The sequence below is a fragment of the Schistocerca americana genome, chromosome 9 (assembly GCF_021461395.2).
Source record: "Schistocerca americana isolate TAMUIC-IGC-003095 chromosome 9, iqSchAmer2.1, whole genome shotgun sequence".
In the NCBI taxonomy this organism is placed as follows: Eukaryota; Metazoa; Arthropoda; class Insecta; order Orthoptera; family Acrididae; genus Schistocerca; species Schistocerca americana.
In genome coordinates this window covers 11,738,414-12,026,771 of record NC_060127.1, presented here as the reverse complement: position 1 = coordinate 12,026,771, position 288,358 = coordinate 11,738,414, and positions in this window count along the sequence as shown.

The following is a 288,358-nucleotide window of genomic DNA, read 5'->3' as shown; positions in this document are numbered from 1 at the left end:
TGCCCGAGGCAGGATTCGAACCTGCGACCGTAGCGGTCGCGCGGTTCCAGACTGTAGCGCCTAGAACCGCTCGGCCACTTCGGCCGGCTAAGGCATCTGAGATATGCTTAATAATGATCACGTCCGGGGAGTTTGGTGCCCAGCGGAAGTGTTTAAACCCAGAACAGTGTTCCTGGAGCATCTCTGTAGCAAATTCTGGACGTGTAGGGTGTCGCATTGTCCTAATGAAGTTTCCAAACTCTGTCGTAATGCACAATTGACATGAATGGATGCAGGTGATCAGACAGGGTGCTTACGTACGTGTCACCTGTCAGAGTCGTATCTTGACGTATCGGGGGTCACATATCACTCCAACTGCACACGCCCCACATCGTTATAGAGAATCTACCAGCTTCAACAGTCCCCTGCTGACATGCAGGGTCCATAGGTCCATGAGGTTGTTTCCATAACTGTACACGTCAATCCGCTCGATACAATTTCAAACGAGACTCGTCTGACTAGGCAAATTGTTTCCAGTCATCAACAGTCCAGTGTCGGTGATGACAGGCTCAGTCTAGGAGCAAAGCTTTGGTCAAATGTTCATCTGTGTCAGAATTCCTAAGGAACCAAACTGTTGAGGTCATGGGTCCCTAGACTTACACACTACTTAAACCAACATAACACCAAAGACGACACTCACACCCATGCCCGAGGAAGGACTCGAACCTCCAGCGGGAGGGGCCGCACGAGGTAAAACTTTTTGTCGTGCAGTCATCAAGGGTATACGAGTGGGCATTCGGCTCCGAAAGTCCATACCAATGATGTATCATCGAATGGTTCGCACGCTGACACTTGGTGATGGCCCAGTATTAAAATGTGCAGCAGTCTGTGGAAGGGCCGCGCGGGATTAGCCGAGCGGTCTAGGGCGCTGCAGTTTGGACTGTGCGGCCGGTCCCGGCGGAGGTTAGAGTCCTTCCATAAGATTTCACACACATTTGAACATTTTTTTCTGCGGAAGGGTTGCATTTCTGTCGCGTTGAACAATTCTCTTCAGTCATCGTTGGTGCTGTTCTTGCAGGATCTTTTTCCGCCCACGGCGATGTCGAAGATCTGATGTTTTACCGGATTCCTGATATTCACGGTACACTCGTGAAACGTTTATACGGGAAAATCGGCACTTCATCGCCACCTCGAGGATGCTGTGTACCAGCGCTCGTGCACCGACTATATCGCCACGTTCAAACTCACTTAAATATTGATAACCTGCCATTGTAGCAGCAGAAACCGATCTAACAACTCCGCCAGACACTTGTTGTCTTATGCAGGCGTTGCCCACCGGAGCACCGCATTCTGCCTGTTTACGTATCTCTCTATTTGAATACGCACGTCTATACCAGTTTCTTTGGCGGTTCAGTGTTGATTGTGGAGTATACTAGACACCGCGCAAGCGTAGAAACAAGGAAGTGTGGCGGTGGCTTCTAACATGAGAAGTTAAACTATTCTGGCTGTCCTTGTTCCTACTGCCTTCATAATTTTTTTGTGTTTTTTGCTTTGTTTTCCTGGCACACTGAAACGGTTGCACAAGGTCCCGGTAATTTTCCTACTAGTGTTCTCTCCTACAGCGGACACGAAATAAGATAAGCAAAAAAATATACGACCATTTACCTTTGACACAGAAAAAGCGTACACTACACATGGATGAGAACGTAAATAGATAAATGTCTTTCAATGAAAATTATTTGACGAGAAAAATAATTTTCGATGTTATTTGACACTTAAAAAGAAAACAAGATACAACTAAACTAAGAAGGCATTATATACTGCGATCCAGATATTCTCTGACGTGTTTGCAACTTGAATAGAAGTCATCATGTAAGTAGGCTGTTTAGGTTTTTATGTTGGTAACGCCATGTAGCGCTCCATATGAAAATCACTGACTGTGCTGTGTGCAGCCTGTTGCTGGTTTGCATTATTGCAATTTGCTATAGTAGTGTTGGGCAGTTGGCTGTTAACAGCGCGTAGCGTTGCGCAGTTGGTTCAAATGGTTCAAATGGCTCTCATCACTATGGGACTCAACATCTGAGGTCATAAGTCCCCTAGAACTTAAAACTGCTTAAACCTAACTAACCTAAGGACATCACACACATCCATGCCCCAGGCAGGATTCGAACCTGCGACCGTAGCGGTCACGCGGTTCCAGACTGAAGCGCCTAGAACCGCACGGCCACACCGGCCGGCTTGCGCAGTTGGAGGTGAGCCGCCAGCAGTGGTGGATGTGGGGAGAGAGATGGCAGAGTTCTGAGAACGGACGATCTGGACGTGTGTGTGCCACAAAGAGTAAATTTGTAATACTGGATATCATGAACTGATATAAGGTAAATACATTGTTTGTTCTTTATCAACATCTTTCATTTGCTAACTATGCCTATCAGTAGTTAGTGACTTCAGTAGTTAAGATCTTTTATTTAGCTGGCAGTATTAGCGCTTGCTGTATTGCAGTAGTTTGAGTAACGAAGATTTTTGTGAGGTAAGTGATTCATGAAAGATATAGGTTATTGATTAGATTAGATTAGATTAGATTAGATTAATACTAGTTCCATGGATCATGAATACGATATTTCGTAATGATGTGGAACGAGTCGAATTTTCCAATACATGACATAATTAGGTTAATTTAACAACATACTTAAGTTAATAAAACACATTTTTTTGTGTTTTTTGTTTTTCTTTATTTTTTATTTTTTTCTTTTTTTTCTTAATTTATATTTAAAAATTCCTCTATGGAGTAGAAGGAGTTGTCATTCAGAAATTCTTTTAATTTCTTCTTAAATACTTGTTGGTTATCTGTCAGACTTTTGATACTATTTGGTAAGTGACCAAAGACTTTAGTGCCAGTATAATTCACCCCTTTCTGTGCAAAAGTTAGATTTAATCTTGAATAGTGAAGATCGTCCTTTCTCCTAGTATTGTAGTTATGCACACTGATATTACTTTTGAATTGGGTTTGGTTGTTAATAACAAATTTCATAAGAGAGTATGTATACTGAGAAGCTACTGTGAATATCCCTAGATCCTTAAATAAATGTCTGCAGGATGATCTTGGGTGGACTCCAGCTATTATTCTGATTACACGCTTTTGTGCAATAAATACTTTATTCCTCAGTGATGAATTACCCCAAAATATGATGCCATATGAAAGCAATGAGTGAAAATAGGCGTAGTAAGCTAATTTACTAAGATGTTTATCGCCAAAATTTGCAATTACCCTTATTGCATAAGTAGCTGAACTCAAACGTTTCAGCAGATCATCAATGTGTTTCTTCCAATTTAATCTCTCATCAATGGACATACCTAAAAATTTGGAATATTCTACCTTAGCTATATGCTTCTGATTAAGGTCTATATTTATTAATGGCGTCATACCATTCACTGTACGGAACTGTATGTACTGTGTCTTATCAAAATTCAGTGAGAGTCCGTTTACAAGGAACCACTTAGTAATTTTCTGAAAGACAGTATTGACAATTTCATCAGTTAATTCTTGTTTCTCAGGTGTGATTACTATACTTGTATCATCAGCGAAGAGAACTAACTTTGCCTCTTCATGAATATAGAATGGCAAGTCATTAATATATAATAAGAACAACAAAGGACCTAAGACTGACCCTTGTGGAACCCCATTCTTGATAGTTCCCCAGTTTGAGGAATGTGCTGATCTTTGCATGTTACGAGAACTACTTATTTCAACTTTCTGCACTCTTCCAGTTAGGTACGAATTAAACCATTTGTGCACTGTCCCACTCATGCCGCAATACTTGAGCTTGTTAGCAGAATTTCATGATTTACACAATCAAAAGCCTTTGAGAGATCACAAAAAATCCCAATGGGTGGTGTTCGGTTATTCAGATCATTCAAAATTTGACTGGTGAAAGCATATATGGCATTTTCTGTTGAAAAACCTTTCTGGAAACCAAACTGACATTTTGTTAGTACTTCATTTTTACAGATATGTGAAGCTACTCTTGAATACATTACTTTCTCAAAAATTTTGGATAAAGCTGTTAGAAGGGAGATTGGACGGTAATTGTTGACATCAGATCTATCCCCCTTTTTATGCAAAGGTATAACAATAGCATATTTCAGTCTATCAGGGAAAATGCCCTGTTCCAGAGAGCTATTACACAGGTGGCTGAGAATCTTACTTATCTGTTGAGAACAAGCTTTTAGTATTTTGCTGGAAATGCCATCAATTCCATGTGAGTTTTTGCTTTTAAGCAAGTTTATTATTTTCCTAATTTCAGAGGGAGAAGTGGGTGAGATTTCAATTGTATCAAATTGCATAGGTATGCCCTCTTCCATTAACAGCCTAGCATCTTCTAATGAACACCTGGATCCTAATATATCCACAACATTTAGAAAATGATTATTAAAAATATTTTCAACTTTTGACTTTTTGTTCGTAAAGTTTTCATTCAATTTGATGGTAATACTGTCTTCCTCTGGTCTTGGTTGACCTGTTTCTCTTTTAATAATATTCCAAATTGTTTTAATTTTATTATCAGAGTTGCTGATTTCAGACATGATACACATACTCCTGGATTTTTTAATAACTTTTCTTAATATAACACAGTAGTTTTTATAATTTTTGATAGTTTCTGGGTCACTACTCTTTCTTGCTGTCAGATACATTTCCCTTTTCTGGTTACAAGATATTTTTATACCCTTAGTAAGCCATGATTTGTTACAAGGTTTCTTACGAGTATATTTAACTATTTTCTTGGGGAAGCAGTTTTCAAATGCATTTACAAAAATGTCATGAAATAAATTATATTTTAAATTGGCATCAGGTTCACGGTACACCTCATCCCAGTCTAACTGCTGTAGGCTTTCCCTGAAATTTGCAATTGTTAAATCGTTGACTGAACGTACTACTTTGGAGGACTGTTTAGTATTGCTGAATGGAGCTATGTCATATATTGTAACCAGCTGTGCACCATGATCAGAAAGACCATTCTCAACAGGCTGAGCATTTATCTGGTTAAACTTATCTTGGTCTATAAAGAAGTTATCTATCAGTGAGCTGCTATCCTTTACTACCCGAGTAGGAAAATCAATAACGGGTGTCAAATTGAAAGAACCGAGTAATACTTCAAGGTCATTTTTCCTATTACCCTCTTTCAGAGAATCTACATTGAAGTCCCCACAAATAATAATTTGCTTCCCTCTGTCTGACAGATAGCACAACAAGGAGTCCAAATTTTTCAGAAATAGATGAAAATTTCCTGATGGGGACCTATATACAGTTACAATTATAAATGTGCCTTTATTTAATTTAAGCTCACAGGCACATGCTTCTATATGTTTCTCTACACAAAACTTTTTTGTTTCTATACTTTTTGCACAATGATAACTTTTGACATATATGCAACTCCTCCTTTCTCCATATTTTCTCTCATTACATGTGCAGAGAGCTTATAACCACTTACATTTACCTTATTCATATCAGTAACAATGTGATGCTCAGACAGGCATAGTATATCTATTTCATTCTCAGCTTCTAAATCTTCTAAACAAACCAGAAGCTCATCTACTTTATTCTTTAAACTCCCAATATTTTGATGAAATATACTTACATTATTTTTAACTATACTTTTATGAGAACCTTTCCTTATTCTAACATTTGCAGTACTCTCCTGTCTGAGTTTCTCATTGTGCTTAGGCCTAGTTCCTATACCAGTGGTCACATGGTGTTCAGAGAGGCAGATTATGTCAACTGGGTTGGGTGACTTCAATTCATCAATGCAATTACCTAGGACTGAGATACAACTTGGTGGAGATAAAATTTATGGTGATTGGTGAAAATTTATAATTGATAGCTGTGATTGGTGATCCAATGTGCTAGAATTGTGCTGTTTAATTTCTTTCCTAAACTGAAGATTTGTTTCAATCCTGACCTCTCGTAGAACTTGACATCTTTCTGTCTTACCTATCCTAAAAAAGGTGCTGCTCCAACACCTGTAACCACTGGTATTTTACCATTCATGGCAGTGCCTCCCCCCCTTAAATTTCCTGCTATTACCCCAGCCAGTTTCCCCTTCCCTTTCCTGTTGAGATGTAGGCCGTGCCTGGTATAGTCCCACCTACTGAGATAATCAACAGGAACCACACCAATATGAGCCCCCGCACCCGACCCAAGCAGTCGTTCCAACTCCAAATTAACTCTCCCAACAGAAGAGTTCAAATGAGGCCGGTCATGGCGTCTCAGGACAGATACAAATTCAACATTGGCGTGTCTCGATGCCGACGCAATCTTTACCAGGTCACACTCTATACTGTACCCAGGATCTCTGTCGATGCTGTTCCCTGGCCCTCCCACAATAACCACGGTGTCTTCCCTGGTAAATCCTTTACAGAGTGAACCTAAATCCTCTGTCACCTGATCCAGACTAGCACTTGGTTTGAAAAAATTTGTGACCTGGTATTCTGGTCCTAATTCCTCCTGCAGAAGTTGGCCTACACCTCTGGCATGAGAACTGCCTAACAACAAAACTTTCTTCCTTTTCGATGACTTTCCTACATTCTTTTTCAATTTCCTATTGAAAGTTTGTTGTGTCCTGTCTACACCTACCTCTGCTTGAGGCTCATCAGTTTCTAACTGAAGCAACAGGTCAAACTTATTTTTGACATTCACCACAAAACTGTCAGACTTAGTTCTAGGCCTGTTCCTTCTGCTACCTGTTGCCACTTCCCACCTCTCTTTGCCCTTCTCCCTTCTTAACCTGTCCAGATCTTCCCTAGCCTGATCTAGCTCAGCCTGAAGGGCAGCAATTTTCCCCTCCTGTTCCACTATCTTCCTATCTCTGCTGCAAATCCTACATAACCACTGATGAGCCTGATCCACTTTCCCAACACCCACGCCACTGCAGTCCCCCCAGTGAAAAAAACTACTGCATCCATCACACCAAACCCCGGAACTAACAATTCTACGGCAAGTCAGGCACTTCTCACTCATGGCAAAAATAATACTTTAGCTAGAATAAATCAATTAAATTACCGAAAATCAAAAAAGACGTTACAAGAATTAAGCCTATTCACAAATGTATATAAGCAAGTTTCTGATTTAAAATTCCGCTGTTTTTCTGAGATCTGTATTAAAACAACGAAGGTATACGCTATTTATTATATATTTCACTCGATGGAATGAAAAAAGGACAATTAAACGAGATACTTTAACTTTGATTATCCGAAAACGTTACGAGAATAGGCCTATAAACAAATGTATATAGGCAAGTTTCTGATATAAAGTTACGCTGTTTTTCTGAAGTCTGTATTAAAACAATGAAGTTATACGCTATTTACGGTAGTTTACTTATTTGTTACCGAGAAACTAGTTAAATTACCTTGAAACAAGAAACAAACACGTTTACAAAATTTAAGCCTAAGCGCGACTTCGCGAAGTTACGATCTTTTCGTGTTTTCTGAAAAAATACGCAAAAAAAGTCAAACCTTTAACGGCAAGACTAAACGATACACTAATGCACGTATTTAATTTGTTGTCAGCGTTAAACTAAATTATATTCCTGTCTAAATCACTTAACTTTCTGGAAATGGTTTCTGGCGTCACTTACTCGGCGGCCATATAAAGTTGTTGGTCCCATTGTTAGTCAGGGCCATTCATTTATAGGGATTATTGAAAGTCAGACTGCGTTCCGCTAAAAATATTGCATGTCAGTTTAGTGTTGACCAGAATTAGTAAAGAGAGAAATGTCTGAGTACGTTCAGTTTTGCTCAGCTGTCTGAAAATCAAATAACGTAAGGGGTTTACCAGCACAGTAATTCACTAATTTTTCTAAGGGAACGTTTCAGTCTTTCAAATTTACAAACGCGCCTAACAACTTTCTGTTATCTCGCATAAGTCCTTCTTGGTGTTGAGATTATTGTTCCGTCAGTGTAGTATTCAGGATATCAATAACCAGTTAAAACAGTTGTGGGACAGTTGTGGGTCTTAGGAGAGAATGCAATACCCCTATGACGTCTTCCCCAACCGGACCACTGCCTGCATTCAGGCGCAACAGGATGCAACTTCATAGTGATAAGTGGGCACACACCGTTAATTTCTTTTTAAATGTCACTCGATTTAGTAGTGACTGAAAGAGCATCACATAACGCCTCACGCCGTGAAGTTTCATTTGGCTTCCTCCTTACCTTCTGTGCGTCTCACTTTTACTTCCAGGCAGAAATAATTTTCCGATAACCTCGTTTCGTTCCGCTGAACCGTTCACGAAATAATAATTGTGCAAGTTTAATGGTTCAAATGGCTCTGAGCACTATGGGACTTAACATCTGAGGTCCTCAGTCCCCTAGAACATAGAAATACTTAAACCTGACTAACCTAAGGTCATCACACACACATCTATGCCCGAGGCAATATTCAAACCTGCGACCGTAGCGGTAGCACGGTTACAGACTGAAGTGCCTAGAACCGCTCGGCCACTGCGCCCGGCTTGCAAGTTTAATGTGCGTCTCCCTGTGCAGCTTATCTAAACTCCGGATTATATATTTCAGTATTGATCATTGTTCTATAGCTCCATATTTCGAGCCATTGCGAGGTCATTTTACTACCTCGCTTCACCTATGGCGTTCGTGACGGCGCATTAATCTTGTCTGAGTTCTTCCTAGTTGCTACGAAACAGTCTTTTCGATGCTGAAGACACACGCACACGCGAAACTTGTGTCACGATTGCTGTCAGAAACGACGGAACATCCTTGAACCAAAGCCCGACGAAATTTTCGTTCCTCGTTGCGCAACACACGCCACGTAACGGGTAGTTAAAGCGTTGGCGCACGTTCGCCCGAGAACGCAGACCGCCGAAAGGTCTCCTATAAATCTTTCACGGCCCCACACTTTCGTTACCGGTAATCGGTGCGCTCGGACTGCGCTCTCGCAACGCCGGTAACTTGTCTGTACTTCTCCGCTGAAAGGGGGGCGCCACCACTGTAGCATCTTTAATCATCTTCGTAACAAAGAGTTGTTATCGTCCAGTGGAGAACGCCACGAAGAGCGCCGATAGGAAGACACGGCAAACCACCTAATGAAGCAAACTCGCGCAGGGAAATAATGCTCGTGAGCTGTGCATACAAAGTACTGGAACGGATGTTCAAACACACACTTCAGTGGTGGTACGAGCGGAACAATGTATTCCCAAAAACGATTTTTGGTTTTTGGAGCAGACGTATGACGAATAAAACACTAATGAAATTAGTAACCGACATCCAGATACGTCTCAACTGCAACGGATATGTCATTAGTGTTTCTACTGGTATAAACGCTCGTACGGTAATATCACCTGCTGCCAAAATGCCCTGTAGCTTCATGAGCAAAATTACGCACTTACGTCTGATAGTAAGAAGTGGAAATGGCTATGAGGGGCCGAGGGTGGCAAACGAAGGGCTACGTCAGGGATCGATTATCTCTCCCCTACTTTTCAATTTTTTTTTCCTTTACTGAATTTCGATTCCCCCCGAAGGGAGACAGCTGGCAGCAGCTTAGTACGCTGCTCTTCAGCCTACAGAATTTTTAAAACATAAGAAGATAAGAAACAATAAAAGCAGGCGATAAAACGGTGACGTAAATTGTAAAATGGTGGAAAATTGTGGAGAGTTAAAACATAAAACAAAGGGTTGGCGATGCTAATAAAATACACAGCAAGCAGACAGGTAAAATAGTAGACAGACAATTATAAAACACGGTGACAGTCTGGTTTCTATTCGCAAGAGATATAAAATCACACCCAGCGACAGTATGATGTCCGTTCGCAACACTTCGGGAAAGATGCACAACACTTAACAATCACTGGAAACACTGCACTAAAAAGTCAGCACGAAGATGGCACACCACAGCCAAGAGCAGATTGGGGGAGGGGGGGGGACCTGGAGAGATCAGAGGGATAAAAGGGGCGAGGAGAGGAAAAACGAAAAGGGGGGGACCAACGGAGGGAGAGGACTCATAAGGGGGGGGGGGGGGTGGGCAGGGCAGACGCGAGAGGGAATGGGGAAAGACAGAGGAGGGAAATGGAAAAGGACTCAGTGGGAGAGAAGGGGGGCAGGGAGAGGGTAGGCAGGGAAAAAACAGGATGGAATGGGGGGCAGAGGGAGCTCAGGAAAAGGACAGAGGAAGGGAGGGGGAGGTGAGGATCAGAGTTGATAGGAGGGATAAATGGAGGGAGAGAGGGCATCATCCGGGAGGGGGAGCTGATGGAAGCCACCTTGGGAAAGGAGATGAAGGGTGTAGAGATGGAGGGTAGGGGGGACACAACAGTGAAGGTGTGGCAGGGGGCAGGGATGGGAGAGGGGAGGAGCAACCAGGGGGTGAGGGGGATCAAGGCGGCGGGAGGTGTAGAGGATGCAGATATGTTCGATGAATAGGAGCAGATGGGGGAAAGGAATCAGGTCGTAGAGGATCTGCTTGGGGGACAGGAGGCGTATACGGAAGGCGGGGTGGAGTTCATGGCGCTTTATCTGGATGGACTCGTAGAATTTGGAGGAGGGGGGGGCCGATATCCTGGCAGGACCGACATAACAGGGGATGGGAAGGATTAAGGATTTCTAGGTGTGGATGATGGTAGAGGGGTTCAACCCCCATGTCCGGCCAGAGAGTAGTTTGACTACTTTTCAATACACATTGACGCAAAAAAAAAGTCACAACGCCTAGCAGGAACCGTACGATATAAAGAGAAGTTGGTAGGCGTGTTTCTACATCTGAGGTACGATGTCTAATGAAATTTCGCATCTGTCGCATAGAACTGGCGCCAGTAGCGCCACTATGAGGATGCAAACTAGGTTTGCTTTAAATACACGCTGTTGCGGTCGCTACCTTTGAGACTGGACATGTCAAGGTGATATTAGGGGTTGCAGATAGGTGGAGTTCGATGGGAGTGTCGGTCGGCCGTGACGCGTGCTGGGTCAGTGGCGATAACGCTGTGTCCGGGTGGCGCAATGGTTACAGTACGTACCTGCTAAGGAGGAGATCACGGGTTCGAATCCCAGTTTGGCACACATTTTCACTCGTCGCCGCTGATTCCGCGTGATGTACCGGGGCAGCTGACAGCAGCGATCCCCCTATAATTTACATATAACTCTCCTCTCTTTCCCCCCCCCACTCTCTCTCTCCCTCTCCTCCTCCCCCTCCCCCTCTCCCCTACCCTTCCCCTCCCTCTCCCTCTCCCTCCTTCCTTTCTTCTCGCTTGTCCGCCTTCCTTTTCAGCTCGTAGTGTGAAGAACGATTAATTTCCTCCATTATTTGTTCAATGTACTCCAGTCCGAGTCTTCGTCTGTAACTTGTACCCTCTACTGCTTCCTCACCTATTCCGACCATCACGTCGGAGCATATGGCCTGTCAGCTCTCCTCCGTTTTAGGTGCTTCATGAAACATGTTGCTCTTCTCGCTCTAATGAAAACTTCCTCGTTCGTGCTCTCATATCTCTCCAGCTGATTTTCATCATTCTTCTGCAGCACCATGCTTCCGACTCAATGAGTCTTCTCTCCTCTCTCACTACTCTCGTCCAAACTTCACAACATTATGTTGCAGTGCTCGACACGTAGGTCTTCCGACATTTGTTTCCTCACTTCCAGGCTTACATTGTTTGTAGTGAATAATTTATTTTATGCCTTCTTATTAAAAGCGTTCTTGGCCTGTGTAATCCTGCATACTATCTCCTTGCAGCTTCTTCCATCTGTAGTCGTTTTACTTTCCAGATACTTCACTTTCACCTCCTCAGTTGTTTCATCTCTCAACTCTACCGCTGCCTTCCTTCATTTGTTTCTTCTACAGACTCTTGTTTTATGTGTGTTTATTGTCATATGGAATTCCTCCTCCACTAATCTGTCCACTGTGTTCAGGATTTTTTGCAGATCTCTTTCACTTTCTGCAATTACTGCTGTAACATCGGCTTATCTGAGCATGTCTACCTTATCTCCATGGATCTTCCGTTTACTTCTTCTTTCACCCTGTCGTTTGTGTGCTGTATGTACAGATCAAATAAGTGCTTGGATAGAGAGAAACCTTGGCATAGACGCTTTTGAATGCTAGCTGATTCTTCTTTATGATTACAGCGAACTACTCTGAGTTCACGCGTGTAGCTGTCACATATATGTCTTCCCCCTGTAAATCTGCATACTGATTGGAGAAGGATACTGAATAATACATATCAGTTGACAATGTCAAATGTCTTCTCCAGATTCCGTAACAGCACCAATATAAGACAAGTGTCTGGCGCAGTCATTAGACCGGTTACTGCTGCTACAATGGCAGGTTATCAAGATTGAAGTGAGTTTGAACGTCGTGTTATAGTCGGCGCACGAGCAATAGGACACAGCATCTCCGAGGTAGCTGTGAAGTGGGGATTTTCCCGTACGACCCTTCCTCGAGTGTACCGTTAATATCAGGAATGCAAGTCTCCGACATCCCTGTGGCTGGAAAAAGATCCTGCAAGAACGGGTCCAACGTCGGTTGAAGAGAAGCGTTCAATGTGACGGAAGTGTACCTTCCGCAAATTCCTGCAGGTTTCAATGCTGGGCCATCAACAAGTGTCAGTGTACGAACCTTTCAACGAAACATCATCGCTGGCCGGTGTGGCCGAGCGGTTCTATGCGTTTCAGACCAGAACCGCGCTGCTGATACGGTCGCAGGTTCGAATCCTGCCTCGGACATGGATGTGTGTGATGTCCTTACGTTAAGTTCCGTTTAAGTAGTTCTAAGTCTAGGGGACTGATGACCTCAGATGTTAAGTCCCATAGTGCTTAGAGCCATCTAAACCATTTTTTTAAACATCATCCATACGGGCTTTCGGAGCTGAAGCCACACTCGCGTACCCTTGATGACTGCACGACAGAAAGCCTTACGCCTCGCCTGGGGCCGTGAATGCCAATACTGGACTGTTGGTGCCTGTGGACATGTTGCCTGGTCGAACGAGTCTGGTTCTCAAATTGTGTCGCGCCTGTGGGCGTGTACCGTCTAGCAATAGCCCCATGAATCCATGGATACTGCATGTGAATTGCTCAGGCTGGTGGAGCCTGTGTAATTGCCTGGGGCGAGTGCAGCTGGAGTGTTATGGGACACCTTATTCGTCTATATATGACTCTGACAGGTGACACGTACGTAAGCAAGCATCCTCCCCGATCATCTGCATCCATTCATGTCCATTACTCATTCCGACTGACTTGGGCAATTCCAGCAGAACAATGCGAAACCTCACACGTCCAGAATTGCTATAGAGTGGCTGCAGGAACACCCTTCCGAGTATAACACTTCCACTGGACACCAAACTCCCCGGACATGGTCATTATTGAGCATATATGGGATGCCTTGCAACGTGCTGTTCAGAAGAGTTCTCCACCCGCTCGTTCTCTTACGGATTTATGGACAGACCTGCTTCAGACATTAGTCGACTCCCTGCCACGTCGTGGTGCGGCACTTCTGTGTGGTCACGGAGGCCCTACACGATATTAGGCAGTCGTACCAGTTTCTTCGCCTCTTCACTATATATATATACATATATATATATATATATACTAAGGGCCATTAAAATTGTTACGCCAGGAAGAAGATGCTGTGATATGCAAATGATTACCTTTCAGAACATTTACACAAGGTTGGAGCCGGTGGCAACACCTGCAACGTGCTCACATGAGGAAAGTTTCCCACCGATTTCTCATACACAAACAGCAGTTGACCGGCATTGCCTGGTGAAACGTTGTTGTGATGCCTCGTGTGAGTAGGAGTAATGCGTACCATCACGTTTCCGGCTTTGATAAAGGTCGGATTGTAACCTATCACGATTGCGGTTTATCGTATCGCGACATTGGTGCTCGCGTTGGTCGAGATCCAATGACTGTTAGCAGAACATGCAATCAGTGGGTTCAGGAGAGTAATACGTAACGCCGTGCTGGATCCCAACGGCCTCGTACCACTAGCATTCGAGATGACAGGCATCTTATCCGCATGGCTGTAACGGATCGTGCAGCCACGTCTCTATCCCTGAGTCAACAGATGGGGACGTTTGCAAGACAACAACCATCTGCGCGAACAGTTCGACGACGTTTGCAGCAGCACGGACTATCAGCTCGGAGACCGTGGCTGCGGTTACCCTTGACGCTGCATCGCAGACAGGAGCGCCTGCGATGGTGTACTCAACGACGAACCTGGGTGCACGAATGGCAAAACGTCATTTTTTTCGGATGAATCCAGGTTCTGTTTACAGCATCATGATGGTCGCATCCGTGTTTCGCAACATCGCCGTAACCGCACATTGGAAGCGTGTATTCGTCATCGCCATACTGGCGTATCACCCGGCGTGATGGTATGGGGTACCATTGGTTACACGTCTCGGTCACCTCTTGTTCGCATTGACGGCACTTTGAACAGTGGACGTTACATTTCAGATGTGTTACGACCCGTGGCTCTATCCTTCATTCGATCCCTGCGAAACCCTTCATTTCAGCAGGATAATGGACGACCGCATGTTGCAGGTCCTGTACGGGCCTTTATGGATACATAAAATGTTCGACTGCTGCCCTGGCCAGCACATTCTCCAGATCTCTCACCAACTGAAAACGTGTGGTCAATGGTGGCCGAGCAACTGGGTCGTCGCAATACGCCAGTCACTACTCTTGATGAACTGTGGTAAGGTGTCGAAGCTGCATGGGCAGCTGCACCTGTACACGCCATCCAAAGTCTGTTTGACTCAATGCCCAGGCGTATCGAGGCCGATATTACGGCTAGAGGTGCTTGTTCTGGGTACTGATTTCTCAGGATCTATGCACCCAAATTGCGTGAAAGTGTAATCACATGTCGGTTCTAGTGTAATATATTTGTCGAATGAATACCCGTTTATCGTCTGCATTTCTTCTTGGTGTAGCAGTTTTAATGGTCAGCAGTGTATGTATAACACGTCTTCGCCTTGGTGTAGGAATAGACCAGCGGTGCAGTGTGCCTGACCGTCACATGGTGTTTCGTCTTTGGCCAACATGGAGTGTGGGTCGCGGTGCGCGACGACCAGCAGGTAGCGGTGTGGCGGCGGTCCGCTCCTAGAGCCGTGCGGAGCGCCGGCCGCGGCAGGTGGACGGCTGGCAGTGGCCCACTTGGGATCCGGGTCGGGTCGGCTTGCGTCAGCCGCGGCGAGTCTCCGGGTCAAGCGCGGGTCCCGCCTCGGGTGCCACAGTGGCGGAGAGCGCGCCGGGCCAGCAGCCAGCCAGCCAGCCAGCCGGCCCGCGGGCAAGGCTACTACCGGGAGGCAGCCCCTCCCCCCCTCTCCCCCTCCCACCCAACCTCCCTCCCCCCTCTGTCACTCTCTTCCTGCCAAGTCGCACGTAGGTGGCAGCCGCCGGTGTCGGCGTCGTAGGGTGACACTCACTTCACAGCGCCTGAGGCGAACGTGACGTCGTTGTGACGTCACGCGCTGCATCGAAGACGCCAAGTGCTGACCATCGGCTTTCGTGGTCGTTCTGTGCCCTCAGAACACTGGCTTAGCAACCTGAGAGAAGCCACATTGCATTTAGGCATTTTTAGTTGAAGCTCATATTTGCACGCTTTTATATACGAGTTGTAGCCTCCCTCTTACCCTCTTACTAATCAGCCTATCCTGCTTGCGGTATAACACAGGGTGATTCAAAAAGAATACCACAACTTTAAAAATATGTATTTAATGAAAGAAACATAATATAACCTTCTGTTATACATCATTACAAAGAGTATTTAAAAATGTTTTTTTTTTTCACTCAAAAACAAGTTCAGAGATGTTCAATATGGCCCCCTCCAGACACTCGAGCAATATCAACCCGATACTCCAACTAGTTCCACACTCTCTGTAGCATATCAGGCGTGACAGTTTGGATAGCTGCTGTTATTTCTCGTTTCAAATCATCAATGGTGGCTGGGAGAGGTGGCCGAAACACCATATCCTTAACATACCCCCATAAGAAAAAATCGCAGGGGGTAAGATCAGGGCTTCTTGGAGGCCAGTGATGAAGTGCTCTGTCACGGGCTGCCTCGGGTAGTTGACGTTCAGGTAGTTACGGACAGATAAGTGCCAATGTGGTGGCGCTCCATCCTGCTGAAATATGAATTGTTGTGCTTCTTGTTCGAGCTGAGGGAACAGCCAATTCTCTAACATCTCCAGATACTGTAGTCCAGTTACAGTAGCACCTTCGAAGAGAAAGGGACCAAAAACTTTATTGGCTGAAATGGCACAGAAAACGTTCACCTTAGGCGAGTCACGTTCATACTGAGTTGTTTCCCGCGGATTCTCAGTGCCCCATATACAGACATTGTGACGGTTGACTTTCCTGTTAGTGTGGAAAGTTGCTTCATCACTAAACACAATCTTTGAAACGAAAGATTCATCTGTTTCCATTTGAGCAAGGATAAAATCACAGAAATCGATTCTTTTAATCTTATCAGCTGCAGACAGTGCTTGAACCAATTTCAGACGATAATGTTTCATAACTAACCTTTTTCGTAGGACTCTCCATACAGATGATTGTGGAATTTGCAGCTCTCTGCTAGCTCTGCGAGTCGATTTTCCTGGGCTGCGAACAAATGCTTGCTGGATGCGTGCTACATTTTCATCACTCGTTCTCGGCCGCCCAGAACTTTTCCCTTTGCACAAACACCCATTCTCTGTAAACTGTTTATACCAACGTTTAATACACCACCTATCAGGTGGTTTAACACCATACTTCGTTCGAAATGCACGCTGAACAACTGTCGTCGATTCACTTCTGCCGTACTCAATAACACAAAAAGCTTTCTGTTGAGCGGTCGCCATCTTAGCATCAACTGACGCTGACGCCTAGTCAACAGCGCCTCAAGCGAACAAATGTACAACTAAATGAAACTTTATAGCTCCCTTAATTCGCCGACAGTTAGTGCTTAGCTCTGCCTTTTGTCGTTGCAGAGTTTTAAATTCCTAAAGTTGTGGTATTCTGTTTGAATCACCCTGTATATGACCATGCATCGCGTGTGTACCTAATGGATTTTTTTCTAATATAAGGCTATCTTTCCCTAAGAAGTGATACCGATAAGTAGGAGGAAAGTGTACAACTGACCCTTCTGATGGAAAGTCTACTAAAAATAAAAGTAATTAAATCGAACAGTGCTATAACTTGGAAAATGAAAATTATTTTGTGCATTCACTCACAAACAACACTCGACAGAAAAGGGGTAGCACTGATCATTAATCCAAAAGTTACACTAATGAACGAAAAGGAAGTAATTAACGGTCGCCAGCCCACTAGGGCAATTTACATCCAAAATCCTGTACAAGACGATGGGAAAGAAAAACATGTATTATTAAACACTAATTTTAAGTCAGAATGTAATAATAAAGAAAACTGAGAAGTCACTCTTACGTTATGTTTGGCATTAAATTTTTAAAAAGGCAATGGAGTAATGATTTGAAAATATGCAATTAAACTGTATGTTAGTACTGAACTTCGTTACGTGAACAATGACTTCCAGTGACCTCAGCATAATGTCATCAAAGAAATGTAGAAAAAAGGCAAGCACTTTTTACTTTTCAGTTACCTGTTTTGCAAATTGGATTTCATATTATTGTCTGAACAACTGAGCCTTTTTTTACTGACTTGAACAGAATTAAATACTAGAATACGTACCAAACCAAACTGAGATGTACCCCAAGCTATATTCAAAATAAAAAAAACTTCCGCACTCTTACTTGGTGCATTTCATTAGATTTGGATTTTTTCCAGTGATTGATTCTCAAACTTGAAAATTGAAATTGCTTTACTTTAGTCAAATACTGAAGCCTCTGTTGTACAACAGTTAATTGAAAGTAGATAGAGGTTAAAATTCTTAAAAGAGCAATTATTCATTAATAAACTGGCTGCAACTATTCAGTTTGTTTCTTATGGCCGGCCGCAGTGGCCGTGCGGTTCTAGGCGCCACAGTCTGGAACTGAGCAACCGCTACGGTCGCAGGTTCGAATCCTGCCTCGGGCATGGATGTGTGTGATGTCCTTAGGTTAGTTAGGTTTAATTAGTTCTAAGTTCTAGGCGACTGATGACCTAAGAAGTTAAGTCGCATAGTGCTCAGAGCCATTTGAACCATTTTTCTGTTTCTTATGACACTGAGTTAGCATATTAGGGGAAAAAAAGGAACAAGGATCCTGCTTGATAACAATGTCTGGGGAGCGATGAGGACACAATCGCCCTGAGTTTAACTGATTATTATTTAAATAAATCTTACCAATAAAATCACATTCAGTTGTGCTGCTCGGTTAGCCGTTAATACTTTCTACCAATGAACAGTCTTACGTCAGTGCTGTGCGTGCGACGAAACTCGGAGCCAATGACGAAACTGTGTAGCTGGAACTGCTGCTGTTGTTGAAGACGGTAGCATCTTGTGGGGCCACGGCTAAATATAGTAACGGGCAATCGTAATTAATACAGCCTCTTCCGCCCGTCCACTGTCCTTCCTCCTGCTACTAGACATCTGGCCGGCGCGCGTATATCATGCCGCCGAAAATGGTACTCTCTACTGCGAGAGCGTTAGCACCACACTACAAGCGCTGGAACCCGTCTCTCGCTCTCTCCCCGCACTCTTCGCAACGACCCCCTACCCAAAGATTTTACAACCCACAAGCACTGCTATTATCGTTGCTAGTCTATGCAAATAACAATTCTTTTGGCTTTTTCTCAGAGCTTACAAGTTTCACAGTAAAACACAGATAATACAATGAAACGTCAAAAGACTTCTACCTAAATGTACACATGCAGTGAAGCAATGACCTTACTTATTAAAAGAAAGCATTTAAATTACAAATATTTACATACAATTTTAAAAAAGTTATATATATATATATATATATATATATATATATATATATATATATATATATATATATATATATATATATCGGTAGCAGGTGCCATGCATCCTGCATTTTCGATGTTACACTGTCTCGAAGACTTGAATACCAAAGAAATTTTCGCTTGATGTGTCACTACCGACCAACATACCTCGATGAAATTAGGACCATACATACAGAGAACTGGTACAGTACAGTACGGTACAGTACAAAAGGGAACTGGAAGAATAACGCAATGAGAGCAACAGAAATTGCACTTTTTTAAGGTTGAACAAAAAGTACAGTGTTTTTGTTCTACTGATTCCTATTTAATTTCGATCTAGTTTTCGGCTTATAAGGCCATCTTAGCAGACTGCGCATCGGACACAGCCCTTTAACACAAGGCTTCCTCCTCCAGCCAGAGGATCCACCACTCTGTGAAGTCTGTGGTGTGTCTCTTTCAGTTCAGCATATTTTGGCAACGTGTGTCCTGTGTACTGATATATGGGCAGCCCTCCGTCTCGATGGAGATATGACCGCCGTCCTCGCAGATGCTGATTCCAGTGTTACGAGAATGGTGAAATTTTGTGAACTGTCAGGCCTCATCCCTAAATTGGTGGAGAAGGGAGACAGACTTTAACGCATTATAAACTCCAGAATGAGATTTTGACTCTGCAGTGGAGTGTGCGCTGATGTGAAACTTCCTGGCACATTAAAACTGTGTGCCGGACCGAGATTCGAACTCGGGACCTTTTCCTTTTGCGGGCAAGTGCTCTGGTAGAGCAAAAGCAAAGGTCCCGAGTTTGAGTCTCGATCCGGCACACAGTTTTAATCTGCCTGGAAGTTTCACATTATCAACTACTCCGCAGGTGCCTTTGTCTCCACCCATGAGATTGGCATGCTGAATTTTCGTCAGGGCGCTGATGACCATCATGTGGAGCGCCACTCACCTCAAATCATCATCATTATAAGGTCACGTTCGGGAAACAAGCGACTAGCACATGGAAGGGACACTTGTGCTTAGGTAACGAAACATGATATTCGAAGAAACAATCACTTGCATAGAGTGTTGTGCGTCAAACTTGTTCATTAATGTAGAAATTACACTTTACATAGTGGACCATGTGAAGCCCAATAAATAATTAAACTACACAATATTACAGGCTAAATGGACTTTTTCCGTTTTTGTTGTCCAACAAAGAAGATTTTTTGGTGTAGATTAATTATTTATAGTGCTTAACATTGTCCATTGCGTAAAGTGTAATTTCAACGTTAAGAGACAAGCTTGATGCACGATAGTCTATGCTTATTGCTTGTCTTTATTTGGCTTCATTAAGAGTCTATTTTATCTGTTATTTAAATATCTTCAACATTCCACGGCCCTGTAAGCAACTGTATAAATATTAATTTAAATAGTCAACATGCACCGTTTACCTAGAATTTACCTAGGTTTCAGTCGGGATAACCCAACCTTCTTCAGAATAACAGTATCTCCCGTTTGTCCATAGTGGACATCGTCAAGCTAAAACTACAGATCCATAAATTATCGTCAGACTGTAAAAACTTATCTGAAACTACCTGTGCCCCACTTCGCGACCGCGATGCGGCAGCCAAGAGTGCTGTACTGGATTTGTAGTTTTAGCTTGACTATGGACAAACGATAGTTACTGTTACTCTGAAGAAGGTTGGGTTATCCCGACTGAAACCTAGGTAAATTCTAGGTGACTGGTGCAACTGAGGCTGTTGATTGTTAAAATTAAAATTATTTTCTGTTATTACTGCGAGGTGCCGGGGCTAGCAGTGTATTTAACACTAAATTATTCTTGAATCTACATATGTAAATGATGCTCTAAGCCCCCCCTATTCTAACTCCGACTTTTGCTGTTGCACAAGGATTAAAAAAAATACGCGAACTGACTCTAATCAACCCTGCCAGTGGAGTAGAAGAGAGTTGGGCACCTGCAATAATTTAATTTGATAAATAAGTTAAATAAACGAAGGTTTCATTAACATAGTGAGGAATGATAGGGTTGCTCTACCGATTAACAGAATGAAAGTTCTGTACAGAATAACAATATGATTTATTAATACTAAACACAAAATAATAAACAAAAACACATGAAACATTTACAATACATCAAATTGGCTCAAATTGGATAAACAAACGCTGTGAATGTGAAGTTGTCCGTAAACTAGATTGTGAGGATTATGACGAAGTGGTATGTGGAGCCAATTCCTTGCAACTCAAATCTTAAGAGAAAACACATAGCCAACCCAACATTAATTGCTGCTACCCAAGACAGAACGAAGTTAGAAAAAGACGAACAGGCGCGCTCTGCTGAGCTCTGATTATCACCTAGGAAAATCCCTGTCTGCCGGTGCTGCGGACATACATTACCAATCTGTCTTCTTAACTGCAAGAACACAATCTGGCGTACCGGAGGCGATGGCTGGTTGCTTCGACGTCCTCGACCGAAAGGCGAGAGCCGACTACCTAGAGCACCCGTACAGGCCGAACACACAACATTCCCGCCCCCACGACAGTGGCCGTGGTTAAACGTTCCAATCAGCAACTCGAAAACCGGCGGAAAATTCCACTCTATTGCTGGAGCACTACCATTCCACCAATGGAGATTCTTGGCGCCAATTTCTGCGCTGATTTTGCTACGTCACGGAGCTATGCCCTGAGCAAGCCAATCACAGTTACTATTTTGCAGAAAGCGCGGGAATTTTCCCGCCACAACTGCCTGGGTACACAAGTCATTCCCACGCCTCGCTGGTAGCCCGCCAGAAAGTGTTTTCGCTAAGTTTCTGCGAAGTAACGGAACCTCTAGCCCAGCCGCTACTTCAGACCCCTCCGGGCGTGTCTTTTGACAATGTTGGCGTCTGCGAAGCATTCACTCGATTTCCTCACACCCGTCAGCTTAACCCTCTCCAGATCAGCAGAGCCCGCCTGTAACCGGACCACTCGGGTGACGAGAGACGCTGTGTGGGAAGTCCGCGTGTGAAGGAATAGCGACTTTTCACTGCATGCAATTAGAGAGGAAAATCGTAAGATAGAAATATGAGAGGGGGCTCATGCCACCTCTCATTGCTTTTATGTCACAATTTCAAGAACTGACACGTTCCATGACGTTGAAGACTTGGTCCAACGGAACTAGACGTGTAAAATTAAATAAAATAAAATAAAGGTAATTGTATCAATGGCTAAGATATTTGGTTCCATAAGAACCAGTTTCCCTTCCAAACGCTAGTCAGTTGTGTCCTGAAGATGGCGTAATAAGCCGGAAACTAGTTCGAAATTAAAAAAAGGAAATCAGTGGAACGAAAACACTGTACTTGTTATTCAACCTTGAATATGGAATTGTTCTGCCAAGAAGTAACGCAAGAATCCATAAATATGAAATGAGACATTCATTTAAAGGCAATAAACAGCCACGCTGGAGTCAGCGCGATTCACTGTCGTCCGCTGGACATTACGCAAGCCGGAACATGGTTCTTAATATGCTGTGTGCCGGCCGCTGTGGCCGAGCGGTTCTAGGCGCTTCAGCCCGGAACCGCGCGACTGCTACGGTCGCAAGTTCGAATCCTGTCTCGGCCATGGATGTGTGTGATGTCTTTAGGTTTGTTAAGTTTAAGTAGTCCTAAGTTCTAGGGGACTGATAACCTCAGATGTGAAGTCCCATAGTGCTGAGAGCCATTTGAACCAATATGCTGTGTAATGACCATGCGTGGCAAAGTACGCTTTGCAACGTGCTCCCATGCTGATCACAAATTCCCAATTCATCCTACACGTTCTCGATTCGATTTAAGTAGCGCGGGGGCCAATCCATTTAAACAAAACTGGGTATATGCATTTGTACTTTATAAAGGGTGAAGCAGCTAAGTCATAACACCCGTTGTATCTCCCCAACCGTAATAGATACAAAGATGCCGTTTGGACAGTGAATTTCAGGGACAGGAGCTACTTGGATACATCATGTTTCATGTTTGTGCTATTTTTTATTACACAGATATGAGGCCATCTTTGATTTTTTTTAAATCGAACCCTATGTTACATTTTAGCGTAACATGGTGGGCTTAAAAAGACGGTTTCAAATATGTGTATATCATAATATTTAGGTGAACAGTTTTTGAGACACAGACATGTATTGTGTTCGTCCTTCGAAGCGGCGTTATCTAATGCGACCTTTCCTGCTGACCACTGAGGAACTTAACAGGGAAGGCGCTGTTTTCCTGTTTCTCGATAACGCCGCAAGGTGACGCACGAGGTAGCTGGAGAGAAGGGTATAAATGTGCTGCTGGGGTAATGAGACATCGCATTTCCGTCACAGTTTCTTGCAGCAGACGTGTGCACCAACGAAGAAAAGTTAGATGTGCTTGTAGTGTATGGTGAAAGCAGAAGAAATGCTGTTAGAGCAATAAAGCGATATGGAGAGCTGTATTCTGATCTTGAGCCAGCCTCTTGCACGTATTTGCAAGAAACTACTTGAATCGGGATCATGGAACTCCATACTAAGGACAAAGCAGAAAACTGCAACTGTCGAGGTATGTGAAGAGGGCGTTCTAGCGTTGGCGCATAACGACCCTACTGTTTCGTCGCGACGTATCGCCTCGGAATGTGGTATAAGTCAGAGAAGTGTTCTATGCATATTGCACCGGCATAGTTTCCATCGTTTCACCTCTCATTACATCAAGCACTCTCCGGTGTGGACTTCGAACGGCACCAGGAATTTTGCCGGTTTGCTCTACAGATGATCCAACGGGTTCTTTTTACTGATGAAGCGACTTTCACCAACTACGGTAATGTGAATTTGCATAATACGAGGTGCGGCTAGAAAAAAAACCGGACTGATGCTGGAAAAAACATTTATTTACAATTATTTACAATTTCATGTTATCTCCTTCAATGTACTCTCCTCCTCGGTCCCTACACCGCTCCATACGAATTTTCCACTGTTCATAGCAATGCTGCAGATCATTTTCGGTAAGTCCATACATTACTTCCGTCGCTTTTTCTTTTACTGCTTCAACAGTCTCAAATCTAGTTCCTTTCAAAGCTGACTTGACTTTAGGGAAAAGAAAAAAGTCACAGGGGGCCAAATCAGGTGAGTAGGGTGGATGAGCTAAGATGGGAATGTTGTGTTTTGCCAAAAACGTCTTCACTGGCAACGCACTGTGAGCTGGGGCATTGTCTTGGTGAAGGATCCATGACTTTTTTCTCCACAAATCGTTCCGTTTTCTCCGTACTCTCTCACGTAGGGTAGCCAGGACGCTAATGTAGTAATGCTGATTCACTGTTTGTCCCTGTGGTACCCAATCAATGTGCACAATCCCTTTGATGTCAAAAAAAACAATCACAATGTGCACAATCCCTTTGATGTCAAAAAAAACAATCATCATTGCCTTGAATTTCGATTTTGACATTCGTGCTTTTTTTTGTCGTGGAGAACCAGGAGTTTTCCAATGCATCGATTGGCGTTTAGTTTCGGGATCGTAAGTAAAAAACCACGATTCATCGCAAGTAATAACATTTTGTAAGAAGGTGGGATCACTTTCAATGTTTTCCAGGATGTCAGAACAAATCATTCTTCGGCGTTCCTTCTGTTCAATTGTGAGACACTTTGGAACCATTTTTGAACACACTTTGTTCATGTTGAAACTTTCATGAAGAATCTGCCTAACACTTTCCTTGTCAACTCCTGTTAACTCAGACACTGCTCTGATTGTTAAACGGCGATCTTGTCGAACAAGTTTACCGATTTTTTCAATGTTTGCATCAGTTTTTGCTGACAATGGTCTGCCAGTGCGAGTGTCATCACTGGTGTCTTCGCGGCCATCTTTAAATCGTTTAAACCACTCAAACACTTGTGCTCGCGATAAACAATCATCGCCGTACACTTGTTGTAACATTACAAACGTTTCACTTGCAGATTTTCCTAGTTTGAAACAAAATTTGATGTTAACACGCTGTTCTTTCGGTACACTCAACATTTTCCGACGCACAGACAAAACGTCAACTACTTAAAACAGACGCCACGGGCAGACTGAGTGCAGGAGGCAGATGAAACTCGGGCAGTAGGCGGAGCGAGAGTCACGTGACAGGCCACGGACTTTCAGCCTTATTGCATTCGTTTTATTGTTTCACCAGTACTAGTCCGGTTTTTTACTAGCCACACCTCGTATGCATTACGCTGGTCAATAGAGAACCCTCATTGGCTTCGACAGGTTCAGCATCAGCAACAGTGGAATGTTAGCGTGTGGTGCGGCATCGTCGGAAATGTCATTGTGGAGCCGTACGTCATTCCGGGTATACTAAATGGCAATAACTACGCACAGTTCCTGCGAAACGTTCTGCCCATTTTGCTGGAAGAGGTACCACTAACTACGCGTCAGTGCATGGGGTTCCAACATGACGCCTGTCCTGCTCATTCTTCACGTGTGGCTACACAGCTGACAATGGAAAGTTCCCGGATTGTTGGATAGGACGACGTGCTGAAGTGAAGTGGCCAGCCCGGTCTACTGATTTGACCCCTCTTGATTTTTTTTCTGTGGGGAGCAATCAAACACAAAGTGTATGCTCAAATACCAACTACGCCAGACGATGTGAAGCAACGTATCATCGAAGCGTGCGCTGATATCTCACGTGACACCCTCGCAGCCGTTCACAAATCATTCGAACGGCGACTGCAAATGTGCATTGCAGCAGAGGGGAAGCATTTTGAGCACATGCTCCAGTACAGTTTTGTATCATGTGTAGTATGTACTTTGCATGTTTGTATGTATTTGCTTCGTATTGTGATCAAAAGTAAAAATTTTCAAATGAAAAACAAATACGTACGAAATAATTTTGACCAATACGGGCCTCCTCATTTACATTTGTATTTCTGTTACTTAAAATGTATTAACATCTTCTAGTATTTTAATACTGTATGTTGTCTACTATTTTGGTATCACAGTTGTCAAATAAATGAATAATATTTGCGCGACATTAACAGTTAATTTTTGCGCAAAATATCGCAGTTTGTATTGCTATGGTCGGGTAAATGGGCGTGTTTGTGTAAGGACGGACTCGAAACGTTTACCATGTACTATGCACAACAGGAAAGCTCGCATTGGACAACGCCGCTTCGAAGGACGAACACGATACGAGAACATATCTGTGTCTCAAAAACTATTCGCTTAAATATTATGATGTACACATATTTGAAATCGTCTTTTTAAGCCCATCATGTTACGCTAAAAGGTTCCATTTAAAAAACACCAAAGATGACCTCATATCTCTGTAATAAAAAATAGCACAAACATGAAACGTGATGTATTCAAGTAGCCCGTGTCCCTGCAATTCACTGTCCAAACGGCATCTTTGTATCTATTACGGTTGGGGAGGTATAATGGGTGTTATGACTTTGCTGCCTCACCCTGTATATAAGATTTGTTATTTTTTTACACTTTTGTAAAATTTCCAACAGAAGACTGTACTAGTAACGAAACTAAAAAATGAAAGTTCAGCGGGTCAGCATGAATTACGGTGACATCACTGTAAGTATTGTCTCTGACTAAAAACGTAACTTTCGTTCGTCTCATTGCCTGTTTCCTTCACTTACCTTCCGCGCTGTACTGTAGCAGTTCTTTCTATATATGGTCCAAAAATCATCGAACTATGTTACTAGGCAGAGACGCATAATGCGGAAGTTACCTACGCCGTTAATTGGTAACCACCGTTGTACTACGATTTATGGCATATGAACAGATGCTGTTTCAAAACACCAGCACATTGAGGATATGTCGAAAACATGTCAGTATTGGTGCACTTCGCTGTATTAAAACGACGAGAAACAACACACAAGTCGTTCAAGATTTTTCGTATTAAAACTAGCATGTCATAAATCAAATAATACGAATCTGGGTGGCTTATTTCTCGATATGCATCTTAACGAAAATTCCGCGGAGAAAGCCGACAAATCGGGTATACATTAACACATTGTTTCCTGCAGTTAATAAAATTAACGCAGATAAAGCTTGAAAATGATTACTACGTACCCTAAAGAAAGTACTAACAATGCGAAAACGCGTAAAATAAGAAATTGAACGTGATTAAAAAGCCATGTTTTCACAAACACAGAGCAGTTCTCCTGTCAATTTTAAGTTCTGGAAGACAATCGAAGTCTTAAGAATAAATTGAAATCTTTTCGACTAGTCAACTCCTATTCCATAGATGTACTTCTGAGTAGATGGTTTGGGTTTCATCTATCATATTTTAACATAGATTAAGACTAAAAATAAAAATTCCAGTTACGTAGAGGGACAGCTAGCCATTGTTTCAGAGGCAGAATCCTGTTTCTAAACGTACAAACGCACTGACTCGTCCAGCATTAAGGTGAGTTGTCGCGAATATCATCCACGAAATACGCAGAAACAACTGCGTACGACAGTAAAAACTCCAATCCAAAAATCAATTTTCGTCTTCAAGTTTTATATAAAACTGGCTGTACTCGGCCACGCCTGGCAGGGCTCAGTCTGCTTAAATGGAAAAGGAAGAAAACAGAAAGCGCACGTTTCTAATATGTACGGGAATTGGATATACGTCATAATCTCCTTCTCTCCCCTGTCTGTGTATTCCCCTTCCCCTCGCTGTATCCATCTCCTTCTCATTCTCCTCTCTGTCATGACCTCATCCCCCTTTCACTGTCCATCTTCTCCTTCCCTCCCCCCATCTCTCTCTCTCCCCTCCCTCCCTCCCTCCCTCCCCCCCCTCTCTCTTCCCCCTACTCTCTCTTCCCCCCTACTCTCTCTTCCCCCCTACTCTCTCTTCCCCCCTACTCTCTCTTCCCCCCTACTCTCTCTTCCCCCCTACTCTCTCTTCCCCCCCTACTCTCTCTTCCCCCCTACTCTCTCTTCCCCCCCTACTCTCTCTTCCCCCCCTACTCTCTCTTCCCCCCCTACTCTCTCTTCCCCCCCTACCCTCTCTTCCCCCCCTACCCTCTCTTCCCCCCCTACCCTCTCTTCCCCCCCCTACCCTCTCTTCCCCCCCCTACCCTCTCTTCCCCCCCTACCCTCTCTTCCCCCCCCTACCCTCTCTTCCCCCCCCTACCCTCTCTTCCCCCCCCTACCCTCTCTTCCCCCCTACCCTCTCTTCCCCCCCTACCCTCTCTTCCCCCCCTACCCTCTCTTCCCCCCCTACCCTCTCTTCCCCCCCTACCCTCTCTTCCCCCCCTACCCTCTCTTCCCCCCCTACCCTCTCTTCCCCCCCTACCCTCTCTTCCCCCCCTACCCTCTCTTCCCCCCCTACCCACTCTTCCCCCCCTACCCTCTCTTCCCCCCCTACCCTCTCTTCCCCCCTACACTCACTCACACCTACTCTCTCCATCTTCTCCTTCCCCTTTCTCTATGACCTTGAGGCTTGTTCATTGTTGTTGGAAATTCAGATTCTGTAATAGTATTCTAATCACAAACCAATAAGCCATAAACACAACTTTCTTCTTTGCTAACAACATTTCACTATTGTATACTACAGGGTGATTCAAAAAGAATACCACAACTTTAAAAATGTGTATTTAATGAAAGAAACATAATATAACCTTCTGTTATACATCATTATAAAGAGTATTTAAAAATGTTTTTTTCACTCAAAAAGAAGTTCAGAGATGTTCAATATGGCCCCCTCCAGACACTCGAGCAATATCAACCCGATACTCCAACTCGTTCCATACTCTCTGTAGCATATCAGGCGTAACAGTTTGGATAGCTGCTGTTATTTCTCGTTTCAAATCATCAATGGTGGCTGGGAGAGGTGGCCGAAACACCATATCCCTAACATACCCCCATAAGAAAAAATCGCGGGGGGTAAGATCAGGGCTTCTTGGAGGTCAGTGATGAAGTGCTCTGTCACGGGCTGCCTGGCGGCCGATCCATCGCCTCGGGTAGTTGACGTTCAGGTTTCATAACTAACCTTTTTCGTAGGACTCTCCATACAGTTGATTGTGGAATTTGCAGCTCTCTGCTAGCTCTGCGAGTCGATTTTCCTGGGCTGCGAACAAATGCTTGCTGGATGCGTGCTACATTTTCATCACTCGTTCTCGCCCGTCCAGAACTTTTCCCTTTGCACAAACACCCATTCTCTGTAAACTGTTTATACCAACGTTTAATACACCACCTATCAGGAGGTTTAACACCATACTTCGTTCGAAATGCACGCTGAACAACTGTCGTCGATTCACTTCTGCCGTACTCAATAACACAAAAAGCTTCCTGTTGAGCGGTCGCCATCTTAGCATCAACTGACGCTGACGCCTAGTCAACAGCGCCTCAAGCGAACAAATGTACAACTAAATGAAACTTTATAGCTCCCTTAATTCGCCGACAGATAGTGCTTAGCTCTGCCTTTTGTCGTTGCAGAGTTTTAAATTCCTAAAGTTGTGGTATTCTTTTTGAATCACCCTGTATATTTTCCAGTATTAAATTTATATAAATTTATGGATTAAATGTATGTATAAAAACACGCTCGTATACGAATGGAACATCACGTCAAAATTTCAAAGCAGTAGGTGAAGACCGTTATGAACAAAAGAACATTCACATAATCACTTTTCTAGAATAGATCATTTTATTGCCTATGATTAGTACGAAGGATGTCAAAGAAAGCTACACATTGCTACGGAAGGCCAAGTACCTTTTATTAAATGCCTATCCGGTCAGCGTCACCCATGTTTATGCTGCCCGGGTAAAATTGTTGGTTACATTTCGCTACGACTGGACGCCAAATCGCATTAGGTCCAAGCATCGCCAGAATTTCGTCGTGGATCTGTGCGCAGTTCAGACGCTGTTCTGGCAAGAATCGTTCTCGCCGCGTCATCCAGCTTTGGATTATGTTTCCAGTTGCTGCAGCATTATTCTCTCCCATCTGTGGGACTCAACTGCTGTGGTCATCAGTCGCCTAGAACTTTGAACTACTTAAACCTAACTAACCTAAGGACATCAACACACCCATTCCCGAGGCAGGATTCGAACCTGCGACCGTAGCAGCAGCGCGGCTCCGGACTGGAGCGCCTAGAACCGCACAACCACCGCGGCCGGCGGCGAAGCTGTCATTTGTCATCTGGTGATTATGACAGAATACACAGAGTACGCGAAAGAACTTGCCCCCCCCCCCCCCTTCTAACAGCCGTGTACCGCAAGTCTCTAGAGCAACGGAAGGGGTTCCAAATGATTGGAAAATAGCACAGGTAGTCCCAGTTTTCAAGAAGTCCGTCGAGCAGATGCGCAAAACTATAGACCTATATCTCTGACATCGATCTGTTGTAGAATTTTAGAACATGTTTTTTGCTCGCGTATCATGTCATTTCGGGAAACCCAGAATCTACTCTGTACGAATCAACATGGATTCCGGAAACAGCTTTCGTGTCAGACCCACCTCGCTTTATTTGTTCATGAGACCCAGAAAATATTAGATACAGGCTCCCAGGAAGATGCTATTTTCCTAGACTTCCGGAAGGCGTTCGATACAGTTCCGCACTGTCGCCTGACAAACAAAGTAAGAGCCTACGGAATATCAGACCAGCTGTGTGGCTGGATTGAAGAGTTTTTAGGAAACAGAACACAGCATGTTGTTCTCAATGGATAGACGTCTACAGACGTTAAAGTAACCTCTGGCGTGCCACAGGGGAGTGTAATGGGACCATTGCTTTTCGCAATATATGTAAATGACCTAGTAGATAGTGTCGGAAGTTCCGTGCGACTTTTCGCGGATGATGCTGTAGTAGACATAGAAGTTGCAGCATTAGAAAATTGTAGCGAAATGCAGGAAGGTCTGCAGCGGATAGGCACTTGGTGCAGGGAGTGGCAACTGACCCTTAACATAGACAAATGTAATGTATTGCGAATACGTAAAAAGAAGGATCCTTTACTGTATGATTATATGATAGCGGAACAAACACTGGTAGCAGTTACTTCTGTAAAATATCTGGGAGTATGCGTGCGGAACGATTTGAAGTGGAATGATCATATAAAATTGTTGGTAAGGCGGGTGCCAGGTTGAGATTCATTGGTAGAGTCCTTAGAAAATGTAGTCCATCAACAAAGGAGGTGGCTTACAAAACACTCGTTCGACCTATACTTGAGTATTGCTCATCAGTGTGGGATCCGTACCAGATCGGGTTGACAGAGGAGATAGAGAAGATCCAAAGAAGAGCGGCGCGCTTCGTCACAGGGTTATTTGGTAAGCGTGATAGCGTTACGGAGATGTTTAGCAAACTCAAGTGGCCGACTCTGCAAGAGAGGCGCTCTGCATCGCGGTGTAGCTTGCTGTCCAGGTTTCGAGTGGGTGCGTTTCTGGATGAGGTATCGAATATATTGCTTCCCCCTACTTATACCTCCCGAGGAGATCACGAATGTAAAATTAGAGAGATCAGAGCGCGCACGGAGGCTTTCAGACAGTCGTTCTTCCCGCGAACCATACGCGACTGGAACAGGAAAGGGAGTTAATGACAGTTGCACGTAAAGTGCCCTCCGCCACACACCGTTGGGTGGCTTGCGGAGTATAAATGTAGATGTAGATGGCCGCGCGACAGGAACAAGAAGACTCTGAACGCGGACTGTTACTTTGAGCTAGACGCATTCAATATTCCATTTCGGAAATGGTTAGGAAATTCAGTATTACGACATCCACATTGTCAACAGTGTGCCGAGAAACGGCAGAAATCAATCATCACCTCTCACCACGGGCAGTGGAGTGCGCGACGGCCTTCACTTAACGACCGACAGCAGCAGCGGCGTTTGCGTTGAGTTGTCGGTGCTAACAGACAAGCAATCCTGCGTGCAATGAACGCAGAAATCTGTGTGGGATGTACAACTAACGTATCCTTTAGGACAATGTGGCGAAAGAACACGACATCGCCTCTCTCGGGCTCGTGACCAAATCTGTTAGACCCTGCACGACTGGAGATCCGTCGCCTGTTCGGGTTTGTTCAGATTTCGATTGGTAAGAGTTGGTGGTAGGGTTCGAGTGTGTCGCAGACCCTGTGAAGCCACGGACCCAAGATGTCAAAAACTACTGTGCACGCTGGTGGTGGCTCCATAATGACGTGGGCCGTGTTTACATGGAACTGACTAGGTTGGAACTGACTAGGTTCTCTGGTCCAATGAACCGACGATTAATTGGAAATGGTTAGGTTCGGCTAGTTCTAGACCATTTGTAGCCGTTCATGGACTTCATCTTCCAAACAATTTCGTTATTTTTATTGATCACTGTCCGCTATGTCGCCTGCACACAATGCCTCGCGATTGCTTTGGAGAACATTCTAGACAATTCGGGCGAATGATCTGACCACCCAGACGACCCGACGTGAATCGCATGGAACATTTATGAGACGCAACCGAGAGGTCAGTTGGTGCACAGAATCCAACAGCGGCAACACTGCCGCAATTATGGGTGGCTATAGGGGCAGCATGGCACAGTATTTCTGCAGGGGCTTCCAACGACTCTTTGAGTCCATGGGAAGTACAGCTGCTACACTACACCGGAAGGAAGGATGTCCGACGCGATATTAGGAGGTAGCCATAACTTTTGTCACCTCAGTATAATAGATTACTTTATTAAAAGTCTTCAGACTGCAATACTTAACGCTAGAAACAGTCCTTGTGCACATAGATGACATATGCACTACTGGCCATTAAAATTACTACACCACAAAGATGACGTGCTACAGACGCGAAATTTAACCGACAGGAAGAAGATGCTAAGATATGCAAATGATTAGCTTTTCACAGCATTCACACAAGGTTGGCGCCGGTGGCGACACCTAAACGTGCTTACATCAGGAAAGTTTCCAACCGATTTCTCATACACAAACAGCAGTTGACCGGCGTTGCCTGGTGAAACGTTGTTGTGATGCCTCGTCTAAGGAGCAGAAATGCGTACCATCACGTTCTCGACTTTGATAAAGGTCGGATTGTAGCCTATCGCGATTGCGGTTTATCGTATCGCGACATTGCTGCTCGCGTTGGTCGATATCCACTGACTGTTAGCAGAATATGGAATCGGTCGGTTCAGGACGGTAATACGGAACGCCGTACTGGATCCGAACGGCCTCGTATCTTATCCGCATGGCTGTAATGGATCGTGCAGCCACGTCTCGATCCCTGAGTCGACAAATGGGGACGTTTGCAAGACAACCACCATCTGCACGAACAGTTCGACGACGTTTGCAGCAGCATGGTCTATCAGCTTGGAGACCATAACTGCGGTTATCCTTGACGCCGCATCACAGACAGGAGCGCCTGCGATGGTGTACTCGACAGCGAACCTGGGTGCAAGAATGGCAAAACGTCATTATTTCGGATGAATCCAGGTTCTATTTATAGCATCATGATGGTCGCATCCGTGTTTGGCGACACCGCGGTGAAAGCACATTGGAAGCGTGTATTCGTCATCGCCATAGCGGCGTATCACCCGGCGTGATGGAATGGGGTGCCATTGGTTACACGTCTCGGTCACCTCTTGTTCGCACTGACGACACTTTGAACAAAATTGTTCAAATGGCTCTGAGCACTATGGGACTTAACATCTATGGTCATCAGTCCCCTAGAACTTACAACTACTTAAACCTAACTAACCTAAGGACATCACACACAACACCCAGTCATCACGAGGCAGAGAAAATCCCTGACCCCGCCGGGAATCGAACCCGGGAACCCGGGCGCGGGAAGCGAGAACGCTACCGCACGACCACGAGCTGCGGACACACACTGTGAAGAGTGGACGTTACATTTCAGATGTGTTACGACTTGTGGCTCTACACTTCATTTGATCCCTGCAAACCGTACATTTTAGCAGGATAATGCACGAGCGCAGATCCTGTACGGGCCTTTTTGGATACAGAAAATGTTCAACTGCCGCGCTGGCCATCTTATTCTCCAGATCTCTGACCAATTGAAAACTTCTGGTCAATGGTGGCCAAGCAACTGGCTCGTCACAATACGCCAGTGACTACTCTTGATGAACTGTGGTATCGTGTTGAAGCTGCATGGGCAGCTGTACCTGTACACGCCATCCGAGCTCTGTTTGACTCAATGCCCAGGCGTATCAAGGCCGTTATTACGACCAGAGGTGGTTGTTCTGGGTACTGATTTCTCAGGATCTATGCACCCAAATTGTGTGAAAATGTAATCACATGTCAGTTCTAGTATGATATATCTGTCCAATGAATACTTGTTTATCATCTGCATTTTTTCTTGGTGTAGCAATTTTAATGGCCAGTGCTGTATTTGTTAAGGTCGCTGTCACTTAACAGTTAGCACTTTACTCTGCACATAATGATGCTGTTGCATTAGCATGCAATCGACTATAACGTTGGTACCCTGTTCTGACTTCTACCACAACTCACGCAGCCGAGTCTGACGTCAGACTATGCTGTAGTCGTAGGCGGTCGTCAGAGACTGGTCAAGGCGGTGGACGGAACCCCTTGATGCCGTGTCTACGCCGATGTCTCTCATTCCCTACCTGTGGGTCTGTCGTGAAGTACCAACTTAGCCACGCGACATCGTTCTTCTAATGAAACCGTAGTATCGATCAGCTGCTGTAGTGTACATTTTGACACAACAGTAGTACAGATTTGTAAATGCGCGTTTCAGAGACAGTCATCTTCAAATACTGTACATATATGCAGCAAGGAATTCGAATTTAAATTGACGCTTTTGTAATGCAACGCAATGATTATGAGAAAAACGACATACAAAACATTTACTAAACGTTTGTGATAGTCTCTCATATTACATAATGCATTTAAATATAAGTACAATTAATGTGATTGATCACTTAATCGTTCACTCACGCAGACAACACGACAACACTTCGTCCGGTAATTACCGTGCCGCTAGTTTGGGGTCGCTCTGAAGTTGGTCGCAGTATGAAGCAGAGAACAATCGAAGTGTTCCAAATGCTGCCGACTTTCAACGATCTGTACCCGGGTACAAGCTGCCAACTTACCGCCCGTATTGTGTCTAGTCTATAGGAAGCTCATAACACACTAACTTACTTTGGTTAACAATCAATAATAAGCTCCTTGCTTCACTTTCCGTGTCCAAGTTAGAACATCTAAACTCTCTTCCTCCAAAACTCTGCAGGTTTAATCGTCTTGTCATTGCACAGAAATAGGTCTTCCGTTGTGCGAACAAACTCAGTCCGCGCGCACGTGAGCAAAAGTTCGGTCTTTCTTGATGATTGGGCCTCCTGTGAAATATATGTATTGAGAGGAAATTATAAGTAAGGTTCCAGCATTACTGCTCAAAACATTTCTTCATTATTACGACAGCTGTTTCGGAAGATTTCCACTTTCAAGTAGGTCTGCGTTGTCCTGACGTATATATAAGATCTGACATAACTGAATCTGATGAGTGTTCTCGTTATAGTTCACGTGAAATTCTAAAATGTCGATTTTGTGCCATTTTACACAGCGTAGCGTAATATTTTTGTATAATACTGTAAATATTTCCTCTAATTTTTTGACAGTTCAGACCATAGATGTTTTATGTTTACGTAGTAACATGGATGTATAAAATATCACAAAATCGACTTGAAATCAGTATTTTAGAATATTACGTGAAATATAACGAGAAAAGTCACCGAAACAGCTGTAGTAATAACCAGTAAACCTCTTAAGCTGTGATACTGCAACTTCTGTCATAAATGTTCAGTCGTCTCTGCGTGTCACGCTGGTCCTTTGAGAGTAACCTCACTGAACCATCTTCAGCTTTTGTAGTCCTGTCTTCCTCAATTACGTGTAATATTACGGCATATAGATAATTTTTACTTTTGGACCGTGTAACTACAACTGAATAAAACACAATTTTCGTGTCATACACGTTTCATCTTTATTCTCTGCAAGGCATTTCCACTGGCCTGGAATATGTACATAATTCTCCTATTTAGTTTACATTTTAGGGCAATGTACACGAAAACTGTTTCATTCAGTTGTATTTGGACGTTCCAAAAGTAAAAACTATCAATATACTACTGAACCATGTTTACTTTGTATTTTGCGACTCCCGTTTTTAATCTATTCGCAGCCCTCCACGTACAATACCGTTATCATTTGTTTTGTGGGATTCCCTCTTTGGGGTGGAGGTTTGTATCTTGCAGAGTGTCCAACCATAAAGAGAGGGGGGTCGGGTCTCATGTTGGCCTTCCAGCTGTAGTCTATTGGACGAAGCTCTTCCTTGACTTAAGACGAGCTGGAAGTATTTGGCGGTTATACAATAAGGGGGGTCTTGGAGCAGGAGAGACACCACAGGACATTCTAATTTCCACTGTCTATACTTCAACGAATAAGTTCATAAAAGTTTGTCAGAATGACCAGGAAGGATTCTGGTTTCGCAATCATAGCAGTGGAAGTTCAAAAACATAACAAAATAATTTTTTTTACATGTGGAAGTTCATAATTTTTTCACTTCTATTGGCTGCGTTTGTTGCTATAGGTACACATTTCTTCATAAGTAAGAGAGATTCTTCGATGAATTTTGCACAGCATATAAACCATACTTACAGGTGTATGAAACTCTAGAAATTATTTAATGTATGAAAAAAACTTCATGTTTAGAAAAAACTCAAATTTTATAGTTAATTATTTCAATTTTTATCACAGTTTTTAATAGATTTGGAAAATTGTAGAGTTTCATACACCTGTAACTATGGTTTGTGTGGTGTCACCGCCAGACACCACACTTGCTAGGTGGTAGCCTGTAAATCGGCCGCGGTCCGTTAGTATACGTCGGACCCGCGTGTCGCCATTGTCAGTGATTGCAGACCGAGCGCCACCACACGGCAGGTCTAGAGAGACTGACTAGCACTCGCCCCCAGTTGTACAGCCGACGTTAATAGCGATGGTTCACTGACAAATTACGCTCTCATTTGCCGAGACGATAGTTAGCATAGCCTTCAGCTACGTCATTTGCTACGACCTAGCAAGGCGCCATTACCAGTTAATATTGAAATTATAAAACATGTACCGTGAAGAGCGATGTTCTCCAATTATGGATGAAAGTTAAGTATTCCAGCAACAGCGTACCTTATTTGCTACTATTAATTCCCTTAACTGTTCCAGACCTCGCGACAGCCTGCGTGAGCTTAGGCGCGTGCCTTTCGGCTTCCTCTCATAGTGACTTGGCTGTCTTGCCAAGTCACAACAGTTTGTATGCTGTGCAAAATTCAACGAAGAATCTGGCTTACTTATGAAGAAAAGTGTACCTATAGCAACAAATGCAGCGAATGATGAGTGAAAAAAACGTGAAATACAAATGTAAAAAAATAAATTATTTTCTTATATTTTTGAACTTCCACCACTGTAAGTGTAAATCTTTAATCCTTTCTGGTCATTCTGACAAAGTTTTATGAACTTATTTTTAAAAGTATAGACAGTGGAAGTTAAAAATTCCTGTGCTGTCTCTCCTGCTCCAAGTCGTCCCGTTTGACGTCCTACCCCCCTTAAGCGCCATGCGTCGATTTGCTGATTTTTCCTCTCTGTTTCACTGGCACCAGAGAAAAATGACAATAACAAGCAAGATCGGTACATGCGCAGTGCGGGGTGCGGCCGAACAATGTCAGTACTGGCTCTTGAGCGAGGAACTTTGTGGACCACAGCGTTACACAATCCCCAGATATTTTTCCCATTTGTTTCTTAGCGCTGGCTCAAAAGAATTACCGAACGAGGTGGTGCAGTGGTTAGCTCACCGGAATCGCATTCGGGAGGACGACGGGTCAAACCCCGATTCCGGCCATCCTGACACAGGTTTTCCGTGATTTCCCCAAATCAACTCAGACGAATGCTGGGATGGTTCCTTTGAAAGGACACGGCTGACTTCCTTCCCCATTCTCCCCTAATCCGATGGGACCGATGATCCCGCTGTTTGACCCCCTCCCCAAAATCAACGAGCCAACTTAAGAGTCGCAACGAATGCCAAGGCTGTTTCCGGACAGTGCGCCGGAGGACAGTTGCGGACAGATTGTGACGCAGCCAGGGACGCAGCGGCACACGCGCGGAAGGCCCGCCCGAGGCCGCCTGCTAATGACCCCGATGCCGCGGCTCGTCGTCAGCAAGGTTGGCAGCCGTGCGGCCGCTAATTCGGGCCGCCGCGCCGTGAAAGTGTTCGGCGGTGCCGGCGGCGCCAGACCACAGCACAGCACAGCACGCCGCTCTCCACTGCGGCACCGCGGCCCGTTACACGGCAGGCCAGATTCTCCCGTAACGTTACGCAAGGTGGCTCCGACTCGGAAGCCCGGCACTAGCTGCCCGTCAGAAGCGCTGCAGCCCCTCAGCCCGGTGTCACGTGACCGCCACTGTACAGCACTTAAGATGACACTGCACCGATGTCTAACATGCATATTACCAGAATAACCGCGAAGTACATGACACAGGCTAGCTGTTTACCTCCATCTTCCATTTCCCGTATGGCTAAGTTTCACGGAAGCTCGAAATGTAGTGCGGACGTCAATGCGAGACGCTTTTAATAGTTTGCGAGGTGCCGGGACTAGCAGTGTATTTAACACTAAATTCTTCTAGAATCTTCATATGGGAAATGATGCTCTAAGGTCCCCCCTTTTCTAACTCCGACTTTTGCTGTTGCGCATGGATTAAGAAGAAACGCGAACTGACTGTAATCGACCCTGCAATTGGAGCAGAAAAGAGTTTGGCACCTGCAATAATTTAATTTGATAGAAATTAATTTGATAAAGCAAAGTTTCATTATCGTAGTGAGAAATGAAAGGGTTGCTTTACCGATCCAAGAACGAAAGTTCTGTCCAAAATAACAATTTGATTTATTATGACTAAACTCAAAATAGTAAACACAACACATGAAACATTTACAATATATCAAACTGGATACTCAAACAAATGCTGTGAAGGTGTAGTTGTCCATAAACTAGATTGTGACATTTATCACAAAGTGGTATGTGGAGCCAATTCCTTACAACTCAAATGTTAAGAGAAACACCCAGCAAACCCAACATTAATTGCTGCTACAGTAGTGAGAAATCAGACAATGAACACCCAAGACAGAACAAAGTTAGGAAAGACGAACAGGCGCGCTCTGCTGAGCTCTGATTATCAGCTAGCAAAATTCCCTGATTTGCCGGTGCTGTGGACGTACATTACCAAGCTGTCTTCTTAACTGCAAGGACACGATCTGCCGTACCGGAAGCGATGGCTGGTTGCTTCGACGTCGCATCGTGGTGATGATAATGTCGTGAGTGTAGCCCGAATCAGATTCTCCTGGTCTGGTTGTTCCAGACTAACAACTTCCTAGCAACACAAATAAGCCTCTGAGGGAGACGAAAAAGGCTCGCTACACAATCACGGACGGTACAGTGAGTGATTTTAATAAGAGAAGCCACACAGTAACTCCAGTACAGTCAACTTTAGCCAAAACTGCTCAAGACGGACAATATAGGCCGCTTGTACCCAGAACACTCAATTGCCAACTGTACTCGGAAAGTTACGTTGAAGTTGAAACTTCAGCAACTTCGTCAAACGGTTACAATTAAATGAAACTGTCCTAGACAGCCAACGGAAGGCAGGCTGTCCAGAGCAGTGAGAGCTCAGCCTTGTAACCTACTCCGACTGAAACGCGAGAGCCGACTCTCTCAAGACCACCCGTACAAGCCGAACACAGAACATTCCCGCCCCCACGACAGTGGCCGTGGTTAAACGTTCCAATCAGCAACTCGAGAACCGGCAGAAAATTCCCCTCTATTGCCGACGCAGTACTACTCCACCAATGGAGATACTCGGCGCCAATTTCGGCACCGATTTTGCTACGTCACGGAGCTATCCCCTGAGCAAGCCAATCACAGTTACGATTTTGCAGAAAACGCGGGAATTTGCCCGCCAAGACTGCCTGGGAACACAAGTCATTCCCACGCCTCACTGGTAGCCGGCCAGAAAGAGTTTTCTCTAAGTTTCTGCAAAGTACCGGAATCTCTAGCCCAGCCGCTCCGTCAGGCCGCTGTGGGCGTGTCTCCGCCGCTATTCTGACAATGTCAGCGTCTGGACAGCATCCACTCGACTCCCTCACACCCATCGGCTTAACCCTTTTGAGATCAGCGGAACCCGCCTGTCACCGGACCAACCGGGTGACGAGAGACGTTGCGTGGGAAGTCCGGGCCTGAAGGAATAGCAACTTTTCACCACCTGCAATGAGAGAGGAAGATCGAATTAGTGAAATTAAGATAGAAATATGAGAGGGGGCTCATGCCACCTCTCAAGTTTCACCAATGAAACATTGTCTCAAAATATGGTAGAAAACCCAAAGATATTCTGGCCGTATGTAAAGTATATCAGTAGCAAAAAACAGTCAATACCATCATTGCACGATAGCGATGGAAATGTTACCGATGATGGTGCCACTAAAGCGGAGTTACTAAATACGGTTTTCCGTAATTCCTTCACGAAAGAAGACGAAGTAAATATTCCAGAATTCGAATCCAGAACAGCTATTAGCATGAGTGACATAAAAGTAGATATCTCAGGTGTTGCGAAACAATTCAAATAACTTAAGAAAGGAAAGTCTTCCGGTCCAGATGGTACACCAATCAGCTTCCTCTCAGAGTATGCAGACACAATAGCGCCTTTCTTAGCAATCATATACAACCGCTTACTTGTCGAAAGGTCTGTTCCTAAAGACTGGAAAGTAGCACAGGTCACGCCACAATTCAAGAAAGGAAATAGGAGTAACCCATTGAATTACAGACCCATACCACTGACCTCAACTTGCAGTAGGATTTTGGAGCATCTACTGTACTCTAACATTGTGAATCACCTTGAAGAAAATGACTTATTTGACACATAACCAACGTGGATTCAGAAAATATTGTTCTTGTGCAACACAGCTAGCTCTTTATTCCCATGAAGTATTGAGTTCTGTCAACAAGGGATCCCAGATCGATTCCATATTCATAGATTTCCTGAAAGCTTTTGATACGTTTTCTCACAAGCGACTATTAATCAAATTGCGTGCATATGGAGTATCGTCTCAGTTGTGTGACTGGATACGTGATTTCCTCTCAGAGAGGTCACAGTTCGTAGGGACAGACGATAAATCATCGAATAGAAGAGAAGTGATATGTGGCATTCCGCAAGGCAGTGTCATAGGCCCTCTGCTGTTCCCGATTTATGTATATGATCTAGGTGATAATCCGAGCAGCTCCCTTAGACTGTTTGCAGATGACGCTGTAATTTGGTTCAAATGGCTCTGAGCGCTATGGGACTTAACATGTGAGGTCATCAGTTCCCTAGAACTTAGAACTACTTAAACCTAACTAACCTAACGACATCACACACATCCATGCCCGAGGCAGGATTCGAACCTGCGACCGTAGCCGTCGCGCGGTTCCAGACGGTTGCGCCTAGGCCACCCCGGCCGGCGAATTACAATTGCTAGCAATTTAAATTGGAATGACCACATAGATAATATTGTGAAGAAGGCGAAACAAAGATTGCGCTTTGTTGGCAGAACACTTAGAAGATGCGACAAACCCACTAAAGTGACACCCTACGTCACGCTTATCCGTCCTCCGCTGGTATATTGCTGCGCGGTGTGGGATACTTACCAGGTAGGAATGACGTAGGACATCGAAAAAGTGCAAAGAAGGGCAGCTCGCTCCGTGTTATCGCGCAATAGGGGCGACAGTGTCACTCATATGATACGCGAGTTGGGGTGGCAGTCACTGAAACAAAGGCGGTCTTCTTTGCGACGAGATCTATTTACGAAATTTCAATCACCAAGTTCCTTTTCCGAATGCGAAAATATTTTGTTGGCACCCACCTACGTAGGGAGAAGTGATTATCATAATAAAATAAGAGAAATCAGATCTCGAACGGAAAGATTTAGGTGTTCCTTTTTCCCACGCGCCTTTCGACAGTGGAATGGTAGAGGAGTAGTATGAAAATGGTTCGATGAACCCTCTGCCAGGCTCTTAAGTGTGAATTGCAGAGTAACCATGTAGATGCAAATGTAGAGCACGGAAAGGATGGCTGCTGCTGGTTAAGTTTTTCAACTAGGGAAGTTGATAAAATATCGGTGTATCGATATTTTCTCCAAAAGCTGTCGATAAATGTCGGCGATATTTTTTTCCGATATATCGATATAGAATTGGCTATATCGGGTGCCGATATTTTTATTTTGTATTATATTTTTTTCACAATTTTCTAAAAATATTTGAAGTTGTTCTTTTGAAATTGTAGTAGAAGATAATTTTACTTTCTCTTTATTGAAAGAGCCTTACTACATTTTGAGCATTCAACACGTCCAGTCTTTCTCGTTGACTGTGTGAAGCAAGAATAGATGGCACAAACTAGTAGTATTTTTGCACTGCGGGGTGCAGTGTGAATGGAATGACGAGATTTCCGATGTGAAGAAATAGCCCACCAGTTGCGTTAAAAACAATTTTTAACGCAGCTACCGTGCTAATTCTTCACATCGGCATTCTTCAAAAACAGCTGCTGAAAGTGATAAACAGACATCTACATGACAATATTGGTCTTTGCCGTGGGCGAAGATGTGTGAGGGGAAATGCTGATAATAACGGGGGCTGCAACGTTAAAATCCACCACGCAATTTTGACACTGCAACTACTGCGTCGCTGGCGTTTGGAGAAATGAAAAAAAAAACAGGGGTGCGAGACGTGAAATATTTCAGACAAATGCGACATATGACGAAACCGAAGGGACACCTCTTATTACGCCACTCACATGCAGTTCCGATTGCCAGCAAAGTGGTTATCGCCAAACGTGAACATTCACCGTTTTCCTTTCAATTCTTGCTCTACAGGGGATAAGCAGGCTACTAGCTTGTTGATGTACGGAATAACTAATAATAAATCAATATTTAAATATAAAACTCTAAAACCGGCCGTATATATACAATATATACTTTTATATGCCAGTATATCGATATTTTACCGTCGGAATCTCGATATAACGACACTCCTTCCGATTCATCGATGGCCGATAATGTTATGGTTTTAAATATCGATATATCGGATTGCCGACACTTTTAAAAATATCAGCAGTTCTAGTATGGAGCGAAGAAAGGGTCTCTGCTGCTGGTTATGGCTATCAGTCATCAGTCCCGTATTAACTTCGAGGATACACTGCGTTCCCAGTCTGTCTACGTCTGGAGTTAATCTTATGTACAAGTGCGGGAATGTGTTCTGTCAGCGTGGCGCATAACTGATGCGAAACTTGGGGACTAAAACATTCATATTTCTTTACGTACTACACGAATATGTGATAAAAAATGGGGCTTCCTATTTTTAAAAAAACGCAGTTGATACGCGTTTGACCTATGGCAGCGCCATCTAGTGGACCAACCATAGCGCCATCTGGTTTCCCCCTTCAAGCTAGACGAGTTTCGTTCTTTGCAGTTTTTTTCGGTTGATGCTTATTTCTTGAGATATTTGGCCCGGTCACTATCAATGGACCACCCTGCATAGTATCGAACTTTTTCGAATCTTCCTCTTACGGAGCACATATGGTACTGTGTACACTGCATCACTTAATTTTCATCTTTCAGCCTACGCACTGTAACAAAAGACAGCTTCATTAAAGGTCATCTGATGTGACGGTCAGTCATTACGCCTCGTTATCGCTACTCTCATAAGTAAGATCGTGTGCTTAACTTCTTCCCTGAGTCACGACTAGTTTTAGACTTCTGCACGTTTCAGTAGGAGGGACGGCGTCTACGACAATGAAGTGAGAATGAAGCGACCGCAGCGCCACATTTCCCAGACACGTCAACGTCATACTCGCGGTACTACTGCGGGAACGAAGCAATGTGGGGTAGAACGCTCACCGTAACAGCGACGACGTGATTCATAAAGTATGCAACCCGCAACACTAGACTCGCGCTCCCTCCCTTTCACATCTGCGATGTGGTCGGAAACAGCTCGAAAAAGTTGTATGGCTGCTGCAGCGTGGGTTGCGCTGACAAATGACTGCTTAGAAAACAACACGATACATTGCGCCGTATCCGAGTTAATCAACACTGATGTTAGCCAATCAAGGTTACTGTGCACGCAAATTCAAGCACCCTCGCCTACCAGAGACCCTGCTGCCAAACGTTTTCTTCGTTTGGTTTCGTCAAACCGAGCAAGAGGGCTATACCGCTACTGCTGTGAAAACTGTGTGTGCAACCCTGCGTCCGTCATTTTCCTTCCGTGTAAACTCGCAGCAGAAGGAACACTTCCCACAAACAAACTGCCTATTGGCTCCTGTCTCGGGGTCCTCAGCCGACGTTCGTCTGATGATTTTTCTTGCGTTTCGCCAGCACGAGTGGCTGGCATTCTCAGAGATTTACACTCCACTGCTAGTGGTGGACTGGAGCCGAGTGCCGGCCGCACACTACATATACACTACTGGCCATTAAAATTGCTACACTACGAAGATGACGTGCTACAGACGCGAAACTTAACCGACAGGAAGAAGATGCTGTGATATGCAAATGATTAGCTTTTCAGAGCATTCACACAAGGTTGGCGCCGGTGACGACACCTACAACGTGCTGACATGAGGAAAGTAACCGATTTCTCATACACAAACAGCAGTTGACCGGCGTTGCCTGGTGAAACTTTGTTGTGATACCTCGTGTAAGGAGGAGAAATGCGTACCATCACGTTTCCGACTTTGATAAAGGTCGGATTGTAGCCTATCGCGATTGCGGTTTATCGTATCGCGACATTGCTGCTCGCGTTGGTCGCGATCGGATGACTGTTAGCAGAACATGGAATCGGTGGGTTCAGGAGGGTAATACGGAACGCCGTGCTGGATCCCAACGGCTTCGTATCACTAGCAGTCCAGATGACAGGCATCTTATCCGCGTGACTGTAACGAATCGTGCAGCCACGTCTCGATCCCTGACTCAACAGATGGGGACGTTTGCAAGACAACAATCATCTCGGCGAACAGTTCGACGACGTTTGCAGCAGCACGGACTATCAGCTCGGAGACCGTGGCTGTAATTACCCTTGATGCCGCATCACAGACAGGAGCGCCTGCGATGGTGTACTGGGCGATGAACCTGGGTGCACGAATGGCCAAACGTCATCTTTTCGGATGAATCCAGGTTCTGTTTACTGCATCGTGATGATGGCATCCGTGTTGGGCGACATCGCGGTGAACGCACATTGGAAGCGTGTATTCGTCATCGTCACACTGGCGTATCAACCGGTGTGATGGTATGGGGTGCCATTGGTTACACGTCTTGGTCACCACTTGCATTGGCGGCACTTTGAACAGTGTACGTTACATTTCAGATGTGTTACGACCCGTGGCTCTACCCTTCATTCGATCTCTCCGAAACCCTAGATTTCAGCAGGATTATGCGGGACCGCATGTTACAGGTCCTGTACGGGCCTTTCTGGATACAGAAAATGTTCGACTGCTGCCCTGGCCAGCACATTCTCCAGATCTCTCACCAACTGAAAACGTCTGGTCAATGGTGGCCGAGCAACTGGCTCGTCGCAATACGCCAGTCACTTCTCTTGCTGAACTGTGGTATCGTGTTTAAACTGCATGGGCAGCTGTACCTGTACACGCCATCCAATCTCTGTTTGACTCAATGCCCAGGGGTATCAAGGCCGTTATTACGGCCAGAGGTGATTGTTCTGGGCACTGATTTCTCAGGATCTATGCACCCAAATTGTGTGAAAAAGTAATCACATGTGAGTTCTAGTATAATATATTTGTCCAATGAATACCCGTTTATCATCTGCATTTCTTCTTGGTGTAGCAATTTTAATGGCCAGTAGTGCACCTGGCGCCGCGCGCCAGCGTCTGAGAGCTTCTCCGCGGTCATTTCAGGTGCGGTTCTCCTCTCGTTACCTGCGACGGTACTTCGCTGCAGCACTAGAAGCCAGGATCCGTTCACCCAAAGTCTTTCTTCTGTCTTGTTGAAGCTTTTCCCGTTTTTTGTATTTCTATATCTTTTCTGAACAGGCGGGCGTGATAGTTCTTGGTGTAGAGAATGTAGTTCAGGCTATAGTGGAGCACTATCACACCCGTTTGTTCAGAGAAGCTGTGAAAATACAAAAACAAGGGAATAACTTCAACAAGAAAGAACAAAGCCTCTGCTTAGCTGGCCGCTGTGGCCGAGCGGTTCTAGGCGCTTCAGTCCGGAACCGCGCTGCTGTTACTGTCGCAGGTTCAAATCCTGCCTCGGGCTTCGATGTGTGTGATGACCTTAGTTTAGTTAGGTTTAAGTAGTTCTACGTTCTAGGAGACTGATGACCTCAGATGTTAAGTCCCATAGCGCTTAGAGCCATTTGAACCGTTTGAGCCTCTGGTTAAATGGATCCTTTCTGGCTGGGCGCAGCCCCGAATCCACCCCTGGTCAGGAAAATGGTACCGAATCCTCCCAAGTCCGCAAAGGTCTGAAAAACGATGGGACCAATCCTCCCGTTTGAAGCAGGTAGCAGTTCTAAACGTTATGAATACTCCAAGCAGGCAAAGGAAAGCATATGAAGTTACAGAAGAAGACGTAAAAAATTTTCGCGTTTATTGTACGAGGGTGTGTCAAATAAAAACCTTAAATATTTTTTTCAATATTATTTCTTGCGCAGAAATGGGACAAAGCTGTATCACTTTTGAACATAATCTCCCCCACGCTCAATGCAAGTCCTCCAGCGCTTACAAAGTGCAAAAATTCCTTTAGAAAAAAATTCTTCTTGTAGTCCGCGCAACCACTCATGCACCGCGTGGCGTACCTCTTGATCAGAACGGAACTTCTTTCCTCTCATTGCGTCTTTGAGTTGCCCAAACATATGGAAATCACTTGGGGCAAGGTCTGGTGTGTATGGTGGATGAGGAAGACACTCAAAATGCATGGGGCCTTGCATTGTCATGTTGCAAAAGGACACCTGCTGACAGCAATCCACGTCGCTTTGATATGATTGCAGGCCGCAGATGATTTTTTAGGAGATCTGTGCATGATGCACTGGTGACAGTGGTCCCTCTAGGCACGTAATGCTCCACAATGACGCCTTTTTCGTCCCAAAAGAGAGTCAGCATAACCTTCCCTGCTGATGGTTCTGTTCGAAACTTCTTTGGTTTTGGTGATGAGAAATGGCGCCATTCCTTGCTCGCTCTCATCGTTTCCGGTTGGTGGAAGTGAACCCAGGTTTCATCCCTAGTAACGATTCTTGTAAGGAAGCAATCACCTTCTCGTTGAAAGCGCCGAAGAATTTCTTCACGAGCATCAACACGTCGTTCTCTCATTTCAGGAGTCAGCTGCCGTGGCACCCATCTTGCAGACACTTTGTGAAACTGGAGCACATCATGCACAGTGTGGTGTGCTGACCCATGACTAATCTGTAAACATGCTGCAGTGTCATTCAGTGTCACTCGGCGGTTTTCCTTCAGTATGGCTTCAACTGCTGCAATGTTCTGTGGAGTCACAACTCCTTGTGCCTGATCTGGGAGAGGAGCATCTTCCACTGAAGTGACACCGTTTGCGAACTTCCTACTCCATTCGTAGACTTGCTGGTGTGACAAACATGCATCACCTTCATTCGTCGTTGAATTTCAATAGGTTTCACACCTGCACTACGCAAAAAACGAATAACAGAACGCTGTTCTTCCCTGGTGCAAGTCGCAAGTGGGGCGGCCATCTTTATACTGATACTGCAACGGTATGTGTGCATCTGCACTATGCTGCCACCTACAGGCCATTCTGCACGCTGTTTGTAGCACGCTTACCAACTTACAGGATAACTGCGGGAAATGTCGATTTGTTATTACAAATTTAAGGTTTTCATTTGACTCACCCTTGTATGTTTAAATAATTTATATTTTATCTTATTTAGATATTTATTTTTAGAAACTGGAATCATTTATAGCCTTGATTTTTCATAATTAATTTATTAAAATAGCAAATAATGATTTTGCAACACATATTCTATCTCAGTATCCACTTTATGAATTATGGTTACATTTGCAGCAAATCTACACATATAACAAATTTATAAGTGTCCAGTGTCTGAATATAGGTGATAGATAAGAAAACTTAATTTGAATGGTCTACAGAAGCGCAATAGCCCGGCAAAATATATTGGGTTAATGTTTGCAGAGTCACGAAATATGGTCACTTTTTTCTCGGTGTTATTTTCTAATAAAAACTTTGTCCCGCCTGTGGTTTCCACATTCTACGCGCTGATAACATCATGAACATCTGCAGCATTCGTGGGCAGTTTTGGCAGAATTTTGCGCCTAGCTTTGTGAATAGATTTACGAAAATTGTTGACATCTCTCGTAGTTATATCTTGCGTGTCTTCCCCTTTTAACTTCTGGTAAATTATTTTTTACGGTCTCTTACGAATATCTTCTATTGCTTTTCTCTTTAGGCGATAAATGATTTATTGCCTCTGAATTTTGTTAGGAGGCATTTCTTCATGATTGTGCTCTTCTTGACACTCCACGACATCCAGCTCCTCAATAGAAATAGTCTGAACAAAACTTCTGCAGCCTTTAATGTTGCACATCCATCGCGCTAGACCACCTTTCAGCAGTTTTTGAAAATCGAAGGTGTTACCTTTCAAAACCAACATTTTCCTTCCCTTCCTACTTACTGAAACTGGAAGCTCGTCTGAGGACATGTTCACTCTACAACGATCTGCCGCGGATTGCGAAGTGTCCGCAGGCATGCTCTGTCGCCGCAGACTGCGAAGTGGCTGCAGGCAGCTGTGGTCAACAGCGCACACAATGCTCCGTCGCATTGTGTTGTCAGTTTGGGGGGGTTCGGTCCTGTTACCTGCTTACCTACCTGGTTTCGGGAGGATTCGGGGCTGCGCCCGGCTGGTTTCCAGTGCTACAGGAAAGGACCGTCGCAGTTAGCAAGAGCAGAATCGCACCGGAAATGACCGCGGAGAAGCCCTCACACATCGGCGTGCCAAGTACATGTACACTGTGTGATCAAAAGTATCCGGACACCCGGCTGAAAATGACAGCCTACAAGTTCGTGTCACCCTCCATGCCTAATTCTCGAATTCAATATGGTGTTGGCCCATCCTTAGCCTTGATGACAGCTTCCAGTCACGCAGGCATCCGTTCAATCAGGTGCTGGAAGGTTTCTTGGGGAATGACAGCGCATTCTTCACGGAGTGCTGCACTGAGGAGAAGTATCGATGTCGGTCGGTGAGGCCTGGCACCAAGTCGGCATTCCAAAACATCCCAAAGGTGTTCTATAGGATTCAGGTCAGAACTCAATGCAGGTCAGTCCATTACAGATATGTTATTGTGGTGTAAGCACTCCGCCACAGGCCGTGCGTTATGATCAGGTGCTGGTATCGTGTTGAAAGATGCAATCGCCATCCCGAATGGCTGTTCGACAGTGGGAAGCTAGAAGGTGCTTAGAACATAAATGTAGGCCTGTGCTGTGATAGTGCCATGCAAAACAACAAAGGGCGCAACCCCCCCTCCATGAAAAACACGACCACACCATGACACCACCACCTCCGAATTTTACTGTTGGCACTACACACGCTAGCCGAGCGGTCTGCGCTGCAGTCATGGACTGTGCGGGTGGTCCCGGAGGAGGTTCGAGTCCTCCCTCGGGCATGGGTGTTTGTCTTTGTCCTTAGGATAATTTAAGTTAGGTAGTGTGTAAGCTTAGGGACTGATGACCTTAACAGTTATGTCCCATAAGATTTCACATACATCTGAACACACACACTACACGCGCTGCCAGATGAGGTTGACCGGGCATTCCCCATACCCACATCCTGCCATCGGATCGCCACATTGTGTACCGTGATTCGTCACTCCACACAACGTTTTTCCACTGTTCAATCGTCCAATGTTTACGCGCCTTACACCAAACGAGGCGTCGTTTGGCATTTACTGGCGTGATGTCTGGCTTATGAGCAGCTGCTCGACCATGAAATCCAAGTTTTTTCACCTCCCGCCTAACTGTCAGAGTACTTGCAGTGGATCCTTGATGCAGTTTGGAATTCCTGCGTGATGGTCTGGATAGATGCCTGCCTCTAACGCATTACGACCCTCATCAACTGCCGCTGGTCTTTGTCAGTCAACAGACGAGGTCGGCCTGTATGCTTTTGTGCTGTACGTGTCCCTTCACCTTTCCACTTCGCTATCACATCGGAAACAGTGGACCTAGGGATCTTTAGGAGTGTGGAAATCTCGCGTACAGATGTATGACACAAGTGACACCCAATCACCCGACCACCTTCGAAGTCCGTGAGTTCCGCGGAGCGTCCCATTCTGCTCTCCCACGATGTCTAATGGCTGCTGAGGTCGCTGATATGGAGTACCTGGCAGTAGGTGCGGCACAATGCACCTGATATGAAAAACTTATGTTTTTGGGGTCTCCGGATAGTTTTGTATTGTGCGACCGCGAGCTCGGCTCCAGTCCACCACCAGCAGTGTAGGGTGAAGCTCTGACAATGCCCGCCACTCCTACTGGCGAAACGTCACAAAAATCTTGAGACGAACGTCGGCCGAAGAAACCGAGACAGAAACGAAAAGGCAGTTCAATATGTGGCCACCAAAGCGTTAACAATTTTATACTTGTGACAGAGAGCGACAGCATAAATAAGATCTACGAAGATGATCGAAACATTAGCAGATGTAATTCTGCAACACAAGCTGATACAGTTAGCGTCAGCTCTCGTCATAGCGTAGAGAATAGCGCATAAGGTTGCTCAGCAGCCTTTAGTTTGGGTTCGATCCTTACTACCGTCCCATGTCCAGCACTCTCTTGTAAATCTGAGGTCAAAGAACGACATACTTTATTTGTCGGGTTGGCCGTTTTCCACCGCCCAGCCTTCATCTTCTCCAGCCCTAGCCTGACTGTCGTATGAATACAGACCTTCGAGCAAAACTTTATTGCATTGCAAAGAAACTGGAACTATTAAGACCTAGCAGCTCGGAAAAGTTGTACAACATGCAGAATCTTCCGTGACAAAGAAAAAAGCCGCGGACGCACTGTGAAGGAAATTGTTGATAAGCAGGATTTCTCTGGATAGTTCTCGTCTGTGTTCAAATGTCTGCCAGTTCAGTTTCTTCAGCATCTCTGTAACACTCTACCACGCGTCAGACAATTCTGTGGCGATTCGTGCTGCCTTTCTCTGTTCACGTTCAGTGCCCCCTCCCTCTCCTCCCCCCCCCCCCCCAATTGCCCTATCAGTATTATTTGGTATGGGTCCCAGATTATGTGCGGATCTTAATTAGACTCGTTTCCATACACACTACTGGTCATTAAACTTGCTACACCAAGAAGAAATGCAGATGATAAACGGGCATTCGTTGGACAAATATATTATACTAGAACTGACATGTGATTACATTTTCACGCAATTTGGGTGCATAGATACTGAGAAATCGGTACCCAGAACAACCACCTCTGGCCATAATAACGGCCTTGATACGCCTGGGCATTGAGCCAAACAGAGATTGGATGGCGTGTACAGGTACAGCTGCCCATGCAGCTTCAACACGATACCACAGTTTATCAAGAGTAGTGACTGGCGTATTGTGACGAGCCAGTTGCTCGACCACCATTGACCAGACGTTTCCAATTGGTGAGAGATATGGAGAATGTGCTGGCCAGGGCTGCAGTCGATCATTTTCTGTATCCAGAAAGGCCCGTACAGGACCTGCAACATGCGGTCGTCCATTATCCTGCTGAAATGTAGGGTTTCGCAGGGATCGAATGAAGGGTAGAGCCACGGGTCGTAACACTTCTGAAATGTAACATTCACTGTTCAAAGTGCCGTCAATGCGAACAAGAGGTGACCGAGACGTGTAACCAATGGCACCCCGTATCATCATGCCGAGTGATACGCCCAGTATGGCGATGACGAATACACACTTCCAATGTGCATTCATAGCGATGTCGCCAAATATGGATGCGACCATCATGATGCTGTAAACAGAACCTGGATTCATCCGAAAAAATGACGTTTTGCCATTTTTGCACCTAGGTTCGTCGTTAAGTACACCATCGCAGGCGCTCCTGTCTGTGATGGTGCGTCAAGGGTAACCGCAGTAATGGTCTCCGAGCTGATAGTCCATGCTGCTGCAAACGTCCAACTGTTCGTGCAGATGGTTGACTCAGGGATCGAGACGTGGCTGTACGATCCGTTACAGCCATGCGGATAAGATGCCTGTCATCTCGACTGCTAGTGATACGATGCCTTTGGGATCCAGCACGGCGTTCCGTATTACACTCCTGAACCCACCGATTCCATATTCTGCTAACAGTCATTGTTGGATCTCGACCAACGCGAGCAGCAATGTCACGGTACGATAAACCGCAATCGCGATGGGCTACAATCCGATCTTTATCAAAGTCGGAAACGTGATGGTACGCATCAGAACAATGTTTCACCAGACAACGCCGGTCAACTGCTGTTTGTGTATGAGAAATCGCTTGGAAACTTTCCTCGTGTATGCACGTCGTAGGTGTCGCCACCGGCGGCAACCTTGTGTGAATGCTCTGAAAAGCTAATCATTTGCATATCACAGCATCTTCTTCCTGTCGGTTAAATTTCGCATCTGTAGCATGTCATCTTCGTGGTGTAGCAATCTTAATTGCCAGTAGTGTAAGAACGTTTTTTGGCGAACACGCCAAGTGAATTCTTTACTACAGCAAATGAAATGGTCATAGACCTGGTTGCCGATTTTCCGTCGAGTGTGATAAAGTTTTCCGGGTATACGTTTCTAAAGATTTTTCGCTGTAAGGCTTTGCGTTAAAGCGTTTCCAACCGCCGTTAGCCTGAGGTTACGTGTGACTGTCGACATCAGTCTCTGGTTTCTGTCGCCACTGACCCCGCCAGTAATCTACGTACTTTTTATCGCGCGGCCAGAGCTTAAAAGCCAGCCGTCAACGCGGAGGCAAATGTCTGCGACAAGGAGAACCGCTTAATCAGGCGGCGGCATATCTGGCGCGTGAAATGGCCCCCCGTCACAGATACCGCGGAAACGGAGCCGTTGCAGTCGCATAGAGCCGTTATACAGTACTGGTAGAAGTTAGCCGGTAGCCAGTAGCTCGTGGGACGGCTTAGAAGCGCTCTCTCTCTCTCTCTCTCTCTCTCTCTCTCTGTGTGTGTGTGTGTGTGTGTGTGTGTGTGTGTGTGTGTGTGTGCCCGCGCGACCGTCTGTAATGATATAAATGAAATGATGGTCGTCATTATTTTATTCATTTTGTGTAAGGAATACGTAGGAACAGGGAAACATCGTTTTATTTTATAGTCAATTTGTGTTATTTTTTTATCGATTTTGGTGTTATTTCTTTTCGAAATCGGTGCTATTTTTTGTCACATTCAGCGCTTCTGCCTTCTATTTCGGTGTCACTTTTTCCTTTCTCGTGTTTATTTTCCCCCTATCTTGGTGCTATTTTCTTCATTTTTGGTGCAATTTTTTTCCATTTTCGAAGTTTTTTTGCCAATTTCCCTGCTAACTTTTTGACGATTTTCATGTTTGTTCCTTTTTGCCAAATTCGCTGTTCCTTTTTGCCAAATTCGCTGTACCTTTTTGCCAAATTCGCTGTACCTTTTTGCCAAATTCGCTTACCTTTCTGCCAAATTCTGTATTACTTATTGCTAACTTCGTTGTTAGTTTTTGCCGAAATCGGTGTTACTTTTATCCGAATTCGGCGTTCTTTTTTCGCCGAGTTCGGCATACTTGTTTCCGAATTTCGTGTTATTTTGGACAAAATTTGGTGTTATTTTGCACAAAATTTGGTTTTATCCTGGTCAAAATTTGGTTTTATCTTGGTAAAAATTTGGTGTATTTTTTCCCAAATGTGGTGTGTTCATTGCCAAATTCAGTTTCCGTGTAACTTTTTTTTTTTTTTTAGTTTAGGAGTTATTTTCTTTCCAGTTTCGTTGTCTTCTTTCTTTGCCATCTTCAATGATACTTTTTAACGTCACATCATAGTTCGTTATGCCGGAAATGAACTATCATGTTAAGATTATACACGAACCTCAACCTTGAAAAGAAAAAGAAGGCAAAATGCAGTTTCAGTGTTCAATAAATATCAGCTACGACTGAGAGTTGGTAGACTGTCACCCTCAAATTTATACTCGTAACATTTTTGTCCAGGAACATGACAAATTCCTCGATATGTCATAAAAACCTCCGATGTCGTGTTACTTCGCCAAAAAATGTTAGTTTCGTATTAGTTCTCGCATTATCGTTTTTGTGAAATATTCTTATCCCTAGGAATGCGACGTACAACATTCCTGCAAGGTAACGCACAGGGGTTGGAGATATTTCTATCTAGTTTTCATATACAAGCCTATGACTTATGCACACATCACGTGACTATACGAAATAATTTTTTTTTTACCCGCCACATCCGTTGTATTTATACGTTAGTCTTAAGTTACTGTTGACAAACTTCACTTTGCGGCGCCAGACCTGAAAATGATGTGGCGCTGAAATAGGTAGTCGGTAATAAAAGTTGTGGTCCAGACGGTGTTTGTTTCTGGATTTACTGAGTAGCTGAAAACATGAGGACAAACGAGTCTAAAGGTCACCCACTGCTGGCTGTGTGCAGTGGATCTGGACGCCTTTCGCTCTGCTATCGGTCCGTCCGCGTCGTGAAAATTACACTTTTCCCCACCCTCTCCACACTGCACTTCTTGAGAGCTTCGCATACCGCGCTCGTAAAGACCTTAACGGTAATCGGTTTCTGCGTGGAGCCCGCGGTCGATTTGGAGACGTCGTAAAAGTGAAATTAAGTGGCGCTATAGGCGATGGTAAAGATGAGGGAAGGAGACGAGGTGCAGAGCAAAGGGATGGGGGCTTAAGGGGGAGGGGTGGGGGTTGAGGTTGAGAGGGAAACATAGTCGACGACCTATCAGGAGCAGGGCGGTCGTAAAGTCTGCGGCAGCCGAGGGGATTTAAGAAACGCGGAGACTCTGCTGTAGTCAGGTATTGAGACGCGGACAAGCTGCGGCCCTGGGCGAAATTATCAAGGGGAAAAGAAATCGTGTAATCTGCAAGTACAGAGACGTTTCATTGTGCTCGCAGCAAGCTTCCAAAAATGAAATACGACCCCGAATTATGAAACCTCGTAAGTTTTTATAGAAGAGTGGAAAGTTTTGTACACTGCGGTTACTGTTGGTAAGCACGATTCTTGCAGCGGGTTCATTGACCCACTTGTACAGAGGAAACAGAAATTAATTTTCAGCGTCTGCCATAGCTGGTACATGCGAGGTGTGTAAGGTAAGTAATGAGGCTGGCAACACTGCAAGCGATCTGGCAATGCTGTGTTGTTCTACTTGCGTAGTCCGGTGTGTTCATCTAGTCCAAATGCTCGGTGCGAATTTCAGCTCCATAAAGCCATCACGTGATTTCTGAGAGCGACATGAGTGGAACTGTGGTTTTCGTTTGTGTGTTAAGAAAATGGAACTGCGGAATTTAGAGTAACGCTATACCCTCAAGTTTTGTGTTAAACTTGGAGAATCCGAGGGTGCAACCTTTGAAACGTTTAAACAGTTCTATGAGGAACATTCCTCATGAAGAGCACCCGTTTTCCGCTTACACAGATCAGTTTTGGATGCCCGAGATCAGGGAACCTACAATTTCAAAAGCGTACGAAAACGTCGAACACGTGGGGTGCTATTGTGAGATTGTTCCTCGAGGACAAACTGCCAAGCAAGTGATTCACAAAGATGTCCTTGAAAGGCTCAAGAAAAGGGTGAATCGAGTGAGACCGGACTCCGAATGCTGCATGATGAAAACGACCCAAGTTCATACGGCCACTTCCACCAAGGAACTTTTGACCTCAAAAGCCATTCCTGTTCTTCCACAGCTCCCCTTACTCACATGATCTGAATCCTTGCGAGATTTTTTTCTTTTCACGAAACTGAAAAATGTCGTAAAAGTACGTTACTTTGAAACTCTGGACAAAATTAAAAAGAATGTGACCGACATGTTAAAGACCCTGCTGGTTGAAGTCTCTCAGCGCTGTTACCACGACTGAGAACGATGACTCCACCACTGTATAACTTCTGAAGGATACTGCTTTGAAGGAATCCATATTGCTGTGTGAAAAAAAAATTGGTAGATAAATGATTAGTCGCATTACTTTCCTCACGCACCTCGTATTTTCCATACTGTTGTTAAATTTAACACACATCGTCTGACAAAGAAAGGGAAGAGCCCCGAAGGAAAGGAGGAAACGAAATGCAATTCATTGGTTTGGGAGGTCATGTGTTCTTATTTCAGTAATTTAAAAATGTAGTCAAATTTACAATGAACAATTTCGAAACCATTTAGGGAAGACAGCGACTAGTTTTACAATTGTACTGAGAAAAACAGTATAGATTGTACAGATCACATTTATTGGTGACAAGTTTCAGTCCGAAGGCAGACTATCTTCAGACAGTACTCCAGAGTTGACGTATGGGGACGAATCCATGGAGCAGGAACTGCAGAAGTCTTCAGATGCTGATTGACGGAGTCTGGGGACTTCTGCAGTTACTGCTCCATGGACCCTTCTCCACACACCAACTTTGGAGTACTGTCTGAAGATGGTCGGCCTTTGGACTCTCACCGGTCACCAATAAATACGAATTGTGCCTTCTAGACTGTCTTTCTAATGACGAAATTTACAGAGAACTTGGCACAATCAGCTCACTTGTCAGTACCACGTTCCATCACATCGGGCCTGTAAGCACGCTCTGATTTGTTTGGAAATGCTAACTGGACCACAAATGTCGTAAGTACTTCTTGATAGCTTGCATACTAATACTGGCACAGAGTTGACATCCAAGCTGGTAACACACCTCTTCTATTGGGGACAAATCTGGAGATATTCCTGGCTATGGGAGTAACTCTGCACCACGCGGACAAGTCATAGGGACCTGTGCCTTGTGTGGCCGAGCGTTTCCCTGTCCAAACATAACATCACAATACTGCTGTGTGAGATGTCACAGAAGACGACTCAGGATGTCCGAGAGCTCCTGTTAGACCGTGTGAGCTCCCCCAGCACTACTGGCCATCACCTGTAGTGACTCCAGGAGCAACACTGCTGTCCCTCTCCATATGACTGGAAGAATTGTATGTATCTCCAGGTCGTCAACATGAGGACCGACGATGGTAGTCCGGGCTAGTGGAGAACCACGATCCATCAATAAACACCATCTGCAGTCCACTGTGCTCTGTCATGTCACCACTCCAAACGCAGCCGTTTGCGTGTTGGTGTTAACGACAGCCTAGAGTGTGGGACGGCAATTCCACAGTGTGACGGCTTCTGGTCTATAGCCAATGGTGCAGGATCACACAAAACGTTGGAGGGAGTCGATTACTGGTTCTTGGATGGCAGGCGCGTACCATAGAGTCCATTATACTGATTCTCGTATGAGGTAACGACGAAGTTAGTGCAGAATACAGCGATCCTCCCGTGTGGTCGTCAGGCTTGATCGACTCGATACTCGACAACGAGTATGCGCCCCTTCACGTTCCCCACGCAGTCCAAAATTGGTCCACAGTCACATGCAAATGCTCCACAAATCTAGACGTCGCACGATTCTACCAGTGGGCCAAATAAAGACCAAACAGAGACCACTTTCAAACACTGTCAGGTGCTGATAATGCTGTCTCACACGAGTACGTGGTGCCTTTCTGTCCTTCACAGTGGTCACTCACTATCTGACAGGCCTAAACACAAACAACTCTAACGCACTCTGGTGGTTGTTGTGCCAATCACAGAGAATTGCAACTCAAAATTTTTTGGACAACCGCCTATGGTGTGTACCTTTTTACCTACGCTGATGTAGATGGAAACTCCTACGCCATGAAGCAGCATTGTAATAGACATAAATTTTTGTGGAGATATCTATCAGTTACCAGCATTAAATGACAAAATTTTTCATTCCATTTGGAACTGATGCCCATCATCCTCATCCTCGATATCAACATCAGTATCCTAGGAGGACCAGGGCATATTTTCACGTATAGGGCACGTTTACACAGAGCACTTCTGTCCAGAACCATTCTTGGTGGAGCGTTACCATCAATGGAAGATTAGTTCTGCCATTTGCTGAGGGCTCTTACGAATTTCACAGCATCAGTTGAGTGAACGCTTTAGCGTGGAGAACGTATTTGTATTTTTGTTCAAGTTGAGTTACTTTTGTTCTTCAAATATCAGAGCTCGTAGGCAGCAGCTACTGGTCGAGACACATGCAGCAACAGGGAAGTAACCAATTTTGTGACTTTTATGAGTTCGTAACTAGGAGCGAAATTTATAATATCATCTGAATGATTCAATAGTTTAGTTACATGAGTTTCTGCATGTTAATTTAATATCTAATAGCCAAAGTTTTCACGTTATCATATGCGTTGAAATGTAAACCAAATTGTACAAGTTCCTAATAAGAGGCGAATTATTTAGTTTCACCTGAGTGCTTTGGAAGTTATGTTTTTCAACCTCTGAGTACTAATGTAATTTATTACACACAGTTCCTATGCTTTCATCAGGGTCTACGGTAGATTTCCGTAGCACGAGTCGGTAGTCCATTTATTTGCATAGTTTTCCACCGTCTTTAGTATAGAAAGCGACTGCGACTGTTGTGTGCAGATGCAAACCGAGTTGGTGACACTTCGCACTCTGCTCCAGGCTGTGATGGCTTCGGTTACACAGCTTGAGGCTGCAGTGGAAGGGCACCACTGTTGTGGGCCAGCCGTGAGGACCCAACGTACATCCAGCACGTCAGAGTCCTCCGATCGGTCCTCACCGGTGGCCAACCCAGTTACTGCTCGCACTGAGGCTGACCCCTCACCTGTGGTCGAGTGGGAGGTCACCCCGGGGCGATGCAGGCGGCGAAAGACTTCCCTGGCGGCCGCACGTAAGGCCTCCCCAGTTTGTCTGACAAACAGGTTCCAGGTGCTGTCTGTGGATGACACTGTCGCTGAGCCAGACGCCGTCACCTGCCCTGTTTCAGAGGAAACTTCTCAGCCTGCAAGATCTGGGCAATCACAGAGGGTGGGATTATTGGTAGTTGGGAGCTCCCACGTTAGACACGTAACGGGGACCCTTAGGAACATGCCTGGCAAGAAGGGAAAGAAAACAAATGTGCACTCCGTGTGCATACTGCGTCATTCCAGACATGTAATGGCTCCTCCCGGATGCCATGAAGAGCACAGGGTGCAGCCAACTGCAAATGGTGGTTCACCTCGGTACCAATGATGTGTGTCACTTTGGATCAGAAGAGATATTCTCTGATTTCGAGCGGGTAACAGAAGTGGTAAAGGCTGCCAGTCTTGCTTGCAAGATGAAAGCAGGGCTGACCATTTGCAGCATAGTCGACAGGGCCGATTGCAAACCTTTGGTACATAGCCGAGTGGACGGTCTGAATCAGAGGCTCAGACGGTTGTGCGACCGATTCCTCGACTTGCGCGAAAGGGTAATTGGGTTTCGGGTTCCGCTGAATAGGTCATGAGTCCACTATACGCAGAAGGCGACTACATGGGTTGCAGGGGCTGTGTGGCGTGGACTGGGCGGTTTTTTAGATTGGAGCGTCTCCGGAAAACGCAAAAAGGGCTTAAGTCACAAAGGGCGCAGGCCGAACACAGGAAAAACGCAGAAACAGGAACCATCGATATAACAGTTGTAAATTCTCGTAGCTGTGCTGGGAATGTACCAGAGCTTCAAGAGCTAATAGAAATCACTGATGCTCAAATCGTTATAGGCACTGAAGGCTGGCTAAAGCCGGACATAATCTCAGCCGAAATTTTTCCGAAGAATCTAACGGTATTCCGAAAGGATTGGCTAAACACATTTGACGGTGACGTGTTTTTTGCTGTTAGAAGGAGTTTAACTTGTCGTGAAATTGAAGTAGATATTACTGTGAGTTAGTATGGGCAGAGGTCATTGCTGGCAACCGGAATAAAATCATAATTGGATCTTTCTACCGACTTACCAATTCAGATGATACAGTTGCTGAAAGGTTTAAAGAAAATTTGAGTTTGATTTCAAACACGTACCCGACACATACGATTATAGTTGCTCGTGACTTTTATTTATCCTCGACTTGTTGGCGAAAATAAATGTTTAATTCCGGAGGTACGCATATAATCGTCCGAAATTGTGCTAAACACATTCTCTGAAAATTATTTCGAGCAGTTAGTTCAATGAGCCTACGCGAATTGTAAACGGTTGTGAAAACACTTCACCTCTTTGCAACAAATAATCCTGAGGTAATAACGAACATTAAAACGGATACAGGGATTAGTGAACACAGGGATGTCGTAGCGCGATTGAATATTGTAACCCTCAAATCCTCCAAAAATAAGCGAAAAATATACCTATTCCAAGAAGCAGATAAAAATTCACTTCACGCCTTCCTGAGAGGCGATCTCCGCTCCTTCCAAATTAATAATATAAATATAGACCAGATGTGGCTTGAATGCAGAGAAATAGTATCGGAAGCAATTGAGAGATTTATACCAAATAAATTAACGAACGACGGAGCTGATCCTCCTCCGTATACAAAACGGGTTAGAACACTGCTGCAGAAACAACGAAACAAACATGCCAAATTTAAAGAGACGCAAATCCCCAAGATTGGCGCTCCTTTACAGAAGCTCGAAATTTAGCCCGGAGAGACGCTTATAACAGTTTCCACAACGAAACTTTGTCTCGAAACCTGGCAGAAAATCCAAAGAGATTCTGGTCGTATGTGAAGTATGTTAGCGGCAAGAAAAAATCAATGCCTTCTCTGCGCGATAGCAATGGAGATACTATCGATGACAGTGCTGCCAAAGCAGAGTTACTAAACACAGCCTTCCGAAATGCCTTCACAAAAGAAGACGAAGTAAATATTCCAGAATTCCAATCAACAACATGAGTAACGTAGAAGTAAATATCCTCTGAGTAGTGAAGCAACTTAAATCATTCAATAAAAGCAAATCTTCTGGTCCAGACTGTATACTAATTAGCTTCCTTTCAGAGTATGCTGATGCATTAGCTCTATACTTAATAATCATGTACAACCGTTCGCCCGACGAAAGATCCGTACCCAAAGGCTGGAAAGTTGCACAGGTTGTAGGAGTAATCCACTTAATTACAGGCCCATATCGTTAACGTCGATACGCACCAAGATTTTAGAATGTGTTCAAACACTATGAATTACCTCGAAGAAAACGGTCTGCTGATACATAGTCAGCACGGATTTAGAAAACATCGTTCTTGTGAAACACAACTATACCCCATTCACCGAAACAAGAGACGTACTGTAAACACGGCAAGGCGCGTGACCAGAGAGCTGACGTAAAGGGGTGTACAAGGCAGGGGTTTCAGAAATTAAAAAATTAAAGTCGTGTTTTTTACAATTTGGCACCTGAACATAATAAAGTGATCCGAGAGCTACCTTCCGACACCTTTTTTACATTACATTAAAATTTAGTGTCACTGAAAAAGAGAAATATTTAAGCTTTCGGGAAAAGTTGCTTTTCGCGTTGCTCTATATTTATCACGCCATATTTCCTAAACTGTGTGTCGCACAGCAAAATAATTTTATAATTGCCTTCAGTACTATAATATGTTGATGACGTCTGCAAATTTTCTGCCCAATAGAGTCAGTAATAGTGAAGTAATAAATTAAAATCTCACGTCTGATGCACAACTTTTACCAAATCATCATCCGAAATACAGTAAGCGACAAACTTTTTCCCTTTAAATTTTTTTGTGAGGGTGTAAGCGAGAAAAACTTGAGAAAGTTTTGAATTTAATTTTGTAGTTTGTTCGAATGCGATGGGTGCAACCGTTTGTCCTTTATGAGCGATGCATTGCGCGGTTCGCAGGCGCGGCGCTCAGTCAGTGTGGCCGTCTCAGTTGCAGGTGTGAGCTCGTTAGTGGGTGTTGTACAGCGGCGATTTCAGGATATCGTAAGTTCATCTGTAAAGGCGCTTGAAAGACTAGTTGTTGATTATTAGAGTAAGTATATGTGTTTGTAGTCACGCTGAGCATACACTGTTTATGTGCGCATCCAATAGCATCGCATGGTTTCTTATTTTACATATTCTTTTATGTCATTAGCATCACATACGGCTGTCCTCATTATGTCATCCACGGATTCAGCGAGCGAGGTCGACGCGTCAGTTCTGAGTCTTAATGTGTATAAAACGGAACTGTTACATCCAGAGCTGTCGGTGAGTGACATTGTTTCGAAAACAGTTGCAGCTACAGGTGTTGGACGTTCTTCAGTGTATCGTGTGATAAGTGAGTACAAGCCCATACACTCTTTGAAATCTCCCAAGAAAGGAAAATTACGACAGAAACTTTCTGAAAGTGTTGATGACTTAGATAGAAATGCGATACGAAGGAAAGTACACGATTTTTTTTTTTTCGTAACAAATTGCCGACAATTGATAAAGTGAGTACAGTCGTGAACGAAGATGCAGAACTGGGCAATTTTCGGAGAACCACATTTTATAAGTTATTGAGAGAAATTAATTTCAAATATGTCCGGCGTGGGCGCGATAGCATGCTAATAGACAGGGACGAGACGTGGGGGAACGCAGGACATACCCGAAGTTACGTCTGGGTAGATGACACTATAAATTCCTCAAAACAAGCGTTTCTGTCCGGATTATCCACCGGAAGCAAGGGCCCATCAGGTAAAGGGAAACGTCTGATTATCGCACACATTGGCAGCAAAGCAGGGTCCGTTGAAGGATGTTTGTGGACTTTCGAATTCAAGAAAAGTGGAGACTATCATGAGGAGATGTGCGCCGAAACCTTCGAGAAGTGGTTTCAAGATGTCCTTCCTCGGCTTTAGGAAAATGCAGTTATTGTTCTTGATAACGCGCCGTACCATTCTCGGAGAAAATAAAAAGTTCACAATGCGAATTCGAATAAGCACGAAATGTCAGAGTGGCGAAAATCTAAAAACATCGATTTCGAAGACGTTCTGGTGAAAAAAGAACTTTTAGATATAGTTAAAAATCGCAGAACAGCGCACAGCGAATACGCAATAGATGAAATGGCCAAGAATGCAGGGAAAACTGTTCTCAGAATTCCTCCGTACTACTGTGGATTAAACGCCATCGAGTTAGTGTGGGCCAGAAACAAAGGCTATGTTGCAGCGAAAAACAAAACATACAAAATGGCGGTAGTTAAAGTACTGCTAGAAGAAGCAGTAAGAACGGTGACTGCAGAGGATTGGAACAAGTGCGTCCTCCATGTCGAAGAAAAAGTGCAAGCTCAAATGTGGAAATTAGACTGCATTATAGAGGAGAGAGAGGAGCGGTCTGTTACAAACCTCAATGAAAACAGTTCAAATTCTTCAGAGTGAACCTTGTTTCGTCCTTTATTATTACTGGTATTGTTATTAAAGTTAACAATTAATTGTGTTTGAATGGAGCGTTTTGTTAGCAACTTGAATGAAAATAAATCTGCTTCGACAGAATGAACTCAGTTTAACATTATTGTTAAATTTATTTCGTACATTGTTGCCCAGGTTTCTCACCATCCGCTGTGACTGCTCTGCAGCCAGCCGAACGCCGCCAGCTGGAAAGCGTGCGCCAAGGATTTTCCACACCCCTACGTATCACGTGAACACCGAATGCTTTCTCTGGAAACGAGCGTAGTCGCTCACATGACACTGTTTATGTTTCGTCCCGGCTCTCGGTGAATAGCTCTTTATTCGTATGAAGTGTTGAGTGCTATTGACTGCGGATTTCAGATTGATTCCGTATTGCTGGATTTCAGGAAGGCTTTTGACAGTCTACCCACACAAGCGGCTTGTAGTGAAATTGTGTGTTTGTGGAATACCGTCTCATTTATGTGACTGGATTCGTGATTTCCTATCAGAGAGGTCACAGTTCGTAGTAATTGACGGAAAGTCGTCGAGTGAAACAGAAATGATTTCTGGCGTTCCCCAACGTAGTTTTATAGGCCCTTTGTTGTTCCTTATCTATATAAACGATTTGGGAGACAATCTGACAACCGTCTTAGGTGAAATGATTATTAAGTTAAGACCGTAAGCTGTCGACAGGCGTTGATGGGGGACAGTGTTCCCCGACCGGGACTCGAACACATGGCAGACGCTCTATCTATCTGAACCGCCTAGTGCACAGAGGATAGTGCGACTGCAGGGATTTATATCTTGCACGCTCCCCGTGAGATCCACATTCCCCATTTAATGTCCACACACTACATTCGTAGTTCCCTGCCCATTACACTCATTACTCGTGGCAGACAATCTTACCGATTCCCGTAACAGTTCGGGCAATGCGTGTGCATTCAGCACAGAAGAAGGTCAATGGCCAGAGTTAACTATATGGAGATGGTATCTGTTCTTTCGGACATGTCCGAAAGAGCATATACCATCTTCATACCGTCTTAGGTTGTTTGCAGATGACTCTGTCGTTTATCGACTAATGAGGTGATCAGAAGATCAAAACAAATTACAAAACGATTCAGAAAAGATATCTGAATGGTGCGGAAATTGGCACTTGACCCTAAATTACGGAAAGTGTCAGGTCATCCACATAAGTGCTAAAAGGAACTCGTTAAACTTCGGTTACACGACAAATCAGTCTAATCTAAAAACCGTAAATTCAACTAAATACCTAGGTATTACAATTATGAACAATTTAAATTGGAAAGAATACATAGAAAATGTTGTGGGGAACGCTAACCAAAGACTGCGTTTTATTGGCAGGACACTTAGAAAATGTAACAGACCTACTAAGGAGACTGCCTACACTATGCTTGTCCGTTCTCTTTTAGAATACTGCTGCGCGTTGTGGGATCCTTACCAAATACGGCTGACGGAGTACATCGAAAAAGTTCAAAGAAAGGGAGCACATTTGGATTATCGCGAAATATGGGAGAGAGTGTCACAGAAATGATACAGGATTTGGGCTGGAAATCATTGAAAGAAAGGCGTTTTTCGTTGCGACGGAATCTTCTCATTAAATTCCAATGACCATCTTTCTCCTCCGAATGCGAAAATATTTTGTTGGCACCGACCTACATAGGGTGGAACGATCACCACGATAAAATAAGGGAAATCACAGCTCGTACGGAGAGATATAGGTGTTCATTCTTTCCTCGCGCTACACGAGATTGGAATAATAGAGAACTGTGAAGGTGGTTCGATGAACTGTCTGCCAGGCACTTAAATGTGATTTGCAGAGTATCCATGTAGATGTAGATGTAACTACCTAACTAAAATCGATAGAAACATGATTGAAATTGGTTTGCACATAGCTGATTTAAATACATCAGCTACATGACAGAAAAATAATGCTATATTTAAAAAAAAATTCCCCCGTTGCTCCAACTCTCTTAACAAATAAATAACTACTCGTATGCTCATAACTCAGCAGACACACTAACATTTCTTACGTTTAACTATGTAAAGAAATATTAATTTCACTTATTATTTTGTTTATTAGAGAGAAAAGGACTATACTTGTAACTGCCTGTTTACTGTGACACACGGAAGTCACGGAAATTGTTGAGCACTCTGTGCGGTAGCTCAAGACTGTTCTACTGCTACACAAATGTTCTGATAGAACGATAATTAGAAGCACTGCCCGACGATGTTATCCCGCGGTGAGGCGGCGGAGTGCCAACGGAGGAGAAAGCCACTTTCCACTCGTCCGTGGCGTCGCAACCTCCTCTTCCCGTCTGGTTCCGTTTTATAGCCGTCGCGAGGATAGATTTCGTCATCCAGAAACGCTCACTGTCCTAGCTCAGACACAAGACTAAGGACTAAAACCAGAAAACTGTACTGAACTATGCAGGATACTAAAAAGGCAAAACTGGAAATGAGTGGCGCATCAGTTTTGAAATTCATACGCGCCGGAGTAGAGTTTATTGCATTCCAGCACCAGAACTTAAAGCAGTCAAGCTTGGTGTAATACAGAGTTCTATTTTGAGTCCTGTCCCGTCTCGCTTCCCACGCTGCGTTCCCGGGTTCGATTCCCGGCGGGGTCAGGGATTTTCTCTGCGTCGTGATGACTGGGTGTTGTGTGATGTCCTTAGGTTAGTTAGGTTTAAGTAGTTCTAAGTTCTAGGGGATTGATGACCATTGATGTTAAATCCCGTAGTACTCAGAGCCATTTGAACCATTTTTTAGTCCTGTCCTGTTTTTTATGCACATAAATGATCATCCACTTGCTGCCTCACAAGTTGTAAATTTAATACTTTTTTGAAGACGGTACAAGAATGCGAATAAAAAGTTGTACGATTTCCTTTACTGTAAATGCAGCTAACGAAATATGTGTCAGTATCAACAGGTTCTTCAGTGCAAATGGATTATTATCAGTGAACCCAGACGAGATGCACTATATACAATTCAGTACTTCTGCAGACCTCCACAAGCTACGAAAATAGGTTTCTCAAACAAGGTAACACAAGAAGTAGCAAATGTTCTGTTACTAAAGCTGCAGGCAGATGAGAACCTTACTTGGAAAACCCTGGGACCAGAGCTAATGAAGTAGCTTCGTTGAGCTATGTTCAAAGTGCACATGATTCCTATTTCAGATAATTCAGAATTGAAGAAATAGTTTATCATGCACATTTCCATTAGGTAATGCGTTACGAAATTATTTTCTAGGGAAATTGAAATCACAGGGGCAGTATTTTCAAAATACAGAAGCGTGTTATGGGAAATATATGTGTGGTGTTCAGTCTAGAACATCTTGCTGAAACTTCTGCAAAAAATTTGGTATGTAAGCTACTGTATCGGAATACTACCCAAGTATTTTCGTCTAAATCCTGCTCTGGGCTGCGGGCACCATTTTACGTACTGGATACACAGGTATACTTACATGTAGAACTTAGTGGGTTTATTAGACTGTCAGTGCTTCAGTATCATTGTAGTTTACATATATTCTCGCTTCGAAATCTTACCCCTGAAGCGTCATTTAACGTGTTGCCAATAACAGCAAAAAACGATAAATTAATTTTTGAAAGTATACTCCAACAATTTGCATCTCAATAAAATGTCACCAGTGCACAGTTCTGATGGTACGCATGGGCATTTAAGCTAATACCTCATATATTAGTTACTGCGAAAGACTGTACGTTGAATAAAGGAATGGTCTCAATAGCTTAGACCATGTACAATGGATATTTTGCTTCAACAAGTATGTAACTCATTTTTTAGTAATGGTGGCCTAACCTCTGTAACATTTACATTCTTCTCAAATAGGTGTTTCACATATATTTTAATAAAGATTTAATTAAGACCACATACTTTCACACTTCGTTTTCACACTAAATTATTGTATCTTTTTAACGGTAGCCTGTTTGTTTCACTTCCCAGAATATTCCTTGCCAGGACCTCTCTGTGTCAGGTTTTTCAGGAATAACCTGCTTCATTTTACCTTTGTATTTCATTTTGAGGTTTTCGAAGTACATAAGCGTACGCCAAGCTTTGTGAAATACCAATAATAATACTAGTATGCAGCTGCTCCTTTTATTTATTCATTCATCCACCATGCAGGAGATTAAATTTGACATAATATACGTATCAGATACATTCATGAAAATAAGTGTGCATAATAAGAAATATTAATATATATGATGAGTACAAGGGAATAATGATCAAGGTCCATCAAAGTTTAAAATTTAGTTTATAAAGTCATCTTGTAGCGCAATGAATACACTATAATCTGTCAAGGTTTTTGTGAAAGCGATGTGCTTGAAAAAGTACATCGCTTTAGCAAAAACGATCAAAGTCCAGTCGGTGCTCAGGAAGAGAACAGTCAAGATCCACTTTCTACTTAGACCTCTTTTTTTCTCCATTTGTATTTCATCTTATAATCTTGTGTCTTCATGTTATTTGTTTTCCAACAATACTTGCCAGTCATTCACACATTGTAAACGAAGTTCTGTCTGTTACATTGTTCAGTAATAAAGAAAAGACCGATATACAACTGCACCCCATTGTGCATTCGTAATCGGTTGGAAAAGAAATTTTTCTCTGTAAGCTGAGCAGAAACTCTAATGACGTGCTACTGTAACCGAGATTTGCATAAAAAGCATCAGAAATGTTGGATAATGAAGATGAACATCCAGAATACAAAACAAGCAAAAGAAATGCGTTGTGACTTAGTTCAGATTCTTCAAAAAGATGACGGGCAATGAGTGGCGTTACAGGTGGCGGTTGTAAGAGCTTATAATTGAGGGGTTTCTACGATGTTCCGTTTGTAGAAAGGAATAGGTTACTGAAGGAATTCCGTCAAATGGCTTCCTGTGATACACAAACATCATCTGATTGGATTTAGCAGTGTAACTCCTGCGATGCGAGGAAGACCAAAGAAAAGTCCAGGTGGAGCTGCATGTCATTATCTCTTACGTCTATAAGGTGCATTGTAATAGAAGTGGGCCTCGGGCATGGATGTGTCTGATGATGTCCTTAGGTTGGTTAGGTTTACGTAGTTCTAAGTTCTAGGCGACTGATGACCTTAGAAGTTAAGTCCCATAGTGCTCAGAGCCATTTGAACCATTTGTAATAGAGGTGGACAAATACAGGATATTCGGATGCGTCACCCAGCATTCTTGGCATTCCATTGCATCACCGACAGACGTCTCATTGTTCCAAAAAGGCATTCGCTACTACAGGGAAACCAGGGGAAAACATAACATAAGACTAAGCAGACTTCAAGGAGAAACGGTATCTCAAGTTCATCAACATAGTCACTGGGAGACCACAAATCACATTATAGCATTCATAACAACAAATGGTTGTACTTATGAGAAGAACTGTTATATTCAGAGAAAAGAAACCTCTGAACTCTGTGTCGTACGAACACTATCGACCGATTTTTTAGATCAACTTCAAAATAAATTTTGAGCACCCCAGAACTGACACACACTCATTGTGTGACAAATTTAGAGCCGACAACTCTAAACTTGATTTACAGATAAACAACGAGAAAGATGCAACTCAGATACAAACTCTGAATAAGCAGGAACAGCATCTGACGACTTAAAATGAGCTAAATAAGAGAGGAAACGATAAGGTTTACGAAATTAAACGTTCCGAACCTTTGAAGTCCACAAAATCTGCAAATCGGAATGAAATCTGTATGATTGACCGAAAGAATCTTCCTGTTATTAATATTTCAACCAGTGAAGCATATCACCGCAGACAGCTACAATTTTATTCATTCAATATTCATTTGCTATCTGGCCTTGTAACAATAACCAAAACGGCCCTTCTGTGCTGGTACTGCGAACGGCTGAAAGCAAGGGGAAACTACAGCCGTAATTTTTCCCGAGGGCATGCAGCTTTACTGTTTGATTACATGATGATGGCGTCCTCTTGGGTAAAATATTCCGGAGGTAAAATAGTCCCCCATTCGGATCTCCGGGCGGGGACTACTCAAGAGGATGTCGTTATCAGGAGAAAGAAAATTGGCGTTCTACGGATCGGAGCGTGGAATGTCAGATCCCTTAATCGGGCAGGTAGGTTAGAAAATTTAAAAAGGGAAATGGATAGGTTAAAGTTAGATATAGTGGGAATTAGTGAAGTTCGGTGGCAGGAGGAACAAGACTTCTGGTCAGGTGACTACAGGGTTATAAACACAAAATCAAATAGGGGTAATGCAGGAGTAGGTTTAATAATGTATAGGAAAATAGGAATGCGGGTAAGCTACTACAAACAGCATAGTGAACGCATTATTGTGGCCGAGATAGATACGAAGCCCACACCTACTACAGTAGTACAAGTTTATATGCCAACTAGCTCTGCAGATGACGAAGAAATTGAAGAAATGTATGATGAAATAAAAGAAATTATTCAGATAGTGAAGGGCGACGAAAATTTAATAGACATGGGTGACTGGAATTCGAGTGTAGGAAAAGGGAGAGAAGGAAACATAGTAGGTGAATATGGATTGGGGGACAGAAATGAAAGAGGAAGCCGCCTGGTAGAATTTTGCACAGAGCACAACATAATCATAACTAACACTTGGTTTAAGAATCATGAAAGAAGGTTGTATACATGGAAGAACCCTGGAGATACTAAAAGGTATCAGATAGATTATATAATGGTAAGACAGAGATTTAGGAACCAGGTTTTAAATTGTAAGACATTTCCAGGGGCAGATGTGGACTCTGACCACAATCTATTGGTTATGACCTGTAGATTAAAACTGAAGAAACTGCAAAAAGGTGGGAATTTAAGGAGATGGGACCTGGATAAACTAAAAGAACCAGAGGTTGTACAGAGATTCAGGGAGAGCATAAGGGAGCAATTGACAGGAATGGGGGAAAGAAATACAGTAGAAGAAGAATGGGTAGCTTTGAGGGATGAAGTAGTGAAAGCAGCAGAGTACCTAGTAGGTAAAAAGACGAGGGCTAGTAGAAATCCTTGGGTAACAGAAGAAATATTGAATTTAATTGATGAAAGGAGAAAATATAAAAATGCAGTAAGTGAAACAGGCAAAAAGGAATACAAACGTCTCAAAAATGAGATCGACAGGAAGTGCAAAATGGCTAAGCAGGGATGGCTAGAGGACAAATGTAAGGATGTAGAGGCCTATCTCACTAGGGGTAAGATAGATACCGCCTACAGGAAAATTAAAGAGACCTTTGGAGATAAGAGAACGACTTGTATGAATATCAAGAGCTCAGATGGAAACCCAGTTCTAAGCAAAGAAGGGAAAGCAGAAAGGTGGAAGGAGTATATAGAGGGTCTATACAAGGGCGATGTACTTGAGGACAATATTATGGTAATGGAAGAGGATGTAGATGAAGATGAAATGGGAGATATGATACTGCGTGAAGAGTTTGACAGAGCACTGAAAGACCTGAGTCGAAACAAGGCCCCCGGAGTAGACAATATTCCATTGGAACTACTGACGGCCGTGGGAGAGCCAGTCCTGACAAAACTCTACCATCTGGTGAGCAAGATGTATGAAACAGGCGAAATACCCTCAGACTTCAAGAAGAATATAATAATTCCAATCCCAAAGAAAGCAGGTGTTGACAGATGCGAAAATTACCGAACTATCAGCTTAATAAGTCACAGCTGCAAAATACTAACACGAATTCTTTACAGACGAATGGAAAAACTAGTAGAAGCCAACCTCGGGGAAGATCAGTTTGGATTCCGTAGAAACACTGGAACACGTGAGGCAATACTGACCTTACGACTTATCTTAGAAGAAAGATTAAGGAAAGGCAAACCTACGTTTCTAGCATTTGTAGACTTAGAGAAAGCTTTTGACAATGTTGACTGGAATACTCTCTTTCAAATTCTAAAGGTGGCAGGGGTAAAATGCAGGGAGTGAAAGGCTATTTACAATTTGTACAGAAACCAAATGGCAGTTATAAGAGTCGAGGGACATGAAAGGGAAGCAGTGGTTGGGAAGGGAGTAAGACAGGGTTGTAGCCTCTCCCCGATGTTGTTCAATCTGTATATTGAGCAAGCAGTAAAGGAAACAAAAGAAAAATTCGGAGTAGGTATTAAAATTCATGGAGAAGAAATAAAAACTTTGAGGTTCGCCGATGACATTGTAATTCTGTCAGAGACAGCAAAGGACTTGGAAGAGCAGTTGAATGGAATGGACAGTGTCTTGAAAGGAGGATATAAGATGAACATCAACAAAAGCAAAACAAGGATAATGGAATGTAGTCGAATTAAGTCGGGTGATGCTGAGGGAATTTGATTAGGAAATGAGGCACTTAAAGTAGTAAAGGAGTTTTGCTATTTGGGGAGCAAAATAATTGATCATGGTCGAATTAGAGAGGATATAAAATGTAAACTGGCAATGGCAAGGAAAGAGTTTCTGAAGAAGAGAAATTTGTTAACATTGAGTGTAGATTTAAGTGTCAGGAAGTCGTTTCTGAAAGTATCTGTATGGAGTGTAGCAATGTATGGAAGTGAAACATGGACGATAAATAATTTAGACATGAAGAGAATAGGTTTTCGAAATGTGGTGCTACAGAAGAATGCTGAAGATAAGATGGGTAGATCACATAACTAATGAGGAAGTATTGAATAGGATTGGGGAGAAGAGAAGTTTGTGGCACAACTTGACCAGAAGAAGGGATCGGTTGGTAGGACATGTTCTGAGGCATCAAGGGATCACCAATTTAGTATTGGAGGGCAGCGTGGAGGGTAAAAATCGTAGGGGGAGACCAAGAGATCAATACACTAAGCAGATTCAGAAGGATGTAGGTTGCAGTAGGTACTGGGAGATGAAAAAGCTTGCACAGGATAGAGTAGCATGGAGAGCTGCATCAAACCAGTCTCAGGACTGAAGACCACAACAACAACGACAACATCTTTTGGGAAACTGTATTTTGTACATATAACGAAACACTTCCCTTCAAAGGTCCTCAAGTGTGTTCCATGTTGTGACATTTCGATTAGAGAATTTTGCCTAACTCTGTGCATGGTCTCAGTATATTCTATGATTACTGTGTTCTGGACAGAATCAAAACACGTGCACGTAATGTGTTGGTGCGACCAGGATGGCGGACATTGGTTCAAATGGCTCTGAACACTATGCGACTTAAGTTTTGAGGTCATCAGTCGCCTAGAACTTAGAACTAATTAAACCTAACTAACCTAAGGACATCACACACATCCATGCCCGAGGCAGGATTCGAACCTGCGACCGTAGCGGTCGCTCGGCTCCAGACTGTAGCGCCTAGAACCGAACGGCGAGCGGACATTGGCTTCCAGTTCTTGACACGATGACAACTCCCCTTAATTTTACGTCCGTGGTTACCGATCAGCCTTAGAATGTCTGGTGAATTCCTGTTATGTGAATTTATTCGCGAGCCGCGATTAAAACACTGCATATGCGTAGATATCAGGATCCAAACTCACAGTAGTACCTACAAGTTAAGAGAGGGAGTGAGCTTTTTCTTCGGTTGTATCTAGAGATACACCGGTACTTACCCAAGATACGAAATGGTATTATCTTCTGTCGCGAATGCAGAATATTAAGATATGGAAGTTAAAAGTTGTCATTGGTAGCTATGGTAACAAGAAAAAACTATATCACTACGGCAGCGAACTAATTTGAAAGTGAAGAGCGACTTATCTTTCTTGTTCCCACATACTACTGACTGTCCACAATTAAACTGTGAAGCACCGAGAACCTGATTACACTGACGGGTATCTACGGATGCAGGTGTTTTACGATCCGCGTAGGCGTATCGAGCGTGTATTACGAGAGGCAGTCACGCTATCTGATCTCACAATATGGTTACCGTAACGAGGGGTCGTACCGCTGCATTTGCCTTGCTAGCGCCTTCTGGAAATGACCTAAGTTTAGCACTTTACTGGAAGGAAAACTTTTTGACAATTAAATACTAGACGAGTGTAAAATTTTTTGCGCTAAATAGCTAGTCTTTGAACAGATGATTTTTTGAAGCTTTATTTATACAGCTAACAGCTATGAATATATTTTCATTTTCTCTTAAATCACTCAGAAAGTTTTTTCGTAATTAATCTAAATACTTTCAAGATATGAAATAACTTTCTAGAAAATTAGACCCATTGCTGGTGACTTTGACACCCCATTTGTTCCCTTACCTCTCTTTCTTTGGCTGTGCAAATTCTGAGAAGAAAGATTCGATGAGTAATTTTGCGTCAGATTGTAGCGTGTGTTGGTTGGCTGAGTAGCTGTAGGTGCGACTGGGGCCTATGTCGCTTCTCCTCTTAAGAGACTGAATTAATACAGATTATCGAAAGATGACTGTCGAAGTAGGGAGGATACAAAATGTTGACTAGCTATGGCAAGGAACGCGTTTCTGAACAAGAGACATTTGTTAACGTGGAGTATAGATTTAAGTGTCAGCAAGGCTTTTCTGAAAGTATTTTTATGGAGTGTAGCCATGTATGGAAGTGAAACATTGACGATAAACAGTTTGGACAAGAAGAAAATAGAAACTTTCGAAATGTGGTGCTACAGAAGAATGCTGCAGATTAGATGGGTAGATCACATAACTAATAAGGAGGTACTCAATAGAATTGGCGACAAGAGGAATTTGTGGCACAATTTGACAAGAAGAAGGGACCGGTTGGTAGGACATGTTCTGAGACATCAATGGATCATAAATTTAGCATTGGAGGGCAGCGTAGAGGGTAAAAATCGTAGAGGGAGACCAAGAGATGAATACAGTAAACAGATTCAGAAGAATGTAGGTTGCAGTAGGTACTGGGAGACGAAGAGGTTTGCACAGTATAGAGTAGCATCAAACCAGTCTGCGGACTGGAGACCTCAGCAACACAATAAACGACATCGAAAGATGTAAGAAATGCCCTTCGCTGCTGTTTCAGCTAGCATTGCTCACTGGCAGAGCACTCACGTGCTGATGTGACCCAGGCATCGGACTTCTTACAACGCGTTTTTCACCGCCAAGTAAAGTACTGATAAACAGAAAGAGACAGTAGGGAAGGCACACACCGGTGAAAAAGTCAGTATCGTCCGGAAAAGCATCTGTTTACAGATGGACACGTAAATGAGACGAAGCCCTTTCACAGTTTCGTAATCTATCACTCACAATGAGGCATCCGCTAGTTGTGCAATGGACTTGCTGTAGGATAAGTCAAAAGAACAAAATTTTACGTAATCAGTGACGTCTTCAGTGTGAAAACAAGGCCCCAGAAAGAGCTCAAGATGAATTTATCATTAATCACTGTAATGAAACAAGGTAGCCATGTGTCAAGAATGAGGTCACCGTAAGGGCGGTCCGACAATAGGTTTCAGCTCGCTGCATGTCGATTTCCAGCGTCGGAATCTCGCGGTGTAAATGTAGCGACAGCACACACTGGAGAGCCAAAGAAACTCGTACCCCTGCCTAATATCGTGTGGCCCTCCGCGAACAGGCAGAAGTGCCGCAACACGACGTGGCATGGACTCGCCTAGTGTCTGGAGTAGTGCTGGAGGGAACTGACACCATGGATCCTGCAGGGCTGTCCATAAATCCGTAAGAGTACGAGGGGGTGGACACCTCTTCTGAACAGCACGTTGCAAGGTATTCCAGATATGGTCAATAATGTCCATGTCTGGGGACTTTGGTGGCCAGCGGAAATGATTAAACTCAGAAGAGTGTTTCTGGAGCCACTCTGTATCAATTCTGGTCGTGTGGGGTGTCGCATTGTCCTGCTGGAATTGCCCAAGTCCGTCGGAACGCTCAATGGACGTGAATGGCTGCAGGTGATCAGACACGAAGCTTACGTACGTGTCACCGGTCAGAGTCGTATCTGGACCTATCATGGGTCCCATATCACGCCCCCCACACCATTACGAAGCCTCCACCGCTTTAGTAGTCCCCTGTGGACATGCAGATTCCATGGATTCGTGTCATCGTCTCCATGCCTGTACAGGTCTATCAGTTCGATACAATTTGAAACGAGACTCGTCCGACCAGGGAACATGTTTCCAGTCATCAACAGTGCAATGTCGGTCTTGGCGGCCTAGGCGAGACTGATAGCTTTGTGTCGTGCAGCCATCAAGGGTACACGAATGAGCCTTCGGCTCCGAAAGCCCATATCGATGATGTTTCGTAGAATGGTTCGCACGCTGACACTTGTTCAAGGCCCAGCATTGAAATCTGCAGAATTTTACGGAATGATTGCACTTCTGTCACGTTGAACGATTCTCTTCAGTCGTTGTTGCTCCCGTTCTTGCAGTATCTTTTCCGGTCGCATCGATGTGGGAGAGTTGATGTTTTACCAGATTCCTGATATTCACAGTACACTGATGAAATGGTCGAACGGGAGAATTCCCACTTCATCGCTACCTCGGAGATGCTGTGTCCCATAGCTCGTGCGCCGACTACAGCACCCCTTTCATACTCACTTAAATCTTGATAACTTGTCATTGTATGAGCAGTAACCGATCTAACAACAGTGCCAGACACTTGTTGTCTTGTATAGGCGTTACCGAGCGTAGCGCCGTATTCTGCCTGTTTACATATCTCTTAATTGCAATACGCATGCGCACACCAGTTTATTTGGTTCTTCAGCATAGTAGCAGCGTGCTTATTAATTCTAAACATCACGAGCCACACGCGGATGCTTAAGACAAGGCTGCTCCCAAGGTAATGGAAGACATCACTGACCACATAACGTCGGTAATTGCTGCACGATGAACCTCGCGACGTCAACACCTTTAGTAACTGAAACGGAATGGCTGAAGAACTGCTCTCGGGACTATACAAAGATTCGGTCGACGGTCTACGAAAAGGTCTTTGTAGCCAGCCTAACAGGAGTTGTAGGTGTAGCCGTTCGGTAACGTCTGCAGACCTAGGGAAATTAGCTTAGTAGTACTAAGTAAGTAATTAAAGCTGACCACTTCCTGATTAATTAACTGACAGGTAAGAGTTTGGCATGAGTTTACTTGGAATTTTATTAGGAGGTCGAATCTATTTTTAGAATTGAAGGATTAATTATTTTAGTCACTATTCCTTTATGGTGGGGACTCCACTGGACAGACACTGTGTGCGCTTCACGAAGTTACTGCGTTAAAAACTACTAATTATTATTTTGAATTACCGCTATAAAACAGTTATATGTTTATAGAACAAAATTTTCACTCTACAGCGGAGTGTGCGCTGATATGAAACTTCCTGGCAGACTAAAACTGTGTGCCGGACCGAGACTCGAACTCGGGACCTTTGCCTTAAGCAGGCACGACTCACGCCCCGTCCTCACAGCCTTACTTCTGCCAGTACCTCGTCTCCTACCTTCCAAAGCACTTGCCCGCGAAAGGTAAAGGTCCCGAGTTCGCGTCTCGGTCCGGCACACAGATTTAATCTGCCAGAAAGTTTCAGTTATGTGTTTGTTTTTCCAAAATTAGACCTATTGCTGATCAGTTCGATACCCCATTTGTGTATTTCCCACTCCTCGTTTGGCTATGAAAATTCAGGAGAAAACCCACTGGTTTTCGTCTCGCTTCCCGCGCTCGGGTTCCCGGGTTCGATTCCCGGCGGGGTCAGGGATTTTCTCTGCCTCGTGATGACTGGGTGTTGTGTGATGTCCTTAGGTTAGTTAGGTTTAAGTAGTTCTAAGTTCTAGGGGACTGATGACCATAGATGTTAAGTCCCATAGTGCTCAGAGCCATTTGAACCATTTTTGAACGACTGGTTTTCGCTCTGTTCAGACATTCGACAAGTGCACTCACGTGACGAAAGTCATAGCATACGTCCTAATGTCGTGTCGGACCACCTCCTGCCAAGTGTACTGCAGCAACTCGACGCTGCATGGACTCAACAAATCGTTGGAAGTCGCCTGCAGGAAAACTAAGCCATGATGGCTCTATAATCGTCTATAATAGTGAAAGCGTTTCCGGTGCAGGATTTTGTGGACGGTATGAGCACTCGATTACTTCCCATAAATGCTCGATGGAGTCCGTGTCTTGCGATCTAGGTGACCTATCCATTCGCTCCACTTGTCCTGAATTTTCTTCAACCCAAGCTCGAACAATTGTTCCCCTCTGACTTGGACCATTGTCATCCATATAAATTCCACCGTCGTTCGTGGACATAGAGTCCACGAATAGCTGCAATTGGTCTCAGAGTAGCCGAATACAACCACGACCCAGTCTGTGGTATGTAAACACAGCCTGCCCCACTGTGGAGCCACCAACAGCTCGCACAGTGACTTGTTGACAACTTGGGTCCACAGTCTTGTGGGGTCTGATCCACACTCGAAGCCTGCCACCAGTTCGTACCAAATAAAATAGGGACTCATCTGACCAGGCAGCGATTTTCCAGTCGTCTAGGGTCTACATCTACATATACATGATTACTCTGCGATTCACATTTAAGTGCTTGGCAGAGGGTTCGTCGAACCGCAATCATATTATCTCTCTACCATTCCACTCGCGAACAAAGCGCGGGAAAAACGAACACCTAAACCTTTCTGTTAGAGGTCTGAGTTCTCTTATTTTATTTTGATGATCATTCCTACCTATGTAGGTTGGGCTCAACAAAATATTTTCGCATTCGGAAGAGAAAGTTGGTGACTGAAATTTCGTAAATAGATCTCACCGCGACGAAAAACGTCTTTGCTTTAGTGACTTCCATCCCAACTCGCGTATCATATCTGCCACACACTCTCCCCTATTACGTGATAATACAGAACGAGCTGCCCTTTTTTGCACCCTTTCGATGTCCTCCGTCAATCCCACCTGGTAAGGATCCCACACCGCGCAACAATATTCTAAGAGAGGACGAACGAGTGTAGTGTAATCTGTCTCTTTAGTTGTCTTGTTGCATCTTCTAAGTGTCCTGCCAATGAAACGTAACCTTTGGCTCGCCTTCCCCACAATATTATCTATGTGGTCTTTCCAACTGAAGCTGTTCGTAACTTTAACATCCAGGTACTTGGTTGAATTTACAGCCTTGAGAATTGTACTATTTATCGAGTAATCGAATTCCAACGGATTTCTTTTGGAACTCGTGTGGATCACCTCACACTTTTCGTTATTTAGCGTCAACTGCCACCTGCCACACCATACAGCAATCTTATTAAATCGCTTTGCAACTGATACTGGTCTTCCGATGACCTTACTAGACGGTAAATTACAGCATCATCTGTGAACAACCTAAGAGAACTGCTCAGATTGTCACCCAGGTCATATATATAGATCAGGAACAGCAGAGGTCCGAGGACGCTTCCCTGGGGAACACCTGATATCACTTCAGTTTTACTCGATGATTTGCCGTCTATTACTACGAACTGCGACCTTCCTGACAGGAAATCACGAATCCAGTCGCACAACTGAGACGATACCCCATAGGCCCGCAGCTTGATTAGAAGTCGCTTGTGAGGAACGGTGTCAAAAGCTTTCCGGAAATCTAGAAATACGGAATCAACTTGAGATCCCTTGTCGATAGCGGCCATTACTTTGTGCGAATAAAGAGCTAGCTGCGTTGCACAAGAACGACGTTTTCTGAAACCGTGCTGATTGCGTATCAATAGACCGTTCTCTTCGAAGTGATTCATAATGTTTGAATACAGTATATGGTCCAAAACCCTACTGCAAACCGACGTCAATGATATAGGTCTGTAGTTCGATGGATTAGTCCTCTTACGCTTCTTAAACACTGGTGCGACCTGCGCAATTTTCCAATCTGTAGGTACAGATCTATCGGCGAGCGAGCGGTTGTATATGATTGGGGTCCAACCGATATGGTCACGGGGCCAGAAGAGGCGCTGCAGGCGGTGTCGTGCTGTTGGAAAAAGCAGTCGCGTCGGTCGTCTGCTGCCATAGCCTACCGGCCCCAAATTTCACCACACTGTCCTGAGTGATAAGTTCATTGTACATCCCGCATTGAGTTCTGCGGTTATTTCATGTAGTGTTGATTGTCTGTCAGTGTAATATTTCTGGCTTTAAGCTGCTCTTACAGCAGTTGAGAAGGCAGCAGTGGCAAGATGACGTAATGTGGTGTGAGGTAGCGATGACAGGTGGTAGTGTGTTCGGTAAGGATACCGTGAGAAAGACGGCCTAAATTGTGTTCCTTCTCAAGCAGCGGAATAATAAACAACTGCTAAACGAAAAGGTACGCGAAGCATGTCGGTGCTCTTCGGATCGCGCCTAACTTGGATGGCGAGCGAAGTGGTTCGGCAGTGTCGAAGGGCAGACACGTTCTCTGCCACGGTATCAGTTAAGACTTAATTATAAATGTCTAGTTTGTAAATTAGCGCTGGTTCGGCAGTCTCGGAGGACAGACATGTTCTTTGACGCGGTCGGTGTCCGTAAAGACACGATTAACAATGTATTGTTATTTGGACATGTAATTGAGGACAATGTGACAGTAATTACCGATATGTACAGTTCAATATTTTGTTGAAGAAAAGAATTTTTTGTGACTCTTGGAATGTACAAGGTGACACACGCTAGACGGACGATTTTTAATGAAATAATGCTCAGCCAACTTTAAAATTAATGCATGTTTATTTACATACAATCCAAGCGGATTATTTGCCATTTTAGTTAACAAAGATACTTGTGAAAAATAATGTCGTCAAGGTAATGTCCATCATTTCGAATGCAGGACTCAAGTCTCTTCTCAAAATCCTCCATCACACGGACTAAAATCTCTGCAGGGATGGCAGCAATTTCTTGAATGACTGCATTCTCCAACTCGTCCAAATTTCGTGGTTTGTGGTTGTAGACACAGTTCTTAAGGTACCCCCACCAAAAAAAGCCACATACTGACAAGTAGGGAGACCTGGGAGGCCAAGGAACATTGCCAAAACGTGAGAGAATCCGGTCAGGAAACATGCGTCTAAGATCTGTCATTGAAGTGTTTGTGGTGTGCGATGTTGCCCCATCCTGCTGGAACCAAACGCGTTTTAAAGGGATTCGTCGTCTTCTTAGTTCTGCTTTCAAGAATGTTTCAAGCATACGAACGTAACGAACCGAATTAACAGTAAATGTGGCCCCGTTGTCTTCAAAAAAATGCGGTCCAATAATCCCAACAGAGCCAAGAGCACACCAGACTGTTACTATTTCTGAGTGTAGAGGACGCTGGTGGATGAGGTGTCGATGCTCTGGAGCCCAGTAACGTAGGTTTTGCTTATTCACGGACCTGTTTAAATGGAAAAAGAGCTTAATCGCTCATCACTAAAATTTCATTTTCATTCGGTCCCAAAATCACTTGCATTCTGTAAGCGAAGTCTTCTCACACAGCAAAATCAGTTTGCTTAAGTTGTTGGACAATGCGCATTTTATAGGGCTGGAATTTCAATTATTTATGAAAAATTCGTCTAACCGATTCACGATTGATTCGTAACTCACTAGCATGACGTCTAGCTGACTGTCCCGGGCTCCTGACTGCCGCTTGCCTTACCCTTTCAACATTTTCTGTTGTCGTTACTCTGTGTCTCGGGCCAGGATGCTTCTTATCCAATATGTTTCCAGTTGATCTGAAGTTTTCCACCCATCTGAGGATTGTGTTATTGCTCGGAAGAGCTCCATGTCGACCGACATTAAACCGCCCACGAAACAATCGCTGCGTAGCAATAATGGACGCACCACTTTTCACGAAACTGTCACACACAAACTGTCGACGTTGCAAGTCCCACTGCTCCACAGTGACTGAGCAAATGAAGTGGCGTCTCGTGTGGATCAGAACTATCCCCACCACGCTCACCTCCCACCATCGCGCCCTCAGTACTACACAGTTCAAAACCGTCCGTCTCCCGTGTGTCACCCTGTAATTGTGCAGCTTCTCGTGTTCTGCCAATAAAAAAGCTAGTGCCATCCCATATAAACAAATTAACTGGAAATTTAATTATTCACACACTATCGATTCCTCGCTAGCAGTTCGTTTTAGCCTCAAACTAACAGCTTCACGAACTACGTGCTGTTTTCTCCGCAGGGGACAACTACTACAGAAGACTACAAGTTGACGGGCATATATTAGAAGTTCTGCATTTCAGTCAGGGCAGTGGATGCAAATAGGCACCTCATGTGTACTGCAATCTCAGCACAAGTGAAATCAGTGACACATCATCTGTGGTAACGCAGACGAGGTACGAAGGAGAGAAGCTTTCGAGGGAAAGAGTTTGTCAGATGCACGTAAATATCATTACCTCTCTCCCCCACTCGCCTTTTCAACTTGCCATATTAGCACTGACAGCTGTAAATAAACGCCGCTGCTCTCGCTCGCTAAGTGAAGCCTATCATTGTCCAGTATTGAGGTAATTCCTGAAATTTGATACTCTGGGCACACTATTGACGCTTTGGGTGTCGCAATACTGAATTCCTTAACGATTTCCGGAATGGTAGGTGCTATGCCTCTAACTCCAACTAATATTCCGCTTTCAAAGTCTGTTAATTGCCGCCGTGCGGACATAATCAAGTGCGAAACATTTTCACGTAAAGGATGACAACTCCACCAACGCACTGCCCTCTTACACCTCGTGCACGACAGAGTACCGCCATCTGAATAAGTGCACAGTGGTATACTATGACTTTTGTCTCCTCGGTGTAGTGTTTTAGTAGCACTGATTATTATTATTATTATTATTATTATTATTATTATTGTTGTTGTGGTCTTCAGTCCTGAGACTGGTTTGGTGCAGCTCTCCATGCTACTCTATCCTGTGCAAGCTTCTTCATCTCCCAGTACCTACTGCAGCCTACATCCTTCTGAATCTGTTTAGTGTTTTCATCTCTTGGTCTCCCTCTACGATTTTTACCCTTCACGCTGCCCTCCAATGCTAAATTTGTGATCCCTTGATGCCTCAAAACATGCCCTAACAACCGATCCCTTCTTCTAGTCAAGTTGTGCCACAAACTCACCTTCTCCCCAGTTCTATTCAATACCTACTCATTAGTTATGTGATCTACCCATCTTATCATCAGCATTCTTCTGTAGCACCACATTTCGAAAGCTTCTATTCTCTTCCTGTCCAAACAATTTATCGTCCATGTTTCACTTCCACACATGGCTACACTCCATACAAATACTTTCAGAAACGATTTCCTGACACTTAAATCAATACTCGATGTTAACAAATTTCTCTTCTTCATAAACACTTTCCTTGCCATTGCCAGTCTACATTTTATACCCTCTCCACTTCGACCATCATCAGTTATTTGGTCCCCAAATAGCAATACTCCTTTACTACTTTAAGTGTCTCATTTCCTAATCTAATTCCCTCAGCATCACCTGACTTAATTCGACAACATTCCATTATCCTCGTTTTGCTTTTGTTGATGTTCATCTTAAATCCTCCCTTCAAGACACTGTCCATTCCGTTCAACTGCTCTTCCAAGTCGTTTGCTGTTTCTGACAGAATTACAATGTCATCGGAAAACCTCAAAGTTTTTATTTCTTCTCTATGGATTTTAATACCTACTCCGAATGTTTCTTTTGTTTCCTTTACTGCTTGCTTAATATGCAGATTGAATAACATCGGGGAGAGGCTACAACCCTGTCTCACTCCCTTCCCAACAGCTGCTTTCCTTTCATGCCCATCGACTCTTATAACTGACATCTGGTTTCTGTACAAATTGTAAATAGCCTTTCGCTCCCTGTATTTTACCCCTGCCACCTTCAGAATCTGAAAGAGAGTATTCCAATCAACATTGTCAAAAGCTTTCTTTAATTCTACAAATGCTAGAAACATAGGTTCGCCTTTACTTAATCTATCTTCTAGGATAAGTCGTAGGGTCATTCTACCAGTTTTTCCATTCATCTGTAAAGAATTCGAGTTAGTATTTTGCGGCTATGACTTATTAAAGTGATAGTTAGGTAATTTTCACATATGTCAACCCCTGCTTTCTTTGGGATTGGAATTATTATATTCTTCTTGAAGTCTGAGGGTATTTCGCCTGTCTCATACATCTTGCTCACCAGATGGTAGAGTTTTGTCAGAACTGGCTCTCCCAAGGCCGTCAGTAGTTCTAATGGAATGTTGTCTCCTCCAGGGGCCTTGTTTCGACTTAGGTCTTTCAGTGCTCTGTCAAACTCTTCACGCAGTATCCCATTTCATCTTCATCTACATCCTCTTCCATTTCCATAATATTGTCCTCAAGTACATCGCCCTTGTATAGACCTACTATATACTCCTTCCACCTCTCTGCTTTCCCTTCTTTGCTTAGAACTGGGTTTCCATCTCAGCTCTTGATATTCATACAAGCGCTTCTCTTTTCTCCAAAGGTCTCTCTAATTTTCCTGTAGGCAGTATCTATCTTAGCCCTAGTGAGATAAGCCTCTACTTCCTTACCTTTGTCCTCTAGCCATCCCTGTTTAGCCGTTTTGCACTTCCTGTCGATCTCATTTTTGAGACGTTTGTATTCCTTTTTGCCTGCTTCATTTACTGCATTTTTGTCTTTTCTCCTTTCATCAATTAAATTCAATATTTCTTCTGTTACACAAGGTTTTCTACTAGCCCTCGTCCTTTTACCTACTTGATCCTCTGCTACCTTCACTACTTCATCCGTCAAAGCTACCCATTCTTCTTCTACTGTATTTCTTCCCCCCCATTCCTGTCAGTTGTTCCCTTATGCTCTCCCTGAAACTCTGTACAACCACTGGTTTAGTCAGTTTATCCAGGTCTCATCTCCTTCAATTCCCACTGATTGTTGTATAGCCTAAAAAAAGGAACGGCAGAGTGCAAGTGAACGGCTGCGTAAAGGAACCGGTCAGCAGTGAGCTAGTTCGCAAACATTAGCGCGCCTGCCCGTATCTCGAGTTTGCGCCGCGGTTCCGCCGCTGTAGCCGGCACGTGCGCCAAATGGCCAGAAAGAGAGAGAGAGAGAGAGAGAGAGAGAGAGAGAGAGAGCAGCCTGTCTGAGAGACACGTGGCCTATCCGCTCCGCTGGGCGAGCGTCCAAGGAATGTCGGGCGGCGGTCAGCGGCCGGTGAGCTCAGCTGCACTTCCTCGCAGCTCGTCGCAGTCGAACCCGTCTCATAACAGGCGACATGACGCGCCAACGTCATCAAGCGTGGCCCCACAGACACTGACACCTGTCTCGCCCTTGCCTGACACGAGTGCTGCGCCCCCCCCCCCCCCCCCCCCCCCCGTCTCTCGCTCTCTCTCTCTCTCTCTCTCTCTCTCTCTCTCTCTCTCTCTCTCTCTCTCTCTCTCTCTCATTCTCTATGTCGCACACACAGCGGCCAAGCCGTGGGCGTAGCGGAAACAGGGCAGCGAAAGCGAACACTTTAGTCGTCGACATTCGTCGCTCCTCTCCTCCCACCACAGTCATAAAAAAGAAACTTATGTGTGTGGATTTTATTTTGTCAAGTTGCACAATGGATTGAACCCAACAAGTACGCTTTGGCTCCTGAAAGAAACAATTTCCACCTCACACTACTACAGAAGTCAGACAGACGCTCCTAAAGTACCAACAATAACTGCTTGAAAAACATTCAGCAACAAATATCTTCTGGAGTCGTCCGCTGTAAGGAAATGACACAAAAATATTCTATATTCTTACATAACTAGTGGAATACTTGGGTACTGGAGTATTGCTAGTTGGTGTAAGAAAAACGTTAAACGAACGAAAAATATTCCTTATTCCAAAAAAATTCTGTGAAATCAAGTGAAACTTTTTCTTATAAAATAGCAAACTTCCGGGTTCTTTTCGGAACAGTAGATTGCCTCTTATGGATAGGAATGGTATTATTTTACAAAGTATGGAAAGGTTCTCCTCTCCCTTTTCTTTAAGAATGTTATTTACTCGGCAGAATGGCCGAGAGCCGCGCCTACACAACTTGAATAACTTTTCTAGGTACGGTCAAGGCTGTCAAGTGAGAAATGTAATGGAGTGTACTGTGATGGAGGACAGATGGGGCTCGCATATGCTATAGCACACAATACCGTAAGCTGCGACGACTGCTGCCTGCATCGCTTGCTGCTGACAAATAACACAACTATCTCTTTCTATCTGGATTGACCTTCGCCAACCAAACTCTCCCTATGCCTTGATGAAATCAAGGACTCCTATCCACCCCTAGGCTAACTATTGGCGTGGTACACTGCTCAGATAACCAGCCCACCACAATGACAATATTCGCTCGCAGGCATTTAACTAGTACTCTGTCCGTGTTCATACCGGACAATAAGTGTGGCAACCAACACAGTGTGTGGTGTCCTTAGGTTAGTTAGGTTTAAGTAGTTCTAAGTTCTAGGGGACTGATGACCTCAGAAGTTAAGTCCCATAGTGCTCCGAGTCATTTGAACCAAGACAGTGAACAACGCTTAATCACGAGTGACTCAATATAGAGTGTCACTGCAATTTGCTAATGACAGAGGTGCTCTCCCAGTGAAGTACTGAGGAGAGGCTTTGTTCCTCGCTCTTTGCGTACACGTACGACCGCACTCGCTCTCGTTACATGTTCCTGCTCCAAGAGCAACAACGAAACGGATCCTTTTTCTGGAAAAGTTGCAAGGGTATATCCATTGTCTTCCCTCACTCCTCTGGCTCTTTGTGTCAGAAATATTCCGCCAATCAGCGTTGCTCTTTTAAACAGGAGAATGACGTTTCGTTTAAGTCGACCAATGCAGAAATATGTAGCATCTCTGTTAGGCGTATGCTGTCCTCCTGTGAGGACATAACTACACAGTCAGTCCGTGAAAAAATGTGTCTTCTGGGTGCTCCGACACAATGTAGCGGAATTTGCTTTTAAGTCGAACATGATGGTCATTATCCTTTCGCTCTGGCAAAAGCTATCCTCTCTCTGGGCGGTCGCTCCAGCCAAAGTAGGTGTGTTGACTCACCTCTCTGAAGGGACGGGCCTCCCAGCAGGCTGGTCGCCTCTTTGGAACGAAAATTCCTGTGGCCGTCATGTTGTGTATGCCAGCCTCGACTTTTTCAACCTCAGTGCGCACTTGTGATTTACTTACTAGATTTGCATATCGCTTACATGAATTCATACAAAATTGACTCTACCTTATCGAGTTTGGCTTCGAATGAAGCGTCTTGATGTGCAGAATACGATTGTGAGGACGGAATATGTAAGAAATTACAAGCTAAGCAAGTGCTTCCCCATGCCGCAGAGCTATTGTGGCGTCAACAGCTTCTGACAACTCTTTTAAATCTGAAAACTACAATCTGTAGAGGGTAGCCATCCACATCTTCATCTTTCAGAGCCTTCCACAGTTCTAGGAACGTTTCCTAAATCCGCAGAAGCGATGTGTAGCTCCATCCCTGCTACTACACAATTCTCCACCACCTATTCTGAAAGGAAATGGTTACCAGTAAAGAACAGTGTTACGCCCCAGGACAGTATCTCGAGTGGAAACTAAATATCAGTCCAGGTTCTAACTTGGCGGCTCCCAGACGCTGAATCGCTCGTGTCAGTGACCAGGTGTCTGACAGCTACAGAGAAATGCTGAACGAGTTACTGGATGGACGTCTGTGTACTGTTTCGTCCCAGGGTAGTATTCCCGGCGGACACAAAAAATTCGTCCAAGTTCTTCCTTGGTGGCTCCCAGAATCCGGACTGCTTGAATCAACGACCAGTAGACTGCCAGCTATGGAGAATTCCTGAGCAAGTTGCATCAAACTCACAGTCTGTCACATCATGGAGAACCACCTAGCGCCCATGAATGCATGCGAAGCATGGAATCCAAGAGATATCGTCATACTTGCGACAAAGCAGGGAGTCGTAAGGAGGGCTAGGTACAACCAACAATATGTACTTAGGTGCGGAGACAGCAGGAAAGAGCTTGTGAAACGCGAATTTGCGAAAGGCTGAAGGCAGTAGGAGGACGACAGAAAAGTGAAACCAGCATACATGACGTCATAACCATCCCCAACACCGCAGACAGCCCTGGAAGCGCCAACATAAATACCCTCCTCCCTTCTTAACAAACGGCTGTGTGTCCATCTTTTCAGAGATTTTTGCGGGAATCGGCTGTTCGCTACAGGATGTCAAAGCAAATACCTTTCAGCTGTCTACTTTCCAAACTTAATTCATTTGGCTACCAGATGCTGCTATTTACTATGTCATCTTCAGGCCCCTGACCAATGTAGAATATTCCTACCCTTTGTTCAGGGGCCTGAAGATGGCATAGTACATCGCCGACACTGGTAGCTAAATGAGATAAGTTTGGAAATTAGACGGCTGAAAGGTGCTTGATTTGAAATCCTTCGTAACAAATGTCACACTGCTGATTGCCGATTGCCCAGTGCGTAATCTCAGACCTTGTGTCAGTTGGAGCTATCCAGTGTGAGGGGAGGCTATGGAGGTGGACACCCAGCTGTCTTTGGTCTTTGGAACCACGAGTCTGGCTGGAAGGACGCAGCTGCTGCCAGCTGCACTGCCAACTTCCGAGGCCTCTCCGATGGGGTGCAGAGGCCGCCAACACACTCCAAGCCTTCTGGAGGCTTGACCTGCGTGTCCTGGACGTTGTCCACCATCCGGCTTCGAGAGGGAGGGCTACTGCAGCTGCTCACCTGCTTCCTGAGGCTGACACCAGTGCTGCCTGCTCCTGTCTCCTAAACAGGCGCCGAGTCAGCGAATACTATTGGTGGGTCTGGGGACATGACTCGTGAGCGCAAATCTTCCTCGTCAGGGAGGAAACTTTGGAGATTAATACCTAGAGCTGGAGGTAGCAAGCGTCCAGGGATCGACAACTGCCCCTTGATGTAACCACTGCCACCCGACACTTCCCTGTACTGGCAGAACTGCAAGTCAACCGCATGCCAGCCGTACACGGCTGAGGTGCTACACTTTGGAAGACAATCCTGTGTTACTACCCAATGAATGTGTTATTGCCAATGGCGATGTCCTAGATCTCTGGAGCGTAGCTAGGTCTCTATCACCACATCCTACCCAGCTCTCTCCTGACGATTGTACATGTCTGGTCCCAGACTCCTATAAAATGTTCTGTCTGAACCCACTCTGATCTAGTCCAGTGTGATGGCCAACACACTATCTTATTTTCTGATCCATACACTACCTCATCAAAACCATCCAGATACCTATTAGTGGACATTAATACGGAGTGTCCTCACACTTCACCTTTATGAGGGCTTGGGCTCCACTCTGAACGCTTTGAGTGATGTGTCTGAATTCTTTGGAGGAATGGCCCCCTACTCCTTCTCGTGACCTGAAACATCTGACGGACAGGGAAAAATCGAGCACTGTGGAGGCTAGTTGTAAACAATCGCATGACGTAACCGGGGGAAGTCGCACAATTATTGTGCGGTTGTTCCTTCGCGTTTCCACTTCACAGTCACACCGCCATCATTCGACTTGAGCTGCTTCATAAATATTGAAATATCTCTGACGGACTTGTTGCTCAGGTTATTTATTTATTTATTTATTTATCGTATGGCAACAACAGCAAACACTGACAAGTACATAAACTTTAATTTTACATGTATGTCTAGTTAAGTATTTCATATACTTTAGTTTTACTTTTTGGCACTAATTTTACACACATTTTTAAATTGTGATAATTACTAACTTAATATTACTGACTACTTTGACTGATATAATCGAAAGTTAAAAAATGTAGGTACATTTAAATGGTTCAAATGGCTCTGAGCACTATGGTACTTAACTCCTGAGGTCATCAGTCTCCTAGAACTTAGAACTACTTACACCTAACTAACCTAAGGACATCGCACACATCCATACCCGAGGCAGGATTCGAACCTGCGACCGTAGCAGCAGCGCGGTTCCAGACTGAAGCGCCTAGAATCGCTCGGCCACCGGGGCCGGCCGTAGATACATTTAATCATAGTTCAACCTCTAATGATTGACACCAACTAACAGCAGAGAGAGTGACATTAATAAAGTCGCTATATGGTCGAGGATACTTCCTCTGAGGACAGTCTCTAACAATATGTTGAACAATTTTGCCAGCCCGCGTGGCCGAGCGGTTCTAGGCGCTTCAGTCATGAACCGCGCTGCTGCTACTGTCGCAGGTTCGAATCCTGCTTCGGGCATGGATGTGTGCGATATCCTTAGGTTAGTTAGGTGTAAGTAGTTCTAAGTTCTAGGGGACTGATGACCTCAGATGTTAAGTTCCATACTGCTCAGAGCCATTTGAACCATTTTTGTTGTTGAACAGTTTGTTCTTGGGCCTCATAGTCACAGGCTGGACCGTCTCGGAGTCCACACTTGTGCATCGTATCGTGGCACCTGGCGTGGCCAGTTCTTATTCTGTTCAGCCTTGCCCACTCACTTCTCTGCAGGTGAAATCCTGGTAGGATGGCAGTCGGGTCTTGGGTACCTCGATGTGCTATTCTTGCAGCATTCCACCTCCTTCGCCACTCTTCTTTAATGTCGAACTTCTTATCATTCCTTCCATTGCGCCATAGTAGATTGCGAGATTTTAAGCGGACTGGGGAGTGGTTGTTTAAGGCTGTATGAACTGGGAGGTCTTGTGGGTTGTCGGGGTGGTGTAGTTTTCTCCATTCTCGTTTGATTGCTCTTGGTGTCGTAATTCAGGTGGTGGGATGCGGTGTGCAGCCAGGGGATTGGGGTGGATTTTAATGTGCCCTTAATAATCCTCATTCACTCGTTCAGGTGTACGTCCAGCTTCCTCGTGTGGGCACTATGTTGCCACATTGGAGCGCAGTATTTGGCAACTGAGTACACCAGCGTTGATACTGTGGTACATAGTCATTTCGTCCGCACCCCATGTTATACCAGCTAGTTTCTTTACGATGTTGTTTTGGGTCTTTAGTTTTTGGCTTGTTTTTTTCCAAATGTTTTTTATACGTAAGAGACCGATCTAGTGTTGCTCAGGTGATGTCCAATAACTACTCCACAGCTCTCCTGACCGACTTATTCTGTTGTCAACTGCTTCTTTACCGAGAACACAACACAGTACTGTCCGCCTCCTATTACACTAGCTACTCCGTCTCTCTTGACATCTAGAAGTTCATACCGCATTACCTAGGGGTGGTTGGGGGGGAATAGTTTTCATCAGATAATGTAGTCCTCAGAAACAAGCGATTGCAGAGGAATTGGAATCATTGTTAATGATATACCTTCTTAGCTATGTTCGAAAGGTGATTACCATATTTGAGCGTTCTGTCTAATGTCGCACCAAGGTATCTTGGCTTATCATCGTATTTTACTACGCCAAGGCAACAAAACTGTGGCTGATCTTTACTGTTGCTAGACGATTAGAGAGATGCAAAAGACGTACTTCTGCTTTAGAAACGTTGGGTCTAAGTCGCCTCGTCTTAAAATTTTCGTAGAGTTTAGTAAAGCTGTCCGTTAACTGTCCTTCACATTCAGAAAAATCCTCACTCTGAAATGAAATTGCGAGATCGTCTGTATTTTGCATCCTCCGGCAGGTCAAGTTTGCTTTGTAGAGACTGAATAACACCGGAGCAAGAACAGACCCTTGAGGCAACTCATCATTTAGTACATGTCATGTGTTCTGCTTTTCACTGTCCTGTTCTTTAGACCGCCGATTTGCTAAACATGTTACTTGATAGGTTACCAGGAGTTTTACGAGGCATTGTTTTCAGAAATTTCTCGAGGTCTTCTTGTCATATGTAATAGAAATTGGTTCAGCGGTTTAGCTGAGAAAACTTAAAAAAAATTACCATCACATTTATAATATTAGTATGGATTACATCCCCCCATGAACCATGGACCTTGCCGTTGGTGGGGAGGCTTGCGTGCCTCAGCGATACAGATGGCCGTACCGTAGGTGCAACCACAACGGAGGGGTAACTGTTGAGAGGCCAGACAAACGTGTGGTTCCTGAAGAGGGGCAGCAACCTTTTCAGTAGTTGCAAGGGCAAGAGTCTGGATGATTGACTGATCTGGCCTTGTAACATTAACCAAAACGGCCTTGCTTTGCTGGTACTGCAAACGGCTGAAAGCAAGGGGGAAACTACAGCCGTAATTTTTCCCGAGGACATGCAGCTTTACTGGCGTCCTCTTGGGTAAAATATTCCGGAGGTAAAATAGTCCCCAATTCGGATCTCCGGGCGGGGACTACTCAAGAGGACGTCGTTATCAGGAGAAAGAAAACTGGCATTCTACGGATCGGAGCGTGGAATGTCAGATCCCTTAATCGGGCAGGTAGGTTAGAAAATTTAAAAAGGGAAATGGATAGGTTAAAGTTAGATATAGTGGGAATTAGTGAAGTTCGGTGGCAGGAGGAACAAGACTTTTGGTCAGGTGATTACAGGGTTATAAATACAAAATCAAATAGGGGTAATGCAGGAGTAGGTTTAATAATGAATAAAAAAATAGGAGTGCGGGTTAGCTACTACAAACAGCATAGTGAACGCATTATTGTGGCCAAGATAGAAACAAAGCCCATGCCTACTACAGTAGTACAAGTTTATATGCCAACTAGCTCTGCAGATGATGAATAAATTGATGAAATGTATGACGAGATAAAAGAAATAATTCAGATTGTGAAGGGAGACGAAAATTTAATAGTCATGGGTGACTGGAATTCGTCAGTAGGAAAAGGGAGAGAAGGAAACATAGTAGGTGAATATGGATTGGGGGGAAGAAATGAAAGAGGAAGCCGCCTTGTAGAATTTTGCACAGAGCATAACTTAATCATAGCTAACACTTGGTTCAAGAATCATGAAAGAAGGTTGTATACCTGGAAGAATCCTGGAAATACTAAAAGGTATCAGATAGATTACATAATGGTAAGACAGAGATTTAGGAACCAGGTTTTAAATTGTAAGACATTTCCAGGGGCAGATGTGGATTCTGACCACAATCTACTGGTTATGAACTGCAGATTGAAACTGAAGAAACTGCAAAAAGGTGGGAATTTAAGGAAATGGGACCTGGATAAAATGAAAGAACCACAGGTTGTACAGAGTTTCAGGGAGAGCGTAAGGGAACAATTGACAGGAATGGGGGAAAGAAATACAGTAGAAGAAGAATGGGTAGCTCTGACGGATGAAGTAGTGAAGGCAGCAGAGGATCAAGTAGGTAAAAAGACGAAGGCTAATAGAAATCCTTGTGTAACAGAAGAAATATTGAATTTAATTGATGAAAGAAGACAAAAATGCAGTAAATGAAGCAGGCAAAAAGGAATACAAACGTCCCAAAAATGAGATCGACAGGAAGTGCAAAATGGCTAAGCAGGGATGGCTAAAGGACAAATGTAAGGATGCAGAGGCTTGTCTCACTAGGGGTAAGATAGATACTGCCTACAGGAAAATTAAAGAGACCTTTGGAGATAAGAGAACCACTTGTATGAATATCAAGAGCTCAGATGGCAACCCAGTTCTAAGCAAAGAAGGGAAAGCAGAGAGATGGAAGGAGTATATAGAAGGTCTATACAAGGGCGATGTACTTGAGGGCAATATTATGGAAATGGAAGAGGATGTAGATGAAGATGAGATACGATACTGCGTGAAGAGTTTGACAGAGCACTGAAAGACCTGAGTCGAAACAAGGCCCCGGGAGTAGACAACATTCCATTAGAACTACTGATGGCCTTGGGAGAGCCAGTCATGACAAAACTCTACCATCTGGTGAGCAAGATGTATGAGACAGGCGAAATACCCACAGACTTCAAGAAGAATATAATAATTCCAATCCCAAAGAAAGCAGGTGTTGACAGATGGGAAAATTACCGAACTATCAGTTTAATAAGTCACAGCTGCAAAATACTAACGCGAATTCTTTACAGACGAATGGAAAAACTGGTAGAAGCGGACCTCGGGGAAGATCAGTTTGGATTCCGTAGAAATGTTGGAACACCTGAGGCAATACTAACCTTACGACTTATCTTAGAAGAAAGATTAAGAAAAGGCAAACCTACGTTTCTAGCATTTGTAGACTTAGAGAAAGCTTTTGACAACGTTAACTGGAATACTCTCTTTCAAATTCTGAAGGTGGCAGGGGTAAAATACAGGGAGCGAAAGGCTATTTACAATTAGTACAGAAACCAGATGGCAGTTATAAGAGTCGAGGGGCATGAAAGGGAAGCAGTGGTTGGGAAAGGAGTGAGACAGGGTTGTAGCCTCTACCCGATGTTATTCAATCTGTAATTGAGCAAGCAGTAAAGGAAACAAAAGAAAAATTCGGAGTAGGTATTAAAATCCATGGAGAAGAAATAAAACTTTGAGGTTCGCCGATGACATTGTAATTCTGTCAGAGACAGCAAAGGACTTGGAAGAGCAGTTGAACGGAATGGACAGTGTCTTGAAAGGAGGATATAAGATGAACATCAACAAAAGCAAAACGAGGATAATGGAATGTAGTCAAATTAAATCGGGTGATGCTGAGGGAATTAGATTGGGAAATGAGACACTTAAAGTAGTAAAGGAGTTTTGCTATTTAGGGAGTAAAATAACTGATGATGGTCGAAGTAGAGAGGATATAAAATGTAGACTGGCAATAGCAAGGAAATCGTTTCTGAAGAAGAGAAATTTGTTAACATCGAGTATAGATTTAAGTGTCAGGAAGTCGTTTCTGAAAGTATTTGTATGGAGTGTAGCCATGTATGGAAGTGAAACATGGACGATAACCATTTTGGACAAGAAGAGAATAGAAGCTTTCGAAATGTGGTGCTACAGAAGAATGCTGAAGATAAGGTGGGTAGGTCACGTAACTAATGAGGAGGTATTGAATAGGATTGCTGAGAAGAGAAGTTTGTGGCACAACTTGACTAGAAGAAGGGATCGGTTGGTAGGACATGTTTTGAGCCATCAAGGGATCACAAATGTAGCATTGGAGGGCAGTGTGGAGGGTAAAAATCGTAGAGGGAGACCAAGAGATGAATACACTAAGCAGATTCAGAAGGATGTAGGTTGCAGTAGGTACTGGGAGATGAAGAAGCTTGCACAGGATAGAGTAGCATGGAGAGCTGCATCAAACCAGTCTCAGGACTGAAGACCACAACTACAACAACAATGGATTACATTCATTACGACAAGCATGTTGTAAGAAGTTTTACAACTAATGTCCAATCCAACACTTAGAAGTAAATATGACGTAATCAAAGGACTGTTGGATGGGTTTGTGGAATCTGTGTGTCTGGAGACGTCCCATCAGACTTCCGCAAAAATATACTTAATACCATTCCGAAGACAGGAAGGAGAGCTACGTGCGTGAACTACCTCACCATCAGCTCAACAGTTGACGTATACAAAATGCTGGCAACAGTAATGGACAGAAGAATGGGAGAGAAGAGTGAACATCTGTTAAACAGCGACCATTTCGGCTTTACCAAGGGTAAGGGCACAACAGAGGCAGTTCTGACGTATCAGCAGATAATGATAGAAAGTCCTAGGAAAAAATCAAGACAGTTCACAAGAGTTGTCGATCTAGGAAAAGCGTCCGACGATGTCAAACTGCGCAAGTCGTTCTTATCCTCAGTAAATAGGTGTAAGCTATACGGAAAGGCAGGTGATGAATAACAGATACAAGAACCAAGAGGTAAAAATAAGAATGGACGACCAAGAACGAAGTGCTGGTATTACGCGGGCTGTAAGACAGGGATGCCCCCTTTTGTACAGGCTGTACATCTAAGAAGCAATGACGTAAACAAAAGAAAGATTAAGAAGTGGAAGTAAAATTCGGAGTGAAATGGTATCAGTCATAAGGCTTTCCTATCATACGGCAGTTTTCAGTAAAATGAGGGAGATTTTCAGTACCTGTTGAATGGAATTAGCAGTCAAATGAGTACAGAATATGGAGTGAGAATAAACCGAATAACTACGAAAGTAATGAGGATTAGGAGAAATGAGATTAGTGATAAATTCTACATCAAAACTGGTGATCACAAAATAGTCCAGGTTAAGAAAAGTCTTCTGTCTAGAAAGCAAAGTCACACAAGATGGACGAGGCTAGACATAAAAAGTAGACCAGCGCGGGCAAAGACGTCATTCTTGGACAAAACAAGTGTACTAGTGTCAAAGCTAGGTCTTGAAACTTCCCCTTTGAAAATGAGGAATGACAGTGCTGGAAAAACTCTTACGTTATTTAATACAGAAACAGCTGAGTAAAACTCAGAGTACTCAGACAGTTTTCTCTTACTTATTCTGATCAACAAATGGCTCTGAGCACTATGGGACTTAACATCTGTGGTCATCAGTCCCCTAGAACTTGGAACTACTTAAACCCAACTAACCTAAGGACATCACACACATCCATGCCCGAGGCAGGATTCTCACCTGCGGACGTAGCAGTCGCGCGGCTCCGGACTGAGCGCCTAGAACCACGAGACCACCGCGGCCGGCTCTGATCAACACTAAAGTGACACACAATATTTTTAGCGCAACGCAATCTGACTTACAATAATCCCTACGAAAGAATGGGCCTGACTAACAATAACCTATACCTTTCATGAATCACTTACCTCCCAAAAATCTTCGTTACTTAAATTATTGCAATACAGCAAGCGCCAATACTGCAAGCTAAATAAAAGATTATAACTGCTAAAGGCACTAACTACTGATAGGCATAGTTAGCAAATGAAAGATTTTGATGGAGAACGAACAACGTATTTACCTTAATAGCGTTCACAAGTCATATATATATATATATATATATATATATATATATATATATATATATATATGTGTGTGTGTGTGTGTGTGTGTGTGTGTGTGTGTGTGTGTGTGTGTGTGAGATCCAATTAAACAAATTTCCTTTTTCTGACGGACACACGTCCAGATCATCCGCTCAAAACTCTGGCGTCTCTCTCCACACATCCACCACTGCTGGCGGCTCACCTCCAACTGCCCAACCCTTCGCGCTGTTTACATCCAGCGGCCCAACACTACACAAACGAATAATCCAACAATGAGTCCAACCAGCCACAGACTGAACACATCGCAGTCAGCGATTTTCATACACAGCACTACGTGGCGTCACCAACATAAAAACTTAAACAGCCTACTTAGAGTCTTTGTTTGACATATGTATGATCATGTACGTAGGAGCACAGCAGTGTATGTTAGTGAATTGCGGACTATGGAAAAACCAGAATAGAGGAGAATCGATGCATTTGAAGTGTGGTGCTACAGGAGAATGTTGAAAATGAGGTGGGTAGGTAAGGTAAGGAAAGAGGAGACTATCGGCAGAATCCCGTAGAAAATGAACATAAGGAAAACACTGACAAGAAGAAGAGGGAGGATGATACGGCAGGTGTTAAGACATCAGAGAATAAGTTGGGTAGTAGTAGAGGGAGGCTTCAGGGGAACACAGGCAGAGACTGGAATAGATTCAACAAATAACTGAGAAGACTGAGGAGGGAAGAAGAACTTGAAGCAAAAATTTACAAGTGCCTAAGACATAAATAGTGGAAACAGTTGCAGCTAAAGCAAAAATTTATTCATGAAAAGTGGCTGGTTCAGGTATGTTCCATTAATACAAATTCCTTCATTTTCCTTCCAGTTCAACAATATGAAAACTTCTTCCAGCTCTGGTATAAATTTATTGATTTTTTTCAAGCTCCTTACGTGAACCCTATTTCAGTTGTACGCTTTTGACTGACCAGATGAACTCTAGCAGAAGCCGTGGTAGTACATATTCTACAGCTTAATCACCTAAAATGAATCAGTACCCTACAGATATAATGCACTTAATCAACACCGACTCAAAGGAAGGCCTCGGCGCTTGTTGGTGACGTCACATCAGCTAGGCATGGCGAACGCCAGGTCTGTTGCAGGCAGAAACGCCTAGGCGTGCTTATCACTATAAATCTCTTATTTTTGGACAAAATGTTTGGCATTGTTCTGGATTCTGCAGTTTTATTTAGATGAAAGATTTTCTTACTATCGTAAAGCTACAAATGAAGATCATAGTTCTGTATTAATGAATCCTGTCGAAACAAACCTAGATCAATATGAGAAGATGCTTTGCCCCATTGCAAGCTTCGGAAATTTTACTTCAAGTAACTATATTTAATTGATCTATTTTGCTATCGAAACTTACCCCAACCCCCTTACAATTAACTCGTTTCTTTTATTTATTTATTTTCGTTTGACATCGTCACTGGAAATGTGAACTAATTTACATGTGTAAATGTCGAACTGTTGCCAGTCATTAGATTACAGTCGTTTTCAACGAATGGAATTCTAAACAGGAAACAAAATAGCTTCATACATTGAAAATACTGCTGAGCTTGAACTTTTTTGAACATGCACATTAGAAAAGATAAATATTCCCCTCTTGCAACTGAAACGAGAAACTTTATAAGATAAAAAAATTTTATTTGATAAAACAAGTATCTCTCTTTTGCCTCTTCTTCTGTCCCTCACCCCCTCCCCCAACGTGTACAATCGCAAGATATTTCATTAACATTCAGTGCCCCTCACCCCATAGTCAACCAAGATACCTAAAGAAGAGCACCAATATGTTCACAGTTTCTTGTAAAAGCAACCCAGTACAAACGTAACTTCCTCAGACTTACAAATAAGGTAAAAAAGCACGAATTCTGTTGCTGCTGGACCATGAAGTTGTTTTCGTATGTCAATCTTTAAAACAGGAGGAAATTTAATTTCAGGAGTACACTATTTGTTAAGAAGTGTAATGAATTGCACAATTGCAGAAATCTCTCAGAACAATGTGTGTTGGTCAACTACCGCCAATAGTTTCACATTTTCCGGTGTCAGAGAGGGAGACACCACCATTATGAGTATGCCTGCTACAGACCTAGCGTTCGCCGTGCCTAGCTGACGTGACGTCACCAACAAGCGCCGAGGCCTTCCTTTGAGTCGGTGTTGACTTAATACGTGCAAGCAGATGATGCTATTTTAGTCCCTTAGTGTTATGCCACGGTTTTTATTCTTCTTCAGCTTTGCATTGGCAAGTATCCAGTTTTTGTAGTTCCTTGGCGTACGTAAAAGTCAGTAGACAGACCTGTTCTTGTCAAGGTACATTTTAACCAGGTGTGCGTTCGTCCGTGTACGAAAGCTGCAGCGACCGTGGGCTGTCGAGATGACCGCTGTCTCCCGTAGCGTGGTGGAATGTTCCGGGATTTCGCTGTCGATGCATCACGCGATTTCTTCAACGTTTATGCAGTGAGCTGCTTCGAGCGCTTTGCTGGAGGGAAGCAGCGTGTTGCAAAAAAGTATCCGTGCGATTCGTGATTCCACTGAGGGGACTCGGCAAGGCGTGTTACGCGCCGCCATGACCCACTGACCTCATTCCACACTTGCAGCCGTACCGGAGGCCGCCTGGGGCAATCCAGTGCGACGTAATCGCAGAGTCTGACATCCCACGAAAACACACACACAGTTTTCCAACTACGAGATTCTTTTTCTTACCTCGTCATTCGTTGCACTAGTTTGAAGGTAGCCTCCAACTCATTCCACTTTTTGCCAATCTTTTCACGCCTGTATATCCACAGGTGTCCCCGGAGAGATGGTCAGTATTCAAGGATGTGACAGGAACACTCATTCGAAGCAGAATAGTCTAGTAAACATGAGCTGTAAAATGCATACCTTAATACCTACGAGCACTTGTTAAACTTTGCTACTGTGAATTGCATCACTTCTACAGAACAAGTACTCACAGCACTTAACGTATGCATTTTAGTGCTTATATTCAGTAGACTTCTTTTGCTTCGAATTATCGTTCCTGTCATGCCGCTCAATGTTCACCATTCCTACTGGGACATCCGGTGTATCCACATATCGTGAATTATTTACAGAAGGATACAGAAACTGGTAGAAAGCGACCTAGGAGACGATCAGCTTCTGTTCTGGAGTAATTTAGGAACACGAGAGGCAATAGTGACGCTACAATTCATCTTACAACATAGGCTAAGGAAAGGCAAATCAATGTTTACTGCAATTTTACACTTAGAGAAAGATTTTGACTAGAGTACACTCCTTGAAATTCTGATGGTATCAGGAATAAAATGTAGAGAGCGATGCATTAGAACAGCTCATACAGAATCCAAACTGCAGTTAAAACAGTTGCGGGCATGAAAGGGAAATCGTAGTTGAGAAGGAAGTTAGACTGGACTGTAACCTATCCCCGATGTTATTTAGTTTGTAAACTGAGCAAAGCAGTAAAGAAAAGGAGGGATAAATTTCGAAAGGGAATTAATGATTAGCGAGAAGAGTTCCCGGTTTGAGATTTGCCGACGACGTTGTCATTCTGTCAGAGGTTACAAAGGACTTGGAAGACCAGTTGAATGGAACGGAAAGTGTCCTGAAAAAACATTATAACTATCAACAAAAGTAAAACGAGGATAATGGAATGTAGTCAAATTAAACCATGTGATGCTGAGGGAATTAGATTAGGAAATGAGACACTGAAAGTAGTAGATGAGTTTTGCTTTTTGGGCACCAAAATAACTGATGAGGGTTGAAATAGAGGGAATATAAAACGCAGACTGGCTATGACAACGACATCAGTACACGTGTTCGCCCACTGCTTGAATATTGCTCAGCAGTGTGGGACCCGTACCAGATAGGGTTGATAGAAGGGATAGAGAAGATCCAACAGAGAGCAGTGCGCTTCGTTACAGAATCATTTAGTAATCGCGAAAGCGTTTCGGAGATGATAGATAAACTCCAGTGGAAGACTCTGCAGGAGAGACGCTCAGTAGCTCGGTACAGGCTTTTGTTGAAGTTTCGAGAACATACCTTCACCGAGGAGTCAAGCAGTATATTGCTCCCTCGTACGTATATCTAGCGAAGAGACCATGAGGATAAAATCAGAGAGATTAGAGCCGACACAGAGGCATACCGACAATCTTTCATTCCGTGAACAGTACGACACTGGAATAGAAGGGAGAACCGATAGAGGTACTCAAGGTACCCTCCGCCACACACAGTCACGTGGCTTGCGGAGCATGGATGTAGATCCAGATTTCTCAAAAAGAGGAATTTCTTGGCATGGAATGTAAATGTGCTACGATGTATTTTTCGAAGATTATTGCGGTGTGTGTAGCCTTGGACGGAAGTGAAACGTGGACGATAGGTAGTTCGGACAAGAAGAGAATAGAAGCTTTTGGAATGTGGTGCTACAGAAGTTTGATGAAGGTTAGATGGGTAGATTTAATAACTAATGAGAAGGTACTGAATAGAACTGAGAAGAAAAAAAATTATGATACAAGTTGACTAAAAGAAAGGATCGTTGATAGGACACATTCTGAAGCATCAAGGAATTGTTAATATGGCAATGGAGGGAAGTGTATGGGTAGAAATTATAGAGGGAAACCGAGGGTGAGATAGAGTAAGGAACTTCAGATGGATGTAGGTTGCAGTAGTTACTCGGAGATGATGAGGTTTGCACAGGATGTAGTAGCCTGGGGAGCCATATCAAACCAGTCTGTGGGCTGAAGACTACTTGACCAGGATATAAAAAACTAGGTATACTAAATTCTAGAGCTTTTACAGGCGGTAAATAAAATTTCCTGCATGTGACAAAAATTTCACCGCTAGTGGTCGTCGAACGGTTTGACACTCGACTTCCCTTAGGCCAAAGTCCGGACAAAATTGCAATGTTTGGCAGTAGGGATATTTTAAGGCAATTCGTGTGTTCCACCATCAACAGAGATCTACCATAGAAGTGTGTGCTGGTATTGGCCCTGAGCACTATGCGACTTCTGAGGTCATCAGTCGCCTAGAACTTAGAACTACTTAAATCTAACTAACCTAAGGACATCACACACATCCATGCCCGAGGCAGGATTCGAACCTGCGACCGTAGCGGTCGCTCGGCTCCAGACTGTGTGTGCTGGTATTGTTCACGACCAACTGATTGGGGCGTTTCTACCGTCTAACATGGAAATTATCTCATCATTCTCTTTGAAGTACTGCTGGAAATGCTGCAGAATGCCCCACTCGCAGTCGGGCAACGATTACGGTTTTAGCATAACGGGGCTGCTCCACACTTCGTCCTGGATACCAGGGAAGGTTTAGATACTGTTTTCCCCTAATTATTGTATTGGGAGGGGTGGGCCGGTACTGTGGCCACGACGTCATCTCGACCTCAGTCCTACAGATGTCTTTTTGTCGCCGTAAATGGACAGTTTGGTATACGAGACAACCGTTCACACTCCAGACGGGCTGGTTTCCCTTTTGGCCGGTTGCTACAGCCATTAGTTGGTGAAACACTTCATTGTTTTGTATGAGTTAGCGAGTATCAAAATATGTGACATAAATAGCCTATCTTCCGATTGCTTTGATTTGTTGTTATTGTTGTTGTGGTCTTCAGTTCAGAGACTTGTTTGATGCAGCTCTCCATGCTTCTCTATCCTGTGCAAGCTTCTTCATCTCCCAGTACCTACTGCAACCTACATCCTTCTGAATCTGCTTAGTGTATTCACCTCTTGGTCTCCCTCAACGATTTTTACCCTCCACGCTGCCCTCGAGTACTAAATTGGTGATCCCTTGATGCCTCAGAACATGCCCCAGCAACCGATCCGTTCTTCTAGTCAAGTTGTGCCACAAACTTCTCTTCTCCCCAATCCTATACAATAGCTCCTCATTAGTTGTAAATAAGTTATACACAACTGCAACCAGTCACTTTTTTTCAATAATAATGCTTTATTATGTAATGGATAAGCATAATCTCCTCATTAATTACGTGATCTACCCATCTAATCTTCAGCATTCTTCTGTAGCACCACATTTCGAAAGCTTCTATTCTGTCTACATTTTATATCCTCTCTACTTCGACCGCCATCAGTTATTTTGCTCCCCAAATAGGAAAACTACTTTACTACTTTAAGCGTCTCATTTGCTAATCTAATTCCTTCAGCATCACCTGACTTAATTCGACTACATTCCATTAATCCTCGTTTTGCTTTCGTTGATGTTCATCTTATATCCTCGTTTCAAGACACTGTCCATTCCGTTCAACTGCTATTCCAAGTCCTTTGCTGTCTCTGACAATGTCATCGGCGAACCTCAAAGATTTTATTTCTTCTCCATGGATTTTAATTACTACTCCGAATTATTCGTTTGTTTCTTTTATTGCTTGCTCAGTATGCAGATTAAATAACATCGGGGATAGGGTACAACCCTGTCTCACTCCCTTCCCAACCACGCTTCCCTTTCACGCCCCTCGACTGTTACAACTGACATCTGGTTAATGTCATATGGTATAATATTTGGGGTAACTCTTCAAGTCAAACAAAAGTTTTCAGAGTCCAAAAGCGTATAATACGTATTATTTGTGGAGTAAATCCACTGACGTGCTGTAGAAAACTCTTCAAAGAACTGGGTATACTGACTACTGCCTCTCAGTGTATTTACTCCTTAATGAAATTTGTCCTAAATAATATTTCTCTTTTTCCAACAAAAAGCTCAGTTCGTACATACAATACCAGGAACAAAAATGATCTGCACAAGGACTTAAAAGCACTTACTTTAGTTAAAAAAAGGGTCCACTATTCAGGAACACTCATTTTCAATAATTTGCCAGTAAACGTAAAAAATGTAGTTACGAATAAAGGTCAGTTTAAAAGGAGCCTGAAAGACTTACTAGTGGCCAACTCCTTCTATTCCATTGACGAATTTTTTAATAGAAACAAATTATGTATTGTATATGCTCATACTATTAGTATTGTTATATCAGCTTTAAAAAAAAATTGTGTTCCACATTCACGAGGATCTCTCAGCACTGATCTATGGAACGAAAAACTAATCTAATCTATACAAATCGTAAATAGTCTTTCGCTCGCTGAATTTACCCCTGCCACCTTCAGAATTTGGAAGAGAGTATGCCAGTCAACATTGTCAAAAGCTTTCTCTAAGTCTACAAATGCTAGAAACGTAGGTTTGCCTTTCTTGGTTTAGATTGATTAAGAAGCTTAAATTTTTTACACCGCCAAGGAAACACAGAACTTAATATTTGACATAAATTTCAACTAGATACCCTTAGTCATTCCCCAGAAAAAGAGGTGATAACGGATAGGCGGACAACAAAGTGAAGGTTTAAGTGTTCGGTTTCCACCGCCTGAGGTACGGAATCTTAAAAGAAGATGTAAAATGGAGAGGAGGAATGGTATGCTTAGACAAAACCCCGAGCCCCATTTCTGCGCTGAATATTTCCTCCTCCAAGTCAGCTTCCAACAGTCGTAGAGTTTCGTTCGTCATTCGCCTTGTTGAGAATTACTAGTTTCACTTTGAGCGCCCGGTAATTGGCACTGCTTCGCCGGAAGAGTCTGCAGCGTAGGTCGCTTCTTGAGAGTCGTCCTCTATGACGTGATATAACTAAGCCGATCACGTCTTCGCGCGCCAGACGGGGATTACAAGTTCCAGACGCAGTCACCACTGCGAGCGTCTCCCTCAGGCCTTTCACACTGACAAAGGAACTGGGCGAGGGGTCAGGCGCTGCAGTAGGCGGTACGGCTGTTACACGTTTCACGAACGACGATCCCACATCCTTTTGTGAACACCGTTAATACTTGAAACACCAGTTGTCAGCGAGACCTTCCTCCCAGTTGTGAAGTAACCTTCTCCATAAGAAGTTTTTCATAATAAACTGTGGAGTCCACGTTAAGGAATGTGATTTTGTAAGGGGCAGTCAAATGGGGAACGAGAAAAATGGGAAAAATGCGCTCTCAGGGTTACGTACAAACTTAATTATGTATATAGACAGTTCATGCAGCCCGGGAGAAGAGAATCTCGAACATTTTTACCTGTTACTGACACTAATTCTGGCTGGTCCAGGGAAATTCAAGACTTTCGAGAATGTTTTAAATTTTTAAATCTGAAGTCTGATAACAAATAAAAGAAGAAAACTTTTTCCTTGTGACGTATTATTTACTTATTTTCGTTACAGCCATATATGGGCTACGTTTACACAACTTCCCTCACTTTCTAAACTTCTCTTCCTTCCTCTTTCGCCTTGCCGGCCGAAGTCGCCGTGCGGTTAAAGGCGCTGCAGTCTGGAACCGCAAGACCGCTACGGTCGCAGGTTCGAATCCTGCCTCGGGCATGGATGTTTGTGATGTCCTTAGGTTAGCTAGGTTTAACTAGTTCTAAGTTCTAGGGGACTAATGACCTCAGCAGTTGAGTCCCATAGTGCTCAGAGCCATTTGAACCTCTTTCGCCAGTACTCCTGCAAGTAGGCTGTTTAGGTTTTTTTTTTATTGGTAATGCCACGTAGCGCTCTGTATGAAAATCACTGACTGTGTTGTGTGCAGTCTGTGGCTGGTTTGCATTGTTGGAATTTTTGCTATTGTAGTGTTGGGCAGTTGGATGTGAACAGCGCGTAGCGTTGTGCAGTTGGAGGTGAGCCGCCAGCAGTGGTGGATGTAGGTAGTGAGATGGCGGACTTTTCAGAGCGGATGATCTGGACGTGTGTCCATCAGAGACAGTAAATTTGTAAGACTGGATGTCATGAACTGATATATGACTTTCGAACACTATTAAGGTAAATACATTGTTTGGTCTCTATCAAAATCTTTCATTTGATAACTATGCCTATCACTAGTTAGTGCCTTCAGTAGTTTGAATCTTTTATTTAGCTGGCAGTAGTGACGCTCGCTGTATTGCAGTAGTTCGAGTAACGAAGATTTTTGTAAGGTAAGTGATTTGTGAAACGTATAGGTTAATTTAGTCAGGGCCATTCTCTTGTAGGGATTATTGAAAGTTGCGCTAAAAATATTGTGTATCAGTATAAGCACAGTCATGTCTAATTTTTCTAAGGGGACGTTTCACTCCCTCATCCACTGGCTCACTCGAGCACGTTCTTCTGCCGAGAATACACTGTTCTTCCTCGTCTTCTCCTCGAAGAAATCCTTCACCTCCGCAACCTTTTTCCTAAAGATCTGTCTGTTCACGTTTTCTTCTGCAGTGGTCCCGCATGTTTCTAGATGCCAGTGCACTTCTTTCACCCATGGAACTTGTGTCTTCCTGTTCTCATGGAAGAGAAGCACCTTCTTGGTTAGCCTCTCTGATTCCATTCTTTTAATATGTCTATAGAAAGACAGACAGTCTTCTTTTCTTCATCGTGGTGGTGATATTTTCAAATCGTTCATAAAGTTCTTGATTTGATCTTAGACAGAACGTAAATTCATTTGATATTTTCCTGGGCCCAAGAATATTTCTAAGGAATTTCCTTTATTTCATTTCCAAAACTGAAACTCCCTTTTTGGCTATTGTCTCAGATGCATATAAACATTCAAGTTTGACGACTGTGCTGTAGTGTTGGCCTGGTATGAAAGTGATTTAGATTTGTATGTGTTCTGACACAATCCTAATGCTATTTCCATTTTTCTTCCCCGTTCTTCAGTTGCTGCCTTTTCATTGTTGTTTGGAGCCAAAATCTCTCCTAGGTACTTGAACATCTGTACTCTTTTGATGTCGCCATACTTGGTCCGCATTGTCCAGACTGGATCAGTGGCATTTATGTTCATACATTGTGTCTTCTCAAAAGACATTTGCAATCCTGCTTTCACTGCTGGATCCTCGAGGACAAAATTAAAAATATCGTGAATTTTTTTTCTTTTACATGCAGTGTGAAACCTTACTCTTGCCAAATTTCGTGGTTCTAGGTCAACGGGAAGCACCATATTTGTTTTGACGGGTGAGTTTGCGAGTCTCAAAATATGTGACATAAAAGGCCGTATCTTTCGACTGCATTGACGTAGAAGCTTAACATTTTTGCACCGCATGGAGCTCATAGACCTTAGCACATGACAAAAATTTCAGCTTGATACGTCCACTCGTTCCCGAGGAAAAGACATCTTAACAGAAGGACAATCAGACAGACAGATCACATAAAAAAAACTGTAATATTGAAACTGTTCCTTAGTTAACTAGTGGCCATTAAAATTGCTACACCAAGAAGAAATGCAGATGATAAACGGGTATTCATTGGACAAATGTATTATACTGGAACTAACATGTGATTACATTTTCACGAAATTTGGGTGTATAGATTCTGAGGAATCAGTACCTATAACAACCACCTCTGGCCGTAATAACGGCCTTGATACGCCTGGGCATTGAGTCAAACAGAGCTTGGATGGCGTGTACAGGTACAGCTGCCCATGCAGCTTCAACACGATACCACACTTCACCAAGAGTAGTGACTGGCGTATTGTGATGAGCCAGTTGCTCGGCCACCACTGACCAGACGTTTTCAGTTGGTGAGAGATCTGGAGAATGTGCTGGCCAGAGCAACAGACGAACCTTTTCTGTATCCAGAAAGGCCCGTGCAGGACCTGCAACATTCGGTCGTGCATTATCCTGCTGAAATGTAGGGTTTCGCAGAGATCGAATGAAGGGTACAGCCACGGGTCGTAACACATCTTAAATGTAACGTCCACTGTTCAAAGTGCCGTCAGTGCGCACAATAGGTGACCGAGACGTGTAAGCAATGGCACCCCATACCATCACGCCGGGTGATACGCCAGTATGGCGATGACGAATACACGCTTCCAATGTGCGTTCACCGCGATGTCGCCAAACACGTATGCGACCATCATGATTCTGTAAACAGAACCTGGATTCATTCGAAAAAATGACGTATTGCCATTCGTCCACCCAAGTTCGTCGTCGAGTACACCATCGCAGTCGCTCCTGTGTGTGATGCAGCGACAAGGGTAACCGCAGCCATGGTCTCCGAGCTGATAGTCCGTGCTGCTGCAAACGGCGTCGAACTGTTCGTGCAGACGGTTGTTGTCTTGCAAACGTCCGCATCTGTTGACTCAGGGATCGAAACGTGGCTGCACGATCCGTTACAGCCATGCAGATAAGATGCCTGTCATCTCGACTGCTAGTGATACGAGGCCGTTGGGATCCAGCACGGCGTTCCATATTACCCGCCTGAACCCACCGATTCCATGTTCTGCTAACAGTCATTGGATCTCGACCAACGCGAGCAGCAATGTCGCGATACGATAAACCGCAATCGCGACAGGCTACAATTCGACCTTTATCAAAGTTGGGAACGTGATGGTACGCATTTCTCCTCCTTACACGAGGCATCACAACAACATTTCACCAGGCAACGCCGGTCGACTCCTGTTTGTGTATGAGAAATCGGTTGGAAACTTTCCTCATGTCAGCACGTCGTAGGTGTCGCCACCGGCGCCAGCCTTGTGTGAATGCTCTGAAAAGCTAATCATTTGCATATCACAGCATCTTCTTCCTGTCGGTTAAATCTCCCGTCTGTAGCGCGACATCTTCGTTGTGTAGCAATTTTAATGGTCAGTAGTGTAGATCAGTGCCTCCGTGGTAAAACGTTTGCAGTTGGCTATGGAACCATGATTGTAAGCAGGCGTGCTTCTTTTCGTGCGAAGCAAACCGACGGCCACGAATAATTTTCCTCAGTTGTCCGAAAAGACGGAAGTTGCTTTGGGAGAGATGGGCACTGTATGGAGGATGTTGTCCCTACCACATACTGCTAAGGTTGTTTCGACGACGGTGCAGAAGTTTCGCTGGGAAGCCCTCATGTGTACTCTATACAGCCCCAGTCACACCCTATGCGATTTCCGTATTAATGGAACCCCGAAGAAAGACATTCGTGGCCGCCGATTTGCTTCGGACGACAACGTACGCGGCTGGATACAGCCTTGATACCCCAGGCGACCGCAAAAATATTTTTCCATGAAAGCACTGACCGTCTTGTCTCAAAAAAAAATTAAAATAAAATGTTTCAAATGGTTCTGAGCACTATGGGACTTAATATCTATGGCCATCAGTCCCCTAGAACTTAGAACCACTTAAACCTAACCAACCTTAGAACATCACACAACACCCAGTCATCACGAGGCAGAGAAAATCCCCGTGTTGTCTCACAGTGAAATAAACGATTTAATTGTTACAGCGGTTACTTTGAAATGATAAGCAGTTTACTTACTTCTTAGGGTTACGTACTTCAATCGGTACAAACGGAACTCTTGTAGGACGTCATTGTTGGCGGTTTGTTTGTTCGTGCATCCGACTGTTCAAAACCCTTTTTCTCGGGAATAGTTAGACGTCTCAAGTCGAAGTTTATGTCACACATTAAAGTAGTTGGTCTCTCGTTGTGTATAAAAAATTGAAGCTTTTAAGTAAATGCAATCAAAAGATACGGCCATTTATGTCACATATTTTGGTTCTGCAAACTCATTCATCAAAACCCACAGGGTAGTTCTGGCTGACGTACAAAGCCAAGAAGCAAGGTTTTGCAGTACAAGTAAACGAAATGGGTCAAATGGCTCTAAGCACTATGGGGCTTAACATCTGAGGTCATCAGTCCCCTAGAACTTAGAACTACTTAAACCTAACTAACCTAAGGACACCACACACATCCATCCCCGAGGCAGGATTCGAACGTGCGACCGTAACAGCAGCGCGATTCCGGACTCCGCACACATCCATGCCCGAGGCAGGATTCGAACCTGCGACCGTAACAGCAGCGTGATTCCGGACTCAAGCGATTAGAAACTCTCGGCCACAGCGGCCGTCTCAGTAAAGGAAAAAAAAAATCCGAAAGAAATTATTGATTTGTAGTTATGTGACACTAATAAAATGTTTGTGTCATTTGTTATCAGACTGAGTGTCTGTCTCTCCATCCGTCCATTAACACCGCTTTTTCTCGGGAATGGAAAGACGTATCAAATTGAAATTTATGTCACATACTAAGCGGTATGGTACCGTGTATGTATTATAAACATTAGCTTCTAAGTCAACGCAGTTGAAAGTTGACACGCATTTTGATACTCGCAAAGTCTCTTACCAAAACCTATAGGGTATTGTATTGTATGTTAAACGGGGGCCTAGAAACGACGGAGAGGCTCCGTCCCCGCCGCAGCCGCAGTGGTCCGCAACCCCACGACGACTACCGCAGTCCACTTCACCCCTCTGCCGCCCCACACCGAACCCAGGGCTATTGTGCGGTTCGGCCCCCGGTGGACCTCCCCAGGGAACGTCTCACACCAGACGAGTGTAACCCTTATGTTTTCGTGGTAGAGTAATGGTGGTGTACGCGTACGTGGAGAACTTGTTTGCGCAGCAATCGCCGACATAGTGTAGCTGAGGCGGAATAAGGGGAACCAGCTCGCATTTGCCCGCAACCGCCTAAAAACCATCCACAGACTGGCCGGCTCACCGGACCTCGTGCCGGGGACCAGGCGCTCCTTGCCAATCCGGAAGTCCGTGCGTTAGACCGAACGGCTAACCGGGCAGTCCACCTATAGGGTACTTCCTGTTGATCTAGAACCATGAAATTTAGGAAGCAGCAAGGTTTCACACTACAGCCAAAGGAAAACTATCCGAAAATTGTTTTTCTAAATATATGACATGAAAAATGTTTCTCTTCTCATTTATTATCCGACTTCAAACTTGAAATTAAAATGTTCTAGAAAGTCTTGGTATCCCTGATACCCATATGATCTCTTCCGAATATCAGTGTCGATCATCTTTGATTCCCAGGTTGTACCGAACCGTCTGTGGGTGAGCCCTACTTGCTTCTGGCTGTTTATTTTCCATCTGTCTCGTTTTGATTTGAGTGCCCCTGCAGTTTTGACCATAATATACGCCGTTTACTCGTTAGCTGAGACTATTCAATCACACCCCATTGTAGGACAGTTTGATTCCTACCTCTTATTTATGTTCGGAATGAGTTTTCACTCTGCAGCGATGTGTACTGTGATTTGAAGCATCCTCGCAGGTTACAGCTGCATACTGGATCAAGACTCGAACTTTGGACCTTTGCGTTTCGCTGGCAAGTGGTCTACCAACTGCGCTACCCGAGTACGAAGGGTGATCTGCCCTCGTAGGCTCACTTCCGCCTGTACGTCACCACCTCTCTCCCTGACTCTGCAGGTCTCATGGGTATCTTGCAGGACTAGCACTCCTGGAACAACGTACATTGGGGAGACGTTGCCGAAGCCATGGTCCGGGGGAACGCTTACAGAATGAATTTTCACTCTGCAGAAGAATGTGAGCTGTTATAAAACTTCCTGGTGGGTTTAAACTCTGCGTCGGACGTGGTCTCAAACCTGAAACGTTTGTGTTGATGAGAAGATTTAAACACACGAGGACGGCTGGCGAGTCGCCATCGGATAGCTGAGTCGCGGGGCACCTGCCCGCGAAAGACAAAGGTCCCGGCTTCGAGTCCTGCGGCACACAGTTTTAATCTGCCTTGACGTTTCACCGTGGATAGAACTCTCTGACGCGTTAACACCCGTCCTAACATCTACTCACTTCTTCTTGTCAGTATTTTGCACATTTTCCTTTCCTCTCTGATTCTGCAGCGCACCTCACCATTTGTTATTTATCAGCCCATCTAGTTTTTGACATTCTTTTGTATCTCCATATCATAAGTGCTTCGATTCTCATCCTTTCCGGTGTTACACAGGGCATGTAAATTAATTAATTCATGCTGGTTGGCATCGAGGAAGTCATTCTGTTCGAGAAACCTGGTTGTTTTTGAGCTCGGAATACGCTGTAAGATTGTACAGTCCGTCAAGAGATTTGTAGTTAATCTCTGGTCAAGTGTGATGGTTAGCAACTGTACGACAGCACTCCCTTCTGCCTCAACAGCAAAGTACCAACAGTGAATATTTCTTTCACCACCGAAATCTTAACCGGCCACCTCCTAAACTGATTGTTGTTGTTGTGGTCTTCAGTCCTGAGACTTGTTTGATGCAGCTCTCCATGCTACCCTATCCTGTGCAAGCTTCTTCATCTCCCAGTACCTACTGCAGCCTACATCCTTCTGACTCTGCTTAGTGTATTCATCTCTTGGACTCCCTCTACGATTTTTACCCTCCGCACTGCCCTCCAATACTAAATTGGTGATCCCTTGATGCCTCAGAACATGTCCTACCAACCGATCCCTTCTTCTAGTCAAGTTGTGCCACAAACTCCTCTTCTCCCCAGTCCTATTCAATACTTCCACATTAGTTATGTGATCTACCCGTCTAATCTTCAGCATTCTTCTGTAGCACCACATTTCGAAAGCTTCTATTCTCTTCTTGTCCACACTATTTATTGTCCATGTTTCACTTCCATACATGGCCACACTCCACACAAATACTTTCAGAAACGACTTCCTGACACTTAAATCTATACTCGATGTTAACAAATTTCTCTTCTTCAGAAACCTTTTTCCTTGCCATTGCCAGACTACATTTCGTATCCTCTCTACTTCGACCATCAGAAGTTATTTTGCTCCCCAAATAGCAAAACTTATTTACTGCTTTAAGTGTCTCATTTCCTGATCTAATTTCCTCTGCATGACCCACCTTAATTCGCCTACATTCCATTATCCTCGTTTTGCTTTTGTTGATGCTCATCTTATATCCTCCTTTCAAGACACTGTACATTCCGCTCAACTGCTCTTCCAAGTCCTTTGCTGTCTCTGACAGAATTACAATGTCATCGGTGAACCTCAAAGTTTTTATTTCTTCTCCATGGATTTTTATACCTACTCCGAATTTTTCTTTTGTTTCCTTTACTGCTTGCTCTATATACAGATTGAATAACACCGGGGAGAGACTACAGTCCTGTCTTACTCCCTTCCCGACCACTGCTTCCCTTTCATGCCCCTCGACTCTTATAACTGCCATCTGGTTTCTGTACAAATTGTAAATAGCCTTTCGCTGCCTGTATTTTACCCCTGCCACCTTCAGAATTTGAAAGAGAGTATTCCAGTCAACATTGTAAAAGCTTTCTCTAAGTCTACAAATGCTAGAAACGTAGGTTTGCCTTTTCTTAATCTAGCTTCTAAGATAAGTCCTAAAGTGATTAATTAAAAATTAAAGCCAAATCAAAAAAGCTGATGGATGAATTTTTAGAGGAAATTGCGTTGTCTGTCAGATCTAATCCCCTTGTTACGACTGCAACGCTGGGGTTCCTCGACTTGGCAGGTGATGGCAGTTCGTCTTCTTTTTCTCCCTTGGCGAGCCTCCCCGCCTAACTGTCCGCTAATCGCGGACCGTAACAGCTCCGGCCAGGAGCGGGCAGTGGGCGGCGAAGAAAGTGGAACATGGGGCTCAGGCGGGACACACAGCCAGCTCTGCAGCAAGGCTGGGCTGGGCTGGGCTGGGCTGGGCTGGGCTGGGCTGGGCTGGGCTGGGCTGGGCTGGGCTGGGTTAGGCTGGGTTAGGCTAGGCTAGGCTAGGCTAGGCTAGGCTAGGCTAGGCTAGGCTAGGCTAGGCTAGGCTAGGCTAGGCTAGTGCTGCGTGTTGGGCAACAGTTAAACGTGAAGCGGCCACCACACCTCGCTCTGCACTCACTCTCTCAATCTGCCAACTGTCATATGTTCCTGTCCAACGTCCACATCTACGTACTCTGCGAGGCACAGTGCACTGCATGGCGGAGGGAACTTCCTACATACACGGATGTTGTTCTGGTCTTCAGTACAAAGATTGGTTTGATGCAGCTGTCCATGCTACTCTATCTCACGCAATCCTCTTTATCTCCGAGCAACTACTGTAACCTACATCCTACTGAATCTGCTTGCTGTATTCACCTCTTGGCCTTCCACCACGATTTTTACCCTCCACGCTGCCCTCCAGTGCTAGGTTGGTGATTCCTTGATGTCGCAGAATGTGCCCTATCAACCGATCATTCCTTCTAGTCAGGTTGTGGCACAAGTTTCTTTCCTCCCCAGTTCTATTCAGTACCTCCTCATTAGTTACGTGATCATCCCATCCAGTCTTCCAGCTTTCTTGTGTTGCATCACGTTCGAGAAACGTGTCTCAGCTGTTTATCGTCCATGTTTCACTTCCATACATGGCAACACCTCAGACAGATCCTTTCAGAAAAGACATAAATCTATATTCTATATCAAGAAATTTCTCTTCAGAAGCACTTTCCTTAAATTGTCAGTCTTCGTTTTATATGTGTACTGTTGGCGGAAGAGCCAACACCGTGTTACAACTGGAGGCCGAAATGCACGCGTCTTAGCTGACGCAGGCTGGCGTGAGGAGGGAAGAACTATACTGACGTGCGGTCTGGAACATGACAAGGAATTAGAATTTAGAAAGCGGACGTAGCTGGTTTGATACTTTAATCCATTAATAATGAACGTCGCTCTTGACGGTACATGATTCACAATATTGTCTGTTCAGAATTCATTCTAATTACTGAATATGGCGCCTTGCTAGGTCGTAGCAAATGACGTAGCTGAAGGCTATTCTAAGCTGTCGTCTCTGCAAATGAGACCGTATGTGGGCAGTGAACCATCGCTAGCAAAGTCGGCTGTCCAACTGTGGCGAGTGCTAGGGAGTCTCTCTAGACTAGATCTGCCGTTTGGCGGCGCTCGGTCTGCAATCACTGATAGTGGCGACACGCGAGTCCGACGTATACTAACGGACCGCGGCCTATTTAAAGGCTACCACCTAGCAAGTGTGGTGTCTGGCGGTGACACCACACTATTAATATTCACTACAGAATCGTAAATTGGACATAGGTTCAATATTACTTTTCAAACATATTCCAATCTGACATGAAATATGGATATGGTTCACAGCAAAATTAATTATTGTGCATAGATTAAGTGTCTCAATGCTAAACACCTTTCTACTTAGAAAGAAAATTAAATGGAGTTCACTAACAAATTACTTCTCACTGTCTTTTGAATAAAGAAGTTACTGTTGTCTAGATAGTGGTCTTTCTATGAATCGTTATCTAGCTTGAGCACAATACACAAACTGTGGATCCTGTTACACCATTAATATGCACTTTTAATGCACAAGAGGAACCCAATATTATACAGAATTTCACTTAAATAGCAATAGTAATTGAAACTTTCTATATTTAAGTAACTTTGTGCATTTGAATTACTTTCAATGGAGGGGGCCCCTTAATCTCGACTTCGACCATCATCATTTACTTTGCTGACCAAATAGCAAATCTCATCTACTGATTTAAGTTTCTTCTTTCTTAATCTAACTGTCTCAACATCATCTTATTTTATTCGACTACATTCTATTGTCTTGTTTCTGATGACGTTCACCTTATATCCTTCATTCAAGCCACTGTCCATTCCGTTTAACTGCCCTTCCAAGTCCTTTGCTGTCTCAGAGATCAGCAAAACCTCAAAGTTTTCATTTCTTGTCGCTTAACTTTAATTCCTTCTCCAATTTTTTCTTTGGTTTCCTTTACTGCTTGTTCAATGCACAGATTGAATAACATTGGGGGTAGGGTATAACCGTGTCTCACTCCGTTCTCAACCACTACTTCCCTTTCATGGCCCCTTGACTCCTTTAACTGCCGTCTGGTTTCTGTAAAAGATGTATATAACCTCTCGGTCCCTGTGATTTATGCCTGACAGCTTAAAAATTTCAAAAAGACTATTCCAATTAACACTGTCAAAAGCCTCGTCTAAGACTACAAACGCTATAACTGTAGGTTTGGCTTCCCTTAACCTGAAGTCCAAAAAATTCTACATGACTGTGGACTCCAACCATGAGAAATTTCAGCCGGCCGGAGTGGCCGAGCGGTTCTAAGCGCTTCAGTCTGGAACCGCGCGACCGCTAAGGTCGCAGGTTCGAATCCTGCCTCGGGCATGGATGTGTGTGACGTCCTTAGATTATTTAGGTTTAAGTAGTTCTAAGTTCTAGGGGACTGATTACCTCCGCTGTTAAGTCCCGTAGTACTCAGAGCCATTTGTACCATTTGAGAAATTTCTCTCCTAAGAGAAGTTGTAGGATCAAAAGTGCCTCGCGTGTTCCAACATTTCTTCGGAAACCAAACTGATCTTCCACGAGGTCGGATTTCTACTAGTTTTTCCATTCTTCTGTAAAGAATTAGTGTTAATATTCTGCAACCATGACTTATTAAACTAAAAGTTCGGTAACGTAATATACACACCTGTCAGCACCTGCTTTCTTTGTAACTGGAATCGTGATATTCTCCTTGAAGTCTGAGGGTGTTTCGCAGGTCTCATACGTCTTACATACCAAATGGAACAGTTTTCTCACGGCTGTTTCACCGAAGGTTTTCAGTAGTTCTGACGGAATGTCGTCTAATCCCGGCATCTCGTTACTACTTATGTCTTTCAGTGCTGTGTGAAATTCTTGCCGCAGTGTCATACCTCCCATCTCATCTTCGTCTAGACAGCTAAGAATAAAATAGGTAAAAAGACAAGGCCTAGTAGAAATCCTTGGACAACAGACGAGATATCGAATTTAGTTTATGAAAGGAGAAAATATAAAAATTCAATAACTGAAGCAGGCGAAAGGGAATAAAGTCTTCTAGAAAATCCGATTGACAAAAAGTGCAAAATGGCTGGTCAGGTTCGGCTAGAGAATAAATGTATACACTCTCTCTTATCGAAAGTGTCCCGAACCCTAAAAGTGGAAATAGTTGTGGAATGTGTCCACGCTTCCTCTTTATGACGGCTTGAACTGTCCTAAGGACAATTTCAATGAGGCGTCTGAATGTTTGTGGAGTAATGGAGGGCCATTCTTCCTGAAGATCCGAAACCAGGCAAGGGTGTCTGTTGGACGTTGTGGTGTGGAACGGAATCCACGTTCTGACTCACCCCAAAAGTTTGCCGCTGGTCTGAGCTCGGGACTGTGAGCAGGCCAGTCCATTTCAGAAACGTTATCGTCCTCAAACCGTTCTCCCACTGATCCTGTTTTATGACAGGATGGATTTTGTTGTTGGTACAAGCAGTCCTCGTCTCCCAACTGCTCGTGTACTGTACGCAGTATGAAATGCTGCAAAATGTGTTCATATCCACCTCCACTTCGTGTTCTCTTAAGGGGGAACTACAGTGTGACGGTCAAAGAAACTCGAATTTTTTTTTTATTATGGAATTGGAATGTATATACATTGAAAAATTATGCGCGAACTCAAAAAGGTAACGATTTTGTGAGCGTTTGAAGCGGACCGTGCACGGACACAAGTCGTCAACGATGCCATCAATCCTGTTCATACCGATCCGAGTGAACCTGATTCGCTGGAGCGTTGTTTGGGCGGTTTTACTCAAAATATGAACAAAAGTTTCAATACTATTATTTGGAAATACGCTCAAACAAAAAAAAAATCAGCCGAAGCGAAATTGTCGACATTGCTTCAAATTTGGCCCTATGTCTATTCAATGTAGGCCATACTGCATTAATGCACGTGATAAATGCCCATCACATCAAAATCGACGACGAAATGCGCCGATTCTGTGACGATAGAGACTCCAGCGGCGATGCGCTCAGCGAAGAAAAGCGTTTTGAGAACGAAAACGAGGGTTTATCGGGTCAAAGTAGCAGGAAGCGGCTATCCACTAGCTGGGGCAATAGTTACTGTGGACCAGGCATCGATGACATACCTACAGTTTCAATCTTCATCACTGTTTTTTTATATGATAAATACTTGTCAAACTTTAAACGAGTTTTTCCCTGTATAAAGTTTTTCGTCATGGTTGTCGTCTCCCACGCTGTAATTTTCATTCCTTGAAGCAAATTGAATTCTCTTCAGTTCATCGGAGCCGATTTTTTTATATATTGACGTTTTCTATTTTCTCGGCCAAAAAACAGGTGTCCCAAATTGGCAATTCTTTCAAATATCTATAATTTCGCAAATGTTTTGCAAATCCCTGCCAAGAACTAACATTATATTTGTAAGGGTCAGGATGATATATGAACTTCATTTTTCACATAATCACTAATCACAACCGAAGCTACAGCGACCGCCATCGATCTACTTCCTTTCAGAGATGACTCGGGAGAATCCCAGTTACACAGTAAAGATATTATTTTCAGTAAAACTTCAGTGTACGCTTTATTCATTGCAACAAACCCCATTTGTCTACTACATTCCAGTGCGAAGAAAAAAAATCGTGAATTGGAGCTATATTTTCGTCCATCATCCTGTCGTTCCCCCTTAAGGGGGGTAGGACGTCAAACGGGCCGACTTGGAGCAGGAGAGACACCACAGGACATTTTAATTTCCACTGTCTATACTTTTACGAGTAAATTCATAAGACTTTGTCAGCATGACCAGGAAGGATTCAGGATTCACACTCATAGCAGTAGAAGTTCAAAAACATAACAAAATAATTTTTTTACATGTGAAATTTCATCATTTTTTCACTTACTATTGGCTGCATTTGTTGCTATAGGTACACTAAGAGAGACTGTTCGATGAATTTTGCATAGCATACAAACCATACTAACAAGTGTCTGAAAGTTTAGAATGTATTTAATTTATGAAAAAATGAATGAGCTGTTAAGTTTTAAACTTTGTCTAGAAAAAAATCAAATTTCGAAGTTAATTATCTCAGCTTTTACTACAGTTTTTAATAGATTTGGAAAATTGTAGAGTTTCATACACCTGTAAGTATGGTTTGTACGCTGTACAAAGTTCATCAAAGAATCTATCTTACTTGTGAGGAAAAATTTACCTATAGCAACAAATGCAGCCAACATAAGTGAAAAAATGATGAAATTTCTTATCTAAAAAAATTGTTTTTTATGTTTTTGCACTTCCACTGCTATGAGTATGAATCCTGAATCCTTCCTGGTCATGCTGACGAAGTTTTATGAATTTATTTGTAAAAGTGTAGACAGTAGAAATTGAAATGTCCTGTGGTGCCTCTCCTGCTCCAAGTCGGCCCGTTTGACGTCCTACCCCCCTTAAGTTCAGAAAGGGTACCACAAGTTAACCAGTAAAAACACCCCTATTCTTTATATACCACAGCAGTAACTCTTCCGTGCTAGACTTTTGCCACTACGTATGATGGCAGGTAACGTTCTCCAGGCATTCGCCAAACCCAAATCCTTACATCGGTTAGCAACAGGGTATATCGTCGTTCATCATTAAAAGTCACTCTTTTCCAGTCATCCACCGTCCAGCGGCGTTACTATCACACTACCTCAAAAGACCACTTAGCACTTACTACAGAAATGTGTGGTGAATGAAGAGTTGCTCTACAGTTGTTCCCAAGCCTTTTAACCCCTCCCCCCCCCCCCCCCCCCCCCGCACCCCACGCACAGTCATTGCACTAACTGGACTGCCGGTACCACTTTGGAGCTCAGGACTGATTCCTTTCATGCGTCTATTTTACAAGCAGTCTCCACAGTGCTCCATGGTCCCTGTCCATCAGTACATTAGGACTGACTGATCTTGGCTCCACTGTGGTTGTTCCTTCTCATTTCCACTTCATAATCACATGACCAATGCACTTGGGTAGCTTTGTAGTGTTTCGAATGTCCGTGAGGGATTTATTACGCAAGTTACGTCCAATGACCGCTACATGCTTGAAATCTCTGAGCTCTTCTGACCGCTTCATCCTGCTGTCACACCTTCTCTGCAGGCAACACAATACTTTCCTCTCTTCTCGTTTTATACTGGTGGGTCCACTTATTGTGACATCTAGTGGTCGATTCCGCATTACGTAGGGGTGTGTTCCGATACAGCCCGTACAGGACCTGCAACATGCGGTAGTGCATTATTCTGCTGAAATGTAGGGTTTCGCAGGGATCGAATGATGGGTAGAGCCACGAGTCGTAACACATCTGAAATGTAACGTCCACTGTTCAAAGTGCCGTCAACGCGAACAAGAGGTGACCGTGACGTGTAACCAATGGCACCCCGTACTATATATACTTGAAAAAAGAGACAGCAATGGTCGTATATTTTTTACTATTGCAAAATCGATTTTCTGTCACTGAGTGACCATCTTCAGTGCTATATTGTATAACTTACATTGGGATGCACTGTTGTCACTAAGCTTACGGCAATCACATAGACTCTATGTGATTGCCGTAAGCTTAGTGACAACAATGCATCCCAATTTAAGTTATACAATATAGCACTGAAGATGGTCACTCAGCGACAGAAAATCGATTTTGCAATAGTAAAAAATATACGACCATTGCTGTCTCTTTTTTCAAGTATACCTGTTATCTGGTCGTAGTGCACAAGACAACATGGAGTCGCAGGCGCTCCTGTCTGTGATGTAGCGTCAAGGGTAACCGGAGCCACGGTCCCCGAGCTGATAGTCCGTGCTGTTGCAAACGTCGTCGAATTGTTCGTGCAGATGGTTGTTGTCTTGCAAACGTCCCCATCTGTTGACTCAGGGATCGAGACGTGGCTGCACGATCCGTTACAGCCATGTGGTTAAGATGTCTGTAATCTCGACTGCTAGTGATACGAGGCCGTTGGGATCCAGCACGGCGTTCGTATCACCCTCCTGAACCCACCGATTCCATGTTCTGCTAACAGTCATTGGATCTCGACCAACGCGAGCAGCAGTGTCGCGATACGATAAACCGCAATCGCGATAGGCTACAATCTAACCTTTATTAAATTCGAAAACGTAATGGTACGCATTTCTTCTGCTTACGCGAAGCATCACAACAACGTTTGAGAGGAAACGCCGGTCAACTGCTGTTTGTGTATGAGAAATCGGTTGGAAACTTTCCTCATGTCAGCGCGTTGAAGGTGTCGCCACCGGCGCCAGCCTTGTGTGAATGCTCTAAAAAGCTAATCATTTGCATATCACAGCATCTTCTTCCTGTCGGTTAAATTTAGCGTCTGTAGCACGTCATCTTCGTGGTGTAGCAGTTTTAATGGCCAGTAGTGTAGAAGACGTTTGGAGAGAAGGCAGAAGTCGAAAACTTGGATGCTGGACCGGGGTTCGACCCTCACCGCTGCAGAAGGTGAGTGCAGTATGTGTGTGTCGGCCTGATCCAGGAGGGGGAGGGCGGGAGGGGAGAGGGGGAGGCGGAGGTCAGAGCGACGCAGGCAGAGGTCCTCGGGAGCTAATGTGTCTGTGTGACAGCAGGTGGCGGTAGCGGCCCGCGACCGAGTATGTGGGCCGCAGCGCAGAGACGGCGAGGCGGTGCGGAACGAGGCACGCGGAAGTCCCCCCTGCCCCCTCCCATCATACCCTCCCCCCCCCCACCTCTTTCTCCTCTCGTCCCCCACCTACCCACCGTCTCCTCCACCTCCTCCGTGTCCTCCTCGCAGTGACCAGAACTCCCCAAGTTCGTGAGCTCATCTGCAGACATCTCTCTGCACAGCCGCCCACTGCACTCGCATTAGGGTGGTCGGCTGTTCGGCTACGTGGGGTTTCCTACCGTGGGATTTCCTACAAGGCTGCAGCAGGTAGCGAAGCTGTCCCGAGCAACCGGCTCCGTAACGAGGTGTTTGCGAACTGAGCCTCCCCCACTGCTTCTCTACACCAGTCGCTCACCCCCAGTGCAGGTGTTGCCACCGTTTCTCAGACAGTGTCGTCGATAGCTTTCCTTCCGTCCGTTTTTCTATACGACTTCTGTTCTATGCAGTTTACACTCCATTTGCCCCACTCTCTCACAACACTTCCTCCTCCTCTCCATCCTCCTCGCCTTCTCCATCCATCTTCCCGTCTGTGTCCACCTCCTCCTGCGCTTTTTCTAATAGTACATCAAATTCACAATAACACCCCTAATTTATGTATTTATTACAGTGTTCCATTAGTCATTCATCACCTTCCCCCTTTCTCTGTTTATCTGCTGCTCCCTCTCTCTTTTCATTTGCTTCTCTGACTTCTCTGGATGCACCTCCTCCCCCCCCTCCCCGCCGCCATCACGTTCTCCTCTCTCCGTGTATCTCCTCCTCCGCCTCCGTCATGCCATCTCCTCTTTCCCCGTCTATGAAAAAATACGTATATCGGCCAACTTTCATGCTGATTGACGAAACTATGTTGAATTCATTTAAGGGTAGGCCAACCCTCCGCCATCCAGCATACGTTGGCTTGTATAAATACCTTCACCACGTAAACATACATACATGAGCCAACTCCCGAGATGATAAGTCAAACGGTGTGTAATTCTGTTGTAAGGTACCCTGCGCCATACACCATATGAAATCTCACGTAGACGGTTTGAAGATCAAATGTACAAAATTTCATCAAGAGCGGAAAAACACTGTGGTTTTTGTTGAAATCTGTATGTAAAGTACCCTCCACCATACACTGAACGAAGTTTTATGTAGACAGTGACCTTCCTCTTGCTTTGGGAAATACGGATTCACTGAACGAAGTTTTATGTAGACATTGACCTTCCCCTTGGTTTGGGAAATAGGGATTCATTTTTATACACCCCACTCGGTGTATGCCGACTGAGTTGCGAAACATAAATAATAGATTCGAACAACAGAAATCATGTAATGATTTCTGTCGTATAAGGGGCAACATAGCTATTAAATAATAGCAACGAGATTACGAGAGCAGTCACTTTCAGTGTTACGTAAAATAACGTTACATCTTGTAAACTAACACGACTCAAAATGAAGATGATAAGCAATGTGGGTCTTCCTTCCGTTTGCGTGTGAAACTGTCGGAGAACTCCTGCATGGTGAGGAGGGTGGGAGGGGGCAGCAAGGGGAGCCTCGATTTGTTTTGCCGGCCCCGACCTCTGACAGGTTTAGTGTGCCACTGCTCGGAGGAAACCCCACGGTAGGAAAACCCACGAAACCGGCTGTTCAGACGTACAGTATCTGCTCATCAGTACATGACACCTCTATGTTAAGCGGAATGGACCACTAAATGTCGCGAGATGCGGACCAGGCAGCATAAAAGGAGCCAGGTGGGGGTGTTGTTTTCCCAGTAGAGGAGCAGTAACAGGACAACAGGTTGGTCAGGGGACTTTAAACGTGGACTACTCACTGGATACCAACCGAGCAACAACTGCGTCACGGACATTCCAACTCTTGTCAGGCTGCCCAAATCGACTGCTGGCGACACGACTGTGAAGTGGAAATGCGAAGGAACGACCTCAGATAGCCTGAAACCAGCCAAACTACGTGGACAGGGCAGTCGAGCATTCTTGGTGAAAAACTCACTTGAAATCAGCGGAAGCAATCACTCTTCAGTACCGAAGTGGGACCAGGAGTCCAGGCAGCACAATGACTGTGCGTGGGCAGTTAAAAGCAGGAGGCTACAGTGGTCGACCATCTCTTCATACAACGATGTGACAAAAGTCATGGGATACCTAGTCGGTCTTCCCTTTGCCCGGCATAGTCCAGCACCTCGACGTGGCCTGGTGTCAGCAAGTCGTTGGAAGTCCTGTGCAGACATGCAGGAGGATCCGCACCGAATTGACGCATGGTGCAGGGAACGGCAGTTGCATCTCAATGTAGAGAAGTCTAATGTGCTGCGAATACACAGAAAGAAAGATCCCTTATCATTTAGCTACAATATAGCAGGTCAGCAACTGGAAGCAGTTAATTCCATAAATTATCTGGTACTACGCATTAGGAGTGATTTAAAACGGAATGATCATATAAAGTTGGTCGTCGGTAAAGCAGATGCCAGACTGAGATTCATTGGAAGAATCCTACGGAAATGCAGTCCGAAAACAAAGGAAGTAGGTTACAGTACGCTTGTTCGCCCACAGCTTGAATACTGCTCAGCAGTGTGGGATCCGTACCAGATAGGGTTGATAGAAGAGATAGAGGAGATGCAACGGTGAGCAGCGCGCTTCGTTACAGGATCATTTAGTAATCGCGAAAGCGTTATGGAGATGATAGATAAACTCCAGTGGAAGACGCTGCAGGGGAGACGCTCAGTAGCTCGGTACGGGCTTTTGTTGAAGTTTCGAGAACATACCTTCACTGAAGAGTCAAGCAGTATATTGCTCCCTCCTATCTCGCGAAGAGACCATGAGGATAAAATCAGAGAGATTAGAGCCCACACAGAGGCATACCGACAATCTTTCTTTCCATGAACAATACGAGACTGGAATAGAAGAGAGAACCGATAGAGGTACTCGAGGTACCCTTCGCCACACACCGTCAGGTGGCTTGCGGAGTGTAGATGTAGATGTAGAAACATGGAACCATGCGCCTCTCTAGTCGTCTATAATTGCGAAAGTGTTGTCAGTGCAGGATTTGTACATGAACTGACCTGTCGATTATGTCCCATAAATGCTGGACGGGTGACCAGATCATTCGCTCGAATTGTGCTCAATGTTCCGCAGAGGAAGTGCGAACAATGTTGGCGCGCTGACAATTCCTTCGTTATTTGGGAACATGAAACGCAGGAATGGCTGCAAATCGTCTCGAACTACCCGAACACGACCATTTCCAGCGAATCATCGGTTCGCCGGCCGTGGTGACCGAGCGGTTCTAGGCGCTACAGTCTGGAACCGTGCGACCGCTACGGCCGCAGGTTCGAATCCTGCCTCGGGCATGGATGTGTGTGATGTCCTTAGGTTAGTTAGGTTTAGGGGACTGATGACCTCAGAAGTCAAGTCCCATAGTGCTCAGAGCCATTTGAACCAATCATCGGTTCACTTGGACCAGAGGACCCACCCGGTCCCATGTAAAGACAGCCCACACCTTTATGGAAGCACCACCAGCTTGTACAATGCCTTGTTGACAGCTTTAGTCTATGGCTTCGTGGAGTTCAGTCCGGAACCGCGCTACTGCCTGGTTCCAGGTTCGAATTCTGCCTCGGGCATGGATGTGTGTGTCGTCCTTAGGTTAGTTAGGTTTAAGTAGTTCTAAGTTCTAGGGGACTGATGTAGTTAGATGTTAAGTCCCATAGTACTCTGAGCCATTTGAACCATTTTTGCAAGACAACAACCATCTGCACGAACAATTCGACGACGTTTGCAACAGCACGGACTATCAGCTCGGGGACCGTGGCTCCGGTTACCCTTGACGCTACATCACAGACAGGAGCGCCTGCGACTCCATGTTGTCTTGTCCACTACGACCAGATAACAGGTATACTTGAAAAAAGAGACAGCATTGTTCGTATATTTTTTACTATTGCAAAATCGATTTTCTGTCACTGAGTGACCATCTTCAGTGCTATATTGTATAACTTAAATTGGGATGCATTGTTGTCACTAAGCTTACGGCAATCACATAGAGTCTATGTGATTGCCGTAAGCTTAGTGACAACAGTGCATCCCAATGTAAGTTATACAATATAGCACTGAAGATGGTCACTCAGTGACAGAAAATCGATTTTGCAATAGTAAAAAATATACGACCATTGCTGTCTCTTTTTTCAAGTATATATGGTACGGGGTGCCATTGGTTACACGTCACGGTCACCTCTTGTTCGCGTTGACGGCACTTTGAACAGTGGACGTTACATTTAAGATGTGTTACGACCCGTGGCTCTACCCATCATTCGATCCCTGCGAAACCCTACATTTCAGCAGGATAATGCACGACCGCATGTTGCAGGTCCTGTACGGGCTTCTCTGGATACGGAAAATATTCGACTGCTGCCCTGTCCAGCACATTCTCCAGATCTCTCACCAACTCAAAACATGTGGTCAATGGTGGCCGAGCAACTGGCTCGTCACAATACGCCAGTCAGTACTGTTGATGAACTGTGGTATCGTGTTGAAGCTGCATGGGCAGCTGGACCTGTACATGCCATCCGAGCTCTGTTTGAGTCAATGCCCAGGCGTATCAAGGTCGTTATTACTGCCAGGGGTGTTTGTTCTGGGTGCTTATTTCTCTGGATCTATGCACCCAAATTGCGTGAAAATGTAATCACATGTCAGTTTTAGTATAATATATTTGTCCAATGATTCCCTGCTTATCATCTACATTTCTTCTTGGTTTAGCAATTTTAATGGCCAGTAGTGTATATTTAAACACAAGTCATCAAATATGAAGGAACCTATTCAATATGCTCGAACATTCGCTTTAGAGTTTGCAGTGGGGCACCGTGTGAAATGCTTTTCTGAGATATATGAATACAGCATCTTCCTGTCGTCCTTTATCCATGGTTCGCAGGATATCATCTTAGGAAAGGACAAGGTGAGTTTCGCAGAAGCGATGCTCTTCGAATCCCTGATGATTTGTGAACAAAAGCTTCTCAGACTCAAGCAATTTTTATTACTAAGTGATAAGATATGCAAGAATTCAGCAGCAGACTGATGTTAAGAACATTGGTTCAAATGGCTCTAAGCACTATGGGACTTAACATCTGAGGTCATCAGTCCCCTAGACTTAGAACTACTTAAACCTAACTAACCTCAGGACATCACACACATCCATGCGCGAGGCAGGATTGGAACCGGCGAGCGTAGCAGCAGTGCGGTTCCAGAATGATGCGCTTAGAACCGTTCGGCCACAACGACCGGCTAAGGACATCGGCCTGTAATTTTGCGGGTTCGTTCTTTCAACAATCTTATATACAGGAATCACCTGTACGTTTTTCTCGTCTGTTGGGACTTTGCGGTGGGAGATAGATTCGCGTAAAATACAAGGCAGCTAAGCGGTCAGCGCCGTAGAGTACTCTTCGTAAAACTGTGTTTGGTTTCCATCCGGAGCTGGCGACGAATTTGTTTTCAGCTCTTTCATTTGCTTCCGTACGTGCTCCTTACGGGAGTCTGAGAGACGGTCGAATGATCCTCGAGCGTGAACAAATTCTTAAACGAGAAATTTAGAAGTTCAGCTTTCCTTTTGGTATCTTCTGCTGCCACACCAGACTCATCAGCGAATGACTCGATAGAAGCCTTAGCTGCGTGCAGTAGCCGCGTGGTTCGAGACGTCTTGTCACGGTTCGCGCGGCTCCCGCCGTAGGACGTTCGAGGTCTCACTCGGGCATGGGTGTGAGTGTTGACCTTAGCGTAAGTTAGTTTAAGTTAGATTCGTAGTGAGTAAGCTTAGGGAGCGATGACCTCCCCTTAGGAATTCACATACATTTGAACATTTGGTAGAAGCCTTCACCCGCTTATCAATTTTATGTGGAACCAGAATTTTCTCGGTTTCTGGGAATGATGTTTAGCTCATGTATGAAGCTGATAGTTGTTGTATGCTTCGCGCATCGATTTTTTTACAGTCGCGCCTTAGGTCCCGACAAGTACAGGGTTATTACAAATGATTGAAGCGATTTCACAGCTCTACAATAACTTTATTATTTGAGATATTTTCACATTGCTTTGCACACACATACAAAAACTCAAAAAGTTTTTTTAGGCATTCACAAATGTTCGATATGTGCCCCCTTTAGTGATTCGGCAGACATCAAGCCGATAATCAAGTTCCTCCCACACTCGGCGCAGCATGTCGCCATCAATGAGTTCGAAAGCATCGTTGATGCGAGCTCGCAGTTCTGGCACGTTTCTTGGTAGAGGAGGTTTAAACACTGAATCTTTCACATAACCCCACAGAAAGAAATCGCATGGGGTTAAGTCGGGAGAGCGTGGAGGCCATGACACGAATTGCTGATCATGATCTGCACCACGACCGATCCATCGGTTTTCCAATCTCCTGTTTAAGAAATGCCGAACATCATGATGGAAGTGCGGTGGAACACCATCCTGTTGAAAGATGAAGTCCGCGCTGTCGATCTCCAGTTGTGGCATGAGCCAATTTTCCAGCATGTCCAGATACACGTGTCCTGTAACGTTTTTTTCGCAGAAGAAAAAGGGGCCGTAAACTTTAAACCGTGAGATTGCACAAAACACGTTAACTTTTGGTGAATTGCGAATTTGCTGCACGAATGCGTGAGGATTCTCTACCGCCCAGATTCGCACATTATGTCTGTTCACTTCACCATTAAGAAAAAATGTTGCTTCATCACTGAAAACAAGTTTCGCACTGAACGCATCCTCTTCCATGAGCTGTTGCAACCGCGCCGAAAATTCAAAGCGTTTGACATTGTCATCGGGTGTCAGGGCTTGTAGTAATTGTAAACGGTAAGGCTTCTGCTTTAGACTTTTCCGTAAGATTTTCCAAACCGTCGGCTGTGGTACGTTTAGCTCCCTGCTTGCTTTATTCGTCGACTTCCGCGGGCTACGCGTGAAACTTGCCCGCACGCGTTCAACCGTTTCTTCGCTCACTGCAGGCCGACCCCGTTGATTTCCCCTTACAGAGGCATCCAGAAGCTTTAAACTGCGCATACCATCGCCGAATGGAGTTAGCAGTGGGTGGATCTTTGGTGAACTTCGTCCTGAAGTGTCGTTGCACTGTTATGACTGACTGATGTGAGTGCATTCAAGCACGACATACGCTTTCTCGGCTCCTGTCGCCATTTTGTCTCACTGCGCTCTCGAGCGCTCTGGCAGCAGAAACCTGAAGTGCGGCTTCAGCCGAACAAAACTTTATGAGTTTTTCTACGTATCCGTAGTGTGTCGTGACCATATGTCAACGAATGGAGCTCCAGTGAATTTATGAAATCGCTTCAATCATTTGTAATAGCCCTGTAATTATCTTTACAGGCGAGAAGGTATCATTTCCTTTGCGTCGACAAAGGGCCAGGTGTAGCAGTTAGCTCTGCTTGGTTGTTGTCATTTGTTACTAATCACAGTGTGAGAGATAACAGTGGGAACATTCTACATTTTCCTGGATACAGGTTCAGCATTTTACGCAAAGCACTGTTTTTTCTTGTTACTCAAATATGTTTTGGCACCTCTGTCGCGTCATCAGCGGAATTTGTGTATTGAAAACGTGATTTTACATTACATGGTTTCGCGGGACTAACTTTATGGTGTCCTGCACTGATAGCTTGTCATCTTTTGTTGTGACTGATGCTTCTTCTTTTGCGTTCTCACGGCACTGCGCACACATATTAAATGTACTTTGTGTAATTTCGTTTTTACAATCGCCTTTTCACTTCGCAAAACGCGGTGAGCACTACATAACAGCAAGATAGTGATCACTGCGTTTTGCGAAGTGAAAAGGCGATTGTAAAAACGAAATTACACAAAGTACATTTAATATGTGTGCGCAGTGCCGTGAGAACGCAAAAGAAGAAGCATCAGTCACAACAAAAGATGACAAGCTATCAGTGCAGGACACCATAAAGTTAGTCCCGCGAAACCATGTAATGTAAAATCACGTTTCCATTAAATAACATCCACTGATGATAGCGCAGAGATGTTGAAACATTTTTGGGTAACAGCAAAAAAACAGTATTTTGCATAAAAAGGCGGATCATAAAGCGAATAATTTAATTACGAACACGGAAAGAAAGACAGCAGCTGCAGATCAAAAATATGAACAATTTAGCGTTGGTGGAGTGCGGAGGGATACGGGTTTAGCGTTTGTAATATGTTACTTAAAACTGTGACAAATAACAATAAGAAATACCAGTTACTGAAAAGTAGAGTTGACAGCGATAACTGTTAGCGCATCGAAATGTGTGTGTCAGCCCAAAGTGGCGCCGACACACATACCTGCCGCTGGCCCTCCCCCTCCCCACCCTTGCCCCTCACCCTCCCCGCCCCTCCCTCCCTCCCTCGCTCCCACCCTTCCTCCCTCGCTCCCACCCTTCCTCCCTCTCACCCTCCCACCCTCTGACTTTCCCGCACTCCCAACCAGCCAACACTGCAGCTCGACGTCGGTGTGCGGACATTTGCCACGCCGGACATTTGCACGATTTTACCTGCTCCGAAGGGGCGGGTCCCTTGTCTCCCCCCTCCCCCTCCACCTCCTCCTCCTCCTCCTCCTCCTCCTCCTCCTGCTCCTCCCCCTCTCACCCCCCCCAATCGCTTACTGAGCCTATCCGCTGCTTTACTTAACAAAGAACCAGAATCTCCCTGGATTTCCGCCACATGTCTAGAGAGAGTTTCATTGTGGAAACTATTAAATCCATCTCGCGTTGAAATCCGCACCAAATTTCGAGCCTCAGTAAAACTTCGCCAATCTTGGACATTTCGCGTTCGTCTAAATTATACGTGGCTTTTTCGGTGCTCCTGCAGCAGCTTTCTGTCGTGTTTTGTGTACCACGGGGGATCAGTTCCGTCTCTTATTAATTTATTTGGTATGAATCTCTCGAGTGCCGTTGATACTATTTCTATGAACTTAAGCCACATATGGTCTTAACTTACGTAGTTTGGAAGGATTGCAGACTGTGTCTTAGAAAGACGTCAACCGAATTTTTATTTGCTTCTATAAATAGATACATTTCGCGTTTAGTATATATATATTTCGCGTTTAGTTTTGGTGAATTTCTTTGTTACGGAATTGAGCCTCGCTACGACTGTGTGTTCACTAATCCCTGTTCCGTCGTTATGCTCAGGATAATTTGTGGCTAAGAGGTCAAGTGTGATTTCGTAACCATTTACATTTTGAATGGCCTCGTGAACTAATTCTTCAAAATAATTTTAAAAAAAGCATTTAGAACAATTACGGAAGTTGTTCTCTATCTACAATATGGTCTGAAAATGTATTTTTGTCAAAATACGGAAGGTTGATTGAAGTCACTGCCAACTATAATTGTATGAGTAGCGTACCTATTTGTGATCAGTTTTCTTTTAACTGTTCAGCAACTGTTTCATCTCAGACTGGGGGTCAGTAAAAGGACCCATTTATTAATTTATTCCGTTTGTCGAATATAACCTGTGCCCATACTAAGTCACGGTAACTATCTGCTTCAATGTCGCTTTTGAGCTGAAACACACATTACATTATTTTTCCTTACGTTGTGCTTCTTGTTTCTGTTATAGTGCAGATCATTACAATTACGGCTTTTCCCTCCAAAACCTAGGATTCTTTCTCTGCGACCCTGTAAGTACCAGAGCTAAACAATATTGAACAACTTATGTTACAAGCATAGCATTCTGTATTACTTCATTTTCTTATTTCTAACATTTTAAAATTGTACGTCGACTTTAGATGACATGTCAGTCATAGATGTTCTTATTTCCATTTAGTGAACGTATTTTCAGCCATGTTTTGAACATTGTCCCGCTACACTTTATTAACTAATATTTCGCGGCAAGGGATATCGCATTTTAGAGAGTAAATTAATATGGAGTATGTCATTCTTCTTTTCAAACATTCACATACCCATTTCTTCTTTCCTTGTTGTCTTTTGGGCATGCAGTTGTAGTATTTAAAGTAGGCGCAAATGCAGCGATCAAAAAGAAATGATTGGCGTACATTCACATTCTCTTTACATCGTTACTTTCTTGTTGCACCCATGGCGAAGGACTGTTTCTATCGCAATCAGTAAGCGTGAAAGGAATCTACCCTACAGACAGAGAGATCTATATTTCAACTTGGCAGAACTAATTACATACTGACATAATCGTCGGTATTGCTTTCGTTTCCGAAAAGTTATAAATATTTCGATTTCGGAAAAGAAGCTCTGTATTTCGCCAAGACGTCGAAGAAAAAGGTCCCTTACGTACTGGTTGTATCGAGTAAGATGTGGAGACGGCGGTTTGAAAGCAGACAGAAGTAGTACTTAGAAGGGCGTCCCTTACCTGAGGGATCGCTACCTGGCGAAGGGGCAAGTGTGGCAAATGTCCGTCATTCCTCGACGTCTGCTTCGTCCAGTGTCAGCGGAGTACACACTGAGTGACGGGCCTGGTCGCTTGCTGTCACACACGTCACAAAACGCCTTGCCCACACCGGCAGCCAGCCGTTACAACAGCCAGCGTGCTTAACGAACACCTGTCACTCTCTCTCTCTCTCTCTCTCTCTCTCTCTCTCTCTCTCTCCCCCTTTCTCTCTATGTGCTGCGACCGGGACGCTTTTTTCCAAAGTGTGTGCCGGAAGAAATGTGGCAGACCCGTGACTGGGCGCCAGTCGAACGTTATATCAGCGTCCCATTCAATCGTCGGTTGGTAACTATTTTGTATGAGATACGGTTCTGTGCCCAGCAGCACAATAGTGACATCGGTGTTTGGCCACTCCGAGCGGAACGAACGTTACCCGACTGCAATAGCCATTATCGTATGGATTCGGCACTTAGAGGGGTAGTATGGAGTTGTATTGCATACACAACACGATAACGTCTGGTTCGCACAGCTGGTAATCTGCACTGCAGTCGTTACATTTGTGACGTGCTAAGGTCGGTGGGTGTAAGCTGTCACCGAGGTCTCCGTGATGTTATAGATGATTCACAAGTCATACAGTAAACAGTTTTCTAATACGGCTACGAAGTCTTTCCCGACGTGTCTCTTGAATAAAAGTCTCTCGGTGTACATGCCGCGTCAATTCTGGAAATTTTTTAATACACGTGTTAAAATTATTAGTTATAAAACTGAAAGAAAAGTTCACTAGTTCGCTGTAGCAGTATTACCTCCGTGGAGTCATGTTTCAGCAAGACAACGCCCGTGCTGTCCTACCGAGAGCGTGTTCGACTACTGCCACGGCACAACGTTCTCCGGATGTTGAAAACATCTGATAGTGGATTACTGAGAGACTGCCACCAGCTTCTTCCATTTGTGGCACTATCTCTCCACGGTTAACCTGAAGCCATCACTGTAACAGTGCACTTCTTCGCTCTCGCCTCAAAGTCTTCACCTCCGTCTACACTTTCGCAAGCCACCTTACACTGTCTGGAGGAGGGTACTTCTGCCATCAATACCTTTTCCGCGTTCCCTCTTGCAGTCACAGATGGAGTGTTGCAAGAACGACCGTCTATAAACTTCCACATGAGCCCTAATTTCTCTGAGTTTCTGGCCGCGGTCATTTCGCAAGACGAATGCAGGTAGTGAAGGGAGACGAAAATTTAATAGTCATGGGCGACTGGAATTCGTCAGTAGGAAAAGGGAGAGAAGGAAACATAGTAGGTGAATATGGATTGGGGGGAAGAAATGAAAGAGGAAGCCGTCTGGTAGAATTTTGCACAGAGCATAACTTAATCATAGCTAACACTTGGTTCAAGAATCATAAAAGAAGGTTGTATACATGGAAGAATCCTGGAGATACTAAAAGGTATCAGATAGATTATATAATGGTAAGACAGAGATTTAGGAACCAGGTTTTAAATTGTAGGACATTTCCAGGGGCAGATGTGGATTCTGACCACAATCTATTGGTTATGAACTGCAGATTGAAACTGAAGAAACTGCAAAAAGGTGGGAATTTAAGGAAATGGGACCTGGATAAAATGAAAGAACCAGAGGTTGTACAGAGTTTCAGGGAGAGCATAAGGGAACAATTGACAGGAATGGGGGAAAGAAATACAGTAGAAGAAGAATGGGTAGCTCTGAGGGATGAAGTAGTGAAGGCAGCAGACGATCAAGTAGGTAAAAAGACGAGGGCTAGTAGGAATCCTTGGGTAACAAAAGAAATATTCAATTTAATTGATGAAAGGAGAAAATATAAAAATGCAGTAAATGAAGCAGGCAAGAAGGAATACAAACGTCTCAAAAATGAGATCGACAGGAAGTGCAAAATGGCTAAGCAGGGATGGCTAGAGGACAAATGTAAGGATGTAGAGGCTTGTCTCTCTAGGGGTAAGATAGATACTGCCTACAGGAAAATTAAAGAGACCTTTGGAGAGAAGAGAATCACTTGTATGAATATCAAGAGTTCAGATGGCAACCCAGTTCTAAGCAAAGAAGGGAAAGCAGAAAGGTGGAAGGAGTATATAGAGGGTTTATACAAGGGCGATGTACTTGAGGACAATATTATGGAAATGGAAGAGGATGTAGATGAAGACGAAATGGGAGATAAAATACTGCGTGAAGAGTTTGACAGAGCACTGAAAGACCTGAGTCGAAACAAGGCCCCGGGAGTAGACAACATTCCATTAGAACTACTGATGGCCTTGGGAGAGCCAGTCATGACAAAACTGTACCATCTGGTGAGCAAGATGTATGAGACAGGCGAAATACCCTCAGACTTCAAGAAGAATATAATAATTCCAATCCCAAAGAAAGCAGGTGTTGACAGATGTGAAAATTACCGAACTATCAGTTTAATAAGTCACAGCTGCAAAATACTAACGCGAATTCCTTACAGACGAATGGAAAAACTGGTAGAAGCGGACCTCGTGGAAGATCAGTTTGGATTCCGTAGAAATGTTGGAACACGTGAGGCAATACTAACCTTACGACTTATCTTAGAAGAAAGATTAAGAAAAGGCAAACCTACGTTTCTAGCATTTGTAGACTTAGAGAAAGCTTTTGACAATGTTAACTGGAATACTCTCTTTCAAATTCTGAAGGTGGCAAGGGTAAAATACAGGGAGCGAAAGGTTATTTACAATTTGTACAGAAACCAGATGGCAGTTATAAGAGTCGAGGGACATGAAAGGGAAGCAGTTGTTGGGAAGGGAGTAAGACAGGGTTGTAGCCTCTCCCCAATGTTATTCAATCTGTATATTGAGCAAGCAGTAAAGGAAACAAAAGAAAAATTCGGAGTAGGTATTAAAATTCATGGAGAAGAAATAAAAACTTTGAGGTTCGCCGATGACATTGTAATTCTGTCAGAGACAGCAAAGGACTTGGAAGAGCAGTTGAACGGAATGGACAGTGTCTTGAAAGGAGGATATAAGATGAACATCAACAAAAGAAAACGAGGATAATGGAATGTAGTCAAATTAAATCGGGTGATGCCGAGGGAATTAGATTAGGAAATGAGACACTTAAAGTAGTAAAGGAGTTTTGCTATTTAGGGAGTAAAGTAACTGATGATGGTCGAAGTAGAGAGGATATAAAATGTAGACTGGCAATGGCAAGGAAATCGTTTCTGAAGAAGAGAAATTTGTTAACATCGAGTATTGATTTAAGTGTCAGGAAGTCGTTTCTGAAAGTATTTGTATGGAGTGTAGCCATGTATGGAAGTGAAACATGGACGATAACTAGTTTGGACAAGAAGAGAATAGAAGCTTTCGAAATGTGGTGCTACAGAAGAATGCTGAAGATAAGGTGGGTAGATCACGTAACTAATGAGGAGGTATTGAATAGGATTGGGGAGAAGGGAAGTTTGTGGCACAACTTGACTAGAAGAAGGGATCGGTTGGTAGGACACGTTTTGAGGCATCAAGGGATCACAAATTTAGAATTGGAGGGCAGCGTGGAGGGGAAAACTCGTAGAGGGAGACCAAGAGATGAATACACTAAGCAGATTCAGAAGGATCTAGGTTGCAGTAGGTACTGGGAGATGAAGAAGCTTGCACAGAATAGAGTAGCATGGAGAGCTGCATCAAACCAGTCTCAGGACTGAAGACGACAACAACAACAATGCAGGGGAACGTATAGCGTTATGTGATTCATTTTGAGACTTACCTTCTCCGTGATACACACCGCCTGCCTTCTAGCGTATGCCACTGGGGTTCCTTTGAGCGTCTTTGTAGCGTATCTTACGCACAGTAAACGAACCCGTCACGAATCGCACTACCCTTCTGCAAACCTTGTCTACTAATCAGTAGAGAGAGTCTTTTGTAAGACACCCCTTTGGTAGGGAGACCTACCCATCACTAAGACTGTTCCGGTAAGTCTCCCAGAGTCCAGTGAAGTTTGAGCCCAAGAAAGATCGAGGAAAGGAGCACTAATCCTCCTGTCCGAATTCCGCAACTTTCGCGTCTGGCAGAAGGGCTCCTGCGTGTTGTACTGACGAAAAGGACTGCAGTGGAAACGCTCGAACAAGAACTGTTGCATTTTAATTTCATCCCTATTTTGCAGCTGCAAACGTGACTGAATTCAATACAGTGGAAGTACGAATTAAAAAACGCCTTCAGTCACAAATCTTCGTGTTCCTTGAAATACACGATGCGTTTCGGACCCTGTGGGTCCATCATCAGGTGTAAATTGTCTTAACACATGATTTATTTTTGCTCTCGAGTGAGGTGAAATGCATATTCCTGTCATGAAAAGGATTGGATGTTACCTTACGAATTTTGTAAGTCAAATGCAAAAAATATGTGCTAAACAGTGGGAAAAATGAACATTGTAAACTTGACACATAATCGAAGAAAAGCGTTTTTAAGTAGCCGGAAAAGGTAACGCCTTTATTACGGGGGAGCCAGCCCAGCATTCGTACACCAGTTCGCAGAGTGTCCGCAGTCCGTGGAGGGCGGTCTGATCACGCATCAGGCAAGCGTGTGCTGGGGCGGTCGACTCGCGACCGTTGGCCGCACTGGATGACCGACCGACCTCGCGAGAAATATCTAGAGTATATACAGTGCATGTAAGATGTTTTCTGGGATCTGTCTATCTCAGCGGTATAAATGTCTCTCGTGGTCGACAGCTACGTGTAGCATGCAGAGGTGATGATTTTGTATGGTGCAGGATACGAATTGTGCGTTTACTGCATCGATATGGTGTGTGGTGATGTAGCCCGGTTCAAATGGCTCTGAGCACTATGGGACTTAACATCTCAGGTCATCAGTCCCCTACAACTTAGAACTACTTAAACCTAACTAACCTAAGGACATCACACACATCCATGCCCGAGGCAGGATTCGAACCTGCGACCGTAGTGGTCACGCGGTTCCAGACTGAAGCGCCCAGAACCGCTCGGCCACCTCGGCCGGCTGTAGCCCGGTTGGAGATCGGCTTCAAGCTGGAAAATTCCTCGACAGTAGTGGAGCAGAGTAATTGAGGAAGTGTCCTTGTCGATATTTTCCATATTTCATAATCTATAGATTACTTTTTCAGAATTTAACTGTCTGTGCCATATGACTGCTGTATGTTACTTTTCGATCTTTACAAACCAGTTTTGCCACTAAAAGTATCGTATTTTGTCCTGTAAGGTGGCGTGGTCTCCTGACCTTCATTTCTTACATATTCCGTCCTCACAATCGTATTCTGCACATCAAGACGCTTCATTTGAACCCAAACTCGGTAAAGTAGAGTCAATCTTGTATGAATTCATGTAAGCGATATGCAAACGTAATAAGTAAATCGCATGTGCGCACCAAAGTTGAAAAAAGTCGAGGCTGGCGTACACAACCTGATGGCCACAGGAATTTTCGTTCTAAAGAGGAAACCAGCACGCTGGGAAGATTGTCCCTTCAGAGGGCTGGGTCAACAACATACCTACTTCGGCCGAAGCGACTGCCCAGCGAGAAGACCGCTTTTGCTGGAGCGAAGGGATAATGACCATCATGTTCGACTTAAATCCAAATTCCCCTACATTGTGTGGGAGCGCCCAGAAGACGCATTTTTTCACGGGCTGACTGCGTAGTTACAGAGTTCTCACAGGAGGACAGTATATGTCTAATGGAGATGCTACAGATTTCCACATTGGTCGACTTAAACGGAATGTCATTCTCCTATTTAAAAGAGCTGATTGGTGGAATATTTCTGATTTAAAGAGTCAGAGGAGTGAGGGAAGGCAGCGAATGATATACCGTTGCAACTTTTCCAGAAAAAGGAGCCGTTCCATTCTCGGTCATAGAGCAGGAACATGTAACGAGAATGTGTGCGCTCATACGTGTACGCAAAGGGCGAGGAACAAAGTGTCTCCTCAGCACTTCACTGGGAGACCACCTCTGTCGTTAGTGAATCGGAGTGACACTCTGTATTGAGTCACTTGCAAATTAGGTGTTGTTCACTGTGTTGGCCGCCACACTTACTGTACGGTGTGAACACGAACAGACTACTAGTTAAACGCCTGCGAGCGAGTATTGAGTGGCATCGAAGTGGACTGGTTATCAGACTTGTGTACCACGCCAATAGTTAGCCTAGGGGTGGATAAGAGTCCTTGACTTCATCAAGGCGTAGGGAGAGTTTGATTGGCGTCAATCCAGATAGAGAGAGATAGTAGTGTTATTTGTCAGCAGCGAGCGACGCATGCAGCAGTCTTCGCAGCTCACGGTATTGTGTACTACAGTGTATGCGAGCCCCATCTGTCCTCCCTAACAAAGAAATGGCTCTGAGCACTATGGGACTTAACTTCTGAGGTCATCAGTCCCCTAGAACTTAGAACTACTTAAACCTAACTAACCTAAGGACATCACACACATCCATGCCCGAGGCAGGATTCGAACCTGCGGCCGGAGCGGTCGCGCGGTTCCAGACTGAAGCGCCTAGAACCGCTAGGCCACACCGGCCGGCCCTCCCTAACAGTACACTCCACTACATTTCTCACGCGACAGTCTTGACTGTACGTAGAAAAGTTGTGTAGGAGCGGCTCTCAGCCGTTCTGCCGAGTAAATAACATTCTTAAAGAAAAGGGAGAGAAGAACCTTTCCATACTTTGTAAAATAATAGCATTCCTATCCATAAGAGGCAATCTACTGTTCCGAAAAGAACCTGGAAATTTATTATTCTTTTATAAGAAAAAGTTTCACTTGATTTCTCAGAATTTTTTGTAACAAATAGTATTTTTCGTTCGTTTGATGTTTTTCTTACAGTAACTAGCGATACTCCAGTACCCAAGTATTCCACTAGTTACGTAAGAATATTTTTGTGTCTTTTCCTTACAGCGGACGACTCCAGAAGATATTTGTTGCTGAATGTTTTTCAAGCAGTTCTTGTTGGTACATTAGGAGCGTCTGTCTGACTTCTGTAGTAGTGTGAGGTGGAAATTGTTTCTTGCATGAGCCAAAGGGTACTTTCTGGATGAATTCATTGCGCAACTTGACAGAATAAAAGCCACACACTCACAGTCCGTCTGCAGAAAATTGCGGACAGTGCTCCCACACCGGCGGCGGCAGCAGCAGCAGCAGTTTGGCGGGTAAATTCAGTAAGGGCCAATCAGAATACTCCATTCACACGAAGTTCAATAACGTCAGAGTGTCACAAGACATCATAGCAATACATAGAGACTCGTTCGAACGAGACGGGGCAAGGTATCTCCGTAGAGTTCTGTGAGTTCCGAGAGTCATGTAACGTCTTCTTTGTTCAAGTGTGGCAGTAAACATCGCAAAATTGAAGCAATATACTCTTCAGCGCAATTTTTGAAAGTTTATTTAGAGATAAATTCAAATGGGCTTTGTATTGCATTGTATGGAACTGGGGACCTAGAAACGACGGAGAGGCTTCGTCCCCGCCGTAGCCCGCAGTGGTTCACAACCCCACAACAGGCTACAGCAGTCCACCCACTCCACCGCCGCCCCACACCGAACCCAGGTTTTATTGTGCGGTTCGGCCTCCAGTGGACTCCCTGGGAACGTCTCACATCAGGCAAGTGTAGCCACAATGTTTGCGTGGTAGTGTAATTTTGGTGTACGCGAACGTGGAGAAAATGTTTGCGCAACAATCGCCCAGATAGTGAAACTGAGGTGGAATAAGGGGAGCCAACCCGCATTCACCGAGGCAAATGGAAAACCGCCTTAAAGCTGGCCGGCACACCACACCACACCTCGACCCCAGTCCGCCGGGGGCCGTGCCTTCCCGCACGGAAACCAGTGCGTTAGACCGCACGGCCAACCGGATGGGCCAGTTTGGTTTTACTAACTCCTGAAGCAGCCCATGCTCAAAGACAAGGAAAGCCTGTGGTACACTACTGGCCGTTAAAATTGCTACACCACGAAGATGACGTGCTACAGACGCGATATTTAACCGACAGGAAGAAGATGCTGTGATATACAAATGATTAGCTTTTCAGAGCATTCACACAAGGTTGGCGCCGGTGGCGACACCTACAACGAGCTGACATGAGGAAAATTTCCAACCGACTTCTCAGACACAAACAGCAGCTGACCGGCGTTGCCTGGCGAAATGTTTTTGTGATGCCTCGTGTAAGCAGGAGGAATGAGTACCATCACGTTTTCGACTTTGATAAAGGTCGGATTGTAGCCTATCGCGGTTGCGATTTATCGTATCGCGACATTGCTGCTCGCGTTGGTCGAGAGCCAATGACTGTTAGCAGAATATGGAATCGGTGGGTTCAGGAGGGTAATACGGAACGCCGTGCTGGATCCCAACGGCCTCGTATCACTAGTAGTCGAGATGACAGGAATCTTATCCGCATGGCTGTAACGGATTGTGCAGCCACGTTTCGATCCCTGAGTCAACGGATGTGGACGTTTGCAAGGCAGTAACCATCTGCACGAACAGCTCTACGACGTTTGCAGCAGCATGGACTATCAGCTCCGAGACCGTGGCTGCGGTTACCCTTGACGCTGCATCACAGTCAGGAGCGCCTGCGATGGTGTACTCAACGACGAACCTGGGTGCACGAAGGGCAAAACGTCATTTTTTCGGATGTACCCAGCTACTGTTTACTGCATCATGATGGTCTCATCCATGTTTGGCGACGTCGCGGTGGACGCACATTGGAAGCGTATATTGGTCATCGCCATACTGGCGTATCACCCGGCGTGATAGTATGGGGTGCCATTGGCTGCACGTCTCGGTCACCTGTTGTTCGCACTGACGGCACTTTGAACAGTGGACGTTACATTTCAGACGTGTTACGACCCGTGCCTCTACCCTTCATTCGATCCCTGTGAAACCCTACACTACAGCAGGATAATACACGACCGCATGTTGCAGGTCCTGTACGGGCCTTTCTGGATGCAGAAAATGTTCGACTGCTGCCCTGGTCAGCACATTCTCCAGATCTCTCACCAACTGAAAACGTCTGGACAATGGTGGCCGAGCAACTGGCTCGTCACAATACGCTAGTCACTACTCTTGATGAACTGTGGTATCGTGTTGAAGCTGCATGGGCAGCTGTACCTGTACACGCCATCCAAGCTCTGTTCGACTCAATGCCCAGGCCTTGGTACTGATTTCTCAGGATCTATGCACCCAAATAGTATGAAAATGTAATCACATGTCAGTTGTAGTATACTCCTGGAAATGGAAAAAAGAACACATTGACACCGGTGTGTCAGACCCACCATACTTGCTCCGGACACTGCGAGAGGGCTGTACAAGCAATGATCACACGCACGGCACAGCGGACACACCAGGAACCGCGGTGTTGGCCGCCGAATGGCGCTAGCTGCGCAGCATTTGTGCACCGCCGCCGTCAGTGTCAGCCAGTTTGCCGTGGCATACGGAGCTCCATCGCAGTCTTTAACACTGGTAGCATGCCGCGACAGCGTGGACGTGAACCGTATGTGCAGTTGACGGACTTTGAGCGAGGGCGTATAGTGGGCATGCGGGAGGCCGGGTGGACGTACCGCCGAATTGCTCAACACGTGGGGCGTGAGGTCTCCACAGTACATCGATGTTGTCGCCAGTGGTCGGCGGAAGGTGCACGTGCCCGTCGACCTGGGACCGGGCCGCAGCGACGCACGGATGCACGCCAAGACCGTAGGATCCTACGCAGTGCCGTAGGGGACCGCACCGCCACTTCCCAGCAAATTAGGGACACTGTTGCTCCTGGGGTATCGGCGAGGACCATTCGCAACCGTCTCCATGAAGTTGGGCTAAGGTCCCGCACACCGTTAGGCCGTCTTCCGCTCACGCCCCAACATCGTGCAGCCCGCCTCCAGTGGTGTCGCGACAGGCATGAATGGAGGGACGAATGGAGACGTGTCGTCTTCAGCGATGAGAGTCTCTTCTGCCTTGGTGCCAATGATGGTCGTATGCGTGTTTGGCGCCGTGCAGGTGAGCGCCACAATCAGGACTGCATACGACCGAGGCACACAGGGCCAACACCCGGCATCATGGTGTGGGGAGCGATCTCCTACACTGGCCGTACACCACTGGTGATCGTCGAGGGGACACTGAATAGTGCACGGTACATCCAAACCATCATCGAACCCATCGTTCTACCATTCCTAGACCGGCAAGGGAACTTGCTTTTCCAACTGGACAATGCACGTCCGCATGTATCCCGTGCCACCCAACGTGCTCTAGAAGGTGTAAGTCAACTACCCTGGCCAGCAAGATCTCCGGATCTGTCCCCCATTGAGCATGTTTGGGACTGGATGAAGCGTCGTCTCACGCGGTCTGCACGTCCAGCACGAACGCTGGTCCAACTGAAGCGCCAGGTGGAAATGGCATGGCAAGCCGTTCCACAGGACTACATCCAGCAGCTCTACGATCGTCTCCATGGGAGAATAGCAGCCTGCATTGCTGCGAAAGGTGGATATACACTGTACTAGTGCCGACATTGTGCATGCTCTGTTGCCTGTGTCTATGTGCCTGTGGTTCTGTCAGTGTGATCATGTGATGTATCTGACCCCAGGAATGTGTCAATAAAGTTTCCCCTTCCTGGGACAATGAATTCACGGTGTTCTTATTTCAATTTCCAGGAGTGTATAATATATTTGCCTAATGAATACCCGTTTATCATCTGCATTTCTTCTTGGTGTAGCAATTTTAATGGCCAGTAGTGTACCTAACTACAGACAACTTACTGGACGAACAGTAATCAAGTTTCCGTAAACATCACAACACAGCATTTGCCTTAATAAAGGTAACAGATGTACATCTACATCTACATTCTTACTCCGCAAGCCACCTGACGGTGTCTGGCGGAGGGTACCCTGAGTACCTCTATCGGTTCTCCCTACTATTGCAGTCTCGTATTGTTCGTGGAAAGAAGGATTGTCTGTATGCCTCTGTGTGGGCTCTAATCTCTCTGAGCGTCTCTCCTGCAGAGTCTTCCACTGGAGTTTATCTATCATCTCCGTAACGCTTTCGCGATTACTAAATGATCCTGTAACGAAGCGCGCTGCTCTTCGTTGGATCTTCTCTATCCCTTCTGTCAACCCTACCTGGTACGGATCCCACACTGCTGAGCAGTATTCAAGCTGTGGGCGAACAAGTGTCTTGTAACCTACTTCCTTTGCTTTCGGACTGCATTTCCTTGGGATTCTTCCAGTGAATTTCAGTCTGCCATCTCCTTTACCGACGATTAATTTTATATGGTCATTCCGTTTTAAATCGCTCCTGGCGCCTACTCCCAGATAATTTATGGAATAATCTGCTTGCAGTTACTGACATGCTAAATTGTAGCTAAATGATAAAGGGTCTTTCTTTCTATGTATTCGCAGCACATTACACTTGTCTACATTGAGATTCAATTGCCATTCCCTGCACCATGCGTCAACTCGCTGCAGATCCTCCTGCATTTCAGTACAATTTTGCATTGTTACAACCTCTCGATGTACTACAGCATCATCCACAAAAAGCCTCAGTGAACTTCCGATGTCATCCACAAGGTCATTTGTATATATTGTCAATAGCAAGGGTCCTATGACACTCCCCTGCGGCACACCTGAAATCACTCTTATTTCGGAAGACTTGCTGCGTTCTGTTATGTAGCAACTCTTCAATCCAATCACACAATTGGTCTGATAGTCCATATGCTCTTACTTTGTTCATTAAACGACTGTGGGGAACTGTATCGAACGCCTTGCGGAAGTCAAGAAACACGGCATCTACCTGGGAACCCGTCTCTATGGCCCTCTGAGTCTCGTGGACGAATAGCGCGAGCTGGGTTTCACACGATCGTCTTTCTCGAAAGTCATGCTGATTCCTACAGAGTAGGTTCCTAGTCTCCAGAATTGTCAATATACTCGAACATAATAAGTGTTTCAAAATGACCTGGGGGTTGCCATGGATGCACAAGGCACAACTGTAAACTTCAGCAAAGTTTTGGACACTATCGACTTCGACGTTTTGCTTACAAAACTTACAGAGTACACGGACCGGTCCCACTCACGCGTCCCCTAATTTCCAGTTCTGCAGTCTGTATAGTTTTGATCAGATGGTTTGTCGGCTGGAGACACGTACACATATCCTGGCGCGGCGAGACTTGTTTACAGTGCGAACGACTTCACGCAGACACTGCCTGCCTTCGCGCTCGGCCTGGGGGGAGCGGCAGCGTCCGCTGGCTCGACAACCGCATCCGCCTCGGAATCCTGTTCAGGATCCCACCTGCTGGGCGTCGGCCGCCGTGGTTTCCCCCCGCGATACAGTATACGGCTGGATTCTCCAGGCCGCTGGAGAAGTGCCTGTCGGCGCTTGTCTCCAGCAGGGACACTGCGCCAAGGCCGCCCACTGCCGCTGGATTCTGCCACCTCAGACGTCACACACCTCACACATCACACGTCACGCATAACCGCAGCTGCCTCTGGGCTGTGTCGCTTCTGGAATAGCAACCGTCGCCGCAGTCAACGTACAGTTTGATGACAGAATAATAAATGTAGATTACTTCTTACAAAGAAGAAGACAGAAACAAGCCAATACACTAATGGCCAATAAAATTACTACACCAAGAAGAAATGCAGATGATAAAAGGGTATTCATTGGACAAATATATTGTACTACAACTGACATATGATTACATTTTCACGCAATTTGGGTGCATAGATCCTGAGAAATCAGTACCCAGAACAACCACCTCTGACCGTAATAACGGCCTTGATACGCCTTAGCATTGAGTCAAACACAGCTTGGATGGCGTGTACAGGTACAGCTGCCCATGCAGCTTCAACACGATACCACAGTTCATCGAGAGTAGTGACTGGCGTATTGTGACGAGCCAGTTGCTGGACCTACATTGACCAGACGTTTTCAATTCGTGAGAGATCTGATGAATGTGCTGACCAGGGCAACAGTCGAACATTTTATGTATCCAGAAAGGCCCGTACAGGACCTGCAACATGCGGTCGTGCATTATCCTGCTGAAATTTACCGTTTCGCAGGGATCGAATGAAGGGTAGACCCACGGGTCGTAACACATCTAAATGTAACGTCCACTGTTCAAAGTGCCGTCAATGCGAACAACAGGTGACCGAGACGTGTAACCAATGGCACCCCATACTATCACGCCGGGTGAAACGCCAGTATGGCGATGACGAATACACGCTTCCAATGTACGTTCACCGTGATGTCGCCAAACACGCATGCGACCATCTTGATGCTGTAAACAGAACCTGGATTCATCCGAAAAAATGACGTTTTGCCATTCGTGCACCCAGGTTCGTCGTTGAGTACACCATCGCAGGCGGTCCTGTCTGTGATGCAGCGTCAACGGCAACCGCAGCCACGGTCTCCCACCTGACAGTCCATGCTGCTGCAAACGTCGTCGAACTGTTCGTGCAGATGGTTGTTGTCTTGCAAACGTCCCCTTCTGTTGACTCAGGTATCGAGACTTGGCTCCACGGTCCGTTACAGCCATGCGGATAAGATGCCTGTCATCTCGACTGCTAGTGATACGGCGCCGTTGGGATCCAGCACGGCGTTCCGTATTACTCTCCTGAACCCACCGATTCAATATTCTGCTAACAGTTATTGGATCTCGACCAACGCGAGCAGCAATATCGCGATACGATAAACCGCAATCGCGATAGGCTACAATCCGACTTTTATCAAAGTCGGAATCGTGATGGTACGCATTTCTCCTCCTTATACGAGGCATCACAAGAACGTTTCACCAGGCAACGCCGGTCAACTGCTGTTTGCGTATGAGAAATCGGTTTGAAACTTTCCTCATGTCAGCACGTTGTAGGTGTCGCCAACCTTGTGTGGATACTCTGAGAACCTAATCATTTGCATATCACAGCTTCTTCTTCCTGTTAGTTGAATTTCGAGTCTGTAGCACGTCATCTTCGTGGTGTAGCAATTTTAATGGCCAGGAGTGTATTAATATTGCTACTTATTTAGGTAAATAGCGCCGTAACCGGTTTCTAGCTGGCAAGGCTCTCGTTGTGTGTGTGTCTGGTGCTTTGCACAATATCGTTATGTACAAATTACATAAGTGCTCGATATATTTTGGAATATTTGAAAAATACAATCCTGCTACTTCGCAACAAAATCGCGCGAATTTTTCGACGGCACCAACACACCAAGAATATTTCGCCACAGTGGAAGAATAAGAATCGAAACCTGACGATTATGTAAAGTGTATCTTGAAAATCACACGAACAGCTGTCTGATGATGAACTTGCCAGGTCGAAACCGGTTACGGCGCTATTTACCTAAATCAATAGCAGTATTAATAGTGGTTGGTTGCTGTCTTCTTCTTTGTAAGAATTAAACTACATTAATTGCGGACAGCCACGGTCTCACTATGTGAGTTTTAGACAAAATAGTGACAGAATAATACTTCCGATTTTTATGCTGCATTCCATCATAATACAATCACACATAATGAACAAAAGGTAAACTCCACCACTGCCGGTCCCAAGTCCGGGGCCTCATTTCGCAAGTGATGAGGAAGGAGGAGGGGGAGGAGTAACACCTCGTTAAAAAAAACCTGGGTCCATCTGGCTCCGGATGGTAGCACCCTGTAAGGGCCCCTGCCTAGGGTTACTAGGTGAAACCTGGTCAACGGTCTCAAAGGCGGAAGAGGAAGTTCAGATTCCCAACGGCGGAGAGAGCGGAAGAACTACCTCCAGGACTCACAATCTTGGTTGTACGTTTTGTGGCCTTTGGGCCACACCCAAAATAACTTTCATCAATCATGGAAGTGTGTGATGTAAACTATTTTACCCCAGGTGGACGATCCACCGTACGCCAGTACGTCAGCAGACATTCGGATTCTGGGGAGTCTGCAACATTGCACAAAGACAAGTCGGAGTGTCTTGGAATCTCATCCAAATTTCAATATAGGCAATCAACGTACCTAGCAACTTTCAATGCAAACTCATTGTTGAAAACCGGAAAACTAAAACATCTAACAGATACGCTAAAGAACCACAACATACTCATAACAGCCATTCAAGAGACACGATACATGGATACAGATACCTTCGATTCCGAAGGTTTTAGGATATACAAAGGGAAAGTGGGACCGAGAGTAATGAAAAATGTACCACATCTTGGTACAGCCTTTATAATCAACAAACAAATCTTGAACTTAATAGTTGGCTTTGATTCCCAATCAGAAAGAATCTCAAGTCTTACATTCACAAGCACAAACAAAATCTACACAATTATCAATGCACATGCCCCTATAAACGAGGATAACAGGAAAAACAAAGAAAAAGTGGAGGCCTTTTGGAATCATCTAGATGACATTATTCAGAAAATTCCAGATAAAAACATCATCATTCTTCTTGGAGATTTTAATGCACAGATTGGTAAAGAAAAAAGATATAAGAAAATAGTTGGAAACTATCCTGCACACAAGAGAACAAACAGAAATGGTGTGAGACTAATAGAACTTTGCCAAGCACACAATTTAATTCTTAAATCCACAGCTTTCAAAAAACTACCACGAAGACAAAAAACATGGGTATCCCCAAATCCTAGCCTTGGGGAATTTCAACTTGATCATGTCGCAATTAAGAAGATTTCTAGCAAAGAAATCATGAACGTTAGGGTACTCAGGGGTGCAAACTTGGATTCAGACCATTACCTTTCTAAAATTAAGTTCAAAGTCATCCCAAACAGGAAACGCAGCATGAAACAAATTAAGGGACGGAAGTATAGCACAGAAAAGATATTAAAATCAGATGAATTTACAAAAGCAACAGAAACCATTCAGACACAAAGCTGGGGGGATATCAAGGAAAATCTCATTACTACAGCTGAACGGATAGCACCTAACAAAAAAAGTAAAAAACATGCCTGGTGGTCGCTGGAATGTGATGCCCTCATTGAAACGAGAAAACAGGCATGGCAAAATTGGCAATCACAGAAAACAGAAGAAAGTAGACTGAATTTCATTACAGTTAGAAAACTGGTAGATAAAAATATAAAAAAGATTAAGAAGACACATGAAAACAAAACTCTCCTCCAAATTGATGAAGAATTTGCTAAAAACAACACAAGGAGCTTTTACAGAACTTTCAAACAAAGGTTATCAAGATACAAAGCACCCACCCTCCAATTTCGAGATGTAAATGGGACCATCGCTCACAACAACACGGAAAACTGCAAAATACTAGCAGGCTACTTTGAGAAACTCTTGAATTGTGAACCCATCCTTGAAAAATTTGAATCCATTCCAAACAACCGTGAGAAGCCGGATTCAGAACCACCGACGACTGAAGAACTACAGAAGGTCATCTCAGAACTTAAAAACAACAAGGCGTCCGGAGAAAATCAAATAGTGGCCGAACTATGGAAAAAGGCTGACAAAAATGCAGTTACATCCCTAAAATGTGTTTTCGATCAAATCTGGAAAGAAGAAGAGATCCCCGCAGAATGGAGAACAGCTCTCATCCACCCTATCCATAAGAAAGGTTTGAAGACAGACCCCAACAATTACAGAGGAATATCACTGCTGGATATAACGTACAAGATTCTTTCTAAAGTCCTTTTGAACAGGGCAGAGCCGCAATTGGATCCGCAAATCGGGGAATACCAGGGAGGTTTTAGAAAGGGTAGATCATGTTCGGAACAAATACTGAACCTCAAAAACATCATGGCTTACCAAAAATCAAGGGCAAAGACATACGTAATCTCCTTCATTGATTTCAAAAAAGCATATGACTCGATTGATAGAGAATCTCTGTTATCAGTCCTGGAAGAAATGGGTTTGGATAAGAAAACAACTAATATTATAAAAGCGACCCTTACGAATACATTTTCGAAAGTTAAATTTATGGGCGAACTATCGGAACCCTTTGAAATAAAAACGGGAGTGCGACAGGGCGATGGGCTCTCACCGTTGCTGTTCAATTGTGCTCTTGAGAAAGTAGTCAGAGAATGGAACACAAATATTAAGAGTGGTATAAGACTGGGTTGCAAAAAGAAGAACCTTAAAGTAAATTGCATTGCTTTTGCAGATGATATGGCCCTGTTTGCTGAAACAATGGAAGAAGCACGGGAGCAAATCCTTGAACTAAAGAAACAAGCAGCTAAAATTGGTCTTCACATCTCCTCTGAAAAAACTAAGATATTGACAAACATCAAGCACTCATGTAAATACCTCAAAGTTCAAGAACAGAAGATTGAAATGGTAAAAGAATTCAAATATCTCGGAGAATGGATTACTTGGAATGCTGGGGAAAGCAAAGCAATGGAATCCAGAAAAAATAAACTTGAATTGGCCTTCCAACTAACAAAAAATACATACAACAAAAAATCCCTTTCATGGGGGTCCAAAATTACACATTACAAGACAGTGATTAAGCCAGAAGCACTGTATGCAGCAGAAACACTTAACATGAATTTCAAAGGCCAAATGGAGAAACTTGAGATAAAGGAAAGAAAAATTTTAAGAAAAATCATTGGGCCAAAATTTCAAGACAATAAGATTATATACATTAAAAATGAAACTCTCTACAAGAAAATTGAAAAACTTTCAGATTCTATGCGAAAAAGGAGAATAAATTTTTATGGTCATCTTCTCAGAATGAATTCCAACAGATTAACTAAACAAATCTTTGACTTCTTCCGTAACCGAAAAACGAAGCCCAACTGGTTTAAAGAAACTGAGAAAGACCTAGTGGAATTAAATATTTCAGAAAATTCACTTATTGATCGAACTGCTAAATTAATTACTAAAGATGAAAACATAAGGTTCCAAGACAAATCCACACAAAAGTCCAAATCCTTCATTTCGGAAGAAGAGAGGAGAAGAAGATCAGAAAGAATGAAGAAATACTGGGCCCTAAGAAAAGAACAACGCACAAAGAAATGATTGATCCAGCGTACCCCAAAGAGGGTGAAACGAAAGAAGAAGAAGAAGAACAAAAGGTAGTTTTTTTTTCTTAACCTATATCTACGTCTGTTACTCTGCAAGCCTTGCAAGGTGTAAGGTGATAGGTACATCCGGCACCACTGCCATTTGCGTCGGATGAACGCCTATCGACAATCTCCCGTATGAGCTGTAATTTATCTGATTTTATTGTCATGGTCATTTCGCGAGACATATCTGGCAGGAAATTATATCTTGCCAAATTATTCTTGGTCCGCAGCTCGTGGTCGTGCGGTTGCGTTCTCGCTTTCCGCGCTTCCGTTCCCGGGTTCCCGGGTTCGATTCCCGGCGGGGTCAGGGATTTTCTCTGCCTCGTGATGACTGGGTGTTGTGTGATGTCCTTAGGTTAGTTAGGTTTAAGTAGTTCTAAGTTCTAGGGGACTGTTGACCATAGATGTTAAGTCCCATAGTGCTCAGAGCCATTTGAACCAAATTATTCTTGGAGCGTACATATTCTGAATTTCGACATTAAACATGTGGGTGATAGGCGACCCCTGGATTTCAGCGTCTGCCCCTGGAGTTTGTTGTCCTTCTCCACAACGCTCCCTCGCCGATCGGACGGTCTGCACCCGTAGCCCACCTTAGGTTCAGCAATGAATCGAACTCGCGTGTGTAAAACAACTTCAGATGTCTGGTTACTTTATAAACGAGTTAATGTGCCAAATATTTGACTTTATACTTGATAAAAGCACAACGGTTGAAGACGCCAAACCATAACTGGGTTGAAATTTACTGACAGATTAAAACTGTGTGCCGGACCGAGACTCGAACTCGGGATCTTTGCCTTACGTGGGCTAGTGCTCTACCATCTGAGCTAGTTTTAATCTGCCAGGAAATTTCATATTTCAAGGTAACAGGGAATAATATGGAGCTGTTTCAAGTAGTTACGTAATTTAAATTTAAAGCACAGCAGCAGAGATAATATGTTGGGCAAAATACACCGGAAAATACTTGTTTTGTGTTTTGATGGGCATTGTAGTTCCGTTGCATAGTGTTTTGGCTTTCTTTTAATTGCAACGAATTATAAAAGTGTGGTGATAAATGTGTCAAATATTATATAATGTATTTAGATTTAAGTATTTAAATCTTATTAAAAAATTGTAAACGAATTGTGGCCACGTTTAGCGATTTTTTTGATTAATGTAGTGTCACTTGACCCGACTCAGGACTGGGGATATGAGCGGAAAAATCGTGTCTTTTGTCGTTGGTCCTTCGTGGTGGTAAGTTGGGAGCGGCAAAGTGCCGCGAGTGTAAGCATGGACGCCAGTGTATGTGAAGGAGCAAAGTGATGGTGTGTGGATGCGGTACAAACAGTGCACAAATTGCACAGATTATTATTTGTACAGATCGGATTTATTTGTGAACTTAAAAATGCATGGCCATAAAGTTAAAGTGTTTCTTTTGAATAAATAAGTTTCAGTCCGAACGTGTATAGTTCAATTCACTGCTGTTCAAAAGCTAGCCAATATATGACTCAATAGTAGGGGCGCAAATGCAACCGTTTACTACCACCCCATTTGAGTTGAACCACGTGAAAAATAGGACGTGATCGAGCCCGAGTTCAGTTGCAATATCAGCGCACACTCCGCTGCAGACTGAAAATCTCATTTTGGAAACACCCCCCAGGCTGTGGCTAAGCCATGTCTCCGCAGTATCCTTTCTTTCAGGAGTGCTGGTCCTGCAGGGTTCGCAGGAGAGCTTATCTAAAGTTTGGAAGATAGAAGACGAGGTACTGGCAGAAGTTAAGCTGTGAGGACGGGGCGTGAGTCGTGCTTGGGTAGCTCACATGGTAGAGCACTTGCCGGCGAAAGGCAAAGGTCCCGAGTTCGAGTCTCGGTCCAGCACACAGTATTAATCTGCCAGGGAGTTTCATATCAGCGCACACAGTGAAAATCTCATTCTGGAGGTATAACTGGGTTGGTTTTATTAGTTTCCGAGTATTCACCAGGAGACTAATGAAAAAGTCAAAAACAAAAACAAGTGTATTGAGTTTTGAAAAGATTTGAAAACATGTTTAAAAGTATTTCGAAGTGGCAATGTGCTCTCATTCCGAAACACTGACTTGACAGAAGTCACAGGATAGACATATGCACACATACAGATGGCGATAGTATGGCGTACATAAGGTACAGACCTTATGTAGCGACCTCGGGGAAGATCAGTTTGGATTCCGTAGAAATGTTGGGACACGTGGAGCAATACTGACTCTACGACATCTTAGGAAATAGATTAAGGAAAGGCAAACCTACGTTTCTAGCATTTGTAGACTTAGAGAAAGCTTTTGACAATGTTGACTTGAATACTCTCTTTCAAATTCTGAAGGTGGCAGGGGGAAAATACAGGGAGCGAAAGGCTATTTACAATTTGTACAGGAACCAGATGGCAGTTGTAAGAGTCGAGGGGCATGAAAGGGAAGCAGTGGTTGGGAAGGGAGTGAGACAGGGTTGTAGCCTATCCCCAATGTTGTTCAATCTGTATGTTGAGCAAGCAGTGAAGGAAACAAAAGAAAAATTCGGAGTAGGTATTAAAATCCACGGAGAAGAAATATAAACTTTGAGGTTCGCCGATGACATTGTAATTCTGTCAGAGACAGCAAAGGACTTGGAAGAGCAGTTGAACGGAATGGACAGTGTCTTGAAAGGAGGGTAAAAGATGAACATCAACAAAAGCAAAACAAGGATAATGGAATGTAGTCGAATTAAATCTGGTAATGCTGAGGGTATTACATTAGGAAATGAGATACTTACAGTGGTAAAGGAGTTTTGCTATTTGGGCAGCAAAATAACTGATGATGGTCGAAGTAGAAAGGATATAAAATTTACTGGCAATGGCAAGGAAAGCGTTTCTGAAGAAGAGAAACTCGTTAACATCGAGTATAGATTTAAGTGTCAGGAAGTCATTTCTGAAAGTATTTGTATGGAGTGTAGCCATGTATGGAAGTGAAACATGGACGATAAATTGTTTGGACAGGAAGAGAATAGAAGCTTTCGAAATGTGGTGCTACAGAAGAATGCTGAAGATTAGATGGGTAGATCACATAACTAATGAGGATGTATTGAATAGAATAGGGAAGAAGAGGAGTTTGTGGCACTACTTGACTGGAAGAAGGGATCGGTTGGTAGGACGTGTTCTGAGGCATCAAGGGATGCCCAATTTAGTATTGGAGGGCAGCGTGGAGGGTAAAAATCGTAGAGGGAGACCAAGAGGTAAATACACTAAGCAGATTCAGAAGGATGTAGGCTGCAGTAGGTACTGGGAGATGAATAAGCTTGTACAGGATAGAGTAGCATGGAGAGCTGCATCAAACCAGTCTCAATACTGAAGACCACAACAACAACAACAGCAACAACAAGGTACAGAAGGGCAGTGCGTTGCCAGAGCTGTCATGTGTACTCAGGAGATCCATGTGAAAACGTTTCCGACGAGATTTTGGCCGCACGACTGGAATTGTCCTGTGACTAGGGCCTCCTGTCGAGTAGATTAGATTTACTTTCATTCAAATTGATCCGCAGTGAGGAGGTCCTCCAGGATGTAGAACATGTCAGAAAAACAACAATACATGTCAAATATTTACAACTTAAACAAATAAGCTAATGTACCATTCCACAGGTCCCAAGTGGAATGATCGTCATTTTTTTTAATGAACACTAATGAAAGAATCGCTTTACAAATACTAATGCACTGAATTTAAAAAAATTTTTATTTATTCATAAGGTAGTAAATGTGTAATACAACTACTACATTATTGCACTGAAATTGTGCAAAAGTTACATTGTACTATATATATATATATATATAAAGTTGGTTCTACTGAGAAATTAATCAATGGAGTAGAAGGAGTTGGCCACCAATAAATCCTTTAGGCTCCTCTTAAACTGAATTTCATTGGTTGTTAAGCTTTTTATGGCTGCTGGCAAGTTACTGAAAATGTGTGTCCCTGAATAATGCACACCTTATTGTACAAGACTTAGTGACTTTAAATCCTTGTGAAGATTATTCTTGTTTCTAGTATTGATTCCTTGAATTGAGCTGTTGATTTGAAAAATTGATATATTTTAATAACAAATTTCATTAAGGAATAAATATGCTGGGAAGCAGTAGTTAGTAGCCCTAGTTCCCTAAACAGGCTTCTGCAGGATGTTCTTGAGTTCACACCACACATAACTCTTACTGCACGTTTTTTTGCCCGGAAAACTTTACCTTGGCTTGATGAATTACCCCAAAAAATAATCCCATATGACATTATGGAATGAAAATAAGAATAGTATGCCAGCTTTTTCATTTTTATATCCCCTATGTCTGACACAATTCGCATTACAAATAGAGATTTGTTAAGACGCTTCAGCAGTTCTGTGGTGTGCTCCTTCCAGTTGAGTTTTTTATCAAGCTGTAATTCCAAGAATTTAACACTGTCCACTTCTTCTATCTGCTTGTCATCGTATGTTAGGCATATACTCGTGGGACACCCCTTACAAGTTCTGAACTGCATGTAGTGTGTTTTTTCAATGTTTAGTGACAAAGAATTGGCTAGGAACCAGTGATTAATGTCCACAAATATTTTATTACCCGATCTTTCTAAGACTACACTTGATTTGCTATTTATTGCAACGTTTGTATCATCGGCAAACAAAACGAACTTGGCATCTGGTAATGTTACTGATGGAACGTCATTGATATACACAAGAAAAAGTAACATGTAATTAGTTCCCAGTTGGATAATGCCTGATATCTTGATACATGTCTCTTTCCTAGTAACACCATTTGTTTCCTGCTAGAGATATAAGATTTGAATCATTTTGCAACATTTCCTGTTACACTATAATATTCTAATTTACTTAAAAGGATATTGTGATTTACACAGTCAAATGGTTTTGACAGATGACAAAATATACCACTTGCCTCCAATTTTTTGTTTAATGAATTAAGCACATTTTCACTGTAAGTTTAGATAGCCTTCTCAATATCAGAACCCTTTGAAATCCGAACTGTTACTTTGACAGTACGTTATTTGAGATAGGATGGTAATAAAGGCAATTGTACATTACTTTTTCTAAAATTTCTGCGAATGCTGACAAAAGTGAAATTGGACGGAAATTTGATGCTATTTCTGTATCTCCCTTCGTAAACAGTGGCTTAACTTCAGCATATTTCAACCATTCAGGAAATATTCCACTGATAAACGACTGGTAACATAGATAGCTTAATATGTTGCTTAACTCAGAATCACATCCTTTGATTAACTTTGTTGATATTTCATGATAGCCACTAGATGTTTTTGATTTTTAAAGATTTTGTGATGGACGTTATTTCTACTGGGGTAGAGAGGGTCAAATTCATATTACGGAAGTTACTTGAAATGTTTGGCCTGTGGTATGTGGTCTGATTTTGAATGCTAAATAGTCGTTGAAGTTAGCCGCATGGGACATTTCTTTCCGGAAATCGTTCGGGAATTCAGTTTTCCAAGACCGACCCGTCAAGAGCGTGCCGAGAGTACTAAAATTCAGGCATTACCTCTCACCCACCACCCTTGCCCTTCACTTAACGACCGGGAGCAGCAGTGTCTGCGTAGAGTTGTCAGTGCTAACAGACAAGCGGTACTACGTGAAATAATCGCAGAAATGGATGTTGGACGTACGACGAACGTATCGTTTAACACAGTGGAGCGAAATTACGCGTAAACGTGCTACGGTATCGGATGACCGACGTGAGAGCCTTTGCTATCAGCACTAAATCACCTGCAGCGCCTCTCCTGGGCTCGTGACCGTATCGGTTGGTCCCTGGACGACTGGAAAACAGTGGCCTGGTCATATCAGTCCCGATTTCACTTGGCTTAGCCGGCACGGTAGTTCAGCGTGCTCGGTCAGAGGGCTGGTTGCCCCCTGCAATAAAAAACTGAGTAAACGAATCAACGATCAACTTAAACGGATGTCATGTGACGTCCACCGAAACCAAACGCTACGAACAATGCCCAATAAAATGAAGAGAATAAAAAAAATGAATAAAAATCATCACCAGTGGGGCGGCCGAAGACTTCCGCCAAAAGATGTCACCGTCAAAGAGGGCGGAGGAGCGGACACTCTCTTGTCCTGGGGGTGGGAAAACTGCCCCTAAAGGTGGAAGGATCAGCAGTGATCAACGGCATGAGGATGCAGAAGGCAATGGAAACCACTGCATTAAAGACACGTAACGTGTATCCACAGGACATGTGGCCTGTAATTGAAGAAGTGTCATGATGATCTCTCCATTGGCAAAAGATTCCGGAATAGTCCCCCATTCGGATCTCCGGGAGGGGACTGCCAAGGGGGAGATTACCATGAGAAAAAGATCGAACAACAAACGAAAGGATAACGTTCTACGAGTCGGGACGCGGAATGTCAGAAGCTTGAACGTGGTAGGGAAACTAGAAACTCTGAAAAGGGAAATGCAAAGGCTCGATCTAGTTATAGTGGGGATCGTCAAAGTGAAATGGAAATAAGACAAGGATTTCTGGTCAGATGAGTGTAAGGTAAATCAAGAGCAGAAGAAAATGGTGTAACAGGAGCAGATTCGTAATGAATAGAAAGGTAGCGCACTGTGTGTGTTACCGTGAACATTTCAGTCATAGGGTTGTTCTTACCGTCGCAAGCGGAATATGAAGAGATACAGAAAGTATATGACAATATTGAACGTGTAATCCAGTACATAAAGTGAGATGAAAATCTAATAGTCATGGGGCAGGAGTAGATGAGAGGGTTACGGGAGAACATGGACTTGGAACTAGGATTGAGAGAGGAGAAAGACTAATTGAGTTCTGCAATAAACCTCAGATGATAATAGTCCATACTCTGTTGTGGATTGGCAAGAGAGCCAACCCACTATGAGAGGAAGCCGAAAGGCACGCCTTTTAGCTCACGCAGGCTGGCGTGAGGTCTGGAACAGGTCAAGGAAATGAGACTAGCAAAAAAAGGAAGTAGCTGTGGAATACTTAACTTTAACCCATAAATGGTGAACATCGCTCTTGACGGTACATGTTTTACAGCATCAATAGTAACTGGTAATGGCGCCTTGCTAGGTCGTAGCAATTGACGTAGCTGAAGGCTATGCTAACTATCGTCTCGGCAAATGAGAGCGTAATTTGTCAGTGAACCATCGCTAGCAAAGTCGGTTGTACAACTGGGGCGAGTGCTAGGAAGTCTCTCTAGACCTGCCGTGTGGCGGCACTCGGTCTGCAATCACCGATAGTGGCGACACGCGGGTCCGACGTATACTAACGGACCGCGGCCGATTTAAAGGCTACCACCTAGCAAGTGTGGTGTCTGGCGGTGACACCACATACTCTGTTCATGAATCACAAGAGGAGGAGGTATACTTGGAAAAGGCAGAGAGATACGGGAAGATTTCAGCTAGATTACATCATGTTCAGGCAGAGATTTCGAAATCAGATATTGGATTGTAAGGTGTACCCAGGAACAGATATAGAATCAGATCAGAATTTAGTAGCGATGAAGAGTAGCATGAAGTTTAAGAGACTAATCAGCAAGAAACAATACCCAAACAAGTGGGATACGGAAGTACTAAGGAATGATGAGATACTCTTACATTCTCTAAGGCTATAGATACCGCCATCACGAACTGCTCCGTAGACACTTCATTTGAAGGGGAATGGGTATCTCTAAAAAGGGCATTCACAGACGTAACTGCCAAGAAACCATGGGTAGCAGAAGAGATACTTTAGTGGATCACTGAAAGACGGAAGTACAATAAGGGTCAGGGAAATTAGGGAATACAGAAACACAAGTCACTGAGGAATGAAATAAGCAGGAAGTGCAGGGAAACTGAGACGAAATGATTCCCTGAAAAATATGAAGAAATCAAAAAAGAACTGATTGTCGGAAAGACTGACTCGACATATAGAAAATTGAAAACAGCCTTCCGTGAAATGAAAAGCAAGTGTGGTAACATTACGAGTGCAAAGGGAATTCCAGTATCAAATCCACAGGAGAGAGCAAATAGTTGGAAAGAATACACTGAAGGCCTCTGTGAGGGAACAGATTTGTCTGAGGTCATAGAAAAAGAGACAGGAGTAGATATAGAAGAGACCGGCGGAACCAGTATTAGAATTTAAAAGAGCTTTGAAGACTTATGATGAGATAAGGGATAGATAACATTCGTCAGAATTCCTAAAATCTATTCACGACTATTCACGTTGGTGTGTAGAATGTGGGAGTCAGGTGATATACCATCTGAGTTTCGAAAATATATCATCCTCACAATTCCGAAGACAGCAAGAGTTAACAAGTGAGAGAATTACCGCACAATCAGCTTAACAGGGGTTGGGTTGTTTGGGGAAGGAGACCAGACAGCGAGGTCATCTGTCTCATCGGGAAGGAAGGCGGCCGTGTCCTTTCAGAGGAACCATTCCGGCATTTACCTGGAGGGATTTAGGGAAATCACGGAAAACCTAAATCAGGATGGCCGGACGCGGGATTGAACCGTCGTCCTCCCGAATGCGAGTCCCGTATCTAACCACTGCGCTACCCCGCTCGGTCCATCAGCTTAACAGCTCATGATTCCAAGTTTCTGAGAAGAGTAGTACACAAAAGATAGAGGCACCAGAGGGGCAGTTCCGATGTCGCGGTTGATAACGAAAGCAAGACTGAAGAAAAATCAAGACACATTCATGGGATTTGTCGACCTAGAAAAAGAGTTCGACAATGTAAAATGGTGCAAGATGTTCGAAATTCTGTGGAAAATGGTGATAGGTTATAGGGAGAGATGAATAATATAAAACTTGTACAAGAACCAAATAGGAATAATAAGAGTGGAAGGCGAAGACCGGAGTGTTCGAACTAAGGATATAAGACAGCGATGTCGTCTTTCGCCACTACTGTTCAACTATACACCCTAGAATCAATGATGGAAATAAAAGAAAGGTTGAAGTGAAACCAAAATTCAGGGTGAAAGGATTTTAATGACCAGATATGTTGATGACATTGCTATCCTTTGTAAAGTGAAGAAGAATTACTGGATCTGCTTAATTTAGTGAACAGCCTACTGAGTGCAGATTATGGACTGAGAGTAAATCGAATAAAGAGGAAAGTAATGAGAAGTAGCAGAGATGAGAACTGCGAGAAACTTAATATCAGGATCGGTGCTCACAAAATAGATGAACTTAAGGAAGTCTGCCACCTAGGGAGCAAAATAAAATGTGACGGACGTAGCAAGAAGGACATGAAAAGCAGACTGGCGATGGCAGAAAGGGCATTCCTGGCCAAGAGAAGTCTACAAGTATCAAACATAGTTCTTAATCTGACGAAGAAATTTCTGAGAATGTACGTTTAGATGACAACATTGTACGTCTGCCCCCGGTAGCTGAGCAGTCAGCGCGACAGAATGTCAATACTAAGGGCCCGGGTTCGATTCCCGGCTAAGGTCGGAGATTTTCTCCGCTCAGGGACTGGGTGTTGTGTTGTCCTAAACATCATCATTTCATTCCCATCGACGCGCAAGTCCAATAGAAAGACTTGCACCCGGCGAACGGTCTACCCGACGGGAGGCCCTAGTCACACGACATTAATTTACAACATTGTATGACTGAATAACATGGATTGTGGTGAAACCAGAAAAGTAGAGAATCGAACCATTTGAGATGTGATGCTACAGAGGAAAGTTGAAAATTAGGTGGACGGGTAAGATAAAGAATGAAAAGGTTTGATGGGGAATCTGTGATGCCAGCCGTAGTGGCCGAGTCTGGAACCGCGCGACCGCTACGGTCGCTGGTTCGAATCCTGCCTCGGGCATGGATGTGTGTGATGGCCTTAGGTTGGTTAGGTTTAAGTAGTTCTAAGTTCTAGGGGACTGATGACCTCAGATGTTGAGTCGCTTACTGCTCAGAACCATTTGAACCATTTTTGAATCTGTGATGAAAGGATTGTATCGGAAACACTGACAAGAAGAAGGGACAGGATAATAGGACATCTGTAAAAACATCAGGGAATGACTTCCATGTTACTAAGGGGGCTGTAGAGGGTAAAAATTGTAGGTGAAGACAGAGACTGGAATGCATCCAGCACATAACTGGAGACATGGGTTGCAAGTGCTACTCTGAGGTGAAGAGGTTGGCACAGGAGAGGAATCCTTTAGGATTCTTGGCGGGCCGCATAAAACCAGTTAGAAGACTAATGACTCAGAAGAGCTGATGGTAGGGTTCGAGTGTGGCGGAAACCCGCCGAAGCAATGAAGCCAGGTTGTCAACAGGGCACTTTACAAGCTGTTAATGGCTCCATACTGGAATTAGCTGTGTATACGTGGAATGGACTGGATCCTCTGATCCAACTGTACGATCGCTGAGTGGGAATGATTATGTTCGGCTACCTGGAGACCATTTGCAGCTACTCATGGACTTCATGTTCCCAAACAACAGTGCAATTGATGTGAATGACAACACGGCATATCGCCGGCCACAGTTTTTCGCTATTGGTTTGAAGAGCAGTGTGGACGGCTAGAGCTAATGATGCGGCCTCCATATCGCCCGACATGACTCTCAATGAACACGTATGGGACATAATCGGGAGGTCAGTTTGTGCGCAACATCCTGCACCGGCAACACTTTCGCGATTGTGGACGGCCATAGAGGCAACATAGCTCAGTACTCCTGGAGGGGACTTCCAGCGACGTATGGACTCCATGCTGCATGGAGCTGCCGCACTACGCTGGACTGATGGGGGCCCAACAAGGTATTAGGAAATATCCCATTACTTTAGCCACCTCAGAGCAGTCTGGGTAGTTCGCCACTATTCGTTATGCTGCATCAAGAGGGGTACACCGTTTCTAACTGCAACACTTTTTATGCTGTTGAACCATTACCGTAAGATTATGCCGCTCTTTGAATAGCTTATTTCAGCTTTTTAAGCATTAAATTTCGTCAAAAGCCTATGAAATACTGAAAAGTATAGTTTTGGTGTCCCTGGATCCGTGAGACAGGCAACCTGCAAATGAGATTGGGTGACGGTTTCAGCGGTCCAGCATACACGTGTCTTCAATCAATCCCACTTGGCAAGGGTGCTAGATTTGACGAAAAATATTGTACAACCGGGCGAATAAGTGAACGTATGCCTGCTCTTCCGTAGATGAATCGCGTTTCCTTAAGACTGGCGCAATCAATCTCAGGCTGGCATACGTTTTGCCTGCAGTTTGCTTTATGCAGTCATTCCGCTTTATCATTTCCCGGGCGGATATTTGTAGGTGTTCCGGGGTTGTTACTGTTTGCAGTGACTTTTTGGCAACAGCTTAATCCAACAGCGCAGGATCTTTTCGCCTTTTTTATGCTGTGTATGTTATATTTCTACTACCACTAACGTGAATTGACAGTCTCTGCGTCAGTCATCGATGCTCCACAAATATTTCTTCTGTCCTCTGTCGCTGCAACCTTCCCGCAGCCATCCACATTATCCGTGACATCATTCACTGAATGCTGGGTGGTTATAATTAAAGTGCTACTACTCAACAGAGGCCCAGTGTGGACTGTAATTATCGTATGGCAGCGAAATTTGGTAGATAAGCTAATGCGTTAAGGTGATGTTGATTGATGATGGGAAAAAATTACATCCAGTTTTGGCCACCAGACGCAAATCTGGCGCCGTGCACTGTTTGTATGAGGTCAACACACCACAGCGTGAGTGAGCAGTACGGCTATAGAGAAGAGAAACGGTGCGCTATTTATGAAACTGTTTCAGGTGAACGGCAGCAATTACAGTACCGGTAGTGTATTGAGAGAATATCGTCGGCTGAAAAGTCTGAGGAAGAGTCCGATGTAATTAAATATGATGAGGACAATGATGATGATGGTGATGACGATGATGATATTCGAAAATAGGGTGGACCTGGAATGGCACGTGGAGGAGGAAGACGTCTTATCCCTGTGGAAGGTACTGACAAGGTTGCCGTTGCTCTAACTGACAATGCAGCTCGTGACCCGGCTAGTGTTAGTGTTCGTCCAATGTCGCGGGAATGGTCCTCCCCATGTTCAACAATGCAGAAGACTTTTCGGTCTATTTTACACTGCTACCGGTACAAGATCCAGACGTTGCACCAACTGAAACCTCATGATCGGCAGCAAGCTTCCGACTTTGCTCTTCGGTTTATGACTCGGATCTAAGTTCACCAAAGAAGACGAAGTAGATATTCCTGAATTCCAATGAAGAACAACTGCCAAGATGAGAAACATAGAAGCAGATATCCTCGGTGTAACGAAGCAGCTTACAACACTTGATAAAGGCAAGGCCTCCGGTCCAGAATGTATACCAGTCAGATTCCTCCCCGAGTATTCTGATAAAATAGCTCCATATTTAGCAATTATACACAACCACTCGCTCACAGAAAGATCCGCATCTAAAGACTGGAAAATTGCTCAAGTCACACCAATACCCAGAAAGGGAAGTAGGAGTAATCTGCTGAATTACAGGCCTATATCACTAACGTCGATTTTCAGTAGCGTTTTGGAACATATACTGTATTCGAACATTATGAATTGCCTCAAAGAAAACGATTTATTGACAGATAGTCAGCTCGGATACAGAAAATATCGTTTTTGTGAAACACAACTACCTCTTTATACTCATGAAGTAATAAGTGCTGTCGACAGGGGACGTCAAATTGATTCCATATTTTTAGATTTCCAGAAGGCTTTCGATACCGTTCCGCACAAGCGTCTTCCTATCAAACTGCGTGCCTACGGAGTATCGCCACAGTTGTCCGACTGGATTCGTGATTTCCTGCCAGAAAGGCCACAGTTCGTAGTAATAGACGGCAAGTCATCGAGTAAAACAGAAGTAATATCCGGCGTTCCCCAAGGAAGCGTTATAGGCTCTCTACTGTTCCTGATCTATAATAACGACATAGGAGACAATCTGAGTAGCCGTCTTAGATTATTTGCAGATGATGCTGTCATTTACCGCCTTGTAAAGTCATCAGATGATCTAAACGACTTACAAAATGATTTAAATAAGATATCTGTATGGTGCGAAAAGTGGCAATTGACCCTTAATAAAGAAAAGTGTGAAGGTACTCACATGAGTACTAAAAGAAATCAGCTAAATTTCGATTACGCGATAAGTCACACAAATCTGAAGGCTGTAAATTCAATTAAATACTTAGGGATTACAATTACAAATAACCTAAATTGGAACGATCACATAGATAATATTGTGTGTAGAGCAATCCAAAGACTGCGATTCATTGGCAGAACACTTGGAAGGTGCAACAGGTCTACGAGAGAGATTGCTTACACCACGCTTGTCCGCCCTATTCTGGAGTATTGGTGTGCGGTGTGGGATCCGCATCAGGTGGGACTGACGGATGACATCGAAAAAGTTCAACGAAGGGCAGAGAAATAGGGCATAGTGCCACAGACATGATATGTGAATTGGAGTGCCAAGTATTAAAACAAAGACGTTTTTCGTTGCGACGGGATCTTCTCATGAAATTTGAATCACCAGTTTTCTCATCCGATTGCAAAAACATCCTGTTGGCACCCACCTACGTAGGGAGAAATGATCATCACGATAAAATAAGAGAAAAAAAGGGCTCGCACAGAAAAATTTAAGAGCTCGTTTTTGCCGCGTGTCGTTGGAGAGTGGAACGGTAGAGAGACAGCTTCAAGGTGGTTCATTGACCCCTCTGCCAAACACTTTGTTGTTCATAGCAGAGTAATCACGTAGATGTAGATGTAAGTTGATGACACGTGGCCGGGCAATATTCTGTGGAGGGACGAGGCACATTTTACACTACAGGGCGCAGTAAATATACAGAGCTGTCGAATTTTTTATACTGGTCAACCGCGTGCTGTGTACGAAGAGACATTCCACTGCGGCTGCGTGGTACGGATTCACAGGCGCTTTTAGTGTCAGTACGTTCTTTTCTTGGAGAGAATACACCCAGAGGACATATCAGGTGTACAGTGAAGTCCACACGATACAGTTCTTTTCTTGGAGAGAATACACCCAGAGACATATCAGGTGTACAGTGAAGTCCACACGACACAGAGACCTCGTTGTAGAGCACAGCATGTGGTTGCTGCTTTTGCGGAGCACAACTATGTGGAAAGTACTGTTTTCGTGCAAGATGGGGCAACGCCTCATGTCGCTCGCTCAGTGAAAGATCGACTCTGCAACTTTCAAAAATGGTTCAAATGGCTCTGAGCACTATGGGACTTAACTTCTGAGGTAGGATTCGAACCTGCGACCGTAGCGGTCATGCTGTTCCAGACTGTAGCGTCTAGAACCGCTCGGCTACCCCGGCCGGCAATGCAACTTTCGACGAACGTGTTATCTCCAGAGGTTTACCAGATGCGTTGCGTGTAAGATGACCTGATCTGAATCCATGTGATTTTTGGGTCTGGTGATATCTAAAACGACGGGTTTACCAAGGACACGTTCTGTCTCAACCTGACCGGAAGGTCAGAAAACAGGGACACGTTGCCCCTAATCCCCCGGACCTGCTGCGAGCAATTGTTGATCACGACTTTTGACGGATGTAGCATTTCGTTGACGTCTACGGTGCTCATACTGAACAAAGAGTGTAAACGGCGGTTAATGCTAAATCAAACATCATTCCTTTCTCACTTGCCTCACTTTTTTTTCCACCCACGTACCATCCCTAATTCACTGCATATGGAAACATTTAGATACGTGCTTCTCGCACTCACATCACTAGATTCGTACCTGGTGGCCCAATTTCGCGTTAACGCATTAGCATGTCTGACAACCTTCGCAGCCGGCCGAAGTGGCCGTGCGGTTAAAGGCGCTGCAGTCTGGAACCGCAAGACCGCTACGGTCGCAGGTTCGAATCCTGCCTCGGGCATGGATGTTTGTGATGTCCTTAGGTTAGTTAGGTTTAACTAGTTCTAAGTTCTAGGGGACTAATAACCTCAGCAGTTGCGTCCCATAGTGCTCAGAGCCATTTGAACAACCTTCGCTGCCATACGACAATCACATCGCACACTGTACGTCTGTGAGTTGAAAACACTTTATAAGCGCCCAGTCAAACAGTAACAGTCGTGTCGCGCTTGTTGCGCACTTCTGAAATTTCCATCGTATCTGTCAGTTTGATTCCGTTAAGAGCTACGTGTTGAGTCCTGTCAGCAAGAAAGACCTGCATCCAGCCGCCGGTCTGGTCCGATGCACGGTAAGCTCGGACTTTCTCCACTCTGAACGACAGTGAGGAACCGTGTCACACGCCTTCCGGGAGTCACGGGATGCGGCATCCATCTACGTGGCCGCCTTTGTCTATGGCTCCCTGAGTTCCGTTCTCCAAAAGCATGGAGGTAAAAGTAAGAGGAGTTGTCATAACGTCACAAACTTGGAGCCGACCCAACTGAAGATCCGCCATGTTAGCTACCCCAAAACATTCGCTTGTGGTAGTTTGATTCCGTGTAGTTCTGAAGTGTTTTGATAAAAAATGCCGGCTTGCGTCGCTTACTGGTGAACTAATAGTTCTGATTGTAGCCTAAAGTTTAAACAAATCACACTTCATTCGTAAGTGGACTTATTTAAGCGCTATTTTCTTATATATACTTGAAATTCTGATGCACTGCAAAGTTTTACAGCATGGTTTTATTTCTGTGATTTGACTTCAGATTTCCTATCAATCCAATGCGAAGAGCTCTCTGGAGGTGAGCAATACACGTGGTTTTCATTGCTTGGTTATTCCCAAGTAACTGAAAAGTCCTGGCAAGAAATATCGTGGAAATGGGGCTAATGTTTCAAAATGCGGTAATTTAATATAAAAGTAATGTAACTACATGTATTTCATTAAATCTTAAGTAACCTGTTACAGTGGTTAAATTATGAGTACTTAAAGGGTTTGCCACACTGAATGTCACTTGGTAGGTACAATTTAAAAGCAAAGCAGATGTGTAAAATACAATGGGCCCTACAATCTTAAATTCCATTTTTTTCCTTCGTAATTTAACAAATCTTTCACTTTGTTGACATGACAGCTGGCTTGTTTGTATCATCCCTGCATACATCTATGGGACACCAAGCGAAATACGGCAAGTTTCTTGCAAACTTGAACATTTAAAATTTCCATTTGACTTGAAAATGCAACGAATACAAATCGATGCCTCTAAACTATCAATCACTGCTTTTAGAGTTCTGGCTTTATCAGTTATCGACACAAACACAATGAAAGTGAATAGAAATTGATTATGAAAGCACGCTTGTCATAGCACATACGTCTCTTCTCGGTTATTCGAAGTGTATAAACAAAAAGGAATTACCGTACTGAGGCCAGAAGCGTCATATTCTCGTGTCGTATTACTGTATCGAATACGCGTTTAAGACCAGAAAAACGTTAGAAGTTGCGTTCCTTATGCTGTGTTGTTCACTAAAATAGTGCAACATTAACTATATAAAATAAATATCGCGTGCACACGACAGAAATAACGAACAAAAAGGAATTGTAAACACTCGTCTGCTAATGTTTTGGGTGATCCAAGATGGCGGCAAGCCCAACCCATTGGCTTCAAAACAACGTACAGCGTAAGTCTGTAGCGCCATCTCCCCTTATTCTATCTCCATGTCCAAAAGCATCTTAACGTCTGAGCGTAAAACACCTTCGATGATTTTGCATCAGATTGAAGTCAGCGATATGAGCCCACAATTGTGGGGTAGGGAGAACTGGTTTAGAAAAATTCATTCGAGAGTTGCAAGTGAAAATTACAAGACTCTGTAGGTCATAGCTGTGTCTCCTAAACCGGTGGCCGCCTTACAGAGACTATTAGATTGAAGTCTGATCCTTTGTCTAGCGAGTAAGTTATTCATTAAAAAGGGGTAAAATCGGTGTGATAATTTTCTGTGTGTTTACAAGACGAGACAGAGACGATAATTAGGTAAGTTTGGTCCTTCTGCACGAATGTGTTTTCGGATCTTTTAAATTACTTTGTAGCTCAGTCAATTTGTAATTATTAATTCTGTGGCTGACTTACATTTCCTCAAGATTCTCCTCATGAACCACAGCCTGGTAAGTAGCGTCGAGTTACTTAAAGTGGCGCCCCTTATCTCCTGTGCTGATAACAGCTTTCGACAAGTCACTGAACTGAATCTCTCTTGTCGTGTTCCACTTGCCAGAGCAACCGGTGGGCAGTGTAAGTGTAAAAGCACGGTCTGCCGACGTACATAAAACTCCCAGAGGAAATTCTCTTTTTCGTGATAATTTTATTCGCTTGAGCTACTTGTGCTGGAAACAACAGTTACTCACCGAGCGAGGTTAGCACACTGGACTCGCATTCGGGAGGACGACGGTTCAAACTCGCGTCCGACCATCTTGATTTAGGTTTTCCGTGATTTCCCCAGATCGCTTCAGGCAAATGCCGGGATGGTTCCTTTGAAAGCGCACGGCCTACTTCCTTCCCCAATCCGATGGGACCGATGACCTCGCTGTTTGGTCCCCTCTCCCAAATCAGCAGAGTGCCCCCCCCCTGCCCCCCCCTCTCCCACTGATAACAGCTACTGTCAAATCTGAAAGGTATAGTATAGGAAAAGATGATAAGTTCTGTTATTTGGGCATCGTAATTATAAAAATCGACAGATGTTGGACGGAAGTAAGAGAATGTATTGCAACAGAAAATGTTGTGTTCTGTGAAGGAAGACAACTATTCGCGAACGAAACGTTTACTATAAAAGAGAATAAAATTGTTATCTTAAGACGTTTACTTGGAGTGAGTCCCTGTATGGCTTTCAAAGTCAGGCAGGCCTAAGGGCGATTGGAACGCTGGTTCGGAGAAGGCAGGCGAGGACCAGTGGGGCAAAAAGAGAAACCAACGAAGATGTTTTCAAGGAAGTTAGCGAACGACACAAGTATTGAAAACATTATAACCAAATTTTTTCACATTTATGTAGAGACGAAACATGTTACTAAAGGAAAATGCTAAGGAGGAAAACCAAGGCGTGGGCAAGAAAGGAATTTGAAACAGTAGTAATGGAGATAGCCGAATGTCAAACTATAAAAAAAGGAGTCGGAGTGGGAGAGAGAGAGAGAGAGAGAGAGAGAGAGAGAGAGAGAGAGAGAGAGAGAGAGAGAGTGTGTACTACACGAAGTGAAAAAGAGTGGTTGTGGCGACAAGTTAGAGTATTCAGGAGTTGTTTGACCGATGGCAGTCCAAAAGCAAAAACGTGTAAACTGTATTATGCTGCAAAGCAAACCGCTGAATCACCGCAACTGTCCCTGAAAAATGTACTGTATTACAATGAGTTTTTCGATCAACGCAACGAATCCCACGTCTTTCTTTTGATTTCTTTCAAACCACGGCGTGGTCCTGGTAATACTTTCAGTATTATGGAAACTCCATTTTTTTCTTTTACTTGCGCTTCAACGGCGATACTACTGATATATTCAGTTTTTAAGAAGGTAATTTAGCAGTTGAAGGTTGTTTAGTCCAACGTTTTGAAACACACCTATGGGGGACCGTTTTGTCGATGAACAAGATGTAATCCGCTGTGCATTGCTTTTCGATGCACGCCGGAAATTCTGCACTAATTGCTACTCAAATTGGTTAATTCTCTCCGCGTAGGCCGCTTCGAGCAGTAATTGAATGTCAGAAGACCCTTCCTGTACTGTCAATCATCAACTATTGCTCCGAGCAGGTATGAATGTTTATCAACCAACAATTTCCGCAATCATTCAGTATGCTTATGCGATGACTTCGCCCGTTCTCAACCACGATAGATTTTTATAATCAAGCGGGACACATATTAAAAGCACTTCCTTGTGATTGTATGCCGTAATGTGACAGGGTGTCCTAATTGTCCCTTTTCGATATTAACCTCTTTTCTGAGTCCTATAACTAATCTTGCTCTAATATGTATTACTTACGAGGTATGTTTTAGCTGCCTCTTTAAATAGTGTATTTTAGTCATCTTTTTCATCAGTTTGGGTAATTATTTATTATTATTATTATTATTATTATTATTATTATTATTATTATTATTATTATTGTTATTCACGTACGGACCCATTAGGACCACGCGAGGTACAGTCAATCAATGTCGCTTTTGATGGTTGGCCTTGCTTCGTGTCCAAATTTGTTTCATCCTTTCAGAATGAAGTCTCTTTCTTTCATCAAACCACTGTATTCCAGTCCGTTCTCTAATATCCCTCTGACCAACTTTGCAGTCACACATCTTTTGTCTGGATGTTTTGCTATCTGTAACGTCTGTCTGAATTATACAGGCTACTTTAAGATCCCCCCCCCCATGAACCATGGACCTTGCCGTTGGTGGGGAGGCTTGCGTGCCTCAGTGATACAGATAGCCGTACCGTAGGTGCAACCACAACGGAGGGGTATATGTTGAGAGGCCAGACAAACGTGTGGTTCTTGAAGAGGGGCAGCAGCCTTTTCAGTAGTTACAAGGGCAACAGTCTGGATGATTGACTGATCTGGCCTTGTAACAATAACCAAAACGGCCTTGCTGTGCTGGTACTGCGAACGGCTGAAAGCAAGGGGAAACTACAGCCGTAATTTTTCCCGAGGGCATACAGCTTTACTGTATGATTAAATGATGATGGCGTCCTCTTGGGTAAAATATTCCGGAGGTAAAATAGTCCCCAATTCGGATCTCCGGGCGGGTACTACTCAAAAGGATGTCGTTACTAGGAGAAAGAAAACTGGCGTTCTACGGATCGGAGCGTGGAATGTCAGATCCCTTAATCGGGCAGGTAGGTTAGAAAATTTAAAAAGGGAAATGGATAGGTTAAAGTTAGATATAGTGGGAATTAGTGAAGTTCGGTGGCAGGAGGAACAAGACTTCTGGTCAGGTGACTACAGGGTTATAAACACAAAATCAAATAGGGGTAATGCAGGAGTAGGTTTAATAATGAATAGGAAAATAGGAATGCGGGTAAGCTACTACAAACAGCATAGTGAACGCATTATTGTGGCCAAGATAGATACGAAGCCCACACCTACTACAGTAGTACAAGTTTATATGCCAACTAGCTCTGCAGATGAAAAAATTGAAAAAATGTATGATGAAATAAAAGAAATTATTCAGATTGTAAAGGGAGACGAAAATTTAATAGTGATGGGTGACTGGAATTCGAGTGTAGGAAAAGGGAGAGAAGGAAACATAGTAGGTGAATATGGATTGGGGCTAAGAAATGAAAGAGGAAGCCGCGTGGTAGAATTTTGCACAGAGCACAACATAATCATAGCTAACACTTGGTTTAAGAATCATGAAAGAAGGTTGTGTACATGGAAGAACCCTGCAGATACTAAAAGGTATCAGATAGATTATATAATGGTAAGACAGAGATTTAGGAACCAGGTTTTAAATTGTAAGACATTTCCAGGGGCAGATGTGGACTCTGACCACAATCTATTGGTTATGACCTGTAGATTAAAACTGAAGAAACTGCAAAAAGGTGGGAATTTAAGGAGATGGGACCTGGATAAACTGAAAGAACCAGAGGTTGTACAGAGTTTCAGGGAGAGCATAAGGGAACAATTGACAGGAATGGGGGAAAGAAATACAGTAGAAGAAGAATGGGTAGCTTTGAGGGATGAAGTAGCGAAGGCAGCAGAAGATCAAGTAGGTAAAAAGACGAGGGCTAGTAGAAATCCTTGGGTAACAGAAGAAATATTGAATTTAATTGATGAAAGGAGAAAATATAAAAATGCAGTAAATGAAGCAGGCAAAAAAGAATACAAACGTCTCAAAAATGAGATCGACAGGAAGTGCAAAATGGCTAAGCAGGGATGGCTAGAGGACAAATGTAAGGATGTAGAGGCTTGTCTCACTAGGGGTAAGATAGATGCTGCCTACAGGATAATTAAAGAGACTTTTGGAGATAAGAGAACGACTTGTATGAATATCAAGAGCTCAGATGGAAACCCAGTTCTAAGCAAAGAAGGGAAAGCAGAAAGGTGAAAGGAGTATATAGAGGGTCTATACAAGGGCGATGTACTTGAGGACAATATTATGGAAATGGAAGAGGATGTAGATGAAGATGAAATGGGAGATAAGATACTGCGTGAAGAGTTTGACAGAGCACTGAAAGACCTGAGTCGAAACAAGGCCCCCGGAGCAGACAACATTCCATTGGAACTATTGACGCCCTTGGGAGAGCCAGTACTGACAAAACTCTACAATCTGGTGAGCAAGATGTATGAAACAGGCAAAATACCCTCAGACTTCAAGAAGAATATAATAATTCCAATCCAAAAGAAAGCAGGTGTTGATAGATGTGAAAATTACCGAACTATCAGTTTAATAAGTCACAGCTGCAAAATACTAACGCGAATTCTTTACAGACGAATGGAAAAACTAGTAGAAGCCAACCTCGGGGAAGATCAGTTTGGATTCCGTAGAAACACTGGAACACGTGAGGCAATACTGACCTTACGACTTATCTTACAACAAAGATTAAGGAAAGGCAAACCCACGTTTCTAGCATTTGTGGACTTAGAGAAAGCTTTTGACAATGTTGACTGGAATACTCTCTTTCAAATTCTAAAGGTGGCAGGGGTAAAATACTGGGAGCGAAACGCTATTTACAATTTGTACAGAAACCAGATGGCAGTTATAAGAGTCGAGGGACATGAAAGGGGAGCAGTGGTTGGGAAGGGAGTAAGACAGGGTTGTAGCCTCTCCCCGATGTTGTTCAATCTGTATATTGAGCAAGCAGTAAAGGAAACAAAAGAAGTATTCGGAGTAGGTATTAAAATTCATGGAGAAGAAATAAAAACTTTGAGGTTCGCCGATGACATTGTAATTCTGTCAGAAACAGCAAAGGACTTGGAAGAGCAGTTGAATGGAATGGACAGTGTCTTGAAAGGAGGATATAAGATGAACATCAACAAAAGCAAAACGAGGATAATGGAATGTAGTCTAATTAAGTCGGCTGATGCTGAGGGAATTAGATTAGGAAATGAGACACTTAAAGTAGTAAAGGAGTTTTGCTATTTGGGGAGCAAAATAACTGATGATGGTCGAAGTAGAGAGGATATAAAATGTAGACTGGCAATGGCAAGGAAAGCGTTTCTGAAGAAGAGAAATTTGTTAACATCGAGTATAGATTTAAGTGTCAGGAAGTCGTTTCTGAAAGTATTTGTATGGAGTGTAGCCATGTATGGAAGTGAAACATGGACGATAAATAGTTTGGACAAGAAGAGAATAGAAGCTTTCGAAATGTGATGCTACACAAGAGTGCTGAAGATTAGATGAGTAGATCACATAACTAATGAGGAAGTATTGAATAGGATTGAGGAGGAGAGAAGTTTTTGGCACAACTTGACCAGAAGAAGGGATCGGTTGGTAGGACATGTTCTGAGGCATCAAGGGATCACCAATTTAGTATTGGAGGGCAGCGTGGAGGGTAAAAATCGTAGGGGGAGGCCAAGAGATGAATACACTAAGCAGATTCAGAAGGATGTAGGTTGCAGTAGGTACTGGGAGATGAAAAAGCTTGCACAGGATAGAGTAGCATGGAGAGCTGCATCAAACCAGTCTCAGGACTGAAGACCACAACAACTACTTTAAGATCCTCATTAATCGCTGTGATCAATTTAATTGGCTCAGTTTTGACCTTACTTCTGTTTTCGTAGAATTTTACTGTTCGTTTTGTCAACCTAGTGGGTCCCGTTCTTTTAATGTGCCGATAAAACTAACATCTTCGTTTTCTCATGTCACCATGTATGTCTGTGTATTCTTCTATTTCCTTATTGCTTGTCACCCTATAAGTTTCTCCATCAGTAATTTTGAGGCATAATATTTTTCTAATAGTCTTTCTTTACTTCTTTTGAATTTCTTCAATATCCCTATTTCTATTTAAAATTAAAGTTCCTGCTCCATAAAGACATTCATGTTTGATTACGGCTCTGTAATGCGTAAGTTTACTGAATTCAGAAAGTTATTTTTATTATAAATATTTTGTGTTAACCTGAATGCAGCTGCCATTTTTTGAAAGCGAACTTAGTTCGCAGCTTTTTCCAGACGGTTTTCTTGTATGATTTCACCCCAAGTATTTAAGCTGAGAAATCTTTTTGTTTTCCATATTTCTTGTTCAAAAACTTTGGTGCTTCTTTGTTGCAAGTTATATATTCCGATTTTTCGAATGATATTTGTAGTCTTACTTTTCCTGCAACTTCCTTAAAATTTCAGTTTTTTTTTCTAGCTGTGGTAATATCCCTAGTTAACACTGCCAGATCATCTTCAAAGGTGAGCCAATCTACTCTAATATTAGTTCTACCTAAGTTCATTGATTGATATAAATTTTGACTCGAGATTTGCGCTCGCCATTTCCAAAACACAGTTAAACGGTAATAGGGAGAGTTCATCTCCCTGTGTTGCACCAATCTTAATGTCAATAGTTCACAAATTTCTCCCGTGGATGTAACTTTAGAACTAGCGTCGGTTAACGTTTCCTTAATCATTGTCAGACTTTCATTTCTAGCACTGGTTAATTTAAAATTTGGAAAAGAGATTCTACATCTACACCTACATTTATACTCCGCAAGCCACCCAACGGTGTGTTGCGGAGGGCACTTTACGTGCCACTTCACCAAGTGCCCATCCGCTGCAGATCTTCCTGCATTTCGCTGCAATTTTCTAATGCTGCAACTTCTCTGTGTACTACAGCATCATCCGCGAAAAGCCGCATGGAACTTCCGACGCTGTCTACTAGGTCATTTATATATATATTGCGAAAAGCAATGGTACCATAACACTCACCTGTGGCACGACAGAGGTTACTTTAACGTCTGTAGACGTCTCTCCATTGACAACAACATGCTGTGTTCTGTTTGCTAAAAACTCGGCAATCCAGCCACACAGCTGGTCTGATATTCCGTAGGCTCCTACTTTGTTTATCTGTTTCGAACGCCTTCCGAAAGTCAAGGAAAATGGCATCTATCTGGGAGCCTAATATTTTCTGGGTCTCATGAACGACTAAAGCGAGTTGCGTCTCACACGATCGCTGTTGCCGGAATCCATGTTGATTCCTACAGAGTAGATTCTGGGTTTCCAGAAATGACAGGATACGCGAGCAAAAAACATGTTCTAAAATTCTACAACAGATCGACGTCAGAGATATAGGTCTATAGTTTTGCGCATCTGCTAGACGACCCTTCTTGAAGACTGGGACTACCTGTGCTCTTTTCCAATCATTTGGAGCCTTCCGTTCCGCCGGTACACGGCTGTTAGAAGGGCGGCAAGTTCTTTCGCGTATTCTGTCAGGTCCAGTGGACTTTCCTCTGTTGAGTGATTCCAGTTGCTTTTCTATTCCTTGGACACTTATTTCGATGTCAGCCATTTTTTCGTTCGTGCGAGGATTTAGAGAAGGAACTGCAGTGCGGTCTTCCTCTGTGAAACACCTTTGGAAAAACGTGTTTAGTATTTCAGCTTTACGCGTGTCATCCTCTGTTTCAATGCCATCATCATCCCAGAGTGTCTGGATATGCTGTTTCGAGCCACTTTCTGATTTAACGTAAAACCAGAACTTCCTAGGATTTTCTGTCAAGTCGGTACATAGAATTTTACTTTCGAATTCACTGAACACTTCACGCATAGCCCTCCTTACCCTAACTTTGACATCGTTTAGCTTCTGTTTGTCTGAGAGGTTTTGGCTGCGTTTAAACTTGGAGTGAAGCTCTCTTTGCTTTCGCAGTAGTTTCCTAACTTTGTTGTTGAACCACGGTGGGTTTTTCCCGTCCCTCACAGTTTTACTCAGCACGTACCTGTCTAAAACGCATTTTACGATTGCTTTGAACTTTTCCCATAAACACTCAATATTGCCAGTGTCGGAACAGAAATTTTCGTTTTGATCTGTTAGGTAGTCTGAAATCTGCCTTCTATTACTCTTGCTAAATAGATAAACCTTCCTCCTTTTTTATATTCCTATTTACTTCCATATTCAGAGATGCAGCAACGGCCTTATGATCACTGATTCCCTGTTCTGCGCTTACAGAGTCGAAAAGTTCGGGTCTGTTATCAGTAGGTGCAAGATGTTATCTCCACGAGTCGGTTCTCTGTTTAATTGCTCGAGGTAATTTTCGGATAGTGCACTCAGTATAATGTCACTCGATGCTCTATCCCTACTACCCGTCCTAAACATCTGAGTGTCCCAGTCTATACCTGGTAAATTGAAATCTCCACCTAAGACTATAACATGCTGAGAAAATTTATGTGAAATGTATTCCGGATTTTCTCTCAGTTGTTCTGTCACTAATGCTGCTGAGTCGGGAGGTCGGTAAAAGGAGCCAATTATTAACCTAGCTCGGTTGTTGAGTGTAACCTCCACCCATAATAATTCACAGGAACTATCCACTTCTACTTCACTACAGGATAAACTACTACTAACAGCGATAAACACGCCACCGCCGGTTGCATGCAATCTATCCTTTCTTATCACCGTCTGTACCTTTGTAAAAATTTCGGTAGAATTTATCTCTGGCTTCAGCCAGCTTTCCGTACCTATAACGGTTTCAGCTTCAGTGCTTTCTATCAGCGCTTGAAGTTCCGGTACTTTACCAACGCAGCAACCCTCTGCGATGGCGCCTTCCACTGCAGTTTCAAGTCTCTCTTGGCATGTGTTCGTTATAGAGCCACTGGTTCACTAATTAGTCATACGAGTCCTGAAGCCTTTGGTTTTCAGGCGTGCTCTCCTGAACACACAGGAAACCATCGTTCAACATTTGTAGGGCAAGATGTACTAGCGCAGAACACATTCTTACGTGACAGCGAGCGTGTTTCCTCGTTTTGTTTCCAGTCTGCAACGAGGTTGAAACACGTATGTATATAGTGTATTCATTGACAGCGATGGCGAGGCATGACAGAATCTCTGACCAGAGAGTTATTTATCGTTGCTAGTCTGCGCTTGACCGCGCGAGAGTGCAGTTGCGCTCTGTCTGTAGTAGTAGTCAGTTGCTGTTGCGTGTGTGGAGTCGGCAGAGCGAATGGTTCAGTTGCAGTTGTGAGTTGGAGTCGGCGGGCGTCGACATGGGTCTCTGGTCACAGTTCTGGACGAGGTATATTGTTATCGAAGGTAATGAAGGAGCATTGCGCTCAGCTAATGACATATGTTAATTGCAATTAATTTGTTCAAGAATTGCCCCAATAATAATTTTTCTACAAAGTAACCTTTTTAAAGAAAAAGATTCATTTCAAGTTAAATAATATTTCCCATGCATTCCCTCCAAGAATCAAAATTAAACATGGCCAGGATTGCACGAAGCTGTGCCGAAAAATAAGAGCAGATATAGATGCAGCTTACTGAGGTAAGAATTTTGGTTTTTGTGTTCAGGTTTAATTATTGCACAGGGCCGTAGGTCAGCGTAGCTGCCCTTGTAAAATTTATCAGGTTCATCTTAACGTTAATTTTGTGAGGACTTAACATTTTTGCACATTTTTATTATCATTGAGTTTTATTACTGTGGGAAGCTAACATTTGGCTCTATTTGCATTTTTATTCAATTCTTTCCATAAAAAATTTCACGGGGAGTTTACATTTGGGCCATTATTATTCTTTAATTTTGCAAGGAGGTTACGCATGACTCATTTTTATTATTCGTTTTTGTGTGGAGTCAACATTTGGCTCAGTATCATTGTCGTTTATTTTCACGGGGAGGTTACAAGGTCACAACACTGAAGTTGTTTTCGCAAACGCTGAATGCAACAACTGCAGTCAGTAATTCAATACCAAGAAACAAACTTATAGCTGCTTGGCCAACTGCAATTTAGAAATCCATCATCACAGATGGAGGGCTCCATCCAGGCACGTTACATTAATACATTAGTAGCTTAAAAGAAAAAAGCGTTCATATGTTTCTCGCTTTTCATTTGGCAGCAAAGAGTAGACAGCTGGAATGGTGTTTGTTTGCTCTCAAGAATTATTAAGTCGTTATGGAGTATAAACAACTGTCCAACTGCTTGCTCGAACTCTTGCAACATTCAATCCACAAAGAATGATTCAGAGTTTTCCGTTTTCGCTGGTAAACACCAGTATTCTAATGGTTCAAATGGCTCTGAGCACTATGGGACTTAACATCTGAGGTCATCAGTCCCCTAGAAGTTAGAACTACTTACGCCTAATTAACCCAAGGACATCACACACATCCATGCCCGAGGCAGGATTCCAACCTGCGACTGTAGCAGTCACGCGGTTCCGGACTGAAGCGCCTAGAAGCTCTCGGCCACCGCGGCCGGCACCAGTATTGGAACTTCCAGTCCCCTGTTATCATCTGAAAGTAAAAAAGCTACCATTGTTCATCAGTAAATTACTCTCTTGGAAGAATATCCCTCTGGAAGCGATAGGATCTTGTGTAATTCCCATACATTTTCGCCTAATGCTATGTAACGATTGTCTTGCACTTCTGTGTGTCGGTAACGATGTTGCCAGGTCGTAGCCTTGACTGAAGAGCCGCCCCACTTCTTCAACGTAAACTCATGAAGCTGTAGCGTCTGCTTCTTTTTGCCCGCTTCTTTGCGCCGGTAAAATGGTGTCACACTTCATTTGCTGCTTCATCTGGAAAACAAACATGGCTACCTTCATGCTGTTTTTTCGAAAACTGACATTCCGAGCCCGTGGCTGTGTATAGAGAAGACAACAGCAACCAACCACTTTTTACATTGCTATTTATTTACCGAAATAGCACCGTTACCGGTTTAGTGCTGAAAGGTTCATCTTCAGATGGCTAGTTCACGTTTTACACTAGCTTTCACTCTTTTCTTTCCCAACTGACCATATTTTCTTGGATGGTGGTGTCCTACAAGTGAAACAAGATCTGAGACAATGTCTCTTTAACTTTAACTGTGGCTCACAACGATTTTAAAGGAAGTAAACAACTTATTCTACTGAAGATGTTTGGGTTACTTACCTTGAAAAGCACGCGTCAAAACGCCCCAGTGCGGCATGATCACAAGCAGTCAGCACTGGAACGTGATAGCGCGGATTTTTCAACGTAAGTAACCAAAACATCTTCACTGGAGTAAGTTGTTTACATCAATTAAAATCGTTGTGAGCCACAGTTACAGTTAAAGAGACCTTGTCTCACATCTTGTTTTGGCTGCAGGACGCCACCATCCCAAGGGGATTTCATCATTTGGGAAAACAAAGAGCGAAAGCTAGTGTAACACGTGAACTAGCCATCTTATGATGAACCTTTCGGCTCTAAACCGGTAGCGGCGCTATTTAAATAAATAATAGCAGTGTAGAAAGTGGCTGGTTGCTGTTGTCATCTCTGCAAGAATCCCCTAGAACTTCGCTATTTTTTTCTGGACAGTCTTCCTTTGCATATGTCCCTTTTAAAGTTTAGACAACACCAGTAACTCACTTCTGATTATTTGTGAAGTCCACTATATGCTGACCCCATTGTAAATCAGTAAAAGCTTCCCTTTGGTGACTTCAGGGAACTCCATTATCTCAGCACTAAAACACGGACCAGTACTTGCTAGTCAGAGGTCAACTGCAGCACTGGACTCTGGTAGAGAGCCACAGGTGAAGTTGGCTGTGATTGGTTGATCAGCTTTGGCGCCATTTTTCTGCCAAACGTCTCTCGCGTTTCCTATGTTCGCCGTGCTTTTGAGTTTAATTGAAGTTCAGAGGACTTTTAGGAAACGATTGAAAGGTATTTGAATTATTGAGAGACTTGTTATGCGTTGTACATGCATGTTCGATTTAGTTGTATATCGTTTTTAGTACGTAATTAGCGTTAGCGTGCATACTGGTAGCTTCACAAGCTTTTCTGAAGCCAATATATGACAGTCCTTGTTGGAAACGGAAAGTTCCTGTAATTTTTGTACCAAGTTCATTCGACGTTACAGCGTCAAACTATATTTCGTTCGGAATCAGAACACTAGGCATTATTTTGGTTTCAGTATTACCGCCTGACTGTTGACGCAGCCTAGTTGTAGGCACGTTATCCGCTGTTGTTGTGGCTGCTGAAACATTATTCGTAGTAAATAATTGTAGGTACTCTTGAAGACAGTTTTTAATAGGCCCACTTACTGTGGGGTAGAAGGGATACGGTAGTTTTCTTGTTACATTTGGCCGTTATTACAGTAGACTGCATTTAACAGCCGGCCCGTGTGGCCGTGCGGTTGTAGGCGCTTCAGTCTGGAACCACGCGACTGCTACGGTCGCAGGTTCGAATCCTGCCTCGGGCAGGTATGTGTGTGATGTCCTTAAGTTAGTTAGGTTTAAGTAGTTCTAGGGGACTGATGACCTCGGAAGTTAAGTTCCATAGAGCTCAGAGCCGTTTGAACCATATCTTTTTACATTTAACATTACCTTATTTTTGTAATCTTTTTCGTTTGTTGTCTACGAGAGGTATTCAGTATATATATGAAACAAAGTCGTAAGCAGCTGTTTACTTGCTACATGCAAAAAGTTTGAATATGTGACAAGAAGTACTAACACGTCTCACACTTTTTGCATGTCACGAGTAAACAACTGCTTACGACTTTCAGTCTTCTGACGTAATACAGGTATGTTAAATCTTTAGCGTTATGCACTTCCGATACAAAACAAATGTTGTACACTATATTTTTTTTATTTACGTTACTTTCATTGCAATATGTCTAGTAAATGAACTTTGAGGGAGATAAATGCAAGTGACGAATAATTTTTACAGCCACTGTATCAAATATTCCTGTGCTGCACGTAGTAGGCTACCATGAGTATATTATAGCTGTAAAGAAAGGCATTTAACGAATGATTTCGCGATATTATCTTGCGCTTTTGATTCGGTGAGTGTGTACCCGCCCGCAGTTTCGCAGAAAAATGGCCGCCGTATCGTCCGGTTGGTCACTCTCTCACTATACAGGGTCTCTAAACTCTGGGAGAAAGCCGCGCTCACTAACAAGGGAACCTCCCCATCGCACCCCCCTCAGATTTAGTTACAAGTTCGCACAGTGGATAGGCCTTGAAAAACCGAACACAGATCAATCGAGAAAACAGGAAGAAGTTGTGTGGAACTATAAAAAAATAAACAAAATATACAAACTGAGTAGTCCACGCCAAGACAGGCAACATCAATGACTGATTGAACACAGGAGCGCTGTGGTCCCGTGGTTAGCGTGAGCAGCTGCGGAACTAGAGGTCCATGGTTCAAGTCTCCCCTCAAGCGAAACATTTTTCTTTATTTTAGCAAAGTTATGATCTATCCATTCGTTCATTGACGTCTCTGTTCACTATAATAAGTTTAGTGTCTGTGTTTTGCGGCCGCACCGCAAAACCGTGCGATTAGTAGACGAAAAGACGTGCCTCTCCAATGGGAACCGAAAACATTTGATCGCAAGGTCATAGGTCAACCGATTCCTCCACAGGAAAACACGTCTGATATATGCTGTACGACACTGGTGACAGCATGAGCGTCACATGACAGGAATATGTTGTCGACCCACCTAACCTGTACACTTGGCGAATGGGTAAAAAGATTCTTCTACATTGCCCAATTTAGGTTTTCTTGTGATATGATAATTACTCCCAAAAAAGTGATGAAAACATAAGAGTTTGTCACATAAACTGCAACAAATGAACCCAAAAGTCTCATACTCGCACACTTTTCCCTGTGCTCTGTCAAAACATATGTTTTTTACGTTTTCAAATTTTCGTGTGTAGACCGTCAAATCCTGCATATGTTCAAGCAAATCTGAACATGTCCTGGAATTTTGGAGAGCGAAGTTGATTGTGTGTGAGTGCCTGAACTTTGATAATTGTCTGAAAATAAAAAATTAAAGTTTTTGCTGGAGGGAAGACTTGAACCAAGGACCTCTAGTTCCGCAGCTGCTCACGCTAACCACGGGACCACGGCGCTCCTGTGTTCAGTCTGTCCTTGATGCTGCCTATCTTGCGCATGGGCTACTCAGTTTGTATATTTTACTTATTTTTTCACAGTTCCACACAACTTCTTCCTGTTTTCTCGGTTGATCTGTGTTCAGTTTTTCAAGGTCTATCCACTGTGCCAGCTTATAACTAAATCTGAGGGGGGTGCGATAGGGAGGTTCCCTTGTAAGAACTGGTGCGAGGACAAGGAAGTTAGGGCAGGAAATGCGCTTTGTCCTTCTCCGGAATGCGTCACAGGTATCGGCGGACACGCCCGCGTATCCTGCTTCTGGAACACCCGGTCTATCACCTACAGTGTCCTGGTATCCGAGAAGATGTCAACACTTTCCCTCTGCGTACAAGTGTCACTCGGTGCAAGTGTCACTAACTCCAGAGACGCGGTGTACTTTCGGAGACGTGCTGCAGGGCGCACTCTAGGAAGCGGCTCTGCTGATGCACTGCTGAGTACCTGCAGAGTGGCCAGGGTCAGCAGTAGAGGTGGGTAGTTCGCGAACGAACGGGTGCAAAGGAACGGTTCATCAAGATGAACGGAAGGACCGAGGAACGAATTCCAAGGAACGATCGGTTCATAGTTCACTTCGGTCGCGGCGGTCACTTCGGCAGTTCTCGATCCAGCCTCGGTCGCGTGCTCGTCTCAGTCTCGGTCTCCCTCGGCTGCACTCGTCGTTCTTCGCATGACCACCTGTCTCAGTTCCACTGCCGACTGCTCCTCGTTAGTTCAGTATCCAGTTGTTCGTTTCGTTCACTGCGCTCGCCTGTTTTACATCTGTTCCAAACTGTTCTTGCACTTGGTTCTGGCTATTCAGCGTCCACGACCGGTAATCAAAAAGTATTTTATAGTTACGTAAATTACATAAAAATTACGTTGTACGTAATAGGTACGTCTTTTCAGGTAACAAAAGGGCATATCAGCTCATTTCATTATATCGATGAATAACAGAAGACATACTTATAACAAGGCGAGTTTTTTTCTGTTATTCATATAGTTTTTTGTTTCATCGACTTGATTTAGCAACTAACTTTCAATAATTTTCTTAATTTTTAGTGGAAGAAAATTCAAATAAAACGATTTTCGTGTATCTTTCATATACAAAACATTACATTTAGAAGGCTCTAATTATTTTTAAGTTTGGTTGTTTCCAATTTGCATTAGCTGCTAGTTTGGTTTCTTTGAAAAAAAAAAAAAAAAAGGGGGGGGGGGTTTGTGGGTCATTGTGGCTCAGTAGGAAAAGCGGTGCCTCTCCATTTGAGAAGACATAGATTGCCATAAAATCGTATTTACTTATTATCTCAAAAACATTTCTTCAGAAGGAGCTTTCAAACCAAAAACTTTATTGCGCGAACTTAATTATTATGATTATTACTATTGCTGCATTAACTTTAATTATGCAACATAAAAACCTAATTTTTACTAAGCGTGTGACGCAAGTATGATGAGAAAACCACATTTTATTTTATGCTTCCATAAAGTCTACTTCGCCTACGAACTCAGAGAGAACGTGAAGTATATATAGGGTATAAACGATTATTGTTTACAACGTAGCATAGCTATATAGTGCAAGTCGAAACGAAGAATTTTGTACATGACACTTATGGTCTATTAAGTTGGGAAACAGCCACCAACAGGTTTACAAGAGACTACATGTGCTATAGCCCATGCGCATGCGGTAGCGTTCTCGCTTCCCACGTCCGGGTTCCCGGGTTCGATTCCCGGCGGGGTCAGGGATTCTCTCTGCCTCGTGATGACTGGGTGTTGTGTGATGTCCTTAGGTTAGTTAGGTTTAAGTAGTTCTAAGTTCTAGGAGACTGATGATCATAGATGTTAAGTCCCATAGTTCTCAGAGCCATTTGAACCATTTTGAACCCATGCGCGTCGCGTGAGATTTTCATGTTCTCTTCTCCAGCTCTCTACACATCGTCATCGATTGTTTCGCAATTGTTGCTTGCATTAGCTTGTTATTTCTTCACTGCCTAATTATTACATGTTTGTCTGCCTGTTGTATCTGCTCGTAACAGGCAACACATAGTCCGTAATTGGCGAGCAGTCTGTACTCGGGGCCGGTTTTCCGTGCGTCACCCTATATTATTTCCCTGCGATCAGCCACACAACGCTACAGTTGGCTAAACGAAAGGTTCTGCAGAATCACAGAAATTATTTCCAAAAATGTGTAAGAATTCTGTAATGAACCAAACTCTATACTCCAGAGGGGAGGCAAGTGCCTCCTCTTGGTGCCCTCCATCCTTCATTCGTGTACACTACTAGTTTTCAGTTTTTCATAAGAACCATATACCATATACCAATGAACGATGAACGAAAAAAATGACCGGTTCTCAAAAGAGAACGATCAACAGTGAACTAGTTCCCAAGAATGAACGAGTTTGTCCATCACTAGTCAGGAGACCGGGCAGGTGGACAGAAGGCGGCTGTGACGTGTGGGCGCACGCGCGCCTCTGCCAAGGCCGGCACAAAGCGATTCTCCGCCATCACTCCCTCCCTCCCTCCCTCTCGCTCACACGGTCGACTCGTTCTGTGAGGCAATACCTGCTGCCCGCCTCCCACGCGGCATACAACACACCGGCTGGACCTAGTGAGCGGCCCCTGCGTTACTGAGCAACACGATTCTAGGTCCACTGGAAGTATGTTATAGATTTTCCAGAGTAAGTTTGCGAGTAACTGAATTTGTGACAAAAATAGCCGTATCTTTTGACTGCGTTGGCTGAGATTTTCAAATATTTTGCACCGCCTTAGCACGGTACATAAATTTATACTCGATATCTTATCGCGATCTTTAGAAAACGGAGTCTGAAGACAGACATGATAAAACAAATGTTTTTTCCTGTGATGTAATTATAATTCCACAATTTTCTCACTTTTTCTTTTGCTTGTACTATGAAACCTTGCTTCATACCAAATTTTACACTACTGGCCATTAAAATTGCTACACCAAGAAGAAATGCAGATGATAAACGGGTATTCATTGGACAGATACATTATACTAGAACTGACAAACATTACATTTTCATGCAGTTTGGGTGCATAGATCCTGAGAAATCAGTACCCAGAACAACCACCTCTGGCCGAAATAACGGCCTTGATACGCTTGGGCATTGAGTCAAACAGAGCTTGGATGGCCTGTACAGGTACAGCTGCCCATGCAGCTTCAACACGATACCACAGTTCATCAAGAGCAGTGACTGGCGAATTGTCACGAGCCAGTTGCTCGGCCACCATCGACCAGACGTTTTCAATTGGTGAGAGATCTGGAGAATGTGCTGGCCAGGGCAGCAGTCGAACACTTTCTGTATCCAGAAAGATCCGTACAGGACCTGCAACATACGGTCGTGCATTGTTGTTGTTATTGTTGTGGTCTTCAGTCCTGAGACTGGTTTGATGCAGCTCTCCATGCTACTCTATCCTGTTCAAACTTTTTCATCTCCCAGTACCTACTGCAACCTACATCCTTCTGAATCTGCTTATTGTATTCATCTCTTGGTCTCCCTCTACGATTTTTACCCTCCACACTGCCCTCCAATACTAAATTGGTGATCCCTTGATGCCTCAGAACATGTCCTACCAACCGATCCCTTCTTCTGGTCAAGTTGTGCCACAAACTTCTCTTCTCCCCAATCCTATTCAATACTTCCTCATTAGTTATGTGATCTACCCATCTAATCTTCAGCATTCTTCTGTAGCACCACATTTCGAAAGCTTCTATTCTCTTCTTGTCTAAACTATTTATCGTCCATGTTTCACTTCCATACATGGCTACACTCCATACAAATACTTTCAGAAATGACTTCCTGACACTTAAATCTATACTCGATGTTAACAAATTTCTCTTCTTCAGAAACGCTTTCCTTGCCATTGCCAGTCTACATTTTATATCCTCTCTACTTCGACCATCATCAGTTATTTTGCTCCCCAAATAGCAAAAGTCCTTTACTACTTTAAGTGTCTCATTTCCTAATCTAATTCCCTCAGCATCACCCGACTTAATTAGACTACATTCCATTATCCTTGTTTTGCTTTTGTTGATGTTCATCTTATATCCTCCTTTCAAGACACTGTCCATTCCATTCAACTGCTCTTCCAAGTCCTTTGCTGTCTCTGACAGAATTACAATGTCATCGGCGAACCTCAAAGTTTTTATTTCTTCTCCATGGATTTTAATACCTACTCCGAATTTTTCTTTTGTTTCCTTTACTGCTTGCTCAATATACAGATTGAACAACATCGGGGAGAGGCTGCAACCCTGTCTTACTCCCTTCCCAACCACTGCTTCCCTTTCATGTCCCTCGACTCTTATAACTGCCATCTGGTTCATGTACAAATTGTAAATACCCTTTCGCTCCCTGTATTTTCCCCCTGCCACCTTCAGAATTTGAAAGAGAGTATTCCAGTCAACATTGTCAAAAGCTTTCTCTAAGTCTACAAATGCTAGAAACGTAGGTTTACCTTTCCTTAATCTTTCTTCTAAGATAAGTCGTAAGGTCAGTATTGCCTCACGTGTTCCAGTGTTTCTACGGAATCCAAACTGATCTTCCCCGAGGTTGGCTTCTACTAGTTTTTCCATTCGTCTGTAAAGTGTTCGTGTTAGTATTTTGCAGCTGTGACTTACTAAACTGATATTTCGGTAATTTTCACATCTGTCAACACCTGCTTTCTTTGGGATTGGAATTATTATATTCTTCTTGAAGTCTGAGGGTATTTCGTCTGTTTCATACATCTTGCTCACCAGATGGTAGAGTTTTGTCAGGACTGGCTCTCCCAAGGCCGTCAGTAGTTCCAATGGAATGTTGTCTACTCCCGGGGCCTTGTTTCGACTCAGGTCTTTCAGTGCTCTGTCAAACTCTTCACGCAGTATCATATCTCCCATTTCATCTTCATCTACATCCTCTTCCAATTCCATAATATTGTCCTCAAGCACATCGCCCTTGTATAGACCCTCTATATACTCCTTCCACCTTTCTGCTTTCCCTTCTTTGCTTAGAACTGGGTTTCCATCTGAGCTCTTGATATTCATACAAGTCGTTCTCTTATCTCCAAAGGTCTCTTTAATTTTCCTGTAGGCAGTATCTATCTTACCCCTAGTGAGATAGGCCTCTACATCCTTACATTTGTCCTCTAGCCTTCCCTGCTTAGCCATTTTGCACTTCCTGTCGATCTCATTTTTGAGATGTTTGTATTCCTTTTTGCCTGCTTCATTTGCTGCATTTTTTATATTTTCTCCTTTCATCAATTAAATTCAATATTTCTTCTGTTACCCAAGGATTTCTACTAGCCCTCGTCTTTTTACCTACTTGATCCTCTGCTGCCTTCGCTACTTCATCCTTCAAAGCTGCCCATTCTTCTTCTACTGTATTAGTTTCCCCCATTCCTGTCAATTGTTCCCTTATGCTCTCCCAGAAACTCTGTACAACCTCTGGCTCTTTCAGTTTATCCAGGTCCGATCTCCTTAAATTCCCACCTTTTTGCAGTTTCTTCAGTTTTAATCTACAGGTCATAACCAATAGATTGTGGTCAGAGTCCACATCTGCCCCTGGAAATGTCTTACAGTTTAAAACCTGGTTCCTAAATCTCTGTCTTACCATTATATAATCTATATGATACCTTTTAGTATCTCCAGGGTTCTTCCATGTATACAACCTTCTTTCATGATTCTTAAACCAAGTGTTAGTTATGATTATGTTGTGCTCTGTGCAAAATTCTACCAGGCGGCTTCCTCTTTCATTTCTGTCCCCCAATCCATATTCACCTACTATGTTTCCTTCTGTCCCTTTTCCTACACTCGAATTCCAGTCACCCATGACTATTAAATTTTCGTCTCCCTTCACAATCTGAATTATTTCTTTTATTTCATCATACATTTCTTCAATTTCTTCGTCATCTGCAGAGCTAGTTGGCATATAAACTTGTACTACTGTAGTAGGTGTGGGCTTCGTATCTATCTTGGCCACAATAATGCGTTCACTATGCTGTTTGTAGTAGCTTACCCGCATTCCTATTTTCCTATTCATTATTAAACCTACTCTTGCATTACCCTTATTTGATTTTGTGTTTATAACCCTGTAGTCACCTGACCAGAAGTCTTGTTGCTCCTGCTACCGAACTTCACTAATTCCCACTATATCTATCCATTGCCTGCTTCATTTACTGCACTTTTATATGATCGTGCATTATCCTGCTGAAATGTAGGGTTCGCAGGGATCGAATGAAAGGTAGAGCCACAAGTCGTAACACATCTGAAATGTAACGTCCACTGTTCAAACTGCACTCAATGCGAACAAGATGTGACCGAGAAGTGTAACCAATGACACCCCATACCATCACGCCGGGTGATACGCCAGTAAGGCGATGAAGAATACACGCTTCCAATGTGCGTTCACCGCGATGTCACCAAACCTGTATGCGACCATCGTGATGCTGTAAACAGAACCTGGATTCATACGAAAAAAATGACGTTTTGCCATTCGTGTACCCAGCTTCGTCGTTGAGTACACCATCGCAGGCACTCCTGTCTGTGATGCAGCGTCAAGGGTAACCGCAGGTCTCCGAGCTGATAGTCCATGCTGCTGCAAACGTCGTCGAACTGTTCGTACAGATGGTTGTTGTCTTGCAAACGTGCCCATCTGCTGGCTCGGGGATCGATATGTGGCTGAAATATCCGTTACAGCCATGCGACCAAGATGCCTGTGATCTCGACTGCTAGTGATACGAGGCCGTTGGGATCCAGCACGGCGTTCCGTATTACTCTCCTGACCCCACCGATTCCATATTCTGCTAGCAGTAATTGGATCTCGACCAACGCGAGCAGCAATGTCGCGATACGATAAACCGCAATCGCGATAGGCTACAATCCGAACTTTATCAAAGTCGGAAACGTGGTGTTGTTGTAATGCTCAGCCTTTATCTTTTTGACTCGCACTGGAAGGCTGCCTAACATATGATCGAACTCAAAAAAAGTCACCATGCTCTGAAATTGTGGAGTATAATACTGCAGACGATAACTACCAATGAATGTCAGCCGAGCGCAATAAGGTAATAATTTAGTTTCAGTTAGATTATTTTGCCGAACAGTCTTCACCTGTTTGAAGTAAAGAAAGACTGCAAGTGAAACAAAATATTTTAAACTTCGAAATGCTGCACGAGCAAAGATTACATTGAGCAACTAATCGCTTCATTAATCTAGAAGATTTATGCCGAAAGTAATAACTAATATACAAGAGATATCAAAATAATGTACAAGAAAGAAAGAAAGTAATGAAAGATATCAAAGTGAGACATACAAACATGAATAACGCAAAATCTAATTTAACAAGTAAATTAATGGATCTCTGTGTTCTCGATAGCATCTACTAAAAAGTTCATCTCAAAAAAAATGTAAAATCTGCAAACAAAGAGAGAATATGCCTGTACACAGCTACATAACTAAATACGTGTATCTGAGAAACGCAAACACGTAGTCACGTAACACGGGGCGCATCACGCCAATGCTTCACACAACCAAAACACGATGAAATAATAATTCTACAAATTACTTTTAATAATGTTAGAAGTCTGTGGTAATGAAAGTAAAGAAAATTGCAGAAAATTAGATTATATGAACCTATCCTCTTGGTTGTGGTTTCAGTCCATACTATAGATAAATACTCCGTTTCACAGTGCCAGCACGGTTATGTGATTTAGGTAAAAACTTATATTGGAGTTATTGAATTGAAATTTTAACGGTGTGGTTGTGTTAACCATAGAATTTAGTATACAAAGTATGAAAAAGATTGATTAATATTTAATAGTACTTCTTTAGATTCTTCGAGAGTATGTGCAACGTATTGCAAGCAGCGTTAATCAAGTACACCGCTCGCTCGGCCGACCCAGTAGCCAAGCGTGAGAACCCAACATCTGCTGTCCTACCGGCTACACGGCAAGCCAAGCTTTCAGTCCAAGGTGACAACACTTAACGATATGCTAACGTTACACACCGACTCATAAAAGTGAAGTGGCGACAGAAGTGCCTCGACGGATAATAAATGCTAATCGCATCTTCTTGAGTCTGTGGGCCCGTCTACGGTGTCGTGGGCTTTCCTACCATGTGGTTTCCTACGAGCAGTGGCACACTAAACCTGTCAGAGGCCCGGACCGGAAAAACAAATCGAGGCTCCCCTTGCTGCCCCCTCCCACCCTCCTCGCCACGCAGGATTTCTCCGAGATTTTCAAACGCAAACGGAAGGAAGTCCCATATTCTTCATTTTGTGTCGTCATAATTTACAAGGTATAACGTTATTTTACGTAACACTGAAAATGACTGCTCTCGTAATCTCGTTACTATTATTTAATAGCAATGTTGTCCCTTATACGACAGAAATCATTACATGATTTCTGCTGTTCGAATCTATCCTTTATGTTTCGCAACTAAGTCGGCATAGAGCGAGCGGGGTGTATAAAAATGAATTCCTGTTTCCCAAACCAAGGGGAAGGTCACTGTCTACATAAAACTTCGTTCAGTGCATGGTGGAGGGTACTATACTTACGGATTTCAACAAAAGCCACAGTGTTGCTCCGATCTTGATGAAATTTTGTACATTTGATCTTCAAAACAAGGGGAACTTCACCGTCTACGTGAAATTTCATACGGTGTATGGCGGAGGGTGCCTTACAACAGAATTACACACCATTTGACTGATCAGCTTGGGAGTTGACTCACGTATGTATGTTTTCGTGGTGAAGGCATTTACACAAGCCAACGTAGGCTGGATGGCAGATGGTTGGCCTACCTTTAAATAAATTCAACGTCGTCTCGTCAATCAGCATGAAAGTTGGCAGATATACATATTTTTTCGTAGACGTGGAAAGAGAAGATGGCATGACGGAGGCGGAGAGAGATATATTGATATACGGAGAGAGGAGAATGTGATGGGGGCGGGGAGCGGGGAGGAGGTGCATCCAGAGAAGTCAGAGAACCAGATTAAAGGAGAGACGGAGCAGCAGGTAAATAGAGAAAGGGGGAAGGTGATGAGTGACTAATGGAACACTGTAATAAATACATAAATTAGGGGTGTTATTGTGAATTTGATGTACTATTAGAAAAAGTGCAGTAGGAGGTGGACAGAGACGGGAAGATGGATGGAGGAGAAGAGGAGGATGGAGAGGAGGAGGAAGTGTTGTAAGAGGAGGGGGGGGGGCAGATGGAGGAGATGGAAAGAGAGACGGATTGGCGGAAGGAGGAGGTGGATAGAGAGACGAGATAGGACTAAGTGGACAAGAGAGATGAGGGAAGAGGGGATGAACTGACGTAAAACTGGGATGAATAAATATCCAGGCAACGCCGGGTTTACAGTTAGTAATTAGATAAAGATTTACGCGACAGTGGGCGTGTTCATCTGAAAGATATTACAGAATATTTCCCTATGGTTAGATGCGGCGTATAAAGTCTCGATAACTAGAGTGTTGCTCTTGATGTCTACAGATGATAAAATTCGTTGCTTAATGTAGATGACTCCACCAAAGTTCATCTAGCTGGAATTTCATCTCTATGAAATGAACTACATAATAATCAGCTGAAAAATGGTCCTGTTGAAGCACAATAAAGGTAAATATGATCGTGTTTAAAAGTCTCTGACAGAAAAGTGGGCAACCAGCTGTCTGAGTCCTCACTCCGCCTTCCTCACCAAAAATTCTGGAAGCTTCACAGGACGAGTGACCATGTTATGTTAGAAATTTACCAAATAAAAGTTCAGTTTTGCTGAGATAAAAATTCAATAAATAGCAGATTGTGTATTAGAACTTTAGAAATACCATTAAAAGCGTACTTTTGTGAATGAGATCCGCCAAATACAAATAATTAGTTTCGTATGACATATATGACGAAACTCTAGAATCGACAAGTTAACATTGCGAAATTATTGATGCTGATCGACGACGACACTGTCTGAGAAACGGTGACAACACCTGCACTGGGGGCGAGCGACTGGGGTAGACAAGCAGTGGGGGAGGCTCAGTTGGCAAACACCTCGTCAGGGAACTGGTTGCTCTGGACAGCTTCGCTACCTGCTGCACCCTTGTAGGAAACCCCGCGGTAGGAAACCCCCACGTAGCCCCGTCTACAGTGCCATGTAACGTAAATGGGAACAAGGAACGAAAGAAGACGTGTACCAGGGGTTTGGGCAGTCTGACGTCGACCGAATATTACGGCAGACTGACTGCAGTGGGTTGGCCACATTTCTCAGGCTGATGGATTCCTCCACTACCGACTCCCCAACTTATTGGCAACCCCCCAAGAGAACGTCCAAGGACACGACGGAAGGATCGAGTACTAACAGCCCCTAAGCAAGTGCAGCCGACAGCGGTTGAAGATGAGACTAGAGGCCGACAGCGAGGGACTGCCGTCTGCAGTAAATTACATCCTCTGTTGTGACTAAGTGACAGACTTTCCTTTTTTTATTGTGCTTTTCTTAATGTGTTTCTTTATAATTTTTTTGTTATTTATTTTCCTTGTGTGGGAGGCTTTTTTTTCTGCTGTAGTGGTGGTGGTGGTGGTGGTGGTGGTGGTGGTGGTGATTGGAAAGAAATATTTACCTTATATTGCTCAGGCGGTAAAGACAGCAGTGTCATCGGAAATTCCGTCACGCTACAGTAGACTGAAATAGATGCTGTATGTGTTGAATTCGTTTCCAATCTCTGTCTTCTGCTACAGATTTTTACCCCCTACAGCTCCTTCTAGTACCACAGAATACATTCCCTGATGTCTTAACGCGTGTCCTATCGCCCTGTCCCTCCTTCTTCTTGTCACTGTTTTTCACGTATTCTAATCTTGCCCGTCCTCTGGAAGACCACCTCATTTCTTGTCTTACCAGACCAGTTCATTTTCGGCAACCTGTAGCACCTATCTCAACCGCTTCTATTCTCTTCTCTTCCAGTTTCCCCACAGTTCATGACTCACTGCCATACACTGCTGTCCTCCAAAAGTACACTCCTGGAAATGGAAAAAAGAACACATTGACACCGGTGTGTCAGACCCACCATACTTGCTCCGGACACTGCGAGAGGGCTGTACATGCAATGATCACACGCACGGCACAGCGGACACACCAGGAACCGCGGTGTTGGCCGTCGAATGGCGCTAGCTGCGCAGCATTTGTGCACCGCCGCCGTCAGTGTCAGCCAGTTTGCCGTGGCATACGGAGCTCCATCGCAGTCTTTAACACTGGTAGCATGCCGCGACAGCGTGGACGTGAACCGTATGTGCAGTTGACGGACTTTGAGCGAGGGCGTATAGTGGGCATGCAGGAGGCCGGGTGGACGTACCGCCGAATTGCTCAACACGTGGGGCGTGAGGTCTCCACAGTACATCGATGTTGTCGCCAGTGGTCGGTGGAAGGTGCACGTGCCCGTCGACCTGGGACCGGACCGCAGCAACGCACGGATGCACGCCAAGACCGTAGGATCCTACGCAGTGCCGTAGGGGACCGCACCGCCACTTCCCAGCAAATTAGGGACACTGTTGCTCCTGGGGTATCGGCGAGGACCATTCGCAACCGTCTCCATGAAGCTGGGCTACGGTCCCGCACACCGTTAGGCCGTCTTCCGCTCACGCCCCAACATCGTGCAGCCCGCCTCCAGTGGTGTCGCGACAGGCGTGAATGGAGGGACGAATGGAGACGTGTCGTCTTCAGCGATGAGAGTCGCTTCTGCCTTGGTGCCAATGATGGTCGTATGCGTGTTTGGCGCCGTGCAGGTGAGCGCCACAATCAGGACTGCATACGACCGAGGCACACAGGGCCAACACCCGGCATCATGGTGTGGGGAGCGATCTCCTACACTGGCCGTACACCACTGGTGATCGTCGAGGGGACACTGAATAGTGCACGGTACATCCAAACCGTCATCGAATCCATCGTTCTACCATTCCTAGACCGGCAAGGGAACTTGCTGTTCCAACAGGACAATGCACGTCCGCATGTATCCCGTGCCACCCAACGTGCTCTAGAAGGTGTAAGTCAACTACCCTGGCCAGCAAGATCTCCGGATCTGTCCCCCATTGAGCATGTTTGGGACTGGATGAAGCGTCGTCTCACGCGGTCTGCACGTCCAGCACGAACGCTGGTCCAACTGAGGCGCCAGGTGGAAATGGCATGGCAAGCCGTTCCACAGGACTACATCCAGCATCTCTACGATCGTCTCCATGGGAGAATAGCAGCCTGCATTGCTGCGAAAGGTGGATATACACTGTACTAGTGCCGACATTGTGCATGCTCTGTTGCCTGTGTCTATGTGCCTGTGGTTCTGTCAGTGTGATCATGTGATGTATCTGACCCCAGGAATGTGTCAACAAAGTTTCCCCTTCCTGGGACAATGAATTCACGGTGTTCTTATTTCAATTTCCAGGAGTGTACATTCTCAGCAATCTCTTCCTCAGATTGACGCTTATGTGCTGTACTGACAGACTTCTTTCAGCCAGCAATGTCCTCTTCGCCTCTGTTACTCTGCCCTCTATGGATTCCCTGCTTCATCTGCATTTACATCTACATGGATACTCTGCAAATCACATTTAAGAGCCTGAAAGAGGGTTCATCGAACCACCTTCACAATAATTCTCTATTATTCTAATCTAATACAGCGCGAGGAAAAAACGAACACCTATATCTTTCCGTACGAGCTCTGATTTCCCTTACTTTATTATGTTGATTGTTTTTTTCCTATATAGGTCGGAATCAACAAAATATATTCGCATTCGGAGAAGAAGTTGGTGATTGAAATTTCGTGAGTAGATTCCGCCGAAACGATAAACGCCTTTGTTTTAATTATGCCCACCCCAAATCCTGTATCATTTCAGTGACACTGTGTCCCCTATTTCGTAAAAATACAAAACGTACTGCTCTTCTTTGAACTTTCACGATGTACTCTGTCAGTCCTACCTGGTAAGGATCGCAGACCGTGCAGCAGTACTCTAAAATAGGACGGACTAACGTAGTGTAGGCAGTCTCTTTAGTAGATCTGTTACATTTTCTAGCCCATTACAAACAGTATTGTAAGGTGCTTAAAAAAGTTATTAGGAAGGCAAAAAGTATGTGGTATGCAGATAGAATAGCTAAGTCTGCAGAGACAGGTCGAGGATATAGAATCAGTGCGTAGTGGGAATGGCCGTGTTACTGATAAGTCGCATATATGTACAGTATTTAATAATCACTTTCTGAATATAGCAGGTGAACTAAATAGAAACCTAGTCCCAACAGGGAATCATATAGCGCTCGTAGAAAAAAGTGTTCCGAGACTGTTACCTGAAATGCTCCTCCATGATACTGACAAGAGGGAGATTGAGTTAATAATTAAATCACTAAAGACCAAGAACTCTCATGGATATGACGGGGTATCTAGCAGAATACTGAAGTATTGTTCCATGTATGTTAGCCCAGTACTTAGCCATATTTGTAACTTTTCCTTTAGGAGTGGTCGGTTTCCTGACCGATTAAAGTACTCGGTAGTGAAGCCACTTTATAAAAAGGGAGACAGGGATAATGTTGATAATTATAGACCTATTTCTATGCCATCGGTGTTTGCTAAAGTTATCGAGCGGGTTGTATATACAAGGTTACTGCAGCATTTAAATTCACATAATTTGCTGTCAAATGTACAGTTTGGTTTTAGAAATGGCTTAACAACTGAAAATGCTATAGTCTCTTTTCTCTGTGAGGTTTTGGACGGATTAAATAAAAGGTTGCGACCGATTGGTGTTTCCTTTGATTTAACGTAGGCTTTTGACTGTGTTGACCACAAAATATTACTGCAGAAGTTGGAACATTTTGGAGTAAGGGGAGTAGCTTACAATTGGTTCGCCTCTTACCTTAAGAACAGAAAGCAGAAGGTATTCTCCGCAATATTGAGAGTGGTAATGATGTTCAGTCCCAATGGGGCACTGTTAAATGGGGCGTTCCCCAAGGATCGGTGCTGGGGCCACTGCTGTTTCTTATTTATATAAATGATATGCCTTCTAGTATTACAGGTGATTCAAAAATATTTCTGTTTGCTGATGACTCCAGCTTGGTAGTGAAGGATCTTGTGTGTAATATTGAAACGTTATCAAATAATGTAGTTCATGAAATACGTTCGTGGCTTGTGGGAAATAATTTGATGCTAAATCACAGTAAGACTCAGTTTTTACAGTTTCTAACTCACAATTCAACAAGAACTGATATTTTAATCAGACAGAATGGGCATGTTATAAGCGAGACGGAATAGTTCAAGTTCCTAGGCGTACGGATAGATTTGTTTTGCTCCGTTTCTTATGTGTTATTTTGCTTACAACGCAGGAGAACTCCTTCACTTCGCCATCTTCTTGGTACCTAGTTTTGATGTTAAGTTTATCGCTAGTCTCTTTTCTGCTACATCTCATTGGTTTCACCTTTATTTGGTTTACTTTCAGTTCATACTCTGCGTTCTTTAGACTGCTCATTGCATTCAACAAGTCACGTAATTCTTCCACACTGTAACTGAAGATTATCAGCGAATTTTGTCAGAGGGAATGTTTCACGTTGAATTTCAGTCCCACTCCTGAAACTTTATTTTATTTCCGCCGTTACTTCTCCAATGTACAGGTGCTTGAGTAGTGGATTCTTGCATTACACCCTGTTTCAGCCGAGCACTTCACTCTAGACCTTTCATTCTTATTGTTCTTTCTTTCTTTCTTATTGTACACCATCTGTCATTCTCCACCGGCTGTAGTCTCCACCTGTTTCTGTGGAAATTCCATCTATGTTGAACTATTTACCTCGTCAAACTCTTTGTCTAGGTGTTCAGACCCAATGATGGTGTCTGATTTTTCAAACCTGGCCCCATTATCAACCTTTGGGGCTTCTCATTTGCATTTCCACCCTTCTGTACATTAATCTTTTCACGAATTTCCTGCGCCTGAGTTGACAAGCTGAATGTGCTACACCTGTCGCATGTATCTGGCTTTCTTATCTTTGAGAAAGTGTGCCTCATATTCTCCCGCAAGACCGATGTTGTATCTCCACACTCATAAATTCTACATAATAACTTGAATAAAATGATTTTATGAATTCCTTCGGAATTATTTGGGCCTTTTGGCTTATTTCATCGCAAGCCCTCATAAGCTCTTTCAGTCTCTGACTCTAATACTAAATCCCCGATGTCTTCTGTCTTAAGTAACAATATAATTATAATATCGATAGTTCCTTATTACTCTACATAAAGTCTGAGTTATGTAATTCGGACTGGAAAGAGGCGTCCGCCAGAGTTGTTCGTGGTTTCCCCGTACGTCTGCAGCCGTGTCCTGTCTGCTAGTATTCGTCGTGTGTGTCCTCGATTGACATACAGCGTGTTTTTCTTACACACGTCCGCTCACTTGGCTCTTACTCTCGTTTCATTAGTATACAAATGACGCCAAACGAAGCAATATTACAAGGGAAGCTCAAACACGATTTATCTGCAATGTTCACAACTTTCTTATTTGAAAATCTAACACTCACCATTAAAAACATCTCCATTAACATCGGAATGTATTTCCAGATTACATTCAATACCATGTTGTTTACATTTTCTCGTTAGTGACGCTGTGGTTGCGTAGTTAGCTTTCGCAGCGATGGAGTCGTTTCGCAACTGGTTTTTACTGGCGTTTACTGGAATTAAACTCTCTTTTTACGAGCTACATATCTTGTTTCGCTAGCGAACGATATTATGATGAAACATTACCGTTCTCCCAAAATTCGTCATTTGTTATTGTTAAAACAGTGGCAGCTTATCCGTTGGCCAAGTAGTTTGTACAGAGAGTGGGCAATTATAGAAGCAGTGTAGTGGAAAAAAATGAAATTTCACTGAAAAGTATTCATTGGATGAGTTCATTTACGGTTTTAATAAAGACTTACGTCAGGTAGCGGGTTTCTAATCGTTGTGTTGAGCTTTCGGTAATGAGTCATGCCCAGGAAAGACTTTGCAGCTGGTTTGCAGAGTTTCCTCTAGATGGGTGGTCCCGACAGAGGTGAATTTTGTGAAGGTCCACCAAAATTTATAGTTGTGCCAAGAAACATTTACACATTATGCATCATCATTGAAGAGGATCGGCATGTTCTAGCGTCTCAATCAATCAATATTTCAGATACAATATTTTGCAAGAGTAACAGATGATGTTAGTAGGTTAGCAGCGTATGCTTGGTACAGCAGAAACGAAGCGCGAGTAATTTAAATCTCTGTTTAAATCTCTGCCATCGGATATAATTTTGCTCTCTGCCTTATACTGACAGGATCCTTGGACAAGACGCTAATACAGGGTGTTTCAAAAATGACCGGTATATTTGAAACGGCAATAAAAACTAAACGAGCAGCGATGGAAATACACCGTTTGTTGCAACATGCTTGGGACAACAGTACATTTTCAGGCAGACAAACTTTCGAAATTACAGTAGTTACAATTTTCAACAACAGATGGCGCTGCGGTCTGGGAAACTCTATAGTACGATATTTTCCACATATCCACCATGCGTAGCAATAAAATGGCGTAGTCTCTTAATGAAATTACCCGAAACCTTTGACAACGTGTCTGGCGGAATGGCTTCACATGCAGATGAGATGTGCTGCTTCAGCTGTTCAATTGTTTCTGGATTCTGGCGGTACACCTGGTTTTTCAAGTGTCCCCACAGAAAGAAGTCACAGGGGTTCATGTCTGGCGAATAGGGAGGCCAATCCACGCCGCCTCCTGTATGTTTCGGATAGCCCAAAGCAATCACACGATCATCGAAATATTCATTCAGGAACTTAAAGACGTCGGCCATGCGATGTGGCCGGGCACCATCTTGCATAAACCACGAGGTGTTCGCAGTGTCGTCTAAGGCAGTTTGTACCGCCACAAATTCACGAAGAATGTCCAAATAGCGTGATGCAGTAATCGTTTCGGATCTGAAAAATGGGCCAATGATTCCTTTGGAAGAAATGGCGGCCCGGACCAGTACTTTTTGAGGATGCAGGGACGATGGGACTGCAACATGGGGCTTTTCGGTTCCCCATATGCGGCAGTTCTGTTTATTGACGAAGCCGTCCAGGTAAAAATAAGCTTCGTCAGTAAACCAAATGCTGCCCACATGCATATCGCCGTCATCAATCCTGTGCACTATATCGTTAGCGAATGTCTCTCTTGCAGCAATGGTAGCGGCGCTCAGGGGTTGCCGCGTTTGAATTTTGTATGGATAGAGGTGTAAACTCTGGCACATGAGACGATACGTGGACGTTGGCGTCATTTGGACCGCAGCTGCAACACGGCGAACGGCAACCCGAGGCCGCTGTTGGATCACCTGCTGCACTAGCTGCGCGTTGCCCTCTGTGGTTGCCGTACGCGGTCGCCCTACCTTTCCAGCACGTTCATCCGTCACGTTCCCAGTCCGTTGAAATTTTTCAAACAGATCCTTTATTGTATCGCTTTTCGGTCCTTTGGTTACATTAAACCTCCGTTGAAAACTTCGTCTTGTTGCAACAACACTGTGTTCTAGGCGGTGGAATTCCAACACCAGAAAAATCCTCTGTTCTAAGGAATAAACCATGTTGTCTACAGCACACTTGCACGTTGTGAACAGCACACGCTTACAGGGGAAAGACGACGTACAGAATGGCGCACCCCCAGTCTGCGTTGTCTTCTATATCTTTCACATCACTTGCAGCGCCATCTGTTGTTGAAAATTGTAACTACTGTAATTCCGAAAGTTTGTCCGCCTGAAAATGTACTGTTGTCCCAAGCATATTGCAACAAACGGTGTATTTCTATCGCTGCTCGTTTAGTTTTTATTGCCGTTTCAAATATACCGGTCATTTTTGAAACACCCTGTATTTAGTACGTGCAATTCGTCCACTCTGATCATGCTCCAGTCACGTCACGTCGTTTAAAGTCGGTTCGGAGCCTCTTTCCAATGCGACGGAAGACAGTACATAATGCAATAAAGATTGTTCTCACAGTCATGTAGCTTTAAATGTAAAATAGTACTTGCGTACGTCAGAGACTTCGTCACATTGTCCGCTGAAACTAGCAAGAACGGGTCCTAAGTATCACCACACAGTCCAGTCAGTCCAGTCGTATGCTGTCCGACAGCGAAAAGTGGACCACTCACAAAGGGAGGAAGAAACACAATTAATCTTCACTGTTTTGAAGGGTATACGATGTTGTTTCAGTTGTTTCAAAATCTATTCAAATGTACAAATAAGGTGGTATTACGTCACCAGTTATCAGTGCGACTTTGCACCCTCGCTGGTCTGGGTGAACGCACTGATGCAGCTGCGAAATGTGTCATACGGCCGCTGTATCTGCTCCGTAGACAAACTGACCCACGGCCGTTGTATCTGGTCTTTGGTAGCCTTTATGCAGGGTTGACTTTTCAGCTGGCCCCACACACGCACTATCGGCCACAGACCTGGCCATCTCGCTGGCCACAGCAGTGACCCAACATTACGCACACAGCCCGCGAACACATTTGCCACGTGTAGACAAGCGTTGTCCTGTTGAAAAATGCCACCACGGTAGTGACGCAAAACAGGTAATGGACAGCCGGGCTATTCTGCACATTTCAACTGTAAGCCCTATATAATATGACTTCAAACTTCTAAAAAATCTCTCAATGTGGTACAATTATGGTTACTTAATTGTGAATACAAACCAGTATATGTTGTTGTTGTTGTTGTGGACTTCAGTCCTGAGACTGGTATGATGCAGCTCTCCATACTACTCTATCCTGTGCAAGCTTCTTCGTCTCCCAGTACCTACTGCAGCCTACATCCTTCTGAATCTGCTTAGTGTATTCATCTCTTGGTCTCCCTCTACGATTTTTACCCTCCACGCTGCCCTCCAATACTACATTGGTGATCCCTTGATGCCTCAGAACATGTCCTACCAACCGATCCCTTCTTCTAGTCAAGTTGTGCCACAAGCTCCTCTTCTCCCCAATTCTATTCAGTACCTACTCATTAGTTATGGGATCTACCCATCTAATCTTCAGCATTCTTCTGTAGCACCACATTTTGAAAGCTTCTATTCTCTTCTTGTCTAAATTATTTATCGTCCAATATAAAAGGTCTAAATTCCTGTAGATGTGCAAAGTATTAAACAACATCTGAAGAAGGCAGAAATTACAGTATATAAAAATGGTGAGGCTATTTCACCCAGTCAAGACGGTATTCCGCCCAGTGAATTTCAGTGTCAAAAGCACAAGCATTTATCGCAAGTAAACCTTTTTCCTTCTTTTGCACCCACATACACTCAAAGACTGTAGCACATTCCTGGCACGTTATCCACAGGAGCTGCCTATAACTGTTGCTACTGCTCGTTTGATATCTTCGTCGGTCCCTGAAGCACTTAGCTTTCTCCTTTTGCAAGTACGGACCATCTTAAAAGAAACAAAGAAATCACGTTCTCTATATTTTCGCCGTAAAACATCAGTTACAGTAATAACTTCACTGACTGTAAATAGCCCCACGTGCACGGGGCGAAGTTGCCCCATGTGCAGACATTTCGAAACATGTGCCAAATCATAGCTCTGTGGAAAAAGCCAAGAATTTTTGTTGATACGCACACAGCTTAATCTGTGTCCTTATACTAATAACCATACCAGTTTAAAATTTCACGTTATTGTGCATGGTACACCTTACTCTGTTAGGTTGTATTCTTTAACTATGGCATCACAATTTTCTTACCTCTAAAGTTTGTTCTTCTGTCCTGTCTTTCTCATTAGTTACGTGATCTAGCCATCTAATCTTCAGGATTCTTCTGTACCATGACGTACACTATGTGATCAAAAGTATCCGGACACCTGGCTGAAAATGACTTAGAAGTTCGTGGCACACTCCATCGGTAATGCTGGAATTCAGTATTGTGTCGGCGCACCATTAGCCTTGATGACAGCTTCTACTCTCGCAGACATACGTTCAATCAGGTGCTGGAAGGTTTCTCGGGGAATGGCAGCCCATTCTTCACGGAGTGCTGCACTGAGGAGAGGTATCGCTGTCGGTCGGTGAGGCCTGGCACGAAGTCGGCGTTCCAAAAAATCGCAAAGGCGTTCTATAGGTTCAGGTCAGGACTCTGTGCAGGCCAGTCCATTACAGGGATGTTGTCGTGTAACCGCCACAGCCTGTCCATTATGAACAGGTGCTCGATCGTGTTGAAAGATGCAATCGCCATTCCCGAATTGCTCTTCAACAGCGGGAAGCAAGAAGGTGCTTAAAACATCAATGTAGGCCTGTGCTGTGATAGTGCCACACAAAACAACAAGGGGTGCAAGCCCCCTCCATGAAAAGCACGACCACACCATAACGCCACCACCTCCGAATTTCAGTGTTGGCACTGCACACACTGGCAGGTGACGTTCACCGGGGATTCGCCATAACCACACCCTGCCATCGGCTCGCTACATTGTGTACCGTGACTCCTCACTTCACACGAGGTTTTTCCACTGTTCAATCGTCCAATGTTTACGCTCCATACACTAAGCGAGGCGTCGTTTGGCATTTACCGGCGTGATGTGTGGCTTATGAGCAGCCGCTCGACTATGAAATCGAAGTTTTCTCATCTCCCGCCTAACCGTCATAGTAGTTGCAGTTTGTAATTCCTGTGTGATGGTCTGGATCGATGACTGCCTATTAAACATTTCGATCATCTTGAACTGTCGGCGGTCTCTGTCAGTCAACAGACGAGGTCGGCCTGTACGCTTTTGTGCTGTACCTGTCCCTTCACTTCACTACCACATCGGAAACAGTCGAGCTAGGGACGTTTAGGAGTGTGGAACCCTCGCGTACAGACTTACGACACAAGTGACACCCAATCACCTGACCACGTTCAAAGTCAGTGAGTTCTGCGGAGCGCCCCATTGAGCTCTCTTACAATATCTAAATGACTACTGAGGTCGCTTATATGAAGTATCTGTCAGTAGGTGGTAGCACAATGCACTTAAAATGAAAAACATATGTTTTTGGCGGTGTCCGGATTCTCTTGATCACATAGTGTACGATTGGGCCGACATATTTGCTCAATCAATAGCATTCAGTGCGTGTGTGGATCGTCCGGGAGGTTACCGAGACAGCCGGTGCTCTTGCGGTAACGCTGTGTCCCGGATGGCGCCTAGTAAGCAGGAGATCCCGGGTTCGAACCCCGGTGTCGGTACACATTTTCACTCGTCGCCACTGATTCCGCGTCATGTACCACTGCAGCTGGCAACAGTGACCACCCTTCCATTTACACACTGTCAAGGAGTTCCTGTGGCAGAGCATTAAATTCCTCTGATGGCGCTGTTGCCAGTCGGTGGATGATCGTTGGTGCATATGGACGTACTCTAATGCGTCTCCCCACGCATCTCACACATGTTGTATAGGATTTTAAGTCTGGGGAATGGGCAGGCCAGTCCATTCGCCGAATGTTTTCTAATTTCAAGAGCTCCTCTATCACTGCTATATTCGATGCGGTCGCGCGTTGTCAGCCATAAAAATGGAGTCAGCACCTACAGTACCAAAACGATCATGGCCGACCATGTTTCTGGCTTCATTACCTGTTTCCACCTCTCGCCATATGAGAGCACCGCAGAACTCTCGCCGGCCGCTGTGGCCGAGCGGTTCTAGGCGCTTCAGTGCGGAACCGCGCTGCTCCTACGGTCGCAGGTTCGAATACTGCTTCGGACATGGATGTGTGTGATGTCCGCTTCAGTGTGTCCACGATTTTTGCTGCCGTCCTTTCACAAAGTAAAGTGTTTCGTGCGTGATCAGCTCTTGTTGAAAGAAAGCTTAAGGCAGTTCTTATTGCAAGGGCCGTTGTACGCTAGAGACGAGTTCCTGGCTAGAATGAGTAGTTTCATGTATCTGAAAATCTCAGATACATTCCCAGACCTTTATTAGTGGTCCTGTCTGTTTATTATTGTAAACGTCTCTATAATATATTTTCTGCAATATTTATGTGTTCAGTACTGTTTATTTAACCAAAAATGGTTCAAATGGCTCTGAGCACTATGGGACTTAACTTCTGAGGTCATCAGTCCCCTAGAACTTAGAACTACTTTAACATAACTAACCTAAAGACATCACACACATCCATGCGACCTGCGACCTGCGACCGTAGCGGTCGCGCGGTTCCAGACTGTAGCGCCTAGAACCGCTCGGCCACTCTGGCCGGCGTTTATTTAACCATAAAAATCACGTTTCTCTGATAGAACCTAAGCTGTAGATAACTTTAATATGTAACTGATTAGTTCTTTTTACGAAATGCCATAAAAAATTTGTATAATTGGCAGATTCCATATGCTGTGGTACATTCACAACATGGATCACCGGAACAGCAAATAAATAATTAAGATAAACAGCACGAATAAGTTGCGCATGCTTAACACAAGGCTGCTGCAAAGGTAATGGAAAACAACGACTGCTGCAAAATGGCGGTAACTGCCGCACTATTAGCCTTGCGATGTCGACACCATTTGGTAATTGCAACGGAATGGGGTGGAGAGCTGCTCTCTCGACTGTTTAAAGACTCGCTCGACGAAATACAGTTCAACTCCATGGTATACGAAAAAGTCCTTGTAGCCAGCCGAAGAAAAGTTGGATGTGTAGCTGTTTCCATTATTCTGGCCGACTGGAGCGGCTGAGATCATGCCTCCAGGTTGGGTGGTCCGAACGGGCGCGGGTTCCCAGAACGCGGGAGACTTTTTACGTCTCTGCCACCGTGTAGCCTCAAACGATGATTCCAAATAACGCCAGGCAACCAAGCTAGATTTCGCCATCTGTAGCGTTGTTGTTGTTGTGGTCTTCAGTCCTGAGACTGGTTTGATGCAGCTCTCCATTCTACTCCATCCTGTGCAAGCTTCTTCATCTCCCAGTACCTACTGCAACCTACATCCTTCTGAATCTGCTTGGTGTATTCATCTCTTGGTCTCCCTCTACGATTTTTACCCTCCACGCTGCCCTCCAATACTAAATAGGTGATCCCTTGATGCTTCAGAACATGTCCTACCAATCGATCCCTTCTTCTAGTCAAGTTGTGCCACAAACTTATCTTCTCCCCAATCCCATTCAATACCTCCTCATTAGTTGTGTGATCTACCCATCTAATCTTCAGCATTCTTCTGTAGCACCACATTTCGAAAGCTTCTATTCTCTTCTCGTCCAAATTATTTATCGTCCATGTTTCAGTTCCATACAAATACTTTCAGAAACGACTTCCTGACCCTTAAATCTATACTCGATGTTAACAAATTTCTCTTCTTCAGAAATGCTTTCCTTGCCATTGCCAATCTACATTTTATATCCTCTCTACTTCGACCATCATCAGTTAATTTGCTCCCCAAATAGCAAAACTCCTTTACTACTTTAAGTGTCTCATTTCCTAATCTAATTCCCTCACCATCACCCGACTTAATTCGACTACATTCCATTATCCACATTTTGCTTTTGTTGATGTTCATCTTATATCCTCCCTTCAAGACACTATCCATTCCGTTCAACTGCTCTTCCAAGTCCTTTGCTGGCTCTGTAGCGTTATCAACATTATAAAAAGGGGAATGTCAAAAATATACTGCGCCTCGAACCGATCACCGCCTTCGAAGACAATACCTTCGTTGCGTCTGCTGACCTGGGAAAATTATTGAGTTGGCGCACAAGTTCCTAGCATTTTTCAGTAAGTTTGATAAACCTAACAGATACTAGTCATCAATGATACATCCTCCTTCGCTATTTACAACACCCTGCCAACGCTGGAGTAACATTTCGAATCCGCGACTGCAGAAATCACGTGGTTTTGAGGCGAAGGACTTGTTGATCTGTGTTCGGAGTGTACTTTTACCTGGAAAGGAAGTTCCTTCAAGGCTGTTCGACAGAGAGCGTGAAAGGTGAAAATTTGAGGACGCAAGATCGGGTGAATAACGTGGGTGCGGAATGGCATTCCAACAAAACTCCTGTACAGTATTTTTTGGCAATGTAGCAGAATGCAGGCGGGCTTACCGTGGAGTAGCATGATTTCACGCAGCCTTCCTGGTCGTTGTTCTTGAATTGGGTTACCAAGAAGTCTCAGTTGTTGACAACAGATGTCAGCAGCGATGCTTATACCTCGGGGAATCAATCCACGGTACACCACACCGCCGCTGTTGCGGCAGATGCATAACTTAAGTTTTGCGACTGTGTGCAGGTCTTCGTAGGGGAAGTTGCTGTTTTGTTTGGGCCCAGCCGTTCTTTCCTCTTTCTTATGTGAGCATCAAGACATGATTTGTCGTCACCAGTCACGATAGAGGATACGAATGGTCGGTGTTGTTCACGTGCCAGCCTACGGAATATCAGACCAGCTGTGTCGCTGGATTGAAGAATTTTTAGCAAACAGAACACAGCATGTTGTTCTCAATGGAGAGATGTCTACAGACGTTAAAGTAACCTCTGGCGTGCCACAGGGGAGTGTTATGGGACCATTGCTTTTCACAATATATACAAATGACCTAGTAGATAGTGTCGGAAGTTCCATGCGGCTTTTCGCGGATGATGCTGTAGTATACAGAGAAGTTGCAGCATTAGAAAATTGCAGCGAAATGCAGGAAGATCTGCAGCGGATAGGCACTTGGTGCAGGGAGTGGCAACTGACCCTTAACATAGACAAATGTAATGTATTGCGAATACATAGAAACAAGCATCCTTTATTGTATGATTATATGATAGCGGAACAAACACTGGTAGGAGTTACTTCTGTAAAATATCTGGGAGTATGCGTGCGGAACGATTTGAAGTGGAATGATCATATAAAATTAATTGTTGGTAAGGCGGGTGCCAGGTTGAGATTCATTGGGAGTATCCTTAGAAAATGTATTCCATCAACAAAGGAGGTGGCTTACAAAACACTCGTTCGACCTATACTTGGGTATTGCTCATAAGTGTGGGATCCGTACCAGATCGGGTTGACGGAGGAAATAGAGAAGATCCAAAGAAGAGCGGCGCGTTTCGTCACTGGGTTATTTGGTAAGTGTGATAGCGTTACGGAGATGTTTAGCAAACTCGAGTGGCAGACTCTGCAAGAGAGGCGCTCTGCATCACGGTGTAGCTTGCTGTCCAGGTTTCGAGAGGGTGTGTTTCTGGATGAGGTATCGAATATATTGGTTCCCCCTACTTATACCTCCCGAGGAGATCACGAATGTAAAATTGGGAGAGATTTGAGCGCGCACGGAGGCTTTCCGGCAGTCGTTCTTCTCGCGAACCATTCGCGAGTGGAACAGGAAAGGGAGGTAATGACAGTGGCACGTGAAGTGCCCTCCGCCACACACCGTTGGGTGGCTTGTGGAGTATAAATGTAGATGTAGATGCAGATGCCGAGCAAGCAGGATGCACATATGGGCACCCACTGATATTTGTGATTTCGGCTCAGAGCGTGCAGAAGCCATGCGATGTTTGAACCTCCCCCATTGCTTGAAAATGTCACACGATGGTGGAATGATGACAATTTATCACATCTGTAAGTCCTCGAGTGCACGGATTTGAATCGTTGTGGATTAATGCCTTTAAACGATCTGTATCAAACCCCGAGTGGTCAGCACAACGGAATGTCATACCTAACGGTCCGGGTTCTATTCCCGGCTGTGTCGGAGGTTTTCTCCGCTCAGGGACTGGTTGTTGTGTTGTCCTTATCATCATTTCATCCCCATCGACGCGCAAGTCGCCGAAGCGGCATCAACTCGAAAGACTTGCACCTAGCGAACGGTCTACCCGACGGGAGACCCTAGCCACACGGCATTTATTTTTACCAAACCCCGAAGGCCTTCCTGAACGTGGAGAGTCACTAGTGTGAAAACGACCCTTCTTAAAAATTAGAAAACCATTTTATTTCCGTGCTCTGTCCAACGACATCATCCTCACATACACCGCAGATGTTTCTGACTTCCTCCGCTGATGCCAGATATTTATTGCTGAAAGTTTTTCAGGCATTTCTCTTTAGAACGTTAGGAGCGTCTGTCTGACTTCTGTAGTAGCGTGGGGGTAGAAATTGCATGTTGCAGGAGCCACAGGGTAAAGGGTACATCTCAGATTAATCCGTTGCGCAGAATAACAGAATAGCAGTTCAACCCCACGCTCACAGTAGTATTAATGGAGTTATTAACATTGACGACTTGTTCATTAATTACCTGACCGGCCTGTGCCTGGGGAGTTCAAATCTGTGATCAGAACTGAAGGATTAATGTCGTTACTCTCTTTGCGTTTGTGGTGGGTGCGGTCTGGACAAACGCTGTGGCTTCGTCACTTCGTGTTACGTGTTAGAGTAGCAGTAAGTCACTGTGTTACACGGCGGCTATCAGACTCTCACTTTGGGTTGTGTCCATAGCGTACTCTATTACTTAGTGGACAGCGTTTGATGCCCCGCGATGCCTGGTAACGCAGCGGTTGCCCCGTCGCGAGCTGGCGCGCTGCGTTTCGCCGCGTCAGCGAGGCGGATTCCTCAGGAGGCCGGCCGTGACGCAACGGCTGTGTCCGCAACAGCCGGGGAAAGCAGGCAGGCAGGCAAGCGAGCGAGGCGGTCAGGCGTCGCGGGCAGAGGCACGCCGCTCTGGTATAAAGCGGTCCGCCGAGCACCTTGCGGGCCCCTTCTACAACGTAGCCTTCCTCCTCCCACTTCGGCTCCCCCCCCCCCCCCCCCCCCCCGTCGTCCTTTGACCAGTGGAAGCCCTCGATGTCCGCAATGGCTCAGACAGAAACACGATCCGCGGCCCAAATCCTGCCTACGAAGGAATTTGGTGCGTCACGCGAAGCGATTTAATCCGGCTCGCTCATGAATGAAAGTGTTTTAAAGTAGCGCCAATTCTTCCCGATCGTTTAACTGAACATTGTAGCTGGTAACTCACTATACAAATATTTTTAAAAAATGCTGAAAACTGCCAGATTTTTACCTTACCAAACGGTTGGAGAACTTGAAACGTCCCCTTTAAACAATTATACAGTACTGTGCTTAAACTGACACACAATATTTTTAGCGCAACGCAATCTGACTTTCAAAAATCCCTACAAACGAATGGCCCTGACTAACATTAACCTATACCTTTCACAAATCACTTACCTCACCAAAAATCTTCGTTACTCGAACTACTGCAATACAGCGAGCGCCACTCTTGCCAGCTAAATAAAAGATTCAAACTACTGAAGGCACTAACTACTGATAGGCATAGTTAGCAAATGAAAGATTTTGATAGAGGACAAACAATGTATTTACCTTAATAGTGTTGAAATATCATAATATACATAGCAGTTCATGACATCCAGTCTTACAAATTTCAAACCTCCGCCATTTCTCTCCCCACATCCATCACTGCTGGCGGCTCACCTCCAACTGCGCAACGCTACGCGCTGTTAACATCCAGCTGCCGCTGCCCAACACTACAATGGCAGACAACAATGCAAACTAGCCACAGACTGCACACAGCACAGCCAGTGATTTTCATACAGAGCGCTACGTAACGTTGCCAATAAGAAAACAGACAGCCTACTTACAAACTGTACGCCGCAACGGAAGCTGTAGGAAACTGCGCAAGCGCAACAGGGAAGGCGCATATCCCTGGTTGACGGAGCATCAGACAACAGATAAAACAACTTGGCGCGGTCTAATTTGTGAAGCGAATTTCACATTTAATCTTCGTACATCCATAGTTGAAATGGAGTACAGTGGGACGTCAGCTGCTATAAATTTATTAAAAAATGGAGAAATTCCTCCAGCTGTATTTAAGGTGTCGATTTTATTTTGGCAACTAGTTTCAGCGTTGAAACAACGTCGTCTTCAGGTCCATACACTTGTTGACGTCAACTGGGTGCGGCTGATACTAGAAGTCAGTGGTGAGATACGGACGTCCCACTCTGAGCACGTCCGTATCGTGTAGGGGTTTCATGTCCTGCTCTACCCCTCCCCCCCCTTCCTCTCCCCACTTTTTCCGGTTTCGCATTTTCTTTAATTTTCTGAGATTTTTCCTGTTAAATTAATGCGAATACTAGAAGTGTCTATAAAATAACAGGTCTCATCTCTCAGAGTAAGCGCACTTGCGCGAAATATGAAGGAATAATATCTGTGAGAGTCCTCGTGTATTTAGACAAACCAGTGTGGCCATCTCCTTCGTTTGTGTGAGAGCTGCTATGAATTATTCTTCCAATATTCGCGTCGTTTCTTTCTTATTTTCACATGAAGTTCAGCAAGAAACTCAAACTAGTGGTGTTCATTAATAATTTGACCTTCTGGAACACAGTGGATATAGACAATTCTGTGAATATCGAATAAAAAAAGACAATCATCACCCCTTTCATTTCCTCACTCAAGCTTTTTTCGCTCTCTTGAAGTTCATCCCTTCCAGTGCATTGATTGCTGCTTAATTTGTGGATCATAGGTGAAAAACCGAGATTCGTTACATTTTATCACTACTTCTAAGAAATTAGTATCATTTTCAGTGACATTGAATGTGTCAATAAGACATTTTCATGAGCTTATTTTTGTTCAATCGTGAGAATTTTCGGCACCAGTTGCGCACACACTTTTCTCGTGTTAAATTTTCTATGTAAAATTTGCCTTGCGCAATCAACGGGCGGACAGAATCAGAAAAAAAGAATGAAACTGAAGTTTTCTCACGTATTCTCGAAATACTAAAATCATTTCAAGATAATAAAACTGGTAATAAAACTTCACTTTGAATTCTAGTTCTTACATTTTATTTTCACTTCACTTTGTAAACAAATACGTCTGTAGCTGAAGCTGCAGTATGGGTTTTTAACTTACACTCTTAATTCGACTTTCTCCTACTTCTATTTTGATCAGACGAACTCGTGTTAGATCGAATTTTCATTTACTCGAGCTTCTCGTCAGGTCTCTAAAAATATAACCGTCTTAGTTTATTTTTTCAGTACACTATTTCATCTGTATCTTTAATCGAGAAATCGATTCATTCTTACATTTCCATCTTATAACTCGTCATTTCAAATTATAGCCAATAACACACAATTTAAGAGTCAAGAATTACACTTCGGCTTATTTATTGAAGTATTTTGTGTTGTCCTGATATCCAGTATCAAATCTACATAATTTACGACCTGTTATAACAACAAGCCCGTCATGGGTACATCACTGTTTTACGTGATGTTAATCGACTGTTTTGCATATGAAAATAAGAACGTGTGTGTGAATTCCTAAGGGACCAAACTGCTGACGTCATCGGCCCCTCAACTTATTCACTACTTAAACTAACTCATGCTAAGAACAACACACACACACACACAGCCATGCCCGAGGGAGGTCTCGAACCTTCGTCGGGAGGGGCCGCGAAATCCTGAAAATAAGACAGTTGGTATAAGACAAAGGGTTAACGAGCTTATGTGATATATAATTACTATATACATGGAAGCATTTAACAAACATTAAAAGTCCGCCACCCGGTAGCTAAATGGTCAGCACGACAGAATGTCAATCCTAAGAGCCCGGATTCGATTCCCGGCTGGGTCGGAGATTTTCTCCGCTCAGGGACTGGGTGTTGTGTTGGTCTAATCATCATCATTTCATCCTCACCGACGCGCAGGTCGCCGAAGTGGCGTCAAATCGAAAGACTTGCCCCCGGCGAACGGTCTACCCGACGGGAGGCCCTAGTCACTCGACATTTATTTATTATACAAACATTAAACACGTATGTATTTAAATAAATGTACTATGGTTCGTGAGAGGCAAATTTTGTAGAAGATTTTGATATCTACGAATTTATCGAAGTGTACTGAATAACTTATCACGCATAATATTAAAAAAAAATCTTGAAGTATAATAAACGATGTAAGATTAAAATTTAACAAAGAGGGAGATATAGTGATCGCGGAAAAATTATAAATGGCATGGTGGCTGTGGCCGTGTGGTTCACTACACCTAGGCTCAGCATTGACTGACTCGATGATCCACTCTTGTTTTAGCTGGGCTCAGTGTGCGTTCGGTGTAATACGTATTACTCAGGTTTCAGTGCTTTGTGAGATATTGTTATAAGCACCTGAATTCAAGTGAGGCAGAAATGTTTGCATTTGTATCTTCAGTCACGCAACAAGGCCCCACGTCAGCAAATCATTCCATCAACGACCCAAGTATATTTTGATTGCATAACGTGCCATTCTGTATATATTGTTAGTGTACTGAAAAAGCAGTAAATGTTGTTAAAATGTTCCAGGAAGTGTTCTATCAGCCGATCGCTTCTTTTACTGAAGTTCCGCCGAAAATATCTTTTTTACCCCATACGGTTCAGAGAAGCTGAACGGAATGGACAGTGTCATGAAAGGAGGATATAAGATGAACATCAACAAAAGCAAAATGAGGATAATGGAATGTAGTCGAATGAAGTCGGATGATGCCGAGGGAATTAGATTAGGAAATGAGGCACTTAAAGTAGTAGAGGAGTTTTGCTATTTGAGGAGCAAAATAACTGATGATGGTCGAAGTAGGGAAGATATAAAATGTAGACTGGCAATGGCAAGGAAGGCGTTTCTGAAGAAGAGAAATTTGTTAACATTGAGTATAGATTTAAGTGTCAGGAAGTCGTTTCTGAAAGTATTTGTATGGAGTGTAGCCGTGTATGGAAGTGAAACGTGGACGATAAATAGTTTAGACAAGAAGAGAATAGAAGCTTTCGAAATGTGGTCCTACAGAAGAATGCTGAAGATTAGATGGGTAGATCACATAACTGATGAGGAGGTATTGAGTAGAATTGGGGAGAAGAGGAGTTTGTGGGACAACTTGACAAGAAGAAGGGACCGGTTGGTAGGACATGCTCTGAGGCATCAAGCGATCACCAATTTAGTATTGGAGGGCAGCGTGGAGGGTAAAAATCGTAGAGGGAGACCAAGAGATGAAAACACTAAGCAGATTCAGAAGGATGTAGGTTGCAGTAGGTACTGGGAGATGAAGAAGCTTGCACAGGATAGAGTAGCATGGAGAGCTGCATCAAACCAGTCTCCGGACTGAAGACAGCAACAACAACAACAACAACAACAACAACAACACGGTTAAGTAACTCCTCGTCAGTTATTCAGTCGACCCATCTGATCGTCAGCATTCTTCTGGAACATAGCATTCGAAAAGCTTCTAGTCTGTTCTTGTCTGAACTGATAATCGCCCACGTTTTACTTCATGCAGGGCTACAATCCAGATAAATACTTAAGAAAAACATTTCCTAACACTTAAATTTATATGAAATGTTTCATTTTCAGAGACGCATTTATGGCTATTGCTAGTCTACATTTTACATCCTCTTTACTGTGACTGTAGTGGCCGAGCGGTTCTAAGCGCTTCAGTCTGGAGCCGTGCGACCACTACTGTCGCAGGTTCGAATCCTGTGACGTCCTTAGGTTATTTAGGTTTAAGTAGTTCTAAGTCTAGGGGACTGATGGCCTCAGATGTTGAGTCCCATAGTGCTCAGAGCCATTTGAACCATTTGAATCTACTGCGACCACCATCATTTACTTTTCTGCCCAAATAGCAAATCTCTTCGACTAGAGTCCCGTTTCGTAATCCAGTTCCCTTAGCATCGACTGATTTAATTCGACCACATTCCGTTACCCTTCTATTAACTTCTTCATGTACGGGTCTACAGCCTCAATGTACCGTCCAAATGATGGAACCAGCTTAACCACTGTTGGATGTCGGGTTTATTCCTTTAATGCACCATGGATATAAATTACATTACTAGCCATTTATCAAACATCTACAGTGTAACACCAAAAGCACAGTAACTGGGTAAAACATATTAGTGGATAACATTACTCTTGAAGATTACAGTTGTTTAAATTACTTGCCTGATTTTGGTGACGTGTGTAACACGTTAAAAAGAATTTTTTCGTGTTACATGAGGACAGACATGTTCCCACACAGCCACAAGTCGAATGTTACAGGTATGATCTTGCACATACCAATCAGCTTACAAGAACAACTTTCACAACACGTCATGTTGGCAAAAACCGTACTAACAGGTAGCTTACTAGCCTTTGCACATTCGTTTAGCAGTATACCGTGTACTTTTCGCATTCTTACGTACACATAACTGTTACAACTCACGGGAAACGTTCATCAAGCAAAGAGCATGCTAAGACCTGTAATTTTGCAGAGACGATGGACGTCGTCGCCGGAGGAAGCTGTAGTCATATGATCGCCGTCTTGCGCTCATGTCGTACATTCTTATTAAACTTCTTACATGATGTCCTTCGACAACACATATAACCATTAAAGGCATAATAAATCTTACTTTATTGCTTCAATGATGCTACATGATCTTATTGCATCTTTTCAAAAATTGGCCTCAGTTTTACATGCCATTGCTGAAAATAGCTTCTATACTTGTTATTGTACAAATTATAAAGTGGCTCAACATTGCTGTCCCTCGCTACTATAGTAAAAGCTGTCCACTAGCGTAATTTATATGCTTGGTACATTAAGGGAACAAAACTAACAGCCTAGGGTGGCTAAAATGGTTCCATACTGTACACTACGCTCGTTTTACTTTTGTTGATGTTCTTCCCGTTGCCTGTAACTGCTTCTCCAAGCCCTTTGCCGTCTCTGGCAGAACTACAGTGTCATCGGAAAAACTAAAACTATTTTATTTCTTCTCGCTGAAATTTAATTCTCCTCCCAAATTTCTTCTCGGTCAGCGATTTTTAGAACTGCATTATGTTATACAAATGCACTTCGAATTATCCGAAGTCGCCTGTGTCTCCATCGTTTCCAAATTTTTGAGAATGTGATGTATTCTGGAATAGTATCTCACCTGATCAAGAATAACATTCTCAGTAAATCACAATTTGGATTTCAAAAGAGTTGTTCTACTGAAAACGACACTTACACGTCCACTGGCCAGATTTCGCAAGCGTTAAATAATAAAGTAGCACTGGCTGGTATTTGCTGCAACCTATCTGAAGCATATGATTGTGTGAATCACAATATTCTCCACGACAAATTGAATTTTTTGGGACAGATGATGTAGCCAAACGATGGATACAGTCATATCTAACCAAAAGAATGTAGAAACTTATACTTAGTTGTTCAGGCACTGTAGTCCTTAAACGTTATTCTGACTGACTGGGAATCACGAAGGGATTCCCCAAGGCTCAGTCTTAGGTCCGCTATTAATCTTGCCTCTAATATGCAACAAGCAGACTTATTTTTGCAGATGGCATTAGTATCGTATTCAATCAAAACGTAAATACAGGAACAGAAGGAATGGTAAACAACCTTCTTAAAAGTATAATTGACTGGTTTCCTGCGAATGGTTTTACATCAGTTTTAAAAAGACATAACATACTAAGTTCTGCATATCTACAGGTGCTACAACAGTAATAAGTAAGACGCATGGTGAAGAAATAATAAATAGTGCGCAAACTCGAAATTTCTTACGTATCCGCATTGATGAGAATTTAAACTGGAAAAAGCACATTTTGAAATTCAGAAATAACATAGTTTAGCCATACTTGGACTTGAAATCACTGCAAATCTTGGGGAGAGACAAATCTGTAAGCTGACGTATTTTGCGTTTCTTCATTCAATAATGTTATATGGAATAATGTTCTGGGGTAGCTCATCTTCAACACAGAGAGTCATAATCGCTCAGACACGAGCTGTAAGAATATTATGTGGCGCTCGTTCACGATCATGTAGCAGACATGCGTTTCAGCACTTGGGCATTCTGACTATTGCTTCACAGTATACAGGGTGTTACAAAAAGGTACGGCCAGACTTTTAGGAAACATTCCTCACACGCAAAGAAAGATAATACGTTGTGTGGACATGTGTCCGGAAACGCTTACTTTCCATGTTAGAGCTCATTTTATTACTTCTCTTCAAATCACATTAATCATGGAATGGGAACACACAGCAATAGAACGTACCAGCGTGACTTCAAACACTTTGTTACAGTAAATATTCAAAATGCCCTCCGTTAACGAGGATACATGCATCCACCCTCCGTCGCATGGAATCCCTGATGTGCTGATGCAGCCCTGGAGAATGGCGTATTGTATCACAGCCGTCCACAATACGAGCACGAAGAGTCTCTACATTTGGTACCGGGGTTGCGTAGGCAAGAGCGTTCAAATGCCCCCATAAATGAAAGTCAAGAGGGTTGAGGTCAGGAGAGCGTGGAGGCCATGGAATTGGTCCGCCGCTACCAATCCATCGGTCACCGAATCAGTTGTTGAGAAGCATACGAACACTTCGACTGAAATGTGCAGGATCTCTATCGTGCATGAACCACATGTTGTGTCGTACTTGCAAAGGCACATGTTCTAGCAGCACAGGTAGAGTATCCCGTATGAAATCATGATAACGTGCTCTATTGAGCGTAGGTGGAAGAACATGGGGCCCAATCGAGACATCACCAACAATGCCTGCCCAAACGTTCACAGAAAATCTGTGTTGATGACGTGATTGCACATTTGCGTGCGGATTCTCGTCAGCCCAACATGTTGATTGTGAAAATTTACAATTTGATCACGTTGGAATGAAGCCTCATCCGTAAACAGAACATTTGCACTGAAATGAGGATTGACACATTGTTGGATAAACCATCCGCAGAAGTGTACCCGCAGAGGCCAATCAGCTGCTAATACTGCCTGCACAAGCTGTACATGGTACGGAAACAACTGGTTCTCCCGTAGCACTCTCCATACAGTGACGTGGTCAACGTTACCTTGTACAGCAGCAACTTCTCTGACACTGACATTAGGGTTATCGTCAACTGCACTAAGAATTGCCTCGTCCATTGCAGGTGTCCTCGTCGTTCTAGGTCTTCCCCAGTCGCGAGTCACAGGCTGGAATGTTCCGTGCTCCCTAAATCGCCGATCAATTGCTTCGAACGTCTTCCCGTCGGGACACCTTCGTTCAGGAAATCTGTCTCGATACAAACGTACAGCGCCACGGCTATTGCCCCGTGCTAATCCATACATGAAATGGGCATCTGCCAACTCCGCATTTGTAAACATTGCACTGACTGCAAAATCACGTTCGTGATGAACACTAACCTGTTGATGCTACGTACTGATTTGCTTGATGCTAGTACTGTGGAGCAATGAGTCGCATGTCAAGACAAGCACCGAAGTCAACATTACCTTCCTTCAATTGGGCCAACTTGCGGTGAATCGAGGAAGTACAGTACATACTGACGAAACTAAAATGAGCTCTGACATGGAAATTAAGCGTTTCCGGACACATGTCCACATACCATCTTTCCTTTATTTGTGTGTGAGGAATGTTTCCTGAAAGTTTGGCCATACCTTTTTGTAACATCCTGTAGAGGGTGTTTCCTAAGAGCGTGCAAAAATGTAACGGGACATGGAGAGTGCTCCACTGAACAATCTGAGATACGAAACCTGGGGTCGGAGAAGCCACCTTAAGGAGATACGGAAGTCAACTTGTCTACCGCTCTGTATAACATTCCTGTTTCCAGCTTATTTACAACTAACATTGAAACGTCCCCTTTTGAACAATTATACATGATTGTCCTTAAACTGACACACAATACTTTTAGCGCAACGCAATCTGACTTTCAAAAATCCCTGCAAAAGAATGGCCCTGAGTAACATTAAACTATACCTTTCAGAAATCACTTACCTCACAAAAATCTTCGTTACTCGAACTACTGCAGTACAGCGAGCGCCACTACTGCCAGCTAAATAAAAGATTCAAACTACGGAAGGCACTAACTACTGATAGGGATAGTTAGCAAATGAAAGATATTAATAGAGAACAAACAATGTATTTACCTTAATAGTCATATATAGCAGTTCATGACAAATTACGAAACTCCGCCATCTCTCTCCCCACATCCACCACTGCTGGCAGCTCACCTCCAACTGCGCAACGCTATGCGCTGTTCACATCCAGCTGCCGCTGCCCAACACTACAATGGCAGATAACAATGCAAACTAGCCACAGACCGCACACAGCACAGCCAGTGATTTTTATACAGAGGTGGCGTTACCAATAAGAAAACATAAACAGCCTACTTACATAGCCTCCATGCTCCCCACAAAAAATTTTACAAATTGTTTTGGGCAGTGGCCAATAATGATTTGAAAAAATTTTTCATAATTACAATAACAAAGAAATCAAATGCACACACTTATTGATACAATGTTGGTCAAAAGCTAAAATTTTCTCACAGTCCATAAAGACAGTCCTAATCGTACATAACAGTAGAATAGCAGTGTTTTTCTCAAAGTCTGAGCAGTAAAAGAAAATGCACACGGAAGTAGTGGATTTCCATGCAGTCTTGAAGAAGTAGTGTTGTCCTTCCAACGGAAAGACAGTGCTGACTCTTGACATGCTGACAGGTAATGGGACACAACAGAGCAAACCCACAGCAGAGTCATTCGACGTTTTGAAGAATATTGGTAGGTAGGTCATCACAGAGTAGACGCACTGTAGTCCTGGTAGAGAGTATGGTATTGGTGGGCCACCAGAGGTGCAGACCCACTGTAGTCCTTGTAGAAATAATGGTATTGGTGGGCCATCAAAGATGCAGACCCACTGTAGTCCTTGTAGAGATGGCTAGCAGCCATCCGTTGCGACTGTGCAGGTGCACAATCACCATCGAAGATTCTTGCGGAGAATATAGCAAGTCCATAAACCACCACTTGTGCACGTGCAGAAAATTTTTTTTGAAATGTCCTTAGAACCAGCAACGCTGTTATCCAGTCCCTTGCTGAATTATTAACACACGTGCAAACACTATCAGTCCCTACTTCACACATATTGTCCATATACTAAGACCAACAGAAATGTGTGCAGTGAAATGTAACTTACAAGTTACTTAGTTTGATAAACTGGTGTCAATTACAATTTTATAACATGAGAATACAATTACAAAGGAACAAAATACATCATTAAAGAACATAACAATACAGATAACTCTGTAGTAGTACAGGCTTTACAAAAGAATCGAAATAACATATACATCAGTGTTACAGGAATTATGACATAAGTACATACACAAAAGATCAGAATAACTTTTGAAACATCAACTTCACACATGAGCATTAAAACAGACCAGAATAAATAATGTCTAAACATATTTACAAAGAAAATATCAAATTATAAATGCAAATTATATTTGAGGATAACAGTATTCCTCATCATACTGAATGTATCTTAGTACTAGAAAAATTCTACAACATAAGTCTTATCAGATAAACACGTAAAGACAGGAAAAACACAGATACACAAGGGTACACAAACATATAGAGGGATGACACAAAAGGAAAGGACAGGGTTTGTTTTACTGCAGTATTTTGCATGGAGATCTCCCTTTGTTCATCATTATTCCCAAAAGTACTATCTAAGCCTGCTGTCTGTATTCTGTTCACATCCTCTTTCAAAATAGTTTTTCTCCAATGTACAATACTCATTTTGGCCCAAATCTTTTTCATATAACTTCTAAATGCATTTTTTCCTATTGTCCATAGTCAGTTTCTTATATAGTCTACCCCTCTTAAGCTAACTTAAATCTACTGAGCTCAGATGCTAAACTAAGGGACGAGGCAATGCAGCAGCATAAAACAATTAATACAAACAGCAATAAAAAAATGGAAATTTGCAAAGCAAGCTACAGTAAATCTAAATTACCAAGCAATTCAACATTACAACTAATATGAGGCAATGCGCAGCAAACAAGAAAAATAAATCTGGCTTAGCAAGGTAACACAAATTAAAATTCAGTAGCACGAAAATGAAATAACTTATATTTAAACATGACATAGCTCAAGCAGAAAAATATTACACTAAAAATGGCCATGTCTAATACCTGTGTCACATCTTAACACTAGAGTGATGCATCACAAAAAATTATTTATGCAATTCCTGTGAAAGGAAATGTCTATTTGTGCTCTCTTTTCTAAGAAAGTATATCATAAACGTATTCTTTACTGGGTTTGTAGACAGAAAATAGTGATATTAGTACATATATTAAATTTTATAATAACCAATGCTGCAGTGCAGCTAGGAACTAAATATTAACAAAATAGGCAAAGCAAGGCGTCAAACATCATTCACTAGCCATATGGCATTTCATAATGCAGTAAACAATCTTTCAACTAGCAAGACAATAGACATAAAATGTTTCTCATCATTTCATTTCAGTAAATGCCATAAATTAAGAACTCTACAATGTAATCATGTTTTCAAGTTTGAGGGTGTCGTATTTACGATGCTTTCTACAAAGGAACGTCAATAGCGAGGATAATGGCCCCCTTTTTTTTCCACCTGTGCCTCTGGAAGGCACATGCTAATGGCTTTTGTTCAAGGCGACTGTCGCCCGGCTGGGTGCCCACGACGCATTAGGTGCAGGTGGTCACTTAACTTCCTTACCGAAATATTTACGACACCAGTTTCCGCTACAGTGATAGTCTCATATGAAAATTTCACAGGTCGAAAATTTACGTTACAAATGTGTAGAAACAAAATCCTGTAAATATAACATTGTCCAAAAAATTTTCGTCGGCATTGTGGTACATTCAAGCGTTTACACACATTTCATAACTCTTAAAGTATGATTCTTGGTTTCCAGCATCCTGTTCCACAAATCAGAGTCCCTAACCACTACTCAATATTTCTTACCTTATTACACATATACGTATTTGTAGACATTCTTCAATATTTCATTATAATAAATACGTAGCATAATCAAATTCCTCATATAGCATCATCTCATTGATCATAAACATACCTCAACAGCAAAATACATATCGTCGTCATAATAATATCATAACACCTCAGTCAAACCTCAAAAACGTCATAGCTTTCTGCAATAATTTCAAACCCTAAAAAATATTCTCTGCTCATTTCAATAGTGTCATCTACCTCAAACGTACTTTAAAAATCATGATCTCATACCAAATAAATCATTCAAAGCTATTATAGTATCACAATGGTTCCGAAAAATATGAGCATTTCTCAAAGTACAGACAAAATACAATTTCGTAAGTGTGAAGTTATCCAACTGTGTAATCACGTAAACATCTGTCACTGATGTAGTAAAAAAATGTTTGTTTCTCTGTTAAATAATCAGATAGCTGTGTAATTCTGTGTTAGAGAAATATGGTACCGATGTGTAAAGTTGTATAAGCAAATACCATATTAGCTAGGGCTCCTTGTGCTTGCCAAACACATGGTACACAAAGTAGGCGTGTACCCCCCTAAGGATTAATGTAATTATACCCTCAGGTGTTACAGATTACAGCAATGAAATGAAATGTAACACTGAAAACCTTTGTATCATTGTACTTCAAATACCTTTAAAAATAAAAGTTTTAAGTACAAAATTAATCACTCAAATGCGTGTCCTGTAGCGCTACATGTGCGTCTTGCTGTAAGATAATTCTGTGGAAGTGTCGTACTTATCGTCCTCCGAAAGCTAAGTTCTGCAGAAGTCAATGTACTTACCTCATGATAAACAAAAGTGAAATGCTTTATGTATAGATATCTTAGTTATTACACTTATTGCCATGATGAAGAAAGTACTGTGCTGTAACGTATTGTTGTGCTACGGAAAAGGCAGTCTCATTGTAGCTATACCACAAAAGTTACTACTAAAACATGTTTTACTTTCCAGAATAAAACAGAAAACTGTGCAGATATAAAACAGAAACACTGCAAAAGCAACATTGTAAATTGTCACTCATTAGTAGCGTCGTGATAAAATCGTGTAGCTGTCACATAAACTAACCACGGTGTCATCTGGTATCTCACTGAAAGTACTTTTAATCCAGAATATATTTTCAAGTAAACCAAAATGTTGCATTAAAATCTCATTAGCAGTACTGGTAAATGTTCTAAGTATGTAAGCCTTATAGTCGTTCCATAATCGTGCAACTGACAAGCAAGAATGTACACACACAATAACACTGTGACGTCTGTTCACTATAACAATGCATTCGTAATTTCTGTTTAAATAAGTTCTCTTGGTTCTTGATTGGATATTTAACTTCAAACATTGTTGTATGTTAACAGATTCTAAGTCTGACAAAGCATATTAGTAATGTGAAGCGAAAAATTTTATGGCAAAGACAAAGTTAAAAAGCAGATTATCTTTCAATAAACTGTTTTACATGTGAAATGTGGTGTAAACCTTTACTCTTCCTAGTATGCAGAGTTTGAACTTGAATGCAATTGTCATATGGTATACGTCGGTAAAGAATACTGGAATTTTTTTTTTCAAGGTTAGCGTCTATGTTGTTTTTCTCTGAGCCAGCCGGCGCAAGCGGCTGCCTGCGGTGTGAGTCATTGTCTGTTCCTTTGTTGGCGCGCGTCGTTATTGGGATTTGGAGACCTAACTTCTACAAATTCCCCGTGACGAGAGGACCCTGCCCTGTTTAAATCCCGCCAGTTCTGATACAATTCAGGTCTGTCGTTACGATCACATCGTCTGTCGTCATGTCGGTAGATGCCATAGTTGTTTGTCGGTCACGTGGTGGAGAATTTCTCCCTGAATCGTAACTGCGCGCTGGACCGTTGCGTCTAAAGTTATTCTGTCTCCCTTGATAATAATTATTTTGGTTCCCTAATTGTCTGTTTCTCTGATTGTCTCTGTGATAGTCACTACCGCGGAGAGGTGATCTTTCCCTGTAATTATTACTACTCTGCCAACGGTTGTCATACGGGTGGTGTCTGTTTTGGTCACGATATGTGTTGTGAGAATAGCTTTGTCGTGTCCAGTTATTATTTCTTTCATCGCTGAATTGTGACAGATGTGACCTGTACTTGTTGTGCTCCTGTTTCCGCATTCCCCGATTGTCAGTGTCAATTTCCAGTTCTTGTAACAGTCCCTGAAAAGCCTCAATGTCTTCTTTGCAACGTCCTGCTAAAATAATATGTCGTAAATGTTCAGGTAATTTGATTAAGCAAATGCGGATGAGTTCTGAGGGGCTGTATGGGTTTGACAGGTACTGATTCTTGTGCAACATGTCTTCAAAATATTTCACAAGACTGGAGAATTCAGATTGTTCGAAATGTTTCATAATTATGATGCCATGTTTTACTCGGTCTTGTGTGGCTTGAGACCAATATGCTGAGAGGAAGGCATGGTAAAATTCTCCTTCACTGTGGCAATCGTGAATGACCGATCGCATTCTTACAGCTGGTTCATTCTCTAAGTAGCCACACATAAATTCTAATCTGTGTTCTAACGACCAGTTGGGAGGAAAACAATGAGAGAATTGATGGAGCCATGCTTGTGGATGAATGTCGTTGGCAGAATTGTTAAAAGTTTTGAATTTACGTGTAGTAATGAACAGCTTATAGTCAAAATCATCATGTCGGCGAGTCGCATATCGGTCATTGTTACGTCGTTTCGGCGGTTCCATTTCAAAATTCGGTGCACCTTGCCAATTTCTTTCATAATTTCCGAAATGCGCGGTGTTATTATTTTGTGGCTGTTCCGTATTTCTATGTCCCTCTTCCCGTATTGGGGCGCGAGTGTCCTCTGAAATACGTAATTCTTGTATTACCAGTGTCAGCTGATCTTGTACTTCGCAGATTTCTCTTTGGTGTTGCGTATTAATTTGATTCTGATTTTGTTTGAATTTCTTAATTTGTTCGCACTCTTCTGTGTCATTAAAGACTACCGGTTTTGTGTCATTCAGATTATCATCTACCTTCGTAGATAAATTATTTAGCTGATCCGAAAGTTCAACTACTTTCTCTGATAATGAACTAATTTCCTCCATGTGTCTTTCTACTGTGTCCTTTAAGTTTTCCTGAGTTTTTGCAAGTTGCGTAACCGAATCGGTAGACGCAACTGAGTCAATTTTAGCTTGCAAGGTCTCATGATTTTCATGAACAATAATTTGCAGTTCTTTTATGGCTGCTTCGTGATTCTGTAATGCATTTTCATGCCGCGAAAAAATAGGTTGAAAATGCTCACAAATTTGAGTTTTTACGTCATTACAGACTTTTTGACATTTCGATTCAATGTTATGTAACTCAGTAGTTAAATCTTCACGCGTTTGTTCAAGAGTTTGTTCCAATGAGTCTAACTTTTGAAGCTGTTGCTGTGTTTGTCTCTGATTTTGTTCCAGTGTGTCTAACTTTTGAAGATTTTGTTCCATTGTGTCTAACTTTTGAAGCTTTTGTCCCATTTGTTGCATTAATTGTAATAACAATGCACTGGTGTCTGAAACATGTTCCTCAGTGCTTTTCGGCAGTGAATTTGCACCGGCAACATTCACATTTTGACAAGCGGAAAATGTGTCTTGACTCATTTGAGAAAACTGTGAGAACCCAAAACCTGAGTCTGCAGTGTTTACAATATTGTGTTCTGTCATTCCCGATTCCTGAGACGAGCTGTTGCCGACCGATCGATCTATAACGCTTCCCTGTTCACTACCTGTTTCACTGTCTACACCATTATTTGACGACCGCTCCATTTCCCTATGCACAGTTACCAAATTACTACTTCGAATGTCTGTTACTTCATTACACAGTGGTGCTGGTAAGCTACGCTCGTCGTCACTATTATTTCTCAGTTTACTTTGGAGCCTAGTGTTAAGTTTTTCACACGCCATTATTGTCACAATATTTCACACGATAACACAGAAAAGCACAATTTGATGAGCAATATAAGATAACACATTAACATAGAAATGGAAATAATGTCTACTTAAATACTTGGTGCAAATCTACATGCATGTCACAACTGTTTTACTGTACAACAATGAAAGACTGCAACTACAAAGGAGATTCTCTCTACAATTACGCGCTAGCAATAAACAAAATCTACGCTAATTACAGAAACCACAAGGAGAAAATCAGAAGATTCCAGTGAGGGATCCTCGGCTAAGGGTCGACATATGAAACGTCCCCTTTTGAACAATTATTCATGACTGTCCTTAAACTGACACACAATACTTTTAGCGCAACGCAATCTGACTTTCAAAAATCCCTGCAAAAGAATGGCCCTGAGTAACATTAACCTATACCTTTCACAAATCACTTACCTCACCAAAAATCTTCGTTACTCGAACTACTGCAGTACAGCGAGCGCCACTACTGCCAGCTAAATAAAAGATTCAAACTACGGAAGGCACTAACTACTGATAGGGATAGTTAGCAAATGAAAGATATTAATAGAGAACAAACAATGTATTTACCTTAATAGTCATATATATATATATATAGCAGTTCATGACAAATTACAAAACTCCGCCATCTCTCTCCCCACATCCATCACTGCTGGCGGCTCACCTCCAACTGCGCAACGCTATGCGCTGTTCACATCCAGCTGCCGGTGCCCAACACTACAATGGCAGATAACAATGCAAACTAGCCACAGACTGCACACAGCACAGCCAGTGATTTTTATAACATAAACAGCCTACTTACAACATGAGTGCAAATTTACAAGTAGTGTACTGTTTATTTACATGTACATTATTTATTTCATGCAAGAAAACAAGGACGACGAGGCCGATCACAAGGAAATCTACCTGCCCCCCCTCAGTGGTCAACTGCACTCTAGATTCATGCAAAGACTTCTACCTGAGTTCTTGGAGAACATATACCGCTGACTGTTCGAGAGGGCATGTGGATACTACAGACGGAGCACCGCCTCACTTCAGTGTGGATGTCCGCAACCATCCCAGTGCGATATCACCTGACCTGAATCCCCTTGATTATTTCTTATGGGGCTATCTAAAGTCACTCGTGTGTGAGACCGCAGTGGATTGTTGCTGTTGTGGTCTTCAGTCCTCAGACTGGTTTGATGCAGCTCCCCACGCTATTCTATCCTGTGCAAGCTTCTTCATTTCCCAGTACCTACTGCAGCCTACATCCTTCTGAATCTGCTTAGTGTATTCATCTCTCGGTCTCCCTCTACGATTTTTACCTTCCACGCTGCCCTCCAATGCCTAATTGGTGATCCCTTGATGTCGCAGAACATGTCCTACCAACCGATCTCTTCTTCTGGTCAAGTTGTGCCACAAACTCCTCTTCTCCCCAATCCTATTCAATACCTCCTCATTACTTATGTGATCTACCCACCTTATCTTCAGCATTCCTCTGTAGCACCACATTTCGAAAGCTTCTATTCTCTTCTTGTCCATACTAGTTATCGTCCATGTTTCACTTCCATACATGGCTACACTCCATACAAATACTTTCAGAAACGACTTCCTTACACTTAAATCTATACTCGATGATAACAAATTTCTTTTCTTCGGAAACGTTTTCCTTGCCATTGCCAGTCTATATTTTATATCCTCTCTACTTCGACCATCATCAGTTATTTTGCTCCCCAAATAGCAAAACTCCTTTACTACTTTAAGTGTCTCATTTCCTAATCTAATTCCCTCAGCATCACCCGATTTAATTCGACTACATTCCATTATCCTCGTTTTGGTTTTGTTGATGTTCATCTTATACCCTGCTTTCAAGACACTGTCCATTCCGTTCAACTGCTCTTCCAAGTCCTTTGCTGTCTCTGACAGAATTACAATGTCATCTTCGAACCTCAAAGTTTTTATTTCTTCTCCATGAATTTTAATACCTACTCCGAATTTTTCTTTTGTTTCCTTTACTGCTTGCTCAATATACAGATTGAACAACATCGGGGAGAGGCTACAACCCTGTCTCACTCCCTTCCCAACCACTGCTTCCCTTTCATGTCCCTCGACTATTATAACTGCCACCTGGTTTCTGTACAAATTAAAATAGCCTTTCGCCCCCTGTATTTTACCCCTGCCACCTTCAGAATTTGAAAGAGAATATTCCAGTCAACATTGTCAAAAGCTTTCTCTAAGTCAACAAATGCTAGTAACGTAGGTTTCCCTTTCCTTAATCTTTCTTCTAAGATAAGTCGTATGGTCAGTATTGCCTGACGTGTTCCAACATTTCTACGGAATCCAAACTGATCTTCCCCGAGGTCAGCTTCTACCAGTTTTTCCATTCGTCTGTAAACCTGTAACCGCAGTGGATAGCGAGATGGAATTAGTTGCTAGAATTGTAGCTGCCTGTGATGTGATCCGAAGCACACCACTGTTAGTTTTCAGGGTGCGTCAGAATTTTGTTCGCCGACGTCATGGTTGCATTGAGGTTGATGGCCACCAGTTGCAGCACATTTTGTAAGATACAGTACAAATAGTAAATTCATTGTGTCAGTGATGCTATTTGTGGTTAATTAATGGAAATAAAAATGTACACACTAATGTGGCTTTATTTATGTTATCGCCTTAAACTGGCTTCTCCGACACCAGTACCTCCACCTCAAATTGTCCAGTGGAGCATCCTCTACGTTCTGTTAAATTTTTGCACGCTCTTACGGAAGCGCCCTGTCCCTCATGAAGAATGTTGTAAATAATCCTCAGCGTTTCAAACGAGACATTGATGTACATAATTACAACACCAGAAGGGAAAAATGACATTCATTACTCCACATGTTGGTTTTCTCTAGCTCAAAAAGGTGTGGATGACCCTGTAATAAATATTTTTGATAACTTACCCAGTGATATAAAAGGTTAGAGATGTAGGGAAGTGAAGTTTGAAAACAAACTAAAAAGGTTTCTCCTTGACACCTCCTTCCAATCTGTAGAAGAATTTCTGTTAGTGTAATGTATAAAAGCCGGTGGGTAGGTATTACTAACTGACATGTTTAGATATTTACAAGAAATAAAACAATTTTACAAGAGTTCAACATGTAGTCACATATAAAAGTTAAGTAGGAATGCGTATGTAAAATGCCACGTTCCACATTGTCACAGTTTATCATGCAGAATAATCCATGAAACTGACTATACTGATGCGCGAAAGAAATAGGCACGCGTATTCAAATACAGAGATATTTAACAGGCAGAATAGGGCGCTGCGGTCGGCAATGCCTATATAAGACAACAAGTGTCTGGTAGAGTTGTTAGATCGGTTACCGCTCCTACAATGGCAGGTTATCAACATTCAAATGAGTTTTCAGGTGGTGTCATAGTCGGCGCACGGGCGATAGGACACAGCATCTCCGAGGTAGCGATGAAGTGGGGATAACCCGTTAGGAGGCCGCGTGGGATTAGCCGAGCGGTCTTAGGCGCTGCAGTCATGGACTGTGCAGCTGGTCCCGGAGGAGGTTCGAGTCCTCCCTCGGGCATGGGTGTGTGTGTTTGTCCTAAGTATAATTTAGGTTAAATAGTGTGTAAGCTTAGGGACTGATGACCTTAGCAGTTGAGTCCCATAAGATCTCACACACATTTGTTTGATAACCCGTTACACCATTTCACGAGTGTACCGTGAATATAGGAATCCGGTAAGACATGAAATCTCTGACATCGCTGCGCACGGAAAAACATCCTGCAAGGACAGGAGCAACGACGACTGCAGAGAATCGTTCAACGTGACAGAATTGCACTCCTTCCACAAATTGCCGCAGATTTCAGTGCTGGGCCAACAACAAGTGCCAGCGTACGAACCATTCCACGAAACACCAACGATATGGGTTTCCGAAGCCGAAGGCCCACTCGTCTACCCTGGATCATAGCACGACACAATGCTTTACGCCTCGCCTGGGACCGTCAACACCGACATTGGGCTGTTGATGACTGGAAACATGTTCCCCGGTCGGAAGGGTTTCGTTTCAAATTGTGTCGAGCGAATAGATGTGGACGGCTATGGAGACAACCTCATGTATCCATGGACCCTCCATGTCAGCAGGAGACTCTTCAAGCTGGTGGAGGCTCTGTAATGGTGTGAGGTGTCTGCAGTTGGAGTGATGTGGGACCCCTTATAGGTCTAGATACGACTCTGATAGGTGACACGTACGTAAGCATCCTGCTTGATCACCTGCATCCATTCACGTCCTCTGTACATTCCGAGGTACTTGAGCAATTCCAGCAGGACAACGCGACCCCCCACCCGTGCAGAATGGCTCCAGGAACACTCTTCTGAGTTTCAACACTTCCGCTGGGCACCAAACTCCCCAGACATTATCATTATTGACCAAATGTGGGATGCCTTGCAACGTGCTGTTGAGAAGAGATCTCCAGTCCTTCGTACTGTTAAGGATGTATGGACAGTCATGCAGGATTCATGGTGTCAGTTCCCCCCAGCAGTACTTCAGACATTAGTCGAATCCATGCCGCGTCGTGTTCATCAACATTTATGTGATTAGTCTGCTGTTCACAATAAAGTGCCTGGCAGAGGGTTCAATGAACCACCATCAATCTGTCTCTCTACCGATCCACTCTCGAACGGCACGCGGGAAAAACGAGCACTTAAATTTTTCTTATTTTATCGTGATGATCATTTCTCCCTATGTAAGTGGCTGCCAACAGAATGTCTTCGCAATCGGAGGAGAAAACTGGTGATTGAAACTTCATGAGAAGATCCCGTCGCAACGAAAAACGCCTTTCTTTTAATGGTTGCCACTCGAAGTTACATATCATGTCTGTGACACTATCTCACCTATTTCGCGATAATACAAAGCGAGGCTGCCCTTCTCTGTACTTTTTCGAAGTCATCCGTCAGTCCCACCTGATGCGGATCCCACACCGCACAGCAGTACTCCAGAATAGGGCGGACAAGCATGGTGTAAGCAGTCTCTTTAGTAGACCTGTTGCACCTTCTAGGTGTTCTGCCAATGAATCACAGTCTTTGGTTTGCTCTACCCACAACAATATCTATGTGATGATTCCAATTTATGTTGTCTGTAATTGTAATCCCTAAGTATGGAGAAGAGATAAAAACTTTGAGGTTCTCCGATGACACTGTAATTCTGTCAGAGACAGCAAAGGACTTGGAAGAGCAGTTGAACGGAATGGACAGTGTCCTGAAAGGAGCATATAAGATGAACATCAACAAAAGCAAAACGAAGATAATGGAATGTAGTCAAATTAAATCGGGTGATGCTGAGGGAATTAGTTTAGAAAATGAGACACTTAAAGTAGTAAACGAGTTTTGTTATTTGCGGAGCAAAATAACTGATGATGGTCGAAGTAGAGAGGATGTAAAATGTAGACTGGCAATGGCAAGGGAAGCGTTTCTGAAGAAGAGAAATTTGTTAACATCGAGTATAGATTTAAGTGTCAGGACGTCGTTTCTGAAAGTATTTGTATGGAGTGTAGCCATCTATGGAAGTCAAACATGGACGATAAATAGTTTGGACTAGAAGAGAATAGATTCTTTCGAAATGTGGTGCTACAGAAGAATGCTAAAGATTAGATGGGTAGGTCACATAAGTAATGAAGTATTGAATAGAATTGGGGAGAAGAGGAGTTTGTGGCACAACTTGACAAGAAGAAGGGACCGGTTGGTAGGACATGTTCTGAGACATCAAGGGATCACAAAGTTAGCATTGCAGGGTAGCGTGGAGGGTAAAAATTCTAGAGGGAGACCAAGAGACGAATACACTAAGCAGATTCAGAAGGATGTAGGATGCAGTGAGTACTGGGAGATGAAGAAGCTTGCACAGGACAGAGTAGCATGGAGAGCTGCATCAAACCAGTCTCAGTACTGAAGAACACCACAGCAAACATCAAGAATGTAGCTGAAGCTACAGCCTTCAGATTTGTGTGACTTATCGCGTAATCGAAATTTAGCTGATTTCTTTTAGTCCTCATGTGAATAACTTCACACTTTCCTTTGTTCAGGGTCAATTGCTACTTTTCGCGCCTTACAGATATCTTATCTAAATCATTTTGCAATTCGTTTTGATCATCCGATGACATTACAAGACGGTAAATGACAGCATCATCTGCAAACAATCTAAGATGGGTACTCTGATTGTGTCCTATGTAGTTAATATAGATCAGAAACAATAGAGGGCCTATAACACTTCCTTGGGGAACGCTGGATATTACTTCTGTTTTACTCGACGACTTTCCGTCTATTACTACGAACTTTCTGACAGGAAATCACAAATTCAGTCGCACAAGTGAGGCGATACTCCGTAGGCACGCAGTTTGGTCAGAAGACGCTTGTGAGGAACGGTGTCGAAAGCCTTCTGGAAAACTGAAATTACTGAATCAATTTGCAGCACTTCCTTGTGCTCGCGCGCGGACCTACACGATATAGGCTGTCTGTAAACTCAAGAGCGAGCAGTGCTTTTTGTGGGGGAAGTGGCCTTTCCCGGAAGAACGCTGCCACCGGCCTACAGGGGTTCCCTAAATGTGCTGCCCGTTACCTGTCTAGCGGTGTAGACCGGCGTGCAGTGATATACGTCGTTTGTGTTCGTGGGATCTTAGTTGCCAGTGTCAGTCAGTTAACTTTGTATACTTACTGATGTACTTCGATATCCGGACATGATGGGTAATCGTATAGCATTGCAAGATAATGTGCAGAATACGAAGAAGAGGAGGCATTTGGGGAGTAACGAGCGTTCCATCGCGTCTAATGTTATTGCAACGTGTATTAAAGGGGCGACCCAAAAAGAACTGTGTGCTAATACTACTACCAGTCCCAACCACAGGTGTTGCAATTTATGCAAACGTCAGCCTCGGTCAATAGGACGCATAAGGAAGGAATGGAAAAGTAAGCCGCATGGTTTACTGGAATCGCCACGAAGGAAAACTAATAATTTTGGGAGGAAACCCATCGTTACAGACAGTTTCAAAATCACGTAAAACGTTTGCTGCTTATGGAACACTAAATCTCTATCTGGGTCACTAGTCACCTGATTCTAAGACATATTGCTTAAAACATCTGCGCTATAGCTATTCTAAACACTACTGAAATTTGCTTCGAAATATGTACACCGGTTTTGGACTTCTGAGCAGAAAGCTTGACATACGAGGTGCGTTCACATATTTTTATTTTTTTTGGTAAGAACTTGTACAGCAATGTTGTCCTCTTCAAAATATTCCCCATTACATACTATACACTCATGCCACTGCTTTTTCCAATTCCCGAAACACTTTAGGGTTTCGTTGGGATAGTTTATAGGTCTCTCAACTGTGCATTTTTAACCTCATCCATCCTTGTAAAATCACTGTCCTTTAAGGCCTGCTTTGAAATGTTTATACCACTTGTCTGCCATGCACATAACAGGGTCACCAAAAGCAATATTTAACATTTCTAAAAATTTCATACACTTCATTCCATTCTTATAACAAAATATAATACAGATTCAATAATTTATTTTTATACCAAACAAATAATCGTTGATGCTACAAAAACACATGTAACCTTTGGCTCAAATGGTTCAAATGGCTCTGAGCACTATGGGACTTAACTTCTGAGCTCATCAGTGCCCACATGTAACTTTTCTGACAGCTGACAACAGAGTAAATACCCAATATGCATAACATTGAACACATACTTTTGAGGCATGTTTACGAAGACAGTGACAAAAAGGTAGTGCAAATCGGACTAATGCAACACACAAAATTATAAGTTTCTGCTTAATTTTTAAACACTCTTTGTGTTGCAAGAATTGTTAAGTTTCAATGCAGTCCTTCAAAGAAAACTACGTTTTAGTAATAACACAAATTAAGAACAAGCCTTAAATTCTACATACTGACTGCATTATATGGGCTTCGTTTTACGAGTAGCAATAGAGGAACATACATTCACATGAACAGCCATTCGGTCCTATGTTTGTAGTAGAATCCTGACTTCCGTTCTTATGTTAATATTACTGTGACGTAGCTGGGTTGGCAGAGTGGGGACACGCTCGCTCGCTCCTCAGTTTACCGACAGACTATATTAGACAGTTTCTTCGGCTCTTCAGTGTAACTAGTGCCGTTCCCAGAGAAGGCCTGTGTCGCTCCCTTTCGAGGCACACCTCCACCGAAACAGGGCAGGGAAAACTGAGGTTAGCCGTGGAGTGTTGAGACTGTGGGCAGAGTACGGATTGTGGGCGTGTCAGACGCGCTGCAGGGATTGCGCGAAAGTGAAAGGCCCCGGCCAGCAGCGGTCGCGCAATGCCGCCTGTCTGAGTGGAGCTGAGCGTGGCTTGCCTTAGCCGTGCCGCGGTCCCCTGAACTTGCCGCCAGCCAGCCAGCCGGCCAGCTTTCTCCCTCCTGCCCCGGCCGCTGCTCTCGCAGTTCCTCTCGTGGCGGTCTCCCCTCCCCCCTCCCCCCCCCCCCCCCCCCGAGCAAACCACTGTGCGGCGTGCCACTGCGCCATTGACACACATTTTTACTTTCACGCCGCGGTCGTCCGCCGTTCCCAACCATACTGCTCTCCTCTCGGTGTGCGGACATTTGCCACGGCGGACATTTGCCCATGGAGGTAGAATAAGGGGAGATGGCACTGCAGAATGAATGCCGGACATTTGCCACGCCGGACATTTGCCACGATTTTACCTGCTCCGAAGGGTTCGGTCCCTTGTCTCCTCCTCCTCCTCCTCCTTCTCACCCGCCCGCCCAGTTTGCTTTCGAAGTTCCTAACGTGACCATCAGTATGGAAGTTATTACAACGAACAAGGGCAGGCTTCCTGCTCATTAGAAAGGTTACGCGTATCTTAAACAGAGGGAATCTAAAGAAGGTGTTGTTACGTGGATGTGCTTACGCCGACAATGGGATCATTGCGAGGGAAAGCTGCTTTCGAAGAACGGGGAAGTGTTGAACGTGTCAGAACATCTCTGTGGACCACCTGACGATGTGGCTCTGGAAATGAGAAAGCAAGTGGAAAGGGCGAAGAGAAGGTCTCGAGAAGAAACTACACAGTTATCGGAGATATACGCGGATGAAATGGGAAATCTTCATAATAAAGGTTATGACTTTGTTACAGTGATGCCTAATTCAGAATCTATGAAGAGAACCATGCGTCGTCGACGGAGTCAAGCGCGGGGGAACCAACGAACTCTTATGAAATTGATCTTCATGAAGATCTATTAAAAATGGGAGATGGCACTAGTTTTCTTCTGGAAGACGATAGGTTAGAGGAGAGAATAATGATTTTTAGTGGAAGCAAGGGAAAAGAAAGTTTAAAAACTTGTTCCCATTTTTTTATGGATGGAACATTTAAGAGCTGCAGCAAGCAGCTCGCACAAATCTACACCATACACGTAGACGTAGGAGACCCGATTAAAGAAACAAACATTCTTCCTATTGTATTTGCACTGCTCCCAAATAAGAAGAAAGACGCATACGTTCGTCTGTTCCGTCTGATAAAACAGACTTACGCTGTACGTTGTTTTGAAGCCAGTAGGCTGGGCCTGCCGCCATCTTGGATCCCCCAAAACATTAGCAGACGACTGTTTACAATTGCATCTTGTTCGTTAACTCTGTCGTGTACACGCGATATTTGTTTTATATAGTAAATGTTACACTATTTTAGTGAACAACACTGCATAAGGAACGCAACTTCAAACGTTTTTCTGGTCTTAAATGCGTATTCGATACAGTAATACGACACGAAAATATGACGCTTCTGGCCTCAGTACCGTAATTCCTTTTTGTTTATACACTTCGAATAACTGAGGAGAGAAGTATGTGCTATGAAAAGCGTGCTTTCGTAATCTATTTCTATTCACTTTCATTGTGTTTGTGTCGATCACTGATAAAGCCAGAACTCCAAAAGCAATGATTGATAATTTAGAGACACCAATTTTTATTCGTTGCATTTTCAAGTCAAATGCAAATTTTAATTGTTCAAGTTTGCTAGAAACTTACCTTATTTCCTTTGGTGTCCCGTAGATGTATGCAGAGATGATATAAACAAGCCAGCTGACATGTCAACAAAGTGAAACATTCGTTAAATTACGAATGAAAAGAACCGAATTTAAGATTGTCGGGCCCATTGTAGTTTACACATCTGCTTTGTTTTTAAATTGTACCTACCAAATGACATTCAGTGTGGCAAGTAACAGCAATTTACAGGGTAACACGACAACACAGTCACTAATGTAATGATCTAAGCCTGCACTTAAATAGGGAACTTTGCTTTAACAAATATAGTTTAACCACTGTAACACGTGTTCCACACATTTTATTGAAGATTTAATTAACTACATGTAGTTACATTACTTTTATATTAAATTATTGCATTTTAAAACATTAGTCCCCATTTCCAGGATATTTCTTGTGATGACTTTTCAGTTACTTGGGAATAACCAAACAATGAAAACCATGTCTATTGCTTACCTCCAGAGAGCTCTTCGCGTTGGATTGATGGGAAATCTAAAGTCAAATCACAGAAATAAAACCATACTGTAAAACTTTACACTGCATCAGAATTTCAAGTATATATAAGAAAATAACGCTTAAATAAGTCCACTTACGAATGAAATGTGATTTGTTTAAACTTTGGACTACAATCAGAACAATTAGTACACCCGTAAGCGACGTAAGTCGGTATGTTTTTTATCAAAACACTTCAACACTACACGGTATCAAACTACCAGAAGCGAATGTTTTGGGTTAGCTAACATGGCGGGTCTTCAGTTGGGTCGGCTTCAAGTTTATGACGTCATGACAACTCCTCTTATTTTTACCTCCATGCATTTGCCACGCTTTTACCTGCTCCTAAGGGTTGGGTCCCTTGTCTCCCCCCCTCCCCTCCCCTCCCCTCCTCTCCCCTCCCCTCCCCTCCTCTCCCCTCCCCTCCTCCTCCTCCTCCTTCTCCTCCTCCTCCTCCTCCTCCTCATCGCTGTCGCGCAGTAAAGGTACCTACTGAGCCTTTCCACTGGTTTACGTAACATAGGACCAGAATCTCTTTGGATTTTCTGACACATTTTTAATGAGACTTTCGTTGTGGAAACAATTAAATGCATCTCGCATTGAAATCCGCACCAAATTTCGAGCCTCAGTAAAACTTCGCCAGTCTTTGAGATTTTGCCTTCGTCTAAATTATACGTGCCTTTTTCGGTGCTCCTGCAGCAGCTTTCTGCCGTGCTTTGTGTACCATGGGGTATCAGTTTCGTCTCTTATTAATGTATTTAGTGTGAATCTCTCGAGTGCTGTTGATACTATTTCTTCGAACTTAAGCCACATATGGTCTTGACTTACATAATTTGGAACGATTGGAGACTGTCTCTTAGAAAGAAGTCAACCGAATTTTTAGTTAGTTTGATATATATATATATATATATATATATATATATATATATATATATATATATAATTTTGGTCAATTTCTTTGTTATGGAATTAAGCCTCGCTCGACTCTGTGTTCACTAATCCCTGTATCCGTCGTGATGCTCAGGATTATTTTTTTTCGAGGTCAAGTGTGTTTTCGTAACCATTTACAATCTGAATGGCCTCGTGAACTAATTGTGCAAAATAATTTTAAAAAAAGCATTCATAACAATTACGGAAGTTGTTTTCTGTCTACAATAGCGTCTGAAAATGTATTTTTGTCAACATACGGAAGATAGATTGAAGTCACTGCCAACTGTAATTGTATGAGTAGCGTACCTATTTGTGACGAGACTCGAGTTTTCTTTGAACTGTTCAGCAACTGTTTGATCTGAGAGCGGGGGTCGGTAAAAGGAGCCAGTTATTAATTTATTCCGGTTGTCGAATATAACCTCTGCCCATACTAACTCACAAGAACTATCTGCTTCAATGTCGCTTGTGAGCTGAAACACACATAACATTATTTTCCCTTAAGTTGTGCTTCTTGTTTCTGTTCTAGTGCATATCACTACAATTACGGCTTCTCCCTCCAAAACCAAGGATTCTTTCTCTGTGACTCTGTAAATAGCAGAGCTAAACAATGTAGAACAACAACGTACGTTACAAGCATAGCATTCTGTATTACTTCATTTCCTTATTTCTAACATTTTAAAATTGTACGTCCACTTTAGATGACATGTCAATCGTAGATGTTCTTATCTCTATTTAGTGAACGTGTTTTCAGTCATGTTTTGAACATTGTCCCGCTACACTTTATTAACTAATGTTTTTAGAGAGTAAATTAATATGGAGTATGTCGTTCTTCTTTTCAAACATTCACATACCCATTTATTCTTTCCCTATTGTCTTTTGGGTCTGCAGTTGTAGTAATCAAAGTAGGCACAAATGCAGTGATAAAAAACAAATGAGTAGCGTACATTTGCATTCTCATTTCATCGTTCCTTTCTTGTTGCTCCCATGCCGATGGACTGTTTCTATCGCAATCAGTAAGCGTAAAGGAAGCTACCCTACAGACAGAGGGATCTGTATTTATACTTGGCAGAACTAATTACATACTGACATTAACGTCGGTATTGCTTTCGTTTCCGAATTGTTATAAATATTTGGATTTCGGAAAAGAAGCTCTGTATTTCACCAAGACGTCGAAGAAAAAGGTCCCTTACGTACTGGTTGTAATGAGTAAGATATGGAGACGGCGGTTTGAAAGCGGACAGAAGTAGTACGAGGGAGGGCATCCCTTACCTGAGCGAACGCTACTCAAGGTACCTGACGAAGGGGCAGGTGTGGCAAATGTCCTGCGTGGCAAGTGTCCAGTGTGGCAAGTGTCCGGCGTGGCAAGTGTCAGGCGTGGCAAGTGTCGGGCGTGGAAGGTGTCGGGCGTGGCAAATTTCCGGCATGGCAAATGTCCGGAGTGGCAAATGTCTGGCATTGCTCCTCTCACCAGCTCGCCCGCTGCATCTTGCTGATGTCATCAGACTCGTAACACATCTGCGAGGTACGATAAACGCTCTCAGTTGACTTGGCGCATCAAATCTTGGTACAGTTTCGGGGATTTCGACGAAATCTTCCATCCCCGGGAACAACTGTCGAGGCTGTTATAGTGGTGACCACGTAGAACCCACAGAAGACTGGAGATTGAGCAGCACACATGACAATTAGGCCACCCTGCCAGAAATGGTATCCGTACCGGTAGGTTCGAACGACACGTAAGTGTTACGGAGAAGCTTCAAGAAATCAAATAGGAATCCCTGGAGGGACGGCCACGTTCTTTCCCAGAAACGCTATTGAGAAAATTTAGAGAACCGGCATTTGAAGTTGATTGCCGAACGATTCTACTGCCACCAACATACACTGTGCGTAACAAGCACGAAGATAAGATACGAGAAATTAGGGATCGTGCAGAGGCATTTAGACAGTCGTCTAGCCCTCGCTCTATATACGAGTGGGACGGGAAAGGCTCAAACGGTTCAAATGGCTCGGAGCACTATGGGACTTAACTTCTGAGGTCATCAGTCGACTAGAACTTAGAACTACTTAAACCTAACCAACATAAGGACATCACACACATCCATGCCCGAGGCAGGTTTCTAACCCGTGACCGCAGCGGTCGCGCGGTTCCAGACTGTAGCCCCTAGAACCACTCGGCCACCTCGGCCGGTCAAACACGTTTCTGCAATTATTTCGGTTAATGAGCACTGTGGTATTAGAGTGCTGTGTTGTAACCTACAATAGCTCTCTCCTGTAGCAAGAAATCACAGTGTCATGGTGGGCCTGCCTTCTGCACGTACAGCTTTTCTTAAGTGAGTCTTCTGTTTTGTAACATGAGAAGCTACTTTACTGAGCAAATACTCTCAACCATTCGTAAGTAATTTATATAAGACCTGATGTCTCCACTTACTGCTCTTGTAACAAATTTTTGTGAATGCTTTTATTATCTCGACTTAATACCCGTGTGGCTTCACCCAAGTACGCTTCCTTTCTTCTGTGCCGCTTTTTCTTCCAAATGCGCACACAGTGTAACTGTGCTACAAGCAACTGCAGCGCATAACAAGTTGTTGTCCGAATATGTGACGAATATTTGATCATATTGTAAAGCTAATGCATTAAGTTGTTCTGAAAGCGGTTCTGATATTCTGATATTCAAGACAATAAAAGCGGGTTAAAAGCTGTGAGCTATCTGGGGAAGTTAACCTGGCATCACTGAGCAACTGTTTCACCAGGTATCCAGTCCAGCTTACCAAATTCCTAAACAGACTAACATTAATTATAATCTTTTTAGTAGTCATCTTACGATAACTGGTGAGATATATATATATATATATATATATATATATATATATATATATATATATATATATATGTATATATATATATGTATAAGAGAATTTAAATAAAAGAAATAAATCAGTTTATATTTCGACATTTATTTTAACATTGATCATTGTTCCGTTAAAATTTCAGCATATTAAACTTGATTCATAACTAAACTGGTGCCTTATTTAGGATTGTGAAAATGTGAGTTTGTAATCTTACAGAACACATCAGATATGGAGCCAAGATTGGGAGACTGCATACAACACCGCATTCATAAAATAACACACGAAGAACGTTAAACATATGCAAATTAACCACAACCAACCGATTCAATTTTAACCCAAACAAGTTATGTTCGTAGTGCAATCCTGTCCATGAAATTACTACACACTGTTATACTAAATTCATACTAACTCTCTGTGAAATCTTCCCGGAAAGAATAGCTGAGGGCTACTTTGATGATTACACCACATGCTTCACGTGGTCAACTTGGTTTACACAAAGAGTGTAACTCCACAATAATTGTGATAATCAAAATAAATTACATCGAAACGCAAGTTACAAAAGAAAAACCTCGAACTGGTTACTATCGTCTTACTGTTAACCTGATGGGTCAAATAATTGTATAAGCACGTGGTGCTGGTCTCACAAAGTACACCCCACGTGGGTTGAACACAAAGAAAAGTTGCTATATTGAAAAATATTGTCAAGACGAGACGTTATAATCTCACACACATTCGCATTTAAGACTGATTATCTTAGTTGGAGTTACGGATCATAACACGTGGTTCCACTTCACTCACAAAGTAGTGACAAAGCAACTACCGGAATATATTGTGAACTTCACACTCGAATTACACTGCGTTGCAATTTCAGATAACATTAGATATTTTACATCTAAACCTGAAACAAAGGTGATTAAATTTTCAGTTAGGCTGAATTTAAGAAATCCATTGTCCTATGGACTTAGAAGACACGCGCTTAGCCGGAGATCTTAGCACTTCAGACGCTCGCCGCGGACAGACTGGCCTGGGCCCCTACCGAGGGTGCTTCCAGATACAAACGGAAGTGACCAGAGAGGCAGCTTCCTATGCCAACATGACAAGGGACAGACAGGACCATAGTAAGAATAGAAACCTCTTTGCTTTTAGAAAGCGTAGCTACCTGTTCCGACGTTGGTCCTACTGTTCTCTAGCAGACCGGCTTGTCTGCTACCATCAAGCATGCAACTAGAAACACATTTGCTCATTCATCCTATCACACAGAAGGGAAGGGGGATGACAGTATCTTATCATATACGTTATATAAAAGAAAGCGGATGTAGGTTCCGTATGAGACTGTGTGACATGAATTACATATAAACTGTGTTTTAAAGTGTAGTAGTGTGACAGATCGTTCTTGATTATGTGTAAAAGTAACACGTTCCACAGCTCAGTCTCCTCCTAGATAGAAACACCACAGTAAATTTAGAAGAGGAATTTATGCCGTAAATGGCAACAGATTTAAGAATTTAACATGAAAGGACCTTTCAATATTTCTATATCAAAGAAATATGATAGTGTAGTACCGGCCGTGTCCTGGTGCTCGTGCGCAACCGGTCGAGCGTGCCACTCGCGTAATAGGAATCGCTCGCTCTGGCGGTTAACTGGAGCCCGTGGTCAGCTGTGAGTGTCCGTCCTTGCCAGGCAGCCGGCCGGCCCACTTGCTGCGGTCCCGTGCGGAAAGGTGAGGGGTGAGCTCCCGGCTGCCGGCTGGCGGCTGTTGCAGTCTGCTGGAGAAAGTGGCCTCGCGGAGCCGCCACCACCGAGGCCGACGAAAGCCCAGCCCTGCCCAGGCGCGCCCTGTGGAAGGAGGGACGGAAGCAACAGCAAGGTTTAACGTCCCGTAGACAAGGAGGTCATTACAGACGGAGGAGAAGCTCGGGTTGCTTCAAAGCTGGGGAAGGGAATCGGCCGTGCCATTTCAAAGATACCGACCCGAACATTCACCAGGAGCGATTTAGGAAAATCACAGAAAACCTAACCCTCGAGCGCAGGACGGGGATTTGACCCGCCGTCCTCCCAAATGGGAGTCCAGTGTGCTGACCACTGCGTCACCTCTTTGGGTACAACTGCACAACGCGAGGTTCCTTCTCGTTATGCACAGTTCTGGCACCTCCAAGTGATACGGTAACTCACTTCTGTTGTACGAGTGACATTCCGTAGCTAATGCAACATACACTACTGGCCATTAAAATTGCTACACCAAGAAGAAATGCAGATGATTAAGGGGTATTTATTGGGCAAATACATTATACTAGAACTAACATGTGATTACATTTTCAAGCAATTTGCATGCATAGATCCTGAGAAATCAGTACCCAGAACAACCACCTCTGGCCGTAATAACGGCCTCGATACGTCTGGGCATTGAGTCAAACAGAGCTCGGATGGCGTGTACAGGTACGCTTCAACACGATACCACAGTTCATCAAGAGTAGTGACTGGCGTATTGTGACGAGCCAGTTGCTCGGCCACCATTGACCAGACGTTTTCAATTGGTGAGAGATCTGGAGAATGTGCTGGACAAGGCAGCAGTCGAACATTTTCTGTATCCAGAAAGGCCCGTACAGGACCTGTAACATGCGGTCGTGCATTATCCTGCTGAAATGTAGGGTTTCGTAGGGATCAAATGAAGGATAGAGCAACGGGTCGTAACACATCTCAAATGCAACTTCCACTGTTCAATGTGCCGTCAGTGCGAACAAGAGCTGACCGAGACGTGTAACCAATGGTACCCCATACCACCACGCCGGGTGATACGCCAGTATGGCGATGACGAATACACGCTTCCCATGTGTGTTCACCGCGATGTCGCCAAACACGGATGCGAGGATCATGATGCTGTAAACAGGACCTGGATTTATCCGAAAAAATGACGTTTTGCCATTGGTGCACCCAGGTTCGTCGTTGAGTACACCATCGCAGGCGCTTCTATCTGTGATGCAGCGTCAAGGGTAACCGCAGCCATGGTCTCCGAGCTGATAGTCCATCCTGCTGCAAACGTCGTCGAACTGTTCGTGCAGATGGTTGTTGTCTTGGAAACGTCCCCATCTGTTGACTCAGGGATGGAGATGTGGCTGCACGATCCGTTACAGCCATGCGGATGAGATGCCTGTCATCTCGACTGCTAGTGATACGAAGCCGTTGGGATCCAGCACGGCGTTCCGTATTACCCTCCTGAACCCACCGATTCCACATTCTGCAAACAGTCATTGGATCTCGACCAACGTGAGCAGCAATGTCGCGATACGATAAACCGCAGTCGCGGTAGGCTACAATCCGACCTTTGTCCAAGTCGGAAACGTGATGGTACGCATTTCTCCTCCTTACAAGAGGCATCACAATAACGTTTCCCCAGGCAACGCGTCAACTGCTCTTTGTGTATGAGAAATCGGTTGGAAGCTTTCCTCATGTCACCACGTTGTTGGTGTCGCCACCGGCGCCAACCTTGTGTGAATGCTCTGAAAAGCTAATCATTTGCATATCACAGCATCTTCTTCCTGTCGGTTAAATTTCGCGTCTGTAGCACGTCATCTTCGTGGAGTGGCGAGTAGTGTACGTTTTTCCTTGGCCAATTTCTGTTGGAAAAATTGCGGAATTTGTTGTGGGACATTGTGGAATATTCCTATAGTATCATGAAGTTCCGATAGGAGGCGTCCCAAAAGTAGCCTTCAAAATGGCGTACCGAGCGAGGTGGCGCAGTGGTTAGCACACTGGACTCGCGATCGGGAGGACGACGGATCAAACCCGCGTCCGGCAATCCTGATTTAGCTTTTGTATGTCCATCCTTTTAGCAGATCTCTGGGACGACGGCCGTTTACTATCGTGACAAATAAATTAAAACACCTGCAGCCGTCCTTATGATTTTATTTTATTTTGTCGCTATCAGTTTCAACGCTTCAGTGCGTCATCTTCAGCCTGTTTTTGATTGCAATCCAGGTTGATATGATCCCCATGCATAACCCATCAGTTGCCAGCATTACTGGATTGGCAGATAATGTGTCAGCACTCCAACCATCAACTGCCGACAACTGGCGAACTAGAGCGTTACTGACGTGCTTAGTTTGTGAAGCTCTTTCTCCCGAATAAATCATCCAATTTTTTTCCGAAACTGTAATCCTTGTTTATCTTTACGTGTACATCGCGTCTACCGATCTCCGTCCATTCAGCACACTTCCTTCTTGGGAGTCTTTTTTTATTATTTTATATTTTTTGTCTTAGTGTGTTTTTGCAGTACAAACAGAAAGTGTGACCTTTTTAATACTGAAAATCCACTTTCATGCCTAGAACGCACAGCCCCAGTCGAGTGGCTCTGTCCACTTGTTCTTCACTCTCGACAGCAAATTGTCTTTTTTTTTTAACTTCTCTTTTTGAAAGACGTCGTTACCAGCACTATCTGAATAAGCACGATAATATTTGCCCGATAGCACGAACTGGCGAGCACTTCTGCTGATAATGCGGCACGCGTAAGTTCTTCAGAACAGCGGGCGGTCGCTACGACAATGAAATTTTGGGTCGATTGGCCAGGTTGAGAAGCTGAAGAATGAACCAGACCTCCGTTCTCTAAGGTGTCGACGAAGAGCACGTAGATAGCTTATCCCACGGCAAAGCCAGTTCTTTTTTTATATGATGCAAGCATCAGATGGACCATTCAAGCGTCCACAGGGAAAACAGTAAATGACCTTTTCGTTAACGTTATTAAAGGATTTTGCAGGAATAGAGTAGCTTTGAACTTAAAAAAAAAATAAACGAACCATCCAGTTTCGGACTCTGAAGACTACCCCAACTATTATTAGTGTAGTTCAACAACAAAAATAATAAACGTGGTAAAAAAATTCCGAGTTCTTCGGTATGCACATCGATGAAACCTTAAATTGGAAAACAATATAACACATCTACTTAAAGTTTGGATTCATATACATTTGCCCCAAGGTTAACTGTCAGATTAAGGGAGACTTAGTCAGTCATGTAAGAACGAAGTCACCCGCGATGGCGCAGTTTGTAAGTAGACTGTTTAGGTTTTTATGTTGGTAACGCCACGCAGCGTTGTGTATGAAAATCGCTGGCTGTGCTGTGTGCAGTCTGTGGCTGGTTGGACTCATTGTTGGAATATTCTCTATTGTAGTGTTGGGCAGTTGGATGTGAACAGCGCGTAGCGTTGCGCAGTTGGAGGTGAGCCGCCAGCAGTGGTGGATGTGGGGAGAGAGATGGCGGAGTTTTGAGAGCGGACGATCTGGACGTATGTCCGTCGGAAAAAGGAAATTTATAAGACTGGATGTCAAGAACTGATATATATGAGTTTTGAACACTATTAAGGTAAATGCATTGTTTGTTCTCTATCTAAATCTTTCATTTGCTAACTATGCCTATCAGTAATTAGTGCCTTCAGTAGTTAGAATCTTTTATTTAGCTGGCAGTATTGGCGCTCGCTGTATTGCAGTACTTCGAGAAACGAAGATTTTTGCGAGGTAAGTGATTCATGAAAGCTGTAGGTTATTGTTAGTCAGGGCCATTCTTTTGTAGGGATTATTGAAAGTCATATTGCGTTGCGCTAAAAATATTGTGTGTCAGTTTAGTGATGATCAGAGTAGGTAAAGAGCGAAATGTCTGAGTACGTTCAGTTCTGCTCAGCTGTCTTTGTATCAGATAACGTAGAAGTTTACTAGCAAAGTCATTCACAATTTTTCTAGGGGGACGTTTCAACTTGTATAAAATAATCTTGGAATTTTTGTTATGTAAATTCAGTATGAAATCACGAGGTTTTGTCTTGAACTGATGCGGCAAGAAGTCGCAGAATGTTCTGTGCAACTGTAGTCTGTCAGGTGACATACTCGGATTTATGTCCTACAGGATAACACAGTATCTGATCAAAAGTATACGGACACGCCTATCTAATGCGGAATTGACCACCAGATGTCACGAGACGCTGTCGCCACAATATAAAAGAAGGCGGGGTGTATTGTGTAACGAAGCTTCCACGTGAGGGCTGACGGCGGTACGTCCACAGATCGGTGCGTAAGTGCAGGTGTGCCACAGGGGTCGGTACTCGGCCCCCTGCTGTACTCCCTGTACAGTGCCGACGCTCTGAAAGTGGCAGGAGTTGAACTGGCGCTGTACGCGGATGATACAGCCCTGTTGCGCCGATTTTCGGCACGATTGTGTTCCGGCCGCGAGTGTTAAGGTCGATATTGGTCTCGTCAGAGATACTGGGGGCGCCGAGTTGGCGGCGAGTGGCCCTCTGGCGACGAGGAGAGGAGGATTAAGTTACGTTGTGCAAGACGCGACAGTTGGCTGCGACTGCGACGCTGCCCCCTCCTCTTTTCCCAGCCTGGCAGACGGCGACACGGCCGCAACACGACTGGAGTCGTCGCTGTTTCCCAAGCTCGGGTCGGCGGCGGCGGATTCAAATACATAAGAAAAATAAGAATTCCGATTTTCTTGCTGTAAAAAATACTGTATGTTAATGCAACAAAGTTACATCGGCTCCCAGAGTTAGTTTCTCGATACAGATTCTCCTTTTACTTTAAAAAATTGAAAAGTATCTCTTCCGGTTTTGCGTGTTTTTTTCGCTGTGTATTACTTGTGTATCAATTGTGAGGAAAGTAAAAGGCACAAAAAATTTATGTTTGCATATCTCAGAGTTTCACATCACAGCTCGATAATGAGGTGTCTATTTTTCCGATATTCGTCACAGTTATTCCGATACTTAATTTACAAGTAACCTACTGCACAAAATTTGAATTGGGTACAGTGAAAAATGTGGTCGCTGGCTACTTTACGTATGGTTCACGTTAGGTCATACATCGTTGCCGATGAAAAGAAGCTAACACATCGAAATTATTTTTAAATTTGAGATCAGAATGATATCGATCTCCGTTTCCGAGATTTGGGTTCATATATCTCCGGGAGCGTCGCGACTAGCCGCCAGTTCTGTCGACGCGCAACGAGAATCGTGTGGTCATCACACGATAGAGAATGCATTTGTTTGTTTCGCTGACACATTTGGACCTAATGAAACCATTTTAACATGTCATATATTTCTCCGGTATGAGTTACTAATGTTTCTCCATTTGCTCTTGACAATTTCATTTAAAATGCCACGAAATGTAGGTTTCTTAAAGCCGAGTGATCAAGCAGAACCCATTTTCTTGGTTTTGCTGAGGCATCTGAACCTGTTCCAAGCTTTCTTTCTCGTTTATTTCTCTGATACGAGTCCCGAATATTCCTCCACCTGTTTTTGCACATTTCACCTAAAATTCCAATGAAAGATAAGTTTATTAGCAATAAGCGCACGCTAGCGTCATTGCATTGTTTCAAGTTCTTGACAACAAGATAGGGTTACACCTTAAACGTCTCTAGAATTTTCGTTCTGAACGTCTACAGTATACACTGGCAGAAATGTGGAAGAAACAATGTCCGTGCTTGTTCACAAAATTTCCCCAAATTATACTTGTCAGTTTCTCCCATGCAGAAACTATTGGAACAAGCTAAGACAACTTTCATAGCCGACTGACTCTTTATTCCCATCCAAATGAACTTCCATATTCTTACATTCTGACAGCATACATCGTTATGGATGACATGAACATTTAATCTTGTCAAGCTGCACTCAAAAGATGACTCCAGGATTTACAAAAGACGAATTTCAATTGTGAACTGTGTCAGACAAGAAGGGCCTTGTAAAACAGTAGTGCACTTTTGGCACAAGTTTTTTGAGCACTATCTTTTACCAATGAATTGTAGTGAATGTGACAAATTACTTATTGCAGCATACTGTTTGCGCAATCTGTTGAGAAACGCATTCCTCAAAAACGAACATCTATTGATTACTGAAAGCTGTACAACAATCTGCTGGTGGTTTTTCACAACTAGAAGGTATCATCAAGACACCAATCTACCATTTACTTTCAAAGTGAAGGTATTGTAAAATGTAACTTTCTCGTTGTACTTTAGATTGTTCATTTTATAATGTACTTGCCGTTTTTCAATTTTTATCGTCACAAAAAAGAGTAATGCGAAAATTGACCTTCAAGTTCATTTTCATCATTCTAATTCTACATCTGCATAGATTATACTGATTTTCATAACAGGCCTGAAAAATTTGCATTAATGGGAAAATATTATATATTTCACTCACCTGCCAGTTTCAACTGTGCACCAATTTCTTTCCAAATTCTGTCTCTGAACATAGTGTCTCTATACTTAGGGTTCTTCAAATCGTAAAGGCAAGGATGTTGCGAGACCAGCTCACAGAGCATCGCATCCTGTGAGTGGCTCATTTCAGTTTTCCTTGACTGGCTCGACATCTTTCTGTCAGCCGTACGTCTTTGTGTCGTCCGACTTCCGTCGCAACACTGCTCACTGGTGCAGTGCTGCGGCAGCTGCCGCAACAGTCGCACGTCGCATCCCAAACTCGAACTGCGCATGCGCCAGCAGGCAACTTCTGACGTCACGTAGCGACCCGTCGCAGTCGCTAGTGTGCGTCGCGTCTTGGACAACGTACCTTTAGACAGCACCGAGCGAGAAGGACAGAACGGCAGAGTGGTGGGGGTCCAGATGGTCAGAATTGTGCATTTAATAATTTTGGCACTCTGTGGTTGTGCACTGATGGTGAGACCGAGACGCGTGGGAATTCAACGTTGACTGTGGAACGATAAGCCGTGGGCTCTGCAATTGTTTGGACGCAGTTTACGGCGAGCTGTGGCCGATGTCGTTTGTGGGTGTTTTGCCGCGGTAGATAAACGAGACAGCGTGGGCCCAACCTGAACACGCTGTGCTGTAGCATGTTCGCCCACAATAAGGGTGTGATGATATTGGAGAAGAAAGCAGTGGAATACGGTACGTGTATTAATCATCAGTGGCTTCTGCGGTGTTAGTTTACTTCACTGTGTGGAGATTGACCAGTAACTGTCACTTTTCAAAGGAACTGACGAGTGTGTAAAAGTGTGGCCAATGCCGGATGGGCGTTGTTGTAAAGTTATTATATTTCTTATTTCTGAACATAATTTTGTTATCAAGATTACTCATTGGATAGATTTTAAATTCAGTTGTGCGCTGTAGTTCAGCGGGTTATAAATACTGGAATCTACCATATCTACTAACTGTGAGTTTTGTATAGGTTTTTATATCTGTGTGTTAAAAGAAAGGTAATTTTGAAGTTTGAAAGGTACCTTTCTACCATTACGATTCTGTAAGTTTTTATTTGGAAGTCATGTTGTTTGTCACTGTTATTGGTTGAGAATTTATTACGGAACAGTTACTTCAAAAAATGATTCAAATGGCTCTGAGCACTATGGGACAGCAGCTGAGGTCATCAGTCCCCTAGAACTTAGAACTACTTAAACCTAACTAACCTACGGACATCATACACACATCCATGCCCGAGGCAGGATTCGAACCTGTGAGCGTAGCGGTCGCGTGGTTCGAGACTGAAGCGCCTAGAACCGCTCGGCCACCCCGGCCGGCAACAGTTATTTGATCAGTCTTCTATGAAGTGCTCTAAGACTTTTTGTTGTTGGCGAACTATTAAACTATTACTAATAAATTACGTAAATTAGTAATGTTGTGTAAGGATTTATTAAAGGCACCCATCTCCATTAGCCAATCAACCATCGCCAGTTGGGAACGGGCATTGATGTAACATTAGGGAACTAGAGGCTATTTGCTAAGTTGTGGCAACGCTAATCCTGTTGTTTGTTGTTATTGTTGAAGTATCTAGTCGCCCCTAATTCTGCACTCTGTTCACTCGCAGCATGAACGCCCAAGTGCTGAGACACCGCCTCCAACGCGGGCGCGACACCTTGGGCTCACGGGCAACAAAGTGGCGGCTGAAATTCAACCCCACGAAGAGCCAGGCAGTTGTCTGGGGGAGGGGCGGGGGGGGGGGGGGGGGGGAGCTATCCCGTGGAGCGGGACTGCGAAATACCTGGGGGTGACCCTACACCACAGGCTCATTCGGAAGTCTCACATTCGTGACGTCAAAGGGAGAGCAGTAGAACGCCTTCGCGCTCTGTGTCCGCTGCTAAGCCGGCAGTCGTCATTGCCACCGCAACACGACATCACGCTATACCTAACACTGGTTCGCCCACTGTTAGGTTAGGGAATGCGGCCGTGGTCTGGGGGAAAGCTGCAGATGTTCACATTGTGCCTCTGCAGCGGATACAGAACCGCGCCCTGAAGACGGCACGCATCTTCCGAGGCGCTGTTCGATGCGTCAACTACACGATGACACTGGGATCCTGCCGCTCCGAGATAGGATCCGCGCCACCGCCAGGAGGTCCTACGAGAAAAAGGGCCACTCCCGCAACCAGCTCATACGAGGATCGGGCCAACCACCACACCACAGGCCAACCACTCGTTGGCCTGACATGCTGACGGATTAGGTTTTATTAATCCCCCAGCAGAGTGTGTTTACTTCGCCAGCTGGTTTTCACCAGCAAGGACGAATCAAGAAGACAGGTAATGTCTCCCCTACAGGAACTGCAGGAATGGCAATTCTGTCCAAACTGCACCATCTAGAGCCAAGGACCGGCTCGTCATACAGCAACAGTGTGTGTTGTCAGTAGCGAGACAGTAGCACCAGAATGGGTCGGTGACGAGAGCTCAGTTTCTTCGAATGTGGAGCAGTCATCGGGTGTCGCCCGAGTAGCAAATCCGTCAGGGGCATTTCAACCCTTCTGGACCGGCCCAAGCCGACTGTTGGTGACGTGATTGTGAAGTGGGTACACGAAGGAGCAACCACAGCTAAACGCCGCATTCGAATGGATTGCAGCAATTAGTGTTGTAGGTAAAGAAACAGCAGGAACGCGTTAGGGACGTCTGCAGAACAGTAGAGTGAACATCCGTCATGCCACGAAGGAAAATCGCGTCCACCGACTGGGTTCGTGTTATCAGCTTATGCGTGTGTACTGGAGTCAAAGTGATGTGACATGGAATTGATTCCAGTTGAGAGGTAGTGTTGGAAACTTACATCGCACGTGCCCTGCATGCTTGACAGGTGCACAGGATGATCGATATTTACAACTTTTGGGTCAAAGGAAGACTGGCCAGAGTGCTTAGACCTGAATTCTGTGTTCGAAGAGGCTACAGGACGTCACGTATCGCATCAAACTGTTAGGAGCCGACTGCGTGACGCGAAACTCCATTCCTGACGACCACAGCGAACAACACGTGGTGCACCGTAGTACCATGGGCCTGGTTACAGGTGGGCAAGAAATAGTGCAGAGTGGACGCCACAGGACTGCTGTCACATGTTGTTTATAGATGAAATTCGGATCCATTTCTACCCTCATAGTCGCAGACAGCGTTGTTTCGAGACAGTTCGGTAATATCGAACGCCACCAACCGTGCGTCCTACATGTGGAATGAGTTGGTAGTTGAGAGGTGTTCTGGAGTGGCATTACATGGGACCACTGTACGCTTCTGGAGGCTGTTAAGGGCAATCGCATTGCTCTACACTAGAGGGATGGGCTTCTGCAAGCTGTAGGACAATATTGCCCGTATTTTGGTGACAATTTCATCTTGACTGATGGTAACTCGCGTGCTAATAGTGCTCTTCTCTTGAGCATGTTCCTTTAGCATGGTGCGATCATCAGAATGAAGTTGTCTGCCTGTTCACAGGAAATGAACCCCATCAAACACGTGTGGGATCAATAGAGACGAGGTGGTTTTGGATGTCATCAACGACCATGTAGCGCCACCACCGTTTATGATAGGGAAAGTTAGTTTTGTGCAATATTCTGAGAACATGTTCCAGCCAGGTATGGGCTGGATTGCAGTGAGTCACGCATACCAACAGTTGCGAAGTGGAATAGATGCCACAGAGCCGTCAAATTGCTGAAAGAGATAGATAGCGGTTTTGCATGTCACAAATCACAGGCAGATGGGGCCACTGGCCAACCTAGCGTGTTATGATTACGTGACGCGAAGCAGCACATATGGCAAAACAGAGGCACACAGCAGCGTATAAATAGATGCGAGTTCCTAACGAGGTTGATTCAAGTGTGGCAGCTCTCCTGGACGGCGGGGCGTGCACACCACCAACTACACGCAGCAGCAGATAGGGCGCCAGCATTCCAGTCCACGGCAGGTCACTGGTTCGACCCTCTGAGGCCGAAGCGTGGTCTGTAGCCAGCCAGTGGTGGGCCACTCCACGGCTTGCTACCGCGGACAGTCGTCCTGGCTTCCAACACACGTTGGAGGCATCCCGAGGCGAGGGCTGGAGGTTTGGACTCCAGATCGCAGGCGTTTGTTGTCGCCAAGATCTCAGCCACATCGGCGAGAAGCCCGCAGCTGGTCGCCTGCAGCTCACACTGAGCAGTGCTGAGTTGGCCGGGGCGCAGACCGCTGAGTCGATTGCCGGCATCCTGACAATGCCACACTCCACTGGCGTACAAGGCATGCATAGGTTGCTGAAGCAGCCATTCCGCGCCAAGCCGTTTTGCAGACAGCGAAGTGGTATCCTCAGCATTGTGGGACCTAGTGACGCAGACTGAGGGGAACACGGCACTGTACTTGCAAACAATAAATGACTTGGAAAGCTCGGATGAGTCTTAATACAGTGCTTTCTACCTCTTCCTTGTGCATTTGGTCATCCTGATACATTCGGTGGCAGAGGTCCCCACTGCAACCACATACTGGTAATTGAAGAGTGGAACAGTTTGGACCAGGGCTACCTTGATGATGTCGGTGATGAAATGCCATGACGTGTTCAAGCATACATCCGAGCAAGGGGGTGTTCCGCCACATACTGATGTTGATCAGGAGAGCTGTGAAAGACCATCCATGAGGAACAGACGATTTTACCATTACAAAAATGCTTGTAACATAGACACAATGCAATACAGAGTGCTTGTTTTAACTTGGGACAACTAGATATGTCAAAAACGACACAACACACGTAGAAGGTGTTCTAGGTGAGCAGTTAATATCAGGAAGGAGACATCTGTCTCTACTACAACTGGCCACCTCCAAACCACGCCTCTTACGTCGGCGTATTTTTAAATGTAAATCCACCATTTTTATTGGATATTGGGGTTCTGTGCCAAAAAAATACGTACAGTTTACTCAAACCATTGTTTTCCATTCGTGTTTGATGGCGCTACAAATATCAAGTGTGCTTGTTTCTTCAATTAAGAATGGACGCATTTGATTCCACACACATCAAAAAAAGTTTTGCATCACCCCGGTTCCCCGAACTCACTGTGGATATTGTATCACAAACACAGTCTCTTCCACTGTTCAGAGATGTCACTAAACCCGCCCAAAGATGTAAACAATCATGCATGAGCAGTCCCTATTAGACGGAGGGGGTCCGACAGCCGATCGGATCCACTCATTCCACCAGGAAGGAGGAACACGGCTGGTGTTGTCTGTAATTCAACCACGCCGCTGTTCGATCGCGTGCCAGGAACGGCTCTCGACAAGGGAAATGTCCAGGCGTCTCGAGGTGAACGAAAGCGATGTTGTTCGGACATGAAGGACGTACAGAGGGACAGGAACTGTCGTTGACATGCCTCGCTCAGTCCGCCCAAGGGCTACTACTGCAGTGGATGACCGCTACCTACCGATTATGGCTCGGAGGAACCCTCACAGCAAAGCCACCATGTTGAATAATGCTTTTCGTGCAGCCACAGGACGTCGTGTTACGACTCAAACTGTGCGCAAAGGCTGCATGATGCGCAGCTTCACTCCCGACGTCCGTGGCGAGGTCCATCTTTGCAACCACTACACCATGGAGCGCCGTACAGATGGGCCCAACAACATGCCGAATGGAGCGCTCAGGACTGGTATCACATTTTCTTCACCGATGAGTGTCGCATACGCCTTCAACCAGACTATCGTCGGAGACGTGTTTGGTCAGGCTGAACGCCTTAGATACACTGTCCAGCGATTGCAGCAAGGTGGAGGTTCCCTGATGTTTCCGGGTGGCATTATGTAGGCCGACATACGCCGCTGGTGGTCATGAAAGGCACCGTAACGGCTGTACGATACGTGAATGCCAAACGTCCGACCAATAGTGCAACCATATTGGTAGCACATTGGTGAGGCATTCGTCCTCATGGACGACAATTCGGGCTCCCATCGTGCGCATCTTGTCAGCGACTTCCTTCAGGAAAAGGCCATCGCTCGACTAGAGTGGCCAGCATGTTCTACAAACATGATCCATATCGATCATGCCTGGGATAGATTGAAAAGGTCTGTTAAAGGACGACGTGACCCACCAGTCACTCTGAGAGATCTACGCCGAATCGCCGTTGAGGAGTGGGACAGTCTGGATCAACAGTGCCTTGGTGAACTTCTGGATAGTATGCCACGACAAATACAGGCAGGCATCAATGCAAGAGGACTTGCTACTGGGTATTAGAGGTACCGATGTGCGCAGAAATCTGGATTACCATCTCTGAAGGTCTCGATGTGTGGTGGTACAATATGCAATGTGTGGTTTTCATGAGCAATAAAGAGGGCGGAAATGTTGTTTATGTTGATCTCTATTCCAATTTGCTGTACAAGTTCCGGAACATCCGGAACTCTCGGAACCGAGGTGATGCAAAACTTTCTTGATGTGAGTACATTTCATTTACGATGTAAATGTAAACCTTTGTGTTCTAACGCTTCGTATTTACTTTAGTGTTGCAAGTTTGATTCTACAGTACAGAATGGTCAGTCGTTTCTGTCCGTGGTTAGAAACTTCGTTCAGCGTCATCCAGGAACAGCGGCTTGACTGTAAGAGTTTTCTGTTCCCTTCGGGATACTCGATATCGATGAGTCCCCTTCGCCTCTCCCCGGTGGGGTGGTTGATTTCGTTGGGTGTCCACGGCAGGTGCTCCTGTCACTACCAGTTCATGGACATTTTGCCTCATTACAGTGGTTGTGGTTTGTATTCCGCCGGTAGCCGTGTACAGGCCAGCGCTACAGCTACTGTGGTTGGATGGAAACACACCGAAATCAGTCACCATGATGGTGGGGTTCTAGGGCGCCCACCGAAATCAAGCGTTCCGATGGTTTTGTGACTCACCACATTCAAACCCGTACGGGAAAGGAAACTAAGTTACCAAACAAGCAGCTTATTTGCCACAAATGTCAATGTCTAGCCACGTTATTGTACTTTACAATTTCATCTGCAGTAAAAAAATTTAATTTCGAACATACAGGGTGAAATTATTGAACAACATGAAAAAAATGTAAATTAGTTACAAACCACGTCGTGCACACACTTTATGGTTGCGACATGTTCGGTATGCCTGCCATCACTAGCGATGATGTGGCGCAGACGAATAGAGAAATTTTGCAGGACCTGCTGAAATGTCTTAACATCGATGACCCCCTGAACGCCGATTTTCAGCTCAGTAATGGGTTTGGGGTTATTGCTGTACACCTTGTCTTTAATACAGCCCCACAAAAAGAAGTCGCATGTGTTCAGATCCGGAGAATATTTCAGCCAATTGAGGCCCATTTCAGTGACGTCTGGATATCCTAGAACCAGCATGCGGTCCCCAAAGTACTCCTCCAGAACATCAAACAATCAAACACACTGATGCTTCGATGGGGTCGAGCTCCGTCTTGCATTAACCACAGCTTGTCGCAATCAACGTCACTTTGGATAACGGGGATGAAATCATTTTCCAAAACCTTCACGTACCATTCGGTAATCACCGTGCCATTAAGGAACATTGCACCGATCATTCCTTGACTGGACACTGCACACCACACAGTCACAAATCGCGCTGGAGACCTCGATCGCGAAATGCGGATTCTCTGCTCCCTCCAAATGCACCAATTTGGCTTATGGACGAATCCATCCAAATGAAAGGGGGCTTCGTCGCTAAACTGAACCACGCATGCGCATACTAATTCCCGTCATGCCCCGCGACCAAATGGCAGTTTGAACGTCCTGACGCAAACTGTTCAGTAACTACGACGATTCATATAGTTCAGTAGTTGTCACACTGTAAATATCAACCGTCAGAACAGAAAGGTTTACATTTACTTCGTAAATGAAATGCAAAATGCAGCCGTTCTTAATTGCAACAACAGATACACTCGTTATTTGTCGAACTATTAGGAATGGGAAGAAATGCTTTGAGTAAACTGTACGTATTTTTTGGCGTAGATTCCGAATATGCAGGAAAATAGGATTGGGGTGGGGGCAGGGTTCCCTTTTGAAAACACGAAGTTGGCCCCGCTCGTACAGGAGGGGTGGTTAGTAGGACGTGGTCAGCTCTAGCACAAAAAGATGTTCCCTTTATTAATATTAATTTTTCACCTTGAACATTTTTTTCGTACGATGTGTCGTTTTCGAGATATTTAGCTGTCTCAACCTAATATAGACAACCGTTATACGCGTGCCTCATAGCCGATTTTTGTTTCTGTATCATGAATTTCGAAAGAAAGCGGTGGTGCAAAAATTATATTGATGTGCGTACTATAGCATCATCCAGGGACAGCTCCATTGTGGTTCCGACGATATTCGGTTGGTTATTCATAAGTACTGAGAGCGGCACTGATCCTTTGACACACCTTTTGGATGCCCCTGTACCACTTTAGCCTGAGAAAAGTATACATATTTTTTTCCCCCAGTGTGGCATATAGTAACGGCAGCAATGTGACATTCAGTTTCCGTTATCTCTTAATGAGAACGCAGAGTTCATGTCGATGAACTCGTGTTTTGTAATTAATTTCTCAACTGATATGCTGTGCTGACGTAAAGCGAAGCTGTAAGATAGCGATCTCAGAGGAGGGGCTTTTGAAAAGCTGCAGATTACGCGATAGGGGCAAATTTACACTTGATCAGCCTACACTTGGGGACATTGATAAGTAATTACAGTTCTCTCTTTCACGATGCTGCACGGCTTGGTATTTCGTTCGGCGATATATGCTTGGCGACAGAGACAGTTCACGAGATGATCTACTAGCAAGAGCGTCAGCGAATTTACTGTTTCACACAGTTAAGCTGTTTTACACGCCTTGAGTCGTTTAGAGTCTAAAGTTCGCTTTGTTGATCTGAGTACAGAACACTGACATGAACTATTTAGAGAAAGTCCCCTAGAAATTTAGTGACACTCGCTATAATTCTAAACTATACGATATAACTCAGAGATATGAGGGTGAGTCAAATGAAAACCTAAAATTTGTAATAAAAAAATCGAAATTTCGCGCCGTTATCCTGTAAGTTGGTAAGCATGCTACAAACAGCGTGCAGAATGGCCTGTAGGTGGCAGCATAGTGCAGATGCACACACACCGTCGCAGTATCACTATAAAGATGGCCGCCCCACTTGCGACTTGCACCAGAGAAGAATAGCTTTCCATTATTCGGCTTTTGCGTCGTGAAGGTGTGAAACCTATTGAAATTCATCGACGAATGAAGGTTCAGTACGGTGATGCATGTTTGTCACAGCAGCAAGTCTACGAATGGAGTAGGAAGTTCGCAAACGGTGTGACTTCAGTGGAAGATGCTCCTCGTCCAGGTCAGGCACAACGAGTTGTGACTCCACAGAACATTGCAGCAGTTGAAGCCATAGTGAAGGAAAACCGCCGAGTGACACTGAATGACACTGCAGCATGTTTACAGATTAGTCATGGGTCAGCACACCACATTGTGCATGATGTGCTCCAGTTTCACAAAGTGCCTGCAAGACGGATGTCACGGCAGCTGACTCCTGAAATGAGAGAACGACGTGTTGATGCTTGTGAAGAACTTCTTCGGCGCTTCGAACGAGAAGGTGATGGCTTCCTTGCAAGAATCGTTACTGCGTACGAAACATGGGTTCACTTCCACCAACCGCAAACGAAGAGAGCGAGCAAGGAATGGCGCCATTCCTCATCACCAAAACCAAGGAAGTTTCGAACAGAACCATCATCAGCGCAGGTTATGCTGACTCTCTTTTGGGACGAAAAAGGCGTCATTTTGGAGCATTACATGCCTAGAGGGACCACTGTCACCAGTGCATCATACACAGATCTCCTAAAAAATCATCTGCGGCCTGCAATCAAATCAAAGCGACGAGTATTGCTGTCAGCAGGTGTCCTTTTCTAACATGACAATGCAAGGCCCCACACTGCCCGTACGACAGTTGCAACAATCACAGACCTGCATTTTGAGTGTCTTGCTCATCCACCATACTCACCAGACCTTGCTCAAAGTGATTTCCATGTGTTTGGACAACTCAAAGACGCAATGCAGGAAAGAAGTTCCGTTCTGATGAAGAGGTACGACACACGGTGCATTAGTGGTTGCGTGGATTACCAAAAGAATTTCTTTATAAAGAAATTTATGCACTTCGTAAGCGCTGGAGGACTTGCATTGAGCGTGGGTGAGATTATGTTGAAAAGTGATACAGCTTTGTACCATTTCTGCACAATAAATAATATTTAAAAAAATATTTAAGGTTTTCATTTGACTCAACCGCCTACAATAGAAGAAACACAAACATATGTGCATAGCATTTTTCCAGTGGGCTCTGGAAAGTATCCAGAAAAGCTGAAGTTATCTGAGGTAAAATATACTGAGCCAAACGTTGCCTACAACGTGTACAGGAACCAGACTGCTCTTACAAGATTCGAAAGACATGGAAGAGAAGCAGGAGTGGAGAAGAGAATGCAATAGAGTTGAAGCCTATTCCCTATTTCATTAAATTTGGACATAGAAAACGTAGTAACACAAACTAAGGGGTACCATCGCAGACCCCGCCACACTCAGCCATGATTCCTCCAAGTGCACGAGATTTGAGGCTGGTTTCCCTGCATACAGTACAAAGCTTCGACACGGCCCCTCTCGAACCACCTTGGTGACTGAAGCACTCACCTAAGAGCCCCATCAATTTTCCCACCTTCGCCTTGACTTCGCTGCAACATAACGCACTGACAAGTGCGTAGAACACCGTTCTGAACAGGAACGACACTTCCAATGTACTGAGCACACTGCACAGGTGGCGTTCGTGGTCACATACAACAGCGCAAGCTGCAGGCTTACGTTCAAGCATATATTTCTCGGTGTGCTTCCATATTTTTGTCCAATCTCTGTACATCAACATCCACATTAAGCGCTCCACAACTCGACGAGCGACGAGTGTTGGACGGTAGGGGTGTACCATTGTCACACCCCTTGCTACCCCGTTGATGAGCACACCGACATGCGTCGGCACCCCTGGTCACCTCATGCTAACACAGTCGAGCATTTATGGTGAGCGGGCCGCTATGGCCGAGCGGTTCTAGGCGCTTCAGTATGGAACCGCGCTGCTGCTTATAGAGGTTTTCGAGAAGGTCGCCTGCCATTCAGATCCACAGCTCTAAACGACGTTTATCTGTCGAAACGTGGACCTACAACCCGTGTGTAAGTAGGCTGTTTAGGTTTTTATGTTGGTAACGCCACGTAGCGCTCTGTATGAAAACCACTGGCTGTGCTGTGTGCAGTCTGTGGCTGGTTGGCATTGTTGTTGGTATATTTGCTATTGTAGTGTTGGGCAGTTGGCTGTTAACAGCGCGTAGCGTTGCGCAGTTGGAGGTGAGCCGCCAGCAGTGGTGGATGTGGGGAGAGAGATGGTGGAATTTTGAAAGCGGACGATCTGAGAAAGAGTAAATCTGTAATATTGGATATCATGGACTGATATATATATTATGACTTTTGAACACTGTTATGGTAAATACATTGTTTGTTCTCTATCAAAATCTTTCTTTTGCTAACTATGCCTATCAGTAGTTAGTGCCTTCAGTAGTTTGAATCTTTTATTTAGCTGGCAGTAGTGGCGCTCGCTGTATTGCAGTAGTACGAGTAACGAAGATTTTTGTGAGGTAAGTGATTTGTGAAATGTATAGGTTAATTTAGTGAGGGCCATTCTCTTGTAGGGATTATTGAAAGTCAGATTGCGTTGCGCTAAAAAATATTGTGTGTCAGTTTAGTGTTGATCAGAATAAGTAAAGAGAGTAATGTCTGAGTACGTTCAGTTTTGCTCAGCTGTTTGAAAATCAAATAATGTAAGAGGTTTATCAGCACAGTAATTCATTAATTTTTCTAAGGGGACGTTTCACGTGTTTTACTTGTATATGAGCAGGTTTTGCCCCCTCTGATTTTTTTTTTTTTGGGATCCGTCATTGATTGCTTTCGGATGATCCTGTCGCCTTTCTGGGTGGTTCTTTGGTGCCGACTGCTTCGTGCATTGTTCTCCATCGTCCCTCTTTTGTTCCTGAAGCCGGGGCCAGACACCCAAAAGTTGTTGTGAGATGCTGAACACCTTCACAATGAACGACTAAGTGTGGTCTCCTGTCAGTGCTGCTGAGACAGCTTGTCTCAAATCTATTGAATATTCTTTAATTTTAGGCACTGCTGCAAAAAAAAAAAAAAAGTTCAAATGGTTCTGAGCACTATGGGACTCAACTTCAGAGGTCATTAGTCCCCTAGAACTTAGAACTACTTAAGCCTAACTAACCTAAGGACAGCACACACATCCATGCCCGAGGCAGGTCTCGCGGTTCCAGACTGCAGCGCCTAGAACCACACGGCCACTTCGGCCGGCTGCACAGCTGCAAATAAATGAAAATATTAGACTTCGTTAGGCTTCATGTAGTGGTTTATGTTGCACTCCTCCCACTCCACAAAATACTTATGGAACCCTTGGAGTCGTCCGGGGTGGCCGAGCGGTTCTAGGCGCTTCAGTCTGGAACCCCGCGACCGCTACGGTCGCAGGTTCGAATCCTGCCTCGGGCATGGGTGCGTGTGATGTCCTTAGGTTAGCTAGGTTTAAGTAGTTCTAAGTTCTAGGGGACTGATGACCTCATATGTTAAGTCCCATAGTGCTCAGAGTCATTTGAACCATTTTTGTTGCACTCTTCCCACTCCACAAAATACTTATGGAACCCTTGGAAACACCGTAGTCGATGCTCACCTGCACTTAGCAATCAATACATGTAACCGTGGCGAGATCAAACAGGCTTCTATCTGAACAACCTGTCTGTTTTGATTTCGCGTGTAGATAAACAGATCAAACAGACTTCAATCTGAATAACCTGTCTGTTTTTATTTCGCGTATAGGTAGAGACGCCACGGACCTACTAGTTCGACTACAAAATGCAACTGAGCGATGCCGTACCTTCACGAGACACACAGCTTAACGCTGGTCGCCTTTTTCCCGTGAAGACTGCCTGGCCTGAGCGGCATAGCGATTTACGATCGTCTCGTAACGCTCCACAGCTGCCGTACGTCCGTGGAGGAGGTGATTCTTCAGCTGTCAGAGCGGCGACTGGAACGATACGCGCCGGCGAATCCAGTCGCCGGTCCCCTATGCGAAATGAGCGTCTGTTACGTTTTCTTCGCCTACCTCAGACGTCTGCCGCGCTGCCCGGATCTCCAGGCCGCCCGCTTTTTCCAGTTCCAGGCGGCCGCGGAGCGTGTCGGCTCCAGCGAAGTAAACACGCTCCTCGCAACACTGGGTGGCAGACGAGATGCTCGTGTCTGAATACGAAAACCGTTCTAGGGAGCAAACTCTGCTGTAGCAACTGCTGACGCCTTTCGCTCCCACGCCGTTATTCCGTAAGCCATGCCATCACCGGGGCGGCAGAATGTTTGAAGAAGTGTCCCATAATCTAGGCTATGGTCAAGCTAAAAAGTATTACGTATCACCGTCCTCGTCGACTGATGTCAGTAATCATTTTTCTGTTAATGTGGCTGAAAAGAAAATAATTGTTTTGGTTGGCAGGAGAGCCAACACCGGGTATGAGAGGAAGCCGAAAGGCACGCCTTTTAGTTCACGCAGGCTGGCGTGAGGTCTGGAACAGGACAAGGAAATTAGACTTCAGAAAAACGGACGTAGCTGGTGGAATACTTAACTTTAATCCGGTAATGAAGAACGTCGGTCTGGCCAGTACATCATTCACAATATCAATGGTAACTGATAATGGCGCCTTGCTAGGTCGTAGCAAATGACGTAGCTGAAGGCTATGCTAAACTGTCGTCTCTGCAAATGAGAGCGTATGTAGACAGTGAACCATCGCTAGCAAAGTCGGCTGTACAACTGGGGCGAGTGCAAGGAAGTCTCTCTAGACCTGCCGTGTGGCGGCGCTCGGTCTGCAATCACTGATAGTGGCGACACGCGGGTCCGACGTATACTAACGGACCGCGGCCGATTTAAAGGCTACCACCTAGCCAGTGTGGTGTCTGGCGGTGACACCACAATAATAGCATGGCATAGGGCGTCGAATCATGCAACTTCTTCCAGAGAATCGGGCTGTATCTTTCAGTCCGAACACTGCTTTCATCCAGTTCTCGATGCTACTCGATCCTGTGTAAGCCTCATCATCTTCAGGTAACTGCTGCAACCAACATCCATCTCAACCAGCTTACTGTATTCATTCAAAGATTCCTATCTACAGCTTTTGTTCCTCCACACTTCCGTTCATTACTAAACTGGTAAATCCTTCATGTCTCTTCTTTTAGACACGTCGGGCCATGCGTCTCTTTTCCCCTATATGACTCATTACTTCCTCATTAGTTACTCGACGTAGATTGGTGTCCAAAAATACAGCAACGAACCTTTGTTTTCCCATGTTATGTCTAATTCACCGTATAACCATACAAACTGCCAACACATGTTCGTCCAACCATCTTCTTCACGGAAAATGATATTCCGGTCAACGGACAGCTACGTCAGCGATGACGTCAGGGCACCTATGAAACGGGTTAGTGTTTGCCCGGTAGTCCCACATCCGCAATCGCTGTATATACACTCACAGGTGGCAGGGGTAAAATACAGGGAGCGAAAGGCTATTTACAATATGTACAGAAACCAGAAGGGAGTTATGAGTCGAGGGGCATGAAAGGGAAGCAGTGGTTGGGAAGGGAGTGAGACAGGGTTGTAGTCTCTCCCCGATGTTATTCAATCTGTATATTGAGCAAGCAGTGAAGGAAACAAAAGAAAAATTCGGAGCAGGTATTAAAATCCATGGAGAAGAAAGAAAAACTTTGAGGTTCGCCGATGACATTGTAATTCTGTCAGAGACAGCAAAGGACTTGGAAGAGCAGTTGAACGGAATGGACAGTGTCATGAAAGGAGGGTATAAGATGAACATCAACAAAAGCAAAACGAGAATAATGGAATGTAGTCGAATTAAGTCGGGTGATGCTGAGGGAATTAGATTAGGAAATAAGACGCTTAAAGTAGTAAAGGAGTTTTGCTATTTGGGGAGCAAAATAACTGATGATGGTCGAGATAGAGAGGATATAAAATGTAGACTGGCAATGGCAAGGAAAGCGTTTGTGAAGAAGAGGAATTTGTTAACATCGAGTATAGATTTAAGTGTCAGGAAGTCGTTTCTGAAGGTATTTGTGTCGAGGGCAGCCATGTATGAAAGTGAAACGTGAACCATAAATAGTTTGGACAAGAAGAGAACAGAAGCTTTCGAAATGTGGTGCTACAGAAGAATGCTGAAGATTAGACGGGTAGATCACATAACTAACTAGGAGGTATTGAATAGAATTGGGGAGAAGAGGAGTTTGTGGCACAACTTGACGAGAAGAAGGGATCGGTTGGTAGGACATGTTCTGAGGCATCAAGGGATCACCAATTTAGTATTGGAGGGCAGCGTGGAGGGTAAAAATCGTAGAGGGAGACCAAGAGATGAATACACTAAGCAGATTCAGAAGGATGTAGGCTGCAGTAGGTACTGGGAGATGAAGAAGCTTGCACAGGATAGAGTAGCATGGGAAGCTGCATCAAACCAGTCTCGGGACTGAAGACCAGAACAACGAACAACACTCACAGGCAGTGCGACACAGAGAAGAAGCCTACAGACTCTCTACTGTGGAGGGCCAAAGGGAGAATGGAAGCAGGAGAGTCGCAACTGATGACGCACGACGGATTTACGTGACTCGTTCTGTTGTTTCCCAGATGTGGCAACAATTAATAGAAGCCGAAACAGCACCCCAAAGACCAGGGCATGGCAGACCACGTGTGATATCAGAGGACCGTTACTTGAATGTAAGGGCACGAGGGCACCATCTTAGCCCTGCACGGCAACTGGCATCCGACCACGGAGCGTCCACTGGACGTGTTGTATCGAGAGTAACGGTGTACAGAAGGCTTCGGCAAAGTGGTGTTTGTTGTTGGTGACCTGCTGTCTGTTAACCTCTGGCGTGTCTTCACAGATGGGAACGTCTAGAGTGCAGTCGTCAACATGTCACCTGGGCGGTCGAACAGTGGGCTAATTTTCTTTTCACAGATGAGTCCCAGCTTCGTCTGGAATGTGAATCTCGATGGATGCGCATCTGGAGGGAATGTGGAATACGATTTCTGCGCCCAAACATTATAGAAAGAAACCGATATCGAGGAGTATCCCTAATGTTGTGTGCAGGGAGTATGTTGACCACATGAACGCCTCTTCATGCCATTGTATGGATGAACTGGCAAGGTTTAACTGCTGCCAGGTATCGTGTTGGAATGTTGGAAGGCTTTTGACACTGCACCACACAAGCGGCTCGTAGTGAAATTGCGTGCTTATGGAATATGGTCTGAGTTATGTGACTGGATTTGTGATTTCCTGTCAGAGAGGTCATAGTTCGTAGTAACTGATGGAAAGTCATCGAGTAAAACAGAAGTGACTTCTGGCGTTCCACAATGTAGTGTTATAGGCCCTTTGCTGTTCCTTATCTATATAAACGATTTCGGAGACAATCTGAGCAGCCGTCGTCGGTTGTTTGCAGATGACGCTGTCGTTTATCGACTAATAAAGTCATCAGAAGATCAAAACAAACTCCAAAACTATTTAGAAAAAATATCTGAATCGTGCGAAAAGTGGCAGTTGACCCTAAATAACGAAAAGTGTGAGGTCATACACGTAAGTGCTAAAAGGAACTCGTTAAACTTCGGTTACACAATAAATCAGTCTAATCTAAAAGCCGTCAATTCAACTAAATACCTAGGTATTACAATTACGAACAACTTAAATTGGAAGGAACACACAGAAAATATTGTGGGGAAGGCTAACCAAAGACTGTGTTTTATTGGCAGGACGCTTAGAAAATGTAACAGACCTACTAAGGAGACTGCCTACACTACGCTTGTCCGTCCTCTTTTAGAATACTGCTTCGCAGTGTGGGATCCTTTCCAGCTAGGACGGACGGAGTACATCAAAAAAGTTCAAAGAAAGGCAGTACGTTTTGTATTATCGCGAAATATGGCAGAGTGTGTCACAGAAATGATACAGGATTTGGGCTGGACATCATTAAAAGAAAGGCGTTTTTCATCGCGACGGAATCTTCTCACGAAATTCCAATCACCAACTTTCTCCTCAGAATGCTAAAATATTTTCTTGACACCGACTTACATAGGGAGGAACGATCACCAAAATAAAATAAGGGAAATCAGAGTTGGTAGGGAAAGATACAGGTGTTCATTCTTTCCGCGCGCTATACGAGATTGGAATAATAGAGAATTGTGTAGGTGGTTCGACGAACACTATGCCAGGCACTTAAATGTGACTTTCAGAGTATCCATGTAGATGAAGATGTAGACCTCATGTGCGGTTGTTGTGAGGTGGTACGGTCCCAGGCTTAGTAGTAGTAGTAGTAGTAGTAGTGGCAGTAGCAGCTTTATCTGTCTGTAGATCTCTTTTGACAAGGATATAGGACATGTGAAAGTATTTACATGTTTAGACTAATTTAAAATAAGCTAACTCGTATACACATACATTTGCAGACTTCTAGTTACAGATAATTATCAGATTTACTCCTGGTATACAATACTTTGTTTTACAAATAACTTATTTAATAATGTAATGGCACACTTCACTCGCATCTCACTATCAGGCACTACACACACTATACACACATAGTTTCATAACACCACACGCACACACACACACATACTAGTGATCTCTTGGCCACTTTCTATACCACAACTTCCCATTTGCTGTCCTGAAAACGTAAGTAAGCGTCCGTCTATAATGAGTGAGATATTGAGCTCACAAAAAGGAAGAGGTGGTACTATTATGCAATGCCTAGCTTGGGGGTAAGTTTCTCTAGAAAAGGAAAAAAGAAGGAAAAAAAAAGTGTCGAGGTTTTATGTGGAATGTTGGATGTCTGATAATAATTATTCTTATTTATTTGTACAACTTTTTTTTACCAAACCCATACTCTGTTTTATCTAAGTAATCCTTCAGTGTATTAAATGTATTGCATAACAGGTACTTCTTAACTGCCTTTTTAACTAAATGTATTTTTGCAATTTTTTTTACCTCTTTCGCTAATTTATTGTACAGTTTTATTCCTTGGTAGCAAATGCTGTTTTGAGTTTGAAACGTCCCCTTTGAACAATTATACAAGACTATGCTTCAAGTGACACACAATATTTTTAGCGCAACGGAATCTGACTTTCAATAATCCCTACAAAAGAATGGCCCTGACTAACATTAACCTATACTTTTCACAAATCACTTATCTCACAAAAATCTTCGTTACTCAAGCTACTGCAATACAGCGAGCGCCACTACTGCCAGCTAAATAAAAGATTCAAACTACTGAAGCACTAACTACTGATAGGCATAGTTAGCAAATGAAAGCTTTTGATAGAGAACAAACAATGTATTTACCTTAATAGTGTTCAAAAGTCATAAGATATATATATATATATATATATATATATATATATATCAGTTCATGACATCCAGTCTTACAAATTTACTGTCTCTGTCCAGATCATCCGCTATCAAAACTCCGCCATTTCTCTCCCCACATCCACCACTGCTGGCGGCTCACCTCCAACTGCGCAACGCTACGCGCTGTTAACAGCCAACTGCCCAACACTACAATAGCAAATTACAACAATGCCACCCAGCCACAGACTGCACACAGCACAGTCAGTGATTTTCATACAGAGCGCTACGTGGCGGTGGCGTTACCAATATAAGAACCTAAACAGCGTACTTACAAGTTTTATGTTTATTTTTTCTTGGCAAATGTAAGTTGAGTCTAACTCTTATTCCATGGCAATGGACAGAACTGTTTGTGCAGTAATTACCAATGTTATTTTTGACATGTACAACTGACTGGTAAATGTATTCACACGGTAAAGTTAAAATCCCCAGTGTTTTGAACAGATCTTCACAGTGAGCTCGACTACCATTTTTGGTTATGATTCTTATGGCTCTTTCCTGGTCCAAAAGTAAAAATTATCAACATACCGTAATATTACAAGCAACCGAGGGATACAGGATTGCAAAAGTTGAAGACGGTTTCCTGTCATATTCAGGTCTCGACACAGTTCAGGGACGATTTCTGCTGGAAGTTCCTGGTATTTGTCACGCTCCTTGTGTTAATTCAGTACATCTAATTGCTCCCTTAAAAGTGGCGAATAAACTACGTCAGTTGCCTTGCGGTATTCTACAAAATTGCGGGGGCACACAAAACAAAACACAGAAAACGAAGCACACGGTTTCCAGTAAGTTAAAAGTCGAAGAATGTTCACTTTTACACAGTGTAACCTCCCAACAGAAAAATTCCGAAACCTCCCAACAGTAAAAACTATAATTATTTGTATCATTCACATTCAGTGTAAGCTCCCAACAGATAAAATATAATTATATAATTCACAATTTAGCGAAACTACCCAACAGTAAAAATATGTATAGCATTGACATTTAGTGTAACCTAGCAACAGTTTATTATTCTGTAACCTACCAATAATAACGTGTGACTAATCTCTCAATAAGATTGTGGCTCACTTATAACCTTTCAATAATTGACTGTGAATTTAAACTGGTAAATTTTAGACGTCAGCAGTGCTGCGTCATCGCCCTGAAAATTCATTCTGAATAAATTGAAAATTCTTACCTCTATGGTCGCCGGATAACGCGTATATATATCTGCTCTTACAATAAACTTTCTTGGCACAGCCCAGTGCAATGCTGGCCGATAGATTTGTCATGTATAAAAGGGAACAACTGATTTTTCTTTACAATAATCGGGATGACCATGGATTGGAGAAATTAGTAAATTCTTTAAATTGGGATGAATGATCGTCAAAAGTTAATTTTTATAGGAAAGATTATTATTAAGAGATTTTTAAAAAACATTTACATGGGGCTTGACATAACAATAGTACATATGCGCGAGGCTGCTTTTACCTTATACTACATCGCTCAGGCTCTGCGATCGCTCCCCACGACCGGCCCAGCCAACTCCATACACCAGACTGCTAGCTACTACTTACTCCTACTGCCAAACAGTTCCTACTGCATACAACACTGCTCTCTGGTCTGAGATTCTCTTATAGCTTACATATCGCAGGCAGCGCGTGAGCAATCCATCGAAATTACATCTGCTGAAGTGCGCTAGCAACAAATTCCTTAATCATGGACCTCTTACAACAGTTACAGCCGCGCCAGGTAGCCGCGCGGTCTTGGGCGACTTGCCACGGTTCGCGCGCCTCCCCCCTTTGGAGGTATCAGCACTCCGTCGGGCATGGGTGTGTGTGTTGTTCTTAGCGTAAGTTAGTTTACGTTAGATTAAGTAGTGTGTAAACCTAGGGTCCGATGACCTTCGCAGTTTGGTACCATAGGAACTTACCACAAATTTCCAAAAATTTACACAGTTGCACGAAATAAGCGCGATATTTAATTCGATCGGAAAACTGTTATGTCAGTCGTCTTTAGCACCGCTGGAGGCTTAGCGGAAACTGTCGCCGACAAGGCCACAGCACGCCCTGTGGTGGATCGAGACACATCACGTACGGCTGACGGAGACATACGTGGATGCGCATAGTACTGTTTCAGGCGTATTCTCAGCCCATACAAAGGATTCTGCTTGCTTGCAGGCAAGAATACGTAGACTGTTGTTCGAATTTCACGCAGATGAGCCGAAACATTACGAGCACTGCCCACCGCTACGTTGGGTGTCGCCTGCTGGACACGCACGGAGTCCACCCTAGCGAAGATGTGGGCTGCAAATGGAAAAATCCATTGAGCTAAGCGACTTTGACAAAGCACAGGTTGTTACTATGCAGAGCCTGTGAACGAGTACCTCGAAATAGGCGAAACTGGTCGAATGTGCACGTGCTGCTGTCGTATCTACAGTAAGAGGTAGCAGGACAGTGAAACTATGACCAGGCGGTGAATGGTTGGACGCCCACGACTCTTCACAGAACGTGAGGTTCGGGGGCTTGTCTGCTCTCTAAAGGAGGATAGAATGTGATTTGTCACATCTCTGTCGAAAGAGCACACTGCTGGTTCGCGCACAACTGTTCCGGAGCACACCGTTCACCGTTCATTGTACATTCTTGAACGTGGAGCTCCGCAGCAGACCACCCCTTGGTGTTCACACGTTGACCCGCCAAAAACGTCAATTACAACTGAAGTGGGCACAAGACCAACGAGATCAGACCGCCGATTAATGGAGAAGTGTCGGCTTTTCGGGTGAATCACATTTATGCTGCACTAGGTCGCTGGTCGCCTCCACAAACGCCATGATCAAGGAGAACGGCGGCTCGACATACGTAACGCGCAACAGACGCAGGCTGGTGGGAGCAGTATTACGGTATGGGAGACATTCTACTGCACTTGCATGGGACCTGTGACAGTAACCAAAGACACTCTGACAGTGGCAAGCCATCTGCATCCCTTTATGTTTGATCTCTTCCCCGACGGCGACGAGATCTTTCAGTTGGGTAACTGTTCGTGTGTTGGAGACAGAACCGCGCTACATTGGTTTGAGGAGCGTTATAGTTAACTCACGTTGATGTCTCGGCCCCCAAATTTGCATGATGCATATCCTACAGAACCAATATGGGTCGCGATCGGGAGCCATCAAGGGGTACGCAAATCAGCGGCCTATTTTTTACTCGAATTACATGACCTGTGCGTCGATATCCAGTGCCACATACCTCCACAACAACCATCTGCACGAACAGTTGGACGTCGTTTGCAGCAGCATGGACTATCAGCTCGGAGACCATGGCTGCGGTTACCCTTGACGCTGCATCACAGACAGGAGCGCCTCCGATGGAGTACTCAACGAGCAACTGGCTCGTGACAATACCCCAGTGACTACTCTTGATGAACTGTTGTATCGTGTTGAAGCTGCACGGGCAGCTGTACCTGTACACGCCATCCAAGCTCTGTTTGACTCAATGCCCAGGCGTATCAAGGCCGTTATTACGGCCAGAGGTGGTTGTTCTGGGTACTGATTTCTCAGGATCTATGCATCTAAATTGCGTGAAACTGCAATAACACGTCAGTTCTAGTATAATATATTCGTCCAATGAATGCCCGTTTAGCATCTGCATTTGTTCTTGGTGTAGCAGTTTTAATGACCGGTAGTGTAGTCTCGCTCGGCAGGTGAAGTGACCGTGGTGCAGATGTGACGGCAGCCTCCCCCCCTACACAGGCTGGCTGGGCCTGCCGCCTGCAGACAGCAGGTAGTCGGCGTGACGCGCTAGCGGCGGAGCTGCGATGACGTCTGTGGCGAGGCGCCGCTAATGAAGCCGTAGCCGGCGCACGGCCGGCTGTCACGCGCCAGCCCGCTTATCAGATGCACGGCACGGCACGCCACGCCACGCCGTCCATCTGCCCCGGTAAACGGCGCCTTACCGGCCTCACTAGCTGACTGAGTGCGCCGTTGGTGTGTGTAACCCACCCCGAAACGTCGCCAAACGAGAGGTCCGAAAGTGAGGCAGCGCGACCTCAATCTGGGGGCCAAGACTTTGCTTCACACAGCGGCCTCGTTATGAGCGCTGTACAGAGTTTGTTAGGGAAACCGAAATTTTCTTATTTATTTCAAGTTTCTGCTACAAGTCACTTTTTATTTCATGCTTAATCTAGCATAATGCAACGCGTTTCGAACATTTTCCTTTCATCTTCAGGCGTTTATACATCATCATCAGTTATCTGCTATATTACCAGGTCCTTTGCCTCTCCATTTTCTGGGATCCATTGCTTCCTTCTTAAGGCTGCTGCATGTTGTACTGTCCATCATGTCATCCAGTATCTGGAATCTCTTCCTTCCTCGCTTCCTTTTCCCTTCTACATAACCTTCTAAAACTGTTTTTATCAGTCCGTCATTCTTTCTTAATATATGCCCAATACAATTTCTTTATCTTCCCTTTATTACATCTAGTAACTGTCTTTTCTCTCCCACTCTTCTCAGTACCTCTTCATTTTTTACTCTGTCCATACATACATACATACATACATATAGAGAAATGTTACTTAAAAATAAACAGTATTACACTAGATTAATCTAGAACTCTTTGTCCATTGTTTTTTTCCTGTAGCTGCTGGTGTGGCATTTGGGGGGAAGGGGGGGGGGGGACAGTAAGTGGCTAGAAATCCAAATCTGTAGTGTCTTCTGCTGGTTTTCTTCCTTGTGGTTGACTATGTATATCACAGCCCGTATAGCATGCAGATAGATTTGCATCAGTTATGTGTTAGGAAAATAGTGTGAAAGGCTTTTGTATGACACTTGATCACTTACAGTTTCATCAACTTGCTGCTTCACTTGCATCACTGGTATAATGGCGGAGCTGTTAATTGGCATACATATGTATGTATAAACGAATGAAGATGAACAGAACATGTTCGAAACGCGTTGCATTGTGTTAGATTGAGCATAAAATAAAAAGTGACTGGTAGCAGAAACTTGAAATAAATAATTATCCCACACAATCACGGTTCACAAACATAGCCATTATGGCTGAAAATTATTATGACATGTTCTTTACATGAAGAAAAATTACAAAAGGATCTACATGAAAGGCAAGTGAATGGGAAAAAAAGTATTTACACTTCTTTTTAACAACCTGATGGTCTGATGACCAGCGCAATGTATCAGTTTGTTGCTTTGTTTGTTTCATATTCCAAGTTTTTTTTAAATGTATAGATGTGAATTACATGTTCCTACCCACCACCTTTTACGCATTCCAATAATAGAAGCTCATCTACGGTAAAGAGAAGAAACTTTCTCAGTGTGCGTTTAAATTTCACTTTTGTATCTGTAAACATTTTAAATCACTGGGTAGATTATCAAAAAATTTTGTTCCAGTATTATGCACCCATTTTTGTGCTAAAGACAACTTAAATCGGGAGCAATGAAAATCATTTTTCCTTGCGGTATTGTAGTTACGTACTTCCGAACGGTAGTGGATTATTTACACCAAACCTCACGAGGGAAGAAATGTACTGTGAGGCAGCAGTCCGAGTGCCCACCTCCTTAAAGAGATGTCTGTCTAATCATCGTGAGTGAGCACGACATACAGGGGGCGGCGCTTAAATCCGGACAAATTTCAGTTTGAAATGCTCCTCACATCGTAGTTCCGCCGGAGTAGCGATTGGCGTACTTGAAAGCCATAAGCACCTAATAAACAGACAGAACCTCAAAATGGCCAACATGGTAGAGACAAGTGCGGAGTACAACCGAAGAGTCGCGGTTATCGAAAGTCTTCGCGTTGGGCGTTTGCGCACTACAACAGTTACATTCCTCGGGTGCCCCAGATCATCTGTTTACGATATTGTGGCCAAGCATAATGCTATGGAGAAGTCTGGGGAAGGATCCGCTGACGTGGCGAGGAAACCTCAGTCGAAGAAAGGCGTGTCACGAAATGCCGCAGTCATCGAAAGGGCCCAGGCGCTGATTTAGGAGGAGCCAGGGCACTAGCTGAGGAAATTGACGTCAGCGTTGAATATCAGCGAGTGGAAAATACGTCGGATGGCAGAGGAGGACCCCATACGAGCCATTCAGTCCAAGACTGGCTCGCAGATTACGTTGACATTTTCTGGTCAAAGAAGCCGGCCGGAGTGGCCGTGCGGTCATAGGTGCTACAGCCTACAACCGCGTGACCGCTACGGTCGCAGGTTCGAATCCTGCCTCGGGCATGGATGTGTGTGATGTCCTTAGGTTAGTTAGGTTTAAGTAGTTCTAAATTCTAGGGGACTGATGACCACAGTAGTTAAGTCCCCTAGTGCTCAGAGCCATTTGAACCATTTTTTGTTCAAAGAAGTTATGGCCCCAGAATAGCCAGGATTTGAATCCGCTCGACTACTATATTTGGAGCGTAGTCGGAAGAGTTACCAAGAAGACGAGGCACCCAGGTGTCCCATCTCTACGCACCGCTATCGAAGCATCATTCGCGAATACGGACAGCGCTGTTTTAAAGAGTGCCTGCGATCGCTTCTGAACAAGATTGCAGGCGGTCATTGCGACTGAAGAGGGTTACGTCGATTAAACGTCACCCCTAAAAGATACCACTACTTATATGTCAAAGGGCATTTTCATTTGTATTTTGTTTTAATAAATGTGCTTAATAAAAAAATTCATTTGTTCGGATTTAAGCGCCGCACCCTGTATTATTCTTACTGCATATTTTTGAGCAACGGAGACCTCCTTTCTTAAAGATGATCTACCGCAGAACGTTATTTCATATGACATTGTTGAACGAAAATATGTCAACTTACTGATTTGTCAGAAATGGTTCAAGTGGCTCTGATCACTATGGGACCTAACTTCTGAGGTCATCGGTCCACTAGAACTTAGAACTACTTAAACCTAACTAACCTAAGGACATCACACACATCTGCCCGAGGCAGGATTCGAACTTGCGACCGTAGCAGCAAAAGCGGTTCCGCACTGAAGCGCCTAGTACCGCTCGGTCACATCGGACGGCCGACTGATTTGTCTCACTCCAAGATTTGCAGTCACTCTAAGTGCAAATGTGGCCTGCATTCTCATTGACTAGAGTAGAATTGTGTTCAGTGATGAGCGGCGATGACCGGTGAAGACGTGTCTCGAGATCCAAAGGACAGCGGTGGGGATACCAACCTGATTGTTGTCCGCCACACGACCCGGAAACTAGGAGTGATGGTCTGGACTACCATTTCCTTTCACAGCACGCCCCCTTTGGTTGTCATCTGCAGGACCCTTACAGCACAGCGGTACGTCGACGATATCCCACGCCCCGTTTTGATGCCCGTCAGGCGTCGGGCCATCGTAGGCTTACATTTCAGCAAGATAATGCCCGTCCGCATACAGCGAGACTTTCCACTGCTTCTCTTTGTGCTTGCCAAACTCTACCTTCGCCAACGAGGTTGCCGGGTCTCTCCCCAACTGAGAACGAGTGGAGCATTATGGTCAGGGTCCTCCAACCAGTTCGGGATTTTGACGATGCAACGCACCACTTGGACAGAGTTTGGCATGATATCCCACAGAACATCCAACAACTCTGTCAACCAAAGTCAAGCTGAATAAATGTTTTCATAGAGGCCAGAGGTGGACAGACACATTATGAAGTTCTTTCTCTTGAATAAATCATCCAATTTTTCTGAAATTGTAATCATTGCTTGTGGTAGATGTATTACGTGACATCTACCAATATCCGTTCCATTCCGATAATCCCTTCGTAGAGCGTCCTTTTTTTCTATGAGAGTATAATCGTGGATATCGGAGACAACACCTCTTGAAAGTGCCAGGTCACAGAATCCCCCAGAAGAATTTGAACCACAAGGCGAATGGGAAAACAGATATTGGAGGACTGCAAAAAAGATAGGAATGTTTTTGTTTGTGAGTTTGGAACAGGTAACGGGCTAATCCTTGAAAGGAAGATGACGATGATGATGATGGTGATGTTGAAAAGTTTTTAAATCCACTCCGTCCAACAGGTCATGAAGTAAGCTAGAATATATTTACGAAAAGAGTTATTCGTATCACCCACACTTTACACTTAAAAGCACGGAATAGAAAAAAGTCAGAACGGCTGAGAAAATCTCGTCGAACGTTAACAAAAATAAGCAAAATAAAAAAAAAGGTCACACTAATTTTTCTCGAATTGAGGAGTGAGAAATAAATGTTTAAAACGTCTCATTCAAGTACCATGCCACGAGAATCTCTTTTTTTTTTCCTTATAAAAATTAATAGTTCATAACGTTAAAGGATTTATTGCATGAAGTTTTGTATTCCATTAACGTAACTAATGTTGAACGAAAATGTTTCTTAAAAGTTACATTTTGTCAGTTGCTTCGATAAACTGTAGTACTGAGCCAATATATGACTAGATTGATGTCGGATATCACCACCTGACTAGCTGGTAGAGCTGGCTTTTAACGACCTAGGACTGAACCGAGGTAGTCTCGCCCGTTAGACACACCAATGTGAGATAGTGCGAGCACAACCGAAGTGCAAAATTCGTAACTCAATGAGTGCGCTGTGCCATACCCTACAGGGTCCTGAAAAATACATCTTTTCTACCTAAAAATCTCATCTTCATCACAATACTGACGTGATGTCTTAACTATGTTACAGCTTAATTGTTATGCTTTTGAATATTCTGCGTCTGCTCAAAAATTAACACAGAAATTGTTCACAGTTCAGTTACATTCTCGTGCCTATATAAGCCAAATAAGACAGAATAAACATTAATACTGTCTCCAGTGACGCTGAACTGAACAGTATTTTAATGGTTGTCACCATATGGTGGCCGATACGCAGTTATCAGTTTTCGTCCAAAGCGGTGGGTAAGTTGATTCCCTTTTTCGGGAGGGTAGGTCGACACTGTATGCTGCCTTTCAGATAGTCGGCGATGACAGAATCAAGGAGGAAGCTTCCGCAATATTTCTCAAACCATTTTACGGAAATTGCTGGTTAATAAAAATTCATTTTTGCTGTTTGTACATGGAATCCGCATACCGTCTGTGGTTCGTTCCAGTCCTGTCTAACCCGGTTCTCACACTCCTAGGAAGATAAGACGCTGGCGGTTTTTCATAAATACAAGGGATCTGTCTGCTATGTGTCAATAAAGCCATTTCCCACTCTCTAACGCCAACACCCAATCATGTCGACATCATCTCGTTGCCGCTCTACAGTGGTAACAATTGGAGGACTTCTTGAAGGAAGTCTGTTGATGTTTACATCTTCAGAAAAAGAACGACTAGGGCCTTGGGCGTAGTTTTCTATCTTTCTGTACACTCTGATTAATGCATTCTGCCTGCGTAAGTCAGGGGATGGAACGTGACTAAGCATCGGTAACCAATGGACGGGTGAACTTTTTATTCATAACACTATTCTGCACGATCTACAAGCTGCTAGAGACGAAACTACGTAACGTAATTTCCCAGAAAATACTGAGCGCTGTAGCTCTTAAGGAAGCTTGTTTCCTACCAGATACAAGCTGAGTCGATCAGGCTTGGTTCTTAGAACATTTCGCTTAGACGGGATACCAAAGAAAACTTAAAACTTCAGTTGCACCGTACGACACAGTTTGGAGACAGGGTTAGATTTACAGATTTCTGCTTATTATACCATGTAAAAGGATGGCACAGATGATAAATGAAACCCTTACCGAAAGACCATTCCACGTTACTATGGAACACGCAACAAGCAAACGAAGGAAATTGAACAATGGCCTTCCACAGGGGTCAGTGCTGGATCCCCTGCTGTTTAAATTTTTGGACAACATAGTTGCTGTTTAGCATGTATGTCGCTGATATGCCTAAAATATCATCTTCAAAATCTGGACATGCTGATGACTGGATACTGTTCAAACAGCATAAAGACATGGAGGAAATTGAAAGGGTGTACGATCTTACCATCATGAACAACTACTTTCGGGATCAGAAGCTGCTGTTAAACCCAACAAAGACATAAGTTGCACGCTTTCGCTTTAATATAATTGCAAATAAAGAGCTAGCGGTTTATATGAACAACCATTAGTTCTGCCACAATATGGCTCCGAAATATCTGAGAGTCACCTTGGATAGGACCCTCAGTTACGAACAGCACTTGACAAAAACTGCAGATAATCCACGAAGCGAAAACAATATAATTGAAAAGGCATGCGCCACAATTTGGGTCTCTACGGCATCAACTCAACGTTCATCTACCCTTGGAACGGTCTCCTCCGTGGCAGACTATTCTGCACCGGTACGGCTAAATTGTGCTCACACGAAGAAAATGGACACGGAATTAAATAGGAGCATAGAATGATATCTGGGACAGTAGAATAAATTAAGATATATTTCGTTCACAATACGGCGGTCCTCCGTTGCGGGGGTCAGACATGGTTAACTGGAACCTTGGCAACGACTATGTCTGCCCTCACGATTCCATGCAGTCCAACATCGGGCCACTGTCACATCCCAATGCCCCACAAATCTCGATATAGCACCATTCGACCAGCCGGCCAAATGGAGACACACAAGGAGGTCCTTATGAAACCTGTCAGTTGCTGATAACGCTGTCTCACACGTGTACGCAGCGTCTATGTGTCAGGCACTGCGATCGCTCAACATCTGACGCTGTTCAAGCCCCTTATATACCCCACCAGCATTAAACACGAATAACACTAACGCAGTCTAGTAGCCATTCAACCTGTCACGGAGAATTGAGCATGTCATCTCGGTTCTTCATATTTTTTGACAGACAGTGATAATAACAATTTTGACGTTAAGTGTGCGATACTGCACTACATTCTCACGGAGCATGCAGGAGAAGGTGAATGAAGTAAGATACAATGTGTTCAGGGCACATCGTCTTTCTTCGTTTTTGCTTTCTATCTCTTGTCTGGGGTATGGGAGCAGACGTCACATGGTAAGCTGTTCAAGCACATGATTCCGGTTAGGCTAGAACAGTGCATACCAACTTTCTTGAGACGATTTTTCGCGGTGGGTTAAAACTGTGTACCGTCCCTGCAGTCGAACCTTGGACCTGTCAGTCTCAGGGGCAAATTCTCTGCCGACTGAGCTATGCAGACTCAACTTACGACGCGTCCTCATAGATTTACTTCTGCCTGTACCTCATCTCCTACCTTCCCAATTTCGCAGTTCTCCCGGATACCTCGCGAGAAGCTGTCGGGGCGGACCATGACAGTACAGTGCAGTGTGAAAAACTAGGTGTTTAAATCGTGGTTGCGACCTGCCTTGATCGTGAAAGCTCGGTTACTCCGATAAGGTGTTCATACAAAGTCTCTCAAACCAAGTGGAGCAGTGCTTTATCATCAGATTTGACGTGATGAGCTCATCGCTTAGAAAAGTTGTTACCAGTAAGATGGCCCTACTGTCAGTTTCTGTTACTAAAACTACTTATAATTTATAAAACGAAAACCAGAAGGTAAAGACTGAAAGATACCATGGCAACTGACTGAGTGAATGTCCCTAAAAGTATAGCTAGGAAGAGAGAAAATAAATTTAAAACTGAACGTAACAATATGTTTACTGTTACCAGTCACTGTTTATACAGGGTGTTACAAAAAGGTACGGCCAAACTTTCTGGAAACATTCCTCACACACAAATAATGAAAAGATGTTATGTGGACATGTGTCCGGAAACCCTTAATTTCCATGTTAGAGCTCATTTTAGTTTCGTCGTTCACCTACGCTCAATGGAGCACGTTCTCATGATTTCATACGGGATACTCTATCTGTGCTGCTAGAACATGTGCCTTTACAAGTACGACACAACATGTGGTTCATGCACGATGGAGCTCCTGCACATTTCAGTCGAAATGTTCGTACGCTTCTCAACAACAGATTCGGTGACCGACGGATTGGTAGAGGCGGACCAATTCCATGGCCTCCACGCTCTCCTGACCTCAACCCTCTTGACTTTCATTTATAGGGGCATTTGAAAGCTCTTGTCTACGCAATCCCGGTACCAAATGTAGAGACTCTTCGTGCTCGTATTGTGGACGGCTGCGATACAATGCGCCATTCTCCAGGGCTGGATCAGCGCATCAGGGATTCCATGCGACGGAGGGTGAATGCATGTATCCTCGCTAACGTAGGACATTTTGAACATTTCCTGTAACAAAGTGTTTGAAGTCACGCTGGTACGTTCTGTTGCTGTGTGTTTCCATTCCATGATTAATGTGATTTTGAAGAGAAGTAATAAAATGAGCTCCAACATGGAAAGTAAGCGTTTCCGGACACATGTCCACATAACATCTTTTCTTTCTTTGTGTCTGAGGAATGTTTCCTGAAAGTTTGGCCGTACCTTTTTGTAACACGCTGTATATCTCCACGACACGTTTCAAAGGTTTAAGCCTCCATCATCAGGTGGATTTACATTTGTTAGTGTGACATGTGTGTGTGTTGTGTTACGATCTTTGTTTACAAAATATGACAGTATACATGTGATGTGTTACGACAGTGAAAGTAACCTGTGACCACTGGAGACAGTCCCCACAAGTTCCTCCAAAATCGTATCACAACACACACGTATGTCGCACTAACAAATGTAAATCCGGCTGATGATGGAGGCTTAAACTTTTGAAAGGCCTCTTGGGGATAAATAAACACTGACTGGTAACATTAAACTTGTTTCATTCGATGTCAATGTCTGCCCCCGGTAGCTGAGTGGAAGCCGGCACGATAGCTCAGTGGGTTTCGGTCAGAGGGTTAGCTACGCTCTGTAACAAAAAAAACCAAGTGAACGGATCAACGAGGAACCTGAACGGGTGTCATCGGACGTCCGTCCCGAACAAATCCAACTAACAATATGGAACAAAATGAGGTAAAGAAAAAAAGTGGTCAGCGCGACGGAATGTCAATCCTAAGGACCAGAGTTCCATTCCCGGCTGGGTCCGACATTTTCTCCGCTGGGTCGGAGATTTTCTCCGCTCAGGGACTGGGTGTTGTGTTGTCCTAATCATCAACATTTCATCCCCATCGACGCGCAAGTCGCCGAAGCGGCGTCAAATCGAAAGACTTGCACCCGGCGAACGGTCTACCCGACGGAAGGCCCTAGTCACACGACATTTATTTTTATTCGATGTCAGTAACAGACACGATAAGGCCTAACCTAAAATGCTCACATTTGAAAAAAAAAAAAATGGTCAAATGGTTCTGAGCACTATGGGACTTAACTTCTGAGGTCATCAGTCCCCTAGAACTTAGAACTACTTAAACCTAACTAACCTAAGGACATGACACACATCCATGCCGGAGGCAGGATTGGAACATGTGACCGTAGCGGTCGCGCGGTTCCAGACTGTACCGGCAAGAACCTCTCGGCCACTCCGGCCGGCTCGCATTTGGAGTTAAAACTTTAAAATCATCGTATGGTGTACTTAACCAACTTTTGATATTTGGAAATGTACGTTACACACTTCTTGATTGTATCTAATCCATCGGATTTCGATCGAGATGTTGAGAACTGTACCTAATTACTCCATTATTAATATCTCAGCTGTGGTATCTTTGCGATAAGTACTTGTATTTATCTTCGACTGTGTAATTATTTTGGATGTACTTGATTTCTCACGTGTTAATTCACAACACAGTGCACGTATAGCTTAATAAGGAGTATTCGCTATTCATGTTCGAAAGTTCAGAGCGTCAACTTGAGAGCTATTTCGCGAGCTGCACTTAATACTATAAGATCGAATACCATGCCATCACCACCAGATGTACGTTCTTGCGTTTTACACGTGTAATTCTCATTCTTGGGTTTCTGATTTTGGAAACGGCGATGCAGTGGAGAGGTTTGGTGTTGTCTTGGGCTTGTAATAGTAATGAAAGAGTGGTATTGAGTGGAGACCGGAAATCATGTGCAACAAGCAATGATTGTTTTATGAAAGATAAAATTCTGCCCCACAGCCTGTCTCTAGTTGGACTAAAATACAACTTTATTAGCATTTACCCCTACGGTAAAACATAAAGGAATATTCTAATCCAGTCAGTGACAGGCTGTGTGGCAGGCCTTTATATTTAAAAAACATTTTGATGGTTATTATCCTGTTAGAATTAAAATATTAAAAGGACTTTCGCTTCTATTAACTGACAGTCTTTGAACTTTAACAACAGCCTTACCGTAATGGAAGCAATGGTTCTAGCCCGATCATGGAAGTTATGCAACTTTGTCGCCAGTTATCGTCTGGATGGGTGACCGTTAGGGTACACTGGACATTGTTGCCACGGGGACACCCCAAGTTGCTGAAGTGGTGTCCAAATGAAAGCTTGCACACGGCATCATTATCGGTATCGTAACTCTTATTTCATCTGTAACATTCTACACTTCTTCTTCTTCTCCTTCTTCTTTTGCTTTTGCCTTTTTCCCGCAATGACGCAGGGTCGGCATGGTTAATCAGATTTGGCAAGGTTAGTTTTAGGGGTGGCCGGATGCCCTTCCTGCCGCCACCCTGTACCCCCGCGACGGAATTAGTGCACCCCAGCTGTCTGTGTCTCTAGTGTGATCCATGGAATTGTGCGAATGTGTTCAGATGTCTGCGAGCCGCGTAACTGAGGCAGGACGTGGGGACCAGCCCGGTATTCACCTTGTGGGATGTGGAAAACCGCCTAAAAACCACAACCAGGCTGGCCGGCACACCGGCCTCCATCGTTAATCCGCCGGGCGGATTCGATCCGGGGCCGGCGCGCCTACCCCAGTCCAGGAGGCAGCGCATTAGCGCTCTCGGCTAACCTGGCGGGTTGTAACATTCTACACTGCAGGCCGTTAAAACTGCAACGCCATTCAACAAGTTTCAAACGGAGACATTTCGCACCATCTTTACTTCCAAACCTCCTACAAATTTAATCACATATACTCCCTACTATTCTATATACTCCCAATAAGTAAAATTTCCTTGTTTTCTATAATTCCTGTTGTCACTAGCGCTGTTGCTAACGACTGCTTACTGCAGGCTTAACATTGCAGATTCCAGTTCCGATGTAAGAATTAAGAATGATTGCACATTAGTGGTATCTTATTATGAGCTGCGATTTTTGTTTTGTTCACAGGTAAGGCGTGACCTGTACGAGCGGCAGTATGTGCGGTGCGAGGCGGTGCGCTGTGAGTACAGAAAATACTTTTTTGTTCCTTCGTTCATTTCTGCAGTCTAGAAATATCCCAAAGGGCTCCGTGACAACTCTTGAATTAAGAACCGCGTTCAACCAAATATCGCGCCAGTTCAATTAAGCACACGATCATGCTGGTTTGGTATCATGAATTACGCCGCCACCTTTGCTGGCTGAGTTAACGAAGCAGCACCATTGCAGGTCGACTGGAGAGGTAAACCAGTCTGCTCTGCAAACGTAGCAATAGTTCACCGACGCAAAAGCAATAGCAAATCCGACAGCAATATCACAAGTCCAAGGTGAAATCCGAGTGCTCTACAACAATTGCAACCGGGCTGTTTATTACGTCATTACCAAGTTTTACCTGTTGCATCTACACATTTGGCCAATTTCGATCCCACAGACTATATTAAAGTGTGACACACAAATCAAGGAAATAACGTACAATTGCAGACTGTTTGGGGTATAAGTGCAGATATTGTCATCATTAGTACCTGAACAGGTACCCACCTCAGTGTGTCAGTTGTTTCTTCTTTGCCTCTAACGACCTTACCGCAAAAACGTCACATAATTTACTACCTGAGACTTTCTGCACGGTCGTAACTGCACCAGTAACAAGGGGATATTTACTTCAAACTTTGTACGCCTTCAATAGGTCATTAAAAACACAATGGACAAGTAATAAGGTGCACTACTCTGGAAATTCCGAGAAAATCACAGGAGAAGTTTTACACGTCTGTTACACTGAAGCACCAAGGAAACTGGTATTCAATTCTGGGCCACCAACAAGTGTCAGCTTTAGAAACCTTTCAACGAAACATCACCAATATGGGCTTTCGGAGCCGAAGGCCCAAACGTCTACCCTTGATGACTGCACTACACAAAGCGTTACATCTTGCCTGGCCCGTCGACACCGACATTGGACTGTTGATGACTGGAAACAAGTTGCTGATCGAACGAGTCTCGTTTCAAATTGTGCCGAGCGGATGGACGTGTACGGGTATTGAGACAACCTCATGAATTGATGGACCCTGCATGTCAGCAGGGGACTGTTCAAGCTGGTGGAGGCTCTGTAATGGTGTGGGGCGTGTGCAGTTGGAGTGATCTGGGACCCCTGGTACGTCAAGATACGACTCTGACAAGTGACATGTACATAAGCATCCAGTCTGATCACCTGCATCCTTTCATGTTCGTTGTCCACTCCGACGGACATGGGCAATTCCAGCACGACAATGCGACACCCCACACGTCCAGAATTGGTACAGAATGGCTCCAGGAACACGCTGCTGAGTTTAGACACTTCGGCTGGCCACCAGATTCCCCAGACATGAACATTATAGAGCATATCTGGGATGCCTTGCAACATGCTGTATCTCCACCCCTTCGTACTCTTAGGGAATTGTGGACAGCCCTGCAGGATTGATGGGGTCAGTTCCGTCCAGCACTACCTCAGACACCAGTTATAATAATAATAATAATAATAATAATAATAATAATGTCGTGTGACTAGGGCCTCCCGTCGGATAGACCGTTCGCTGGGTGCAAGTCTTTCGATTTGACGCCACTTCGGCGACTTGCGCGTCGATGGGGGCGAAATGATGATGATTAGAACAACACAACACCCAGCCCCTTAGCGGAGAAATCTCGGACCCAGCCGGGAGTCGAACCCGGGCCCTTAGGATTGACATTCTGTCGCGCTGACCACTCAGCTACCGGGGGCGGACAGACACTAGTTGAGTCCATGATTCTTAGGCTCTTCAGTGTATGTGCCTTATGTATCTGTGCGTAGGTACCGGGCGTTAGAGTTCATGGTGGTCAAATGATTAACCTCCGAACTTGGTAAGACGAACGTGTAGGAGGCAACAGTTCGTCTCCCGCTCAGACTTAATTATTAATCTAATTTTGCATCACTGGTCACATTATTTAATTTATGTGACATTTGAGAGGTAATATAATTAAAAAGCCACGTATATTTAGTTGAAGTTCTAGTGAATTTCGCCGGCCGCGGTGGGCGAGCGGTTCTAGGCACTTCAGTCCGGAACCGCGCGACTTCTACGGTCGCAGGTTCGAATCCTGCCTCGGGCATGGATGTGGGTGATGTCCTTAGGTTAGTCAGGTTTAAGTAGTTCTAAGTTCTAGGCGACTGATGACCTCAGATGTTGAGTCCCATAGTGCTGAGAGCCATTTGAACAATTTTCTAGTGAATATCAAATCATTTGACTACTTACTATTTTAGTTAAATTTAATTATTAGGACAAACATACTTATAACTATCGACAAGCAAACGAGGAAACGCATAGATTTTTCCTGAAGATGTACGCTTGTCGTGATTTGCGAAATCCCTTATACATGCAATGTGGTAAAGTACCCGGAACTACGTTGCACTTCGACGCGTCGAGATGCAGACAGAGAAGCAGGCCCGATTTGGCTGTTAACCTGCGTAGCGATGAGACGTAGCTAATGACCTCTCAAATTTCATACAAATCAAATAATAACAGTGGTAAAAAAATAGAGATTAAGAAGTAAGCGACAGCTAGATTGTAACCCTCGTGCCAGGCCCTAACGCTAACCAGTTTTTTTTATCTCTTTTTCGTTGTATTTGTTAGGGGTGGAAGTCCCCTGACACCCGTTGAAGTTCGTTGTTTATCCATTTACTCAGTTTTTTTTATTACAACCGACAGCTATCCCTCTGAGCTACCGTGCCGGCGTCCACTTAACCACAATGACTTCTTACAGCAGTCACCTTCCCACCAACACATAAGGCCCATAAGAGTCACGTAAAACTTCTCTTGCGATTTTCTCGTATTTGTCGGGGTAGAGCACCTTACCACACGCTCATTATCTTATTTTAATGGCCTGCTAAAGATGCACAAAGTCTGAAGTAAATCCGTGACCATAACGTCGTTGACTCCCCTTGTAATTGGACTGCACCTGCCAACATAAAGTAAACGTTTGGCGTCCACGCATCAACATTCCAACATCTAACCTGCTGCCCAAGGTAAAATAAGTATTTACAGCTTGCTCTTGCCACGTGTACTTGGAGTTCCCAACCAACCTGAAAAGATGCTACTCCTCGTAATAGCTATAATTATTAGTATAGAACAGACGTCAATACGGATTTAATGTTGTTGAGAACACCACCCTCAGCCACCAACAAAAATATCAGCGTAAAATCCGTTAAATACGTTGACGTTATTTTAGTATGAAGACGTATCGGGTAAAGTTCTATGTACTGAATTGGCAGAAATTCCTAAGAAATTTTGGTTTTATGTCAAAGCGGTAGGTGGATCAAAACAAATGTCCAGACGCTCTGTGATCAAAATGGTACTGAAACAGAGGATGACAGACTAAAGGCCGAAATACTAAATGTCTTTTTACAAAGCTGTTTCACAGAGGAACACTGCACTGTACTCCCATCTCTAGATTGTCGCACAGATGACAAAATGGTAGATATCGGAATAGATGACACAGGGATAGAAAAACAAGGAGGAAAGGCCGCTGGACCTGATGGGATACCAGTTCGATTTTACACAGAGTACGCGAAGGAACTTGCCCCCTTCTTGCAGCGGTGTACCGTAGGTCTCTAGAAGAGCGTACCGTTTCAAAAGGTACAAAAGGGCACAGGTCATCCCAGTTTTCAAGAAGGGACGTCGAACAGATGTGCAGAACTATAGACCTATATCTCTAACGTCGATCAGTTGTAGAATTTTGGAACATGTATTATGTTCGGGTATAATGACTTTTCTGGAGACTAGAAATCTACTATGTAGGAACTAGCACGGGTTTCGAAAAAGAAGGTCGTGTGAAACCCAGCACGCGCTGTTCGTCCACGAGACTCAAAGGGCCATAGACACGGGTTCCCAGGTAGATGCCGTGTTTCTTGACTTCCGCAGGGCGTTCGATACAGTTCCTCACAGTAGTTTAATGAACAAAGTAAGAGCATATGGACTATCAGACCAATTGTGTGATTGGATTGAAGAGTTCCTAGATAACAGAACGCTGCATGTCATTCTCATTGGAGAGAAGTCTTCCGAAGTAAGAGTGATTTCAGGTGTGCCGCAGGGGAGTTGCTACTCACAATATATATAAATGACCTTGTGGATAACATCGGAAGTTCACTGAGGCTATTTACGGATGATGCTGTAGTGTATCGAGAGGTTGTAACAATGGAAAATTGTACTGAAATGCTGGAGGATCTGCAGCGAATTGACGCATGGTGCAGGGACTGGCAATTGAATCTCAATGTAGACAAGTGTAATGTGCTGCGAATACATTGAAAGAAAGATCCTTTATTATTTAGCTACAATATTGCAGGTCAGCAAGTGGAAGCAGTTAATTCTATAAATTATCTGGGAGTACGCATTAGGAGTGATTTAAAATTGATGACTATATAAAATTAACCGTCAGTAAAGCTGATGCCAGACTGAGATTCACTGGAAGAATCCTAAGGAAATGCAGTCCGGAAACAAAGGAAGTAGGTTACAGTACACTTGTTCGTTTGCTGCTTGAATACTGCTCACCGGTGTGGGATCCGTACCAGATAGGGTCGGTAGAAGAGATAGAGAAGATCCAACGGAGAGCAGCGCGCTTCGTTACAGGATCATTTAGTAATCGCGAAAGCGTTACGGAGATGATAGATAAACTCCAGTGGAAGACTCTGCAGGAGAGACGCTCAGTAGCTCGGTACGGGCTTTTGTTGAAGTTTCGAGAACATACCTTCACAGAAGAGTCAAGCAGTATATTGCTCCCTCCTACGTATATCTCGCGAAGAGACCATGAGGATAAAATCAGAGAGGTTAGAGCCCACACAGAAGCATACCGACAATCTTCCTTTCCACAAACAATACGAGACTGGAATAGAAGGGAGAACCGATAGAGGTACTCAAGATACCCTCCACCACACACCGTCAGGTGGCTTGCGGAGTATGGATGTAGATGTAGATATCGGGTCTGAATTTGCCTGTACACAGGATGAAACAATAACTTCCCCGACAAACTTCCGAAGATAATTCAGCGATATTTTCTGAGTATTTTGGTCGCTGGTGGCTGTTACAGGATATGAATGTAATTATAAGTTATTATGTTGTTCCTCCAATTACCCTTGTTCCTGTGAAAATAATTTCACAACTGTGATATGAAGTCACGAAAGCATACAACTTAGGACACCAAGTAATGTAAAGATGTAGAAGTACTGTGGTTCAAATGGCTCTGAGCACTATTGGACTCTACTGCTGAGGTCATTAGTCCCCTAGAACTTAAACTACTTAAACCTAAATAAATTAAGGACATCACACACAGCCATGCCCGAGGCAGGATTCGAACCTGCGGCCGTAGCGGTCCCGCGGTTCCAGAATGTAGCGCCTAGAACCGCTCGGCCACCCCGGCCAGCTGTAGTATGGGGAGGCATAATGTAGCAAGGGCTTTGTTCTTGTTGTGGTCTTCAGTCCAAACACTGTGTAAGTAGGCTGTTCAGGTTTTTATGTTGGTAACGCTATGTAGCGCTCTGTATGAAAATCACTGACTGTGCTGTGTGCAGTCTGTGACTGGTTTGCATTGTTGTTTGCTATTGTATTGTTGGACAGTTGGCTGTTAACAGTGCGTAGCGTTGCGCAGTTGGAGGTGAGCCGCCAGCAGTGGTGGATGTGGGGAGAGAAATGGCGGAGTTTTGAGAGCGGATGATCTGGACGTGTGTCCATCAGAGACAGTAAATTTGGAAGACTGGATGTCATGAACTGATATATATGATGACTTTTGAACACTATTAAGGTAAATACATTGTTTGTTCTCTATCAAAATCTTTCATTTGCTAACTATGCCTATCAGTAGTTAGTGACTTCAGTAGTTAGAATCTTTTATTCAGCTGGCAGTATTGGTGTTCGCTTTATTGCGGTAGTTCGAGTAACGAAGATTTTTGTGAGGTAAGTGATTCGTGAAAGGTATAGGTTATTGTTAGTCAGGGCCATTATTTTGTAGGGATTATTAAAAGTCAGATTGCGTTGCGCTAAAAATATTGTGTCACTTTAGTGATGATCAGAATAAGTAAAGAGAAAACTGTTTGAGAACGATGAGTTTTGCTGAGCTGTTTGTAAATCAAATAACATAGAAGTTTACTAGCACAGTCATTCACCATTTTTCTAAGGGGACGTTCCAACTGCTTTGATCCAGCTGTCCATGCTACTCTATCCTATGCGAGCCTCTTCTGAAAATAACTGTTGGAACCTATATGTTCCTGTATCTCCTTACTGTATTCATCTCTTGGTCTCCCCCTAGAACTTTTACCCCCCACACTTTCCTACAGTACTAAACTGATGATGTCTCAGAATGTCTCCTACCAACCGATCCCTTCTTCTAGTCAAGTTGTGCCACAAACTCCTCTTCTCCCCAATTCTATTGAATACCTCCTCATTAGCTCCGTGATCTACCCATCTAATCTTCAGCACTCTTCTACAGCACCACATTTGAGAAGCTTCTATTCTCTTCTTGTCTAAACTGTTTAACGTTCATGTTTCAGTTCCACATATGGCTACACCCAAGAAAAATACTTTCGGAAACGACTATCGGAGATCATTGGAACAGCGGTGTAAGACGTCGTGTCTCCTGACCTTCATTGCTTACATATTCCACCCTCACAATCATATTCCGCACATCAAGACGCTTCATTCGAACCCAAACTTGATAAGATAAAGTCAATCTCGTATGAATTCATGTAAACGCGCACCGTGGTTGAAATACTCGAGGCTGGCGTACACACATACATTCCAGACACGACGGTCACAGGAGCTTTTAGTTCGAGAGAGGCAACCGCACGCCAGGAGGCCGGTCCCAACCCATCTACGTCGGCCGGTGACCGCCCGTAGAGCAGACAGCATTTTCCCGAGTGAAAGGACGATCCCGTGTTGGGCTTAAAAGCAAATTCCTCTACATTGTGTGGGAGCGGCCAGCCTACACATTCTTTACACATAGCACGCAGTTTCGGAGATTTTCACAGGGAGATAGCAAACGCTAAACGTCGATACTACATGTTTCCAGATTGGTCGCCTTAAGCGAAACGTCATTCTCCCGTATTAGAAGAGCAATGTTAATTGGCAGACAATATTTCTGACGCCTTGAGCTGAAGGAGTAATGGAAGAGACCGAAAGATATACCCCTTCACATCTGGCGTGGAGAGGGGCCCTTCTGTTGTCGCTCTTGGAGCGAGAACACGTAACGAGAGTGTGTGCGCTGATACGCGTACTCAAAGAGCGAGGAACAAGTCTCTCCTCAGTACTTCACTGGGAGAGCACCTCTGTTGAGAGCGAATCGAAGTGCAACTCTATATTGAGTCCTTGCGATTAAGCGTTGTCCACTGTGTTGGCCGACACACTTATTGTACGGTGTGAACGGACAGAGTTATAGTTAAACGCCTGCGAGCGAATATTTTAGTGGCATCGCGGTGGACTGGTTATCTGACCGGTGTACCACACCAATAGTTAGACTAGGGGCGAATAGGAATCCTTCACTTCATCAAGGCATACGGAGAGTTTGATTGGCGAAGGTCAATCCAGATAGAACGAGAGTTATCTTATTTGTCAGCAGCGAGCGGCGCAGACAGCAGTCATCGCAGCTTACGGTATTGCGTGCTACAGCTACTGCGATCCCCATATTTCCTCCACAACAGTACACTTCACTGCATTTCACATGCCACAGCCTCGACCGTACCTAGCGACATTCTAAAGGATAATTATTCAAGTTGAGTATAGAAATTCGTATAGAAATTTCATTAGCGAATCCTATCCTTGAGAGGTAACTTCACATTCCGAAAAGAACCAGGATATAACTTGTTAAATTCATAACTAAAAGTTCCATTGTGATCTCTCAGAATTTTTGCAAAATAAATAATAACTTTCGTTAGTTTCATGTTTTTCTTATACTGACTAGCACTACTCCAGTACCCAAGTATGCCACTAGTTATGTAAGAAATTTTGTGAATTTTTGTGTCATTTCTTTACAGCGGACAACTCCAGAAGATATTTATTGCTGAAAGTTTTTCAGGCATTTAGGAGCATCTGTCTGGATTCTGTAGTAGTGTGGGGGTGGAAATTGCATCTTGCAGGAGCCACAGGGTATAGGGTACATCTCAGATTAATCCGTTGCGCAAAATAACAGACTCTCAGATCAACCCCACAACACAGAGCGGGAAGATCCACGGCACTGGAATAAGGCCCAGGTCATAGCAATCTATAAAAAGGGTAGATAGTCTGACGCACACAATTACCGGCCAATTTCACTGAAATCGATTTGTTGTAGAATCATGGAACATATTTTGTGTTCAGACATCACGGCCTTTCTAGACTCTGAGAAGCTCATCTGCAGAAACCAGCACGGTTTTAGGTAACAGCGGTCATGCGAGACAGGCTCCCAGGTTGACGCCATATTCCTCAACTTTCGAAAGGCTTTCGACTCAGTTCCGCACTGTCGCTTGCTACAAAAAATGCGCGCTTACGGTCTATCCGATGACATACACGGTTGGATAGAAAGTTTTCTAACAGACAGGAAGCAGTATGTCGTCCTGAACGGGGAGACTTCAACAGAAAGAAGTGTAACTTCAGGTGTGCCCCAGGGCAGCGTAATAGGTCCTCTGCTTTTTACGATTTACATAAACGATCTGGTTGATGGTATTGACAGCGGCCTTAGACTGTTTGCCGATGGTGCTGTAGTCTACAGGAAAGTAGTATCACACGAAAGATGTGAACAAATCAATGAGGATTTGCAGAAAATAAATGGCTGGTGTAATGACTGGCAGTTATCTCTCAATATTAGTAAGTGTAACCTAGCTTCGTATAAGAAGGCGAAAATCCCCATTAACGTACGATTACAAGTCTTTGGATGCGGTAACATCCGTCAAGTATTTGGGTGTGACTGTCCGAAATGATTTCAAATGGAATGATCAGATTACACAAGTAACGGATAAGGCGAACTCTAGATTACGGTTTATTGGTAGAATCCTGAAGCTATGCAGTCTTTCAACAAAGGAAATAGCTTACAATACGTTAGTTACTCCAGTCTTGGAGTATTGTTCGTCTGTATGGGACCCTTACCAGTTGTATCTGATTCAAGAGACTGATAAGGTTCAAAGAAGAGCAGCAAGATTCGTGAGTGGTACATTTAGCCATCGCGAGAGCGTTACAAATCTCATAGAAAGTTTCAAGTGGGACACTCTTGCAGATAGACGGCGCACTGAACAAAAGAGGCTGCTCACTAAATTCCGAAATCCGATCTTCACCGAGGATGTAGAGCATATATCATTACCACCAACTTTCAAATCTCGTAGTGATCACCATTCAAAGATAAGGGAAATAAGAGCTCGCACTGAAGCGTTCAGTCGTTTTTCCCTCGCGCGATCCGCTAGTGGAATTGATGGTGTCGGGGGGGAGGGGGGGGGGGGGGAATATGACTCTGACGCGAATTGTGTCCTCCACCACACACCGCTTGGTGGCTAGCGGAGTATATATGTGGATACAGATGTAGACTTCCTGACACTTAAATCTACATTCGATGCTAACAGATTTCCTTTCTTCAGAAATGCTTTTCTTGCCATTGGCAGTGTACATTTTATGTCTTCCCTACTTCGACCATCATCAGTTATTTTGCTCCCCGAATAGCAAAACTCATCTACTACTTTAAGTGTCTCATTTCCTAATCTAATTCCCTCAGCAACACCTGATTTAATTCGACTACATTCCATTATCGTTGTTTTGCTTTTGTTGATGTTCATCTTATATGCTCCTTCCACTCCCCTCAACTGCTCTTCCAAATCCTTTACTGTCCTGACCGAATCACAATGTCATCATCAAATTTCTAAGTTTCAGTTTCTTCCCCTTGAACTTCAATTCCTATTCTAAATTTTTCCTTCAGTTTCCTTTACTGCCCTGCACATATTGAATAACATTGGGGATAGGCTACAACCCTGTCCTACTCTTTGAGCGTACTGACCTCCAAATCCCTGAACATGATACACTCACCGGTCAAGGTTTCTGTGGCACTGTACTACTTCTCTCTCTCCTGCTTTACAAGGGTGTATTCGACCTTAACTTGATTTTTATGTATGAGAGTGCCCTACAGGTTTGAACAGCACGGGTGAACCAGCCCTCGGGACGACAGGATATTCGGGAAGTGACCGACCTGCCCTCCACCACGACTTAAAATCCATCGAGCACGCGTGGTATGCATTGAGAAAAAACATTGCAGCTCGTTCACATCCCCCGACGACCATCATGCAGTTGTCGAAAGCCCTGTCGGAGGAATGGAATGCCCTACCACGACGACTGCTTACCAAGCTCGTGACTACCGTGGGAGCACGTTGCAGAGCATGGACTGCCGTACGTGGTGATCACACATCTCCCAATGCTTATAATGTCCAGGGGACCACCGTGAACCACCATGACTTCAGTGTAATTATTGTGTTTGAATAAAAATGTCTTCCGTCGCAGTGAGTATTTATTCCAGTTACCTTCGGTACTATACTTTATCCGTTTTGCAGGTCTTTCTATGTATAGGCCGAGTCTCTTCGAACTACGTTACTTGGCAGTGACGTGCCGTGCGAAACTTACTTTTGTCCTGAGGTTATCCACACCATTTTATACTGCAGTGAATGCCGGCCCCATCACACGTAGTCACGGAATCCGTGCTACATATGGGTGAATTAATGCACTCGCAGAGCCTGTG